The sequence below is a fragment of the Onychostoma macrolepis genome, chromosome 05 (assembly GCF_012432095.1).
Source record: "Onychostoma macrolepis isolate SWU-2019 chromosome 05, ASM1243209v1, whole genome shotgun sequence".
Classification (NCBI taxonomy): domain Eukaryota; kingdom Metazoa; phylum Chordata; class Actinopteri; order Cypriniformes; family Cyprinidae; genus Onychostoma; species Onychostoma macrolepis.
This window is the reverse complement of record NC_081159.1, coordinates 6,863,853-7,129,161: the sequence shown is the minus strand read 5'-3', so window position 1 is coordinate 7,129,161 and position 265,309 is coordinate 6,863,853. Positions and strand designations below refer to the sequence as shown.

Below are 265,309 nucleotides of genomic sequence, written 5' to 3'. Positions count from 1 at the left end.
TATGGAAAACACACGCATATGTTGTATTGGACGTTTGAGTAGTCCTGCTGTTAACCCTGGAGAACCCAAGAACCCTTTTCTTATTTGGAAAATTATGAACTATGCATTAAATTACTGCTATAAGTTCACTGAACACCAAAATATCCACTTTTTCAATTTTAACCCTTTATTCCCTATTTTAGGATTAGGGCCAAATTTGACCCATTGGGCTTTAGGCGTATCATTTCAAAGAATCACAATAACAAACACTGTCAATGCAAACTATTTTAAATTTAGGAAAATAATCAGTCAACCACACAGCTACATTTAACAATGTTTTTTTTTCATTCCTAGAACTTGTTCTATCTCCTTTACTGAAGTGTCTACACATTTCCCATGCTTTTGAACACTGTGTTGATTGGTATTCTCAACAATATTTTCCAACATATCAAGGGAAACAAAGCGTCGAAAGTAAACCAGTGGCGTGTCTGTCGTGGCATCCTGGTACGACTCAAACTGTTCACCTTGAAAGTTCACGTCAGGCAACTCAAAGCCTTTCTTTCGCCAACTGTAAGTTTTTGCGGCACGATTTGGCTCCATCTGTGGGCTAGCAGTCTCGGCAGACGGCACATCTTCATCGCTGGACGAGTCATTGGACGAGTCACTGTCTTGGGCAGAAGATTCACCACCATCACTTTCATGCGGTTGAAACAATTCATCAGAATCGCTATCGCTGTCCAATTCAGGGCCAAAGTCACTATCATCAGCTTCAAGTTGCTCCAATACTTGTCTTACGGTGATCTTTCTCTGTTGCTTTCCCTGTCCTGAAAAGGGAGCGGCCATACTCCCTGAAAAGATATACTACTTTATTAGTCTCTGGCCCTGTACTACTGAGGTAACTTAGTAAAATATATTATACAAATGAATTTATTTCAAGGCTTTAGCCAAATACAGGACTGTCACCATTCTCCAATGAAGTCACTCAAAGAACCAAAGGGTCATTTTTGACCCCACATTTTTTTTAACCCATACACCCAGAGGGTCATTTTTGGCCCATCATTTTTTTAACTAGCTCAGAGTTGCTAATTTATCCAAAAATTATATAAAACGTACTTCTAGGCATTCTGCAAGCTAATACTGAATAGATTAACAAAAATACACAATTTTACCAACCGCTGGTTTGCTGAGAAGACGATTTTGTTTGGGTAGGTTTCCAGCTCAACAAAACAGCATGTGGTCAGCCATCTTGTTACTACCACTCTGGCACTTGTGAGTTCAATATTCATCCACTAGGTGTCTCTATGCAGGGGCCAGAAGTGGCACTCTGGGCTTTTGAAGTTAAATTTGATGAAAAAAATTTTTTTTGTTTATTTTGGGTAGCAGCAATTAACAGCGGCCAAATTTGACCCCGTGGGTTCTCCAGGGTTAAAGATATGTAGCTGTTGTGACAATTAGCCTCAGTCATTTGTTTACCTTGTGCTCACCCTGCATGTTCACAGTTGAATGTGTGCTACGTTGGAAGAAGGCTGGATATTGTCACTTGTGTTTGAAGCAGGCCAGCCAGTTGACCTATCGGTAAGCCCCTCCCCTCGAACGCAGACTAGCCAATGGCAGTCGAGTATCAGCTGCACGGGGAGCGGAACTCGGACATCTTTAGGTTTCAGCACCATAGAGAAACATTGGAAGATCCGAAGCTCGCATCGGTTTTACGGGGTTTATGCTTCAAAAATGTAAAAACATTGTGCCTGGGGTACTCGTAGCACTGACTCCAGGTATCCTGAGAGGATGGGCGATATCATTTATTTTATTACATTTCCTGAATCCAAACAAAACAGAGCGAAATGTCCCTAAGTATTCACCCCAATACAAATGAAGACAAAAACGTTCATTTTCTGGTTGTCATACACTCATTAAGTTACAGTTTTCATCTGCTCAAGCAGAATGTTAATGTTATCTTGTGCTTTAGCAAGGTATCTCTGGCTAAAACTAGCTAACGTTAAAGTTAGTGAGTCCATGCTGATGTACAAACCTAAATAGCGGACTGTTCTCGCGTCTTGTACAGTGTAGGTCAAAAACACATAAACGAAGGTCTACATTTCAGTACCTCTCCATATTAAACTGATTAAATGTGCATTAATGTAATCGTACCCTGCGATACATGAACAGTGTTGATCCGCGATCGTGATGACCGACCGTGATATGAGACTTCCCCCACTCGCATCGTGATCTGTAAACCCTCCTTCGAGTTACCACCATATTTATTTTTTAAATATTTTCTAAATCCCTCCATGGAATATTTAATTCCCATTTGGTGGCCTTCTGTGTCCAAGATTGTGCAAAAACATCGTGGGACAAGGTCTTCACGCTGCAGCTGTCATTGTAAGACAGTGAGCAACTCCCTTTGTTTGTCCGAGGGAGCAACAGTAACTAAGGGGGGCGGGGCTTACCGATAGGTCAATTAGGACATTGAACTTTTCTTTTTTTTTTTTCCTTCTTTTTTTTTTGAAGGAAGAATTTCAAATCACAGGATGACACCAGCACACTATATTCAGACACAGGATCTGAGCAAGTCTATGACAAGATCAAGTTGTCATCCAAAAACCCACAAAGTTAAATACATATTTTGATGAGCCGAGCCAAATGACACACACACACACACACACACACACACACACACACATGTCTGGTTTGCTATCCTTGTGGGGACTCTCCATGCTTATTCTACTGTACAGACGGTATATTCTATTGCCCTACACCAACCCTACACCTAAACCTACCCCTTACAGGAAACTTTCTGCATTTTTAGATTTTCAAAAAATTTAATTCTGTGTGATTTATTAGCATGTTTACCCATGGGGACCTCAATTTAGGTCCCAACCATGACACAAGTCCCCATGAGTCTGTGTGTATTCAGGTTTAAGTCCCCACCTGAATAGAAAAACAAGTACACACACACGTTTGTTTTTGTGAAAAGTGGGGACATCCCATAGACGTAATGGTTTTTATACTGTACAAACTGTATGTGCTATTGCTCTACACCAACCCTACACCTAAACCTACCCCTTACAGGAAACTTTGTGCTATTTCAGATTTTCAATACACTCCATTCTGTGTGTGTGTGTGAGAGAGAGAGAGATCGATCGATCGATAGATAGATAGATAGATAGATAGATAGATAGAGAAATAGGTAGATAGATGATAGACAGATACACACACACACACACACACAAATACATAGCATATATATATATAAATATATACCCTTACTTAAGTCAACAAAACCAAGGTTAGATTTATAGGGTTTTTTTTTTTAAATTAGTAATATGGAATTTATTCATGTAAAATTTGTTTAAAAATACATAATAAATTATTTCATAGTAGCCAAAAAGTAAACATTGAATATTTTCATTGATAATTCTGTATTCCACACCACAATAAATACAGAAACTGCAGTTTTAAAGTACAGAAAGTGCAGTTTATATTTAAACCTTTTCATAAATGTCTGTAAATAATATAATTTGCTGGATAAAGTCTTTGTTTAAGTTTAAAGGAGATGTATGTAAGTTTATTTCTAAAAATACTCCATTTGAAACATGCTGTCCAGCTTTGACTGTGAATTTCCTTATTATGAGCACTGAATGAAAGGACTTTGCAATTGCCTTTAAGACCTAAAAAATTTCTGCTTGTTGAAAGCTAAATAACCCTTACAAGATACAATTTCACAAGAACAAATGGCCAAATCAGCATGAAAAACAAGTTGGAGAATGATCCACATCTGTGATAAATTACCAGCTTTGTATTTAAAACGTCTTGTGTGACGTTCTTGTCTGTTCTTTTTTCATTTTCTTTTTTTTTTTTTTTGACGAAAGCGAAAATAAACGGGTTCCTTTTGGAAAGACACACCTTCCATTGACTCCCTTCTAGTTTCCAGAGCGAAGTGTTTCTTCCTCAGAAGACAGTTGAGGGCGACAGAGGGAAATATGCTTCCAGTGTCCCAAATCTTCAGTATGCCTACTAAGTACTTCAGATTTTGTCAGCGACTTGACTAAACGCTTGTACTTCACCTCAGCAAACCATGTCTGTGCCGCTTTGGACTTAACTTTCCAGTTTTCAGCATCATCGGATCTATTGCTGACAGATGGAGAAGTCTGCATCACGCCTCGCAGGTTCCACTCTTTGGAAAGTAGTACTACATTTGGCACTTGGGAAAGACCACGGCATGTAGTATTGTACTACAGTGTTGCATGAAGACCTTCAGCGGTTATTAAAGGACATTGTGATATGGAAGTAATTCAGAAACTCTGTCATGTCTTGACTGCAGCAGCAAACACTCCCAAGGAAGAATGAAGTAAGCGCGATGGAGCCGGACAATGCCCCGAACTCCAGATACAAAGCAGCTGGAGTCGGGGGGTGAGTATGACAATAAATAGATAGATTTCACACAAATGTTAAATGGGTCATAAATTAGCCTTTTGGCTGTCAGCTCCGTTACATAAGGAAGAATGAGTTCACGAAGGGAGGTCCGTTATGATGTCCATTCTGGAGTTTGGGGAAACTTGATGAATGAATGGAACACACCAAACTTGTTTAACTTTGTTGAACAGCCATTCCTCCAGAAGTAGGCTATATAATTTGCTGGAGAAATTTGTGCTTATTTTTTTATTTATTTATTTTGGATAAACCGATTTAATGAATGAATTAATTTATTTTAATGCTTTGTAATGAGTTGAGTTTTAGAAAAGAAAATGATTTTCATATTTCTTTAGTCTCTCTCTGGAATGAATGACCGGCCCTGCTCAGCTGTTTATTTTCTCATTTTAAAAATAAAAATATCTAAAAATATAAAAAAAACAACAAATTCAAATGACTTGAGAATGAAAGTTGTGTAACATATTATGTCTTGGTTTCAATAACTATTTGTGGAATAATTTCATTTTAATAATATCCATTGGCAAATAGCCTAGTTTTTTAGCCTCTAAACGCCATTTGAAATTTTCTTCTAAAATGAGCGTTTTTATCAGGCTCCTATGGAATAGGTTCTTTTCATTGCTATTAAAGTGAAATAACTGAACAGAATCATAGGTAAAAATGATAAAATGCTCATTTTAGAAGAAAATTTCAAACGGCACTTAGAGGCTTTTGCATCTGAACTCTTCATATATATATATATATTCTTATATATACATTTCTTATACATATTTGTATATATACATTTGGCACTTGGGAAAGACTACAGCATGTACTACATGTGCTATTACCTGTACAGCATGTAGCATGTACTATTGTACTACAGTATTGCATGAAGACCTTCAGCAGTTATTAAAGGACATTGGGATATGGAAGTAATTCGGCAACTATGCTGTTTTTAATTCAGCTATATATGCTGTTTTACCATATAAGCTTTTCTCAAGATACACATTTGGTCTTTTTCTAACTTTTCTCAAATGTGTAATTGGCATAGAGAAATCAGCTGTTACAAATCTTGACTGCATTTGGATACAATTTCCGTTGTAGTAAACTTTGTTAGGGTTGAAATCTTGTGTTTAGATTAGTACTCTCTCGCTTTCTCTTGCACTCTCTGAACTGAATCATGGTCCGTGGTGGGACTGTATGAAAGTGGATATGAGTGGGAAGGGGGCAGCATGGCAAGCCTACAGTTCTTGTGGCTACGACTGAAAATGCTGACTAAAGTAAAACTGCATACAGTACAAAATCTGGTCACGAATGGCATCCTCACATCCACACTGTCAGCACATGGGGGCAGAAAAAGAATACATAACTGAACACCACAGTGATGGAAGAGGCTAAGACTGTCATGTAGTACAACCTTTGCTTATCATCATTGATCAACTCTCATTATAAATACTTACCTCAGTATAAGAACCCCATGGAGCTAATTTGGCTTTTAGTCCATGTGGTTTAGCTTTAAGGCCCTCTAAATGCCAGTGTGACCCTAAATGTTATCAAAATGAACTTTTAACAGCTAAATGCATTATGCAAGTTCAGTCCTCTTATCAAATCCTCTCTAGAATGATAATGTCTCCTCCCTCAATATCACTTCTGGCTAGCAATAGTAAGTAGAAAATCATGTTTGTCAGCTGTGAACTAAAGGATATTGGGTATTTTTGGACATGGGCATCACTTTAACCTCAGCTTCCTGTTTCAATAGAAAATACATCAACACCGGAAAGAAAACTGCTCTCATCAAGCCATTTTTGGGGTCTCCATTAGAATTTTAATGACATTACAGAACCACTTAGTGCACAATTATTATTATTATTTTTTATTTCCCCCCCATACTATAGAATTAACTGTTTGGATACCAACATCCTTCAAAGTATCTTCTTTTGTGTTTAATAGAAGAAAGAAACTAATACAGGTTTTAAACAACTTGAGGGCAAGGAAATGATGACAGAATTCTCATTTTTGGATGAACTATCCCTTGAATAATTTAAAAATCAGCACATATTTGTTCAGCACTAATCTAAATATTTTGAGGGGCTTTACTTAATGGTTTTAGCTTTGATCATACATCACCGCACTCCTTTTGCTGTATTAATTGATTCAATTGATTTCAGATCTCTTAGAATGAAGCTCTCCGAATTTCACAGCCTTGGCATATTGAGAGGAAACACTCACTTTCTATATGGAGCATCACAAATTTTTGGCATCCAGGCAGATGATAATCTTTGACTGCCTACTGAGCAGAAACAGCTGCTAGGGCTTTACAGTAAAGGCTGCTGCTCTTGCCAAGTGTTACTGGGCCTACAGGCAGATGGAGCTGCTTTTGGACACTGACTAGACTGGTAATTTAGATGGATGTGGTGATGCTTTAGTGTAGAATGGAACGATGTGATCCTAATACTTTGTTTTCTTTCGGTAGCTGAGAGAAAAAAGTGGCAAAGGCTTTTTGGTTCTTTGGTGTGACCTTTCTTGAGGCATTGTTGTTTTCTCAGTGTTGGAATACACTGTGGTTGGACTTTTAAGCTTAATTTGAGAGATTGGACACATACTTTCATTACAGATTTCTTTTCAGCATTCATGTGGGAAATGTTTGAAATATATTGAACTCAGGATATAAACTACCGTTCAAATGTTTTGGGTCAGTAAGATTTATTTTAATAAATTAATCATTTTATTCAGCATAGAAACATTTAATTGATTACAAGTGACAGTAAATGCATTTATAATGTTTCAAAATATTGCTATCTAATAAATGCTGTTCATTTGAACGTTCAGGTTATTAAACAATCCCTAAAAATGTATAATGGTTTTCACAAAAATATTAAAATAATTAATTCAGCACAGCTGCTTTCAACAGTGATAATAATAAATATTTGTTAAGCACCAGATTAGCATATTAGAATGATTTTTTGAGAATCATGTGACACTGAAGACTGGAGTAATGACTGCTGAAATTTTAGCTTTGCCATCACAGGAATAAATTATAACTTTTAAAATGTATTAAAATAGAAAACAGTTAGTTTAAATTGTAATAATATTTCACAAAATTACTGTTTTTATTGTATTATAGATCAAATAAATGCAGGCTTGATGAACGTAAGTAATTTCTTTCAAAAGCATAAATGTACTGACCCCAAACATTTGAAAGGTATTGTGTAAAACTGTTTTTATTTCAAATGCATTGTCTGGGTAATTCTTCAGTGGTTTAAAACTGTGGGTAATGGCTGAAAATTAACTTTAGAAAAAGTTAAATCAAAATGACTGGAAATAAGTCGTGAAGTTGCCAAGAGTCATATCAACGTCAGCTAAATGTTTGATCTGTTCAGTTTGTATATGTAATTCTTTTCTCTTTTTTTCACAGGAGAGCTGTCTTTCTCTGCATGGTTCTTTACTGTATGTGCTGTCTGAGGTTTGCACAAGCACAGTCTGCAGGTAAGTCAGATTTTTCATTCATGAATTTTAGTGCCTGATCAGCATGTGAAATGTGCATCTGCAAAATGTCTGTTCAGTTTTACCATGGTCTTGACATCTGTGTCATAAGCCTGTACGTTACATCAGCACATGGGCTCATTGAAGTCCAAAGACCTCACACTGCCTTGCAATAAAATTTCAGGACACTTGACAGGAGTTGGATAAATAGACCTCTAATGTTACAACCCATTGGAGTTTTCCATGAGTCAGAGGTGAAAGAGGCTACAGGTACTATATTTTTAGGAGCAGTGTGGTCCTTATTTGCCAGAGTTAACAATATTCAGATGACATATAGAGCAGCCTTTGATCAACAACATATAACTGGTCTGAGTCGGTTTATTTTACTGTAGTAAATCAGAAGCCATTGTTTGCACAATTCTATATGTTTTGCATTTGATTCAAACCTCATTTGAATGGCATTGTGCCTGATTGGATGTCTCACTGGGTTTACTGACTGTAAAGTTTTTAATATTGGATAGATCCTGTGTTTATTTCTAGCATACATAATGTTGGTGGTCTATTCCTGCAATGTAAAATTGTCACTTAAACTGAGGTTTTGAGGCATTGAGTATGCATGACATGAAGGACCAGCATGTGCACTTTTTTGGCTTTTTATTTCAATCTAGTAGTCTAAACGTATTGGTTCTCATTCAAGGTGTGTCTAGAATTCTCATATCTGCTCTGTACAGAATTTATGTGGTGGGAGGGTTATATTATCCGTCACATTCAGTCTAACTCATTCATGTACATGTAACATATGGTGCTTCTGTGTCAGACGTTAATGAAATGCAACAGCCATCATGTTTTAAACAAGTCATGAAAAATGCCTTTGTTCTTGAGTGTACGTTTGATGTTTTTACCATATGTGAGACAGTCCATATAGCACATTCCCCCTCTGCTGTCAGATTTCTCTGGGTATCCGTTGCATGACTTATGATCAAGTCATCTTAGCTGGAGAGTTTCTGGAATTCTTCTCTAGCCGTTGCTCTTATCTTTAGTGTAAAATGTGATTTCTAGTATATAATGTTCTACTTTCCAGTTTCATGGGCAACGGGAAGTTTCGGTGGATATTAGCCTGGTTCTTGGAACTGATGCTGATTCAAGTGCTCCACACACTTTACGGCTGCATTTCTAATGCATCCACTGTTTTAACTCTACAGAGCAATAATGGGATAGTTCACCCAAAAATGAAAATTACCCAATGATTTTCTCACCGTCAAGCCATCCTAGGTGTATATGACTTTCTTATTTCAGAAAAACTTATTTCATAGTTATATAAAAAAAAATTCTGTTTTTCCAAGCTTTATAATGGCAGTGAATGGCTGTTAATATTCAGTAGTCCAATAAAGTGAATCCATCCATCATAAAAAAGTGCCTCACATGGCTCTGGGGTGGGTTAATAAAGATCTCTTGAAGCAAATTGATGTTTTTTTAAAGAAAAAGCACTTTATTTTACAGTCGTGTTTCTCATGTACATACTATGTACTTATTTATGTTATTACAATAATAACTAGGTACTAACCCTGAACCTACCCCTAAACCTAACCTTACCCCATTTAGTTACCTTATCTTACCAGTACTTTCTTAGGTGAGTACACTTTAAGTACACTGTAAGTACATGTAAGTACACATACTGTAAAATAAAGTGCAACCGAAAAATGTCCATATTTGTCCAATTTATAAACTGTAATCTCTAGCTTCCACTAATTTTCGTATGTGTGTACACGAGAGAGTGGCGTTCCAGCGGATGACGTAGGACGTAGGTGAAGCTTGAACTATCCCTTTAGGGCCTGTAACAGGGCCTTTCCTTTGACTTTTACAGTACGTCTTGACCAAAGAGGATTAATATACATGGTGAAAGCTAGGTGTTAGCATTCTCATTCATTGCACCCTCCAAAATATCTCAACTGTGAAATCTGCCACCTTTGCTCATGGGCATCCAGTTCTGCAGCCCAATTTTTTTAAGCCTCTCACATGAGCTGTAAATGCACTGCAAAGGCCATGACACGCTAAGTCCAACTGGAATGAAGAAAGTAAAGAGCAACTGATTAGCATGATTCATATTCAAAATGATAAGCAAGAACTTCTTTGTTTACAGATTCTATATCTGCAGTCCTAGGGTGCGTTCCACTTTTACTTTTAGACACACACTTGCAAAATTGCTTCCCCTCACCCGCCATTTTGAAGTGCAGATCCTTGACCCCTTGATTTGGACTGAGAGAGCTGGTCTACTCATGTGTACACTCAGGCAGCTATACACAATGCAACAAAATTGTGATATCACAGCAGATGAATATAGACTACTGCCCCCTGCTGGTACAGATAGTTTTTTACTCTCACACAGGAGCAGAACGTACATGATAGTTGGCAGTTGGCTGTAGTCTTTGCGATGTGTTCAATCGCAACTTTTTGTCCCAGACCCAGGCGACTCACAGTCGGCTTTTTGGCGACTAGTTTTTTTGATGTCGGGTTGGTGTGTAATGGGTACCAAAACAAACTTGTAGCCAATCAGCAGTAAGGCGCGTCTACTCATGATGCAAGGATAGAGCGCTCATCAGTGCACATGACGGTCATTAGCCGAGCCGAGCGACGACAGAAAGATAGAGATGGCAGATAAAAAACAAAAGAGGAAAAAAGTCTACACCGGATGCCGCGCCGCAACAGCTAAAGTCTGTCTACAAAAGCGACCATTGAAAATAATTTGAAATTTGTGTCAATACGTCATAAATACAATGCAGTAGCAGAGAGAGAACTCAAGGGGCGGGAAGGCCTGCGATCGGACGCCAAGGTTGTTTTGTTTTTTCTCGATAGGTGAGTAACATTGGTTTTGCTTTGTTTTACAGAATTAATTGTTGCATGGGTTGCGTATGTGTGGGCGGAGCTATCAAAATAGGGGCGAGATCCTTTTGGGGTAGGGGCCTGTTTGTTTTGGTGATTTCAAATGTCAACATTGGCTACCAGAAATCAATTACCCCACCTTTAACTAATCACTCTGGAGCTGACAGACTGATGCCACCAAAAGGATGTACACAGTTTCAATCACTCCTCTGATTGGCTTATCATTTTCAACCAACACATTCCCATGACTTCCATGATATAATAATTTTAGTGGGTTAAGGGTTTTGGTAGTTTTAGCCTCAGACATCACATCCACTGACATTTGGCTGAATGTCTGATGCATATGGCACACAAAATTGGAAATGCTTCAGGAACTTTGAAGTCGTCATCTGATCGGTTAAATTCTACAGAATTTCTGGGAGAACGTTCTTTAACGTTCTGCCTGAAAATAAAGATGCCATGGCGCCAAAACCCCTCGTGTCTTGTTTACAACTGTAACAATCAGCACTTATCAGGATCAGCTAAACGCTAGATTTTCAAAAGTATGTGACATATGTAAAGTTCATGGCATAGACTCTTTAAAATACGTCCAAAAGTTTTACACACTGGTCTGTTATTGCCAGGACATTTTCATGCTCCAAAACATGACGCGGCACAACACAAAATGTGATTGGTTGCTTTACTGGTCAGTCATATGGCCTCTTGGGCGGTCATTGGCCATTCAAAGCGGCCAAGGTTCCCAGACCTTCAGCCGTCAGTCTATGCGAGACTATGGTTTTGGTAAAGGGTTGGACTTTAGGTTTGGGTCTTATATTTTTGTACAAACCATCTATAATTACATGTCTTGTACAAATATTATGACTTCTTATGAGACCAGGTTGTTTTTAAACCCTTCTGAATGATGTTTCCTGATTCTGGCAATTTCAGCGAAATTGCTTACAATTAGGGGTGCTCCGATACCACTTTTTCCAGGACTCTGCCAATACCGATACTTTTATTTTTGGTACTTGCCTATACCAAGTACCGATGCAGGTATTTTCATTGTATTTGTAAATTTTTTAAATATTGGGTACAGAAACCAAAAGAATATGAATAATGTTAGTTGGTTAACTTAATTTATCAAATAGATATATCCTTCAGTTATTTTCACACTTAATTATGCCCATTGTATTTGACAAGTTTTAGTTACTTTCACTGTTAATGTTTTGCTATTTGGTACATCATCTTTAATTTAACAGCATTAGAGCTGCTCCATTGCAGCAGCTCAGTACTGTAATCACATGTTTTGCTGTAATAATGCAGGGAACCACTCGTTATAAATCTTTCAAAAATATAAGTAGCGTTTTTCATCTGAAACGTGCTGCGATTTATATTCCAAAGCGACTCATGTAATACAGACACTCTCATGAAACAAGCAAAACATTCGCAATGCACGCATGTATTTGTATTGATGCGGAATGAGAGAGACAAGTACAGTAGGCTACAGCCTAGCGCATTTACACTGACTGATAGTTTCACTTTCGCCACAAAGTCGTGTATGCTTAAGGATGAAAAATAAATGTTGTTTATAGTGAATGCCCCTATAAATGTTTTTTTATATTTACGATTTAGTTTTAATCCAAATGATGCGTGTGCTAAGTGAGCGAACATCAAAGATCACGCAACAGAAGTGTGCTCTCTCTCTCTCCCTATCTCCCTACTGAATGTTTAACATTATATTGCATACATATACTTGGTATACATCCTTAAAGAGGTCATCGGATACCCATTTTACACAAGTTGATATGATTCTTTAGGGTCTTAATGAAAAGTCTATAACATACTTTGGTTAAAGTTTCTCAACTGTAGTGTAAAAAAACACCTTTACCCTGTCAAAATCAGCTCTGTTTTTAGCACGCTGTTCTAGTCCATGTTGCTTTAAATCCTAGTGAGCTCTGCTGACTCCGCCCCTCTCTTTCAATCGCTTAATCGGAGACATCTTGTCTTCCCCTGCACCGGAGTCGACACAATGGCAGACAGCTCTCAGCTCACTCAGGGCGGGTCTAAGGTAAAACGGCCTTGTCAATCAACTATTGTGGGAGGGGCCTGTGCAGAACTACGTCATTCTGACTCAGAACGACCTGATTTGAGAAAGGGGATTTTAAAATAGGGATTAAAAAAAAAAAACACTGGGTGGATTTTTATTATTTTAGGATGGATGTGTACACATTTATGTTCAAACAACTTGTAAAGTGAATTTTGCATCCTATGACCCCTTTAATCTCTAATAATAACTCCATTCTGCTGTCTGTTGTTCTGTTGCCGGTGTTTCTTTGTCTGAATATCTGGCCCTTATCACATGCTGTGTGGTATCTGCATTTGGTATCGGGGCATTTTAATGAGTACGAGTACAAATACAGGAGCTCAGTATCGGACGCGGTATCGGCGCATCCCTACTTACAATCTATTTTAGCCAGCTAGAAAACCTTTTACCTTGGTGACAAAAAACAACTGTAAATGATCAGAATTTGCAATAGAAATGGTTAAAACAAGGCAAAAAGCATAAAAACAAATGTAAGATGTAATGGCAATACAGCTGTGACCTGATAGGGCAAATGTCAATTGCATCAAGTGGTCCTAAACTCGTTCACACTGGCCAGGGTCAGCAGGTCATGCTTATCGTTGAACCCTGCTTTAAAGAAGTTTATTTCATGCTGTTTATGACTCTTTCAGACAGCACCCCTTACTGTGATTTGTGAGTAGAACCAATGGATGTTCATCATGTGTTCTGTTGAGGTGCATCGTTGGAGTTGTATTATTGTTAGAGTTTTGTGTCAGGATGTCATGTGATTTATGTGAAATTATTCAGATCATTAATTTTCTAAATTCAGAGCAGTTGTTTTCCTTCTGTTTGTCAGGAGATGATCTGTCATGTCTTTCTGACATGCTCAATACTCAATAATGAAATGGCCAATATGTTAGTAACTCTGTTTAGATTTGCTTACAATACTACTGCAGACATAGTTCTTTCTTTCAACAATCACGTCCAATCTGCAGATCATCATCTGTTAAAGGATACAGGGCTTACAGAGAAGAAAGTCTGTGCACATTATTCCATTTGCATGTGCTTTTCATTTAGTACTCATTGGGTATATTTTATAACTGCAATGTTAAGCTGGATTTTGTTTAGTTGATATGTGTTTGGGTTAGACTTGGTTTTGTGATGCATACTCTCATTTGTTTTTATTCTAAACTCATTACTGACTGTTTAGAAGTGGCAGTCTGAAGACAGGCATTGACTGTTTCTTCTGCCACCTTACGCATTGTATTTTGTTACATTTACTTGTTATAAAAGGAATAAATTTGGGTGCTATTGATATTGGTCACATCATTGGAATTAAAACAAAGAATTTTTCATAATCAGTGTTATTGCCTTGATTTCCAGTGAAAATATCAGTTAGAAAAACTGACTTCAGAAAAGTAAATTTTTCTTAACCCCAGTGTTTTAGTTTAAAAATACAACAAATAGTTAGAGTCATGCTTAAAATGTTGCCAGTGAAAATAAGAAAAGGGGCTTATTATCGTACACAGCTTTGCTTAGAATGTAAGTTTATCTTGTTTTAAGAATGTTTAGATATTTTTACTGGGAAACAAGATAAAAATGCAGATTAAGAAGAATATATATTTTTACAGGTTTATACCCAAATCCACATAATAAACTGGAACGCTTCAATCAATACAGACTAACATGCTTGTGGTTTTGTAAATTTTACAGGGACGTTTGAGATGCATACTCCCACTCACTTCACTTGACCTAATTTATTGCAGACGTCTAACGATCTAATGAATTTGTAGTAAGGTGATCAAACTATAAAACTCGCATAAGCCCACACAGTGTTATTTTTCTAAGTGTAACAGTATCAGCAGAGTATTTAATGGAAAACTAAAGCATTACCCCAGATGAAATATTAACTTTGCTACATATGTTCAACATATGCTTTTGTTAATGATCTGTTTCTGTAATGAGCTCAGTGTCTCAGTGTGTGAGCAGCAGCTGCAAGCCTTCAGTCAGCTGCGACGAGATCCATTTTGCTCCTAAATCCTAAATCCATGTACATGAAGTGATTACTGTGGTAATTATTTGTGGTTTTCCTTTTTGTAGATGTGGACGTGCTGCAAAGACTGGGATTGGTTGGGAAACGACCATCTGGGACACGTTCCACACCTCAAGGTGTCATCCCCTTCAAATCAGGAGTCATCCTAACCCAGAGGGCACGAATTGACGTCCCAGTGAGTTCCGTCGTCCCGGCGTCACTGGGGTCAGCGTTCTCTCTCATCCTCAGCATATGTTCACATCGCATAAACAATGCTTTCCTCTTCACTGTTGTGACAAAGAGGAAAAGACTGCAGCTAGGGGTGCAGTTAATCCCTGGGCAAATCTTAGTTTACTTGGGCCAAAAGAACACTGTAAATTTTGATTATGATGTTCACAATGGTCAGTGGCACAACTTGGCTTTGGAAATCCAGGCCCAAAGGGTTACGTTATATACTTCTTGTGGGAAGACAAGTGTACATGAAAATTTGCATTTTAAAAATGAGGAAACGCTGGATCCAGAGGGCTCCTTTCGATTGGGAAAAACGGGCCAGAACTCGGTGCAGTTTGAAGGAGCCATCTGTCAGTTTGACATTCATCCCTCTGCTAAGGCAGCTCACAATTATTGTAAGTACATTAAAAAACAGTGCAGGGAAGCTGACACTTATCGGCCAAACCTCCCTTCTCTTTTACCGCTATTACCCCTGGATCCCAATATATCTGTTACTGTTCAGACCCCAAATGTTGTAACAGAGGTAAACGACAGATATCTTTCATTAACACAAGACAAAGCACGCATTAATCATGAAACCTCACAAGTCCTAAACACCTCCGTTCTAATTACATCTCAGTCTGTACAAAGCATGGTGCCACCGACGATAACCCAACCCACACTACAGCTCCCCCTGCTGGCCACAGCACAAACTGCCATGGCTTCCTTTGGGAGTAGGACATCACAAATATCTTCAAAGCCAACTCAACAAAGCAGTCCCAGGAAGAACCTCATTATGGCAACTGTAAAGCCCCAGATACTAAAAGAGAATGGGATGGCTGTCACCTCCACACCAGCAGGCAAACAGAAAAACAAACTGGATATCCAGACCCCTGCCACAACAAAACCTAAACCTTCTAGCACATCCAGAGTGTTTGAGATGACAACATTAGCATCACAGAGACCATTACCAAAGGAGACCTCCAAACCCAGCTCTTTTGAGCCCGTCACCCCTGCAGCAACGGATGGTTTCCAAACCTTTGACTTTGAACCAACCCAATACTCCCTCTTGGCTGGGCCACCAGGACAGAAAGGAGAACCAGGACCACCGGTAGGATGTTCTTTGTATTTTAAGACATGTAGTCAAACAACATGGCGAAATATGCAAAAAACATGAAACACGAATGTTATTATTGAGAGGATCCCACGACTGTGAGTCAACCCTGTTAAAAAACAGCATATGCTGATTAGGTATGTTTTGAAGCATGGCAACTGATTTGAACTGGTCCTTAGTTGGTCATGAGCTGGTTTAAGCTTTTCCTGAGCTGGTTATGAACTGGTTATGAGCTGGTCCTGAGCAGGAGCTAGTTGCTTAGGACCAGTTTAGGACCAGCACATGACCAACTTATACCAGTTTATAACCAGCTTAAACCAGCTCATCACCAAGTAAGGACCAGCTTAAACCAGCTGCCATGCTTCAAAACATACCTAACCAGCATATGCTGTTTTTTTCAACAGGGAAATCAGTAAGTCTCTTAAAATATCAGATAATTTGACCTTTTTATGACAAGGCAGTTAGTTCAAGCTGTAAATTGCCATGTGGTGCAACTCCCCCTCAAAAAAAAAAGCCAAGTCATTTGTCTGTCAGCTAGTAAAATGATTCATTTATTTTACAGTAAAATGTTATTCTAGCAGGATTTTTTCCTGATTACTTTAAAGACGGTGGGAATTTACTTTTTTAAATACTCAAAGCTAAGTCAGGTTACAAAACTGTAACAACAAGATATTCAGCTTGCAACAGACCACTAGCACTTCATGGTATGAAGACCATTTTCTTTTTTAAACAGTGTCTTATGGTGGCCAGATGGCAAGTGTGCTGCTTTGCTTATTTTGAAGAATGGTGAAATGTGAATTATTAGCCGTGGCCATGTGTTATGTGTGCCTTGGCCTTGTCATCTGCCTTCATATGTTATATTTAAGTGCTGACTGTTGCAATGCATTAATATGAATTCTTTGTCATTTGGTTTCCTTTACCTCTTAGGGAGTTCAATAAATAATACACCCCACAGTCTTTTACTAGTTAAACAACCTTGTCTGGGTGCAAAGCTTTGGTTGAAGGCTGGAAAATGGTGTCATCATTGTTGCCTTTGAGCTTTTGGTGGTCTTGGTCTTAAGCCTAGTTTATAAAATCCTTTGGAAGGGCATTATAGGCCGGTGGGTTTTTGTCTGTGTAATGCTTACACACATTTTCCTTGTAGTTAAAGAATGAGGTCACAAGCCAGAGGCTTGGAGACACACTGCAAAAAAACAAAAACAAAAAAATCTTAATCAGCAGTTTGTCTGAACATATGTAAACATCCTTGAAACAAGATAAATTCACTTGAGAAGTAAAATAGTTTCAGAGAATATGTATCTTGAATTATTTATTGTTCTTTACCTTATATTGTTTCTTGTTTTAAACATAAACCTTTCTAAATGTGATTAGATTTATTCCTCTAAAAGAAGAAAGTGTTACATTTCTTATGCAGTTTTATTTGTCAAGTACATCTATATTTATTTAAGAATGTTTACTGAAAAACAAAACAAACATTTATTATCATTAAATGTATTTATTTGAATTTTTTGCAGTGCAGTGCAGCCTAAAAAAGCTACATGTACAGTATTAACATTCTCATTAGTTTTACATGACCTGGTAGGATGTATACTAAAAAGTATGTTATTTAGTATGTTATTTAGGACTATAGTGTGAAGTCAGCAGGGAAAGGAGCCTATAACTGGTGGTGGTGGGTTTATAGATGCATTCAAACATTGCAACCAAACATTGGTACGCTAAAGCAACTAATATCAGTTGGATAGTGAATCATTTAAACAAAGGTTGCATTGTTATTGGATAAGAATGAATTAAAGCAATCAATCATGTAACAGACTTGCTAGTTACTACCTGTACAAGTCTTCCTGGATTAGTTTCCATTTCTTGTGCACAAGTGTCACCTTTTCCAAGATAGGATTTAAAACAAGCTTTGATGGGAGAAGAATTGTGCTCTAAAGTGAGCTTATATTTGCTATAAAGTCTGCCAACTTCATCCAACACTAGTATGCAGTGTATTGTTTATGGTACTGTATACAGTCACAGTGAAGTCCTGAACTATTTTCCAGCAACAAACAACAACCAGATGTTCCGTTCAGTATGGCTGTCACACAGATAGCACTGTGCATTTTCAGGAGCGATCCCCTTAAGCAACTACTGTAAAAGGCCTTGTTTCCTCCTTTTCTAATCTTTTCATTCTTTCCTGGAGGCAGAGAGAGAGAAAGAGAGATTGCTTTCATTCAGGAAATTTGCCACGTGGAAGAGAAAGAATAGGGGGCTCAATGGGGCTCTTCTGTCTTTCTTTCTCTCTGGAGCTCAAAATTACCATATTAATGTCATTCATATCAAGCAGACACTCTGTGCACAGTGTCTTTTGGTTTATTATGTTGATCTTACTCCATAGAGTCCTAATGACTATTATAATGTTGAGTGAGGCAGAGCTCATTTTACTTGAACAAGGACATTTATTGCACAAAAACTAAAGGCAGAGTCAATATATTTATGAAATTCATGTTTATTTAGAGTTTTAAAGCTGAGTTTTTGAAAGCATTAGTAACATACACCTTTTAAATGATCTTTTATTAGTGAGTGCTGCTTACAAAATGAGTAGAAACAGGAAACCTGAAAACCATCGGGGAGTCCTGGCAGCATCGCTCTCAGTATGAGTATGTGGGATATTGCCAGCTCTACAGGTGTTACGAAACATTGCCAGGATTTGTCTCATAGAATTTATTTGTAAGCAACACTTTTTAAAGCGACATTTTCCATTTGCTCAATGTTGTCATCAGATGTGTACAGTATGACACATTTTTGCAAATTCTGAAGAATCTTGCAGCTACATTATATCAAAATGGAAAATAATGATTAAAGTCCTTCACTGACATTGCCAAACATTTGTGATCTTTCTTGCCGGATGTACAAGTAATGCTGTATATGATATATCAGACCTGCTTGTGCTCTTGTTCTTTTTCTCTTCTGAACAAGTGAAAGGAAAACACAAATCTATGAACACTGACCTCTTGTTGAATGCAAGTTCAGTTAATTCATGTGTGTAATTGATTCAAAGCTAGATGATGTATAAAATTAACAAATTACCAGTGACTGAAACCAGTGCCATTAAAACAAGCCAATAAGTACAGCAGTATGGACACAGTTTATTGAAAACAATTGCAGTCCAATTTGAATTAAAATGTAACTTCAGTTTTGCCAAAGACGTTTTCAAAGAAAAATCCTGCCTTTTCTATACCAGTTTTCAACCTGTAATATTTAAAAAATACTCTACTTCAGCAGTTATTTTTCTTTTCTTTTCAATTCAATTTTCATTTTTCAAACAAGCCACTGAAATATATATTTGCATGTTTAATGGTTTAAGTCCAAAAGTATCCTATAACAATGACTAGGGTTCATTAGCCCCATCCAATAGGGGGATTACTGCCTTGTTTGGGAGTTCATTCAATGTCAGCAGGTAGATATTTAACACTAAATGACCCTTTTGTCACAATTTTCCCTCTCTTCTTGTCTTTCAGGGACCTCCAGGACCTCCTGGCGACCCAGGATTACCAGGAAAGAGAGGGCCCAGGGTAAGCCTGTTAAATCTTTCACTTATATTTTCATGTCTCTGTTGCTTAGAAGATCTCAGTTTTTACTTCATCCAAGTCAATGTAATATTTCTCTGCATGTTACTTTAATGGACTTTAGTTTGCCAAAGCTGCATTAAAGGGTGATGAAACTGGAATTTGTACTTATAGTAGCACAAACCAGACAACCATGTTCCAGTTTCAATATCACTCCAGTTGTTACTCCATCTGGGAGACAAGAATAACATGTTCTGTTTTTCAGGTGTCTTAGATGGATTAACTACATTGTAAAATAAATTAGCAGTTCTGAAGTCCATATGTTGTAAATATTACAAACAGATTATGTCTAACTATGTCATTAATTTTTGGGCTGAGGTGTGTTTTTTTTATTTATGGTCAAGGACAACTAATTCCAATTAAACACTAATTAGCCATATGTGGGTCTGAAACCAAGTTTAACTTTGCATATCAGATGGCTTGCACTCAGAACTTCATTTTTACTGCTTGTTCAACTTCCAGCTAGATTCTAGATTCTGTGCAGTCAGTTTAATTGTAAAATTAATGTTTGCTTAGTCAATTTGCATTGGGACTTTATGAATAATTTTCATTGGCAATAAGTGGATGTAGGCAAATCTGCATCCAGACCAACACAGATATGTTGAAAATTTAAACACTAACTGAAAATAAGGTTATTTCCATCTAGCTTCCCTAGTGAAAACTAAATCTACTAAAATGCATTTGAAATACATTTAATGCTGTACTACAAATGCATTTACATATTTATGTCCTTAATAAAAAATACCCTGCAATTGTACTTATATGATACTAAACTGGTATACTTAAAGTCTGCTAAATTGCTAAATTTACTTTAATTTCGCGGAAGTAATGCTGAAGACAGTTGTTAATTGTCATATTCAGTGGCGCAGATGGTAAAGTGTGTGCAACTGTTTGTTTGACGTGATCGACCGGGGTTCAAATCTGCCTTTTGGCAAACTTTTTTTCTCCCTTTTTAAATTTCAAATCACATCAGAAAAGCATTTATTTTTTAATTAAAATGAAGGAAATAATCAAAAAGTTGAACATAAAGTATCGCGTAGGGTTAGGGTAGGTGTAGGAAGAGCTTTTGTCCCAATAAGGTGACATCCATTTAATAATTTGAAATAAAATTAAAAAATTACACTCAATAAGTTATTGCATACTATTTTATAATGTATTACAATGCAGAGGTGCAGATAATTGCCACTATTTGCAATAAGTAATGTTTTTCTCTAATAATGTTTTTCGCCACAATTAATCATACCCTTTTATTCAATATTTGCAATAAGTAATTAGCAGGATCCTGCTATTTTAACCTAGAATAAATAGAATCTAAAGCTATTTGCACTGTGTAAATAGCATATCACTAAAGAATACTGCTATTTTCACTCTATATACCTTTTTTTTGGGCAATTTTACTCAATTTACAGTATGTAAGCTCATTGAAATCTGCTTTTGTTACAAACTGATAGTTTGTCATCAGGACGAGAAAGTACCTTGTAAAAATGACTCTTTGCTAGTAAGGTTGTAATTGAGAGTGAAAGAAAGCATGAGACAATGAGATATCAGTTAGTCAGTGATTCGAAGAGACTTCCATGGGTGGAAGTCTAGATGTTTTGTGTGTAAGATACCTGCCCTAGCTTATGAGACTGCCCTTTAGAGAGGCCCCTGAGGGCTGGACTGTGGGAACCCAATCTGTTGAGCTAAAGAAAGGACTCTTTGTAGCAGTCTTATTAAAGGCATTTAAAGCCTCACCGGTGCTCACCGGCTCTTAAGCTCTCCAGAGTTGCTGGTCAAGAGCCTTGGGATTCCACATCATTAGTCAGTGCAGTAAGGTACCATTACCAACAATAAACCATGAAACACCTGATATTAAAAAAAGTTTTGCCGATATTTTATAATATTTAAAAGTTCATTATTTTTTGTGTCTGCAGTGCTTGTTATATTTAACTGTCAGATTTCATAAGCAATTCAAAGTCTGTTAAAAGTCTGTTAAATCTTATACTGATACATGTTGTAATTTTGGATATAATTAAGGCATCTTCACTGTAATGTAAGATTAAAATAACAAATGAATCTCAATTACACAATCTAAATTTAGGAAGAGTTTATAAACTGACACAGATGTACAAGTATGATTTCTAAAGCATCTTACTGAAGGACACAATGGTGATAAAGCAGATCCATAGCATTTACAGGCACTTTTTTATTCACAGGGGTTTCATTTTTCATTTATTGTATCTAAATTAACTATCTAATTAAACTTCTTATCGTACTTGAAAGTTGAAGCTACATTAATTCTTGTAAAATCAGACGTTTTTTCTCAAGATGGTAAATGTTCAGACTCAGATAACGATTTTAGACAGAGCCAAACTCTTTCAGTCGTTTACAAACATTTACAACATCAGCAAAGTGTTTGTTAGCATTTGAATCAACTATACTAAGTGTTGGTTTGTGCTGAAGGTAACTATACAAGTATCATAAGGTCATTTTTGTATAAGTTGGGGTGTGTGACATTGTGACTGTTTATATAGACTTTTGTCATATTAAAAAGCTCAGTGTTAAATCATATATGCCACTGTATACAAACTTGGATGGGGGAATAAATGGTTGCTTAAAAAAAAAGCCTCCAAGTCAAGCATAGCTTTTCTAGTCTGGCGAAGAAAGGTATGTTTACTACAGTATATAGCGAATGTACAGCGAATTTGCCTATAGTCAAAAGCACAGCTCAGGCAAAAGTCAATTTCAAACCAAGAAGTTTTCTGTTGTTCAATGAGGCAAGTTCATGTGACCATCTTGAACCTGTTGCGAAACCTACGTGTGAAAATCTTTCGCACTTAAACAAAATTTGGATTGCATAGATTCCGATTGAAATGACCAGATTTCGTTGAACAGTGGTAAATGTGAATCACTTTCCCATTCTTGTGTTAGCTTTTTTTTAAACCTCAGTTGGGATAGTTTTTTTTCTTTTTTTTGTTCCTGATGCATTGTCATTTCCTTATGGCCACATGGACATTTTGTCTAATAATTGTTTTTGAAAACAAAAAAACAATTTCCGACAGTACCACATTTTTTTTTTTTTTTTTTAGTGTCTACACCAAATATGGTAGTGTTTATGTAGTAATTCATCCCTCAGGTCTCTCACAACTGCACAGAACTGTAAACCATTCCCTTCTGTGTCACCATGTGCTGTGTCATGTGGTCTGTCAGGGTTGTCTGGTGTGACTCAAAGCCTCATAGAGTGTTGGACATGCTGTACCAACACAGTAAAATTCTCTGATGAACAATTTACAATACCAACACTAAAAAGTTCACTTTTAAACGTAGTTTATCTTGGTCAAGGGGCCAGGCCAGAAAGATATTCCCTCAAGTGCACTGGTAAACATTAGCAGAGGCTTCCTTTGAGCCAGGTCAGGGAACCCCGCCATAAGTCAGCCATTCTCAAATATATGAGGTGGAAAGCAACAACCACCACGCGCGTCTGCCCACACGAGTGCCTGCTGGAGATCTGAAAGTGAGCAGGAGAGATTAACCAATATGTAACTTGATAGGCTTTCTTGATACCCCTCTCTCACTCTCCTCTGATCACTAACCACGGCCACATGTGGAAAACCTGACCAAACATAAAAACGAGGTGGAAATCTGTACATGAGCTTCTTGTAAGTATCTCCATATGGCCGGTTTGTGTGTGCTCAGCAGGAAGGGTGATGAATAAGAGCCCCACTCATGGCTAACCCCAGGTGGATCATATATAAATAATAGCGCTGCCTTGACAAGTAGGCTTAGCGTTGGCTCTCGACTTTTAGTCTTTGAATCTCACCATTGCTTGTTATTTGCTCTACAGTGTGAATAACTTCCCTGATGGTTGTCAGCTATCATTCAAAAAAGATTTAAGATGAATGTTTTTGAATTGCATATAAAACTTCCATCCGTTTGGATTGCACAGTTTTACAAACTAATAAACTTAATGTAATGCATATTTGCCAGTCATGCATAAATTAAAGAGATAAGATTTATGTAATATACTAATAAACTGAATGCGTTTTAACTGTAAAACAACCAGATTTAAATATTTATAATCAATAAATCCCTTTTTTTTTTTTACTTTAACTAATTGAATGTTGCATGTTGTACAGCTAGCCATAACCATGTTATGGCTTTTTTAATGGAATACATTTAATTGATTTCACACTGAACAAATTTATAGTGGGTTTACAAATTTATATTCCGGGTTTGGAGCCCTCCCCCAGGACAGCACGCCAAAATATGCTTACTATTTGCTATCAGATTAGATGTAAGGGTGAACTCGTGAAATTATGTTTTTCAGTATACCTGTTTCTAACCTGTTTAACTGATGCATGACTGACAAATATTCATCACATTAATTTTATGTTAATACTGTGTAATTCAAATGGATGGAATTTATTTGCAAGTCAAATACATCAATATTTAAAGTAGTAGTTCAACAAAAATGAAAAATCTGCTGAAATGTACTCACCCTCAGGCCAGTTTGTTTCTTTATGGGAACAGATTTGGAGAAACTTATACTGTAGCATTACATCACTTGCAAACCAATGGAGCCCCTGCAATTATTGATAATCTAAACAGCTGATAAAATCATCACAATAATCCACAAGTAATGTACACAACTCCATTCCTGAGGAAACTCATCTACATATTGGATGACCTTAGAATAAGTACATTTTCCGTTGAAATATTGCTTTAATTTAGGCTTAAATATTTTTAACGTGTATCTAATAAGATCCCAAGGTATTTGCTGCAATCATTTTACACATTATGAAACACAAGGTGAACAGTTGAGCAGTCTTAAAAACTGACCAGAGATCCATTTAAGTAGCCGCTAAATGTGCTGAAATAGGGCTGCGCCAGAAACTGTAAACAGAATTTAATTTATGAGATGTTTGTGTACATTTTCTAGTGATCTTGGCAGCAGTAGTGTATCAAATGATGATTAAACAATAGAGAAAAGTTATTAATAACCAGCATAACCATATATAAAGACATGAAATGTAGTCAAGCACACTTTCTGCATTTTCTGCATAGTACCAGTGGATTGATGCTGTATAGTCCCTCTAAAATATGCCAGATTGCAGTCTGCTGCATCCTTCACAGCTTACGTCATATAAGGAATGCTTAGAGGGAGTGCTTATTTACCTGATTTGCATAAATTCTTGAGTGAATCGGGTGCTAAAACAATGCAGAAAGCATGTGCAAATAAACATCATAAAGCCCAAATCATTGCACCCCACAGTGTTTGTTCTCTATCAGTGTGGCCTTTAGTTTCGGTTGCCACATATTAACCTCTAAAGTGATGGCCATTTGGATTGTGACTTTTGAAGTTTGTTGTTTAAGATCACTTCCATTTTGTCTGCTTTACTAACAGAGCATATAAATCAGTGTCTAGGGAGCTTTCTTGCACTCTCTCTACTCAAGCCCCCTGGTCGCTGCTGGGAAAGTGAGCTAATGAAGAAAATCATGTCCATATGGTATATGCCAAAAGCATATGCCAGAAGTACCCTTTAAAACACAACACTTTCTTTTTAAGTGGAGGGCAATTTTCTGAATGCATGCCTTGGGCAAACTGTGCTATTTACGTACAGTACTTACCATGAGGGCCAGAATAATGAAAAATGCATGAGGTTTTTTAACATTGCTTCATTCCCTAAATTTGACTAAGCTGCTTCCCTCGGATTCTGACAGGGTTGGCGACTTTAAGGGACTAAAGGAATAAACATTTTCCAGGATTTGAGCTAAAGGTGGGGGGCTGAGAGGTCCTGAACCACTGTAAGAATTAAGGGATCCACTGTAAGTCTTTATTTATTGCCCTGACATTTTTTTTTTCTTTTGGCACTCATTCTTTCCAAGTTTCTGTCTGAAATTTATAAAGGTGCTTAAGTGCCCAATACATCGTTTTGTGAGGCATTCACATATGGGACTGCCACTGTGGAGTCATCACTGCTTTAATGTCAAGTTAATCAAGCTGGTAAATTTGCTATCCTAAATGCAACCTGATTCTGTTTCTGTTTATACATGTACTGACATAGATATGCAATTTTACCTGATACGGATTCATTTATAATTCATTCATAATCCATAATTCATTTATCCGTTCACTTAAACCCAGGGAGATTTGGGAGAGAAACAATTTTAGCAAAATGTGTCACTGCATAGAAGAAAAAAAAACACTTTTAGGCTTCCAAAATGTCTGACAATATAATTTCCACTAAGGGAAAAGTTGTTTGAAGACGGATCAGTTTTGACAGATGTTGTCTTTAATCGGCGGATTGTCTTTGATTTAATTAGCTTATGTCGCTTACGTCACTGAGGTTCGAATGAATTATCGTTTTATAATTTGATTTAAAACTTGTTGTCGTTCCTAACTGGGGGAGTTACTCATTTTACCTGCCAAAGTAAATTTTTACTCGCATTGGCACTTTGTGAGTGTTAATTTGGGACCCTGATAGCAGCTATTGGACTGACAGAAGTTATGTGCTTCTAAAACAGTCTGGTACATGAGGATTCGTTTCACTGACTCTTTTTCTCTCTGTAAATCTAATTCTCTTTTATGCCCCTCTCCTTTCCATTCTTGTCTTTTTATTGGCCTTTTATTGTTCGGAAAAAATAAAAAAACAATAATGTGGTTCAAGGCTTGTGACCCAGCTCAAGTCTCCTGCAGTGATTGCAAAGTAACTATGGAGGAGACAGCGCACAAATACAAGTGAACATGTGTTGTGTTGTTTTGTAGGGTCCTCCTGGTCCGCATGGAAACCCAGGCCGCCCAGGGACCCCCGGACCCAAGGTACGTACCACTGAATACAGATTTGTAATGCTTTTGTGGACGCTAACAAACTAGTTTGTTGGAACTGTGAGGCCCTTTTGACTTTATTTTGATAGTCCACTTTAGACATTCTACTAACTATAAGTAACTTTGCAACTACATGTCAACTAATTCGCATTAATTTGCAACTACATGTCTGCTAACTCTCAGAGTAGACTTAGGTTAGGTTAAGGGTTAGTAGAATAAGTTGACATATACTTGCAAAGTTTCTCATACTCAGTATGTTGTGTGTCGTGGACCCATCAAAATAAAGTGTTAGAAGATATTAAGCAGAGAGTCTACTAAGCCATACTCTAATGACTGCTAGTTGACATGTAGTTGCAAAGTTACTTACCATTAGTAGAATGTCTAAAGTGGACAATCAAAATAAAGCAGTAACTCCACTTTTTTCTGTTCTTGTTTAGTTTTGTTTGTTATTTGTTTTACGAAGCAATTTGTGATGACATTGATCAGTTTATTTGGACATACCATAACAAAAGCCCGTGCCCGTAAGATGCAAGTCTTGAACTTATTAGTGAATTCCTCAAACTTAAAGGGGATCTTTAAACATATGCATGAGCTTTGATCTACTCAATGGCTTCTAATTATGAGCCATATGCACTTGAAGTAGCACTTTAATAGGTGATTGTGTATTTTTACAACAGTGATATCACAAGGTAGACTATGTCAGTAGACTAAAAACACTACTACTTTGGGACCAATAGAAAACCAGTAACTCTACCTTCAACGCTTAGCTGTTGTGAATTTTGATGAACATTGGCAAGAAATATGAAGTACGTGTGAAGTACGAGTTTGACGACATCATTGGACCTGTTTATTTCCATTCACGCTTTTCACAGTTGTTCATTTTACCACATCTGGCTGCTTGTGGAAGTCTTACAATAGACCAGGAGAGCAAAGATCTTTCTTTGCCATATGAAGGCAAGCCCAAATTTAAATCTCCCTCACTTACTGTTACTGCCAGTTGGGACAAGGATGAGACAAATAGAAAGAGGGAAGAACAAAATGAGAGAGACATACCCACAAAACTAACACATCGATGCAGTATGTTTGTTGTTGGCTTCATAGCAGTCGTTTCTCTCTATAAATGTATTCAAATAGCAGAAATTTGGTCATTCATTGAGCGGTAAACCATTAAATGATGGATAAGAGCATTATAACTGGCATGAATCCAGACACATGGTGTAGACAAGCACACTTTTGGCTTTTAAGAGCCAATGTTGGTGTCTAAATTGTAGTGAGTGAAGTTTGAGCCTGGTAAATTCTTCACAACCATTCTTAACTGCTTAGATTGATTGGAAGAAAAAATATGCTACCACTTGTACAAGTGTTTGAATCATAACCATAAAGCATGGCTTCATCCCATTGCCTGAAAAGGCAGAAGAATGTGGTGTGTGAACCCCAGTGTCATTGCAGAGGCTTACTGTAAACTTATTCTCACTAGCGTACATGGGTCACTCTCTTATGTAAACAACACTCCTTTCCTTTGCAAGCCTTCATTACTCTTATCCATGTAGACTATATAGGAAAATTAGGAGAGGAATTCTGTTACAGTGTTCTGTTAGGAATAGATTTGAGAGCAGGGGTCACAATAACTCCCCAGTAACCTCCTCATTTCCTGTGCGATGTATACATGGTTCAAAACAACAGTGAGTGGTGTGTCACTGTAGGTAGTTTGAAAAGTCTTCTCATTTAAAAGCCTTTTTAGGATGGTATGCTCAGTTTAACTTTCCTGAAAGCTTTGTATAATCTAAATACACCTCATTCTAATATTTGACATTTTTCCATGAGTGGTAGTTTGGATCAGTTATTTTTTTTCTGTGTGTTACAGGGAAAAAAGGGAGACCCTGGAATCTCACCTGGCAGAGCACCAAATGGAATAAAGGTATGTGTTTTAAAGTATGGAATAATGGAATAAAGAACGAAACCAAATAGAATAAAGTATATTGTGCACTAGCAAACTTTTTTTCATGCTTAAAATGATGCAAGTACTTGCATTAATCAACACATTAATTCTTGAGAATAAAAAAAAAAAAATAGCAACTGGTAAAGAACTATGTAAGAACTATTTAAATTAACTGTTTTTTATATATTTTAAAATGTAATTTATTCCTGTGATGGCAAAGCCATTATTACAGTCTTCAGTGTCACATGATCCTTCATAAATCATTCTAATATGCTGATTTGCTGCTCAAGAAAAGAGAAAATTTGGTGCTCAGTTGTGCTGTTTAATATTTTTGTGGAAACCACGATTACAGTTTTTCTCAATCGCTTTGGTGCATTTCTCAGATCAGAAATGAAATTCTCAAAACTAAATGTTCAACCTCCACATCATTTAGTCACTTGTGCACATCATAAAAGCAGTTGATCTAGTTGTCATAAACTGACGAGCATATTTTCTACACATTTCTATTAGAGTTTTTGTAAATTTGCCATGAATTGTGCAAGTGAATCTTGACTTTCAATAATGAGGAGAATATAGATCAACCAATTATAAACCAGTTCTCTGAAATAGCTCAAAGGTGCATCTCATGAATCTTCAATTGGAAAGCATATATAGACAGAGGACAACACAAGAGTTACAAATTCTGAAGATGGATGAACATCCAGAAAACGATCAGGGTCAACAGCCGAGAGGAAGAAGAGGTGTAAGGATGCATGGTGGAGGGGTACAGAGGCAAAACAGAGGAAGAAGCAGAGGAGGCCAAAGACAGAGGCACATATCAGATGAAATAAGGGCCACTATTGTGGACCATGCTGTCAATCATGGCCTTAAATGGCTGAAGGGTGCAGCTAAATATTGCGAGGTCAACCATATCCTCAATTATTCAAACATTTTGAAAGAGTCTCTTTCAATCAATATCCCACATACAGTAATGTGTAAATTTGTACATTTGAAAGGATATATGGCATACATAAGAAGTGCAACCTTCTGCATTTCAGTACAGTAACTCTCATCCAAACTGTTGCCATAGTTTACAGCAGGTAATACTAACAGAGTGCAGTGTCATGACTAAGCATTTTGACTCTCTTGTTTGTGAACAATGACACAAGGACTTTTCATTCTGATGGCACTGATATGTTCATTGACATACATACTTACTTTTGAGAGATGAACTAAAGATTTTGAGTAAGTTACAGGCTTTTGCAGGAAATCCATTGTGCGGTGCTGTTTGTATGAATTGTTTTATACTTCTTTGCAAATATTAAGTATGATTCAAGAAATGCACCAAAGCGACTGAGAAAAACTGTAATAAGCCTGAAGGGCTTGATTAGCCTGATCAGGTGTGTTTAATTAGAGTTGTGAAATTAGAGTTTAGGGCTGTGGCCCTCCAGAAATTGAGATTTGCACCCCTACCTTAAGGCCTGGGACACACTAGACTATTTTCAAATCTTAACCGATTTTAAAACTGGTGGAGACCACCACAGTTTTAACTGACTTTTAACATTATAATCCGCCTGCCAATTATAGTATCATTTTCATAGTGACACGAGATCTCATGTAGACTTGTGAGATCAAACATGAAATCAGAATAGCATAGTAGCGAACAAGTAGTATATACTTCGGCTTTTATGCGCACGCAAAGGTCCACATGTACAAGAATAGTATGTGCGTACTGTACGCACATCATCTGATTTTTGTAACCATGCATACTTTGTACTTTGACTTGGTTTTGCACTAATCAGTTGTTCCACAATGTGGCAACACTAGCCTGGGCCGTTGTTTCACAGTAGAAAACGAAACAAAAGAGACTGAACAACAACAAAACAACAAAATAGCGGAGACTATTATAACAGACGGCTGCATTGACAAGCACTTGCGTGAGAGGGTTATGAGATAGCGGCAACTTTACTTTAAAGGAGTACAAAGACATTTTTATCAATCATAACTTCTGGAGAAAATAGAGCAGATGCTGGATAAAGATAAAGCTTTCTAAAGCACATGTATTGACCTCCTGCATTCGTGCACGCAATCAAATGGAGTATACTTTGAAAGGCTGCACATTCAACTGTACACAAATTTACCATACCAGGAGTAATTTTCAGTGTTTTCCTTTTTAGGGGGACCCTGGGATATTAGGGCTACCCGGACTACCTGGTCAAGCTGGTCGGAAGGTAAGAGTCATTATTTGATTCTAGGGAGACTCCACCAATGTCACGTCACAGAACGGATCTAAGCATAGTTCCCAACCCAGATGTTTGGAAATGTTCAGCACACTTAATTTGCAACAGCATAGCATCATGTTTTTCCAGGAAACATTATTGCTTTATCAGCCCAATGCTAAAGTAATCCCTCACATACAGTCATAGCATGGCTTGTTCTGGATGGAGAGACATCAGTCTAACTCAGCAAATGCGAAACAGGTTCTTGTGTCGAACTACTCCTAAAATCAGTTGTGTGAAATCCCATTGGAAAAGGTTCTTGTAGTAGACCTCACGGAAGCTTAGAGCATTTCCCCTGCTTTTCTAGAAAGAAACCCAATTTGTTTCAGACATGTCCACCTGACCTTGATGTCCTGGACGCCGCTGTGAATGGGATAGCCAGCGCATGACCTCATTGTAGTCCAATTCCAAGGGATGTCTGTGGAAAATTCCTTGTAAAATACTGTGGTTTACCTCCACGTAGTGTGTGTATTTTATTTTGAAAGGTTCTTTACCTAACAGGACGAAATAGGTGTCATTATAGTACAACAGAAGAGGTAAATGGGTTCCAAATCAAATGAACAGACAGCGCTTTGGCCAGGGCAGACGTCCTGCTTCAAAACAGTCATATTTCCAGTGAACATATACACTGTCTGCACCGCTGAGATGAAATTGGCTCTGCCAGGTCCCCGTACTAACACTTTCAGACAGTCATTTGCAATTGCAAAGATGCCCATATTCACTTTCTCCAACGGGGAAAATTTGCTATTAAGCTTTTAGAAAACCTTCACAGATGGCATTTTCAATTGGGTTTGTGAATTTGGCATTCAGTACTTTGGCATTCTAAGAAGTAATTTAATGTGCTGTTGAGTAGCACGCGCAGTCACACAACACACACAAAGAGACCCATACATGTGCGTCGTATTACATCAGCAGTTTTACATATAATCATAATCAATAGTGTTTTTTTGAACGTTTGGATCAAAACGACTCCCTGAAACATTGTAAAGTAATGGAATTACCTGGCATTTTCTTTTCCTCCATGTGTTTTCAATCACACAGCCACAGATATAAAACAAATATTAAAAGCTGGTGGAAAATAGTTGCAGACACTGCTTGTGCTAAATTACTGCTGGCAATGAACCATAAAGTTATTCCATCCATGGGCCGTGGCCAAAGACAAAATCTTGTAACAATAAAACAAATGAAAATTGTAATGCTCAAACGTACTGTAAAGTAACACATGTACAGTAAGTAGCAGTGACACATTTGGTCATATGAGCAGGTAAAGATCGGTTGGGATTGAGTTATGCTTTTAATTTCAAAATATCGAGCCAATCATTTCACACTCGCACTGTGGGGATCAGCAGATGTGAACTCTGGCACAGCTAGACGGTGTGCTGTAATAGGACGAGCGTGGGCTACTAACGTCTGCTTGGAGATTGTAATGCTCCACCCCTTCTCTTTCTCGCTGAGGTTCACTGAGGTTCCCTTTTGGCAACGATCTTTTATACACTATATTTGTCATTTGGTTTGTGTAACTGTTTTATAGACCCAAGATGTGAACGGTGAACCGTTGCACGGCATGTATATGTTAGTATTTTTTCTGTGATGTGTCCTGAAGTGATTTCTGTAGAGCTGACTCCACATCATTTGTCATTACAAGCTCCAGATTCCTTTCTTCTTACTCATATTCCCACACTCAGCTGCTCTGTGCTCAGTTGCTTATCTAAGTTCTCAGACATAGTTGAACCCGTTTTTGTGTTTTCAAAGCAAAGCATCTAAGGCAAGCAATATTATTATTGCTCATAATGAGGTAAAAGGATTTCAACAAACTCCTTACCCAAAGCATCAAGCTAGTAACACTTTTCAATATGGTCCTTGAAGTTAACATTAGTTAATGCATTAACTGGAAATGAGCAATACATTTGTTACATTATAGTAATCTTTGTTAATGTTATTTATTTTATTAGCTCATGTTCATTAAATAATATTAGCAACATTTATTTTTGATGATTTTAATGATGTCTTGGTAAATGCTAAAAGTAACTTTAAGATTAATAAATGTGGTAACTCTTTAGATTAGGGAACCTGTTCACTATTAACCATTTGCTTGTTAGCAGTTTATTAATTAATTATTATTGTATTCATATTTACTGGCATATTGGCTGTTTATTAGTACTTACAAAGCACATATTAATGCATGACTATATTCTAGATCCCATAACCCTACCCAGTACCTAAACAACTACCTTACCTTCTATCAATAAGCAGCAAATTAGGAGTTTATTGAGGGAAAACTCTTCTAATCTAAATTGTTACCATATATGCTTTAGAGGTATTTTTAATTGTTAGTTAACTGAGAGTTAACTAATGTTGACAAATGGAACCCTTACCATTGCATTTTTGTGCTACAAATATAAATGACCTTTTTTTTTTTTTGTCTGGTTTGCTGGATTTAAAGAGTTTTTGGACACTTCTAAACTGGTCAGGCTGGTTTAAGCTGTCTCTTTTAAACATACGATGGAGTCTTTTAATGTGGTCCATTAAATAACTACCTGGCAACCACAAAAACATCCTAGCAATGCTATAGCAATGCACTAAAAACACTTAAAAAAAACCTTAGTAGCTGCATGGCAACCATCCGTATAATCCTAGCATCATGTTTTGCATAGAAAATTTTATTCGGGTAAACACCACTTGTGTTTATTTATAAAAATGTATAAAAAAAATTTAAATTAAGGCCAGTAAAAAACCTTGTGCTGACATTATATGGCATGGCTTAAGCGGAAAACCTAACAGTATTTGAAAGGAAATTTTCATAATATTTGGGTCTTTTGCCTTAGGCATTGGTTGAAAATAAAACTTCGACAGGGATAAGTGTGCTATAAAACATAGTTAACTCCAAGTTCCCTCAGCTAAAAATTGTCTTATTTTTCTTTCTTTTATAACCGGGCTTTTGAACAGATTCCCTGTCACCTGTTTGAGTAACAGGAATATGTTCATTCAACATCAACAAACTCGGCCCCTTGACCACATCTGTTACTGGATATCAGTCTCATAGATGTCCGTGGTTGTAATAGCGTAATTATATTAAACTTTATTGTCGTCACAGATTTACTGAATGGGATGGAAAAAGAGCCAGTTACTGCAGGAAAAAAAAAAAAAAAACTTTTGCTTTTACTCAGCCAGAGGTGAATGACCAATTGGGAGGAAGACCTTTGGCACAGACTGTGAAATGGAACTAGAACAAGCTGCGTTTTTTGGAATTGGAGGCGTCTATTCATAGTTACCTGGAAGAGCATCTGTGTCTGCAATAGTTTAATGAAGCGACACTCTCGGGTCAAGAGAGGGGGGGGGGGAGCATGTTTGTTCCTTTTTCTGTAGCTAAGGATTACATAAGATATATAATGCAAAACAGTTCAGATACTACAGACTGTCTTGGATTGTCTTTATTTTGGACCAAAACTCCAATTTTTAAAGATGAACTAAATCAAGTTTAAATTGAGTGGCTAAGAGCTAAGCTGTCTTGGTTTATTTAGAAGCGCTCAGTATCAGCAGAAATCACAGAAATAGAATTTATGAATCAAGTTCCCAGTGGAGTGCTGCTGAGATATTGTATTATTGTACTCAACTGTATCATCAAATGGGCTTTGTGAAGCCAGGCAGAAAAAAACGTTTTGTTCGTTGTCTCCATGAAATCTGATTTTTACAAAAAATATTTACTTGTGGCTTGAAATTTGATTAAAATCAGATTGTATTTCATATCAGATTTCATGCCGGTTGGAATACGGCATGTCATGCACAATGCAGTTGTGCAATACAGCTGTGCCCACATTCACTCACTCACTTAACTACTGTATGTTGCATTCAGTATGTAGTAAATTGTGAATGAATGAACAAGTGAGCGATTTTGGACACATGCACAAATGTGTAAAATACAGTAATTGTGTAAATATTTTTGTGTAAATAAAGGCACAATGTAACACAATTTTCAAGATATTTTTTTCCATATTGTGACATACATCTGAGTGAAACAAATTATTAAAAAATATTTTCAACACAAGTATGTCATTTTACAGGAATACAGGAAAATATACACTGTTAAAAAATCTGTAAAAATAGGGCACAATGCACTGTATTAATATGAGGGTATTGTCTGTATGGATGTATGTATGTATTTATTTTACAGTGTACAAAAAACAACAACCAAATAATACAAAAAGTAAAATAGTGCAAACATTAAATAAAAATAAATAAATATGAATAAACAAATACATATAAATAAATACATATTATGAAATATGCAAAAGTAAGTAAGTGTGAAATTTTCAAAATTAACCATTTCTAGCTACAATGGTCTGAAAAGTGTGTAATCATTATTAATAATAATATAACAGTTGTAGGAAGAAAGAAAACAATAACAAAAATACTTGTCAATAAGTTACTGTAGTTATTTTTTTATCATTTTTAAACAATTGCTTTTGCAATTTAAAAAAAAATAAAAAAATTGAAGACTGTTGAGACTTAGTTGTAATCATACAAAACTATTGGTGATAGTGTTGATAATGATGATACTGTAAGAGGTATAATAGTGTACCAAGTTTCTTTAATTGAATGAAAATATGATGACATAAAATACTTGGCAAACACTGAATGGAGGCTTTATCTTCTGAATTTCTGAAGTCCACCACATGCATACAGCATCATACATGCACAGAAACAGTTGCTTCCTTTTATTACGGTCCCTTTAGCACACACATGTGGGATCTATTTGTTCTCTGTTTATGCATGGTATAAACGTAAGCACTAATGGCAAGACACATTCTCTTTTTCGTGGCAATGAAGCCTGACCCTCAATCCTACTCTGACTCCTAGTTCTACATTGGGGACTTCCCTCCCCTTATGCAATATATTTCCATAGTTTAGGAGGAGGGAGGGCATTGTTCATTGTCCTCCACAGAAGAGCAGTCAGGTCCAGTGTGGAGATCACAAGCCTGTGTTGCATTTAACCTGTCTTTGATCGCTTGTGCCAAACTATGTTTTGTTTTGTTTACTCAGAAGAGTCCTTACTAATTAGCAGTGTTTTGTAAAGACATTTGCCCCAGCAGGCACAGATAAACACCAAAAACAGTTGATGGAACAGTTGGCACTGGCACAGTAGCTGCGGGTAGAGTGTTTGCTCTAAATCACATACAGTAGCCACAAAATCTATTTGGATACCGAAACCACACTTAAAAATGCATAAATGTCATTACATTATATAAGCAAATATCAAATCAAATAACATTTATTTATTTATTTTAATGAAAGATTTTTCACAAAAACACGTTTATGTTTTAAATCGTTTAATAAATTAATAAATGTACTACATACAGTAGGTAACACTTTAGTATAGGGACCAATTCTCACTATTAACTAGCTGCTTATTATCATGTCTATTGTTAACATATTGGCTGTTTATTAGTACGTATAAAGCACATATTCTGCATGACCGTATTCTACATCCCTAATCCTACCCAATACCTAAACTTAACAACCACCTATTAATAAGCAGTAAATTAGGAGTTTGTTGAGGCAAAAGTCATAGCTAATTTTTTGATGATAGCAAGAATTGAACCTTAAAATAAAGTGTGACTGAACATATTGGTGGATCATGTTCATAGTAAATGTAATAAACTACACCTGTGGTCGCATCTGTGTGAACTTCTGGAGAACTGACTTCAAAGACCCACGTTTAGTTCTGTGAAAAGCTCTGGCATTATTTGTTTGCTGAATATTTACTGATATTTTGTTTCTAATGTAATTGAATGCATGCATTTTTATATGTCCAAAAATGTCTAAATACTTTTTGGAGACACTGCAAATATATCTTTATTTTTATCTTTATCTAGATCTATATCTATATCATTCATATCTATATCTGTCTATATATACTGTATTACCATTACAAAATTTGGTAACACTTTACAATAAGGTGTCATTTGTTAACATTAGTTAATGTATTAACTAACATGAACAAACAATGAACAATGCATTTATTACACTATTTATTAATCTTTGTTAATGTTAGTTAATGAAAATACAGTTGTTCATTGTTTATTCATGTTAGTTCACAGTGCATTAACTAATGTTAACAAACACAACTTGTGATTTTAATAATGCATGAAATTAACATTAACTACGATTAATAAATGCTGTAGAAGTATTGTTCATTCTTACTTCATGTTTACTAATGTTGTTAACTAATGTTAACTAATGAACCTTATTGTAAAGTGTTACCCAAAATTTTAATTTTAAAAAGAAGTCACTTATTTTTACCAATACTTTTATTTGATGAACTGTAAAAATAGTAATATTGTGAAATGTTATTACAATTTAAAATAACTTCTATTTGTATTCTATTTGTAGTCTATTTGAATATGTTTTAAAATGTTATTTATTACTTTGATGGCAAATCAGATTTTTCAGCATCATTACTCCAGTTTTCAGTGTCATGTGATCCTTCAGAAATCATTCTAATATGCTGATTTGGTACTCAAGAAGTATTTCTTATTACTATCAATGATGAAAACAGTTGATGCGTAATATTTTTATGGAAAACGTGATACATTTTGTCAGGATTCTTTAATTAATAGACAGTTTAAAAAGCATTTATTTGACAGTTAAGATCAATTTAATGCATCCCTTCAAAAAAAAAAAAAAAAAATGGTTGCAATTTATTTTACAGTATGTGTACTTGCATGTACTTACAGTGTACTTACACTGTACCTACCTAAGAAAGTACAAGTAATATAAGAACATGGGGTAGGGTTAGGTTTAGGGGTAGGTTCAGGGTTAGTAGTAGTTATTGTAATTACTATAATAAGTACATAGTATGTACATGAGTAACAGGACTGTAAAATAACGTGTTAGAAAAAAAAATAGTATTTGTACAATGTACTTGGTGTGGGAGTGTTGCTCAGTGAGAGCTGATCCTTGCCGTAGAATTTCCATTCCTCCTCTTGAATTCTAGTCAATAGAAGTTTCCTCTCTGTTATTGTAATCCCAAAGGTTACTGCCAATTACCCAGCCAAGACACATAACACCACATGATTTTTCACTCACTGTGAAGGTGTCGATGATGTCTTCATTACATTTACAGTCCCTATAAATCTTCGTAGAAGGAAAGGTTCTTAAAGTGGTACCTCAGCACACTGAGGAATGAGTGCCATGAATGTTCCTGTTGTGTTGGACCTTGAAGAGCTCCATAGGTCGATTCTGAATTGTTTTTGTTCATTGGTTCTTGTTCTTCTTAATGTAATAGTTCACCCAAGAATGAAAGGAGTGATTCCAAACCTGAATATTCTGTACTTTTATTAAATGGAAAAGAGCAGCTTGGACATTCTGTGAAATATCTACAGTTTAATATATAACATATTAACATATATGCATAAAAAAATAAAAAAATATATATACAGTATCTCACAAAAGTGAGTACACCCCTCACATTTCGGCAATCATTTTAGTATATCTTTTCAAGAGACAATTCTATAGAAATGAAACTTGGATATATTTTAGAGTAGTCAATGTGCAACTTGTATAGCAGTACAGATTTACTGTCCTCTGAAAATAACTCAACATACAGCCATTATTGTCAAAAAAGCTGGCAACAAAAGTGAGTACACCCTACGTGAAAACAGCTATATGTCGTTTAACCATGCAAAGCCACATGTCCTATTCATCATGTTCATGTTTATTTCTGTAACGGTTCGTCAGACGGAGTGGGATCCATAAGCAGCTTTGAGTAAACCAACAGACAAAGTCAAAATGCCAACAAACAGTACTGGAGGAGGCTAGGCAGAGACAAAGTAGCAGAGCATGCAAAGATCAGAGCAGGCGGCAAAAAATCAAATTAAAGTTTACCAAGACGAGGCAGGTGGCAAACAATCACAAGGTCTGTGGACAAAACAATACTTCGCGTAGATCAGAGTGTGAGTGCTGCTTATGTATGAGAGATAATGAGGGACAGGTGTAGCAGGGTGATTGGCCCAGGTAAGTGGGATCATGGGAAACTGAGTCTGGGCAAAGTGTGATCAAAATTCAGGTGAGAAGAAGGTGATGCCGGAGTTCCGTTCGTAACAGAGCCCTCCCCCTGTGAGCGGCTCCTGACGCGAGGAGGCAAGCGGCGCCAGAGTCTTCCTCGAGGTCGGGGGGCTGGTCTTTCCGGGTGATTCCTATGGAATTCTTCAGTAAGTGTGGGGTCCAGGATATCTCCTGCGTTGACCCAGGAACGTTCCTCCGATCCAAACCCCTTCCAGTCGACCAGGTATTGCAGAGTTCTGCCCCGACGCCGGGAGTCTAGCAGCTCGTGCACCTCATAGGCCTCCTCACTGTCAATCAGGAGAGGAGGGGGAATCTGTGGCTCGGGTCCCTCCTCCGGCGTGACCACCAGCGGGTTTCAGTAGAGAGACATGGAAGGTAGGAGAAATACGGTAGTTAGCAGGCAGTTCTAGGCGAAATGATACTGGGGTGATTTGTCTGATAATTTTAAAAGGACCCACATACCTGAGGTTGAGCTTCTTACTGGGTAGTCGTAAACGCAGATCTCTTGTGGATAACCAGACCCACTGACCTGGTGAGTACGTGGGCCCGGCACGACGATGACGGTTAGCCTGCAGTTCCTGGTGTCTGACCGCTCATAACAGGTGAGTGTGTGCACGATCCCAGACCACCTCACTGTTCTGCAACCATTCAGTGACTGACGGTAGATTGGTGGGTTCACCGGACCATGGGAACATAGGTGGTTGGAAACCCAGAACGCATTGAAAAGGAGTCAATCCAGTGGCTGGTTTTACTAGTGAATTTTGTGCATATTTCGCCCATATCAGGTACCTACTCCACTCGGTCTGGCACTGCTGACAGTAGTATCTCAAAAACCGGATTACGTCCTGATTGAGTCGTTCTGACTGCCCGTTAGATTGGGGATGGTAGCCTGACGTGAGAGGTGAACTGGGGACCCCGGTCTGACACAATGTCCTCTGGGAGACCATACAATCGGAATACCTGATTGCACAACAGTTCGGTGGTCTCGAAGGCAGTGGGCAGTTTGGGTAGTGGAAGTAGCCGACAGGCCTTGGAGAATCGATCTACGATCGTCAGGATGGTGGTGTGATGATGGTGGCCTTGTGAATTGGGCAAATCTGTGATGAAGTCAACCGCGATGTGAGACCAGGGTCGTTGTGGTGTGGGTAATGGTTTGAGCAGGCCTGCCGGGAGCTGTCTGGGGGTCTTTGAAGAGATGCAGGTATTGCATTGTTTGATAAATTGGATGGTGTCAGCCGATAGTGTAGGCCACCAAAAGCAGTTTCTGAGCAGATGTTCAGTAGCGGTTATGCCAGGGTGACCGGAACTAGGTGTGGAATGTACCTGCGTGAGCACTTGTTGCCGGAGGGGTTCAGGAACAAAAGTGAGATTAGCTGGGCACTCAGTGGGGGGGCTGAATCTGTTGGTTCATCTGCTCAATCTCGGTCATTATGTCCCATTGCACGGGAGCCACCAGTAACTTGGTGGGCAGAATGTTATCACTGGTACCATTCTGAATGCTGTTCTTCATCTGACGTGAGAGAGCGTCGGCCTTTGTGTTCTTGGTGCCCGGCCTGTAAGTAACTGTATATCGAAATCTTGTGAAGAATAATGCCCACCTAGCCTGCCGTGGGTTGAGTCGCTTGGCAGAACGTAGATACTCTAGGTTCTTGTGGTCCGTTAGCACCACAAATGGGTGAGTAGCGCTCTCTAGCCAGTGGCGCCATTCCTCCAGAGCTAGTTTCATGGCCAAGAGCTCACGATTGCCCACATCATAGTTTCTCTCAGCCGCAGACAACTTCCAAGAAGAAAAAGCACAGGGGAACATTTTGGAAGGCTCACCATGTCGTTGCGAGAGGATTGCCCCTACCCCAGAGTTAGAGGCGTCGACCTCGGCAATGAATTGGCGGTTGGAGTCTGGATGCTTAAGCATGGGAGCAGATGTGAAGCGGGTCTTTAGTTCCCGAAAGGCACGAAGAGCCTCTTGAGACCATTGTAATTTGGAAGTGTTACGCTTGGTCATGGTGGTCAGTGATGCTGCGATGGTGCTAAAAACTCCTAATGAAGCGGCGGTAAAAGTTGGCGAACCCCAAGAAGCGTTGCATCTCTTTTACCGTCATAGGTTGTGGCCAATCCAGCACTACTTTTACCTTTCTTTCATCCATTGCCACCCCATCTTGACTGATTATATAACCCAGGAATGATGTGCTCGTCTGGTGAAATTCGCATTTCTCCAGCTTGGCGTAGAGTTGGTGTTGCGTCAGCTGTTTAAGAACTGCCCGAACGTGTTGGACTTGTTCCTTGATAGTGTTGGAACAAATCAGAATATCGTTGATGTAGATGATCACCCATTTGTCAAGCATGTCCCGAAAAATATCATTCATGAATGATTGGAAGACTGAAGGACTGTTTGCAAGGCCGGACGGCATAACCCAATATTCGTAATGCCCACTAGAGGTGGAAAACGCCGTCTTCCATTCATCTCCCCTTCTGATACGGATGAGATTATCTCCTTGCGGAGATCTAACTTGGTGTATAACTTGGCTTGACACAGTTGTTCGAGGGCAGCAGGAACTAGTGGCAATGGATAACGGAACTTGATGGTATTGTCATTAAGGCCCCGGTAATCAATGCACGGCTGCAATCCTCCATCTCTCTTCTTTACGAAGAAGAAGCCGGCCGACGCAGGAGATGTCGATGGTCTGATGAATCCTTTGGCCAACTCCACTTCAATATACTGCTTCATTGCTGCGGTCTCTGGCTGAGAGAGCGGAAAAATCCTACCCTTGGGGGGAGTGGTACCTGGGATGAGGTCAATGGCGCAATCTACAGATCTGTGATTAGGGAGTTGTGTAGCTCTCTTCTTGCTGAAAGCCTCCGCAAGGTCTGCGAACTCAGACGGCAGGTCTGGGATCTCTGTATTCAGTTCTGGTGATGCGGAAGGTTTAGATATTTTCAGCAGACAGTGCTCCTGGCATGTTGACCCCCATTCCGTGATTTGCCCCTCTCTCCAGGAGAAGGAAGGCCAGGGAAGGCCAAGGATAAGAGGATGGTTGGGTGACTGGATGACGTAAAACTGAATGGTCTCTGTGTGTAAGGTTCCAAGTTGCATCTTGATTTCCTCGGTGAGGCGGCAAATCCTTCCCTCACCGAGTGGTCGGCCGTCTAGCGCTTCCACTGCCAAGGAGGAGTTACAATGGGTTAGTTTCAAATGGTATTGTTGAACAAATTTGCCAGATACAAAATTCTCAGCCGCCCCTGAGTCTAAAAGTACCGTTGTTTGAATTACTTTTGCCTGGATGGTAAACGTGACTGGCAATTTGAGACTAGAGGTTAAGGAACTGGTAGTAACATTTACACTCACCGATCTTGGGCTGGTAGCTGGACGAACTGGGCATGTTGCCTTAACATGGCCGGCTTGACCGCAGTAAAGGCATAACTGGTTCTGCATGCGGCGCTCTCTCTCCTGGGGAGTCAGGTGAGTAAATCCCAACTGCATGGGTTCGTCTGCAGGACTGGGTTTGGGAATGGTGCGAGGCATGGAGCGGCCTGGATGGCGTGATTGGATGAGGTTATCAACGTGAATGGTTAAGTCCATGAATTCTCTCAGATTTCTCCCCTCGTCACGGCACGCCAGCTCAGATTGCAGTTCAGCATTCAATCCCTTCCTGAAAAGGAGCTTGAGAGTATCCTCTACCCACGTCGTTTGAGCTGCCATCGTTCTGAATGATAGGGTGTACTCCACGGCTGATCTCCTTCCCTGACAGAGAGTTAACAGTTGCTCTCCTACACTCTTGCCCTCAGCGGAGTGTTCAAAAACCTCCCTGAAGTCCCGGAGGAAGGAGTCAAAGGTGGGGAAAGCTGATCCATCATCTCTCCAGAGAGCCGTAGCCCAGTCCAACGCCTTTCCAGAAAGCAGTGAGAAAACAAATGCGACACGGCTAGAATCTGTGGAATACAGAGTGGGTTGCTGTTCAACAAACAGAGTGCATTGCATCAGAAATCCCTTACATCTGGATGGTTCGCCGTTAAACTTTTCAGGGAGAGGAAGGCGGGGATTTACGGACGGAGCCGATAGGGATGGTGGACTCGCTGGGACCGCTGGTGGTGGTTGAGCGACTGCCTCGGGCTGAGGTAGACGGAGTGCCTGTACCGCCCTAACGAGCTACTCAGTTAGCATGGTAAGTCGGCTGAGTTGATACTGGTGCATGGCGAGTTGCGAGAGCTCGGTAGACAGTTGCATAATCACTGCTGGATCGCATATTGGCGAAGTATTCTCTAACGGTTCGTCAGACGGAGTGGGATCCATAAGCAGCTTTATTGAGTAAACCAACAGACAAAGTCAAAATGCCAACAAACAGTACTGAAGGAGGCTAGGCAGAGACAAAGTAGCAGAGCATGCAAAGATCAGAGCAGGTGGCAAAAAATCTAAGTAAAGTTTACCAAGACGAGGCAGGTGGCAAACAGTCACAAGGTCTGTGGACAAAACAATACTTTGCGTAGATCAGAGTGTGAGTGCTGCTTATGTATGAGAGATAATGAGGGACAGGTGTAGCAGGGTGATCAAAGAAGTTGAGTCCTTGTGCTGTGCGTCAGGTGCAGAAGCTGGCTTCAAAAAACAGACGCATGAGTGCTGCCAGCATTGCTTTAGAGGTTGCATAAGTGGAAGGTCAGCTTGTCAGTGCTCAGACCATACGCCGCACACTGCAAAAAGTCAGTTTGCAAGGCCGTCGTCCCAGAAGGAAGCCTCTTCTGAAGCTGGCTCAACCTGGCCAAGAGCATGAATTACTGGAACCATGTCCTGTCTCACTTTTGTGAGATACTGTGTGTGTATATATGAAGAGTTCAGATGCAAAAGCCTCTAAATGCCGTCTGAAATTTTCTTCTAAAATGAGCATTTTTATCAGGCTCCTATATTTATGTTCAGCTATTTCACTTTAATTGCATAGAAATGCACCTATACATTTTTGCTGTTAACGAGAAATTTGTAATGAAGCAATTACGATATATAGTTGAGTTAATGCGGTAAACTCATAAAAATAAAACCTGAAGAGGTAGCTTCCACATAAACATAAAATGTTGTCTTTCCCTCATTGTGGGCTGATATGAAAGCTAATTGGCCTGTCCCCAGACTATTTAAGCATCTGCTCAGCCATTAATGAGTTGGTATTAGTTCGGAAGTGGCTTGCTGTTAGTGGAATCTGTTGATGTGCACTCTGAGACCTGTTACGTTTCTCTACATTTATTACTTTTCCATCCCTCGATCCTGGGAACATTTGTAAACCGCTGGGATCGTACATGCTGGTTTCACTTTGTTCCTGTGACTCATTGGCAGACACATTGAATGCAAAAGCAAATTTTCATTTCATTATGTCAAAAAAGAATGACGTTACTTGTGTAACGAGAACATACTGTCAGCTTATGGTCATTTAATAGCTGTTTGTGGGAAATTATCAAGTTCCTTTAGAATTACTAAAGTTCAGAGATTATGATAGATTTTCTTTTGGCTCTGTATATGGAAACCCCCCAAGATACGATTAAGCAAATGTTTGAGAAGTGACTCCCTTAAAGGCACATTATCCTTACTGTAGTTTACCACCTCTTGTTTGACAAACTATAAATGGGAGTGTGTTTATATCCTTTTGCAACACTCAATCTCTCTCTCTCTCTCTCACTCTCTCTCTTCTTAGGGACAGAAAGGCCATCCTGGTCCCTCTGGCCACCCTGGAGATCAAGTGAGTTCCTATGCCATTACTTTTTTTTTCACTTTCCACAAGAGGAGAATTAAAACTAGAGGATTGCTATGATCTTTACATAACCAAAGTAAAAATCATAAAGGTACTGTCACATTCACCATTGCTTTGTGAACTTTTGAAGGCCAAATCCTTTCATTCTGAAGTGAATCGGGAAGAATTTCACCTGATAGAGTTTCCTTATGCAATTTTTGTTTCGGGTTGGCAGAATAGCTTGGATCTTTATTATGTCATTATTCCCATTATTTTATGGCTTTATGGCTTTGTGGCTTTCTTTTGCCTGTGAAATTTGACTGCAAATGTGACCACACCTTAGCTCTGAATATTATCTTGTCTGTTTAGTAGACATGATGATTTCAGTTGGGCTCTCGTTTAGATCTTTTCAGATCCATTGAGACCTAAGATGGAATGTATGTGTAAAGTCCAAGAGTACTTTTTTATTTTTTTAAACTGGGCATAAATTTTAGGATAAAAAAAAAGTAACAGACTACAGACTCACAAAAATGATTAAATGCATTTATTTTTTTATTGCAATATGTTTCTGTAACAGTAAATTAATTGACATCCCTAGTAAAATATGCATGTGACAACAAATCTTTCATCTAACCAGAACACTTTGCTACTCAGTTGAGATGCATTCCAAGTCATCCACACTTGCATATATAATAAATTACATGCTTAGCAATGGGCACAAGGAAAACTAAAAAGAGACTGTAGAACTGATTTAAAAAAAAAAAAAAAATTAATTAATCAATTTTGTCAGTCTAGACTTTCCTCAAATTTCTGGAATTGAATTTTAGAGTTGTTGAGTTATTGTTGTATAAAAATAATATCTAATGGTTTCATCTTTGTTTCATAATCTCACAATTCTGTGGTCAGCCATACACGCTCTATTTTTGTCATATTGACAAAAATGGCAACACATGAAAAAAGACTGAAACTATTTACAGACACGCAGAAGAAAAACATGTTGTTTTAATAGAAAGGCTGTTCACTCCTCTCTCTCTCCATTGTGCTTTTTATATTTCTTTTTGTTTGTTATGGCTTTTCACAAGAAGAGCTTCCAATGCTAATGACATATTTATTGTAATGGATTTTTTCCTCCTTATATTCTGTTCATTCTTCTCTCTCCACAGGGAGAAAGAGGACCGGATGGAAGCCCGGGTGCCAAAGGTTATCCTGGCAGGCAGGTGCAGTAAATCTTCTGTTGTGCTGCTGGCTTGCACAGTACTCACCGACACGAGTATAGTGAGACTATTAGTAAAGTGTCAGAGCTTGTATTGGAGACTAAAACAACTTGCTCTGCCAATATGACCACTTATTTTGACATCATTTTTTGAAAAATGGTAATTGTTTTTGGAATTAACAGGCAATGAAAATGAATTTTATATTTTGAGCTTAGTGTGCTAGCACTAAATTAATCATTTTGTTGGCTGCCAAAGTCATGAATGTTACCTGATCTTTGGAAAAGTCATTTGCAAATGATGATTCTCCTACTTTTGATAGATGTTCCCCCTCTGCTGAGTCTGCATGTGATCAGCCCCAGATTTTCCAGATTACCAGATTTACATATTCAGGGAAACAAATATAATTTACTAATTAAACATTCTGGTAGTTTCCAGTCTTAACATAACTTCACAACGAGGCATGTTTTAGAAAATCCTATTGGAAAATAAATTTACGTATTTTTTTGCAGACTTTACAGAGAATCAGCTGATTTAACTTTTTAAAGGGATAGTTCACCTAAAAATTATGGCATTTAATCGCCCTCAGGCTGTTCCAAACCTGTATGAGTTTCTGTCTTCTGTTGAACACAAAAGAAGATATTTTGAAGAATGTTGGTAACCAAAAAGTGGACAGTGGCCATTGACTTCCATAGTATGGAAAAAATACTATGGAAGTAAATGGGTACCGTCAACTGATTAAATGCCAGAATTTTTATTTTTGGCTGAGCTATCCTTGGCCAAGGTTGGCTAAATCGGCACATGCTACAAAAGCGCTCATCCCAGTTCAGGTTATGTTTAAAATTTGGCAAGTCTAAAATAGGAATCGTGAGAGGTGTTGCCAGAATTGTTTCACAGTTCTCAAGTATGTCCTCCAAACACTTGATAAGTCTTCAGGAGGACATATTAATTGGCACAAGACCGACTTATTTGCTACTTTCCACCTGTTCAGCACTAAATCCAATCTGTTCCTCATGATTATCAAGCTGTCATTTTTGATAGTGTATTATACACAAAATACTATGGAGTTTTAGCTTTCGTGAGCATATTTGCAAAATTGCAACATTATAACTCATCATAATTGGTTTGTTTGTGTTTTGTAGGGTTTGCCGGGGCCTATAGGAAATATGGGACCAAAAGGTGTACGGGTAAGGGATAAATAACACAGAGGGTCTCTATATTGCCTGTTTTGATATACCTGTATTGTCTTAATATATATATATATATATATATATTTTTAAAATCAGAAATCATTTAGACTGTGTTGGCTATAAATGAATCATCATGTATTGGCTGAGTTCAGTTAAGATGAGATGTTTTTGCATTCCATGTTTGCTACTACTTATAAATTTGCCTAAAAGTGATAGAGCTATTATGTTCAGGAAGTTTTGTAAGGACTGCTACATTTTTGGTATTGAAACCTCGTTTTCCAGTTTGGAAAAAGGAAATGGTTGTAGACATTTAAGTATCCGTTATTCAGAGTTGTTTTCATTATAAAACCTCAGAACATCAGCTCTGAAAGTATACCGCTGTCAGCTGGGTTTTATATTATAATTCCACTAACATTTTAAAACCAGTTTGGTCTTGTAAAGTATATGGCAGCAGTGTACATCCAAAACCTTTTTTTATTATTTCCCAGAGTGCTAAAATATTTTTTTATTAGTTCATTGTTTTTTTTTGTTTTTTTTACTGTATATAAGAATATGTTGTAATAAGTATATTTTTAATAATGTTTTATTTCATTTAGTTAGTTAATAGTTAATGGTTTTCATTTTTATTTTGCTTTTTTCATGTTGCTTTTTATTATTGTGTCATAAAATGCATCATTCCCTCATCAGTCTTTGTCTTTTTCTTTTCATGATTTTATTGTATGTTCATGTGTATTAACCTTGTGACCCGACCTTAGGCATCCTGCCGAATGCCAGTGTGATCCCTGGTGTGAGGGTATGTGCCCTTGGACTACATCGTGGAAGCCAGCACCATGCAGTCCATGGGCATATACACTTGCCTCAAGGCCTAGATCTTCACAGAGCGTCCACTGTCCTCAAAAGACCCTTGCAAGTTAATCTGCGCTTTATCAAGGGATGTTCAGACCATATCACTCTAAAGTCTCTCTGTTTATTTCTTGTCTTCTTACACTCCCCTTTTTTAGGGCTTCATTGGAATTCCAGGCGTCTTTGGTCTCCCTGGACCTGACGGAGAAAGAGTGAGTTTTGCTGTTGTTTCTGCACTCAAGTGATTTTTTTTGCTAATTATGGATGTCATGAAGAAATGCACAGCAAATAGTTTGAATTTGAATAGAATAGAAATATTAAAATTATTTACAGATTTAGAAAAAGCTGAACGCAGAAAACAAACCAAAAAATATAACAACACATCAACTGAATGTACAAAGCAAACAAAAACTTCAGTGTAACAGCTGTTACTAAAGTTGTGCATTAAAAATCCATTGATGTTCCCTAGTTTTTAGTAAAACAGTGTGGCTTATTGGAGATGTATAGTCTTGGTTTTATATACTCCTTGAGAAAATATTACTTGAGCAAAGACCACACACTTCCACTTGTGCCTTACATGTATCATTCTTCTTTATAATGGTGGCTTGCAAATCCAGAGCACTTGCTTTGAATAGAAAGCCTGGTGAAAGGGGCACGCTCCACTAAAACCACAGAGATCCCCCTTCAAAACAGTAGTTAGTCTCAGTTCTCACAATATTTGCTCAGGAACCTCGAGCTGGTGAATTCCAGCCTGCAATACTTTGTGGAAATAGCAATATAAGCCCCTGGGAGCTGGAATATGGCCTGCTGCGGATTAGACAGATCATGTCTCCTATTTTCAGGCCCAGAGGGACAGAGTTCATAGAGATCTGAGAGACCCTTTTGTGTCCAGAAGAACAGAAACTAAAGACCTTTCAGCATTCACACAGTCTGTTGCATCTGGGATTGGTAATTGATTAATTCATTGTGTGCTTTTGTTTTGTCACTTCCGTCTCTTTTTACCTGTCTTTCCATGCTCTCCTTCTCTCTGCTGTCTCTTCCTAGGGTTTACATGGTGTTCCCGGGAAGAAGGGCAAGATGGGTAGGCCGGTAAAGTTTTCTTTCACCATCCTCTCTGGAGAAACTTCTGTGAATGACTTGCCTCTGTGTTCAGTGATTTGTGACCCCTTTCATGCTGTTTGAGAGAGTTTGATTCTGTTTGCGCTGACTTTATGACCCTCATTATCTACAATCTTAAAGCATGGTTTCTCAACCATTGTTCCACAGCCAATTGGATGGATACATTAGAGTAGTTCACCCCAAAATGAACATTTTCTGAAAATGTACTCACCCTCAGATCATCCAAGATGTAGATGAGTTTGTTTTTTCATCAAAACAGATTTGGAAAAATGTAGCATTACATCACTTGCACATCAATGGATCCTCTGCAGTGAATGGGTGCCGTCAGAATTGGAGTCCAAACAGCTGATAAAAACATTACAATAATCCACATGACTCCAGAACATTAGATTAATTAATATCTTGTGAAGCAAAAACCTGTGTGTTTGTAATAAACAAATCAAAAGCAATGTTATGGATGGAGGACTTATATTTTAACCGGAAGCAATTAACTGTTTAAATTTAAAAACATCTTGATGCAGTTATTTTTTATAAACATGCAGTTTTTTGTTTGACAAGACATTAATTGATGGACTAGAGCTGTGTGGATTACTTGTAGATTATTGTGATGTTTTTATCAGCTGTTTGGGCTCTCATTCTGACAGCACCCATTCACTGCAGAGGATCCACTGGTAAACTAGTGATGCTAAATTTCTCCAAATCTGTTCCAAAGAAGAAACAAACACATCTACATGTTCTGTTTTTTAAGCAAACTATCATTTTTTGCGACTTTTTTCTTTAAGAACATGACCACATTGCAGCCTACATTCCACGTAATATCTTAAGCACAAGAAAATCTGCACACATATAGATAGATAGATAGATAGATAGATAGATAGATAGATAGATAGATAGATAGATAGATAGATAGATAGATAGATAGACAGACAGACAGACAGACAGAGAGACAGGCAGACAGAACCAAACTCAGTCATAGCATAAGTCATACTGCAAATATTATTTTTCATTATTCCTGACAGTCTGTCTTGGCAGTAGACAGAGCTGTCTTATTTTGTCTAGATGAATAATACTAAATTACCACTAATTAATTACGAAGTTTTTACCATCTACACACCCATAATTTTCTATTTACCAAAATGACGTTGGTGCTCTGAGACTGCGTATTTTCAAAAGAACTAGACATTAAGAATTCAGGCTCATCTTTTTCCAAAACAACTACCAATTATGTGTAGTTCTCTCTAGACTCAAAGCACAAATGCAGTGCCAAGCACAGATTCATCTGTTCTTAATAAGCAATTCTCTAACTCTGCAGTTCTGTTTGATAGGCAGCACATGCATCTCGGCCATAACTCACTGTTTGCCTTTTTGGAGGACAAAAAAAGATCTCCACACGGCGCACGTGTTGACTTTGGCCTTAAGACAAGCACACGTTTAGCACACAGTGAAGTGCGACGTCACAGCTCTTGTCCTCTTATATAACGTAACAGTAGATAGAGGGGAAACAGCGCTGTCAGCGAATCCCTGCCGGTCCTCCTCTCGCTGCTCCTGGTCGTTGCCAGAGCAAGGAAACACTCAGCCATGGAATTTCCTGCAGGGTTGACAGAGACGAGAACTGAGCTTGTTTCTGTGACTCGGCATCAGGCTCTGTTTTCATAAAACAAAACTTCAGGGAGCCATATTCTTACTTTTTTATTAGTACATTCTTAATTTCTGTTGTAAATTGCTGTCCTTAGCGTCCTTTTTTTTTTTTACTTTATACGAGACTTTTATGGTTACTACGGTTTTTAGACTTTATTTATTTATATACTGCATTTATTTGATCAAAAATACTGTAAATTAACAGTAATATTGTGAAATTATATTACTATTTAAGTTTTAAAATATTATGGCAAAGTTGGCTTTTACTCCAGTCTTCAGTGTCACATGATCCTTTAGAAATCATTCTGATATGCTGATTTGGTGCTCAAGTAGCATTTATTATTATTAAATAAAACAGTTTAAAAAACAGTTTTACAGTTTAAAACTGCTTAATGTAATTTTTTGTTAATCTTTGCTATATGGAAAGCATGGCTAAAGTTCAAACTCAAAATAAAAAATAGTTCTAACTTACCACATTATCTACAGTAGAAATAGAAATACAAAACCTTCATTTTAATCTGTTTTACTCACATACTTAAATAGTGGTAAAACAATTCTGGCCATTAATATACAGTACCAAAACCACCTTTGTAAAATGAACAATGCTACAGTGTCTCCCAGTTTTCTAGTTAGTTAGTTGGTGGTTAGAACTTATTCTATCCTATTGCTGCTTTCCTGTGGCTGTTATTTGAGATCCAGTTTTTCAGTATCCCATGATTATGGAGTTGTTCTGGTATTACAGAGGTTTGCGCAGGATTAGAGTGAAGGGACAATGTTTACCATGTGGGCAACTGGAAACAGCAATGCACAAATGGTATCTGCCCTGAGTCTAAGTGCGGTTTCTTCCAGTCTCGCTCTGCTAAGCTCTGCTGTCTCTCACATTTGTGTGCTTAGGGCTTTCCAGGAGATTTTGGGGAGCGAGGACCACCAGGACCTGATGGAAACCCAGTAAGTAGTGCTACATCACCCACCTGGCCAACTGCCATCTGGGGGAACTCCAGTTTTCTAATGCTCAGAGAGATTTAAGCATAGATGTTTGGGGTTATATTTATTATCAGGTTTAGTGTATCAGAATATTGCCGCACAGCAAGAGAAATGTTCAGCAAAAAGTCATCCCAAAGTCTCCTACTGTAGCCTCTGCATGCCCTTTTCCTGCCTGTCATACACTGTTATACACATATGGTTATACAATCTGACCGGGCCACGCAAACCGCTACACTCTAATAAATATCTTTGATTTCTGCCACCACAATAACACACACAAGCCAGTTGGGCGTCCAGTGTGTGCAGCTCAGCATTGAGTAATATTGGTAATGAGGAAATCAGCTGTCACTACCGGAGTCTACAGCAGATATCTGTTTTAGCCATTACAGGGGTTGCTTCACTTCTGATCGTTTAACCATATTCTTTATGAAATTTTTCATCTTATTCATGCTTCCATGTACCATAATATTAAAATATGTAATTTTTCTGTCACTGATTTGCATGTTAGGAATTGACATCTTTTAGACATAAGTACTGTATAATATCTTAGCAATCTATAAAATGTGTGCAGTATTGTTAAAAATGATTAGCAGAAAATTCTAATGCAAAACCACATTTCACCAGCTTGTTAGTGGTCTTTGTTAAGCATCACAGTCACTATTGCTCATACCTGCAGTTAGGAATTTGAAAAAAATAAATAAATAGACTACAGATAGTCCTGCACAATTTCAGGTTTGAACATCCAGTCTTTTGGCTTGTTGAAGAGATGTGAGCCATTGTGCCATTGTATTGAGGTCATCCCACTGAATATTTATTAGATTACGTCCTTTTGTATTCTGCAGAAGAAAGTCAATCATGAGAATGAGTAAATGAACTGTCCCTCTAAAACTCTCCAATCATTTTGTCTGCTTAAATCCTGCATATTACTTACAATTGACTGCAAGCTCACATTCACATCTGCCCCCATCCAATCAACAACCTATGGATAGAATCAAGTCCCCACCCTACATTTTTTATTTTTGATAATCCATTTTACTCGGATGTATGTCACAATATGGTAGAAAAGATCTATCACTACTTTAGTTCCATTGCAACTTTAAGATATTCTGGTGAGCTCATTTTACTACTGTAGGTTCAATAACAAGCCACTTATGCCGAGTTCACACTGCATGATTTTCAAAGTCGTCGGATCACAGATGTTTTCACACTGCACGACTATCTGGGGTAGCATTCAGGAAGTTACACACTGCATGACTTTACAATAGGAAGAATCGCCAACAACTCTGTCTGGTCCACAAACTACATTTCAGAACCAAACGCACACTAAGGAAATAACGCAAGATCATGCTAATATTGTGGTCTGTAACTCCTCCCCCAACTTCCCATTGCCCAGTATCTTGCTCTTTCATTGGCTGTAGGTTATCACCAATGTATTTTTCAGTCAGAACTCATTTCACATAGCAGGATTTTTAATCGCCAACAGGTCAAGATATTTAGCATGGCAAATATTTCACAGGCGTCGGCAACGCATCGACGATTCTATCAGATCGCGTACTTTGATAATTCACACTGAGTGATTGTCACTCGCATGAACGAGCACCGATTTGCCTCCGATTTCAGGCATTTGTCTGCAATTTCACAAAACCTATCGCAGAGTGAAAATCGTGTTACACTTTATTTCGATAGTCCACTTTAGATATTCTACTAACTATAAGTAACTTTGTAACTACATGCCAACTACATGTCAACTAATTCTCATTAATTAACAACTACATGTCTACTAACTCTCAGTAGGGTAGGTTTAGGGTTAGTAAAACAAGTTGACATATAGTTGCAAAGTTTCTCATACTCAGTATATTGTATGTTGTGAACCCATCAAAATAAAGTGTTAGAAGATATTAAGCAGACAGTCTACTAATACTCTAATGACTGCTAGTTGACATGTAGTTGCAAAGTTACTTACTGTTAGTAGAATGTATAAAGTGGACTATCGAAATAAAGTGTTACCAAAATCGGGGCTAAAATCGTGCAGTGTGAACTCACCATTAGCAACATCCTAGCAGCTGTTAAAGGGATAGTTCACCCAAAAATGAAAATTCTGTCATTAATTACTCACCCTCATGTCAGAACACAAATTAAGATATTTTTGATTAAATCCGAGAGCTTTCTGATCCTGCATAGACAGGAACGCAACTAGCATGTTCAATGCCCAAAAAGGTAGTGAGGACATTGTTAAAATAGTCCATGCGACATCATTGGTTCAGCCGTTATTTTTTGAAGCTATGAGAAGACTTTTTGGGCACAAAGAAAACAAAAATAACGACTTTATTCAACAATTCTTCTCTTCCGTGTCGGTCTTTGACGTACATTCACGAGAGTTACATGACGCATGCGTGTGTTGCTGCTGATGCAGGAGCCGGCATTCTGACATAGAACCTGCATGTGCTGCACCTTCCTCACCTACAAAGAGAGGAATGCAGAAAGCTCTCGGAAGGTGCACCATTCACATAAAATTGAGTTTTTTTGAAAAATTTGGACTGTACGAAAGTAATTATTAAGAATCTTGCCTGCCTGAGTCTTTTGCAAACAGACTATATCAAATATACACTTATGTGAGCAATTTTTTTTCCCTTGCCAACTCACTTCAGCCTTCCAAAGCTGAGCCGGCAGTAGCTTAGCGTAGTGCTAGACTGACCACCTGATTCCCTTCTGTACTGTAACCCTAACCATATCGCAAACGTAGAGGACACACACGCCTTCACCTCAATCCTTTTTATTCATCAGCGGTCACTCAGCAAGAGCAGCCGACCCTGTAACATCTATCTGCTCGCTTTCAAAGAACAAGGAAAGCGAAAATACACTGGGGATTTTTTTGGCCTGCTGCTGAGAGAGGAAGTAGGTATGGCAGGTAGCAGCGAGCCAGTCACGCCACACAACAAGCCCCTCTCTGTACTCCACAGCATGTCTCTTTCATTGGCTCACTGAGGGGTAGATGCAGGCAAAAGATTAGCTTGCTATCAGGGAACAGAGGCTTCATCCCCCGACTTTCTCCAGCGTCCTCAGAGCGAATGTTGTGCCAGTATCGCTCAGTATCTGCTCTCTGTTTCTCACAGGGGGAGATGGGTGCCCCAGGTCCTGTTGGCATACCTGGTTTTATTGTGAGTAAACAAACATTAAATTATTAACATTGGCTGTGGTTTTTGCCTTCCCGACATTTATGCTTTCTGATTTAGTTTTTTTTTTAGTTTTTTTTTTCTGTTGGCCTGTGAATATAATGTGTGCACTGTACATTTTTATGCTTCTTCATGCTTTTTAATATTTCATGGCAGGGCAATATGGGTCTTGTTGGAATTGTGGGTCTTCCTGGATTAATAGGACCAAAGGTGATTACATTGAAATTGTTATGAACATCCATGCTGAAAAGACTATTTCAAACTAGCCTAAAGGGATTTGCTGGTCTTAGTTGATTTAGGATGGTTTGGCTGGTCTCCCAGCATAAAAAGTAGCCAAAACCCCTCTAAAACAAGAAAACCACACCAATCTAACCAGCTTGGTCAGGCTGGGAGAAATCAAAGGAAATTAACTTACAAATTGCTTGCTTATTTGTCTTTGCACACTACACTGGAATAACGAAAAGAAATTTTAACATGATTATTTTAACAATTGAAATGACACACAATAACTTTAGGTCATACACCGTATTACATAATACTTTAATTTTCAACACATTTAGTGACATATATTAATATGGATTATTTTCATAGCAACAAATGTTGTAGGCAACGCTATTTAATAAATGTACAGATACAGAGTTCAGTTTGCATTCAAAAAGCATCGGATGGTTAAAATGTATGGTCTTTAATTCATAAAACAATTCTACCAATTATTCTTTTTAACAATTGTCTGTTTGGTGTCTTGCAGGGTGTACCAGGAAACCCTGGCGAGTCTGGACTGAAAGGTGATAAGGTGATCTGAATGACCTTTATTAGCTTTTGCTTCTTCTGTATTTGCTTGCACAGAGCCACTATTAGGAGAGACTGAGATCAGCTGTAACATGCTAAAATGTTGTCAGTCACAAAAAGTTAAAAGTCAGTAAGAATTTTTAAAAAGCAGTTCATACTTTTATTCATCAAGGATGCATTAAAATGATCAAAAGGGACAGTAAAGACATGTATGTTACAAAAGATTTCTATTTCATATAAACTCTGTTGAACTTTCCTCAAGGAAGATAAAAATTAAGCAGCACAACTGTTTTTAGCATTAATAGTAATAATAAGAAATGTTTTGTGAGCAGCAAATCAGCATATCAGAATGATTTCTGAAGAATCATTTGACACTGAAGACTGGAGTAATGGCTGTTGAAAATTATGCTTTGCCATCACAGGAATAAATTACATTTTGAAATATATAAATTGAAACAGTTATTTTAAATTATATTATTTCACAATAGTACTGGTTTTACTGTATTTTTGATCAAATAAATATATCTTGGTGAGCATAAGATACCTTTCAAAACCATAATGACACATACTCCATACATAACTCAGTAGAGTTCTCTCTCTGTCTGGGATTGTAAATAAATAAACAAACAAACAAACAGATAAATCGATTTTCAGATATTTGAGACTTTTCAATAAAAATTGCTTAGAAATTCATACAGTAATGAATGTTACTCTATCAAGTATTGATCAATATATTTTAGTAAAATAGTAAAGCAATGATATTGTTACTGAGGTGTGCTTTTAAGTGAGATTTAATATTAAGACTGGTCAAGGCATCAGAAGTGTAACCTCTGGATTGCTTCTCCCCATTTCTGTGTTGGTCTCTCTGTCTGCCAGCTGGACAGGTGCTGGGCTGGCAGCCCTGTACTTAAATGTTGTATTTTGCTGCTAGGCAAGATATTTATAAGGCTTTGTTTTGGACAGCTTCTCTGATCTCCATGTATACAGTTACAGACACATTGTAACATAGATACAGTTACAGTACAGACATTCAGACATAGAGACAGTATCTGGAGTAACTGGACTAATGCTGTGATTGAACTGCTGGGACATCCCGACTTAAAGACCAGAGAATGATGTTTTGTCACTGTTTTGTCTCCATCAACAGGGTGAAGTCGGGTTGCCAGGTGAACCGGGAGAACCTGGATTTCAAGGTGACAAGGTATTTCAGATAATGGCTTTTCTTTTGATGTATTCACGCAGTGAGTAATATAAAAAACTGTGTTCAATAAAAATATTGTGTAGAAATAATATTCACTCATAAATTGTTAGTAAATTTCACAGTTCATTACAAAGTGTGACATTTTGAAAAAGACTATTAAAAAGACTATTTTCTTGGGTGACACTTTAGAAAGGGAACACATATTCACTATTAACTACGACTTTTCCCTCAATAAATTCCTAATTTGCTGCTTATTAATAGTTAGTAAGGTAGTTGTTAAATTTAGGTATTGGGTAGGATTTGTTACATGTCTGCCTGTCCTAGTCCTCGTTCTCCTTATTTGGTTTAGTTCCTGCCCTCATTAGTTAATTATCGTTTGATTGTCCCCACCTGAGTTTGATTATGTTGTTTGCTCTTTTGTTCCTGCTCCTTTATAAGTCCTGAGTTCTCCCTCTGTGTTTGTCCGTGATTAAGAATGTTATGAAGTGTACTGATGTTTCTGTTTACATTCCTGTATCTACTAATCTTCATTAAAAGGCATATTTGTACTTCGTCGCCTCCTCGCACTCCTTGAAGGACACTACTCGTAACAGGATTAGGGATGTAGAATAAGGTCATGTAGAATAAGGCATTAATATGTGCTTAATTACTACTAATTAATGGCTAATATTCTAGGAATATGCATGCTAATAAGCAGCTAGTTTTTAACTTCAAAACATGTGTGTGTGCATGCATTTGTATTTGTGTGTATTTATGTGTATTCTAAGACCCGAACAGAGGTTTTTATTTAAGGAACTATGTACTTATAATTGACTGAATTCTCCAGGGTAATCAGGGCTCACCAGGTTTACCAGGAATTCAAGGAAAGCCAGGACCACAGGTTAATTCATACAACCTTTTTATTATTATTGTTATTTCATTGTATTTTACCAGGTTGTTAAATCTTAAATCTTTAGTTCTGATTTGACAAATTATAGCAAACAGTTTGTCTTTCAGGGGAAGCCTGGAGATCGAGGCCCAGATGGTTTGCCAGGCCCACCTGGCCCTGAGGTAATTGTGTTTTTCATTTCAGGCCAAGTGTACTCTACAAAGACAGAAGGTCATTGCCTTGTGTACATTTAAAAACTTATGATTTCTTGTTTTACACTACACATCTATGCTTATAACAGCTGTGTCTGTTATAAGATTAAATTCTTCCCACTGAAGTTCAGTTCGCATACAAACCCATGCACAAACTCACAGAAAATAAACTATAGTAAAAGAGCATAAAAACATGACAGAGTGCCTTTCAGCTGCACATAAGTGCACTTTCTATGTCTTAAATTGGCAACAAAATGTAGCCAAATCGCAGACTTACAACATAAAAGTGCAGTTGTAGTGCACTTGGCTTTAGTAGTTAATTTGCAGTTGTTTAGAAAGCTCACACAGTCCTCCAATAGCTTTCAGAGTGAGAAGTTGTAGTTGAGTAGCTGAGGGAGTCTAGACTAAAGACTAATGTTGTTACTTTTTCTTAGGGTTTTCCCGGGAATTTTGGACCACCAGGACAGAATGGCGCTGAGGGCCCAAAGGTGTGCATCTCTCTTCTTTAAGCTTTTGGTCCCCTTCCCAAAATTTGAAATTGGGTCCCGAATTGTAAAATGGGGGCAAATCTGGTAATTTTTTAATACCTCACAGGGGAATGCAGGAACAAAAGGGATTCCAGGCCCTAGAGGAGTTCCTGGACTTGAGGTAGGACCCGGACAGGTTCTGACCCTTCTTTGGTTTAGGAATAAATCCTGAATTTATAACTGTAAATCTAAATGTACAACTGTATACAGTATCTGCATATAGTTATAAACAATGTTTAATATAAACATGTTTATGTGATAATCCTCTGTGTATAAAAACCATAAAAATTTACTTCATTCTGTAACTACTTTTGTAAGTCTATTGGCATATACAAGGAAGCAAAACCAACATCTTGTAAGTCCAGTTGTAAGTATAATTAATAAATATTTGCCTTTGAGTAAAGCCAAATATATCAATGTTTGGCGTACATTCTTAAACAGCAAGGTTTTTATGCAAGGCCAGTAAAATTCCTTTGTAAACCCATCAAGGCCTGGAGTTTTACCATAATACAGCCAAGAGATTCCATGGAATAGTCATACTTTTTCTATGATATATTAGGTAAAAAACAAATTCCATAGATAAATAGGTGACACATAAATGCATACAACAACTAGATATGTTTAAATTGGGTAGCACGTTAGTATTTGGACCAATTCTCACTATTAAAGGGATAGTTCACCCAAAAATGAAAATTTGATGTTTATCTGCTTACCCCCAGGGCATCCAAGATGTAGGTGACTTTGTTTCTTCAGTAGAACACAAACAAAGGTTTTTAACTCAAATCGTTGCAGTCTGTCAGTTCTATAATGCCAGTCAATGGGCACAGAATCTTTGAGAGAGAAAAAAACATGCACAGACAAATTCAAATTAAACCCTGCGGCTCGTGACGATACATCGATGTCCTAAGACACGAAACGATCGGTTTTTGCGAAAAACTGAACAGTATTTATATCATTTTTTACCTCTGATAAACCTCAATGTCCGACTGGTCACAACATTCGGCACGTGACGCGTCAACCTGCTCTGGCACATAGATATATATATACATAGATGCCTCATTAGCGACTGTTTCTTTGGGCTGTGATACGTAAGGATCTACGTATATATCTATGTGTATATATATCTATGTTCCAGAGCTGTTGACGCGTCACGTGCTGGATGTTGTGGATGAGCTCAGGAGAGTTGGACATTGCCTGTATCAGAGGTAAAAAATTATATAAATGCTGTTCAGTTTCTAACACAAACTGATCGTTTCGTGTCTTAGGACATCAATGTATCGTCACGAGCCACAAGGTTTAATTTGGATTTGTGTACATGTTTTTTTTTCTCTCAAAGATTCTGTGCCCATTGACTGGCATTATAGGACTGACAGACTGCAAAGGTTTGAGTTAAAAATCTTCGTTTGTGTTCTACTGAAGAAACAAAGTCACCTACATCTTGGATGCCCTGGGGGTAAGCAGATAAACATCAAATTTTCATTTTTGGGTGAACTATCCCTTTAACTAGTTGCTTATTAGCATGCCTATTATTAACATATTGGCTTTTTATTAGTAATTAGTACTGTACCAGCACAATGAGGCACAACTTTAACAAAATCAAATCAAATGATAAAGACCAGTATAGAGCTATTCTGCATTACTTGGTGTTGAAAATAACATTTATATGGCAAAGAATAAGCAACACCACATTTTAAATGAATCATTTCTATTTTAACATCCAAATTCATGCATATAAAGCATAGCTTATTAGAAGCTCGTTAAAATCTAAGATGTCATTGTATTACGGGTGTTTTCAAAAGGCTTTTGCTCATATGCACATCAAAAAGGTTAAAATCCTAATCAATATAATTTTGTAGATGCTTATTACTTCTAAAATTATAACGCCTCTGTTTTAAACCACAGGGAGATCAGGGCTCAGTAGGACCACCAGGGACTCCAGGACTAGAGGTGAGTGCTTTCTTGATACACCCCTTGGATATCTTGAGTTAAACTTCAATTAGACATCTTAGCAGTCGCGTTGACTTATAGCCTATTGAGGCTCATGACCGGAGGCTCCCTTTAAAGTTGTTGATGCTGGTTCGTGTTTTCTTGCAATTTTATAATTTTGTTGTGTTACAGTTGAGCATTTAGCATAATATAGTAATAAACTTCAGACACTCCTGTTGGTTTATATCACTCAGCAAAGACTTTTATAATGTGTTAGTTTTAAATCCCTCCAAATACAATCTCTTCCAAAACAATTTCACAACAGCATCCAGACTTGACCCAGATTCAGCAATGATGGTATAAAATGTAGTAAAGAATAGTCTGTCCATATGCCAAAGCCTGTCATACAAACCTGACAAGAGATGAATTCAAATGAACAGTTCATTGCATTTAACCCACTTTTTCATGTTCAAATAGAGAGTCTGTCCAAGTGAGGCCAGTGTGGATAATTTAGATAATGAGGCAAAAGGGTCAGACATTAGCTAATAGATGACCAGGGGATATCTATCCAAGCTCCAACATAAACACTTCTGAGTATTGTTCACTGGATTTGTGAGACTGAAGGTGATGCATCTGTTTCTGAATTATTTAATGAAGCTACGCTCTCTCTCTCTGGGAGAGCTCATATATTGGCGAATGGAGGAGATTTGTCCCAGGAACGTGGGCTAATGAGATGTCAGGGAGTAGATTTAGAGGACTGGGAGTCCAGTACTATGGGTCATTTCTACTTTCTGTTCAGGGCAGACCTGGGAGGAAGGGTTTCCCTGGGAATCCAGGGGAGGATGGAATGAAGGTAAGAATTCATGACAGCCAAATGGCCACTATAATTTAGACTCCAATTTTCCATTAATGTGTTTCTTCAACTATTTGGCCAACTTTGGCCCAATGGAAAATCTTTAAACTCTCAATCTCAATACTTTTTTCTTTAAAAGTAATTCTTAATGAAAATTCCCACCACATTATTTCATCATCACACCATGTTTAACCATATAAAGCCTTATGTACTGTATGAAATAATATTCATACTAATAATAAATAATATAATACATTTGTGTTAATATGTGTTTTTTAATTGAGTATCATACTTGATACGCCAGGCATTTATGGCTCATATAGTATAGTATGAGTTCATTAAGACCTCTGTTTTATTCAGAGGCCCAAAATATACTGCTTGAATCTAATTGGTTGACAAACGTTCCAAGGTGTGCAATTATTTGCAGGGAAACACACGGATAAAGTAGTTCCAGGCAGGTCTTGACCATGTAACATGTCCATATGACTTCACCAAATGATTTCAGTTATTTCAAAGGTCCTTACAGCTTATATCAACAAGAGAACCAAAACACACAACGACAATGACCAAGCAAATAAACATAGTAAACAATAAGATAAACAGATAAACTTACAGTTTGGCTATTAGTAGAGACGCTGCTGCCAATCACTGTTGAGAGACGCACAGACTCAGGTATTTCACACATGCTTAATCTCTATCTCAGGGTTCCTCAAATCTTACCCTGGAGGTCCAATCCACTGCAGAGTTTAGCTCCAACCCTGATCAAACTCACCCGTCTGTGATTTTCTAATGATCCTGAAGACATTGATTAGCCTGTTCAGGTGTGTTTGATTAGGGTTACAGCTAAACTCTGCAGGAAAGTGGATCTCGAGGTCCAGATTTGAGGAGCCCTGCGTCTATCTCCTTCTGTCTGTCTAATAACTTCATTATTAATTATTCATAACTGCATTAGTCTGCTATAAATGGCTTAAGCCTCCGTTACTAGGTCTAAAATGACATTTTTGAATTAGCAATGGAGGTGTTAGATGAGATGCATAAGAAATTAATCCTACTCACAAGAGCGTTTTAAGGACAAAAGCCAGATGAATGTCTTTAAATGCAACATCTGAGCAATATTTGAGATGTGGTAAGCGTATTATAAGTGCAATAATTGACTCCGGTCCGTTGAATTATTCCTTACATAAACTACTTAAATAAAATGCATAGAAATATCAGTTGTCACTCTGTATCTCCCAATAATATGATTATAAGATATTTAAATGTTTCGTTTTATGATCAAAGCTCTTTAGTATTAGTGTAATATAGTGCAATACTGTGATGATTGAGAGATAGAAGTAAATGTTCCTCCAAAGCTTGTTAATCATGTTTGATACTCATATTTCAACATAATTTTTCTAAAAAAAAAGTGATATATGGATAATCATGTAAACCAAAGTTGCTTCAGTCCAGCAAGTGTTTATCTTGAAATAGTTCTATAAAAGTTATGTTTACTTCATTTACTTCATAAAAATCAGTAAATATTTCACAGCAAAAAGACACATGTACTATGACCTGAAGTTGGACATTTTTACAATTATACTACAAGGATTTTACTTGCTAAAAAAGTATAAACTCAGACAACAGAAGGAATGTAATAGATTGTTGTAGTAGTTGTTTTGATAATGTTGATAATTTAGAGGCTTTAGAAATTTGTTTATAAAATATCACACAGTTGGCTTTATAGAGTTAACAGCATTCTGTGATGAAAATGACATTTTAATATATTTATATTATAGTTTTTAATAAATGTAGCACTTATTTCATAAATGTATTCTAAATACAATCAAATAATATTTTTACACATTTTTGACTAAATTACAACTTGAATGGAAGTAAAACACAAATCAAATACAATGTTTCTAACATTTGCCCTTAATTTTTCTTGTTCTCACACATCACATGTGTCTTATTTCATCTGAACTCTTCACTGACGCTGTTGTCTCCTTGGTAAACAAGTACACTAATGTTGGATAAAACCTAATTATGGGCAATATAGTGTCATAGTTGAAGAAACACCCTTTACTTTTTTTCTGTTCCCAATGATGTGTGAATGAGTCCTCTTTATTAGAGGTCATTATGTTGGTAATGAATACATTAACATCTAAGTGAGTTTTTGAATTGCAAATCTTGTCCCTTTGCTGTAGGGAGAGCCTGGATTTCCTGGAAATCCTGGGATGCTCGGTGAGAGGGTAAAGGATCTTTCGTGTACTTCTGTATATTTATATGCGTTTTAATCTGGAGTTAATAATCTTTGATTTCCGTTTTACTTATTTCTTTGTGCACAATAGGGTCTTATTGGTTTCATCGGACCTGTCGGTGAGGTGGGGTTTCCTGGAGAAAAGGTCAGAATTCCGTTTCACAGCATTCCGCCATGTGTAATCATTAAATTCAGATTAATCTTGGTTCCTGTTTATATATGGCATGTGTTTAAAATCAATCATCAGACATTTATGTTGGTTTTGTATGATGGTCAATGTTGTCTTTCCTTGATGTTAGTGTTATCTTCTGCTGTGTTGTTTGGCTTAGATGTGTTTCTTGTGCTCTCAGGGAGATCGTGGTGAGATGGGTCTGCCCGGGCCACCTGGAGAAAAGGGAGCGATGGTAAGGAGTAAGTCTGGATCTCGTCTCTGCTCTCAGGGGAACTCTAATACCCACTTAACCTTGGGCAGTCACTATTACTCACACAGCTCACAGCTACAATGGTTGGAAAGTAGTAGTATGTGGGGAAAATGCCTCATCAGCCATTTTCCATTCATGAGATAATTAGCTAGACCACTGCAAGAGTCATTTCCCTTTCAATGACATAAGGAAATTGTAGCCATTTGCTGCGCAAAGTGGTTTGGGAACAATGTCAAAGTTGAAACCAAATTCAAGCCACTCCATAGAACTCCAAACGGCAACCTTCCAGTCTTTCCAAGAAGTTTTGTTGTTATTTCAGTGTTTCAATAGTTCCTACAACACTTAAAACTTTCTGTATGTATTTGTTGCCCATGGCAATCCAAAAAAATAGTCGGTCTTCATTTCCATTGTTAATTATGAGCGCTTGCCAACGAACAACGTAGGAGTTGTTCTCAGTGTAGTTTGCTACATCATGCTTATATATGCTCTTTCTTCTATGCTGCACAAATAAATGGTGTACAGTAGTACAGTTGAAATGGAACAATAAAACAAATACAACTGAGTGAGAGTTTTTTAGAGATTATATCTTGTTCTATAATGATGTGCCTGTGATTGTTGTTTTAGGGACACCCAGGGGCCCCGGGTGAGAGAGGCCCATCTGGACCAGAAGGTACACCAGTAAGTCAATGTTATTCAATATATATAAACTGACTTCATTTATCCCTGGCCAAGAGTCTCTGCAAAAAGTAACATCAGCACAAATCAGCTCTGTTTCGTGTCTTACTTTTCTGTTGTAATTTCCACATTTTGTGCAGTCGTCAGGCCTGAATCTTTCTAGGTAAATCCAGACTACAGAAACATCATAACAGGCCTCATTTTATTCAGTAATCAAATTAACATTTTGCCTCTGCACATCACTGTTTACATTCTCTCATTAGAGCTCTCCATACACACTGATGATAGACTCAGACACCAGCATAATTAGCATCCTAACGAATTAAACCTGACAACTTCTTGGACTTCTTTGCTCTTTTCACACAAATGTTGACGTCATGCAAGCGTTTGGCAGGAAATACCTTTTGAAGGGACTCGGATGACCCTGTGAGCAAGGCAAAAAGTGCAGCGGAGTACAAACATAAACACCAGCCTTTGAAGGACAGAGCTTTCACCCTGCTGTTGTAATCGGGTCAAGTGATGTTTGTTTGCCTGCCAGAGACTCTTGCCAGCTCTAACTGAATTTCTCAGGGAACGTTCTCCTGCTGCCTGATTCAGGACTCTGTTCTGTGTTTCCAGGGGCCTCCTGGGTCTAGGGGCTTCAGCGGCACCAGAGGACCCAAAGGCAGAAGGGTAAGAACTGATCATTTTGACTATTAATAATGATGGTAGTTACATAAACATGTGCTTTTTGTAAGTAAAACAGTATAATGTTCAAGCTATGCTCATTCAAGTCTTCATTTCACAACTCTATCCATTAACATATTTTTGTAATCTCTCTAGATACTTATCACTGTATACTGAAGATTTTTTTTCTTAGAGGAGGCCATTCAAGTTCACATAGGCCTGTAATGAGTTTTGCATTGGCATATAGTTCTGTCATCTTTGGATAGTTTTGCATTATGCTAATGCAGTGGTTACTGGAAGCTATACTGGGCTATATTTCCTTTATATTTACAGTCAGTGACAGTATCATGGTATCTTCACATCAGCTCTGATTACATTACCATTAAAACCTAATTAAAATTGTAAAATTACACACCACTTTTACGTTCAAATTTCCTGTATTTTAGTTCTATCCCCACAATGATGATAATGTCTACAAAGCTCGAACACAAAACATTAGGACAAACCTATCAATGATTGGGAAAAAAATCTACTTCACATAATGTTTTTAAAAAACTATAAAAATAAAGTCCAGCTGCAGTTAGACTTCTTTGGAAGTGAAACAGTACTATCACAATGAAGGAATCAGTGCCACCCACAGGGATATGCTCCGAATCAAAGCGAGCCACGGGAGTTGAGGGCAAACAAAGGACAGACTCCCATCAGCTGTGGAGGTGGCAGTACTCATGAGCAGCTTGGACCATGTTGGATTTACTGTGAAAGTCAAGTTTTAGCGTGTGTCATAGGTTATGGGTTTTATGGGTAATGGGAACCTGTGGGGGTTGCTATAGAGTTCAGCCTTCAAGTGCTGATGGGAAAGTCCCAAGCTTGGAGATTGGATTATGTCAATGATTCTCAGCAGATAAGAACACTCAAAAAACTCTTCCAAGTCAATATGTATACCATTTGCACCAATTTTACTTCTGTAATTGTGACATATTTCAACGAGAAACACAATATTCAATGAGAAAAAAAATTATAGGATTGGTTGATTTTATCCTTCAGAAATTGATTAATTGTGAAAACTGGCCTTTCTATTACCTAATTGGCTTTAGGTTAACATCATCCAATTGCTTGCACAGCCTACATGAAAAGAACACTTGAGTAATTTTGTTTTAGTTTGTTTAGACTTTGTTTCAATTTCTTTGCAATAACCTGCATTGATATGTGACCCTGGACGACAAAACCAGTCTTAAGTGTCAATTCGAAATCTGAAAGCTGAATACATAAGCTTTCCATTGATGTATAGTTTGTTAGGATAGGACAATATTTGGCAGTGATATAACTATTTGAAAATCTGGAATCTGAGGGTGCAAAAAAAAAAAAATCTAAATATTGAGAAAATCGCCTTTAAATTTGTCCAAATGAAGTTCTTAGCAATGCATATTACTAGCCAAAAATTAAGTTTTGATACATTTACGGTAAAAAATTTACAAAATATCTTCATGGAACATGTGTCAGGAAAAAACACGGATTCACTTGCAGGTTTAACTCAAAATATTTATTTATAAAGTCACAAAACACAAAACTCGGCCGGGGCAGAGGGCCGGGAGCCACAATTCACAATTCAGTCCCAGCGTCAGTGCTGACGCAACATCAGAGTGGAGAGTTACCTTTTGAGCGCGCCGCGAGGGAGGAAGCCACAGGACACAGCTCCGGGAATGCCAGGACAGGAACTTGGGAACAGAGAATTGGAGAAATGATAGGCAGAGAGGGGACAGACGAGAAATCAAACTGTAAGCACTAAACTGAACTTGGAGCCTAGGAAAACACGGCAGGACAAAACACGACTAAATTGAAAGTAGGTCACGAGCAAAGCGTAGCGTGTTCACACCACAACGATCAGACACAAGACTACACACAAGGGGAGCTTAAATAGAGGGAGAATAGATGGATAACTAGTCACAGGTGTGATGGCAGCTAAGGTAGTTAATGAGATAACGATGCGGAGGGGAACCACGAAGACAACGAGCACATGGCAAACTGTCAAAACAAAACCCACATGATCAACAATAAACACACACAACAACTTGCTGATCAGACCGAAGTCATGACAGTACCTCCCCCCCAGAAGAACCACCTGGCGCACCCAGGAGGGGCTCACCCCGTTGCCAGCAGAAGTCCTCGACCAGAGTCTGATCCAGAATGTCCCGGGCCGGTATCCAACTCCTCTCCTCTGGACCGTACCCCTCCCAGTCCACCAGAAACTGGAAACCCCGACCATGCCGTCTAACGTCAAAGAGCTTTCTCACAGTGTACACTGGAGTACCATCTACTATACGAGGGGGGGGGGGGGGGGGGGGGCGGGGAAGAACCAACAGGGTGAAGAGGGGAACGAAACACAGGCTTAACCCTGGATACATGAAAGACAGGGTGAAACCGACCAAGCGTGTGAGGGAGCTTGAGCCGCACTGCCACTGGACTCAGAACCTTGGTGATGCGATATGGCCCAATGAACCTGGGTGCCAGCTTATGAGAAGGCACCCGGAGAGGCAGGTCCTTGGTGGAAAGCCATACTTTCTGACCACACACGTACTGAGGAGCAGGAGTCTTGTGGCGATCAGCCGCTGCTTTGGTCCATCTGGAAGCCCAGGCCAAGACCTCCTTAGCCCTCCTCCAGGTGCGGCGACACCGACAGACGAAGGCTAAGGCAGACGGGACCGCAGCTTCGGGTTCCTGAGCAGGGAAAAGAGGTGGTTGGTAACCCATGGAACATTGAAAGGGAGACATACCTGTGGACGCTACTGGAAGGGAATTGTGGGAATACTCGACCCACGGTAGCTGCTGACTCCAGGAGCTCGGACTATGTGATGCCAGGCAGAGGAGAGCTCTCTCGAGATCCTGGTTGGCTCGCTCGGACTGCCCATTGGTCTGAGGGTGAAAACCTAAAGAAAAGCTTGTTGAGGCCCCGATCTGTCTACAGAACTCTTTCCAAAACCGGGAGACAAATTGTGGTCAGACCAACAGGAGACTGGTTAGAAGTCTTATTTTGAGCACACACTGAGCAAGCCAACACAAACTGCCTGACATCCTGGGCCATGGATGGCCACCAGAATCGCTGACGGAAGGTGGCCAGCGATCTCCGAACCCCTGGATGACAGGTTACCCTGGACTCGTGACCCCACCGGAGGACCTCAGGACGCAGCGCAGCCGGCACAAATAACCGACCCTCTGGACACCTCCTCAGGGCCTCCCGCACGGCCTTCTTTACCCGCCGCTCGACATCCCAAGAGAGGGATCCCACCACCACCCCCTTGGGGAGAATGGTGTCAGGAGCCACATCCCTCCCAGGACCATCGAACAGACGAGAAAGGGCGTCAGGCTTAGTGTTCTTGGAACCCGGCCGATACGAGAGGGAGAAGTTAAACCGCCCAAAGAAGAGTGCCCAGCGGGCCTGCCAAGCATTCAACCTCTTGGCCGAACGGATATATTCCAAGTTCTTGTGATTCGTCCAGACCAAGAAGAGCTGCGCTGCTCCCTCCAACCAATGGCGCCACTCCCCCAGAGCCAGCCTGACTGCCAGCAGCTCCCTGTTACCTATGTCATAATTTCGTTCTGTAGGGCTCAGGCGGTGAGAGAAAAACGCACAGGGGTGCACCTTCTCATCTCTAGGGGACCGTTGGGACAGAACCGCGCCTACCCCGACCTCAAAGGCATCTACCTCGACAAAAAATTGCCGTTCAGGATCTGGAAGACAAAGAACAGGAGCAGAGATGAAACGGGACTTAACCCTCTGGGGTCTGAGGGTGTTTTGTGGCTCCAGAGAAGTTTTGACATGCCCTGACATTTGTGCTTTTTTCAGTTGCTTATAAACATTTTAATGACTAAAGTCTAAAAACACTATTCAGCACAAACTGGGCTACAATAATATGTGAGCAGCATGTACGTACGTGATTGTGTTTTTGAGAAAACAACGTTTATGCGTGCTTTGAAAAAAACTAAAATTTTAAAGTAACTGAAATAAGGCCATAAAACACATACAGAACATTTGTTCACAAGACTTTTGAGAACTGGATCTTGTAGCATAGAATATTTGCTTCAAAATGATCTGAAAATAATAATCTAAATAATCTAACTCACTCATTCAGAGAAAACAATATATTGATTTAAATTTTCTAAGTCACTTTTTAAGTAGAAAGGGTCTATGCGAGAGGGCGTGACCTATCCTGGATAATGCGGTGACTGACACCTGAGAAGACAAAGGCCCGCATAATGAGCTCCATAATGAGCCATTGAGTCAGGTGTGTGACTGAGAGAGAAGAGTTACAAGAAAGAATGTGAGGAAAAAAGAAATGTGTATACATATAACTATCACATAAAATAACTTGAGATTCACTTGCGAGTGCAGTTAAACAGTTTATTAGGAACAAACAAACAAATAAACAACAGAAGAGTCAAGACATCGTGGGTGCAATATCCAAAATAGTGGCAGGAAACTGGAACCCAGGAAAACGGGAGACAGCAGAAACTGCATGAGAAAACACAAAACAGACGTGAGCAACACAATGAACGGACAAAGACAAAGCAAACATGGTGACAATACATACACTACCAGTCAAATTATTTAAACAGTAAGATTTGTAATGTTTTTTTTATAAGAAGTGTCTTCAGCTCACCAAGCCTGCATTTATTTGATCCAAAGTACAGCAAAAACAGTACATTATATTTATTATAATATATAGGCCTACATATTGTTACTATTCAAAATAAATAAAGCACCCCCCCCCCCCACTAAAATTAATAAATAAGTGAGCATGTTGATAGGCTTATCAGGAGCAACTACATAACATTAGCAATCACCAATATTGCCCACGTGATTTTATTTGAATTATCATACAATACAAAAACAACATTTTATAACTGATAAACTAAATTATTATTGTTAAGCTTATTATAAACATGTTTGAGCAGGTATTTACAAACAGAGTAGGCTACTTCACAGTAAAGATTGGTCTAAACTTTCTTAGACATTACTTTTACATCATTTTTTATAGAACATATAACTATCCTCACGTCGCGCAACATTTAAATGCAATGAAAGGTTGTCTATTTTATTTGTTCACATTTTATTCTGGAGTTATAGTTTGGGAAAAGTTCACCTAGTAAATGCCTTCAACTTTGTCACAACAACACATTATCGAATGCCAATAAGAAACATTACTTACTCGGTATAAAATATCTCCTCCTCCGCCGGCTCCAGCTGCACTCCCGTTCGGTTTGTGAGGTAAACAAAGCTTTTTCCTCTCAGCGCGTTTCTGAGGTAAATACAAGGCTTATTCCTCACAGCGTGTTCTTCCAAAACTGAAAAGTATCCGAGATGAACGCGTTTCTGCTTTGTTTACGGTGGTGTGGGCGTTTACATGCAGCGTGGCTCGCGTGGAGATTTGTAATAACAATAGCACGAGCAGCGCATGGGCGTGACCTAATTAGAGATAATGAGACCAGACGGAAAAACTGGACATGTCCTTGGTTTCATATGGATTACTTTATCACAGAATATTTGTTTTCGGTAAGACTTACTTCATTTAACAGTAGACATGTTATAGAATCTTTAGAATCTTTCTATAGATATATTTCTCATGTCTCTGTGTGAAGTATTTGCTGAGTTACAGTTCATTTTAGTGACGTGCTTCAAAAAGCAGTTCGCGGAGACAAATAAAAGTAGACCCCTTACAGATTCGAATGGTGTATTGCTCTTATCTGTACGATCAAAAATGGCAGAGTAATTAAAGCTCATTTCGGCCTTATCAGGAAAATCTGCCTCAAAACGCGTATACGCGTTTGTCGACCCCAGAGGGTTAAGAACATCAAAGGCCTCCTGAGCCTGAGAATTCCACCTGAACGGTACAGCAACCAGGCTAAAGTTCCGGATGAATCGCCTATAGAAGTTGGCGAATCCCAAGAACCGCTGCAGCGCCTTCCGAGAGTCAGGGGTTGGCCACTCGGCTACGGCCCTTACCTTAGCAGGATCAGCCTTGATCCCCTCCGCTGAAATAATATGCCCCAAGAACGAAACTGACTTGGCGTGGAACACACACTTCTCCGACCTTGGCATAGAGCTGGTTCTCCTGCAGCCGTTGTAGCACCTGACAAACATGTTGAGTGTGTACCTGCAAGGAGGGAGAGAAGATGAGGATATCATCGAGATACACAAAGACAAATCTGTTTACCATGTCTCTCAACACATCACTGATCAGGGCCTGGAAGACAGCTGGGGCATTAGTAAGCTCGAAGGGTAAGACCCGGTATTCAAAGTGTCCCGTAGGGGTATTGAAGGCTGTCTTCCACTCATCCCCCTCACGAATACGGACCAAATGGTAGGCATTGCGGAGGTCTAACTTTGTGAAGACCTTGGCTCCCTGTAACAATTCAAAATCAGATGACATCAGAGGCAAAGGATATTCTTATGGTGGTGTCATTTAGGCTCCGATAATCAATGCAGGGCCGCAGGGAGCCCACCCAGCGCCAGCAGGTGAGGAAGAGGTACGGATGAGGCCGGCATTTAAGGATTCTTTAATATACTTGTCCATGGCCTCTCTTTCAGGACCAGACAGGGAGTACAAATGCCCCTGAGGTGGAGAAGTGCCTGGGAGGAGATCGATGGCACAGTCGTACGGCCGGTGAGGTGGTAAGGACGTGGCCCGGGACTTACTGAAGACCCGGCAAAGATTGTGGTACTCCGCCGGGACTCCGGAGAGATCAGCTGCCACCTGAAACACAGAAGACAAAGAGCCAGGAGACAAGGCAGCACCTAAACAAGCAGCAAGACAGGACTGACTCCAAGATAACACAGAGTTTCCCAACCAATCCACATGAGGGTTGTGCTGCACCAACTCTGTGTCCAGGCTTCCCGCAATACAGGCAGAGACCTCGAGCCAGTCGATCCTGCTTCTCCTTGGCTGTGAGACGTAGACGTCCCACCTGCATGGGCTCCGGGTCAGCTACAGAAGGTGAGGAGGTAAGGGCAGAACTGGGCGCCCCCTCGCCCAATGTCCAGGAGGGTCGGGCAGTCCACCGCTGACAGCGACGCTGAAGACGCCCCTCCACACGCAGAGCCAGTTCCACGAGGGAGTCCAAATCACGAGGCAGCTCGTGAGTAACAATCTCGTCCTGGATCTCATCATCCAGCCCCTCCCGAAACCTAGCGCGCAGAGTAGCTTCATTCCAGTCGCAGGCGGCCACCAGTGTTCTAAAGTGGATGGAATAGTCCATGACTGAGCAACCATCCTGATTCAACCGCGCTAGCTGGGAGGCTGCCTCATCACCCTGAGCAGATCAGTCAAACAGCTTAATCATTTCGGCTCGGAAATCCTGAAATGTGGCACAGAATGAGGCACGAGCGTCCCACACAGCAGTAGCCCAATCACGGGCCCTCCCCTTCATGAGGGTGATCACGAATGCCACCTGAGACTCCTCTGTGGCGTAACGGCGAGGCTGGAGTGCAAAGACCAAGGAGCACTGGGACAGGAAGGCCCGGCACGAATTTGGATCTCCATCGTAGGGCGGAGGACTGTTAGCGTGTGGTTCTGGCTCAGCCTGGGGTGGAGAACGGACGAGGGAGGCAGCAGATCGGCTGGCCAGGGCCAACTGCTGGAGTTCCTGTACCCGTACCTTGAGTTCAGCTACCTGGGCTGTTAGTAGTTCAACCTCCCTTGAAGCGGCGGTTAACTGGATGGAATGCTGGCCAAGGAGAATGCCCTGTTGTGTCACAGCAGTCCTGACTGGGTCTGCTCCTGCTGAATCCATACTGGTCTGATCGTTCTGTCAGGGAAAAACACGGATTCACTTGCAGGTTGCATCAAAATATTTATTAAAGTCTCAAAACACAAAACTCGGCCGGGAGGGCCGGGAGCCACAATTCAGGTCAGAGAATGGGGACAGGAAGAAGGGATCAGTCCAATCAAGCCTCCAGTCACTCCACGAGGCAGGGAGGATAATGTATAGGGAGATCAGTGCCCACAGGCCCGGTGTCGGTGTTGACGCAACGTCAGAGTGGAGAGTTCCCTTTTGAGCGCGCCGCGAGGGAGGAAGCCACAGGACACAGCTCCGGGAACGCCAGAACAGGAACTTGGGAACAGAGAATTGGAGAGACGAGAGGCAGAGAGGGGACAGACGAGAAATCAAACTGTAAGCACTAAACTGAACTTGGAGCCTAGGAAAACACGGCAGGACAAAACACGACTAAATTGAAAGTAGGTCACGAGCAAAGCGTAGTGTGTTCACACCACAACGATCAGACTACAAGACTACACACAAGGGGAGCTTAAATAGAGGGAGAATAGATGGATAACTAGTCACAGGTGTGATGGCAGCTAAGGTAGTTAATGAGATAACAATGGGGAGGGGAACCACAAAGACAACGAGCACATGGCAAACTGTCAAAACAAAACCCACATGATCAACAGTAAACACACACAACAACTTGCTGATCAGACCAAAGTCATGACAACATGATCTTTACTTAATATCCTAATGATTTTTGGCATAAAAGAAAAATCCATAATTTTGACCCATACAATGTATTTTTGGCTATTGCTACAAACATACCCCAGCGACTTAAGACTGGTTTTGTGGTCCAGGCTCACATATATTGTTCACAGTAAGACCAGGAACATGCATTAGGAAAGTTAATAGGGTCCACTATGATTTAGTGTGGACATTTGCAATGAAGCTTCTCTCTTAATGAATTTCACACAAGTTCATGTGGTATAATGTGTTAATACAAACTCTAATAGCTTTCTAGCCTCCCATCAGAAATTTCAGCACTCATAACTGTCTTTACTCGCATCACAAAAACACATTTCATAAACTTAATTCACCGTTACATATGAAACATTAATCCTTTAACAAACAAAAGATGAACGGCAGTTAGGACTGAATTACCCCACTGATGGAGAAAGTGGAGGTCTGGGATTTGAGCCTCGTCATTTTCAGAATGCTCAGTTCTGTTAGTTCCCACAGACAGATCAATTCATCTCACTGCTCTTTAGAGGCCAATATTCATGTAATTTACTGAGGAATAGAAAGTCTTCTCACCTCACAGACAAATTAAAAATAGTTTGAAATATTGATAATAAAGTTAAAAGTTCATTGGACTTAAATCTTCTGAGGCATTCGAGTCCTCCTTGAAAGTTTGTATTTGTGAGTTAGGAAGCAACATTGCAAGATGGTAATGTACCTTTTCTACAATACGGAAAGATTCTATAAAATGATGAAAGAATGCGCATTAGGTGTTTTTGCTTTATTTTTGTTCAATTTATGCAGGTGGAGTAAATTGAATTCACTCTACTGTTGTATTTTGTACATGCAGTTTAGTTTCATTGTAAATGCAGCTAGTCTTATTGTAAATAACAATTGTTGAGCATTCCGATCAGCTGAAAACAGCAACATTGACTACCAATAAAGTGAATTTTAGTGATTTCAGTTTTCTAACCAATATCAGAAAATGTTCAGGAAACCAGTCATAAGTTTTGCAGTTCAATTTGGTGATGCTAGTGGGACAAAAAATACACATTTTACCATTGTAAAACAACTTTTACAGTAACATAGCAGTAACTATATCAGCATAGAATTAAAAGAAAAATGGGTTACACTTTATTTTAAGCTGTCCTTGTTACAGTGTAATTATACATTTAAGTACTGAGTAATATATATTAACTACATGTACTTACTATTAGGGTTAGGGTTTGGCTTAGGGTTAATTGCATGTAAATATACATAATTTATTGTTGTTATAATAGTAAGTACATGTAACGTGTAACAAGGACACCTTAAAATAAAGTGTTACCGAAAAATGCTACTCAAATTCAGCTGAAGTTTTGTTGAAAATCTACAAACCATTGTCACTGAAACAAGGGCAGGGCTGTTATTTAGAATCAGGATTCAGAAAGTTCCCTTAAAGGATGTTTTATTTTGACCTCCTTTTATGATTCAAGATTCTGTCCAGGCCTGATTCCAATCAGTCCAAATGTTGTCATTAACCCCTGAAAGGACAAAGGTTTGCTGAATGACATCAGATCACAAGAACAGAGGCATCAGTGTTGCACTGGCCCTCAAAAGCAAGGAGCACCACACGTCTGTTCTTCAACAGGAGCCACAGCAGTTGCATTCATCATAATATCCCCATTGATCACTGTTTCCACCTTCCAGACAAAGAAATCCCTCAAAGTCAGCTGTGGCTCTATATTTTTCATAAGGCTTATGAATCATCACAATGGAAATATAATGGCAGCTTTCCATTTTACTGTAACTGAACTTCCATGATGTGAAAGGCTAATGTTTCACAGAAGTTTTTAAAGCTGCATTCATTCAGGTTTTTGCCCCTGGTGAGCTGGAGATTTGACTCGTTCAAGACCATAAGTCATACAAATTACTCTGAATTAGTTGTCTATATGTCAAACTTTGACTAATGCTATACTGTATATCTGTTAATTACACTAGGTGATAATAGTAAACTTGTTCTCTTGACCCAGAGTATCACCACTGATAATTCAAAATGTCTTTGTTTGTACAAGTGTGCCCTCTGCTGTTTGGTTAATTTTTTTTTTTTACACGCATATGTGTCTTCTCCATAATGCCAGTTGCACCTCTCTGTATTCTATACAGGGTGCGACGGGACCAGACGGACCAGTCGGAGACAAAGGAGTGATGGGAATGAAGGTGAAATATTCAGCAATGATTCTTGTAGAGCTGAGTTACTGCATAATATCTTACTGTCATGATACAGATTAGAAAATAGTCCTAAACTTTCATCATTAATAGTCACCTTTTTGGACCAAAGACATTACTGTTTCCTTGTTTTCACTATTGTTTATAAGCACAATTAGGGCTGCATATGATTAATTTGATATTAATCTTCACTGGCAGCTTAATATTGAGATCCTGAAACATTTAGCTTAGTAATTGTTTGCAATTTTATCCTTGTGATATGTCAATAACTTCAAAATGAAGTGAATGGTGCGTGTTGAAAGCAGCGTAGTAATGCTATGCTATTTTTTAAGATGAAGTACTTGACTTCCTCCATGCTGGCATGCACTGCATTTTCCCTACCACAGAACAAAACAACATATGAAACACATCTAAATTGTCAGCACAACATTTTATCAACCTTACAATGCTGGAAACAGGGTGCATTGAAGGTTGTCTCAAAACATTTCCTAAATACTTGGTTTTGGTTTGATCAAATATTTTGATTTGGTTGCAATGGAAAATAGTTGGTGACTGTCTTGGGTTCTGTCCCCTTTCTGCAGGGTCCTGAAGGCTCACTGGGAAAACAAGGCTTCAGTGGACAAATAGTAAAATTACAGTTTTATTTGTTTTATATCTCTTAAATTTTGACACTGTCCAAAAAAAATATATATATAAAAATAGTGCAAGAATCGTGCCTTTAGGGGTACAACAGCGTGTCACTAGGGCAGTATCCTCAAAGGGACACCTTTGTACCTTGTACCTTATGCCCAAAGAGTGCATATTTGTAACTTACAGTAGTTGTATGCACCCGTAAGATAGTAATACATACACTTATGGTACTACTATGCACCTTTTAAGGGTAAAGAACTGGGAACTGCCCAAGTGACAAGATGCAGAGACATTGAGATTCTCTCTTGTGTAATAGGGTAAAATTGGTGAAACTGGTGAAACCGGACCAACTGGATTTCCTGTGAGTAATTGATTGTTTGATAAACACTTTCAACAGTTTTTGAAAAAAATAAATAAATAAACTGGAAAAAAATAGTTTATACATTTTGAAATTAAATATGTATATCCATTTTCTAGGGTGTTCAAGGACCAACAGGACCTCCTGGCGCAAAGGGCATCTTAGGAGAACCTGTAAGTACATCATTCATATATAATGAATGAGGATTTGGACTGTCAAGCTCCAAAATGACAAAAAAGCTCCATAAAATGTTCATGAAGCAGTCCATCTATTCCAAGTCTTTTGAAACAGGCTGAAATTTAAGCCTTCAATAACTGACTTTGTTCCCCTCCGCTGTTCAGATGTGATTAAATATGGTGCCTTTACATGTGACAAATCAGGTTTGATGATGTCAATGTGATGTGGCACAACTAATGGCAGCATTTATTCTTGAGTAAAACAAGATTTTCAACTAGAAAAAAAAACAGGACTTGATTTTATCCATCTGGAATTAAGTGATTTGTGATATGTTACTGTTCCGTACCAGAATGGAGCCAAGTTTGGAAAAGAGTTTGCAAAAACAATGTCTACATAGCTATTTGGCTATGGGTTAATATTATTAAATGGTCTGGAAAGTTGTTTCAGAGGTGTAGCAAATAGGTTGTTGAACGAAACAGTTTTGGTGCCCATTGCCTTCCATTGTTTGGACATTTCTCAGAATATCTTCTTTTATGTTTGAATTGAATATTTAAATAAAACTATAAAATCACATCAAACTTTGCTTAAAAAAATATAGAGATGATGTGCCAGCCCACATTAAACGGTAATGATAAATATGAGGATAACATACGCCACTGTCGAAAAGTTTGGAGTCAGTAAGATTTTTCAAAATGTTTTTTTTAACAATCACTAAGGCTGCAAATATTTAATCAAATACAGTAAAAACCATAATATTGTGAAATATTATAATTTAATTTATTCCTGTAATTTTTGTGATGTGACTCCAGTCTTCAGTGTCACATGATCCTTTAGAAATATGCTGATTTGATGCTCAGTAAACATTATTATCAGTGATGAAAACAGTCGTGCTGCTCACTAGAGTAGAAACCACAACTTTTTTTCTACAGGATTCATTGAATTCATGATCAAAGAAGGCTGTGAAAATAAGTCTGCATTGTTTATCCATTTGATCTTTCATTGAAAATTTTCAAAAAAGTCTAACCTTTAATTGAAGTAAAAAAAAAATAAAAAAAAAGTGAAAGTGAAAGTGGGGGAAAAAATCACATTTGGAAATAAATATTTTTCTCTAGTACACAATGGCCACAAATATTGGTACTCCTAGAAATTATGATTAAAATATCTCTGAAGTATATTCCCATTCATATTTGCATTTATCACACCAGGATGACTAGGAATATGAAATTGTCCAGCCTTGGCTTCCTGTTTCACAAGATTATAAATATGAGGAATACAAAGGCCAAATTCCCTTAATCATTGATCACAAGGAGTAAAACCGAAGAATATATTTCTGATGTGCAGCAAAAGATTGTTGAACTTCACAAATTTAGAAAGTGGCTGTAAGAAAAGAGTTAAAGCATTAAAAATCCCCATTTCCACCATCAGGGCAATAATTAAGAGGTTGCAGTCAACTAAAGATCTAAAGATACAAATCTGTCTGGAAGAGGACGTGTGTCTATATCGTCCTAATGCACGTTGAGAAGGAGAGTTTGAGTGGCTAAAGACTCTCCAAGGACCACAGCTGGAGAATTGCAGAGATTAGTTGAGTCTCGGGGTCAGAAAACCTTAAAAAAAAAAAAAAATCAATCAGCCCCTACATTACCACATGTTGTTCAAATGGGTTTCAAGAAAAATTCTCCTAGCTCATCCAAAAACAAACTCCAGCATATTCAGTTATCAGACACGACTGGAACTTCAAATGGGACTGGCTTCTATGGTCAGATGAAACTAAAAAATTAGCTTTTTAGCAGCAAATACTCAATATGGGTTTGGTGAACACTGGGATAAAAAGTACCCCATGTGTACAATGAAATATACTGCTGTATTTTTGATGTTGTGGGCCTATTTTTCTGCTGGAGGTCCTGGACATCTTTTTTAGACACATGGCATCATGGATTCAATTAAATACCCACATATAAAAAATTAAAAACTGACTGTCCATGCTAGAAATCTTATAATGGGCCGTGGTTGGATCTTCCAACAGGAAAATGATCCACAAACATCAAAACCAAAACAAAAATGGGTCACTGAGAACAAAACCAAGCTTCTGCTGGCCATTCCAGTCCTCTGACCTGAACCCTGTAGAAAATGAGTGAACTGAAGAGAAGAAGCACCAACATGGAGCTGGAAATCTAAAGGGTCTGGAGTGATTCTGGATGAAGGAATGGTCTCTGATCTCTTGTCAGATGTTCTCCAAACTTATCAGGCATTATAGGAGAAGATTCGGAGCTGTTATCTTGACAAAAGGAGGTTGCAAAACGTATTGAATAAAAGGGTATGATTAATTGTGGCCAATGTGTTTTAGAGAAAAACATATCATAATGAGATTTCTCTCCCATTTTAAATTCTTGTTCTCCAATGAAAGGTTAGATTTTTGTAATTTTTTTAAAATAAAGATCAAAAGGATTAATGATACAGATTTATTTTCACAGCCACCTTTGATCATATTTACCAAGGGTATGAATAATTTTGAGCACAACTGTATATATATATATATATATATATATATATAATAATAATGTGTGTGTGTGTGTGTGTGTGTGTCTTTTTTATCAGTATAGCAAATCTGAACACTATTGTTCAAAAGATTGGACTCAGTAAGATTCCAATCTTTTGAACAATAGTGTTCAGATTTGTATCATTGTTTCAGTAGCTAATATCACAGACATATGTTTTCTGTCTCTTAACAGGGTCCTCAAGGGCCATTGGGAGTATTAGGTCCATTGGGTGAGATTGGAGCAGTGGTAAGATTCTTGACATAATCTTCAGATATGTGTTGATATTTCATATTGTACTTCCAGCAGTATTAGATCAGTTTTCTATTTTTCCAGCACTTTCCAGCTGTGTTACTTCTTATTGTACCGCTCTGTCCTACTCTTCTCACTGCTTTTTAACTAAACAACTATATTTATGCCCTGATTTAGCCAATGGCAGATTAGTTGCGGTTCCTGTATACAATTACAATGTCCTCAGGTGGCACTAGAAAACACTTAGCTTGGCTTTGTTAATTAAAATACTTTAACGAATGAAACCGAAATAAGAAACAGATTTTGTCCCACATTGTCCCTTTGTTTCTAATTACCTATCTATTATTCCCAGATGTTTTCTTAGCTGTGAGGGACCAAAGACTGTAGTAAGATACACTCCATGTTCATTAGTTTCCTGGTTTGTGTGACAGGGTTTACCTGGGAAGGATGGGGAGCCAGGCTTACCGGGTGAACCAGGAGACAAGGTGAAACACCTGCTGTGTTTTCTTATACTGTACATGGTACTGAATGCTGATTAGTGCGGCGTAACGGCTGCGTAATGATGTCATGTCCAAAATTTACCATAGTGAGGTTACTGTGATCATATGCAGATGTTTTATACAAAGCACAAATTAATTATGCTGAAATTTGAGTTTTAACTTTTTTCCACACTTTTTAGGGTGCTGTTGGATCTCCTGGGAATATGGGAGAGCAAGGCTTGATTGGACCTCGAGTAGGTTCATTTTGCTAGGAGTAATAGACTTTATTCAGAAGAGATGCCATTATTGTCAGTTCAGTGGGTTTCACTGCTGTATACCTCAGTGACAATCATTCAGTCACTGAGGTGCTTATGTACTTTAATTAAATGTGCAAATCTTAAAAGTAGATTTTAAAAATACATTATACACATAACTTTACATTATAAAACATGTTTTAATAATCTTATTGTGCTTGACAGAAGTACACTTATTTTTATGTACAACTTTATTACAAATCTATAATTACAAATTTATTTAAAGATGTACTTAAGTCCTGCTTAAGTGGGTCAGAAAAGCTCTTGAAAATTCAGCTAATTTAACTGAATTTACATTTAAATTATACATTTTTATTTTATTATAATACATATTTGTTTAATTGCAGTTAAGTGTACGAAAAAATTACATTCTGTTCACAATTAAGTTTATTTATTTCTAATTTATTTCTAAAGCAGTGAATAAAACAAAAATGTTGGCCATAGTGCTGTACAAACAATAAAGCAATTAGGAGAGGAAAACATTTAATAAATCATAACCATATATCTAATTAAGAAATATAAAAAGAGAAACCTTAAAGAACAATCTAAATATATTTCTTAAGCAAGGACAAAAGAGACACATACTGGCACTGGCAACCTTCGCACCTATCAAACGCTATCATAAAAAAATATGTTTTCATCTTAGACCAAGGAACAACAAGAAGTTTCTGTGATTGAGATCATAACGATCTTGTTGGCTTTTGTTCCTGAATTAGATCTGCAATATACGATGGCGCTATACCACGTAGAGATTTAAATACAAATAATACAATTTTAAAATTAGTCCTAAAAGAAACAGGCAACCAATGCAATGATTTTAACACCGGAGTTATCTTGCAGCCGCATTTTGGACCATCTGCAATCTATCTAACATTTTAATTTGAGCCCGATAATATAGCGAGTTGCAGTAGTCTAATCTCGAAAACAGAATTGCATGAATAACCTTTTCCAAATCTTTCTGGGATAAAAAAGGCTTAATTTTAGAGATCATCATCAATTTGAAAAAGCTCATTCTGGTGATTTCATTTATCTGTTTGTCAAAAATGTATTATTTCCGTAACAAGTACTCTTTTTAAAAGTATGACTAAAGTGTACTTCTTTTTCACAAGGGATGGTTTATTAGATGCAACCTAGAAACTCGACACATTTGTCCTTCACTGCTTTGTTTTCATTTGTGTGACGCTAAATATGGCATCTACCCTGATTAAAGTCCACATTTGTGTCTTTTTAAAGTAGTTCAGTGAATTTTTTTTAATGAAGTTCTTGTTTAGGGTGACCCTGGGCTTGATGGGGAGGCTGGTCTGAGTGGCCCTGATGGAGCTAAGGTCAGAAAAATACCAAATTTTTTAATTTAAGCATGATCACTTTATTTAAAAATGTTAGTAGACGTTATGTTTATTTGCTTTGGATTTTATTAAGTTTCAATAGGTGTTGTTGTCTCTAGGGTGAAAAGGGTGACATTGGTATGGAAGGAGAAACAGGTGAAAAAGGAGCCATCGGATTTAAAGGAACAGAAGGCCATGTCGGAGATCCTGGCTTAACAGGTGTCAAGGTACTGTACATGCTCGATATCAAAGATCATTTTGTCAAGGTTTTCATGTGTATCACACTCACAGTGCTATTGTTTTTGTGGATTTATCAGTGAAAAATAAATAGTTGTGATATTTTGCTGACTATTCAATTCTGAAAAAAATCGAGCAAATCTAGGCCTGCTAGGTTTGGTTTGCCTTTTTTTTTATTTGTAGCACGTTTTAGATCAGTTTTGAACACTTTAAGCTGGTTTCAGCAGTTTCTCAGCAGGACTGGTGTAAACTATTACTCTAGAGCACTTTATTGCTCATAGCACATGCTTTAAGGTTTTATTGAAGACTGAGTGATGTTGGATGACAGCAAAGACAAACTACACCTCCTTGTGATAGTTCCGAATGATTAAAGTCATAAGTCAGACTGAATGTGTTCATTCAGAGATGTCTCTCTATTCATTTTTGCAGTGTGTCAACTCTGTAATGTAATTTCAGGGCCCTGAGGGCAAACCTGGAAAAACTGGTGAGAGGGGAAAACCTGGAGAGAAGGTATTTCATTTATGACATTTTTAGTTTACATGGTTAGCCATCACTACTCTCAGTACTTATCATTAGATATCTGTGTGTGTGTGTGTGTGTGTGTATGTGTGTGTGTGTGCGCGCATTTTTGTGACAAATGAGGACATAAATTTGTATAATGACAAGGGTATGACATAGGTATTACAAGGAGAAGGTGACTTTTCAGGACATTACTCCATGTCCCCACTTTTCAAAACACTTGGAGTGTATTGAAAATCCGAAAAAGTTTCCTGTGAGGGGTAGGGTTGGTGTAGGGCAATAGCACATACAGTTTGTACAGTATAAAAACCATTACGCCTATGGGATGTCCCCACTTTTCACAAAAACAAACGTGTGTGTGTGTGTGTGTGTGTGCTTCCATATGTAGAGTATAAATAATGCTTAATTTCATTTCAGGGCAGCAAAGGTCACCAGGGTCACCTTGGCGAGACTGGACCAATGGGAGAACAAGGTGCCATGGGTTTCATCGGGCCAAAAGGAAGCAGAGGAACTACTGGGTTTATGGTAAAAAAAATATTTTTTGAATGTTCAACATTAGAGTTTTGCAAACCAAAATGACATAAGGTCCATTGATTACAAAGGTCTAATGATGTCTCTGTAAGAAGAAAGAAATAATTACAAACGCTTTTCTCTGAAATAGCCTTTCCTTTGCCAGTGATATATTTTAACCATCTCGTATTACATCATCAACAAACCACAGAAAATGCTGTTACGTATATTATTATACACCAAAGAAAATATTGTAGAGACCCTTTTTTTAATTGTGTTTTGTTTAGGCAAGAATGCAGTTTCTGATTATGCTATCTGAAGCTAACTCTGATCCCTTGGCTATCATTTTCAGGGTGCTCTGGGAAAAATGGGTCAGCATGGAGAACCAGGTTTAGTGGGATATGAAGTAAGTGTTGTTTAACATAAACGTGCCTTATAAGACTTTATTTTACCTCAGCATAAAATGGTACAAAACCAAAACAGCTGCTCTATATTATGTGAGGTTCTTAAGTTAATAAGGCTTGTTAGAGCTAGTTGACTTGTCTTTAAGCGCTCAAATGGTTCCATACTCCATTATTTCTTCTTTTATTTCCTCATTTACTGCAGGGTCATCAAGGACCACAAGGTCCAATGGGATTCCTAGGACCAAAAGGTGAAAAGGTAAAAAAAATAAAAGGCCTTATAACTAGAAGCTCATTTAACAAAGGAGTGTTCTCTGCATTGGCATAATAAAAACAAATAGTCTTTTTCCAAAAATCCATATGAATGTTGGAATTAATGTAACCTTAGCAGATCTATAGCACAAGGTCAAATTTATACCAGATTGAAAAATCCAGAAATCAATACTGAAATCAATTTCTATACTTTTCAGGGAGAGCCAGGTGACGACGGGAAGGTTGAAGGTCCACCTGGTCCTTTAGGTGACATCGTGAGTCAGTCCACTAGATTTACTACACATTTTGGCCTTGTTTTGGGAGAATTCTGGATGCCAACCTGATCAATATGTTTGGATTTCACTGGGGTTTAGGGACCTGTTGGCAACAGAGGAGAAAGGGGACAGCCAGGTGACCCTGGATACCCAGTGAGTTTTGATTTTAGAAATATATTTTTAGACAATTCCAAAATAGATCACTAATTAAATATACATTCTATGTCAATTTTGAATCTCAATTTGTAAATCTCAAGGGTCACGAAGGTGTTCATGGGGAAAGAGGAAGCCCAGGGGCTCCTGGACTCCCTGTGAGTGATCTTCCAATAATGACATCTTTATACTGTTATAGTTTTATTAATATTTTGAATTAGATTTTATTCTGGCATTTTGTTCTTATTTTAACTTTATTAAATTTTTTTGTGATTTTTCGTTTTTTATTATTTGTTTATTAGTTTTTAAATATGTCTGTGTAGTTTTTATGAAGTTTTAGTTTATTTAGTTGCTTAAACTAAAGTAAAATTAAAAATGTTGCCTTGACAAATAGCTTAAAAAATAAATCTAGTAAGTTTTGTAACATGGCTGACGAGACGTGAGTCGTGCGGATCCATGTGCAAGCTTTATTTAGGCAGAGACGTGGTCGTACAGGCAGGGTCGAAACAATGGCAAACAGGTATGGCAGGGACAAGACAAAGAGTAATCCTAGGGCAAGCGAAGGTCGATGATCGGCAACAGTATCCAGAGGGCAAGGCAGAGAGATAATCCAGGGAACACGGGCTAGAACAAACACGGGAAAACACAAACCAAACAGGCAGGGGAAAACTAGGAAAACAACAGGGGCTCGGTAGAGTAGCTACGGCTATGGGAGCGGTAAACGCATACAATACTCGGCAACGTGGGAGAGAATGTCCAGGGTTGAAATAGTGTGTGCGTGGGATCAGGTGTGCGTGTGATTGATGCAATGAGTGATTGGTGACAGCTGTGATCAGTGTTGGATGATGGGAATTGGAGTCCATGTGATGTGTGGTGTGCAAGTCCATGTAGTGAGCGGGTGACCTCTAGTGGAGGGTGAATGGAAGTGCAGACTAGATTCATGACAGAGCCCCCCCCCTAAGAGCGGCTTCCAGGCGCTCACACAGTCTTTAATCCAGGAGGGAGGTGGAGCGGAGGCGGAACAGGGGAGGATGGAGGCCAGGTCCTTGTTGAAGCGGAGTGATCTGGGACCGAGGTAGAGCCGGCAGAGCAGGAAGCCAGGGCGGAGCAGGCGAGACTTGAGCCCACCAGGGCGGAGCAGGCGGGACTTGAGCCCACCAAGGCGGACCCAAAGATCTCCACGGCGGTGCAGAAGACCACCAGAGCCCGACAGCAGACCACCACGGCAGCGCAGATGGAGCACGAGCCCACCAGGGCGGCGCAGAAGACCACCAGAGCCAGATAGTGGACCACCACAGCGGAGCGGGTGGAACAGGTGGAGCAGAAGACCACCAGAGCGGAGCAGACGGACCCGAAGACCACCACGACGGATCAGGAACCCACAGCAGAGCCTGGGACCTAGGGAGAATGGAGACATAAGGAGGAGACAGAACATGCACAGACACAAGGACTGAGGTAGGGAACACAGAAAGTTCATTGACGGCCTTCATAGCCGTGACAGGACAGAACGAGAGTTCATTGACGGCCTCCATAGCCGTGACAGGACAGAACCAGTGTTCATTGACGGCCTCCCTTGCCGTGACAGGACAGAACCAGTGTTCATTGACGGCCTCCATAGCCGTGACAGGACAGAACGTGAGTTCAGGAACAGCCCTTCTGGCTGCGACAGGACAGGACGAGGATTCGTAGATGGCCTCCATAGCCATGACAGGGCAGGACGAGAGTTCAGGGACGGCCTCCTTGGCCGGAACAGGACAGCACGAGAGTTCATTGACTGATACCGCTGACACCTCTGGAGGTTCTGCGGCGGTTGCCGCCACCTCTGGAGGTTCTACAGTGTTAAACACAGGACACAGGGAGAGTTCAGTAATGGTCTCTTCGACCGTAACACAACAGAATGAGAGTTCATTGCTGGGCGCCACCACCATACGAGGAGCTGAAGTGAGCACCGCCGCTTCGGGAGGTTCTGCAGCATGTACCGCCACCTCTGGAGAAACTGCAGCGGGCACCATCACTTCAGGGAACACGGCAGGGAGCGCCACTACCTCAGGAGGTTCTGCAGCGTCAGCCGCCACCTCTAGAGACATCATAGTGGACGCCGCCACCTCTGGGAGTTCTGTGGTGGTGTATGCAGCCCAAACACACCAAAATGCGATCCCCATCAGGGAAGCGTTTCAGACAGGGGAATCAGTTCAGGAACAGGAGGGTTAGAGTGAGTGAGTTTGGGGATACCAGCTGCGCGTGCAGACACCAGCGGTACATCCCTCAGACTAGACATCAGACTGGGATAATGAAGGACTGACCTTGATGATCTGGGTGTGTCAGCCGGACGTGACCCTGTGACTCTGGAAGGTCAGCGGAGGCGTGGCGCTGTGACTCTGGAAGGTCAGCCGTGGCGGGCTGCGACTCTGGAAGGTCAGCCGTGACGGGCTGCGACTCTGGAAGGTCAGCCGTGGCGGGCTGCTGTGACTCTGGAAGGTCAGCCGTGACGCGTGCTGCTGTGACTCTGGAAGGTCAGCCGTGGCGGGCTGCTGTGACTCTGGAAGGTCAGCCGTGGCGGGCTGCTGTGACTCTGGAAGGTCAGCCGTGGCGGGCTGCTGTGACTCTGGAAGGTCAGCCGTGACGGGCTGCTGTGACTCTGGAAGGTCAGCCGTGACGGGCTGCTGTGACTCTGGAAGGTCAGCCGTGATGTGCTGCTGTGACTCTGGGCGAGCAGCCGTTACGTGAACAGCTGAGATGTGCTTTGACTCTGGGCGAGCAGGTGTGGCGTGCTGCTGTGACTCTGAGCGAGCAGCCGTGGCGTGCTGCTGTGACTCTGGACGAGCAGCCGTGACGTGCTGCTGTGACTCTGGACGAGCAGCCGTGACGTGCTGCTGTGACTCTGGACGAGCAGCCGTGACGTGCTGCTGTGACTCTGGACGAGCAGCCGTGACGTGAACAGCTGAGACGTGCTTTGACTCTGGACGAGCAGCCGTGACGTGCTGCTGTGACTCTGGACGAGCAGCAGAGACGTGCTGCTGTGACTCTGGACGAGCAGCGGAGACGTGCTGCTGTGACTCTGGATGAGCAGCGGAGACGTGCTGCTGTGACTCTGAGCGAGCAGCCGTGGCGTGAACAGCTGAGGCGTGCTTTGACTCTGGACGAGCAGCCGTGGCGTGCTGCTGTGACTCTGGGCGAGCAGCGTGGCGTGCTGCTGTGACTCTGGGCGAGCAGCGGAGGCGTGCTGCTGTGACTCTGGACGAGCAGCGGAGACGTGCTGCTGTGACTCTGGACGAGCAGCGGAGACGTGACTTGGATCATGAATGACAGCAATGACATGACGGGGTGTGGTTGTGGCTGCCATTCTGTGAGTGCACACTGGTACGTCTGCCATTTCAGTCACAGACGTGACGTCACGTTCCTCCTCCGCGACACCCACAGTAAACAAGGAGCCAGCACACAGCAAAGCATAGTTCATAAAATCCCTTAAACTACAATTGAATTTCCCCTCAGGTAAACATGACTTGATTGGCTCGCTCAATCCAAAACAGAAAATGTCTTTTAATACAACCTCTTCAAATGGAATCATATAAGCTATCTCACAGAATTGAGTGACGTACTCTTCAATGGATGAACTCGCCTGTCGTAGATCGAGCAGCTGGTTGAATGGATCCATACCTGACCAGGGTCCATTGCTGGAAAAACTGCTGGATCCTCGTGTGGCCGAGTATTCTGTAACATGGCTGACGAGACGTGAGTCGTGCGGATCCATGTGCAAGCTTTATTTAGGCAGAGACGTGGTCGTACAGGCAGGGTCGAAACAATGGCAAACAGGTATGGCAGGGACAAGACAAAGAGTAATCCTAGGGCAAGCGAAGGTCGATGATCGGCAACAGTATCCAGAGGGCAAGGCAGAGAGATAATCCAGGAACACGGGCTAGAACAAACACGGAAAACACAAACCAAACAGGCAGGGAAAACTAGGAAAACAACAGGGGCTCGGTAGAGTAGCTACGGCTATGGGAGCGGTAAACGCATATAATACTCGGCAACGTGGGAGAGAATGTCCAGGGTTGAAATAGTGTGTGCGTGGGATCAGGTGTGCGTGTGATTGATGCAATGAGTGATTGGTGACAGCTGTGATCAGTGTTGGATGATGGGAATTGGAGTCCATGTGATGTGTGGTGTGCAAGTCCATGTAGTGAGCGGGTGACCTCTAGTGGAGGGTGAATGGAAGTGCAGACTAGATTCATGACAGTTATATTTAATTTTATTTCATGTTTATTTTATTAAAAGTATTCAAAGTATTTTTTTATGGATTTAGTTTTCATTTTAGTTTTAATTAACAATAATAACCCTGCTTTAAACTGAGCTATAAAATATATATTTTCTTCATCTTATTTTCTCTGTCTATAACCACAGGGAAATGCAGGGCCAAAAGGTTTTCCAGGGCCTAAAGGATCCAAAGGCAATAAAGTAAGACTTTACCATGTAAAGACAAATATATTGTGAATTTTGTTTTGTTTAAATATAATGCACAAATATGGATTCTATTTTAAATCATATTATATCCATCTCAACTGAATCACTTTTTTTTCTAGGGTGTAAAAGGCAAAAACGGTCCACATGGTGAATCTGGAAATCAAGGGTCCCCTGTAAGTAAGTTTCTTACATCACGACAGAACCTACAGCTGATGTTAAAATAAACAGTTGTGTTTCTCTCACAGGGTCCTGTTGGTCTCCCTGGCCCCAGAGGAGTTGTTGGTCGTGAGGGTCTTGAGGGTGATCCTGGGGTAGAAGGAGCCCTTGGGAAAGATGGAGCTAAAGGAATGCCAGTAAGACAATGAATGTAATTCTAAATGTTCTCAATGTAACACTTGAAATCGCCCAGGTACGTTTTGTTGTTTGTGATGTTTTGGTTTGTTTTTCCCTTGTTATGCACATTAGGGTGAGCATGGAAGTGATGGGGAGGTTGGTCTGCCTGGAAAACCAGGTCCTCAAGGAAACACAGGTGTACCAGGTCTGCCAGGAATTCAAGGCTCTTTTGGGCCAAAGGTACCTTGCTTATATGGATATATGGTGACCTGTCCTTTAAGTTTGTGTGTCTTCATTATCTGCATCTATAACAATATTAGCTGGTTTTAGCTTAAATATTTCTCTATGTTCTGACTTAGGGTGAAAGGGGCATCCCTGGCCAAACTGGACCTTCAGGCAAAAGAGGATTTAATGGGGGAATGGGATTTCCTGGAAAACAGGGTGACCGAGGGGTCAAAGGGCAACCTGTAAGTATTGCTTCTCTGACTATTGATCCATTTCAAATATGACAAACACGCCAATGAATGTTGCTCTAGTGATCTCTTTTTGTTTAAATTATGGACCTTGGAGAATAAAACAAAGAAAATAATTGCCAAAATCAGTAGAGGAGTAACCTCTCACACAGCTCTATGTAATACTAATGTAGTTTGAGTTTCAGTGTTACTTAGTCCTTCCAAAATCATTCTAGTAATGTTTCTTATTATTATCCTTACTGAAAACAGTTGCACTGTTTAATACGTATGTAGAAGCCATGATTATAAATGCATTATAAATGTCTCATTTGATCTGTCACATTTGATTAATTTATTGCATCTTTGCTGTATAAAAGTATTAATTTGGCCCTAAACTTTCTAAATGGTAGCATATGTGCATGTTTTCAGTCTATTTAACAGTTGATGAATCAATGACAATACATTTCTTTAACACTTCCTGAAGAATAATGGCATATGCCATTCTACTACTGTTATCTGTTTATATTTTTCATCTATTTATCATCTGTTTATATTTTTCTTTAGGGTGATACTGGTGAAGAGGGATTTCCTGGAGTTTTTGGAATATTTGGACCAAAGGTAAACTTTCTTCTTGCACCACCGTTAGCATATAAAGTCAACTTATGTTTTTATGATCAAAATTCATCCTGTTTTCTTTAAAGGTCCCATGGCATGAAAATTTCACTTTATGAGGTTTTTTAACATTAATATGAGTTCCCCTAGCCTGACTATGGTCCCCCAGTGGCTAGAAATGGCGATAGGTGTAAACCGAGCCCTGGGTATCCTGCTTCGCCTTTGAGAAAATGAAAGCTCAGATGGCCCAATCTGGAATCTTCCCTTTATGTCGTCATACGGGGAAAGGTTACCTCCCCTTTCTCTGCTTTGCACGCCCATGAGAAAATGAGCTACTACCATGCGACGCGAGCACAATATTTTTTTTTCCTCGAGAGACATCATGGCTTGCAAACGAGCGAAGCATGGCAGTTGCTCAGTGTTTGGATGTACAAATGAACACCAAAGTATTTTTTTAGTTCCTTCATCCGAGCCTATGGCTAGCATTAGCTACATGATAATAACTGAAACAGCATACATAAACAAACCAACTAAAGTACCGCATCCAGACACAATATTTTAAACTAACCATTCGGAGACGTCCTGCTGTAGCCGCTGATCAGATTCTGGGTCAAACTGAAAAGCTTGAATGACTGCGTGTCTATGAGGCATTGCGATACATCCACTGTCAACATTAGCGCATGGTAGCGCAAGCTGGTTAAGGCCACACCCCCACCCTCCACCTTGCCCCGCCTCTCTCATCCTTAAAGCTACAGACACAGAATGGCACGTCCTAAGGAAAGCTCATTGTGGGACTGGCTCATAGTGGCTGAAATTTTGCACCAAGGCTGAATTTCGGCAAACAGACCTCAGATACAGTATTAGGGACCACTTAGGCCTATATAAAAGCATCCAAAAAGCAGCATGTCATGGGACCTTTAATATAAGTGAATGATTAATCTAAATGTTCCAAATTAAAAAAAAAGTTTGTCTTCACAATCTTTCTTCAAAATGTAATAATTTCCTCCATGTCCTTTTTTAACTGATGTTACCAGGCCCATTTTTAAACTGCCATATAGAGAGTCTACCTATATTTTTTCTAGGTAAATATCCTGTTTTACATGGAAATGTCGCATTATAGAAGTAAAATTATGTCTTCTATACAGGTGCTGGTCATATAATTAGAATATCATCAAAAAGTTGATTTATTTCACTAATTCCATTCAAAAAGTGAAACTTGAATATTATATTCATTCATTACACACAGACTGATATATTTCAAATGTTTATTTCTTTTAATTTTGATGATTAGAGCTTACAGCTCATGAAAGTCAAAAATCAGTAGCTCAAAATATTAGAATATTACTTAAGACCAATACAAAGAAAGAATTTTTAGAAATCTTGGCTAACTGAAAAGTATGAAAATGAAAAGTATGAGCATGTACAGCACTCAATACTTAGTTGAGGCTCCTTTTGCCTGAATTACTGCAGCAATGCGGCGTGGCATGGAGTCGATCAGTCTGTGGCACTGTTCAGGTGTTATGAGAGCCCAGGTTGCTCTGATAGTGGCCTTCAGCTCATCTGCATTGTTGGGTCTGGTGTCTCTCATCTTCCTCTTGACAATACCCCATATATCTTCTATGGGGTTCAGGTCAGGAGAGTTTGCTGGCCAATCAAGCACAGTAACACTATGGTCATTGAACCAGCTTTTGGTTCCTTTGGCAGTGTGGGCAGGTGCCAAGTCCTGCTGGAAAATGAAATCAGCATCTCCATAAAGCTTGTCAACAGAAGGAAGCATGAAGTGCTCTAAAATTTCCTGGGAGATGGCTGCGTTGACTGTGGACTTCAGAAAACACAGTGGACCAACACCAGCAGATGACATGGCAGCCCAAATCATCACAGACTGTGGGAACTTCACACTGGACTTCAAGCAACATGGATTCTGTGCCTCTCCACTCTTCCTTCAGACTCTGGGACCTTGATTTCCAAATGAAATGTAAAATTTACTTTCATCTGAAAAGAGGACTTTGGACCACTGAGCAACAGTCCAGTTCTTTTTCTCCACAGCCCAGGTAAGATGCTTCTGACGTTGTCTCTGGTTCAGAAGTGGCTTGGTAGCCCTTTTCCTGAAGACGTCTGAGCATGGTGACTCTTGATGCACTGACTCCGGCTTCAGTTCACTCCTTGTGAAGCTCTCCCAAGTGTTTGAATCGGCTTTGCTTGACAGTATTCTCAAGCTTGCAGTCATCCCTGTTGCTTGTGCACCTTTTCCTACCCAAATTCTTCCTTCCAGTCAACTTTGCATTTAATATGCTTTGATACAGCACTCTGTAAACAGCCACACCTTTCAGTAATGACCCTCTGTGACTTACCCTCTTTGTGGAGGGTGTCAATGTTCGTCTTCTGGATCATTGCCAAGTCAGCAGTCTTCCCCATTATTGTGGTTTCAAAGAACAAGAGATACCTAGAATTTATACTGTAGGGATGGTCATTTATTCAAACTCAAATGTAAATATTCTAATATTTTGAGATACAGATTTTTGACTTTCATGAGCTGTAAGCTCTAATCATCAAAATTAAAAGAAATAAACATTTGAAATATATCAGTCTGTGTGTAATGAATGAATATAATATACAAGTTTCACTTTTTGAATGGAATTAGTGAAATAAATCAACTTTTTGATGATATTCTAATTATATGACCAGCACCTGTATTCTGAGGATATTCAAATTAATTACTGTTTTACCAAAATTATCAAAAAGACTGATAGATGCAATGATTACACCACAGATCAAATCTATTTAAGTAAAGCTGTTAGGTGTTTAATAATATTTAATGATACTTACATGAAATATATCAGGGGCTGGTCTTGTGATTAATGAACAGTATAAACTGTGCACCTTTATATGATTCACCAAAATCCAATTAATCAGGCAAGCAGTTATTGTTTACTTCTCATTTAATGCTAAGCCTTCAAGCCAACAGTGCAAGCTGACATTTCATTTCAGCTGTACAAGCACTGCAGCTTAAGATGAAAAATAGCTTCTTTAAGCAGCTTTAAGAGAGCTAGTCAAGCAACATAACCAAACAAAAGCTGTGATGTAATGATTTTCTGTATTCTGATATTATAAGGCCAAACAGTTTTGACCAAAGTGTTTCTGTCATTCACAGGGGCCTCCCGGAGACCTTGGCCCAGTGGGTATCCAGGGTCCAAAGGGTCCTCAAGGTTTAATGGTAAGTACCACTGTGAGAACTGTCCTGAAAACCTAAATGAGATCGATGAAGAGTTCTTGATCAGCAACTACTGTAGGTGTTTCTTCTTTTAAGGGAATGCAAGGAGCCATTGGACCCGTTGGTATCATTGGGCCTAGTGGTAACCCAGTATGTATGATATGAGTCACTTAAGGTAGCTTCATGTAGTTTCTAATTAGGCGCATACTCTGAAAAACACCCATCTCTTCCTCTCTTTGTATTAGGGACCACAAGGAGACAAAGGAAATAGAGGGGAAATGGTAAGAATCTAGCGAGAACAAATTCTAGGTGATTTCCAAGCGAATTCATGGTTGAAAAGGGTTATCTACTAAAATAACATTTTATGTTTCTCCTTTTATTTTAAACAGGGTGTTCAGGGACCCAGGGTATGTTTCCCCAATGCCCTTCAACCTTACTAGCCTTTTTACATTTAGATAAATTAAGTGGTACTATTTAACCAACATCAAAATGTCCTTTTCACTCTCCATTAGGGACCTCCAGGTCCTCGTGGACCACCTGGACCTCCAGTAAGTAGTCTTGATGCATTTTAACAACCATGTGAATAGTATGTATCATGCTTGAGTTGCATTTAGCTGAAGCTGATTGTAATCAATGCTTTATTCTGTTTCTTTATCTCTCATTGGTTTATAGGGGCTTCCCAGTGTATCTTTTTCTCATGTAAGTATGCCTTGTATATCTTTGTCTAAAGAAATTGAAGTCCATGACACTAAAAGTTCTTGATAGAGCTAGAGCATCGCTAACCTACAGGTGCTATGATGTAAATGTACTGGGGTGCACTTAAGAGGTGCACAGGTGCGCAGACACGACCAAAATAAAAAATGCACTGGGTAAATTAGCGCTGCCAGTTTCAGAGCAAAACGTGAAACTTACATTTCTTTTACTGACACTTCACTCAGCAGCACTAAAACCAGCAGTGCATATACTTTACTTACTTCCCAGCAACCCACCAAAATAAAAGTTTGCTGATTTTAGGTTTGAACATTTTGAAAATGTATATAATATAACTGTATATTAAACTTAAAGGGATAGTTTACACAAAAATGAAAATTATATCATTAATTACTCACCCTCATGTCTTTCCAAACCCATAAGACCTTTTTTCATATTCGGAACACAAATTAAGATATTTTTGATGAAATCCGAGAGCTTTCTGACCCTGCATAAACAACGAGGGTCCTTCCATGATCAAGGCACAGAAACATAGTAAGGACATCATTAAAATGGTCCATGTGACATCAGTGGTTCAACCGTAATTTTATGAAGTAAAATTCATAAAATAATGCCGAGTTCACACTGCACGATTTTAGCCAGATTTTTCACTCGCCGACAGGTTTTGATAAATCGGCGACAAATGCCCGACATCGGAGGCAAATCGGAGCTCGTTCACGCGAGTGACAATCGCGCAGTGTGAATTATCAAAGAAGCGATCTGAGAGAATCGCCGACACGTCGCCGACGCCCGCAAAATATTTGGCATGCTAAATATCTGGAGCTGTCGGCGATTCACAATCACGCTGTGTGCAATGATTTCTGACTGAAAACTACATCACGATGAACTTCAGCCAATGAGAGACAAAGATACAGGGCAGAGGGAAGTTCGGTGAGGAGTTATAGACCATATCAGTATTTTAATATGTACAATTATATCATACAGCACAAAGCTTGACCAGCCGCAACATCAGCATAACAGTTACTGCAAAATTATTATTTACCACTCTTTGCAGAACACAATCCCTGTTCCCTGAATCTCCCTCCTGCATTATCTGTTTTTCTTTTTGTAGCTGGAAATCACCGCACAGACCATTTGCTGGCTATATTTTTTTAATACTTCCAGTCTCGCTTGAGAACAACGGGCAGACGCACGCAGGTTCTCGCGTTATTTCCTTATCACTTCTCACGTGTGTTTTGTTGTGAAACGTAGTTTGCAGATCAGACAGAGTTGTCGGCAATTCTTCCTATTGTGAAATCGTGCAATGTGAAAGCCCCTGTCGCCGATCCATTGTGCAATGTGAACACAGCAGCGACTGAATGCTACCCCAGATAGTCACGCAGTGTGAAAACAACAGCGATCCGACGAGTTTGAAAATCGTGCAGTGTGAACTCGGCATTAGGACCCCATTTTAGAGAGTATCATGACTTTTCATGCCAGTGGCGCTAGGGTGACAAGGAGGAGAAGAATTGTTAAAGATATTTTAGTTTTCTTTGTGCACAAAAAGTATTCTCATAGCTTCATAAAGTTACGGTTGAACCGCTGATGTCACATGGACCATTTTAATGATGTCCATACTATGTTTCTGTGCCATGATCGTGGTAGTACCGTCTCGGTTACGTATGTAACCCTCGTTCCCAAACATCCACCTCACGTGGATGTTTGAATCTGAAAAGCGCGATCGGCGCGTGGGCGTGACTGGATTAGATATAGTGAGTTGAGACGGGAAAACTGGACATCGCTTTGGTTTCATACGGATTACTTTATCACAGAATATTTGTTTTGGACGTGACTTCATTTACTTCATATGTACATTACTTCATTTACTTACTTCATAGACATTTCAAGCTTTCTATACATATACAGTATTTCTCATATATTTGAGGCAAGTATTTGCGGAGATTCATTTTGTTTCATTTACGTGTCTGTGAAGAGAGGTGACAGAGACAGAGCCGGCAGAGAACGCACCCTGTTTGTTTTCTCTGTTTTAGAAAAGCACATTGTTTCGTTGTTATTATGACTATACAGAAATAAAAGTAGATCCTTTGCAGTTTCAAACAATACCTTATTCTTATCTGTACGATCAAAACTGACAGAGTATTTTTCGACGCCAACGAGAGAAACTTTAGCTCTACTGACTGCAGGGGCGTGGAGGATTTAACCTCCTCACCCCCCTGAGGAACCTGATGACCAAGTTGTGCTTCCCGACAGACTTACCGTCTACTGCATCTTAATGTGTGGCAATAGCGGCAACATACACTTTGAGAGTGGAGGGAGACAGCCTTCGCTCCAGCCCTTCTTGCAGAAAAGAGAGCACGACCGCGATCAGGCATCTACGGGGGTCTTCCCGGCGGGAAGAACACCAATCGATGAACAGGTTCGACTTCAGCCTGTAAGCGTGTCTTGTAGACGGAGCCCTGGCTGAAATGATGGTGTTCACTACCGCTGGAGGTAAATCAGCTGTCAGTGGGACATGTCCGGGGAGACAAACAGGTCTACCTGAGCGAAGAAAGGCAAGGTCCGACCACGGGCTGAAGGTCTGGCGGCAAGACAGGGTGACTGGGACCCGGTAAGTGCCGCGTTGCCATGCCCATCTCGGGACCCGGTCGTGAAGCCAACGCTGAAGCGGTCTCATATGAAGCAACCCGAGCGGCGTAACAGCGGCTGCAGATGCCATGTGCCCCAGGAGCCTCTGAAATAGTTTCAGTGGAACCGCCCTCTTGCGCTGGAAAGACTCCAGGCAATTCAGCATCGACTGAGCACGTTCTATACCGAGAAAAGAGATCCTCTGCACAGGGGAGAGTTTGCTCTTTTCCCAGTTGACCTGAAGCAGTCGTCCCTGTGTTCGCATAACTTCCCTCAAGACTGGGCCAGTATGAGCCAGTCGTCGAGGTAGTTGAGAATACGAATACCTCTTTCCCTCAATGGAACAAGGGCTGCCTCCACGACCTTGGTGAAGACACGAGATGACAGGGACAGCCCGAAGGGGAGGACCTTGTACTGATACGCTCGCCCTTCGAACGCAAAGCGGAGAAACGGCCTATGTCAAGGGAGGATCGAGACATGAAAGTATGCGTCCTTCAGGTTGATCGCAGTGAACCAATCAAGAGGACGGATGCATTGAAAAATGCGTCTCTGCGTCAACATCCTGAACTGGAGCTTATGAAGGGCCTGGTTCAGAACACGCAGGTCCAAAATTGGTCATAGCCCACCGCCTTTCTTGGGTACGATGAAGTAGGGGCTGTAAAACCCCGACTTCATCTCGGCTGGAGGGACCGGCTCTATCGTGTCCTTTGCCAGCAGGACCACGATCTCTGCATGCAAGACAGGAGCATCTTTGTTCAGCACAGAGGTGAACCGAATGCCCCTGAACTTGGGAGGGGTCTGGGCAAACTGAATCGCATAGCCGAGTCTGATGGTTCTCGTGAGCCAGCAAGACAGTCTGGGGCCCAGAGCTAATAAGGCCCCCAGAGACCGAGCAAGCAGGACTAGAGGAACCACTGACATATGTTGGGAAGCGAGGTGGAGCACAGGGACCTGACCCGGGAAGGCAGTGCGTCCCGGAGTGGGGTCTGAGGCAAAGCTGGGGCAAAGCTGCATCGCAATAGCGTGCTCGACTGGAGGGATCTCCACATACCCTTGGGCACTAGCTCTGTTTTGGACAGAAAAAGGTGCCTTCCAAGACCTAGTCACCTCCTCATGCACCTCTGAGAAGAATGGAACTGGAGGTGGCTGCCGGCGATCGGCCTGCGCCCCCAGGAACCAATCATCCAACCTCGAGCCTTCGGGAGAAGGAGGTCTCCAGTGCAGACCGACGCTTTCGGTGGCCCGGGAAAGCATAGCGGTCAGCTCTGGATTTGACTCGGGCAACGCCACTCTTGTATATGTATATGTGTATTGTATACTGTTTTATGCATGCTTATGATGGATCACTTGTTAAAATCATTTTAACTCATACCATGTCTGGTCTCTATCAATTCGTCTTCGGATGATCTAATTGAGAGTGAATATTACATGTTGATACCAGTGGCGGCTGCTGGTCTTTCAAAGAGGGGAAGCTCATTTTCGGCCTACATCATAAAAATTTTCCATTTATTTATACGTAAATTCTGCCCTATGTTCCTTTTCAAGAAAATGCTCTGTGACCCTGTCATACCAACTAGGCGTCTTTTCCAGTGACGCTAGCCTAGCCTACTGTATGAATGAATGAATGAACAAACAATCTAAAAAAAAAAAGATATTAAACTCGACGGAGGAAATGTGAGAATTAGGTTAAACTGAAACAAGGAATGTGGTGTATAACAGGGTTGTCACGATACCATAAAAATGTCTTACGATACTATACCAGCTTAATTTATAATTCAATTCTACAAAATGAATAAAAATTTAATAAATAAATAGATGTAAGTGAAAACAGACAATATTATTCTCTGAATACTTAATGTGAATGAATGACTGGCTATTGTTATCCATAAAATGATCTAAACAAAACTCATCTTAGCACTGCACAAGCTGCATGAAGTGACATTTAGATGTGGCATTTATACATTTAGACTGTATTTATAATTGCATAAATAATGTTATGAGATTAATGTTTTAAATACTAAATTCTGAATATAGAAATATGTTGGAAAATAATGTAATATGCCTACTTTTAGACGGGAAACTTAAAAACGGCCAGCAGGTGGCAGAAGTTCGTGATTGAATCACTCAGTCATTCAAATGATTCTTTCAAAACGGCTGAATCCTTCAGGAGCGAATCAAATGACTGTTTTTATGAACGGCTCAGTGAATCAGTGATTCTCCCAAATCAACGCGGATTTGGATTCGAACACAAACGAAACAAAAACAGCACTCTTGCTCGTGTCGTATTACGTAAGTGTCAGGAAAAATTTTTTGCTCGCATATCTTGAAATTTCCGAGTTAGCAGCATGTATATTAAAACATAACATTATAAATGAATTAAAAAATATATATAATGATTGATAAGAACCAAGTGCAAAGTTATTACTGTCAGCCGATATAAATAATTGTAATTAATCATAATTAATTGTAATTATTTATATACAATTCCCTTTTAAGATAGTTTGCTACATAACGCCGAACGTGACCTTGCTATCTATGGACCATCAGAAAGCTTTCAGATTTCATCAAAAATATCCTAATTTGTTTCCGAAGGTGAAAGAAGGTCTTATGGGTTTGGAATGACATGAGGGTGAGTAATTAATGACAGAATTTTCATTTTATCCCTATAAGTGTACAATAAAATAATTGTATTTTTATTTAATAAGCATTTTTTTATTTTAAAATATAATAGTATTATCACACCTTATTTATTATTTTGTTATTTATTTTATTAAGAAGTTTAAAAACTAAATAACTAAATATTATAATTACTATTGTTAGTTATTTTTATAGCTATATTTAATGGGTCATACTACAAACCAAATCACCAGATGCTCTCATGAGAACCAGCCTGAAAAACGTATGTACACCCCTGTAAATTTAACTGGTTATTTCATCATATAAAACAACCCACCAAGGCAAAAAGTACTTGTGGTCTTTACATTTGACCTCTTGTCTATTTACATGACATACTGTATTTCCGTTGTTTTTTTGCTTAAGTGTTCAAGTTGTCGGTAAGACCACAGCTGTGTATAGAATTCTTAAAAATATTCTGTTACTGTCCACCACTGATAAAATATAAAACAACAACACCTACATGACAGCCGATACACCACATGTTATGCATTGATTAAAGACTCGATCTCAAACTTTTTTTTTTAAATAATATATTAAAATCAGTTTACTTTCATGTTCCTGCTCTACTTTGTTATCGTTTAGGAAAATGAGGCTCTTGGTCCTGCTTTACATGTTGTTATGGATTCCCGCTCTACTTTACGGTCCGAGGTAAATGCCAACAGTGTTCAACATCAAGTAATAACTACTACTGTTCCTTTTAATGTAATTTGAATGCATAAACAATCATAAATTACAGACATTTGTTTGTATAAATTTTATATAGTCAATTTCATGGCACCGATTAAAGGTTAGATAAGGAACATTAACGTTATGTCAGGACATCATAGACCTGACTTTGTTTCATTCCAATCCACAGACGTATGAAGATACTGACTTTCAAATGCTGGACCAGGGAACCCAGATCTTTAAGACTCTTCACTACCTCAGCACTCTGATCCACAGCATCAAGAATCCTCTGGGAACACAGGAGAATCCTGCCAGAGTGTGCCGAGATCTGTTTGAATGCGAGCACAGGTTGAAAGATGGTGAGATATTTATAGGACATTATCATTGTAAATTTCATTGTTTTATCACTAAAGCTACATTAACACCACCAATTATGGACTCGTTCATTTTGTTTTTATTTTGAATTTTACTAAAGGCACTTATTGGATAGATCCTAACCTGGGCTGCTCTTCTGACAATATTGAAGTGACCTGCAACTTCACCAGTGGAGGTCAATCCTGCCTTAAGCCAGTCGCTGGTTCCAAGGTCTGTAAAGCTAACAACTAGAAATACAACATTATGAGCAGGATTGCACTGAATCTGAATCTGAATATCAACATTTCTTCTCCTTTATGTGGTTCCATTGTTGTAATCAATTGATTATAATGTTATTTCTTTCCTGCAGTTGGAGATTGGAGTGAGTCTGATCCAGATGAACTTCATCCACCTCCTGAGCTCTGAAGCTGTGCAGATCATCACCATTCACTGCCTGAACGTCTCTGTTTGGGCAGCAGGGGACTCCAAAACACTTTCCTCTAGTGCAGTGTACTTTAAAGCCTGGAACGGACAGATAATCGAGTCTGGGGGATTCATCGAGCCTGAGCTGATAAAGGATGAGTGCTGGGTATGCATAAAGTTATATTAAAAGATTAATTGTGTCCTAGTCAATACATTTTATTTATTGTGTAGTGCAGGGCTCCCAAACAGGGGTTTGTGAGCTAATAAAAACTAATAATTAATTATGGCAAATGTAAAATTAAAACAATAGTCTGATTCACTGTGTGTTTCAGAGTGAAGCTTGGCACTATGTTATAATAAAGTGTTTTCAGCTTTTTAGAGAGGCTTGGCACACAATAAACTCTGCAAAATCTGTACACATGATGCAAATTTAACATTAGCATTTGGGAACACAACGTGCACTAATGTTCACTTTATTTGCACAATCACATAATTTAACTTCTAACAAGTTTACAGCTTTTCACCAGTATTTCGCCAAATTAAAAGCTTTTAAATGGTTAACAGTTTTATAAATGTATTAGTATTGTAACTTGTAATGTAAAATAAAATAGATTAATTTTTTTATTTTGCAGTACAGTTGTAATTTACAGCAAGTATTCTATTTTTCATCATATATATTCAATATATTTCTGTCTTCATTTTTACAGTTAGAGTTAAATATTGTTGTTGTTGTCATTATTGTTATCAACATTCAATTTGATAGTGTTTCTAAAACACCAGTGTAAAATGTGTAATGTGGATTGAGACACTATCACAGAGTCCAGCTGCAAAGTCATAATAATAATAATAATTTATCTATTTACTTGCATGTTGTTTGATCATTATCTAAAATATTTTTAAAATATTAATAAAAAATCTCAAGGGGTGCTTTAAGTAAATATTTTATGTCTAAGCGGTTTGGCGAACAAAAAAAAATTGAGAACATCTTGTGGAACATAATAGTGCTGTTTGGCAAAGTAAAAACAACTATTTTACACGTCATTATTAGGATACCTCAATATCACAACTAATGCTTACACTTTTTCTGTCCTCTCAGATCACAGATGGCCGATGGCATCAGACACAGTTCATTTTCCAGACAGAGGACCCAAACTTACTGCCCATTGTGGAGGTCTACAATTTGCCCAGCACAAAATCTGGCTCACATTACCACCTTGAAGTCGGCCCTGTGTGCTTTTTATAAAGAAAGCAACAATGGAAGCCTTAAATACCCCAGTCAGCAGCATTACAGAGCCTCCCTCTGGCCTAGAGGCCGACAAAACTGTACATCTCCAAGCGTGGACTGCAGCCTTTAAACATGAGGAAAGAGGAAACTAGAGCAGCTTTGGAGAAAAGAAGACTTCCTATGCGAGCAGCTCAGGATGACAGATTCTTTCTTTTCAGAGCTGGGTTTCCTCTGTTTGAAAACAAGGCCTGGATATGTGGTTAGAGGTGCTTCTTAATAATAGAAGTCTTAATTTATTCATAGTTGTTTTTTTCCCACGTGGGCAAGGAACAATTAAGACATTTATTTGTAATGAAGTACTTATTTTGTATTCTATAGTTATACATGATCATGTGTATTTATACATGTACATGTGTGTTTGTATATTTTCTGTAAAGTGCAATAGAAAATGAACAGATTTTTTGTTTTTTAAAGATGAATCTTCTGTTTGGCTGTTCTTGGTAATTGAGGTTTACTGTCACTCATATCATTCAATTCAGGTTCATTGTTGTGTGTACTTGTGTATACCAGCAGGTCTGTTGTAAAAGCCTCAGATACCAGCATGCATACAACAACACACATATGTTTTCATTCATAGCCAGAATATGAGTCGAGGTGAATCCAAACTTGAAAAGCAACATGTAAACGTCTACCTCCCATCTCTCATTTTTTGGTGTTTTGGGACAGTAAATGGATTCACAAGCATTTAACTCCTGTGGTTAGATTTCTGTTTCCGTCAAATGTTTTTAACTTAAGTGCCTTTTATACTTTGAAAGGGAATATTTTTGTATACATTTTTAAAAAGGATCTCTTGTTTTCAGCCAAACATATTTTTAATCCTTTATCTTCTAGTATGCCTTATTTGTACAAATATTTGAACTTTAAAGGCACAAGAATTATATTATTATAACGGACATGGTGTTAAAAGTGCTTTATATCACTTGACTGTAGGTCTTTCCATCATTAAGTACATATATGCATTTCCATAAGCCCTATCTGACTGCAGTAGTAATTGTTTGACATGGTCTGTGTAATAATTACTGGTTTTTGTATGTTATTAAGGTGCGTGTACAAAGCTGAATGTTGCAGTTAGAAACTGCAAACCTGAGTTGTTGATCAAAATGAGAACACTAGAATCTTCCACTATATTGGGTCTGTTATGAGCAGCGACTTTGATGTCATGGTAAGCTAATTATTATAGTGAATTACAGTGACCAAAAAGATTTATGTGTGATGTTCTTGTGAAATATATCTGTTGTTTTGATCATAATTGTCAGGAGCCATCTTATCTTGCCAAAGGGGGTTGTTAAATATCTGTTCTTTATATGTGTAAATTTGAGGTCTTGCTGTAATGCATGTTCTGTGATTTCAGAGCAGACAAAGTAAGAAAGCTGGATATTCTCCAATGAATATTTTTATGGTCGAACATTACCTCCAAAAAACAGCAAACACCAAAGATTTCAGTGTTGTATGAATTAAATCATTGATACCACAGAAACAGACAGCAGTCTTTATATCTCTCTGCCTTTCTAAAGTTTTTGTTTTTTGGCCATTTCCATGTCTCATTTGAATAAAGAAATTATGAAAACATGTTGACAATCTTCACACTCACCCTCATTTTCTTCCAAAACTGTATGCTGCAAAAATAGAAATCTTCAAGAATCTTAACAACACTTCTGACCATAAGACGTCAGTTCACAGAGACCAAAAAAGGGGCTTTCCATAATTATTATATAATTAAGAATAATTACATAATAATCAAACTCTGGGATATGAATATGTAAAAAAAAAATAAGGTTACAGCCACTTTTGACTTATGTACACAAGCAGTTCTGTTGTCATTCCTTTCAATGTAAAGATCATGTCATATTTAGACTCTATGTCTATAGTATTAAACTGTAGGATATTTTTGCATTGTGAATGTTAAAATAGCCTACTGCTGCTATTATTCAATTATCACTTGGAAAGAGTGACTAGAATATATCTTAGATATCAATACCATGTTCAAGTTGGGTAGATTACTTACAAGTTGTAGTCTGATTCCAAATTACAAAATTGTAGTTAGTAACGTAATCACCTCCCATTACCCACTGTAGGTAATTTAATCAGACTACTTTTTGATTACTTATAAATTTTTTTTTGACTTTACTGCTTTATCACATTGATTTAAATCTTGTACCATTGATATAGAAATACAAATAGTAAGAAAATATATTCCATTCATTGTGATTAACAACAAGAAGTGCATTAAACATTACATTACGTCGAGGTTTCCCAAACTGGGGTTCGGAAATGAACTGAAGGAGGTTCAGCTAATAATTAATTAAATCTTAAAATGTAAAGTTAAAATAAATCATTTTAAAATAACATCAATCAAAATAAAATAAAAACTTATTAAAAAAAAAATGAAATATTTGTTTACCTGCATGTCATGTGACCATTAACAAATGTTATGTGATCCTTAATTATTAAAATATTTACACTATTTTAAAATCTTAGGGGGACTTCAAGTAGATATAGGTGAAAGAGGTTCAGATGACAAGAAAGTTTGGGATACCCTGCACTACATGTAAACGAGAAACAACATCAATTTGTGTAATGTATTGTGTTTGAAAGACAAAAGCCTTCCAAAGACATATTAGCTAATATATGCTTAAATAACCTAGTGGTGATAATTCAACTAAAAATGAACATGTTCATCAGTAGGATAGTTAATGCAATGTTGAAACACTTCTTAAACCTGAAATGATTTTTGTAAATCCAGCGGTCAAATGCGGTGTAGCCACCTGACAAATGACTGGTCTTTGTGTGAATGCCCACAGAACTGGAAGACTTTCTGAATGTAGGTCTACATAAGAGGTAGGCTACTTTCGAAAGGAACATTTAAAAGGTGAAAAAGAGAAATTAGAGAGAATCAATAAATTATGAATAATTTGTTGCTATTGTGTTAATAATAAGCAATCATGTAATCAATAAAAAAGAAACTGTCTAATTACGAGTATTTTAAAATGTAATTTAATCTACCGGTAATTACAAGTAGCCTACTTAATTTTTGGAATCTGATTACATAACATGTAATCGGTTACTACCCAGCTCTGCAGACAACGAACCATTACTAAGCTTTACATACAAATTAACATACACACAGGGACCCACAGAGAGAGGTGGGATGTCTTATCATTCATCCCAGAATGTGCTCGGACTCCCCCTGCTTTTAGAACCAGTCTGATGTATTTACAACATCTACCAGCAGAGGGTGATGGGACCATACTAACCAGCGTTTAAATTTGAGTAGCTAGTGTAAAAGCACAATCTCATCTGCTTGCCCCATAATTCTTCTAGTCTAAAATGAAACATTTTGGTGCTTGATATTCGATAACTATAACCCTTAATGAATCAGAATGGGAAAATTTAGTAGGCTACACTTTTTCTTTTTTTTTTAAAAAATCACTTTATTTCCTTTTCAGGCCACGTTCACGTATCTATCCATAATGATACAATACTGCCACCTAGTGACATTGCATGAAAACAACACAATGAAATTTGAAATGACACATAGGCCTACTTCAACAATAGATACCTTATTTAAAAATACCTCCCACAACTCTTGTGATCAAGTATGACAATGAAAATGTCTGTCATTTTTCACTTGATTGTTTCCTAGAAGACAAGAAAACAGTCAAAGAGTTCAATAAATCGCTTCATCAAAATTCATCATCTGCACTTATATTTCATGTTATATCAATGATCACATGCTGTGTGTGCTGTTATACTTACTTATGTACATAAGCATTCATAGAGAGATTTCCTGTCTTTGATGATGTAGTGTGTGTTTTGCGAGGGACCAATCCCGTATCACCAGTTTTAAAGTGAGAAAGATGTGAAGTAGATTTCTGCAGGAGTTCACTTGGTCTGGAGATAAAAGCAAGCATGAGAGCCATTGAATCACATTGCCAAAATGATTGTATGATTAGTATGTCTTGCAATATGTTGCATGTCCATTTTAATCCATGACACTGAATTAAAATGAATGAATGCGTACCTTTTAATGCCAGAGGCTTTTCTGAGATCATGACTGCAAGTCACCTCTGGCATGAAGTCAGTAAGAGCTGGACCGTTTCCTAAAGCTGCAGCACTGTCCAGCACAGCCAGCAGCTTCTGCATCATCTGATTTCGTCTGATAGTAATCTTCAGTTCTGAGTCTTCCTCTTTAGGGACCTCCTGTAACCAAGCCAGAGCAAGGCTACTGTTTATTTACTTTGCTGTAACACCAAGCGATAAGCGACCTGTTTAAGTTCACTCTTACCCTTAGGGCCTCTTTTAAAGCTACGGCTGCTTCCTCAAGAACTGTTTTTAGCTGTTTTCTTAGCATCCTTTCCTCTTCAAGCTCTTTCCTCTGTCTCTTGGCTTCAGCTTTTGTTTGGTTTAGCACTTCTATAACTGTTACATGTTTCTTTCTGTAAGTACAGTGGTGGTAATACTATTAAAACACACTGAAAGAAGTATTTAAAGTAAATTATTTTACTTATAAGCAACTTCAGGAGTCCAACCTGAGAGCATCAAGCTCTGTACATATTGCAGAGTGACTGTCTAGCTGCTCTTGGAGCTCCACTTTAAGTTTGGCACATTTCTCCACTTCAGACTGCATTTGCTTGCACTTTTCTGTCAACTGATGGACTACCTTGAGAAAGAGTCATGTTTCATTTTTGCTCTAAAAATGCACGTGTTTCCAAACAGCAAAAAAAGATTGCTTTAAAAAATGCGTGAAAGTATAGACATATAAACTAGCAACCTTTTGATTAGCAACATTCTTCTTGGTTATCTCATGCAGCAGCGGTTCAGTGATGGCATTCTCTATTTTGAGCTGCTTTTCTCTTGCTCGCAGATCATCATTCTCCTTCAGCAGCTCCTTGGTCTTGTCTGAGAGCTGCTGAAGTTGTGCTGTCACAGAGAGGTTTTCTTGCATGGCCCTCTTTGTTGTCTCAGGCATCTTCTGATCTGAAACCTGCCGAAATTCAGCTGCTACAGCAGCAACATGTTGCAGCATTTCTTTCTTTAGCCTGTATCAGCCAAAAAGGTCAATTAAATAAAACGTAGCTTGTAGTTAACACATTTATTTATTTTTTTAACCAACTTTATATTTTAAAAGATATCAGCAAGGGAATCCAGCATAAAACCTTTGCCAAATGGCAGATAATTCCATGTGGTGCCCCTGATGGGAGCAGATGAAGCTAATAATAATATATAAATATTTCAAATATTTAATATTGGTAACACTTTTTTTTCCCATTTGTTAAGATTAGTTAACATGAACTAACAATGAATAAATTCTTCTAAAACATTTATTAAACTTAGTTAATGTTATTTTCAAAATGTACTAGTGCATTATTAAAATCAAGAGTTGAATCTGTTTTTAAAACAATTAATTTTATTATTTATATCATTGTGTGTGTGTGTGTGTGTCTGTGTGAAAACTGAGTTGAAAGTTGAAAAAGCTCCACAACAAAGTGAGTCCAAGGATATGAAAGAACCTTAGTTCTTATAAGGTTCTTAAAAGGTTCTTCACAGCGATGCCATAGAAGAACCATTTTTGGTTCCACAAAGAACCGTTCAGTCAAAGGTTCTTTAAAGAACCATCTCTTTTGTGAAACAGAAAGGTTCTTCAGATGTTAAAGGTTCTTTATGGAACCATTTGGACAAAAAAAGTTCTTCTATGGCATCGTGAAGCACCTTTATTTTTAAGAGTGTATATTCCAAGCAACAAATCTACTTAGAATAAATGCCTCTTTGTAAGGCCTTACATTGTGATCTTTCATTGAAAATAAAAGATGAATGGAAAACAATCACCCATTTGACATATATGTAATTTCTAATATTCTGCACTGATGGCTTCAGACCTCAAATAATGCACAATATTTATGAAAAGTAGTCATTATTGATCCAGTCATATTTATCCAAGAATGCACTTCCTATGATCTCTGAACTATGAGTATGAACATGCTCACCTGTCATTGTCCAGTACAGCTTTTTTCTCCAGATTATAGATTTGTGCTTGATGTTCTTCTTTTTGCTTTTGAAGCTGCTCTTCCAAACACCTGCGTTCAGCCATAAGCTTCTCTCTCTGCATAGAGAATTCCTCCAAAGATGCCAGTTTACCAGCTGAACGTAAAAAGGTTAACACATTTTGGGTTGTAAGGTACGTTTATTAATACCAGGCAATTATATGATGTTTAATGCCTCAGTACAGCTAAAACCTGAAAAATCAATGTGACATTTTAAATTGTAATATACAGAAAATAACATTAGTGATAATTCATATAAGTTTTTATTTTATTAGATGTTTGTATTCAATGTGAATATGTGACTGCTCAGAAGTACCAAGCGCCATGTTCTCAGATGTGAATTTTTCCTTATTTTCCTGAAGCTCGTGTCTAAGCAGGCTCAGTTGTAACTCAAAGGAATCTCTCTCAGCCTCTTGAGCTTGCTGGTGTCTTGATAACGTCTCAGCCAGATCAATCAGTTCATCTTCTTTTTGAGCCAGTGTGCGTTTCAGGTAGAGAACTATGTCTTTCTTCTCTTTCTCCACATTATTTATCTTTGAGTATAAATCCTTTTCCTGAACCTCCAGTTCATCACATTTTTGCTGGTATCTGCAAGAAAACAAAGACAAGGTCACAGTCCTTAATAACATGTATGAGGCAAGTGCTTCCTGTTGAGGGTGTGACATATTTGTTGAAGTATGTTGCCTTGTTAATTATTAACAGTAGATTATAAACCAAAGTCTATTTCATTTTAGTTTCCTCAAAGGCACAGACATGAGCTGCACGAATAACCTAAACTCACAGTAAATAGCCTATTATGAGCCAAATTCTGTTGATGCTATTATAATCTTGTGGCCTATATTTATAGCTTACTCAAACTTCAATCAACTTGTCAAATCAGCATAAACATTAGGTGAGTGTTTGCTGCACTTCCTCCTTACTTACTACTTAGTGCGTTTTTGTTTTTAGGTTGCGGAGTTTTTGATAAATTCAGATTTTCTTATGAAAAAAAAAACAACCATGTAAAATAAGGTCGTGGTAACTTGCAAGAGACTCTCACCTTTCCAGTCGCTCCTCCAAATCACGTATTTGAGCCCGATAAAAGTTTTTGTCACTCTCCGTCAATTCTTCGTCGTTTTTCTGCTCAGGATTCATACTTTCCTTTTTAATTGATTTATCTGCGGTCCCTTTTCCATTCTTTTTGGGAGGCATCGAACTTTTACGTATAGCCTACTTTAAACGAAACCGCCTGAGAAGTATAAAGTTGCAAATGCAATTGTTTCTTGTTGCCATGGATGTGAGGTTTGAGTTTGAGTTGTGTATCAGGCGCTGCGCAGAGACATGCGCGAGAGTACACTGTGCTTTTTCACAGTCTTTCAAAATTATTCAAAGAGTTTTGGGCCTATTAAACGGCCGTTTCACTTTCATTTTTGATTGAAACACGAATTGTATCCTGTCATTTGCTAATTCTACACATCTCTCTAATGTTTCACATAAGATTAATAATTGCTTTACAAGTGTTAGTTCATGTTAAGAGATGTAAACAAATTGAACCTTATCGACAGGTCACAATGGGGCTTAAGGTCACTCTGGGTCAAAGGATCCTTTAAACAAAAAGCAACAAATATCACTACAGCACATTCCTAAACACATGGCCTAATACTGAAGCCAAATGTTTGGAATATTGTGGAAGACTGGATTTGTTGCAAGTTACTTGGTTTTGTAACTTTATTATAACTCTATTGTAAACTTTAAGATTTACTGTTCAGTTAGCAGAGGTTATTATTAAAGATGTGCAATGTTATAAATGCAAAACGATTTTGAGTTTTTGCCCCAAAAGTTGTGAAAATACATTTAAAAAGTATTTCAATGTTTTTTAATTATGTTAATATGTGTCAAATTTGACCTGAGCTTCACATGGGTGCAGTTTCAGAACCAGTTTAAAAACTGCATGACTTTTGAAAAAGACTCATTGACTCATTCTCATTGTTCACATCCCCACATATTTCTGAGAGTTTGCATTACACTATATACTGCCCACGTCTGTTGCAATTTCCTAAATTGTCCTTGAGGAACTCCCCTTTTTATTTACAAAGTTATAAACAATTCATATTTTAAAATTAGTATATTCTTCTTACCGAATGTCCACATATGAGCTTCATTGATGTGGATGACATTTTCACATAGGCCTAGTAAATAAGGTTAGCATTAGCCTATGTTTTGTTTAGTTTTGCCATTTTTTAAACGCTAAATTTTTTAAAAGTAAAAAAAGAAAAAGAAAAAAAGAGCTCTGTGCTTTATCTGCAAGCTGAACCACTCAGAGACTGGCACAGGGAATAATACAATGATCTGAATGAGACCATGGGCATGTGCGAGCCTCAGTTGGTATTGCTAAACTGTCTAAACAAACGCTTTTGGCGTACAATAACTGGCATTTTGTGGGTATGATGAAAATGCCAAGTTGTAGGGGGAGGGGTGAGAAAGATACAGAAAAAAACGACGTCATCATGAGACACTGCAACATTGTAGCAAAGAATAATAGACGCGCTGCGTGTCAAGTGTCAAAGAACTGTGCGTGAAAAGCACACATGACATGGACTCCCTCTCGCGGGACAAGCCTCATGACCATGCAGTGGTTAATGACAGCTGAGGTTGTGTAAACAACTTTAAAACATGGAATGAAAGTGAAACTCTATAGCAATGAGTTCTACGCTGATCGCTGAGGTCAGATATAACAAAATTACTTTGAAAGTTTAACTTTAAGGTCTTCTGATTAAGAAACTAATCGTAGCAGTTGCGTTCTCTGTATGGAAAAGGGTAAACTGTCACATGTTAGGGTAAAGTTACATTGTCCGTAAGACTTTCGTGTTTATAGTGATAGATGGTTCTTGTTTATGGATGTCTGAGAGGAGTAGAGAGGTTCGGGGAGGGGAGTCTGCTCATTATGTAACTGCCGTTTGGAAAAGTGTTTTCGCGCTCAGCTTTCTGAGTCTGACATTCCTACAGTTCCATTGGGATTCGGTTAGACAACACAGCTAGAGCAGATCACAGAGGACAACACAGAGAAACAACGTGCGCAGAGTACGTGCTCATCCTCATCCTGATCCTGTCATATCGCATGTCGCACTCGTGGAGGGTCTAACAAGTGTTTTATAGAAGAGATTGACTTTGGTGAGAATTCCTTTGCGGTAGGAGGTTATTTTATGGTTGTTAAAATTAGTTTAAAGGACGTCTGAATAATAATGTACGCTATGCACTATGGGTGTAAGGAGTTGAAGTGTCCTTTAATGTGTTTATGCCATATACTTTTTGATATTGCAATATTTTTTTTTTCTCTGTCTTCATGATTTCACTGAGGGAAAACAGCAAAACAAAGCGTGCTCATCCTCATTCTGTCATATAGCATGTTGTATTTTTGAGTGGAGGGATTTTCTACTGAGAACAAGTGAAGTGTCTGGAAAGTATTTTGTAGAGGAGAATGACTTTCTGACAATCCTTTTCTGGTTGGAGGTATATTTTATGGTTGTTAAAAGGTTGTTTAGGTAACGTCTGATTTATAACGTAAACATCAGAGTAAGGTGTTGAAGTGTCTTCTTTTGCCATATGTTTCGATGAAGTCGTTTTCTTAAGCATTTTCTTGTTTTTCAGTAACACAATTTGCTTGTTACATTTGTATGCAAACAAAACTGTGGTATATTATTGGTATTAAGACTTTAATATACTTTCTATAATCAAAAAATCGAACTAAATGTAGTGTCATTTATGCTTAAATTGTTAAAAAAGAAAAAAGGAAGAAAAAAAACAATAAAGAAAAAAAAACAGGTTGTCCATGAGGTGAGAAATTTTCTATTTATGTATTATATTTATACTGGAAAAGAACAAAACACTTGTTAAGAAATTCAGACTTCATTAGTCTTGTGGTTTTTGTCTGAATGTGTGTAACGTTTTCTTTTTTAAGTTTTTTTTTTTTTTTTTCAACCCAGAAGGCTATGTTCAGAACGTTAAATATCTGATTGTGAAACCGTGAGAGGGAACTGGTGTTGTAATCTCTAAGAAATTCAGGCTGTCTGGCACGGAGGCTTTTTGTTTGGGAATGGACACAGCAGGCTATAACTGGGTGTTGTCAGATGTGTCTGTGGTCCAACAGTAAATCTATTGGACTGTGTAAATGCATCTCCTAATACACAGAGGATATAGTGGCCATGGGAAAGAGCAGCATGTGTTTTTCCTGTGACAGTTTCCTGCCTTGGAGCCACCTGCCTGTCACTTCATTCTCTATGTGAAGTTATGCTTATACGAATAAGTGTTTCCACTCAGAAACAAACACATGACTCCTAGCTCATTACCATATTTTGACATTGGTTACCACACTGATCTAATTTGATCACTTTTCTGCATTTACAGGCATTTAGGTCTCATGGAAAACAGTGGTGTTTATGTAAAGGTAGGCTACCATGTGATACTTGTTATATATTAACTTGACAAGTTTTAGGGTGACATTGTGACATTATTAAGGGGAAAATCTAGTCTATGATTTTCAGTCATGTAGATCTTTACTATGAAGGGATAGTTCACACAAAAAGGAAATTTCTGTCATCATTTACATTCCAAACCATTTTGTCCATGCAGTAGAAGTCAAAGGGAATTGAAACTGTTTAGTTATCAACATTCTACAAAATATCTCCTTTTGTGTTCTGCAGATGAAAGAAAATCATACAGGTTTGGAATGACATGCAGGTGAATAAAAGAATGACAAACATTTCATTTTTTGATAAACTATCCCTTTAACTTTTGGTTAAAAACTGACAATTAAAGATAAAAATTGCTGCATTATAAGGATTATTTTGTTTTGCTGGTGACACAAAGTGTTGGTCACAAAGCAATCTGAGCGCTTTGCTATTAAACTCTAATTGAATTAGGATGGGTGACACAAAAGGGCTTGGACTGCTGCCCATGACTTCAGAATGGTTGAGGACAAACAGGGTTACTGTAGGCAACCAACTGTGCCAAATGTTGCTGTTTATTTTAGAGCAACTGAAAACGGGCTCACATTTAAATAGAAATGTTTCACATTGTACCACTGGTAGTTGTTGTAACATCTAGAACAAAGGCAGTATTTTCACCATTACTGTCATTCGTCTTTCTGCACAATAGTTACTTAACATGCAGGACGTTTTCCCATAATTTAAGTCCAACTTTATCAGTTTTATTGCTCCAGATTATCCAATCTATTTATATATTCCAATATAAATAGATTGGATAATGGGGCTAGTTGTTGCTTGTGAGACTCACACAATGCTGTTATCATATATTACTGCAGTGATATATATTGGCCTATTATGAACTGTAAACACAGTGATGCTACCTTAACAGCAGAGAACCACAATCTAGATGTGAGTCATTCGTTTCATAGGAAGTTTCTCATGATTTCTTTGTTGTTATGGTTTCTCATCATTGGTTTATTTTTTTTTAGTTTTCTAAAGAGACATGCCAACTGAATTCTCCATCAGACAAACTGAAGCAAGAGTTGGAACAAGAGTTGAAATTAAGCAGCTGTAACTTATCAAGTCATGGCTGGTACCATGGTTGCATACCTTGGGAGGTGAGTTCATAAATATTTTTATGTACACTTTTAGAAATAAAGGTTCCAAAAGCATGTTTTCCTAGCAATGCCATAGAAGAACCATTTTTGGTTCCCTCAAAAGAATCTTTTAGTTAACAACACTGGTGTCAAAAGTATTCACATTCATTACTCAGGTAGAAGTATAGATACTAGGGTTTAAAAAGACTTCTGTAGAAGTTGAAGTATCAACTCAAGCTTTTTACTCAAGTAAAAGTGTAAAAGTACTGGTTTCAAAACTACTTAAAGTATAAAAGTAAAAGTAAAAGTAATGTAAGGAAAAAAATGCCATTAAGGACAAAAGCTCAGGCCGCGCCACAGGGGCCTATTGTGCACTACCCCACCTCCTCAAAAAAACATTTTTCTAAAGGCCATAATGACTATAATGTTATATTAAAATGTTAATGTTGAAATATTTGGGTTGCACTAGGCTACCTGTTTCAGCCGCATATATGCCCATTAAAAATTAACGCATTTTAGTACAATGCAAATACATTAAAGAACCATATATGTGTACGACTGAGCATTAACGTGTTTCATGGAGCAGAAGATATGATGACTAGTTGCCTATAATTATTGTAATGGTGCAAAAAGTCAAACTTCAGAGGAATGTCATCATTAACCTTTATTGGAATGTAAATGTACACCCAAGCTTAGCTGCAGGAATCTGTGAGGGCAACGGACAAAAAAATTGCTGTATCCAGGGCAGGCTTAGTAACAATTACCCTTGTATGGTTGTCTATATACAGGGGTGCACATAAGTTTTTCAGCCTGGAGATTTGGTTTGGTCCTCACACAGGCCATGGCATGTAGTGTGACCCATAAACTATAAAAAAACTAATTAATAATAGTGATAATAATATTATTGCAATATTATTGCGAGCTTTTATTTTGGCGGGTTGCCGGCAAGTAAGTATTATGCGCTTCCGGGTTTAGCGCTGCTGATGGAATTGCGTCAGTGTATGAAATGTCTCAGACAATTTTGCTTTGAAAACGGCATCAGGTAGCCTAGATTATGCTTTCAGTTTGGATAGAAATCTTATACAGTACAGTTTGTCGATCTAAAATGGTCAACCATGTCGGTACGCAAATGCGCTGTCAAAACTTATTTACGCAGCGCATTTTTTATTTTGGTCGCGCATGTGGACCACTTATGTGCACCCCTGTCTATATACAATAAACATTAGTGCTGTCAAAATTAATGATTAATCCAAGTGATTAATAAACTAAATCCTGATACCTTCCTAGTTTGTACTATGCTCAATTCTATAGCTAATGGCAACAATGTCACATTTAACTAGAAGATGTAACAAACACTTTGGACACAATCCTATATGTACAACAACAGGGTAATGTACATCAGTTACATTTCGCTCGAGTTCTCTTCTTGAGTCTCTGCCACGGACATCTTCGTACTTGGCTACATACGTCTGCTATGTCCAGTGTTGGGGGTAACGAGTTACGAAGTTAGTATAGCCTACTTATCACAAAATTGTCAATCGCAAACGCTAATTTATTCAAACGTCTCTCTACCGAACTACTGTAGCTTAATTTGCGGAGGACGAAGAGAAAGCACCCGTTTGATAAATGAGCCAGTAGTGGAGAAATAATAACTTTTAAGAAATAATCTTTTTTGAGTAACGACCCCAGTCCTTGCTAAAGTGTGACGTGATTTGTGTCATGTGCAGGACTGCAGGTGCGATGGATCGCATACAAACCAATAGGATGTCGGAATGGTATATGTTTATACTTCTCATCCAACCACAATCAAATTCACTCTATCCGGATGGCGCGATTTATCTGGATAGGTGTTTTTTTTTTTGAACGATGACAAGCTGAAATGAAATAGGAGTAACGAGGCTATTTTTAAAATGTAAGGAGTAGAAAGTACAGATAATGGCGTGAAAATGTAAGGAGTAGAAGTAAAAAGTCAGCTGAAAAATAATTCAAAATAATCCCAAAATTTCTACTTAAGTAAGGTAACGAAGTATTTGTACTTCGTTACTTGACACCTCTGGTTAACAATTCTTAGAAGAACCATTTTTTGTCTTTCGGTGAAGAACTTTTTAATATTTCTAAATAAACCTTTTTCATTGTAAAAATGTTTGTGGAATGGAAAGCTTCAATAGATGTTAAAGGTCATTCATGGAACGATAGATACCAATAAAGAACCATTATTTTTAAGAGTGTAATATTTAATATCCTCACATGTATTTACATGTTCTTGGTTTGACTAGTGTTTCCCCATCTCAAAATACATATTAATGGAATTTATGTGTAGTATGATTAATAATGGCTTTTTACAGGTTTCTGAGTCTCTTGTGCAACTGGATGGGGATTTTCTAGTCCGTGACTCCCTCACTAGCATTGGAGACTATGTCTTAACCTGCTGCTGGAACCAGAAAGCTTTTCATTTCCTCATCCACAAGGTTCTGCTCAGATCTTATGAGACATATACCCGCACACAGTACTTTCTGGAGGAGGAAGCGTTTGATTCCCTGCCAGCACTGGTTCATTCCTATGTTGGAAATAAAAGGCCTCTGACAAAGCAGAGTGGTGCCTACATTTACTCACCAGTTAAAAGGACACTTCCACTAAGATACCTAGAAACCATGTTTGGACTTCCAAGTGTAGAAAACAGCCCAGTAAACTCACCAACCAGACAGAACGGAAGCCAAAAGAAGAGGGAAAGCATTACTGTGACAGAGGCTTTGGAAATTGAGCTGATAAGACCACAGAGGTGAGTTTTATGATAGAAATTGTTCAGAAAATCAATCATTGATATTAAAAGTGAACTGTGTCATTTCTGAGTCTTAAAGGGATAGTTGACCCAAAAATGAAAATTTGATGTTTATCTGCTTACCCCCAGGGCATCCAAGATGTAGGTGACTTTGTTTCTTCAGCAGAACACAAACGAAGATTTTTAACTCAAACCGTTGCAGTCTGTCAGTCATATAATGTCAGTCAATGGGCTCCACGGCTTTGAGATTCCAAAAAGCATACACAGACAAAACCAAATTAAACCCTGCGGCTCGTAACGATACATTGAGATTGTAGATAGAGTGTCAGTGGTCCATTGAGAGCTAGGTGGCGGTAATGCACTTATAAATCTGCGATCCGCCGTAAAGCAAGAAAAAGAAGAACAGGCGCCGGCTGTTGTGTGAAGAGCTCAGGACAGTTACACATGGCGGTGGATAAGAGGTAAAAAACGATATAAATACTGTTAATTTTCTTGCACAGACCGATCGTTTCATGTCTAAAGCCCTCAATGTATCGTTACGAGCCACAAGGTTTAATTTAGTTTTGTCTGTGTGTGTGTTTTTTTTTTCTCTCAAAGCCGTGGGTACCATTGACTGACATTATATGATTGACAGAGTGCAAAAATCTTCATTTGTGTTCTACTGAAGAAACAAAGTCACCTACATCTTGGACGCCCTGGGGGTAAGCAGATAAACATAAAATTTTCATTTTTGGGTCAACTATCCCTTTAAGCATCAACAAACAAAAATAATAACTGCAATTGGTCAGTCAAACACATAGCCACACCCCAAACACATCCCATTGGTTGAGCCATTGTTGCTGTTGTTGGGCTGGTCAGGGTGCTTAAAGGAACACTCCACTTTTTTTGGAAATAGGCTCATTCTCCAACTCCCCCAGAGTTAATAAGTTGAGTTTTACCGTTTTGAATCCATTCAGCTGATCTCTGGATCTGGCGATAGCACTGCATAACAGCATAGATCATTGAATTCGATTAGACCACTAGCATCGCGTTCAAAATGACCAAGAATTTCGATATTTGTCCTATTTAAAACTTGACTCTTCTGTAGTTATATAGGTGTACTAAGACGGCGGAAAATGAAAAGTTGCGATTTTCTAGGCTGATATGATTAAGAACTATACTCTCATTCGGCGTAATAATCAAGGAACTTTGCTGCCGTACCATGGCTGCAGCAGGTGCAGTGATATTACGCGGCGCCTGAAAGTAGTCCCCAGCTGGGTACCTGGTTATAATATGGCTGGGGACTACTTTCAGGCGCCACGTATCACTGCGCCATGCGGCAGCAAAGTTCCTTGATTATTACGCCGGAATGAGAGTATAGTTCACTGCCAAATCGGCCTGAAAATCAACTTTCATTTTCTGCCGATCTTAGTACACCATATAACTACAGAAGTGTCAAGTTTTAAATAGGAAAAATATCGAAACTCTTTGGTCATTTTTGAACGCGATGCTACTGGTCTAATCGGTTCAATGATCTATGCTGTTATGCTAAAAGTGCTATCTCCAGAACCGGAGATTGGCTGAATGGATTCAAAACGGTAAACTCAACAACTCTGGGGAGTTGGAGAATGAGCCTATTTCCAAAAAAAAGTGGAGTGTTCCTTTAAGCAAACAATGTTTGATAGTGACGCAGATCCACAGACTGTGACAAGACAAAGATTTTAAATAATGCTCATTTGAAATTTTCATTTTTCACAGAATCCTAAAGAAATGTATCTGTTTACACAAAAATATTAATCGGCAATTGAGTACCAATACTAACTGATAATAAATGAGCATACAGGTATTTGAAATAGCTTTTTAAAATGATTTCTGAAGGATCATGTGACACTGTAGATTGGAATAATGGCTGCTGAAAATTCAGCTTTGCCATAACAGGAATAAATCACATTTTAAAATACATTAAAATAGAAAACAGTTATTTTAAATTGTGATAATATTCCACCATGTTACTATTTTTACTGTATTTTTAAATAAATGCTGCCTCTGTGAGCATAAGAGGCTTCTGTCAAAAACATTTTTAAATTTTTTATATAATTCTCATCCTGTAAATGTTTAGATTAATTTTTAATAATTGATTGTCCTGTACTGTATTCCACAGTGATGTTGTGAGGAGTTTTGAAGGTACCATAGAGCAGCGCGCTGTTGTGTCAACCTCCCCTATAATATTGAGCACATGTAAGATTAATTTCCCATCAAATCAAGTAAAACCAGAAAGTGTGAGAATAGCATTGTGACTGTGCATCTGCTTTTGTCTCCAGTAGCCAGGCGGCGACAAAGCCCCTCTGAAAACAGGAAGTTTGTGATAGTTCCTTCATCACCTGTTCTCCAAAAGTCCAGTGAAATACGGCTTTGTTCTTCTCCCCCTGAAAACACTCTCATATATTTGGAGCCAACAGTACATCTTCTGTCCTCCATTACACATTCCCATCAAAACAACAGAGAAGCAAACCATGCCCAAAATGACCCAGCAATTTCTCAAGCTGACCCTGTGGCTACAAATCATCCCTTTGTAAGACATGAAATGCAGACTTTGGATTGCAGAGAGGAGTATGATGAGGATTATTTAGTGCCTTTCACCATGGACACAGTTTCCTGTTTCAAAGCTAGTGTGTACCAGTCACCACTGATGCCCCCAGAAAATAAACCTTTGGAGACCAGAACACTGAAAAAAGTGAAGGATGTCCTGTTTGAAGCGGATATAAAGACAATGGCAATGCATATCACCAAAGTTGACTGCATAGTAAGTTTGACTGTATAAATGTTTCGAGATTAGATTACTTTTCATGCATTCAAATAACTGACATTTATTAGGGCTGCACAGTTAATCGGAATGCCACGTACACACTGCAGCTAAATTCGGTTGTCAGTTCACCTTTTACTCCTTAATCGCGTTCTGTACACACATAAATCACTAAAATACGGGAGTGACAACCGCATTAACTACCGAAAAATACAGGTAGTGACAACCGTATTTACAGAAATTCTATGCAGTGTGTACAGAACTGAACTGAACAACTAGTTGTTAATGACGTATTTGAACGCGCATCAGAAAATAACAGTGAAAAAAGTCTTAACCTTAGTACAGGGCTAGTTATGCTCATGAGCCCTGCGGTAAAGTGTCAGTGTTGCCAGATATTCATAGAAAAAAAATACATTAAAACACCCAAATGCTTTATGTTTTATAACACCAAAAAAACAATTAATATATCCATATCCACAACAGACCACTTTATTAACTTCATAAAGTGCCTGTCTTTATGAGATAAGACCAATCAAGATTCCTAAAAGCGCTTGTAAATATGAGGACATGGCAACACTGCAAGACAGCGCAGCAGCCTCCCGAGCATAAACACAACGCTGCACGTCTATCAGCGGTAGTTTAGTTAAAATCGATGGACAAAAAGAGTCTTTAGTCAAAAAATGGCACATAACAAACGGCTAAACCTTTTTCCCGCAAGACGACAGAATGTTGCTATCGTTATAAATGCGGCAGTGCCTGTTGTTCAGTACACACATGGAACGATAATTTACGGGACTCACTCCTGCATTTAAATGCGGTTGTCACTCCTGAAACTTGTAGTGTGTACGTGGCCACTAGTGTGAAGCACAGCACTATGTTCATTTATACACAACCAGCTTATAATTCAGTTTTTTGTGTTTTTCTTAAATGCTAAAATAGTTTTTATTGTAAAGTGAAATATTACAATGGTAATATTTCTTAATTTGTTTATTAGGCTATTTATAGTCATATTGATAAATAATCACAAAATTTGTTGTCAAATTGAAAAAAAAAACATTTTATTATTATTAGATTTAATCTTCTAAACATTTAAATATGTTCTTTTTTCAAGTCTATTATGTATGACAAATAAGACATTTGTGCATTTGAATAACATGATTACTCATCTTCACTCTGCAGGTTGCTCGAATTCTGGATACATCTGATGATATGATGAAAGGGATGGGGGTGAGTTCAGGATTGGAGCTGCTTACCCTCCCACATGGACATCATATCCGTCAAGATCTGCTTGAAAGGTTGGTTATCCCCATTTTGTTCAATAAATTATTTTTGTGAGATGACAACCTCTACATTAAATAACACCAAATAACTCTTTCTTGCCCCTCAGGTTCCACACCATGTCCATAATGCTGGCTGTTCAGCTGCTGGGCTGCACGGGCAGCGCTGATGAAAGAGCCACCCTGCTGCATAGAGCCATCTGCCTGGCCTCTGAACTCAAGAGCAGTTTGGGCAATTTGTTTGGCTTTGCCACAGTTATGAAATGCCTTGAATTACCACAGGTTAGGAAGACTGATGAAAACATTTCTCTTGAACGATGGGGAAAGCATTTTATTAAGTATAGGGTTTTTTTAATTAATAAAAATAAATGCTTCATTAGAATATTTTTTCATAAGAATATATTAAAAATGATAATTCTGGTGTTTATAATGTTCTAATGAATCAATCTTCTCCTTTTTAGATTGCTCGTTTGGATGAGACATGGACAGTTTTACGTCAGAAGTACACAGAAAGTGCTGTTCTTTATGAGAAAACCCTTAGACCCTCAATGAGGATGATGAATGATGGAGAAGGTATTCATTCACACATTCTCTCTGTTACACGAAGTTGCTTTAAAGATTCTGTTTGCTGTTTGCTTAAGTGACAACTTCAAACTCTCTTTCAGAGATATGTAGACCCACAGACACAACTTTTCCCCATGTGCTCCCTCTGCTGTCTCTTCTTGAAAGAAATGTTGTGGCTCTTGAGGAGTCAGAGTCATGGGAAAGTGCAGACACTGGAGTGGCCATGGTCTTGAGCCATCTGGATGCTGCACGTACGATCGCGTGCAATGGGAGGATCTTCAGTGCAAATGCAGAGGCCAAACTGCAGGGTAATGGCTTTATAACATAAACAATTTCTAATGGTTACAGAATTTTAGGACTATTTAGTATATCTGCACTTTCATAAAGACAACAAATGGTTGCATTTATTAAACTCTGTCCAATTTAAAGTCAAGGTATTAAAAAAAGCAGAAAATGTGCATGCTATAAATGAAATGTCATTCAAGTAACACCCAGTGAACATTAAGGTTATGTTTTAGGTGATGTGTATATAATTTATATATTATTTATTAATAACTTATTTCTGAATTTTTCATTTGCAGGATTTCAGGAGGAAGCAGATGTTTGGGAGGTCTTCCTCACAGAGTTTCAGATGCGTCTTCTGTGGGGAAGCCGTGGAGTGGAAAGAAATAAAGATGAACGTTATTCAAAGTTTGATGAAGTGCTAACAGCTCTGTCCAACAGACTTGAGCTTTCCGACTCAGCAAAATGATAGAATGGATGACTGCTAGTCACATACTATTTTCATAATATCCACTATGTTTTATGAATTTATTTGGTTACATTGATTTTTTTTGTTGTTGTTGTTGTTCATAGGTTTATAAAGGGGATGTATGTCTGCCACTGTATATAAACTCAACATATCTTGCAATTTTAACTTATTTGATTTTCAATGTTATTTTTGTTTTATATAATGTGTTATTATTTACTTGGTGTACATAAAATTCATACCTAAAGTTATATTTTCAAAATGAAATAACCTTAACTATGCTAATATTGTTAACTTTGAACTCTGAAGTATGTGTTTAATTGCACTGTTATTGGTTCTTATAATCAGTAATGACCAGATAATGGGTAATATTTACTCGTTGGTACACTTTTTGAAGATTTTAAGTTTATATATTTAACTCTAGCTATTTCATACTTACACATTTTAAAAATAAATCAGAGCTGATATGCCTATTCTTTGGTTTTCTTCCATTCAAGTTACTGTGGTGTATGTTTCCAAGAGAAATGTTTGTTTATCTGATTTATTGCCAAGCATTTACTGATTTGAAACTGTAGTGTATGTACTTTGATACCAGTCGCCACATCATAGCCAAGTAAATCTTGGGTCAAGTGAATCTCTTATGCCTAATTTTTTTAAACATCATTGATTCAGAATCATTTTCACTCATCATGCCCTATGCATAGGCCTAGTTCTTGTGTAAGAACTTTTACTTTTAACATTTATTTGTATTATTATTAAACTTCAATAAACACAGAGAAAGTGCAGTTAGGACTACAATAATACACATGAAAACATAAAACACATACAAAAAAATACTAAATATGTATACAAAATACACATACAGCCAGGGGGTGGGCTAAACATTATGTACATATGTTAAAGGACTCACAAATGGAGACAGTCCTACTTGCTTTCTTATTATGTAATTTTACTTTATTTTGGGGACCACGGATTTACGCAATTACGTCACGACGTAAAAGGTTCAGTGAATTGTCCCTTCTACACGAACCGCTCGAAAGAACCGATTCGCGGAAATGTGTGAAATCAGTTTGTTGCCCTCTAGTGTCTGTGGCGCTGTAGCAGACAGTAGTTCTGCTTCCGCCAGCCAACTCATCTTGGAGCAGTGCTCCGAAGCTATAGCTACAATGATATTTATACTTCTTTTAATTTATTGTACGTCCTTAGGTACCGCTTTTGAGATGAAGTCTATTTTTTGTTCAATATCTGACAGCTGCGACTGTGACTTCAAACCAGACATAAAAGGTAAGGTGTGTGGGATATGAACAGCTGTCTCCTCAGTAGACAGCTAGCGTTAGCTTCTCTAGTACTCAGTATACAGCTTCACCAGATGAAACCAAGGGATTTCTTTCAATATAAACTACGGACACTCTATTTCTTTTACACCACATACGCCAACTTAACCATTAATGACAGCTGACCACACTGTAAACAAACGAAATGCTACATAGTTCACAGTGCATGTCTGCAGCTTTGTACGTTTATACAGGGCACTTTTTGACTAGAATAAATGCTAAAATGCATTTGAGATACAATCTTGCACATAATTATATACATTTCAATTTAGCTGGGCAAATACTTCTAACAAACGCTAGAGAGGTGTGACTACATATTTTAGAGTAACAGACATTTTCTCATAACAATAATGCTTAAATAAAATTGAAAAATTATGACTGATATTCTGATGAAGACTATCTACGATTAACTTACTATACGGGACGTATTATATACTGGACAGTTGGCAGTCATTTAACTGAGATCTTATCTTATAAGTTAGTGCTTAATCGTTGTGTTTGTGTTTATTTGTAAGCATAGCAACCAACTTAATATGTGGTACCAGTAAATATCTCATGAAACAAACCTATGCATTGACATAATGCTGTTGCTTTTCTCTATATTTGGAGCCCATAATGAATTGATTTGTCATTATGCGAGTTGTGTGTAACTGCAAGCTTTTATTTACAAACCCCTTCGATCATCCCAACCGTGTCTGTGTTTTTTACAGGTTTAGAGTGGGACCTTTATAAAAACCTTTATGGTCAACATATGGCCCAGGATATTGTCTCGGAAGCAGTGGTGAATTTTTTACAGAATGAAAACCCTGACAGACCACTAGTGCTGTCTTTCCATGGAGCATCTGGGACTGGAAAAAGTCTGGTCAGCTCTATGATAGGACGATACATCTACGGAACAGCTATGGGCAGTCCATATATCCATCAGTTTATTCCCACCTTACACTTTCCTTCAGCAGACAGGGTACAACAGTACAGGGTATGTGTGTATTTATTGATATTAACACAAATCATGAGCACTTTAATAATTAGTTCCCGGATGAGTACAGTTCTTTAGTTATTTTTCATTAACTTGTTCTTGTTTTGTGCACAGTCAGATCTAAAACACTGGGTCGAGAGAGACCTCACAGCTTGTGCTCGCTCAATCTTCATCTTCGATGAGATGGAGAAAATGCCTCCTGGTGTGATCGATGTTTTAGAACCACATTTAGGCCCCTTTCATGTTCTATTCCAGACTAACTACCGTAAAGCGATTTATATATTTATCAGGTAAGTCTGAATGACTGATCAATGGAATATTATTTTAAATGCTTATTATGGACAGGCTTCTGTCCTTCAGGGCAATATAACATTTCAAAGCAAAGAATTTTATGTAGTAAAGTGATAGTTCACAAAAAAATACTACCGTCATCCAATCCAAGCCCTTATGACTTTGGTTAATCTTTGAAATATTTTAAATGAAACCTGAGAGATTTCTGTCCCTCCATTGAAAGTCTAGGTAGGATCCAAAAGATCCAAAACGAATCCTTTTGAACAGTCGCTTTGTTTGAAACTATTCGATTCATATGGATTTGTTTTTTACGATGCCTTTATGACCTTTTTGGATTAAGTTTTGATTACTTGAACTTTCAATGGAGGGACAGAAAATTCTCAGGTTTCATTAAAAAATATTTTAATTTGTGTTTTTGAAGATTAACCGAAGTCTTGTAGGTTGATGACAGAATTTTTGTGTGGATGCCAAACTTTGGCATATTCCTTTATTGTTTTTTTTTCTCTCAGTACTGTAGGTCAGGAGGTAATTAACAAAGTTGCGCTGGAGAGCCGTCAGACAGGTAGAGATCGAGAGGACATTCTCCCGAAAGAGCTGGAGGACAGTATTGCTGATGCAGTGTACAACAACAAGAACAGTGAGTGTCATAGATCTTCAGTTTAATCATGTTAATTGTAGCTGCCAATCTTAGTGCTTAATATATGTTGCACAATTTTGCTCTGTTAAGTCAATCTAATCTGTGGGTGAACTTTGTTTCCCAGGTGGGTTCTACCACTCCAGAATAATTACAGAAAAGCTTATCACTCGTTTTGTGCCTTTCCTCCCCTTGCTGCGGCGCCACGTGGAGCGCTGTGCCCAGAGGGAGCTCTGCCAGCGTGGGGAGTGTCAGCGGGCAGATGTGGCAGCGTCGGTAGGAGGCGCCATGACTTACACACCAATTGACAGCCAATATTTCTCCAGCACTGGCTGCAAATTAGTCCCGGCTAAAGTTAACCTTTTCCTTTGAGGCTCAAAGTGAAATCCCTTAAGGATCTAAACAGCAACTCAGAGCACAGAGCCCTTTGGATGGTGGAGCTACAGAGTAAAGTCGCCTGCATTTGAGGACATTCTCTTATTTGTATATTTCATCTATATGGATGAGTTCTGATGAAGAATGTGCAGGATTCGATAAATAACTCTGGTTAGCTCTGGTTTTGCTGTTTTTAATCAAGCATGCATTAAGCCTGTTGCTAGTTAATAAAAGGACAGATTCAGAGAGCCGGCCTCAGTTCTCTAGGCCACTGAAACAACCTACAACACACTCAGTTTCAGTGTGCAGTTAACTACAAATCAAGTGCTCTCAGAATTTCAATGATTATTTATTTCATCATGGGATATTCATCTAACAATGGAACTAAGTGCTGTATTTCTGATGCTGACCACAGGGTGGCAGCAGTGCCTACTTGAAGCAAGTTTTTTTTTTTTTTTCATTTTTAAAAATCATATTAAATATGTAAATAATGTATAATAGCTTTCTTTTAGTATTTAAATAGTTATTAGATAAAGTTTTTGTAACCCTTTCAGTACAATCTATGTTAATAAGAATGTCTGAAAGCCAGAGTTCATCCAAACTGAATTCTGTCATCATTTGAAGAGTTCAGATGCGAAAGCTTCTAAGTGCCATTTGATATTTTCTTATAAAATGAGCAATTTTTTATCAGGCTCCTATGTGTAGGTTCAGTAATTTCACTTTAATGGCAAATAGGTTCAGTTCATTGCAATTAAAGTGAAATAACTGAACATAAACATAGGGCCTGAGAAAAATGCTAATTTTAGAAGAAAATTTCAGATGGCACTTAAAAGCTTTTGAATCTAACTCTTCATTTACACACCCTCATGTCATTCCAGACCTATAAGACTTACCTTCTTCTGTGAGATATAAAAAAACAAGATATTTTGCTAAGTGCCTCAGTGATTATATATATTCTATTCTGTCCATACAATGGAATTCCTAACCAAAACATATATATATATATATACACGTACATATACATATATACACAGACACACACATACAGGAGATGTGTATATATATATATATATATACACACACACACACACACACACCTTTACATATACATATATATTTTTTTATATGTAAAGGTGTATATGTGTGTATATATATAATATATATACACAGTCATGGCCAAAAATATCGGCACCCTTGGTAAATATGATCAAAGAAGGCTGTGAAAATTAATCTGCATTGTTAATCCTTTTGATCTTTTATTAAAAAAATTCACAAAAATCTAACCTTTCATTGGATAAGAATTTAAAATGGGGGGAAATATCATTATGAAATAAATGTTTTTCTCTAATACACATTGGCCACAATTAACGCCACCCTTTTATTCAGTACTTTTTGAAACCTCCATTTGCCAGTTGAACAGCTCTAAATGTTCTCCTATAATACCTGACGAGTTTAGAGAACATTCCTTCATCCAGAATCACTCCAGACCCTTTAGATTCACAGCTCCATGTTGGTGCTTCTTCTCTTCCGTTCACCACTCATTTTCTATAGGGTTCAGGTCAGAGGACTGGAATGGCCAGCAGAAGCTTGGTTTTGTGCCCAGTGACCCATTTTTGTGTTGTTTTGAGGTTTGTGTTTGGATTATTATGCGGTTGGAAGATCCAAACATGGCCCATTATAAGATTTCTAACAGAGTCAGTCACTTATTGATTTTTTATCTGTTGGTATTTGATAGAATCCATGATGCCATGTGTCTAAACAAGATGTCCAGGACCTCCATCAGAAATATAGGCCCACAACATAAAAAATACAGCAGTATATTTCATTGTACACATGGGGTACTTTTTATCCCTGTGTTCACCAAACCCATCTCGAGTGTTTGCTGCTAAAAAGCTAATTTTTTAGTTTCATCTGACCATAGAAGCCAGTCCCATTTGAAGTTCCAGTCGTGTCTGATAACTGAATATGCTGGAGTTTGTTTTTGGATGAGCGAGGAGAATTTTTCTTGAAACCCTCCCAAACAACATGTGGTGATGTAGGTGTTGTTTGACAATTTTTTTTTTTTTTTTAAGGTTTTCCTTGGAGAGTCTTTAGCCACTCAAACTCTCCTTCTCACCGTGCTTTAGGACGATATAGACACACGTCCTCTTCCAGGCAGTTTTATAACATTTTATGTTGATTGGAAATTCATAAGTATTGCCCTGATGGTGGAAAGGGGAATTTTCACTGCTCTAGCTCTTTTCTTAAAGCCACTTCACTAATTTGTGAAGCTCAATTATCTTTTGCTGCACATCAGAAATATATTCTTAGTTTTTTTTTGCATTGTGATGGATGATTAACGGAATTTGGGCTTTGTTTTCCCTCCTATTTATATTTCTGTAAAACAGGAAGCCATGGCTGGATATTTTCATGTTCATAATGCCCCTGGAGTGCTCAAAATTGTGAATATGAATGGGAATATACTTCACAGATATTTTACTCATAAGAATTTCTAGGGGTGCCAATAATTGTGTCCAACGTGTATGTGAGAAAAATATTTATTTCATAATGATATTTCCCCCCATTTTAAATTCTTATTATCCAATGAAAGGTTAGATTTTTGTGAATTTTTTAAATAAAAGAACAAGAGGATTAACAATGCAGATTCATTTTCACAGCCGTCTTTGATCATATTTACCAAGGGTGCCGATATTTTTGGCCATGACTGTATGTGTGATTTTATATATATATATATATATATATATATATGCGTGCGTTTCCTGTGTGTGTCTGTGTGTATATTTATCTCGGCATAAAGTTTGGAACAATATGAGGGAGAACGTGCATGATAAGAAATGTTTTAATACATGATTATATATATATTTTTGATATATATTACCTGAGAAGCCATATTGTCTAATTTGATTGATCTGAGGCAAATTACCAGCTTTGAAATATTTCTTTTTTTTTCTTTGTCCTCCTTCCATTATAAAACTCACTGAAGTATTAGAACAAATATTCTGTTCCTTTATTTAATTTAAAACACTAAAGAGAAAATAAAATATACTTTATGCATGAACTGCCCTGATATAAATTGAAATGGAATCCAACCATATCCATTTCCAGTGTTATTCATTGTTGTTTACATTGAACAGTTATTCTGCACATTCATTTAGAATAGTATGCAGTGTGATGTAAATAATTTTTAAAGGTTAAACCATTTTCTTCATTCACTTTTCTATTCATTGATCAGCCATATATTAACAGTTTGTTTTGTCTTTCTTTTAATTTAATTTGAAACATGTACAATAATGCAAAATTAAAAGCAGATTCGCTGCACAACAAGTTTAATTTTTCAACTTGTGTATTCGCTTTTTTAAATCTACAAGATCTTTTTTCACATAATGTTTTGAATGTCATGAGTTTTTCGTATATGTCCCACCACTTATAAGACCTTTCCAAGTCTCTTACTGTGTGAACACATAACTGTTGATCATGCACAGAATGACACAAAGCCCCCCAACTCCCTCCGACAGCCCGTCTTCCTCCACTTACCAAAGGATATTAAATGTTTCTCAGCAGGAAACGCTAGCAGGTGTTAGTTGGTCTGTTGCCGGTCTGGCGAGAAGGACACCATGACTGTGAGCTGGACATTAAACCCTTTGAGACCATGTTGAATTTTAGTGGATAAGCCCTTAAAGCTTTCCCTACCATTTCACCTGCACACAAAGCACTAATACCCACTTTGATGACTTCATCTGTCCCATCCAGTTTACTAAGAGGAAGTGTAGCGATGAGGCCCTCACCTTGGGTGGTGTCAAAGGAAGGATTTTCGACTGTTACAAAAAGCAACTAGATAATAACAGACTGACCCACCTCCCTCCCCCCCTCCCCCAAACCTCTGCTCTTAGCTTGACCCCCGTGCTCCCGTTCACACGCTCTCCAAAGCGGCTGCCCTCGCCTGGCCACAGGCCCCTTCATTCGGACACCTCTCCATTCTGTCCTAAATCAGGTCTAAAAAGGCACAACATCACCCCCTCCGCCAGTCCCCTCTGGCCCGGCTACAATACCCCCCCAACCCCCCTCAACATCTGTGAGCACCCCTCTGTTTCCTCATTTTCTCCCTAACCACCCCATTATTGGCTGTCTTTCACTTGTAAATGTGGCCAGCCACAGTGCTGATGAGGCTTTCATCTGCATGGTCCGGGTCAGGCTGGAGTTAGCGGCCGGCTGTGGGGTGGGACAGAGGATGCGGCGGGCCTTGTGTGGCCCAGAGATGAAAAACAATCAGCACACTGAGCGAAGTCCTTTTGAGGTGCATTCAGCTGAGACGCTTGGCTAAACCAACTTTTGCCTCTTTCTGGCTGTGCATCGCTTATTTGGTTGCATTTTGTGGGGTTGTTCTTAAGAGACTCTATATTGTCATTATTAACAATATGCTTGTTAATTAAACAGTGTTTTAATATTAGAAAGTCACATCCTAAAAACAAATGTTTTGGCTCAACAACAATGAAAATGAATGCGACAGTTTGCATCAGTCTTTTGGAGTTACAACAACTTCTCATTAAATTAATTTAACCAACAAATATAATTTGTGTTGAAAAAGTTAAGTTGTTCCAACTAATTGAGCGGTGGTCCAATTAATCTTATCTGTTTTACTTGAAATAAATAGCATAGCACATGCTGAATGTAATTTATTTAGCATGTAAATTTAATGAACAAGATATTTACCAACATAGAAACGCTTTTAAACATATCAAACATAACGCTTAAAATAACACTTTATCAATGTCAAACATAAAATAACACTTAATTTCAATATTTATTTTCCTTATTCAGTCCTATCCACAAAGCATCCCAGCAAACAAAATTATGTTCTAAGAACATTTTGTTCAGTGTTATTTTAGTATCATTCAGATTATAGTTTTAAACATTTCAAATTTAGTTTTATATTTTCAGTTTAATTTCAGTTAAAGTTTTAGACATTTTGTTGTATGTTTTTGTCATTTTTATTAATAGATACCCTTATAGTTTTTCATTTTTATTACCGTTAAAGTTATTTTAGTACATCAAGTTAAAGTAAATTACAATGTGAAAATGATGAATTAAAAAGTTTTTATAATTTATTTTATTTCAGGTATTAAATAACAAAAATGTAAAGGTTTTATTTTTAGTTTCAGTAGTTGACTATAATTACCCTTTTGCTAATGTTCCAATTAAGTTATGAAAAAAATAAAAATTGTTTTTGAATTTACTCTGAACTCATAAAAGTAATGTTTGCAACTTAAAGGGTTATTAAATCAATACATTTTTCACTTTATACATGCATTTTTTTAGGTTGTGGTAACAGGTCCTCTGAATCTCTTTTTAGAGTGCAATTTTACCATCTAAACATTTAAGATGTTAAATACGCAAATACATTTCACTTTCTGTCATCCTGATTTCAAAAGTCAATATTTGCATCATATCATGCTCTTGTGAGATTACTTGTGTGTCTCTTCATCTCTGTTCTCACCCAAACAATGGGTGGTTACCGCAGCATTGGAGTCTCCAGGACAACAGGTGAACAAAGGGCGAGAGGAGGGGGGAATGCTGGGAGAGGGGTGGAGGGGCACCAGGGATGCCCTTGGCCTCTGTGTGGTCAGTGGGGGACATGGGCCTCTGGAGGGTCTATAAGAAAATGTCTGTCCAAAATCTGTCCTCCTTTGCAAGCATGAAATGATTGATAATCCTCTAACTAACTAAGACTCTGATGCTGACACTGTCAGTTCTTCCCTCCACATGATGTATGGCCTCATTTGCTTCCACGTGAGGTAGTTGCAATGATAAGTGCAAATTCCACTAACACAGCATATATCAGTTCAGTGACTGGGAACATGAACCTCACACAGCAGTGCATGGAGAGTAAGTCAGAGTGTCTTTTAGATCAATGGAATTCATTCAGATATAAGAAACTGTTTATGATATTGTAACCATTTAAATAAGATTATTTATGTTTACACTACATACACTGTAGCAGAAGAATTGTATAAATTTCAGTAGAAAGCCTGAAATAAACACATCTGCCCTGGAAGAAATGCTTTACCAAAGAACTACTGAAAAATGCTGAATTAATAATTTAAAAAAAGGCTATGTATAATTTTTCTAAATTATGACAGATGAATAAAGCACGCAGTCCATGACTGCTGCAAGCTGTGTTTTTTATAAACAAAATCTATTATATTTTCTATTTAAATCGTTTTAATAATTAAATTATTTGTATATTTTACTTTTATTTATTGTAATGTCAAGGGTCTGTTTTTAAATGTCTTCTACAATAAACAAGAAAATATTGCTATGATATTTATGCATTCTTTATTGTAAAGTTACGGAACCAAATCTTTATTTTATTATATGGTTCAAATCTAAGAAAACGGTATATATTATCCTTATTTTACTATTTTATTTAAACAATTTAGCTTTTTTTTTTTTTTTTTAAATGTATTTCTGCACTTGATCAATATGCACTGATCACATATGGACAGTGAAGAAAAAAAAATGCAGATGGATGACAACTATGTATTCGTTTAATGCTCTGCTCGTGCTGATTTTAAAAGATCAAAAGATCTGACCTGTGTGTAAAACTAATCTTGTTTAATCCTATTGGATTAACACGCCATTTCTTTGTTGTCTTAAAGTCTGTAGCAGACACCTCACACAGAAGAAATCTGACAAAATCGTAAAATCCTGTCAGCTCATTTGAAACGAATATATTCGCAAATACAAACTATTCAACTTCATCGACAATTCAGTTGATTAACAAATTAATTTATTAAACATTTTTCGTTCTGATTTACTAAGCAAACATGCATATAATATAGAGTTAAAATCTATTTTTGTGACAAATATGTAGCTACATGTATTTTATTATATTAGCTACTTAAAAAAAAAAACATCTGATAATGTACCGCTGAATTTTAGGTTACATTTAGCCTATGTAGATGTAGCCTACCAATCAAAACAAACCTAACAAACACAATTCTGATGTGAAATTAGCTAACAATATACCATATAGCCTACATAGCCTAACTTTATGCTGATTTTACATTCCAAGAATTTAACGTTCAAGCTAAACCATTTTCTATTGTTAATTCAACACATTACAACCACATGATAACGAAAAATAGCCTACATCAAATGTAGGCTAATCTTTTTATTTATTAAAATGTAATGCCAATTAAAATCAACTCTAGTTTTCTTCAACATTGCATTTTTTAATCATCGACTTTAAACAGCTCTTCATTATTTCAAAAACAATGATGCTAATAAAAGCCACTGATATGAGAGATGCTGATTGGAGACGCGTGGGAGCCTCCAGCAACAGATGTCCAGGCACAATTCTCGACTGATCGCTTGACATTTCACAAGAATTGCGTTTGGACAATCAACTGCTTGAGCTCATATTTCCATAAACAGCACAATTGTGCGTGAATATTTACTGTATAGGATCCATGCGTTTGGGTCCTCGTGTGTTTCTCCTCTTCAGTGGGAAAAGGCCTTGAAGCACATTGTTTTTCTTCTTCACATAATTCAGGCGTGCAGCCTTTCAGTATACATCGGCTGTATTTCATAAATTCCTTGGCGGTAAAATTACATCGTAATATTTTTCGGTCCACTTTTTTTCGTTATCTACAGAAATGTCAGAATAACACGGGACAAAATTGACGCTCAATATCCTACTGTCTGTCTAAGCCTGGAATGTTGCTTTAAGACTATATGTTCTTTTACCAAAAACAATAGCATATTTCCACAGAGCTATTTTTTCGGTTGCTAAAATAATAACGGCAAAATAAAACCAGGTCTTACCGGGTATAGAAAGGCAGAGAATAACCAAATTAATCGTAAAATATTGTAAATTAATTCGTTCCGGTGTATTAAATAAATTAGCAATAGTGATTCACAAAATTTCCCTCGGAAATGATCGAGGAATGTGCTGCTCTGTCGATGTGGTCGCGGATCATTAGGAGGTTGTGCTGCACCATCACCAGACACTTTCTTCAGAAGGCACGCCATGTCTGCACCTGTGAGATGTTATGGAAGACCAAAAAACGAGTAAAAAAAAAAAAGAAACATCGTGTTGTGCATCAAATTCCTCCAGAGGTCTCGTTCCGCGGTGCTGCGAGTCTCCAACTTCAATGCGCAGAATAAATAAAGTTCTTCAGCGTGTTCAAGACACGATGCGCGTGACCCTCACAATGCATGTTAGTGAGGATCGAAATTCATTTATACATAGGCTTTTATCACTCCCATCCAGAGGACTGTTGTAAATGAGGAGCAAAAAACACTGGCAGCGTTTCTGACTAAAGGATGCGCGGAGGCTCGCGTGACAACTGCGCAGCTTTCTAAATAAACGGCGAGGGCGAGAGTGGGGTCGGTGGTCGCTTGGTACGAGATTTGAATAACACACCAGTGAGTGATAAATGGCCATTGTGGTGAGAAGGGGATGAGTATCCACTGTCTCAATCGGCGTAGTGACCAGCAGCTGCGCTGGGACCAGCAACCTCTTAAAGAAACAACACTCTATTTTTTGCTCGTTGCAATTACAATCCAGCAGTGTCTACAGTGCCATTACGCATTGTGTCCTCGATGACGTTTCCCATCTCTCAAAAGCCACTCGTGGAAGGGATTACCTGGCACTTTACCACAAAGGAATCGTTTATGGACACTTCATAAGTAAAGTGTTTTTACAGGCTGCAAACATTCCTATAGGCAAAGATCAATGGCATATAAAAATAAGAACCTTTTTCTATTTGAATTTAAAACTTATATTTAACCGGGGTTATTATTGTCCAATTTTTTTATAGTGACTCTTTCTCAAGTTAGATTTAATTTTAAAAGTTAATTTCTGTATAGCCATACACCTTAAAATATTGACTACAAAAATCCATTGAACAATTGCTCAGGAAAAAATAGAGGTTTACCATATTAGGCTTTTATTTAAACAGGTAAACAATTTGGAGATACAAAACCATTTTAAACAACTATATATATATATATATATATATATATATATATATATATATATATATATTAAAGGTGACAAAAATAACAGACATTAATAAAAAAATTAAACTTTTAATAGTTTAAAAAATATTTTTTAAACTATTAAAAATAGGTTTGGAAGACAATTCACAATGAAATGATCAAATTTAAAAGGGTTCTGAACTGAGTTTGCAACATTTTTTTAAACACTAGGCTATATGAAAATACTCAGTTGTGTGTTTTTTAAAATCAGACTTTCACTGAGATCTATTTTAGGCATTGAGATTTACTTTAAATATTTTTGTAAAACGGGGAAGACCCCCTAGTAGGCTTAGAACATTACCCTGAATAAATTTGCACTTTTGTGTGAGCTGTGTGTCCAGCCGTGCCAGTAACCTCTGACCTTTAGTATTGTTCGAACTGAGAGTGGACCAAGAAATCCTGACCATTCAGAGAAGCTGGGAATGATCCATTGTAAAGGATTGCTCAGGGAAAACGTATTTGTCAGTGTAGCTGGAATGTTGACAATCTTTCACAAGTGATATTGTCTTTGAAGTTTTTTTTTTGTTTTTTTTTTTGTTTTGATGGAAACCTTTGTATGGCACAGCTTTGATTTGGATTCTCTACATCTGTCAGAAATCTCCAAACAGCACTGGTTCAGATTACAAATGATTAATAATATTATTACTTGGTCATTTTCTTCTTTTAATCAGTTATGGTGTTAATTACATGAGTGGGTTCATAATTTAATGATTGTGCTGAGCCCAATGAAGAATGTTTTTTTTGTGTGTGTGTGTAATAAAACTTTTTGCCTAGACAGTCCATGAAGCCTAATAACATCTGGCAGAAAGATATGAAACTGATTCCTTGAACAATGTATAATATACGTGTTGTTGCATTTGAGTTGCATTAAACGTGTTTTGTCATTGAGTGTTCATTCAGCCATTATTAATTCAGTAATGAAACAAGTGATTCTATTTATACAGTGCTGCTGGTAAGTTTGTGAACCCATTAGAATTTTCTATATTTCTGCATAAATATGACCCAAAACATAATCAGATTTTTGCACAAGTCCTGAAAATAGACAAAGAGATTTATTTATTCAGGAAAATGGTCCAAAATTGCATATCTGTGAGTGGCAAAAGTATGTGAATCTCTTGGATTAGCAGTTAATTTAAAGGTGAAATTAGAGTCCATCTGTGCAGAGGTGTTTTCAGTCAGTGCAATGACTATCAAATGTCAGTACGTGACCTGTTTTATTCAAAGAACAGGGATATCAAAGTCTGATCATGTTTGTGGAAGTGAATCATGTCACAAACAAAGAAGATTACTGAGGACCTCGGAAAAAGAGCTGATGTTGCTCATCAGGCTAGAAAAGGTTACAAAACCATCTCTAAGAGTTTGGACTCCACAAATCCACAGTCAGACAGATTGTGTACAAATGGAGGAAATTCAAGACCACTGTTACCTTCCGAAGTGGTTGACCAACAAAGATCACTCCAAAGCAGAACGTGTAATAGTCTGCGAGGTTACAAAAGTTCCCAGGGTAACTTCTAAGCAACTAAAGGCCTTTCTCACATTGGCTAATGTTAATGTTCATGAGCCCACCATCAGGAGAACACTGAGCAACTATGGCGTGCATGGCAGAGTTACAAGAAGAAAGCCACTGTTCTCCAAAAAGAAAATTGCTTGCTAAAGATCATGTGGACAAGCCAGAGGACTATCGGAGAAAGATTTAATGGTTGGATGAAACCAAAATAGAACTTATTGGTTTAAATGAGAAGCTATTATGTTCAGAGAAAAGAACACACTGCATTCCAGCTTAAAATCTTCTCCCATCTGTGAAACATGGTGGTGGTAGTATCATAGCTTGGGCCTGTTTTGCTGCATCTTGGCCAGGAAGCCTGCCATCATTGATGGAACAATCAATTCTGAATTATAGCAGCAAATTCTAAAGGAAAACGTCAGGACATCTGTTTAAGAACAGAGTCTCAAGAGAACGTGGGTCATGCAGCAAGACAACAACCCCAAGCACACAAGTCATTCTACCAAAGAATGGTTAAAGAAGAACAAAGTTAATGTTTTGGAGCGGCTGAGTCAAAGTCCAGACCTTGATCCAATTAAAATGTTGTGGAAGGACCTCAGCAAGCAGTTCATAGACGGAAACTAAGTGGTTCTGCACTAAAGAATGGACTAAAACTCCTACATGTTATTGTGCAGGACTGATCAGCATTTATAAGAAACTTATCTGCAGCAAAAGAGGGTCACACCAGATACTGAAAGAAAAGATTCACATACTTTTGCAACGCACAGATATGTGTGAATAACACTGGATAATTTTTCTCAATAAATAAATGACAAAGAAAATAATTTTTTCTCACTTGTTTGATTCGGTTCTTTTTGTCTACTTTCAGGACTTATATGAAAATCTGATGATGTTTTGGGTCATATTTATACAGAAATATAGAAAATTCTAAAGGGTTCACAAACATTCAAGCAGCACTGTATATATTTATTTGAGTGAAAAGTTTAATAAAATTTTTTGCCTGTTTTGCTTTGATGACAGCAGCATTTGACCTACATGAACTCTACAAGTTTATTCTCCAGCATGGGTTCAGATGATCCAAAGAACATCTTGAGCTTCAATAGAAGAACACCTGAATGTCTGTACATGAGCCACATGATCAATGACATAATTTACCTATTTGTTACCTAGAATCTGAAATATTTATTTTACGTCATATTTATTTTAAAACAAGTTTAAAATACTTTTACATTTCTGTGTTTAGCAGACACTTTGATCCATAGCGACTTATAAAAGGAGGAACAAAAAACTGATTTAACAACAGATTTTTGGTGCAATCTCATGTTAAACATTCAAGCACACATTTCTGAAGTAACACAGTTCTCTGAATATCACAAATGTTTGAAGTGTTTGGAAACCTCTCGTTAAACATCATGACGAAAACACCACAATATAGTGCTCTGAATGAATTTCAAAACACCCAATCACATGAAATGACAGTGGAGGATCATAGTGAGGTCAGTGTTGTCCAGGTTTTAAACCAGGGTTTTCCAAACTGGTTTGCTAAATTGACACCTACGAAAAAAGTTATTTACATAAAAAAACACTCCGATATTTGATGTAATATGATGATGATGTAACCTTCAATGTATACAGAATTTTTCCTTACATGTTCACTTGCCAAATTTCTGTTGTTTATTTACTTATGGTTGTTTTATTTTAATCCATTTTACATGTTTTTATAAGCCTTATACATTTTTACTTAAATACTGCATTGGTATTTCTAATTTATTGAATTTTCTGCATTTCCTCCAGAAATCCTCCAGTTATATAGATCCAAATGTGGGAAAACCTGTTATAGATACTATAATATAGCATAAAACGCAAGCTGCTCCCTCCCAATATACTGAACTTCAAAATATGGCAGAGACCTAACAAAGCTCAACTCCTTCAGTACAGAGTTATCAAAAATTACTATGCATTGATGTCAGTTTTGGTTTTGTCTTTTATGACAGTGTCCTTCCCTCTTCTGGGCATCAGAACAAAACTCAGCTCCTTCAGAAAAGAAATACAGTAATCAAACATCTCATGTGCAGGTCAGTTCTGTTTCTGTTCTTCTGTGGTGTCCTGAGGTGGTGAAAGCGTCCTGGCATTATTTTTACGTGATGCTCTTCTTCCCTCTGCTGGAGAAGTCTGGGGTTGCGAGTTTGTGATATATGTCAGCAGAACATCTACACTCTGCTTCATGACAGAGTCTAGAACATTTTGTTCCTCTTGTGAAAAACGTCCCAAAACATAACGGTCGACAGGTGTTTTACCTGATGGTCGCCCAATACCAATACGCAACCGTGGCATCACCTGTGGGCACAATCAGCATGTGTTGTTATACTGAATTTCTACAGCAAATCATTACAGCTGATGTGTTGCTCTAGAAAATATTTGCTAACTTACATCAGTATGAAGGCAGTCCACACATGATCTCACACCATTGTGACCCCTGAGAAGATGAAAATATGGATCAGTCACCAATTAACTCAATATACATATTAAGAGAGAAAAAAAAAGTTATCAATACAAAAATCTGATGAAAAGTGTTTATTCACCTTGCACTTCCACCATGTTTAATGCCGAACTTTCCAAGTGGTTTGTCAAGCTCATCGTGAATCAAGAGAATATGTTCGGGTGAAATTAAATATTTGCTGGCTGGAAAAATTAATAAAAATAAATAAGAAATGAATTTAGATTTCCAAGGCTTGAAACAAGGAAGGTGGAAAAATATTACAGTGTTATTATAGACAATACGTCTCACCTGCTTTTGCAACACTCACGCCATTGACGTTCATGAGCAACTTGGGTCGAAGAAGAATCAACTGGATATCTTGAAGTTGTGTCACAATGACCTCCCCTGAAACCTGTCTGTCAGATCTCCAGCTATCCGGCACTCCCAAACGTTCAGTTAACGTTGTGAGCACAGCCATACCAACACTATGTCGAGAGCCATTCATGCCAGGGTTTCCCAGCCCGACAACCTGAAACACAACAGCAATACACAATGTGATTCAGGTTTATATACACACTTAACAGACACTAGTACCTATTCTGACAGCTATTCTTAGCCCTATTTCATTAGCTAATTCCTTTTTTTTACTTTACTTTTTACTTATAGCTTCATATAAATGTTTATTGTACTAAATATGTTGCTTGTAATATACTAGTTGGCTAACAAGTGGAATATTAACCAGCCAGTTTCAAATAAACTGGTTATACAGTATAAGTATTTACAAATTTATGTGTCACTGAAGATACTTGTCACCAGTGTTGGGGGTAACGCATTACAAGTAACGCACGTTACGTAATCAGATTACTTTTTTCAAGTAACTAGTAAAGTAACGCATTACTTTTTAATTTACAAGAAAATAGCTGAGTTACTTTTTCAGATAAGTAACTTGTTACTTTTTTCCCATTTATTGATTGAAAGCTCTCCTGTCCTCGTGTTGAGAGAAATCGGTTGTAAGATGTTACTTTAGTTCTAGAATAAATGTTAACATGCATGTATTCATCTCACTCACAAAAAAAAAAAAAAAAACACATTCAGTGTTCCTCAAAATTAATAAAAACACTGAAATGCAACTCAGAATATGACGCAAACCTGCAATAATTAAATGTTAAATAATACAAATATCCTTTATGTATTTAATTCTATTTTATTAACCAGTGTCTTTGCTGCTGACCTTCGATGATCCAATTCAACCATACTAATAAGCAAAAATTACTCTAGATAAACTAACATTTGTTCTTCTTTTTTTATTGCTGAAAAGTGTTGAACTTTCTTCTTCTGCGTTCTTCTGTACAGATGTGAATTTACTTTTCCTTCAGCCTGAGGCTTTATAATAATTTTTTTGCCAAAAATAATTTTTTTATATTAAAAACAAACAAGCAAGCCCAGCCCAGATCTAAAAAGAAACTCAAAAGTAACAATGCATTACTTTCCATAAAAAGTAACTAAGTAACGTAATTAGCTACTTTTTTAGGGAGTAACGCAATATTGTAATGCATTACTTTTAAAAGTAACTTTCCCCAATACTGCTTGTCACTATTGGGAAAGCGAATATATATAAATACTAATTTTCTTGAGTATTCATGTCGTGACCAATTGAAAACTCACTACTCTAAGAATTGGCAACTAGAATATAATGAATAAGCACTTTAACGAACAGCCTTATTGAAAAAGTCACTAGGCTGGATTAATAAATTGCATTTACTAAACAGGAACACAGGTTAGAAGCTTATCATAACATGTTAATGCCAAGTGAAAGACTATCTGACATACCATTTTCCTTCTATTACAGTCACCTATGGTTTGACCAGCCATCTTCGGTGATGGCAGCGTGCTCATCAACACTCGACTGATCAGTTTTGTTATCATCCGCCGTATGAGAGCCATTGGCATTTTGAACACTTGTGTCACAGCAGCCCAGACTTTACCTCGCATCGAAACGTGGTGTTACTCAATATGACTCACATTATGAGTCATGGTGAGTGTAAAGTTTACAATACCGGTCTGTTACACAGTTTCGAAACGGTTTTCATCAGACAGATCTCAAATGGTGGACTTTTGTATCACGCAATAATCGTAAATCCAAAGCACAGCAACGGCAACTTATATCTATCGGGCACATGTATTGATTTGAATAAGTTTTGTTTGCGATTGGATTTGTTATTCATTCGTATGGATCAGTGGGACCCTGTGCGTTCTTCGATCCAAGTGTATTGCGAGATTGCCAGATTTCATCTGTAAAATCCCCCATAACGAGCAAAATATCAGGGCAAAGTGTAACATTTGCCTCGGTCCAGCCCACAACGGTTTGAAATAGTATATGTGAAACTGAAATATTAAATAATGTGGATGGCGATGACAGGTGTTTTTTGACCATTTTACGAGTTCAATTTGTACACGTGTTTTTTACATATTTGGCAACGCAGGGCAACTGTAACTTAGAGAAGCGAAGGAGCTTTTAGTCTTTTCAAGCTATAGCGCCATCTAGCTTTATGGTGGAGAGAGTAACATTTGGTAGAAAAACAAACAGGTTCATCTGAACGGTTTACATACAGAAATATTTAATTACCCATATTTTAATAGACGTGTCATATGTCATAGCAACACCTTGGATTAAAACTGGATGATTTATTTCTGTTAGCTTATAGATATTATAAATATAACAAATGTGTCTGAAATGTTCATCTCACTTAAGGAATTACTGAACAATAACCTCATGGTTTACAATAAATGATACATTTTAAAAATACCACACAGGTCTTATAGTATCGTTTCACTTCAAAATAAAAGCAATATTTTTTAATCCACAAATTTAAAAACATTAATGTGTTCACATAAACAGACAAAATCCACACACGTCTGTTTCTGTGAATTGTGTTTTTTTATTCCCTAACCCTAAACCTACCCCTTACAGAAAACTTGTTTGTATTGTTACACTTTCAGATAAACATCATTTATTATTTTTAATAAGTAGTAGGCCGGTCCCCACAATGTCAAAAATTTCAGGTTTTACTATCCTTGTGGGAACATTTGGTCCCCACAATATAGCATAAACAAGTACACACACACACACACACACACAAAATATGCTAATACACATCTAGAGACACAATTAAATCAATTAACCTCAAAACTGTTTCAAATGATTAAATCTCAAAAATGTTGTAAAAAAAGTTGTAAATGCAGATATTTATGTAGCTAACTGATGAGAAAAAGGAGACCAATCAGAAGAAAGAGCTGTTATTTAGATATTATACTTATTAAAGATTAAGTGTACAGAAAAAAAAAAGAAAAAATGTAAAAAAGCATTAGGCCCCTAATGAGTTGGCGTGCAATTGTGAAATTGACAGATGAAATAAGGAGGCAGACTTTTTCTCAAATTAAAGTAACTGATGCACAAACCTTGTAAAGCAACCTAGAGATAAGGCAGATGTTAAACTGATGCCTGTTACCTGACATTTTAAATTGACACACGCAGCTCCTCAGGATCGGGCTGAGGATCCATCTGCCTCGGGCTTTCAGTCTGTGACTCATGTAAACCACCGGTGTCTCTCCGTTTTGTCGGCAGAGTCTGCAAGTGCCGGATGGATGGAGGAGGCAGAGATGCTGGAGGCGCTGCTGCTGGAGAGTCCTGCGGAGATCCATGTAGTCTTGCCACATGTCAACTGCAGGGATGCTTCTCGCGCTTGGTCAGAGAGGAGGACTGCATCATGTCTGGTTTGAGTCAGGTGTGTTTCACTCATCATCACCCCAATTTTTATAGAAGAATCGTCTAAAGACACCAGACAGGAATGCTTTCGGTCCGGGGCACTGAACACCTGTCCATTTTGTGGTGAACTTCTGAAAGTCTTGCTTGACTGAGGTCCTCACAAGGCCACTGGGTCAAGCACGCGCTCTTGTTTGTCTTGATCGTGACAATTACTGGGAGGCACATGCCAGACTGAGTGCACGTGTGTGTTTGCCTCCTGTCAACATTTAAACATTGTAACATTTGCATAACTCTCAGACTAGGCTATAGGCCTATACTTGCCACCTTTTGCTATCAAAAACGAATGTGCTGTAATGGTGTCAGTGACATTCACAGTTCAGTCATCTGTAGTACAGAAAATCATAAAATAATATTTTTTATTATATATTAATATATAATGTGTTATAGCAACACAGTACTATTAACCTGCACAGAAACATACACATCTCTTTATGTAATATGTAAATCATTGGGAGTTAATGTAAAAAAAAAATATATATATATATAATATATATATTAAATATAAATATATAATATATATAATTATAAGCTAAAGTTAATAAACTAACAAGTGGGCCAGTTTAGTCCCAAGAAGTACATCTTATACTACTACTAGTACATTGATATTAGTACAATTATTACATAAAGTATGCTTGGAATATATGCTTGAACCTTACGTTTACGAACATAATTAAATGAACTAGATGTATACTTCTATTTGTAAGGGAAGCAAAATAATACTCTTTTATATGATATAACACCCCTTCCCAACGTCATCATCCCTGTGCTTTACAGCCAACCTTTGTACCTACTATATAATTATTTGAACTTTCATGGCTAAAAGTATGTGGTCTGCCGAACACAAAACCCAAACGTGGTTATGGTTATTGAGCTATTGAATCATGGATACAGGTATTTGCTCCCAACACAAGAGCATCGCTGAGTTCATTATCTGTGTGACGGACGGCCTGCATACCAGCCTTCTGTGTGGTTTTGTTTATTCTTGTGTTTCAGTGGGGCGGGGCTGCAGTCCATATGCAGAGGGAGGACACATGGGCCCGGAGTCTTTCCTCATTATATAAAATCTTCTCACCTTTCCCCTGTTTTATGGTGTATGTGGGAGTTTCTCTCTCTTGCGCACCACCCTTTTGTGCTATTTGTTTGCCGGCATTTGTGTTCGATTATTATTTTGTTTGTTAAATAAATCTGTTATATTTTGGTCAAATCCCTGCTTTCCTCTTTTTTGTCATGATCTTTGAGCCGGGCTATGACAGCTGTTACTGAATGATGGGATATGGCTCGTTTTTCCAATTAATCTCAAATGTGTTCAGGTTCTTTAGTGAGTAATTAATATAATCTTTTTAAGTCAAAACTCAGAGTTGTACAACCTTCCACGTGCCAATTAATTTTTGTATAGCTTGTGGCACAGCAAAATGTTGTTCTCCAGTAGGCTACATTAACTTACTAGTAGCATTACTTTTCAAACGTTTATAGTTTTCAGTGGCTGATTTTTAAAACATTATATTTGGTCTCACAGTCTTGTTTGGGAAAATAATACAAACGGTATTAACGCAAGATGGCGCAGTTTCATAACACACTGCTGCTGACCGTCAGCACACCCTCTTGGTTAGTTGTTGGTTGCCTGGCGTTGCTAAGGAAGTCAAGTAAGTTTGCTTCTTCAGCGAACTAGAGATAACAGAGGTAATTTTATTCTTCACATAAATGTATATTTATATTTTGCAAAGATAAAAACGCTATATTGTAATTGTAGCGATGGCTAACGGATGTGTGGCCATCGTGTGACATCAGTGAATTTAATATCGCTGCGAGGGACAGAGATCTCTGAGAGATCTCAGACAGCTCTCATCAAAGTTCACTATTAATACATTTTAGTCTTAGTTTAAGTTCACGTTTACTCTGAGGTTGTTTTTTAATAACAGTTATGTTTTTGTGGTACTGTTTGTACAGTAACGTTGTTAATAGTAGCCTATTGGTTGTTGTTGTTGATAATTTTGTTAATTTACGACGCCCACTAATTCATAGATGTCTGTTGCTAATTAGACAGTTTAATCGATGTTTAAATGATTATTAATCCGTTGATGTTTTTCATACAGTATAACGTAGGACTGCAACAGCTAATTGTTTATGGATTGTGTGTTTCTGCAAAGCATTCTTCCTCTTACCACTTATAAGCTGTTAATACCAGGTTTGTGTTTTAAATTTGAAAATTAAACCCATTTTTCTTACTGAAGTGTGCTAGGGGGTCCACAGACAAATTAAAATAAATAAGAAAGATTTTACAAGATGTATGTTTCTTATTTTTATAGTGTTGTATTCCAGGTAAAGCTGCTTTGGGGCAACATTTTCATAATTTGTTGTTTATACATAGTTTTAAATAACATTTTTATGAAAAAAAAAAAAAGTATAGACCTGAAATTTCTTCTCTAATATTTTAATATTGGGTTGAAGAAAACTTTTATTTAGTGTACAAAATTACATTTATATTTACAAATTTAGCAGATGCTTTTATGTAAAATGACTTTCAAACGAGCAAACAGCAATTTGTCACAGAAATAATATACACTGGTAACTTAAGACAAAATAGATTTTTTTCGAAGAAGTATTTTAATAATATGTTTTGAATTATATCGTGTTGAAAACAGGGGGGAAAAAGTCTTATAATATTTCAAACATAAAAATATTTAAGCTAGCTGCCTTTATATTTAAGGAAGTGGTCCCTTGTAATATTTAGAAATGATTCAAAAACCCATTTATTTAAATTGTTCTGTTATTTAGGGTTTGTAATATAACTTTATATTTTAATCCAATTGCTGGCAAGATGTGGAATATTGCTTAATCGAGCAATAAGTGAAATATCTCTTAATTGAAAGACATAATTGACATAATAATAAGTCATCAAAATAATCTCCTCACTCTCTCCACAGGATGTAATCATCTGAGTATCATGGGACTTGTTTACATCTAAAACTAAGTCTGCCTATAGGATGAGTGAGCATGGAGACAGCATCGTCCCGTTTAACCCCACAGAACTCAGGTCAGGAGAACCAACTTGTAAAGCAGATATTACTGTTCTAAGTGTAGACCCGAGGACGGAGAAGAGCAACAAGGAAGAGCTCAAAGACATCAAGAAGCCATATGAAGGTACCAAACTACTTCAGGATGAGCATAACAAGGACGCCAAACTTAGTCCATTTCAGCCTCGGCCTCCCTCTCTTCCGAAGCCCGTGGGATTGGGAATGGGGGGTAAAAACATCTCATTTGATGAGAAGGTGAGGGGGAGAAGATTGAGGAACAGCCAGGAGAGTCTCACCGACCCAGGTGAGACGGGCTCTTCCACCGATTCGCTCAAAGAAGACAGCTCATCGAATGGCCAAGGCCTTGTATCCGGACGTCCCCTCGATCTCCCACCCCTGGAGACACCGTCATTCAGGATTAGGACCGGTAGCTTCTCCGAGACTGACAATGAGCATAGCGATCCGAACAAAGAGCGTTTGAAACCGTCCAGAATTATTTTGTCCCCACTGCAGCCCACTGGGACATATCCCTCTCTGGAGAACAGCGCAGCCTCCACGTCCTTAAGGACAACTAATCGGATTGACAGGGATTATTTGGATTACAGTGCGGTGGGGAGAAGGGGGCGGTCGGAGAGGCTTCAGAGGAATCTGAGTGATAGCCGGCTGTTGGACACCATGGTGTCAGACAATGCCTCCGTCCATTCCATGAAGTCCACCTATAGCGTTCTGAACCCCATCAGACCCCGGGATGTGAGAAACAGGTGAGTGGTTTTTTTATTATTAATTTGTTTCTTCTTTTCTACAGCCTGTTCCGCTCAGCAGATCTCCATCTTCAGCGTCAAGATCACATGATCACAGGCTGATGTGGCACCTTGATTACCTCCCAAAGGGTCCTAAGTGGCCAAGCCACATTTTTATGTGAATGCATAAACCAAATTAAATTTGATGTTTTACAAGGAAGTAGACCATGATTAATGTTCCTGTAGGAATGAGCACAGGCACTTGCCAGAGTAAGTCACTACTTACAGAATCACCTGAACAGCTTTAGTTGTGAGAAGTGAAAAGTGAAGCTGGACGTTTATAGAGAGGTTGGAGAGGAAGGGTGAAGCAGTGCGAATGCAAAGGGGATTAATGGATCAGTGAGATGCTAGTTCAGCAACTGTCAAACTGCATCAGGAGAACATACATTCATCTTCTACTTGCAGGTGACATGATATATGTTTGGGCAGTATGAAATACAAAATCGAATTATTTATTAACGTTATAATTCAGCCAGAAATTAAATTGTGGTCATTAACTCATTGTGTCGTTTTTAAATCTGTATGGTTTTCATCCGTGGAACATCAGTGGAGATGTTTTGAAGAATGTTCTCGCTGTTCATTTCCATCCATGAGATCATATTTTGACCAGGGGTTTACACAAGACAATTGTAAAATAATAAAAAGTGAAACACTTTACTAAACAATCAATGCTACAAGTAAATTTAGGCATAAAATATGAAAAAAATGATTTGCTAAAGATTACATTTAACAGGCTCATTAAATTATTAATGTTTATACATTTACTTTAATGGATTAATTGAGGTAATTAAAAATAAGGTAACTGAGCATGAATAATTAAATACCCAGTCGGTATTAGCTTCTGCATCTGATAATGAAAATTAATTTAAAAAAATCTCTAATGCTGGCTGATAACCGACATGTCACCTGGACTGATTTCTTTTTTTCTTTTTTCAATGATTGCTCTTATTTGCAAGAACAAATATAATCATGTATCCTCATCATTTAGTTTAAAATTGTTCTGTCTTGAAATTATGCAGTTTTTAAGAATGCATTATAACAAATGCTGGAATATATATATATTTATACACACACACACATATATCAAAAGTTTTGGGTAAACTCCTCTTTAAAATTGTTCTGTCTTCATGAAATAATGCATTTATATACATTTATAAGAATGTATTATGTGACATGCTAGAAGAAGCATTTCTCAGATCTTTTGTTTTCCTGAAAATGTACCTGCTTATGGTTTTAGGAGCTTTCTGGAGGGCAGTGTTTTGGGTAACGGTGCCTTGCTGGGGGCAGAGGAGCTAGACCGCTACTTCCCAGAGAGACGGCTCGGTATCTACGTGGCCACATGGAACATGCAGGGAGAGAAGGTGTGGAACAATACTGTCATTTCAAATGATTTGTTTGTTTAAGCACATAGCAGCTGTAGCCTAAGCTCTTACTCTTGGTCTCAGGGGCTTCCATACAACCTAGATGATCTGCTGCTCCCAACCGACACAGACTTCGCACAGGACGTCTACGTTATAGGAGTTCAGGAAGGGTGTCCGGATAGGTAAGACTTTGAGTTGCTTTGCACAGGGTTTATTTAGTCTGTTTCTGATACTCAGCACATTTACTCTCTTCATGTTTGTCCACAGGAGGGAGTGGGAGATCCGCCTGCAGGAAACACTTGGGCCGTATTACGTGATGCTGTATGCAGCAGCCCATGGCGTTCTCTATCTCACTGTATTTGTCAGGAGAGACCTCATATGGTTCTGTTCAGGTAAAGCTTTTTTTTTTTTTTTCTTCAAATTAAAATGATATAATATGTTATGCACTACTGTTCAAAAGTATAGGGTCATTAGGATTTTTTAATGTTTTGAAAGAGTCTCTTATCTCTTACCAATGCTGCATTTATTTGATCAAAAATACAGTAAAACAGTAATATTGTAAAATAATAAACATTTTAAGCAGGCGTTACTTCAGTCTCCGGTGTCACATGATCCTTCAGAAATCATTCTAATATGTTGATTTGCTGCGCAAGAAACTTTAGTATTATCAGTGTTGAATTATCAGTGATATTGTCAGTTCAAATGAACAGCATTTATATATAATAGATATTTTATAGTATATAATCTTTACTGCCATTTTCGGTAAATTTTTCCTTTGTTTAATGTTACCTTGTTGAATAAAAGTATTCATTTCTTTTTAAAAAACCTACAGACCCCAAACTTTTGAATAATATAATATAATATATATATTTTTGCCATTACAGAGGTGGAACATGCTACAGTCACAACCAGAATAATATCTCAGATTAAGACTAAAGGAGCTGTGGGTATCGGCTTCACTTTCTTTGGGACATCCTTCCTCTTTATTACATCCCATTTCACTTGTAAGTGGAATACTTTTAACAACCCAGTTATATAAACTATAAATAAACTACAAATAAACCTAGCCATCTTTGTATTTGTTTCAGCTGGAGATTCTAAAGTATATGAGAGGATCTTAGATTACAACAAGATCATAGAAGCTTTGGCTCTTCCTAGAAACCTTCCAGATACAAACCCTTACCGCTCCACAACATGTGAGTGTTTCTGCATTTGTCACATTTGTCATATATAGTGTATTTATTTTTCTGTGAATGATCAAATTTGCCACTCATTCTCAGCTGATGTCACAACCCGTTTTGATGAAGTCTTCTGGTTTGGAGATTTTAATTTCCGCCTGAATAAAGCCAGAGGTGAGGTGGAGGCCATTTTGAATCAGGTTATGGGCACAGATATGAGCGCACTATTACAACATGACCAGCTGTTGAAAGAGTTGAAAGAAGGCAAGTTAGATGCAAAATTACAGTCCTGTGTAATTTATGCATATTCTCCCTTCAAGGAAAACATTAATTCTTTGTACTTTAACAGGAAGAATCTGTGTTTGTGCATTTGCAGGTTCCATTTTTAAAGGGTTTCAGGAAGCATCTATTCACTTTCCTCCCACATACAAGTTTGACATTGGTTGTGATGTCTATGACACCACCACAAAGCAGAGAACACCCTCATATACAGTAAGCTTTTTTGCTAATTGTATAACACAACTGCATACCCTTTAGTACAGTTGCTGATTTTTCCTCATTTGTTGACAGGACCGGATTCTTTATCGAAACAGACAAGCAGATGACATTAAAGTGGTCAAGTATACGTCTTGCTTGTCCATTAAGACATCAGATCACCGGCCTGTCATCGGCATGTTTCAGGTCAAACTTCGTCCAGGTCGAGACAAGTAAGCGTAGATGTTGTTCATCTTAGACTTAATGTCATTAATTTTCAAAACACAAATGTAGTACATATATTTAATAAAACCTGAGATTTCTGTTCATCCATGTCACCAAAACGTTCATAAAGACATTGTAAAAGTAATCCATATGATTCAAGAGGCTTGATTTACTTAAGAGACATGATGGCCTTAAATGTTGAACTGATTTAATTTAGGGTATTTAACCCATAATTAACCCTTTTGTGCTCTTCATCGGAATGATACCAAACTTGGTAAAGGTTTTGGCACTTACTATGTGAACACAAAAAGAAAAAAGTAATGGACATAATTCAAAAGGATCAAATGGTCCTGATTAAGCTCACTGCAAAAGATTCATTGTGTTTCGTAAATTAATGTTTGGGTGAACTAACCTTTTAACCAGTCGTTAACTCTACATTCACATTCATGTAATTCTTGTATATTGGTTTTACATGTTACATTACAAAGATAATGACGCAAAAGCACTGGGATACCTTCTACTGTCATTCTACAAAACAAATCATGTGACTTATTCTAGTAGACACAAGCTTTTCATCAATTTACGAAATGGAATGTTAATGATTTATGGTCTTTTCATGTTTCACAGGATGTTATTTGTGTAGGTTTGATAAACCACTAATTCAGTGTATTATCCTCCCCAGCATTCCTTTGGGTGCTGGCCAGTTTGACAGGAGCCTGTACCTAGAAGGAATCCGAAGGAGAATCACCAGGGAGCTGAAAAAGAGAGAGGCAGCTATGAAGAACCAGAATAACAGCACGGTTTGCACCATATCCTGATCGGGGGACCAGTGTGCGAGAGCCATAGGGTGCTAAAACTGATCATTTCAAACACTGAGGTACTGACTTGGAAAGCTGGACTTTCAGGACCAAAGGATAACTCGGTACTACGGATGTCAAGTGCACAGTCCAGGGACTAAAAGACTGCATCTGGACAGCTGGTACTTTAAAATATGATATAAATCTATAAAATATACTGACCGGAGTAAATTAAGTTAGTTGTACTGTACATCCGTTATTCCTAATCCATTTTTTGTATTATTTCATATTCTGGTATTTAACTTGCAAGCCGAAACAGTCTCTTCTGTGTATGGTTTCAAATGATAGTGTTTCATGGCCTTGTTAAACCATTAGCTCACCTTTAACTGATACTGTAAACACATACCAGTACCAGGCAGCTGATCCTGCTCGTTTGATTGGCTCCTGGGTCATTTTTGAAGAATTACCTAACATTTTGCTAACAGTTGTAATCTTTTGTAAAAGGGAACCGTACTGTAGCATAATTACCAGCAAAACTGGGGGAAATTTGTGTTAGCAGTTTATTATCATTGATAGGTCAACGTGGTATCATGTAGAGAGGATGACCTTGGGTTCAATTGAGTGCAAAATCTAAGCGAGGAGGCACAGACTATACTTGAGTTTACTGCCTTAACATATCCAATATAATTCAGCTTACTTGATGTCACGTGTGATATATGTATGGAAGCAGGAACGACCATAGTATTGGTGTTGCTTGCGCATGGATCTCAGTGACTGTGGTGTAATAGTAAGTCACGCATTCACATCATGAATTTTAGTTCTATTTGTACTGAAAGTGCCTGCGATCTTTCTCATGATTGCCTCAGTGACTTCAAGTACATTCTGCTGTTTAAAACCAAATAATAGCCTGTTATAAATGTTTGTTTACTATGTAAAGTAATACAAAAATTCATACTTAAGGTGTTGTTTCTTATTTGTTTTGATTACACATTTTGGACCAAATGTGTACATGAAAGAAATAATACAAAGGATCAAACTTTTATTTTTTTTAAGGGAACATGAGGGTTTTTGCTCATGACAGATTCAATCATTGCCATCATCTTAATAGGCAGCAATGGTAAAAAAAAGAAAAAGAAAAAAACCATAAACTTGTACTGATGAAGTACAAGGGAATAAATATATTCTTGTAGGGTAATCCAACACAAACCACTAAACAGACATACATTAATCTGGTAAACAAACTCTTAATTAGTGAACAGAGGTTCATGGTAACAGTGAGTTAGCAAGAGAAAAGGGGATTATCATTATGTACACTGTTTTCACAGCTAGGGTACGTGGTCGACTGCACAGTTCATGTCATTCTGTTCAGATATTATAATATACTGACTAAGGCATAAGGGTTTTGTAGAACTTTCTGAAAAACGGTGTGTGATGTTTGAAATACCATTGGGGTTTGCCCAGTTTTACACAGAAAAGCACAGCCTATGAACAACAACACAGAAATGTGAACAAATGCCATGGAAAAGTCCACTTATTGAGCCAATTAAGATAGAAATGTGAAATGAACACATTAATTTACTTTAAACACATGGTGAATTCAACAAAATCATGCAAAATGATGCATTGGTGTGTGAATTTAAACTCAGCCAATTTCAAAATTGTCACTTACCCTCATGTCATTACAAACCTTTCTTTCATCTGCGTAACAGAAAAGAAGATATTCTGGAGACCAAACCGATTAGAGCCCGTTGACTTAATTTTTAGACAAAAATACTTTTTCCAAAATATCTTCTTTCATGTTCAACAGTAGAAAGTCCTACAGTTTTGAAACTGTTTCAAACTCACATTTAAAGTACTTTATAAATTAAATGCAACCACAGTCTAAGCATTGGACTTAAATTCCAGTCCAGAATAATATTTTTTGGGTCAGTCCTCATATTTGCCTCTAGGTGGTGCCAGTGGTCAGTCCTCTATCGGAACAGGCGGTATATGCGAGGCAGACGGCCGTCTTTACTAGAGAGAGCGGCTTGAATGTCCTCGTATGAGGGCAGCTCTGTCAGATCTCCCAGCGCTGCCACTGCAGGCTTACTACGCAGCATTTTCATTGTGACTCTCTTGATGTCACTGGCTGTAACATTACCTAAAACAGAGAAAAGTGTGGGGGGTGAGGAGTCTGTTAATTTATATTTTTTAGCAAATATATGTCTCCCAGAAAGAACTAGTGAATGGTATGGTACTGATATGCCATGCAATGCAATTATTAAGTATGTACGCTACCATTCAAAAGTTTTGGGGTCGGCAAGTTTTTTAAAGAAAGTCAAAAATATTTATAAAGTCTTAATTTGATCAAAGATACAGTGAAATATTATTACAATTTAAAATTAATGTTTTCTATTTTAATACATTTTAAAATGTGATTAATTCTTGTACAGCCAAAGCTGAATTTTTTGCAGCCATTACACTCCAGTCTTCAGAAGTCATTCTAATATGCTGACTTTCTCAAACTTTTGAACGGTTGTGTACATACATTTACATGAAGCTTTCATATAGGCTTTATACTTTGCAGTTAACATCAATACTTACTGATGAGCTCACACAGCTCATGTGGCAGCTTCCTCTTGCCTGTCGCAAGTACTTGTCGACCTACGTCTTCAAAGATGACCGGTCGTGACTCCAGGTTCATCATGAGCATGGATTTCAGTTGTGTCTTGGCTCTCTCTAGCTCCATCTGCACAAGTGTGAGATTTCAGGTTATGAACAAATTCACAATGAGTCAAGTCACCTTTATTTATCTAATGCTTTATACAATACAGATCGTGTCAAAGCAGCTTTAATGCAAGAGGAGTTACATACACACCCTTTTCACAGACCGTGATGACGTGTGATCATCTTTTTAATTTTTTTTTTCATATTTAAAAATGTAATATACATTAATTATACATAATATACTTTTGCTATGTTACCCGAGGAATTACATTTCAGAAAACAATGTTCAGACCACTGTAGTCAAGCTCTTAATATTGTTTTCATCTTTTGGAAAGTCATAGAGATTCTACGGTTGATTTTACAGGGTTTCTGCAGGTTTTATGAAGATCAATTTAAGTTTTTTTAGACCAAGTAAAGAAAACTTAAGGAATAAATTGAATATAACAATACATCAATATGGTCTCTAAATGTAAAGGTCTTGTATTAGCAATGCTTCAAATACTACTTCCAATAATAACTCCATTAATTCATTTTACAAAAAAATTGATCAAGGCTTGAATGGCTCTGCTCCATACCACTAGAATATGGAAGTAACTTTTACTGTACCTTCTGATCACATTTTGCAAAATGAGGTTCTTCCTTGTTTTCTAGTGCAAATATCTAAAGATTCATAAATCAAAATCCATTTACTTGAGCAGCAAAATTACATGATTTTCATTTTGAGAGAAAATGTTCAAAATTAAGGGACTGGGAGATTATGACTAAAATGGGAATAAATATCTGCCAATGGACTCAACCTAATTCAAAGGAAAAACCCATTGAGAACTCACTTAATTTTGCATCTCAAGTAAACGTATCTTGATTTAAGGATGTTTATATTGGAAACATGACAAAAACCTTTAAAATATAATTTTTTTGCAGTGCATGGGACATTTAATGCCATGGCTTTATGGATATAAGACTCTCTGCTGTGATTTAAGACTTAAGGCCTTCATTTTCTATTGGAGCAAATGGACACACAAATAGTGCATGTTGTAGTTTCCATTCACCACTACAGAAGTTGACCCAACTATGACTTTACTTCCAGAAATCCATAACAAACGAAGGTCTTACTTCTCCTGCTGTCCCAGTCATCTGAATAAACTCCCTTGTAATGATCTCCACCATTTCTCGCACCTAAACAAATAAATAGTTTAAAATAATGCAGTGTACGGTAGTAATATTTACAACATAAACCTAACTACAGTACCTGTCTAGGGTCTGCACTTGCATGGATACAGAGCAGACCACTATCTTCATAGCTGTGGTGGTACGAAGTAGCATTGTACATCCAGTGATGCCTGTACAAACAACAACAAACTGCTTAAAACGGTTCACCACATAAATAACAGGAGAGTTTATAGAGTATGAATAGACAATGCCACACCTGTTGAGCACATTAAGGTAGAGACGGGTGAACATGCCTTTTCCGGGCCCTCCAGCAGAGAAGGACCCTCCGCCTCCCATCATCATATTGAGGACCGCAAATGGGATGAAGTCATCCTCCTATAAGTGGAAAAAAAAACAAAAAAAAACGACTCGCATCAGCACACAACTATTTCCGGCAACCATGAAATTGAATTGATTTAATTTAATATGTGCAACAAACCAAAAAGGAACAGCTCTCCAGCCCAATCATGATGTGTGTTAATTCAGGAATAGGTGTTGGACCCAAACTCACATCAGACATGTCCTTCACCATCTGACATGAGACAATAAGCTTAGCTCAAGTAATTCAGGAATATTAAAAATTACCAAATGATGACTGCCGGACTTATGAATTCGCTCACCTTAACGATTCCACCCGTGTATTGTGCTACAGACTGGTCGACGTTGGCAGGTGTGCTTGCACCCCATACTGGTTTAACATTTAGGAGATACTTTCTGGCACACTGCACAAGCTGCTCATGTTCAATCCCAACCCCGGCCAGCACCATGCGCTCCGGACAGTAATAGCTCTGTAGGTACTTATGAAGCAGCTTCCTGTCGATTTTCTCAACATTTTCGGGAGGGCAGAAGCGAGGCAGGCCCACGGTGTTGCCCCTGTATGCAGCCTAAATATTGAAGAGGAGATCAAATAAGACTTACAAACTCATTTCAATTACCTTCATAAAAGCATTAAGCTGTACTCACAGCATGAATCATTTCTGTTAGTAAAGGCTCCGGGTCAGGTCTCATGTTCAGATCCTCCAACTCAAACCGAACAGCCATTCTGGTCATCTCAATCTCCTCATCTGAAGAATTAACAGCAGTTACATACAATACATGTCAAAAATCTGGAATTTTCAAAAAGTTTTTTGAAGTCTCTTATGCTCACCAAGGCTGCATGTATTTGATTAAAAATACAGTACAAACAGAAATATGAATTCAAACTGTTTTCTATTTTAATATGCATTTAAAATACATTTTATTCCTGAGATGGGGAAAGCATCATTACTCCAGTCTTCATGATCCTTAAGCAAATAATATGCTGATTTGATACATTTTATCAGCATTCTTTGATGCATAGAAAGTTCAAAAGAACAGCATGTGTTTAAAATAGAAATCTTTTGTAACATTGTAAATGTCTTCACTATCATTTTATCATTTTAATGTCGTAGCTGAAAAAAAAAAAAAAAGTATTCATTTCTTGTTTTCTCTCACTTGCCCCAAACTTTTGAATACTAGTGTATAACTTTAACCATTTCAAAGATTCAGTAACATTAAATAATCAGTTTTAGATGTTCACCTAATAAACGGGGCTGTAGAACCACATCTGACAGGAGGTTCACTACAGTATCCAAACCCTTGACTTCCGCTGAAACCGCATACATTGTTGTGTCCCTGTAAATGACAGAAATAAATAAAACATGCTAAATAAGAGGTAAACAGAAGGGGGGGAAAACAAGAAAAAAATAAATAAATAAGTGTCAGACCTGGATGTTTGGCAGTCACATATGCCTCCATGTTTCTCAAGTGTTAAGAGAATTTCATCTTTACTTCCAAACTGGGCTGTAGACTTAAATTGAAGTATGAATCAGACTGAGTTTGGTTTTGTGCATTTAAATCAGAAGAACAGTGTCAAAGCAATTTAGTATTTGAACAATTCATGCAATGCAACTAATAAACATACACTAACTTACAGAAAATGAGAGCTTTTCCAAAAAGTGTGCAATTCCACTGGGATATTTTGCTTCATGACGCGAGCCTGAGTTTACTAAAACTAAAAACAAGCAGGTATCGTTAAGATACAACCCTCAGATTAGATAAAATCTGGCTCAGCTCATTTGACTCAAACGACAGTTCACATTATACTTACTTCCAACTGTACAGAATTGACCAAATTTATTCTGAGATGCAACCTTGAGTCCGTTTTCTAAGGTGGTGATTTTAGTCTCGTGTTTCTCGTGGCCGTCCACGGAGGCAAAGACAGGTTTGGGGATCCCGGGTAACGGTGTGGATAGGGACACACTGTGATACGCACTGCCGCTGCTGTACTGTCTACATACTGCGATGCCATACCTGCAACAGCCAGATACCGACAGCACTCACTACTTCTACAGGTATCTCAACATTAAACACACATGGCAACAGTTAAATCATGAGCAATATGATAGTAATAACATATCCACACTGGCAATTGCAATATTTGCTGTCAATTACAGTTTACCGTGGAAGCACGCGAGATTTTGAAGTTTGTCACATGTAATTTACACTATCGCTATAACAAACGATTTTATGAAGTAGGCTAGAGAGACTAATCTAAAATATATTATTTTATAAAGTCAAAACAAACATGAGGCTACGGCTCTGCTCATGTGATGCACGTCTTTACAGTACATGAATAATTAGGACATTAGATCAAACCTCTGCGCTCGGCTCCAACCCCTTAATCTTGACATGTGAGCAGCCATCTTGGATTCTATTTGATCATGAACGTTGCCCGGAAATGGTTAGTAAACACTTCCTACTTTAGTCACGTTGCTATAATCCTAGAAACAAATGAAAAAGAAGAAGAAAAAAACCTTTGTATGAATAGACGGCGTATATAAATAACGAGGATAGGTTTAGAAACAAAATGTATTTACATTGTTACTGTGGGGGAAAATATAAAACAAACTGGTATTTGCACAGTAACAACTTATTAATATTATGATGCCTAAACGTTTCTCTCTACCAGAAGTTTATCGGTCATTTTTGACCGAAAAATTTTATATTTTGAAATTTAAAAAATCTTAGCTTCATCGGAATGAGATGACACTTGGTGACTTTTGTCACATTAGCAATATGAACACACAAAAAAATCATGGACATGATTCGGATATGTTAAAGAGTCAAAAAAAAAAAAAAAAAAAAGTCCCACTTGCCTTCTTCGCGGTCAAAAATGACCGACATAGGAAATGAATGGGAAATACGAAAAAATGTGAAAATTCAGTGGATCTTTTGGTGGTACAAACTACAAATCAGCCACTGGTCAGAAAAAAAGTGTGCAACAATCAAGGGGTGACTGTCTAGAATATCAGGAGTGCAAAATAGACACCCACACACACATATATACACAGAAATGAATTGGTAAACCTGCAACAGAGCAAATTTTGAAAATATGTTAACATTAATTGAATTAGATTGAATAAAATATCAATTAATTACAAAATGTTTATATAAAGTGTTTTGAATTATCACTATCTATTCCTTATTTTGTTGTTAATTATCAAATACTGAGTAACAAAAATGCTTTCTATGTGTTCCTTTTCTAACAAGATTTTAATGTTTGACTAATCATAATGTAAAACCTGATTTATCTAACCAAAAATGTCTAAACCTTGACAAAAAGTAGTCTTTTAGAATGTCTAGATATATATCTAATAGCAAAACCTAAAAAAATTAAGAAATTATGTCTAAAAAACAACGGGAATCCAAAAGCCTCTGTATATATCTATATAGGGTGCTAATACAAGAGGTTACGCAACATTACACAAGTTTTTATTTTTTAATGCCTCCAGATGGCCCAATTCTCACTTCAAAAAAATGGATTTTAAATGCCTCCCCTCTTTTTTAATGTGAAATATTGCATTTATTAAAAAATAGTAAATAAATAAAGAAATAAATATATATATATATATTCATTCTAGTGGAGAAAATAGCTCATTAAAATTGTATAAATATTGCATAGTATCATAAAATTCCCTAAAAATCATAAATAATAATCAAAAAATATTATTGAACAAAAATATATTACATTGATTTTCCTGAGAAAAAAGTTACATTTCAAGGCTTCGGTCACTTTTGACCGCGAAGGAGGCAAGTGTGACTCCTAAACGAAGAGGGCCAGAGGGTTAAAATAAACAAAATGGAAAATAAATAAACAGACAAACAAACAAATAATAGGACCGGTTGTCACATATGCTCTATTTGTTTTACTCTATTTGTCTATTTTCTACGATTAAAAAGGCATTAAATAGCCTAAAACAGATGGCAGGGTCCCACTGTGGCAAATTTTTCTTTCTTTTTTTCTAAAAATATTTGTGTACTGTACATACATTAGGGGAGGTATTGTCTAAGGTGACATATTGGCTAAATATTTAAAGTCAGTTTGCCCACAAGTCATTTACTATGGCTTTGTAAACATAATTAGTATTAATTATTGGACGATCCCTAAAGCAGCCTAGGGCCTAGGCGAATATCCAGCGAATAGCAAACCTAAAACTAACTTTACCACACTCAACTTTCCACATATAATGTGACATCATGCCCCCAAAAACCTACATGTAAAAAATGAACTGATTTTGATGATAAGCAATAACACTGAAATTATTTTTGTGGCTGTGAAGGTATTCATACAGAAACAGACTTTCAAAAATAAACTATGAGAAATGTTCACTAGTGTAAAAACTAGCCTCCCTAAAGACTTATCAATAAAAAAGCCACTAAAGTACATAAACCAATCTGTTGAGATTCATGCTTGACATGAAAGAAGTAATAATATGTTTGGAGTCTTTCACACCAGTTTTCTTTCACACTATTTTATCCTAAAAGAGCTTGTATCTATATAGAACAGTTTGTACTTCCATCTTGTACTGAGACCAAAATAAATGGTGCGTGAGAATTGGATTGATTTCTAAATGCAGGCATCAGCGCTTTTTGTTCATGGCCACACAATAATGAGTTCACTGAAAGAAGTGTGCATATAGAGAATGATGTTTTCAATGCATCTGATTCTTATTTTGTTGACCATATGTTTAATGCCACAAATGAGCTTTTCATATGAGCTTCAAGATACAATTCACACTCTGAGAGAGGAGAATGCGCACCTACATCACAGACTGAAAAACCTCACGCAGACACTGCGAGAGCTGAGAAAACTTCTGGATCATTCACATGGTGAGAATAATCTGTCTACAGACCTATGAGCCAGTGTTTGTATACAATTTTATATTTATATTTTGTTTAAAGAATTCTTTCTATCCATTTATGTGAAGTATTTATATTTCCACAGAGTCTGCTGTGAATCATGATAGGGACAAGTTGCATGCCTGGAATGAGTGGATTAAGAATGGTAATATATGGCTTTTTTACAGCACTATTGAAATCTGAAAGGTTTTCTCACCTTCTGATGTATATATACTGAATCAATGCAGTATATGATTGAAAATGAGCTTGCAGTGTAATGTAAGCAAGGCTAACAGCTACTGTACTTGAGTCCATGTATAAAATGATTGTGTGTAAATGTTGTATCAAAGCAGACTGGTCCTCACTCTGTTACAAACTGAGATGCTGTGTGGTGTTTTTCAGGTATCAGCACAGAGACTCGTCTCATGTTAGAACAAGCTTTCTGCCTGCCAGATCTTCATGCCAATGCTAATTTATATTTCCTAGAACAAATTCTTATTGTTGTGTCAGGTCTCATTTGGATTGGGATCCTTCTCATGTAAATATGGTCATAATATTCTAATCTAACCTTCTAACCTTTCTGTTGAATTCTACGTTTTTCTAATTAAAACATTAGTTACTACATTACACAGCATATATTAATCTTAGTTAATAATTCACTAATACATTTTTAAAATCAAAAGCAGTACTTGTAAACATTAATTCATGTAAATAATGTATTTTATAGTATTCATGTTAGCTAATGCATTACCTTATGTTTACATTAGAGACCTTAGTAAAGTGTTACCAAATAAATAAACCATGCTTTCACATTTCATATAATCATCTCAATTAAATAGTAATTTTATTGATTAGTCAGCTGATTTAGACTTATTCCCCCCTCCCCCATGCTTCAACTTATTTTAAAATCAACATTTTACATTGGGTTGTCTATTCAGGTCACATAAGTTTGAGAAACAATCAATAGCCTGTATTATTAATATTCTAGTGAAGCCTGGTTATAAAATCATGTATGACGAGTGCAAATAAAAGAGGTTCATTTGTGAGAGGCCTGATCAGACAACACTTTATATTTAGTGCTTTGTTCTTATTATCAATGTTGAAAAAAGTTGCACTGCCTTATATTTTTGTGTAAACCGTGATCCTCTACCATTCAAAAGTTTGGAGTAGGGTAGTTTTTCAAATAAATGCTTTTTTAAACTTTCTATTTATCAACGAAAAAACATGAATCAATTTTCAACTGCTGAACTGGATGCTTCAACTGTTTTCAACACTGATAATAACAAGAAATGTTTCTTGAGCAGCAGTTCAGCATATCAGAATGATTTCTGAAGGATCATGTGACACTGAAAACTGCTGAAAAATCAGCTTTGCATCACAGGAATAAATTACATTTTTTAAAATATGCTAAAACAGAAAACAATTATTCTAAATTGTAATAATATTTCACAATATTAATGATTTGCTGTTCCTTTTATTGTCATATAAATGCAGCCTTGGTGATTCAATTATTTATCATAACACTTGATTCTGTTTCTGTAGCTGTTAACAAAGACAGATGTGATGAATTTGTTGTTGTGTCATCTTTAGTTGATTTGTTGGGCAGATGTGGTTCATCCACGACAGGTCTTTCTGATTGAAAAGAATTAATCCACAGCTTGTGGTCTTTCTCTGTTGATTCTTTTTCAGCTTCTTGCTGATAATTACTGTAGCAACATGAAATGATTCAGAGCCATTTTCAGACTTTGCGTGTTTGATGTTCCACACTGAAAATATCACATTAGCCAACAGAATTGGCCTTTGTTCAGTTAATTAAAATCACCCTCTTGCATATATTAGAAATCAGGCTATTTGTAGTTTAATTTACATCTGATTGTGCTGAATTGATAAAAGAAATGAAGTCGATTTACATTTGCAAAGACTTGCTATATTTTGCCCGAAACCCCACTAACTTTCTCTTTATATTTCTTAAATCTTGTCAAAACACATGATTCCACAAAAAAAAAAAAAAACTCTTATTTTTAAAATAGTATATTAAAATCAATACTACTGTTTCTGCTATCTGACTTGCATTTAATATCAGATTATTTATAATAATAATCTGATCTTAAAGTAATTTATTAGTTTATTATTGGATGGAACATATTGAACTTCAGCATGTTTTTTTTTTTTTTTTTGCACTAGTTCTAAATATATGGAATGGAAAATTAAATCGGCGAATTTAGAATCACCCCTCTCTTAAAACAAATGAAACACATGTAATATGAAACATATGTGTAATATAAATCACTATTTTTATGTAAGTGATAAGTATTTGCTTTTAACAGAGCCATGCTATGATATAATTAATAATGTCACATGCAGCCAAACACACATACAGGTGTGAAATGATTTATGCCAATGAGTACAACAAACGCTATTAGACTTGTGGACACCTTTTATGAATAACCATTATGGGGGAATTGGAGCACAATTGTTCTCGTTTTTCTCAAACTGCATGTTTTAGTTTTTTATTTGTGGCCTCATGCATTTTGCACAGTGTCTGAACACATGCAGAGTGGTGCTTTAGTCCTCTCATATTGTTCGTGGCAGTGGAGGGGTGGTGCTCTGCCACAGAGCCCATCTGTGTGCCGCATGTGTGTCTGCTGCTCCATCATTAGATCAAGCCTGTTGCATTGATAAAGCAGAAGACACACACTGGCAAGCGTTCCCTGACAGAGATGCTGCACTGAGCGCTTAACACTTCTGCTCTTCATGGGTAAGTGTAATATTTTTGCAGTTGTTAAAATAATTACACATACATACTTACAATGCAATACAGTTCCATTAATTATTTATTTGAAATTTTGTATAGTGCATACAAGCATAATACAACAATTTTAAATAAATCAATACATATCAAGTCTTCTCTTGGTACTGTAAATGTAAACATTTTCATGTGGATGAACAAATATTGACATGCAGATGCAATCAATGCAATTATGTGCACAGATTTTTAATTATATTATTTATTTATTTATTTTCTTACCCAGTGAACACAACTCAAAACTAATTGGTTGCAGCTACATAATATTTATTTATTTATTTATGATAATATATATATATATATATATATATATATATATATATATATATATATATATATATATATATATATATATGTATATTATATTTGTACATATATGTACATATATATATTTAAATTTCAGGTTTAGTTCAATGTGTTACTTGTCCTTGTTTTTAATTATTTGTGAAATATTGTAGCAACCTTGTTTTTTTTCAGTGTATTGATCTTTGTTGTTTAGATATCAATCAAACCGATTAAAATGCTGAAAAATGTTGTTCTATGAAAATATTCTTAGAGAAATATATATTTTTTAATACTGTCATGGTAAAAAATAAAGAAAAATAAAATAAATCATAGATTCGGAGTGTCAAGCAGCAAAATCATAAGCAATAGAATGAGCATTCAATATACATAATCAATATCAGCAATACTTTAAAGTCAGCAGTTATCTGATGATGAAGTAAATTGTATGATTGTATATAGTTGTTTTAAAATTTGCAGCTTTACTGCACTGGATACTTTTCTATATGTTTGCATTCTGAATTTAACTAAAAGTACGTTATCAGTCACTACACCTAAACTTATATCTATAGGTAAACTATGAAATGTTATTCTAAAGTTTTCTCGTATCTTCACATGACTAACGCCAGACAAATTAAACTCCTTCTCTGGAGTGCTTAGATTGTATTTGTAAGGGGATCAAATATTCAGTACTTTAATGAATTGCTAAACTGCTTCTTCATTTAATGGGGTGTTGTTTGGCTAAAGAAAACACCCCCCGGCTCCTGGCATTAGATCCCATTAGCTCACCCACCTGCTGTCTATGGGCCATGCCAGATGAGTCATAAGGCTGAAGCGCTCATTCATGGGATTTCTGAGTACTCACCTGCTCTCCTAAAATGTTGATCTCATAATAGACTGAAGTGTCTAAAAATGTGAAATGCAATAATAATAACAGCAATAATAAGACACGATATATAATATGAGAGAGTGGAACTCTGTAAGGCACACATCTGAAAATAAATTAAAAAATTTGAAGCAATAATAATACATTGTGAAGGTTACAGATTACAAGTTACCCTGTTTAAAATGTAATACAGTAACTATTTCAATGCTTAAACTAATGCAACTGATTACATTTCACTACTTTTTGATTCTATATATCTTACAAAAGTTTTCAACTGTTAATCATTTTCAAGGGTTAACCTTACAGTAGTATTCAACACTGATTACTTTCAGACTTTTTTTTTTTTAAATCCTTCATCACTTGAATTAAGATTATAATAATTTAATTTTAAAGCACAGCCACCACAAAATCAGACTTTAGAACCTCTTTTTACTTTGAGATCGTTCTCAAACTTAAATACAGATTTAAAATCATAACAATAAATTATTTAATAGCTATGATACTGTTTTTGAAATCAAATCTTTGCATAGTTATGACAGGAAACACTGGCATCTAACAGTTCCTTGGGAAAAACCCCGTTAATCTTAAAAAATAAAGCATATTCATAAACCCAAATAGGAAATAAAACTGTTATCAAATAAGCATGTGTCCTAAACTCCTGATACATTGTTGACTCAAATTTTAAAGCAGTTAATGCAATATATATATATATATATATATATATATATATCAATCTATATATAATAGATTGAACTGTAAACCAATTTGAAACCGTCCTGTAGTCTCATTCATTCATTGAAATTAATGTTAGATTTGCCAGTATTTATAAATTAGAATAAATATTTATGACATTATCTGTGAATCTAAAACCCATATTGCATAATATTTTTGTAAAACAAATTGGAAGTCTGCACAAAATCAGAAGAAAACCTCTAAAAACACTTCATGTATCCATTGATTCATACTGGTGTTTCTATAAATGTTCACTATGCACATTCATGCATTTCAAATGCCGCTACAATAAGCTTCTAAAGTCTAATTATGGATATTTTCATGACACTGAACTTATATACTATATAGTGTAGAGAAATAAGCATATTTACAGCATCATAGCATCACTACTGGCCATATTAGGGAAGCAATAAACTAAGACCGCCCTACATGGACACGGTGGCAATGAAAGCTTATGTGATCAAGTACAAACCTTTCCTTACAAGCTTTCTAACTGATCCTCTAAGTACAAAGCGCCTCTGCTCTTTTCATGTTACGATCAGTAAATGGAGGGTTTGCTGCTGTGTGGTGTAAAGTGGCCAGCCTATTGAATAGAGTAAAGAGGTCTGTAGTATACAAAGGCTAGCTGTGATGGTAATAGTGGTAATGAAACAACCAAAATAGGAATATGCAGTGAGAAAGAGAGAGAGAGAGAGGAGGTGCTTCTGCGTTGTGTGAGAGTTGTGATTTGCACTCGTTCTTTGAAGACACGCTCACAAATGAGGCACAGCACAAGCATTTATGTTTTGAAATATTTGATATTTCGGCTATGACTGATATCTGTTTATCTAATGAAAGGCAGTTATGTTGAATCCTGCATTAGTATGAGGCCTTTGGACTGTTTGTTTCGCAGTGCATGAACGCATTTGGTCAGATGAGGAATGATGCTATGGACCATTACCTTGATTTGAAAGGCACAGATGAAGAGGGCTAGCATGTGTCGTCCTGTATGGAGCCCAGTTCAGATGTCCTGTTCACTCTGGCTCCTCCTTCTGTCCTCTTCTCTCAGGTTTAATCCTGCTGTGTCTGAATTAGGTGAGTGTAACCTGTGTGTTTTGGCTGCAAGCGTGTTTATGTTGTTTTGTTGGATTTTATTCTGCTGAACAGGCCCATAAAAATGGATGTGTGCCATGCAAATGTTTTATACGCTTGCATAATTTGACAAAAGGCTTGCCAAAACATTGTGCAGCTCCACGTGTAGCCTAGCAACGGCGGACTTCAAACTAGCCCTGCTTCCTCAAAGTGATGCTCATTTCAAATGAGATTAAATGTGGTGAAAGGTACACTGAATATATGGAATAGCTGGCTATTACTTTGCAAACAGTATGCAAATACTAATGCAATATATAATTATTTATGCTACAGATGATACATTGTGTTTTCAGTACTATATATTCTAAAACCTACAGAAGACACCTGACACCACATTCAAATTTGGGATTAAAAATCTAATTTAAACAAAGCTTTACAATTTTGATTTTAAAAAACAAAACAAAAAAGTGTAACGTGAATAAGACATATATACACTTCTCTTTTTACTCAAATTGCTAGGTTGATAATAACATTTTTATTAAATTTAAAAACTAAATAAAAAAATCACTAAATATGTGGAAAATGTATTTTATGCAAAATGAACATAATCACTTGATAATGTATTACACTGTTTGTTAATTTATTTATTGTTCTTTGTCAGAAAATCTAAAATATCTAGTTTCTAAAATAACTCTTTATACCCATGTCAAAAATATTTTGTTTGCTTATAATATTCATTTTATTTCCTTGCACACTTTTCTGGTTTGCTCAGTGTTTTCAGTGTCACCTGAAGATGGCGTTGGGATTTTAAACAGCTCTCTGATGTTGCACTGCACAGTGTTTGACTCTGGACTGAAGGCTCCTCTTCCAGTGACATGGGAGAGAGACGCTGGAGGTCTGGACAGCAGGATTCATCAGTTGGCCAATGGCTCACTTTTCTTTCCCCACTTAAAAGAGGAAGATTTTGGAAACTATTCCTGCAGTGCGAAGAGAGGCAACAAACAGATTCAGACCACTGTCATGGTCAGCAAAGCATGTATGTATATAGCATTAGTAATTATACATTAATGAATGGAATTACAATAAGAGAAATGATGTTAAAGGGATAGTCCACCCCAAAATGAAAAGTCTGTCATCATTCCCTTATGTCATTTCAAACCTGTATGACTAATAGCCCCCCCCCTATGTATAATATATACTCATATTTATAAAAACGTGGAAAAGTGCTTAGCGTCACGTCAGGGTCTGAGCAGACGTACGCACTTTTTATTGTCGGAGTACTGCAGGTTTTTGAAAATGTAAGCTGTTCTTGCTGCTCGCTGTTCTAAATTATGATGACTGGTGATATTTTATATGTTAATGACATTAATTAGGAGTCGTTTACAAGGCAGAGAGTTGAAACCATTCAATTGTGCGCAAGTTTAAGATAATTTGTGATTCATAGATTTCTCATCTGAAAGAGAGGTGTACTCGCGATTTCTGTTCGTACGTTCATTCTATGAATCGCTCGTACACAAATCTAAGAAATGATCGTAAGATCAAATTTAGGATGGTTTCTGCGCAACATTTTATAAATGAGGCCCCTGTTCCCCACTCATATTGGTCTGAAAAGTTAAAGAGGTGTTTCGGGTCTCGGGAGACTAGCGTAAATTGACCGACAGCGCCATCTGCTGTTTTTGGAAAAGAAAGTTGCTCAATTGCACGTATGAGAAAATCTGCCCGCACGCATTTGTAAGAAAATCTGCCAACGCGCATTTGTGAGAAAATCAAGCCACGTTTCCTCATAAAAAGGCAAAGGAGTCTCACAGTTGTAACACACATTACATATATTTGTCCACACCTCTGCATTTTCTCTCACATTGACTTTTGTATTTGTAAATCACTTTGCGTTTGTTTGAAAGTCGAGTTTTTCTTTGCAAAGCAGATTGCGTTTATTTGCAAAACACTGGATTTGTTTGATGAATATTGGCACAAAATTCGCTCCATAAGTTTTGCAAGGACATGAGAGTGAATGCTGTAAATGATGAGAGAATGTTTATTTTCTTGTGGACTATCCCTTAAATGGTTACACACAGAAACTTCAATGCAGGATAAGTCTGTCAGGTGTTTACAACAAATTGTCATCGATTGTAATTTGTTTGTTTGTAGGCCTGGAGGATGTGTTCTTTCACCCTCAGTCCATGAGAACTGAAGAGGGCCATGATGTTTTCCTTCAATGTGTCTCGGGTGATAGTTATCCTCCTGCACAGATTTCATGGTTAAAAAATGGCAGAGTTCTCACCAAAGGAAACCAGATTCAGGTACTACAAAACAACTACAAAACACTTTCACATAGTAGTACACACACTGTTAACCCATAAATAGTGGCTATAATGAAATAAAACACAATAAATTACATTCTAAAGCTGGAATTAATTTGACTGCTTTTACAGGCTAATTTATACTTAGATGGGCAAACAGGCGTTGTCTAGTTTGCCTAAAGTTATGGTAAAATAATATATATTGTTTGGTGATATTTTTCCTGTTAAAGAAATAATTTACTCAAAATGAAAATTTGCTGAAAATGTACTCATCCTCAGGCCACCTAATATGTAGATGAGATTTGGAGAAATTTAGCATTACATCACTTGCTCACCAGCGGATCTTCTGCAGTGAATGGGTGCCGTCAGAACGAGAGTCCAAGCTGATAAAAACATCACAATAATCCACAAGTAATCCAAACGACTCCAGTCCATCAATTAACATCTTGTGAAGTGAAAAGCTTTGTGTTTGTAATAAACAAATACATCATTAAGCCGTTTTTAGCTTCAAAGTGTGCTTCCCCCTAAAATACCCCTGAAACAAACTGAATAAATATGTTGTTAGATATTGATGTGAGAAGACAACAGAGGATTAACTTTTTCACTGGAGGAAGCATTATTATGGCCTCGGTTTTGGTGGTTTAAAGATAAAATGCCTTAATGATGGATTTGTTTCTTACAAACAGCTTTTCACTTCATAAGATGTTGAGTGTAACTCACATTGGTGAGCAAGTGATATAATGCAAAATTTCTCCAAATCTACTAGACGAAGAAACAAACTCATCTACATCTTGGATGATCTCTATAAGTCTTGACAAATGAGAATTCGGCTAGTCAAAGAGCATTGTTGATTGGTCAAAACTGTTTGAAGGGTGTGGTTTGGGCATGATGTATTTTTTTTATTTGCAATCACACATGCCAAATGAGTGTAGTGTAGTTCAATAATTTTTATTTACTAAATACTAAATATTACCACTAGGGACAGTATGGAGGAGGGAGTCAAAGGAAGACTTCTGGCACTTTGCATATGGCTAACATCACCAAAGCAGACCAAGGGATCTATTTCTGTATCACCCACAATCCTCTGCTGAATATAAACAAAGGAAGTCAAGCAGCAACACTGACAGTGCATGGTAGGACAGAGAGATATACAAATTTGATATGTTTAGCATATTTTGACTCTCTTATTATTACTCAGTTACTGATGTATTAATTCAGGGGTCTTTATATCTGTTGCACAGGTTCCAATGTAGACGTAAAGATTATTGAAGGCCCCCAAAATCTTACTGTACCTGCTGAAATGGAAGCTGCACTGCACTGCTTTGTTGAAGGCTTCCCCATTCCCACAGTGCAGTGGTTTAAGGATGGACATCCATTATCCAATTCTTCTAGATGGGATCTGCAGAAGGACGGACAACTGCTGATTTTTAAGTGAGGTTTTTCTATGGCAAATCATGAATAAACAAGTGTGAAATTGCAACAACAAAAATATAGATATTTTGATATATATCTCATCAATTTGAATATTTACAAAATTAAATACTTACAATAAAAGACATTGTGAAAACAAGTCTGAAAATCTTGTTCTTAGGAGTGTTTTATCAGAGGATGAGGGCCTGTATTTTTGTGAAGCTCACAATGAGAGGCAGAAAGTGATATCCGAGCAAGCCTACCTCCTGCCTGCAGGTACTTCTTTTTCAGATGAGCCTACTTTCATTCCAGGTGGCAGCTGTTCACACCTGTCCTATATTTAGCATATCCTTTCATCCCTTCTCACACAGTTATGGATTGGATCTTTGTTCTTGAACCTGCCAACCTAACAGTGAGGAAGGGTGAATCTGCGACTCTGTCCTGTAGGCCTCCTCACAGCAGACCCCAAGCACAAGTGTCCTGGTTTAAGAACAACAGACTTCTCCAGACAGGACCGTATTATACTTTTGATCCTAACGGAGACCTGGTCTTCCACAGGTGTGTGTGGATTTGTTTGTTTTCTGCAGTTCATTCTAATCTATCCATTTATGTACTCTGTTTTTGCTGAACTGTGATGTTTATGTATATTTGTGTGCATGTCCTCATTTGAACTCGGATAGTACTGCAAACTGAATCTTGTAATATGAGAAAACCGTCAAAATGTAAAATATATATTTTAATTGTGAATCTCTGTTTCAGTGTACGAGAGACAGACAGTGGATTGTATTTCTGCAGAGCATCTAATTCCCGTCTCAAAAGGGCTCTCACATCAAAAAAAATATTCCTGGATGTTCTTGGTAAGGAATTATTTGGCTTTCTTAAAAGTAACCCCTATTAGAAATCTACGTAGGGCATAACTGAGAATGGTTTAGTCTGAATTATGAAATTGTTATGAAATCAGGTAAACCAGGGTGAGCCTTTTGTCTACTGAAACCCTTAGGATTCTTAACCAAATTGGCCATTTCTATCACACCTGTAGTTCTATCATAAACCAACAGAGGCTTGACTTAAGAAATTGATTGGCTAGTCATTTGTGACTTTGTATTCTTCATTATGTTTGCTCAGCTCCCATAATTATTTTCTATGGTCCATCTGGCCTTATTATTTCAGAACCTCCATCCGTGACTATCTGGCCGACGATGGTAACATCTCCTGTAGGAGCTGAAGTGGCGATTCACTGCCAGGTGTTAGGACACCCTGCCCCTTTCATCAAATGGTCAAAGCAGGGCCAGTCTGTCCAAACTGGAGGCAAAATTATCATGGGGTACGTTTTGCATGGAGAGTTTATTAACTATGATTGTAGTTACTGTTTACCAGTGGTGCTTGTGAATTCATTTTGTTCCCAGGTTAAGAAACACAACACTCTACATTTCATCAGTGAGAACGTATGATGAAGGACATTACACATGCGCAGCCTCCAACACACTGGGTCATGATCAGAAAACCATGACTCTTCAGATTGCTGGTAAATCTCCCTTTGCAAAAATAACATAAAGTCCCATGGTGCTAGCATGTTTTCTGGACAGGTACCATGGTATTATTTGAAATAAGAGGATGTAAAAATATACATTATTATTGTAATCGTTGCTTTTAGAAGTGATCTAACTTAACTTAACTAATTCACATTTTATGTGGAAATGCAAAGATGCAATCTATCAAAATTGTGCTATAAACATCATACAATTAATGAGTAGTATAAATTATTATATGTATGGGGCTAGTTTATGACCTTAATTGTGCCACACACAACTGTAAAAATCTAATTAATCTGATAATAAGACTCTGAACATTAAAAAAAGTTAAGTTTTGTTGTGCTAATTCTGACATCAAGCACTGGCAATAAAATAGTAAAACAAAGCTATTGCTTAATTCATTAATGCTGCAATGCACTCTGGGAGTCAGCATACTTGTAGCTGGGAATATACTAAGTATATGGTATATATTTTGGTAAAGATTTTTGGTAAGACTAGTTTTGAATTATTTAGCTCTACATTGTTGTGTAACAGCAATTTAATCAGCTTAAGTTAGTGGAACATAAAAAAGTGACTAAAACAATTTATTTTGTTTTAATAACTTTTAATTGCCAGTATAACTCAGAAAGGACAGGTTAACATAACTGATATTTTCAATTAGGCATGATATTTATTTGCTTGATTTTTAAGGCAATGGATTTTCTCACTTTTTTAGGTGAAGTCAACTCATTTTCTAATTTAGATCTAATTTTATATTTCTTCTTGTTTTCAGTGAAACCTGTCATTGTTTCCTTTGTTGCATCACTCACTGTCTCAGAGGGATCACCTGTTAGTCTCCCTTGTCGAGCTGTTGGAGATTTTCCTGTCAAATACACTTGGATTAGAACTGCATCCATACAAAATTCACCAGAACAGTCTGGTTCCAACTCTCCGGTCTCACTCCCACAACAGATACACATTGATGGTTTGTGACATATTGGACAGATCGTGATTTTACGGTTTTCCCTTGTAGGCCATACTTTACGTTTTTTCAATAAAAAAATGTATTTTACAGATAATGGGACATTAGTCATCTTCGACATCCACCGGTCCGATGCAGGGGAGTATCACTGCACTGCAGAAAACAGAGCCGGTCAGGATGTGAGAAGTCTCATTGTAACTGTAACTGGTGAGCAAAATGCACGAGAACTAAGATTGTTTTAGTTCTCATAGCTCCAGTAAATATAAATCAGTTTCATGTTTGCACATCTCGGTTGTATCTAACCAGCCAATTGCTCTAACTTAAAGCTGACTCAGATGTCCCACCTGATAAGGAAGCACTGAGTAAAACGATTGTGCCCACTGTGAGTAATGCAATATGCAGAGATAGTCATGATGCTCCCATCCGTGACATTAGCCTCATAACACGTGACTGACTCTGTGATTGTTTTGTGAATACTTTGGCATTTTCATCAACATTCTCCACCATTTTGACCATTTTTAATGGTTTAGGCCAGTTGAATAATACCTTGTAACACCTGCATCTGGTAACAATCATGGATCTGAGATTGTGTGTTTTTCCAACCTTACAGGTTCCAGAGATTGAGCAAGAGCTATTTACTAATTCCTTTCTTTATGGTTCAAAGCTTCCGAGTAATACAGAGATAAATGAATCCGTTCAGCAAACAACTGAAGATTACACAAAGATATCTTGTAAGCCCATCCTTCTTCAATCCAAAAAATAACATACCTTAGAGAATTTTCTTCTTAATTTTTTCCTGCAAAACTAAAAATAATGTTCTCATACTTTTTTTTTTTTTGGTACAGTGTTAAATGCTTTTGTGGAGGACTCGCCAACATACTTGAATCTTGAATTTACCCAAGAGTTAATTTCACTTAAGCCAAGTCACCTTAGCATAGAAAGTAATGAAAAAATCAAACAACCCATTCAAACACAAAAACCAACCCCTGTGCCTGTCAAACCTACACCATTTTCCCCACTCAGAGAGACTTTTATACAGGATACGCATGACCATATGCAACCAACAGAGCAGGCCACAAAACCTCCAGTAATGAATCCAAACACAAACAGACCTTTGTCAGCAGACTCATATTCCCATACCCAGCTTAAAAAAATTCAGAGCTTTTCCCTGAAAAGTGCCCAGTCCTTTAGCGGACAAGCTCAGACTACAGGCTTAACTTTAATGGATGCAGAGAATTTCACTGCCTCGGCTCCTGTGGAAAAGCATCAAAATCAGAGTCAAATCATCAAGCAGTCTGGAGGTACCAAGTCATCGGTGACAAATGACACAGACCTTGTTGAGCCACTCAAGAAAAACACCTCACAGGCCCCTATGAGGACCACTGACAATAATAACAGGTTGGTGATCAAATTAATGTCTTCATTAATGAGCTTCTCAGTTCTTTTGCCATTTATAGCAGAGAGATAATATCTCATATTTGCTAATATCAACATTATTATTTTTTAGGTCATTATTACAGCATAAGATCAATGCATATATACCTTTAAAGTAATTTATTCACAGTAATCTTTGAAACAACAACAAAAAAAACATTTCCTTTCATATTTGTAAATACTTATTAAATGTGACAGAATTAATATGTATTAAGATATATTTCTGTCTAGACCCTTAAATAATATGACACTACATTGTTTTGACATTTTTGTGCTGTACATGTGTAACACAAGATGGAAGGCAATTTCAGAAGGCGGCGATTACTTTAGGGATTTTTATACCATTTTCTTTTTGGTTTAAATCAATGATGAGCATGCATCAGTATATTTTTGACAGCTTGAAACTTGACTTGACAACTTTGTTTCAGCAGTGCCTGAGTACTTAAACATATTCTAACGGGAAAGTGTGGCATGAGAAATTTTGATTTAGTTCCTTTATAGGAATTGCTGATGCATGCTGAAATGTTTTGTTTCAGGTTGGTTCCTTCAGGCAATGTATTGTGTAACAGTTAACAATTAGCAGAAAATGACAGACTGTTAACAAAACACATTATTGCACTGGAAGAGTAAATGATCTGAAATGATCTACATTGGTTTTTATGATTTAATTATGGTATTGCTGTGAGGCTTAGAAGGGTTTTATGATGTTTCAGTGCCCTGAAATAATTCCTTCTTAATAAACTACAATGGCTTGTTTGAGTTGTGATTTTCATATAACATACCTTTTCCTCAGAGAAAAGGAGAAATCCCAAACTTGGTTGCCTGTGATTGAGAAGCATGACATTCCCATTGTGGTTGGAGTTGGTGTTTCATTGGCATTCATCTTCATTGCCATGGCCTTTTACTCTCTGGTTCAGAAAAATGATCCTGTAGCTGTACCTACAGGGAGGGCAGGTGAGATATAATATATATTCTAAAAATAATAACAATAATAACCTTGATACTCATTTTACTCACAGACTATGATGAGATCATAAATAAGATGTTCAAGTGCATCGAATTCTTTTTTCCCTTAAAGCTCTGAGGGGAATAGGTGGGCCTTGCAGGCATGGTGAACGTCTTGCAATGGAAAGGACATACGATAACAAGTTAGTCTTGTTGAGAGCAATTGTATAATGCCCCTGTCAACATTGCATTAGATGAATAGTAGTTTTGTATCTTAATGTCTTAATGCTGGCACATTTCAGGGGATTCGAAGATGATAATTTGGTGGCTGTCATTGAGCAAAGCCCCAACACATCGGAGACAAGAGCACTCCCAACAGAAGGCAGCCCATCCACCTTGATGATGGAACCACCGAATGATGACTTTCAAGAGGGTATCCAGTCCACCCATGACCTGCCAGTTATTGTGGAGACCCACCCAGAGCCAAGAGAAGAGGACCAGGTCAGAACTTTTATGGTGCTTTTCACCTCTTTAACAAATTTTATTCCAAACCCATGAAGGAGAATATCTTGACACCTTATATTGAATGTCTCTATGTTCACCAAAGCTACAAGGCTTGATCAAAAATACAGTACAGAAAGTAACAAAAGTATACAACCGGTTTCTATTTAAATATATCATTTAAAATGTCATATTCCTTTGATGGCAAAACTGAATTTACAGCAGCCATTGCTCCAGTGTTACGTCCCCTGGCGATATTAAGGGGTATAGGGAATAACATTAATTGCTGAGGTCTGGTCTCGACCCGATACCAGTGTAAGCAATAAAAACCAAAGCGCTAAAGGCAACAAACCAGTGTTTATTTACAGTATTTGCAGTGGGAAAATTCTTGTCCCTGAGCCGTTGACAATAACATTTACATAAAGAATATTAACGAAAGAAAACAAGCCCAAATAATTAGGGGAAAGGAAGAAGGGAACTGGGCGGCAGTCAAACAAAAGAAATAATCAAAACATAACCCTCTTACTCAGTTATCAAATCTAAACTTAACTAAAAAGAAACAAAAAAGAAAAGAAAATCTTCAGTATCCAAAGATACCCTAAACTAAGCTACTCTCACTAGCAAAAACAAAACATACAGCAAATGAGGCACGCCCCTTACCTAGTGTATTTAACAATCATTCACTACGGGATGTACAATATAGATCACGTGATATTCTTACCTTTCCTCTCCTTCTTTCCCCTTTATATACACACAAATGGTTACCAAATGAAGTTTACAATAAAATAGAGCTTAATGTACAAAACACACGCAAACCAATAAAGCTTAACCCACAGTATACAAAAAGAACTTCAACTAAACAACACAATCTGGGATTTTATATCATTTTTATGCAGATGATACGCAAATTTATTTGCCTTTGAGGAAAAATCATGTAAATGCTCTGGACTCCCTTGTGAACTGTTTAAAGGAGATTAAAGCCTGGATGTCGGTGAACGTCTTATGTTTTAATGAGAATAAGACAGAACTTGTGCGGTTTGGAGGTCCTACTCTGCCTGAACTGTCAAATTTAGGTATGTTGACCCCTTTTTGTAAACCTGTGGTCAAAAATCTAGGGTATTTGATATCCTCAAATTTGATAAACGGATAAATTCAGTCATTTAATCCTTTTTTTTTTTTTTTTTTCATTTCTGATTAGTGTCGAAGGTTAAACCATTTCTTTCTTTTAAAGATTGTGGTGATCCATGCCTTTGTCTTTGCGAGGCTTTATTATTGGAATTCTTTGTTTGTGGGTGTCTGTCAAATGGCTCTAAACCGTTTGGAATTACCTTAGAAAGCTGCCGCTAGGCTTTTGTCATTAAATCTGCCACTAGGCTTTGGTGTCTGCCAAATGGCTCTAAACCATTTGCAATTACTACAGAATGCTGTTGCTAGACAGTACCCCGGGGACTTGCAAGTGGGATCATATCTCTCCTATTCTGTCCTCTCTGGGCTGGTTCCCAGGCCAGTATAGGGTTGACTTTAAGCTCCTAGTATTTGTATATAAGTCTTTGAATGGGTTAGTTAGCGCCCTCTTACCTGTCAGAGCTCTTACAGGTGCACAAGCCTGTTAGACTTCTGATCTGTCTATTTTAATTGTTCAGAGGACGAGCTACAAGCCTAGGGGTGATCGGGCCTTTGCAGTGAAAAGATGGAACAGTCTTCCTTCTCACATTAGAGTTGCTCCTACTCTAAATATTTTTAAAAGACGTCTGAAGGCTCATTTTTTTATCTTTAGCTTTCGAGACTGCAGTTTGTTGAGGCATTGTTTTTTGTTTGTACTGTTTCTGGTGTTTCATTTGTGTTTTGATGTCGTTATCTTCATTTTTGTACAGCACTTTGGTCAACACTGGTGTTTTAATAGTGCTTTATAAATAAACTAAACTGAAACGGAATGCAGCATGATCATTCTTCAATGATTCTCCTTTTTTGTTAAATCCTTTTCTGTTTTGTTAATAGATTCATTTTGAAATCACTAGTATTATTTCTACACATATAGCTTTGCAGTCTTTGGGACTCCAGAGATAAAAAAAAAAGTAGGTCAGTAGGTCTGTGGGTTAGTTCACAGCTATAAAGAAAGAAGCAGAAATAACAGTTACTTGTTTTCTTTTTTTAAACTTTTTTTTTTTTTTTTTACTCCATTCTGAATTAGTTGGAGACTATATTCGAGGAGGGGAAGGTCACTCCCTCACCACATTCTGACATTCAGCTTCAGTGCATGGAGGACTGGAGGAGCAGAGAGTTTGAACCAGGTCAGGACGCCCCCTCACCTCCTCCAGCCAATCCAGCACCTGCCCAGGAGGAGGGCCTACGCTCTTCCCTGACCCTCCAGACCAGCGATCCCTCCTCAACTCCCGTGCGCCACAGCATCAATATCTCGCACGCTTTCTCTCCCCTCCTGCTGTCCCATTGCGTGTCCCTGGGCATGACCTCTGTGGCCGTGGATGTGCACTTCTACCCTTCGGCCCCCTCAGCTGCCGGCCCTGCCTTTGGACCCCCAGGCCAACAGGTGAACACCAGGCTGGAGCATGAACTGAATGCACCCTCTGCCAGCCACAGTAAATAACAAGAGTGTGTGACAAATGTTTAAGTCATGAGAAAGCTCTTTTATGAATTTCTCACCTCATAGGGCAACTGGCAGTTAGGTTAAAGATGGTGCTGGTCTCTCTTTTTTTAAATGATTGTCAAATTTCCCATGATGTTGGTTTAATGACAGCATGAGCTCATATAAGAATTAGAATGGCTGCGTCTGAATTCACATACTTTCACCGTATTTACTGTTTCTGATTGAAACGACTTTGCATACTACATCTACCACACTGTAAAAAATGTCCTGTTAAATTTGTGGTAAAAAAAAGGGAAACATTAAGCTTAGAAAATACAGTGACAATGAGTCTGGTATTATGGAATGGCAAATACATTATTGGTGGTAAATTACTAATAATAAAATAGAAGAAACAAAACTATTTAAATAAAATGTAATCATATTTGATGTCACACAAAAGGGATGTCCTTTTACGCCTTCAACCATAAATTATATGGCAGTTTACACTTCCAAAACCCATAATGTTCACTTTATTTTACAGTAAAATTATATATAATGCAATGTTAAATCATTTACAGTTTTTATCGCGTATGGTACATCTTACAGTTAACCCATTAACAGGTTTTTACTGTAGCACTTTTACAAATATTTTTACAGTTTGGCATCAGGACAGGGCGATATAATTAAATTTTTTTAAATATTTTTCAGTTTTTTGACAAAATTTGATAATCTCAGTATTTATGAATTAGCTTTGAAAAGTGTTATTATTATTTTCAAATCAGAGGAAATATCGTAACAGCAATATAGTATTTACCTTCATATATTTTTACTAAGACATTTTAATATGTGAAAAATGTCATGCATTAATTTGCATGTACTAATACCAGCCACGAAATCTTAAAGAGCCCCAGCCTGAGCTTTTGTGGTTTGTAATTATATATATGTACTCCACCTACAACTTTTTTTATACTGCACAGAAGGCAAGTACGCATATTCAGATGCAGGGGACAATTGCAAGTAACATTTATCATTCATCAGGTTTATAAACGTTGTCTTTCCTCTAATGCCAAGGACTTTATAATACTGTAAGTATTTAAGAGGAATTAAATGTATACATTAATGTATTTATGAAAATTAGATAGTTTTCAGTATTTTTTTAAATAAGAAATGACTTCTACACGCCTAGCCACAGCATTATGTAAAATATTGTCGGAAAAGGTCTCTACAGTAATGGAGAGTAAATGCAAAGGTTTAATAGAACTTAAAGTTGTAAAAAGGTTTTATTTTGTGCAACAACTTGACTGTTACTTCTGCTTGTGCCAAAGGTTAAACCAACTTACCATTAGCTATTTCTGTGACTTGTATTGTTAAACATTAAGATACTGGGAGTATTGTACTTCATGGGCAACCAACTGTTGTATCTTGCTTTTACTTAGAAATAAAAGTTACCAATTAATACAATTAATAAAACCAAGTCTCGTGTTGACTTTTTTTGAAGTCATGTTTTAAAAAGCTGAGACATAAATATCATACCATTTACATAATTTTATTCAGAACAGGTCATGGCATGATAGATTAATTACTTCATGTGAACTGTTATTGTCTTTATTAACGGCCACGGTTTTTTGTTAAGATTGCTGGAAATGTTAAAGAGCCATTTAAACATTTTGTTTGTAAAATTTGCAGTTTTATTTTTAAACCTCTGTAAATTATCAGACATACAGGTACATTTCTTTTTGACATATATTGCAAAAATCTCAGTAATGGTGCCTACAAATGACTATATTCTGCTTGGAAAATATAAAGGAATATTATGAATTTACATTCATTCATGTCAAAGATCATAAACGAATACAACAGTGAACACTGTAAAAACAAAAACAAAAACAAAACACTGGCCATCACAGATCCACAGTTCAAGGAAAATTTGTTATTTCAAGTTGAACAGTGCATTGAGATTTACTTAGAACAGACTATGAGGCAGCAAATACAATTCATTTTTTCAGCATAAACATAAAATGGACGGAATACTTTTTTTCCTTTTTCTTTTTTGACTATGAATTAAAGCTAAATGTTTATTTAACCTGTGATGGAGAGGTCATATCTCCACTCAATAGGATAGACTACAACGGCTCTACAAAGGACAAGCGGGTTGAAAGATGGATGGTTGTTTGGCAATACGAGTAAACAAAGTAAAAAAAAAAACATGTTTCTATAAGACTGAATCAACCTGATGATTTAAGATTACACCATTTTTAAGGCTTAGATCAAGTAGGTAACAAGTAAGGCAGCAAATGCCCATATTCACTGTCTAAAGTGAATTGTCAAGAATACTGATTCTTTAGTATGGAGCAAGAAATCACCAACCTTTTAGTCAATTCTCTAACTGATCCTCTGTTAAGCTCCACCCCCTTTAGTTATGACATTACCATAAACAGCATGCTTTTCATTAAGAAATGCTCTTAAAGCAGGTGGGAAAGCTGGCAGATGGCAACAGTTGCTTAAAGGGATAGTTCACCCAAAAATGAAAATTTGATGTTTATCTGCTTACCCCCAGGGCATCCAAGATGTAGGTGACTTTGTTTCTTCAGTAGAACACAAACGAAGATTTTTAACTCAAACCGTTGCAGTCTGTCAGTCATATAATGTCAGTTAATGGGCTCCATGGCTTTGAGAGTCAAAAAAACATACACCGACAAAACCAAATTAAACCCTGTGGCTCGTGACGATATATTGACGTCTTAAGACACGAAACGATCGGTCTGTCCAAGAAACTGAACAGTATTTGATCCACCGCAATGTCCAACTGTCCTGAGCGCGTCCGCAACAGCCGGCGCGTTACGCGTCTTCTTCTTCTTGCTTTACGGTTGATCGCAGAAAGTGTATTACCGCTACCTGTCTCTCAAATGGACCATTGACACTCTATCTTCAATCTCAATTAGGAGTGTCAATGGTCTGTTCAGTTTCTTGCACAGACCGATCGTTTCGTGTCTAAAGACCTCAATGTATCGTCACGAGCCGCAGGGTTTAATTTGGTTTTGTCAGTGTATGTTTTTTTGACTCTCAAAGCTGTGGATCCCATTTATGCCATTATATGACTGACAGACTGCAACGGTTTGAGTTAAACATCTTCGTTTGTGTTCTACTGAAGAAACAAAGTCACCTACATCTTGGATGCCCTGGGGGGTAAGCAGATAAACATAAAATTTTCATTTTTGGGTGAACTATCCCTTTAAGAAATGTTTTTATGGCAGGGCTTAGCAAAGGGTCAATTAAATCCATAAATTGCTCATGTATGTTGTAATAAACATTCTTTCATCATCCAAAACATGTTAATGATATTATAATACTATGAAAATGAATTCTTCAGTCACCTTGTTACAAATAACAACTCTAATAATTGTCATTACTAATTCAGTTCTGATTTACAAGATAATTCATTGTCATTTACATCCGTAATTAGAAGTCAAATTTTTGATCAGTGATATAAAACAAATTCCAGAAGTACATTGTGCTAAAGTTCACCGTGAGATGTCCTCTGATGTTTATAATCTGGTGGAGGAGTATGGAAAGACACATATGGACACCATTTTGTATTGAGGCAAACCAGTTTCTTCAAAGTAGCAGAATTAACTATATCAAAACCTGTCTTCCCCCCAAATGTACTGGGCTTCCAGTACTCAGGGGAGCAAATAGGATTCCCCAAGAGGCCTTTTAGGGAAAAAGGGGCCCCCATTTCCACCATGCTTTCACCAAATATCACACCAGATCGTGTCTTCTCTAGCAAAAGAGCTGGGTAGAACTCCAGAGCATCAATATCACCATACAGTTCCTCTAGTTCTTTAGCCATCTCTTCTTCTCCTGTAAAACATAAATACATTAATATGTGGTCAGGTGGGTAGTTCAAGTGTTGTGTGATAACCACCCACTCATAATGTTTAAACATTCAAAGGAATAGTTCACCCAAAAATGAAAATTAGCCGAAAATGTATTTACTCTCAGGCCATCCAAGATAGAGTAGATGAGTTTGTTTCTTCGTCAGAACAGATTTGGAGAAATTTTGCATTACATCACTTGCTCACCAATGGATCATCTGCAGTGAATGGGTGCCGTCAGAATTAGATTCCAAACAGCTGATAAAAACATCACAATAATCCACAAAAAGCCTACTTAACTTCAGTCTATCAATTAATTTCTTGTGAAATGAAAAGCTGTGTGTTTGTAAGAAAAAAAATCCATCCATGGGGAGTTTTAACTTTAAACCTTCACTTTTGGCCAAAAGACCACTCCATGATCCGTACATAATAATACCAGTGAAAAAGTTCACTTCCTGTTGTCCTCTCACATCTAAATCTGCCAACATATTTGTTTAGAACTGTTTTGGACTGTTTTCACTTATAAACGGTGCTTGGTTTGTGCATGTATCTCTCCTGACTCAGACTTAAGAGGGTCATCGGATGCAAAAATTCACTTTACAAGTTGTTTGAACATAAATGTGTGTTGGAAGTGCGTGTACACATCCATCCTATAATGATAAAAATCCACCCAGTGTTTTTTTTAATCCATATTTAAAATTTCCCTTTCTCAAATCAGGCTATTCTGAGATTCCTGTCAGAATGTCTCATGATAGTTGATTGACAAGGCCGTCTTACCTTAGACCCGCACTGAGTTAGCTGTGAACTGTCTGCCATTGTGTCGACTCCGGTGCAGGGGAAGACAAGATGTCTCCGATTAAGCTAGTTACTCCTTACATCTGAGCCGCTGAAGACGCAGAGGATTAACGTTACTTTTGTTTTGAAGGGAATGCGCCGATCTGCCTAAATGCGTCTATGTTCGCGCGAATCATTCGTGATCCAGCTTCATCTACAGAAGTGAGTATAAGGTTTTTTTAATGAATCTTTGCAAATCGCCTTTCCTAATAATGTGCTAGTTAGCCAGTTTCGCGGCTAAAGTAAACAGTACTGCTCGTCACCCCACGGAAGAGAGGGGCAGAGTCAGCAGAACTCATTAGCATTTAAAGCAACATGGACTAAAAAACAGCTCGCTGAAAACAGAGCTGATTTTGACAGGGTAAAAAAGGTGTTTTTTACACTACCATTGAGAAATTTTAACTAAAGTATGTTATTGACTTTTCATTAAGACCCTAAAGAATCATATCAACTTGTGGAAAATGGGCATCCGATGACGTTTTCGATAGAAGCAATGGTCTTTTGAATCTTGATGGATTCATTTATGACAAATACATAGCCTTTCACTTCACAAGATGTTAATTGATAGACTTGAGTCATGTGGATTACTTGTGGATTATTGTGATGTTTTATTTACACTTTGGACTCTAATTTGACGGCACCCATTCACTGCAGAAGATCCATTGGTGAGCAAGTGATATAATGCTTAATTTATCAAAAATCTGTTGAAATGAAGAAGCAAAAAGAGTCCTTTTTTTTTCTTTTTTTTTTTTAGCAAATTTTAATTTCTGGTATAATCCAAGAATTAAAACTTGATCCTCAATTTTCAACATGTACTCATTTCTCTCATTACACCATTTAAAATAATGATAAAAAGACAAGAAGCTCTTTAAAGGCATCGATAAATGATGATTTGTCTTCCCTTGTGATTTTAATTTGAAAATGAAGCTTTAAAATTGGTAGAACTATCATACCTGTCAATTCTGAGAATGACGTGTAGGGTTTCAGATTGAATCTCTTGCGATATTCATTAAAGGGCCGAAGTCGAAGCTCCCTTGATTCAATGATGACCCCCTCAGCTACTTTGAGCACCACTGGGTGAATATTATGGCCACCTCCAATCTGTCACAACACAAAGAGATTTATGATTAAAAATACAAAAGAAGCCCTCTTTAACTTTAATTACAAAAAATAACATTTTAGTAGTGAAATTATACTTTGATCTATTACAAATAAGGCCAACATCAGTTCAGGTTTTACAGAGCTTTTGTTGATATTCTGCAGGCACATATTTGGTGTGATCCTACTCATAAACCTGATTATGTTATGAAGGAAAAGGCTTACTGATTATCTAAAAGAAATAATCCTGTCATATCAGTTTCTCAGCAACATATCAGTCAGATTAAACCTCACACTTTAACTGTAAACACTGCAAATATTTCTGCCTAAACCTGCTCAGGTAATCTCTAGTCCACATATATTCCACCCAAAAATGAGAATTCTCTTATCATTTCCTCACCCTCTTGCTATCTTGCTCTTTCTTTTGTGAACACAAACTGAGGTTGTCGTCATTTTTGGGTGGAATATTCCTTTAGGATCTTGAGAACTCTTCCATGTCCCCCTGTGATAAAACATTCTCAGACATGTTTCAATAGATGAGCGTGGTAAACTCATTGGAAATGACCCTTGAAATGACAAAAACAGACTAAGACTTAAGAACCTACAATATACTGACTTCCTTAAGGAAATATAGCCCAGACACAAACCCAAGGGGTCATTGCACCTCATTATGAAACAGGATTTCTTTGTTTTTCTTTTGGAACAGATGTTTTTTTGAGCGAGAAACTTCGAAACTCCATGTATGAAAAATACATCTATAGAGACTGAAATGTCTATTTTCAAATGAAATTTTTTTTTAATAGAAAACGTGTGTTAGCATGGATGATTTACATGAAATTTAATGTGTGTGCAATGCACACTGTGCATTGTTTAAGCTGGCTTTCAGTTCAACATAATAACAAAAAACTACATTTTGGATTTTTATTCAATTAAGGTGGGCATGCTGTGAACTGTACTGTATTTTTACTGTAACTGACAGATTCTGGCCTAAAAAACAAACAAAAAACACACAACACGGGAGTGGGAGGGAATGGGAGTCATTCTTCCGGGATTGGGACGGGACAGGATGTTCCCCGTTTTTTTGTGGGATCGGGACGGGACAGGTTTTTTTTTTTGTGGGAGTGGGACAGGAGAGGTTTGAAAATCCACTCCCGTGTCACCCTTTACTTCAGACCTATGTGCCCTCTAGAAGCTTGTGTTCTGCAAGTCTATCTACTTGTTTCTTTAAAAAAAAAAAAAAAACACTAGGCTTCTTTTTTCTATATTCTATCTACTTGTTTTCTTTAAAAAAACAAAACAAAAAACCTTGCTACATTTACTGCGCTAGGCTAACCGAGACTTGTCATAGTGCTTGCATGTTGTTGCTCTTTTGTTGGTTTTGATTGCTTCTATTGTCCTCATTTATAAGTCACTTTGGATAAAAGCGTCTGCTAAATGACTAAATGTAATGTAATGTTTAGGTCATTAAACCCCCCCCACAGCCCTCATGGTGCCATTACCTGTCCCGCGGGTTGGGTTGAGAAGGCCTCAACCAGTTTCTCCACCCCGTAGTGGGTGAGGATAGAGGTGTTGAAAATGAACTGAGGGTAGTGAATGTCTTGTCCATCGATTTGGAAGCTGTCAGGCATGAGCGGGTGCCAGTGGTAAAGCTGATTGAACTCCACAGAAATGCGGTTCTGGTACTGGAACTGTGAGGTGAACAGCAGCGCGGGATCAAAGCGGAGCTTCAGCCGGTAACCACTCAGATGCTGCACATAGTCCTCGATCACAATACGAATGGTCTCACCTTGAGTTTTACAATTCAAATTTTTTTTTGAATTAGTAAATACAAACATGTAAATAGTGTTGCACAGTGGAGAACTATAAGCACTTTTGTAAAACTTAGAAGATATTCAGGGTTTGAAAAAGATTATCACATAACATTAGTAATTTAATTATATATATATATATATATATATATATATAAATAAATGTAATAATTTTTTATAATAAATTATTATTATATACTTTTATTATATAATTTTATATTTTAGTATAATTTTATATCATTTAATATAATATAAACTAATAATAATAATTGTATTTTTATAGAAATTATAGACATATAATTTTAAATATAAAAACAACACTTAGCGCAATTAAACTTTTTTTTGTACTTGTAACTTGTAATTCTTATTCCTAATCCAAATTTTAATAACAGCAGTTCTGCATCCTATTCATTTCAATTCAAATTTAGGAACAGGAACTGGAATTTAAATTGCATTCTTATTTAAATTATAAGTACATAAGTACATTATTTTCAATGTAATATATATTTAATGTCTCAACATAGTTATTGCAATATGCCCATTTTGATATTAATTTGTTGTAACAGTCCTATATTATATCAACTAAAGGTTCCCAAGCAAAATAATAGCCACAGGATTTGAGGAAATCTTTACCTATAATAATGAGCCTGGTGGTCTGAAACAGCTGCTCATCCCCCCAGGTAGGATGTTCTTGTTTCAGGATATCACACACACGGTTGTGCTCACGCAGCCACAATGTGGCGTACATACTGAGACCCGGCAGCAGGCCAAACACTTCTTGCCCAATGGCCAACTGCTGCTCCGGTGGGACAGACGGCGGGTAGCTCATTTTGACCGGTGCATCTAGCACTGTGGGGGGGTACATCTCACCATTGACCACCTACATCAGAGCCAAACAGAAAAAATTATTGTAAAATGCTGTAATGATTTCTGAACAATCATATGATACTGAAGACTGGAGTTGGCTGCTGAAAATTCGGTTTTGCCGTGACAGGAATAAATTATATTTTAAAATATATCAAAACAGAGAACAGTTATTGATTACACTTCATTTTGATAGTCCACTTTAGACAGTCTACTAACTATAAGTAACTCTGTAACTACATGTCAACTAATTCTCATTCATTTGCAACTACATGTCTACTAACTCTCAGAGCAGACTGTTAGGTTAGTTGACATATACCGTATTGACCCGAATATAAGACAATGTTTTTTTTTCTTGGAAATACATGTGAAAAAAAAACGGTCGTCTTATATTCAGGGACTAGACTTTGACATGTCAATAATACACCCACAACAATAGGTGGCGCCAAATAAGTGTAAAACGAGTGTGCCATGAAATATGTGACTCTGGACGACAAAACCAGTCTTAAGTGTCAATTTTTCGAAACTGAGATTTATACATCATATGAAAGCTGAATAAATAAGCTTTCCATTGATGTATGGTTTGTTAGGATCAGACAATATTTGGCCGAGATACAACTATTTGAAAATCTGGAATCTGAGGGTGCAAAAAAATCAAAATATTGAGAAAATCGCCTTTAAAGTTGTCCAAATGGAGTTCTTAGCAATGCATATTACTAATCAAAAATTAAGTTTTGATACATTTACAGTAAGAAATGTACAAAATATCTTCATGGAACATGATCTTTACTTAATATCCTAATGATTTTTGGCATAAAAGAAAAATGGATAATTTTGACCCATACAATGTATTTTTGGCTATTGCTACAAATATACCCCAGAGACTTAAGACTGGTTTTGTGGTCCAGGGTCACATATGTAATGTAATGTGTGTTGTAAAGATCGCGAGTGAAAACAAAAGAAAAAAGAAAAGCTTACAGCGGCATGAGTTGTGACTGTCATGTTAGCCTGATGGGACCAAACTTCCTCTGTAAGTGATTTTAAAACAGGTACATCTGAAAAAAGGGGGGTCGTCTTATATTCAGGTCAGTACAGTACTTGCAAAGTTTCTCATTGTCAGTATGTTGTATGTTGCGGACCCATCAAAATAAAGTGTTAGAAGATATTAAGCAGACAGTCTACTAATACTCTAATGACTGCTAGTTGACATGTAGTTGAAATAAATATTTCTATTAAAATAAAGTGTTACCCAGTTATTTTAAATTTTACAAAAATTTCACAATATTACTATTTTATTGTATTTTTTGATCAAATGAGATTTTCTTTCCTGAAATCTCTTTAAAAGGTTTCGATTAGTGAACTATATGGCCTAATCACACAAGAGACTATACTAAACAGCTTGCAAAATCTTACACAGACATTCAGAAGGAAATACTTGCACACAGCTGCAAAATGAAGCAACTGAAAAAGCACAGGGCCTCATTAATGAAACACGAGCAGAAAGAATCTGTATATCATTTGTAAAACAGGTAAATATGATTCAGGATAAGCTGTTGTTTTATGGTATAAGAATGGTGAAAGTGAAGCTATTGGAATCCACTGTAATCCTCAGAATGAGAGAGCATATTTACATGTTTTACAAATATGTACAAATTAATTTAGCTTGTCTTTCTTGAATGAGAAACGAACAGAAATACATATCACGTTTACTTGGAGACATGCTCAGCCTAGCACGACTGATGACTCCACACAGCATGCCTGACGTTTAACTGGTGAACGGTACCTGGTACTTCAACTTCCCATCTTTGTGCAGTCTGAGGTCCAGCTGGCGATCAAGAGTATCTCCATAAATGTGTCCAGCATCCACCTAGTTTTCAATATGCAATCAAATACAGACACTCCAATAAGCTGATACTGAACAAAACTTAATTATTCAAAAAAGTACCCTTTCACAACACTTACACAAACTTTCATAATAAAAGTTATGAAACCGTCACTGGTGCGGTACCATTTCAAAAGATACCAATATGCTATTTTATAGTACTGATATGTACCTTCAGGGAATTAATATATACCATTTAGGGTTAAATAAAGTACTAAAATATACCTCTTAGCTTTTGTACAGTAAAATAGTATATCATGTAATGCTTGTGTGCAGACAATGAGATAAAGATTTGTTGGCCCTTCCCCCATTCCTTCCAACACTATATGTAACATGAGTGTTGACATAGTTCCTGCTCATACCACTGTGAAAAAACAACATTAAGTTATTTCTCTGCCCAAGGTCTTCAGTGTCCAAAAGAAACATTTTATCATCTCTCTCATTAACAAAAACCATCTGCACAGACTTTTAAAAGCTCTTTCCTGCAGGTAGAGCCATCAAACACTTTAAATTATTGGTTACTTGAGAGATAAAATGTTAAATTGTAAAAACTGTGACTCACCCCATGAGCCAAGCCTTTTGTGAACCCAAGTCCAAGACGGTTGTGAGTCTTAAAAAACTGGTGCGTGAAGTGCTGAGCAAAAAATGCGAACATTAAATTTGTTCCCTGAGGGTCCTGTCTGAAATTCCGCCTTAACAGGAACTTCTCTGCCAGAAGCTTGGGGTCTGGAAGCTTAATTTTTCCTGAGAGACACATGGAATGGTTTTACCGCAGCCTCAGAAGACAAGGTATTTCCGGTGACTTTAGTACACTTATATACTTGGAGCATTTTAATATCGTTTCTTAAGAGGAAAAATGCATTTTTTAGATCACGTGTCCTTCAGAAGGAAGAGACGCTAGTGATTTGGGGTAAATTTTGATTATAGTCTCTTACCTTTGGTTCCCATTGGCAAGGGGCAGTCCTGAGGGACTGGGGGAAGAATTCTTGTGTAGTAGGTGATGTTGGAATACGCTTCCCAGTTCAAGTAGTCATATTTGGAATTGTATGTTGCGGGACTTGGGATTAAGTTGGCTCTTACTGTAATGGGAAGAAATATTTAAAAACACCATCAGACAAAACAATATCTAGAAAAACAGTGAAACAAAGGCCAGAAACTATGTATACATCTTATTTGCTGTTATATATATATATCTGTAGATCTTAGTTATTTTCTCTGGTTGAAAGCCAACAACTTAAAAACATTAAGGATTTTACTGACTCTGGACTGTGCAAATATTTATGTGATATATTTCTTGCACATCTACCTCCCTATCTATGGTTGTACAGCCAAAAGATTTACAACAAACAAACAATTCGCAACATAATTCAAAACATAATCTTCGCATACAGCTGTGGTTTTCAAAATGAAGGGCAGAGGTACTGTAAGAGAGCACAGGGGACTTCTAGTTTCCAAATTTCATTCACTTTCACATTCAAATCTGTGGTGTAAATTACACATGTGAGAACCAGTAAGGTCTGAGTGCAGTGTCTTCTGCTCTGCCTTCTACTCCTTATATGGTGTTGAGTGTACAATTCAGTTTTTTGTAGGCAATGACAAAATTACATTTCAGTCTGCTTTCAAAGTAAAGTAATCAACTGACTTAAGATAACTTGGAATAATGCACACAAATCAATAACACAAGGGCTACTTTTATGGTCTCTTTATCAAGTCAAGTCACCTTTACTTACATAGCGTTTTATATAATACAAATTGTTTTAAAGCAGCAACATTTAAGTGTTTTCAATTTCAATCCTCTCATCCCACATCAAAACATCATATAAGATATTATAAGGAAATGTTTATTTCATTTCCTATCTTTTTCCTTTCCTTTCATATCACTTTTATTTTTAATTATTCTTTTTTTTTTTCAATTTTGTATAATTTTGTAAGCAACAGATAATATATAGAGAACAATGTTTTTTAATGTTTTATTTAAAATAATGAAAGTTATACTCTTCACAGAAACAACTAAATTGTGAAAACTGAAGTTTTCCACATGCCAGGTATTCAATAAATATGCAGCTAATATTGTGGGTAATATGGAGGTGCATAAAAGTTTTACTAATTTAAAAGGGAGGTATCAACTATTTTTTAAAAAACAAAACAATAAAAACAACTCCACACAGGTAGCCTTATTCTGAACTAACTTGCTCTCTATTACACTTTCCTGGAACAACAAGTACCTTGGCTCACACAAGAAAATATTTTGGCCCACAGTAGTGTGAAGAACAAGAGGAATTTGAGGGCCTCTTGCAGAGTACATGAGCATTGCCATGGTAACCACGGGGCTCAAAATGAGCACAGATTGAAATGATAGCCTCCTGTGACTCTGGTGTATCTTGCAACCACATTTACACTACATAAAGCCTAACTGACTTGAATGTCTTTACAGCCAACTGGGAGGAAATGATAAAAAAGGGGCTGTACATTAGAAAAGGGGCCAATTAAAACAAAGTGGCGACTCAGTAAATAAGGGAAGGATGCTGAGTTAAAGGAGACTCCCTTCACAAGAAAAGAAAAACAATTAGGCCAAATTCATTCACACCCAAATTTGCTCTGACAACCACTGCAGAGTACGATAAATCACAATAATAGAAAGCCCTGGTCAGACACACCACCATCTGAACTACATCCAAGCCATTTCAATTACAGACAGTTTTGCCAAAGCAAAGGAAACAGACAACATCTAATCTATCGACTGAGACATTAAACATAATTTCTGTCTAAACTACACGTGACTTTAATGTCTGTCTGTGCTGATAAAACATTGATGTTTACACTCTGTGAGTGAACATATTCTCCTCTTCCCCTAAAAAGAATTGAAGACCAAGCTTAAGAAGTTTTTACACTGGAACAGTGGCTGAGTAAAGTGAAAGTTGGAGTTGGATCACTCAATTCAATGTATTTTGCCATTATGCTAACCTGGAAATAAGTTAGCATTTTGCATAATCCTGAGGTCAGTGGGTTCTCTGAATTGGTTTTTGGTTAAATTGCTGAAATAAGGTCTGTGATTAACACAAGCTCAAGATATTTTCAGTTTTGTTTTATTGTATGACATAAAATACAACCCACAAATAATACAAATAATACCCCACTTGTGATTTTTGTGAACAGGTAAACTAGGTTTTAGGTTTTAGGTTTTTGGGAAGTCGTGGTCTAATGGTTAGAGATTCGGACTCGTAATCCAGGCAAAGTCATGTCCGTCTGGGAGCTCGATGGGTCCCGCACAGACTCCGCAAGTTATAATCGAAATCGTTCTCACCGGTACGCTCGAAGGGGGAAAAATATACACTCATTCTGTAATAAAATTCCACTTATTCGGAGATGAATCCATGGCGAGAAGCTTCTAACGTATTGTATGAAGGAGAAAGATTCTGAGGAAATAGTGCCAAGCGACACGTTATATAGGGGGTGGTGCCACTCCCATATGAGTGCGCTTGAACGCCATTGGCTATTGCAACGCAATAGCGTTATTCAATCAGGCTTCAGTATTTCAGGAGAAGGGTGTTTCCCCCATAGAGTCGGCTTCTGACACAACGTTGAGAGACCGAAATTGATGTGATTGGAACATGTAGGAATGACACACTTTTGCTGGTCACAGTGCTTATTTTCCACAATAATTCCAAAGGCCAGCGGAAGAAGCTATTCATGTACGGCTGAAGAAGCGGAAATGTTCTGATGCCAGAAGACAGAAAGACCCAATATAGACATTTGTATGCCAAAGCTGAAAGATTGGATCACTGAAAAAATGATGGCCAGATTGCTTTTTTTATTGGACAAGTACAGACAGGACAGGAATTAAATTATGTATAAGACTGCTCTCTAAAACTCTAGAATCAGTCTAATATACAAAAAACTTAGAGACATTCATCCTTTTTAAAAAATGCTTTGACATGCCTGAAGGCCCTGTTGAAAAAAAACATATGCTGGTTAGGTATGTTTTGAAGCATGGTAGCTGGTTTGAACTGGTCCTGAGCTGGAACTAGTTGCTCAGGACCATTTCAGGACCATCTTAAACCAGCTCATGACGGACCAGCTTAAACCAGTTCAAACCAGCTATCATGCTTCAAAATATACCTGTTTTTTTCTAACAGGGGCACAGGGCATTTCATACTGATTTCTGCATTACACAAAAGAGGCAAACTTAACCTAACTATAAACCAAATAAATATTTACATTTTGTTTGCCATCTACTAACACACATTATCCCATTTATCAGAATTAGCTTTATTGCCAGGTGTTTACACATACGAGGAAATTGTTTTAGTGACAGAAGCTCCACAGTGCGACAGAATGACAGTGACAAGACAAGACACAGATAATAAAGATAATAATATACAAAATAGACAATGTGCAAAATAGCACAAACACAGTATACAAAATAGACAATTTAGTAATTACAGGTATGTTAGGTGCAAATTCGAAATGTAATAAGTATTTGTGTTAAATAAATAAGTGTATGATAGTGTTGTGTGTTTCATGTTTATTGTTAAGTGTTCATGAGATGGACTATAACGTTCCCACATAAATAAACATGAGCAACATTATGAACATGCGAACACTCAACCCATGCGGAGCATGTGTAACTAACCTGTGAGCACTTTGTGCATGAGCCAATCCCTGAAGAACGTCCTGTTGATGATGTCCCATAACCAGTCAAAGTGGGTGAGGATGTAGTGGACAATGCTAGGACTGGGCTTCAGGAGCCGGTAGACTCGTGACCAGAACTCGGCTGAAAAAGACAGAAGAACAATACAGATAGAGAGTGTGTTAATAAAAAAAGAGAAAGTGCAACTGTGTGAGATTATGAATCACCCTACATTGGTATAATACATGTGAACATGCGTATGAGATATCCTGGAATTTCTTTGAAATCTTTTACACAAATTGGACTGACACTAATTAAGCAAACTAATTATTCTAGAATACAAAGCTCTTTCATAAGACAAGCATAATTGTTTTTTCCCATTTTGTATCCAACACAATCAGACTATTACAACAGCTTATGGCAATATTCCTGGAACTTTCCGTAAAAACCTTTTATTGCGGCAGATCATTTGTGCCAACAAGTTAAGAGAGACAGGAAATAGAAAGAGAAAAAAAGAAACGGAAAAGGAGACAGACTGTGGGACAGCCTGACAAAGATGTGGGGGTTTGAGGGAGAGTGAAAATTGGTCCTGAGCCTTTCCCCTTTGCCAGGAATAGGCGGGCACAGATTATGGACTGTGTCTAAAGAGGCGTCCGCTTCCAAAACATTTGTGATAGTTTATTGTTCTGTTTAAATAATTCAGATCTTTGTACCACCATTATGTACACACAGCTTATAATCATTATCAAACAGATGAAATGTTAGCCTAGCTAAGTCTGTGATATAAGTCCATCTTTTTGTCCAACTTGTTTTGACAACATTCAGTCAATGAGTACAGTGCAAATATACAATCAGAATGAGATAAAAGACAAGATACATACGTATAGTGCAATTTTCTCCATAGAAGCCTGTTCTGGTGCAGTCACATTCATATCTGTCCAGGCCATATCGAACACAAATCCCTCGGTTTTGACAAGGGTAATAGCAACAAGGATTCACTGGAGGAAACAAGCCACAATACAGTTAAATTTGTAAAAGTTTTCATTGGTGTTTTGACTTTGAATGGTTATATTTAACTTCCTCCCCTGCATTCCCTTATGTATTTCACTACAGAGTTTCAGGCATAGTTTAGATGTGAGATTATATCTCATAATTACGCAATAATGAGCCTCATCAGGGCTATTGCATCATGTCTTTTTGTATGCAGCTCTGAGAATTTTCAAGTTTGTTTTTTTTAAATTACATTTTTTACACACTACCTAAAAGATACAATGGATTCATGCCAATGGACGATCATGTAAGCATGACTGAAATTGCATGACTTTTGCACTATTTTTTTTCTTTTAATGAACTACAGCATTGTCCAGTGGTTTGTTAAACTATGATTTTGAATACATTTTTCTCAATACCGGTAATTTTTTCTCAACAGGAACGAGACAACAGGCTTACCCTGATAAGGCTTATTCATAAATACAAGACACATCATATCTTTGCTCATGGCTGTCAGTGGCATGACCTTCTACTTCTCTTGACAGCAGTATGACAGACACAACCCAAAAATAGAAGAAATGTTGAATGAAATGTGGTTAGTGTGCACAAATTGTGCAGCAGATAACCAGAATCCCCTCTCTCTCCAGTACTTTCCATCATTGCATTATACAACTAAATCCTCTAGTCTTCTAGCTCATACACATACAACTGTGAGTAGAGAAACACAACCATTACCGGACAAAATTGAAAACAACCACTAGCATATTTATTCCTTAATCTATTCACCAAACACAAAATCCCTACAGTTTAGTCATTCAGTAAACTAAAATATGTAAACAGAGAGGCTGACGCAAAGATAACATACAAAACTTCCAAACCAAGATCAGACTTGTTCAAAGCTGCTTACACATGCCTCCACGAAAAGCAAAGGAAAGGAAGAGTCATGCTGGAGAGCTCTGAGATGAACCTTTTATGTGCTTTAGCATGTTTAATAACACACAGATAGTATACAGAATATGTTTGCTACTTATACTCAAATCATTATTAAAGAATAATAATAAGCTGAGGAATTAAAATGAGAAAATCACTTGTAAATCTCCTGAAATCACAAAAATTAATGACTTAATTCAATTCAGAAAACATGAAAATTAAAACTACATTTTAGTTTATCTGACCAACTTATACACTGATATCTATGAAAACTATTTAACTATTATGTAACTATTTAAAAAAAAAAAAATTATTTATGCTTTTGATTTATTATTTTTTTTCTTCATAATAAACTACTTACCAATGTTTGATGAAGTTGGGCTTTCTTCACCAACACATGAGGAGAGACTCGGCAGCAGGATAAACGTCCACTTCAGTAAAAAGCTAAACACTAAAAGCGAAATATCTGATTATTTCGTTATATAAACGATTATACTGTTACATACTGTTATATAAAACTTTCTGAAAGTGCTCATTGCTCACCTTTCATTGTAGTTTGGAACACAAAAAGTATTAAATACAAAATATGATTACAATACGAAAGCACAAAGAATTCAAAAGTGGTGTTAAAGAAGCAAAAAACTCCAAATAAATAATTCCATGTCGTTTATCTTCCCATGCAAGACAGATGCATGCCAAAGTCTGTTCGTGCACTGACAGAGACTCGCGGAGGCTTTTGCAAACTGATGAGAAAGAGAGAAAAAAAAAAAACACTCGAAAGGAACTCCAGTTTTTAGAGTGGAAGCAACATGAAATACCAGACCAAACTCACTGTTTAAACCACAAAACAGAACTAACAGTGGTTCTAACAGTTTAGAAAGCCAGCTGGAGGAAAGGAAATTCCTGGAGCGCCACCGTGTGTCTGAGTCTTCAAATATACATGCAATCTTATCCTAATATTGTCCCAATAAATTCTCTGCCTAAAACAATATTAATTTTTTTTTAATCAACGGATTCATGAAGAAGAATCAGCAAGAGGACGATGAATTTCAATCATGATAATGAAATGAAGATGATGATCTCCTTTTATTTCAGTGCTCTGTCTAAACAAAACTGCATGACTGGTTCCAAAATAATGAAAATTGTGTTGCATTAGTAGGCTACTGTAGCCTATCTTTTAATAAATAGGCTATCTTCTGGCTGTCTACAACAGTGTTGTATCAAATACAGTCCAATAAAACACTTTGTAAGTTAATCAGAAAATCATTATTTTGTCAAAATACTGTAGCTTTGAAATTAGCCTACTTAACACCTCGCTATATGGTGTCAACAAATGTGTCAAAGTATATTATGATCATTATAATAATGATAGTCTTCATAGCTTATTGTGAATACATCCAACAAGATGAAAATATAGCAATACCAGTTTCATAAGTTTTGTAAATGACACAAAGAAACCCTGCATTGCTGTAAGGTCCAAAACTTGAAAAAGCTAACATTTGACTGCATCCTGATGCAGCAGGCAGGTGACATTAATTTATAGTTCAAAATCATTGCTCACCATTCTGGCTGAAGGCCCTGAAGGCTGAACTTCAGGGAAATGGGATAGACACAAAAACTGCCATTTCTTCTAAAAGGAAAGCGCATGGCATACATGTAAAATTGAACGATAATGTAGGCAATCACAGTACGACTGATTAAAAAATTAGTATAGGCTCTAGCATAAAAACAAAACTGGTTTAAAATAGGTGTGACACATCAGTTTTGGAACCAACTAACGCATTGTAAACTTCTGAAAGAAATTTCCCCACTAAATGGCTTCTAGCTGCTTGAAAAAACGGTTAAAAGGGACCCTCAAGTAAAAAGCCTCGCTAACTTTTACAATCAGACTTTTTACGATCTCTGGCTGTTCCACCGCCCCAACTCTCACACTCTTCTGTCCCTCCAGGGTAAGTTTATCATAAATTACCCTATTGTAAACATGTCCTGCACCTCCCTACCCCACATAGCAAAGAAAATATCTTCACAACCATCAGTTCGAGACATCTGAGCTTTTCAGCCCTTTTATTGGTTCAATGTACTTCTCCAGCATTGATCAAACCATCTCCTGCATTACCTTCATAATGTGATTGCTGAAAATCCCTCAGTTCCTCTGAAAACCAAATCTGATGCTGTCAACTTGAACATTATTTATGCAGGACCACAACAAGGACTAACAGGATACTCTTGAATTCTTGACATGTGTTTACAATAATAAGAGCTGCTACACAGCTAAACATATTCAGTCCCATGTGTGTTTAGGAATAACTGACTCTGGTCTGATCAACAGGAAACTATATGTAAACACCTTTCTGGCACCACTACTATTTCCTCAGTTGTATAATTAATTCTTTGCCATAGGAAGGACCTTTAGTAGGTAAGTGACTGCAGTATTAATTATTTTTATTTATTTATTGTGTGTGTGTGATTTTTATGGCCTTAAAAAATGTTTTGATGTAATGACATGCTTAAATGATAATGAAGATAAGTGCTTCCCAGGTGCACTTCATGAATGTCTTTACTATACTCTTTTACACATTTCCAATATAAATTCCAACATTTTCCTCAATGCCAGTGTAAAAATCATGCCATGTCATTATCACACACCCAATCAATGCAAAAATACTGGATAAAATGTATGGGCTAAATAAATAAACAAACATAAAGATAGATTAAACATAAAGATAGAAAAAAACAACAATGAATGAATAGTCTTTGCACTATTTTAGTCTGGTGCAAAATCTGCCTGCATTGAATCCCCGACCCCCCTTTTTTTTTTTTCTTTTTTTTTTTTTTTTTGATTATGGCCTTTGACTGACAGCTAAAATGTTACATTCTGGCTGGCTTCAGTCCGAACATTTCAAGCCATCATAGGCCTAATTATATGGACTTTCTCTGTAACTTACTCTTATTATATGGCACACTATAGCAGTTCTGAAGGGCTTAGAGGTTAAGAGTGTAATCGATGATTCTGTCATAATTGGACCTGGTTTCATATAAGTGTAGCAAAGCCTCCTTATTCAGCACCAATGTTAACTGGCGTTTGGTGACACGGTTTTAAATTCCGTCAAGTGTCTTCGCGCACAGAAATGGTAAGTAGCCTGAAATTAATGTTTTTTGGCGTAGGCTATTAGTTACTATACAGTTTGTATAACCACAGTTTTAGTTTTACTATGGTTAGTGTAGCAAAATGGTTAATTTGTAGTTACCATGGTTTAGTAGCTAGTTTTTGTTTTAGTAGTAAAACCATGGTTAATTAGCCTAGGTTTTTATTTATTTTAAGCCATTTGATCTCCAAACCAGATCAAATATAGCCTAATTTGTCACGAAATAAATGTAACTTATTCTAAATATATTTTTTCAAAGTCATCCTCGAACCGTCATTGTCGGAGATTGAGGGAGAAAAGATCAAGGTGTTCATCGCTGTCATCTTTGTTCATATGTGAGCGCTGCGGGACGGAAATTGTGGACCGACAAGTGCTAAAGGTGCTTAGTGCCTCACCATGACGGAGAAAGAAACATAAATAATAGTGATAATAATTTTATTGAAGACATTTAATGCTGCTATAATAACGAATGAATATGACGATTAAAAATATGTTTTGAACGAGACATGACGATATTTTACGTTATTTCTTCACGCAGGTGAATGGATTAACGTGGCATCTGAAGTGTTTGCGGTGCTCGGTGTGCGCAGCTTCCTTGAGTCAACATAACAGCTGCTTCATCAGAAATAAAGAGATTTTCTGTAGAACGGATTATAACAGGTAAAATGTTTATTGACAGCAAGGTTTACTGCATTTTCATAATATATTTAGCCTATCGCCAATGTGCGCATAATTTGCATTATGTAAGAAATATACATAACAATTTTATAGTTACAATGAAATATTAAAAAAGCAGCAAGAATAATGATAATAAAAAAAGGTTTTAGTTTTAGTGGGATTTAGGAATTTTAGTTAAAGTTCTGACATTAATGCTATAGGCTATTATAACATAAGAAAAGGCCTATATCTGTAAAACCTATATAACAGTAAATAAATTGACATTTTATTAATTAATTTTTTTAAATGAAAGTTACAACCTGCAATCTTTGATGAAATTACAGAAGAAAATTTAGATGAAACTCTTAAAAAAAATCATAAAATAAATTGTTTTAGGTTTAAGAGAAACACATAATTGTTCTGACAAATGTTGTGATTTTAAAACAGTTTGTTACCAGCAAGAAAATAATAATTAATTAAGTGATTTATTTTATTTCTATTTTACTTGATTCTTTCCCCAGTACTTTTGGCATAAAATGCACTCGATGTGGCCTGCAAGTCAGTGCAAATCACTGGATTCGGAGGGCAGGAAATTACATATATCATCTTGCCTGCTTCGCTTGCTTCTTCTGCAAAAGGCAGCTTTCAACAGGAGAGGAATTCGGCTTGATGGAGAATCAGGTTCTCTGTTGCCTTCACTACGACATAATGCTGCCAAATCTACAGCACATGTCAGACAAAGGTCATTTTGATTCTTTCTTGGATATGTGTAACAATCTGCGTTTTATAACACCAACTGAAAAGGACATTAAAATAGTATCTTACATGTTAACTAGTAACAACAATCTCTCATTAATGCACTACTTAAAAATGAAAGGCCATTTGTATTATAACAGGAAATGTAATACATTTGGACGGAACTTTACCCTTACAATACCTCCCAAAACCCCCCAAAAGACCTCGTACATCATTCACCTCGGAGCAGCTACAGGTACGCTTAAAATGCCTCTTCTCCACCTGTGATAAAAGTGGACTGTACCTATGCATGTGCTTCGGTATGATTATGATCTAAAACACAGACAAATGTTTGCAACTCATGAATCCTTACATATTGGAATGCATGTGTATTTGATTTACATAGATTATGCAAACCCACTTTATTCAAGACAAGAACCCTGATGCACAGACACTGCAGAGGCTGGCAGACATGACTGGACTGAGCAGAAGAGTCATACAGGTAAAGAATATTTAGAGGCTGAAGTATATACAGTGACTCATTGGATTTTAGAATTTAATTGTAACCACTAGTACTGAATTCAATGTAGGTTTGGTTCCAGAACTGTAGAGCCAGACAGAAGAGGAACCCACTTCATGACAGCACGCCTCCACAGGACAGATACCAGACCTTTGCAATGCCCTTTCTGTCAGATAACCCGTACTTCCTGCCCTCAGGTAGACCTGAGACTCACTGAGACTGTCCACTATTTCAGCACACACATATATATATATATATATACTCTTTGTATATATACAAAACTGCACACCGTACACACACACACACACACACACACACACATACAGTGTGCAGTTTTGTGTGTATGTATATATATATATATATACATACACACACACCCACTTTATGCCAGTAAAGACATTTTTTATGTTTCAAAAAGTTCTATTTCAAATCACTTTTTGAACTTTTGAAATGTTATGATATGATGACATGCCTTAGTGAGCATAAGACATTTAAAAATGCTTGCATACCCTAAACTTTTGAAGCAGTTTAATACCACATTTAAAACGTTAGAAAACTTGTATCTACAAGAAACATCAGTTCTGCTTAAATGGTTCTGTATTTGTTTATTTATTATTTATTCGAGGTGGAAAGGATTTTGAAAGGTATCATATGACTGACTGGAAATTAGTACATTGTGAAAAGTGTGTCTATTTAATAGTAATGAACACATCTGTATTTATCATCTTTAATAGTCATTAGTATGTCTGGTGCCAATTTGATGCTGAAAGTTGCTCAAAACAATTGAAATGGATATAATGAGTGTTACTTGAGTGGATTTAAGCTTTTCCAATTGTCGTGTTGCCGAGTGTGTCCTTTTCATCTTGTGTAATCACTTGCCGCAAAAAAAGAATACCAAGCTTGACATCTTTATTTTTCGGATTGCTTAAAATTGTGACAGTTTTCTGACAGCCTAATGATATTTGTTTTCTTGCACTCAAGCAATGATTGTCAATTATCTGTCAGTTCATCTAATGTTCCAATATAATCCCGCCATCAGGGTCCCTTATTCTCTCGTGTTCATTGGTATGTCATAATTCTAATGGAAGTTGAAGGTCTCCAATTTTGTCTGTGTGTGTTTAATGGCAACCACACTTTATCAAATGTCCAATCAAATAATGACCATTAAGCTATTCATTCAGTGAGCAATTCAACAAGCAGTAACAGGCATTGAATACTGCATGATGCATTGATTCACTGCGCTGTCCATAAATGTGCTGTCACCATTTCTTGAAATAATCTCAAATTGGTGTATTGATTTGGACACATTTAAGCTTTACAATAAATCACAATGGCCAAACACGATCTAAAATGGCTTGTCCTTCCTAGTCATTTATGGGTCTTTTCTTTCCTGCACTGCACTGTCTGCACATACTGTATGTTATACAGAACAAGTTAAACTCTTAAAGCTTACAATATTATTTTTTGCATACAATAGGCTACCATTCAAACGTTTGTGGTCAGTAAGATATTTTCATATTGAAAGTCTCTTATGCTCACCAGGGCTGCACTTAAAGTATGTGATTAAAACACAGTAAACAGTAATATTGTGAAATATGATTACAATTTCAGATGACTGTTTCTTGTTTTGATATATTTTAAACTGCATTCCTGTGATGTCAAAGCTAAATTATCAGCAGTCATTGCTCCAGTTTTCAGTGTCACATGATCCTTCAGAAATCATTCTAATATGCTGATTTGCTGCTCAATAAGGATTATTAATATTAATTATTAATATTAAAATATGAATGTTTTTTTTTCAGGATTCTTTGACGAATAGAAAGTTAAAAAGAACAGCATTTATTTAAAATAGAAATCTTTTAACTTTACAAATGACTTTAATGTCACTTTTGATCAACTTTAATGCATCCCCCCCTGAATAAAACTATTAACGTCTTCAATATTATTCACCCCAAACTTGTTCACCAGGGTTAAATAATTTTTAGTTTGACCTTGGATACAATTAGTCTGTTTTAGGCACATGGTTGGCACGACATCAGCATGCAATTTCAGTTGTACCCACATGATGGTGCTGACTCTATTTACAATAGTGAGTGTTATTTATGAAAGAGGGGTCACCTTTATTTAGTCTATTATATGAAGGAGCCATGGTGGTACTTTGATTTCTATCATGGTTCATGAATGTGGCAATCGACTAGTACCATGGTTTACATCAAACATATGCATCTTGTGCATTGCGTTTATTTTATACTGTATTGGTATGCATGTACCCCAGGGTATAATGTTCAAAAAACATGGTAAAGGTAAGTAGTGATTAAACCTACAAGCATCATGACAAGTTTTACTAAGTGAAAACCCATTAATTCAATTCAAGGATTCATTCAGATTTTCAGTCACAGTGTGTGATAACTAATGTGATTAGGTCAACTTCCTCCCCAAATAAAAACATTTCTCATAGGTTTTGCCTTTCTGTTCTCTCTCGGTCTCTTCATTGTTTGAGCCTCTTCCTGGCTAGTGAGGCTTTGGAGGACTGTCTCCGTGTGAGGCACGGTTCTCACATTACAGATCATTGTACCCTCAGTGAATAGTGTCAGTGTACAGAAATGGACTGTTCCCCTTCTCTAAAACAAATCAGGTTACACCAGATTCAGAAAAAAAAATGGGGTTATGGTTATTACAGTACACCCTGTCCCACAGTGGATATGAAGTCACTTCTATTATAAACTGTAATTGTCTGTACTGTTATTTATCTTAAAGAAATTGTTCACCCAAAAATGACAATTCTGTCACCATTTAGCCTACTCACCATCATGTCGTTTCAAATCTTTCTTATGTGGAATATAAAAGACGATATTTTGGGTCTCGAATATCATTGTATTATCTTCCTAAAGTCTTATTATGTCTTTGAGCAAATCTTTCATGAAATTAAAGTCAAGCATCACATAATTTGTCACTGAAAGTTTTCAAAAAACAAATGTGCAATGTAATCTGTGGATAGTGCCTTGGGAAAATTTCATTGTGTTTTATCGGTTTCAGTCAGGAAATATCCTTTCACCTGTGGAGGGATGTGATTGGCTGGCTATATAGTCAACAGCTCTTCAGGAGGAGTCCCAAGCATAAATACTCTGACTCACCTGAACAAGTACAAATAAAAGCCACCAGTTCTTCTCCGGACAAAACCTCACTCAGGTGCTGCATTTGGACACAATCCTTGTAAGTATTACATTTCTTATTCACAAAATCTTTGTGGTTTGAAACTAAATTACAATTTTTTTGCTGCACCAAGACAAAAATGGTTTTGTCATTAAAATGCAGCATTTTCGTATTTGGTAACAGTATGTAATATCCAGTGAATTTAAGGTATTTTTTCTAAATCTAGTTATTCACTGCAGTGTAATATTAAATAGTAATACATAGCTCTTTAAATATGAAATATCTGTCGGCAAATGAAGGGTGGAAAGGAGAGTTATTGGTATTCTGGCTTTTCATGGTTTTCACATGGCAGAAGTGAACAAGCTGCATTCAGACTAACAAGCAATAAATATTTCTTTACCAGCAGTACACATACAGTACAGAAAGTCTCTGGTTCAGCGAGCACCATGACCTCCAGCTTCTCTGTGCACAGCCACTCTCTGGGACGGCAGCCGTCTTTCTCCAGCATGTCTATGCGTGACAGTGGAATTCGGGGACGCTCTAAAGTCCAAGTGTCCCTCTCCTCAGCCAGTACTCTGTCCCTGTCTCGTTCAACCTCTCTGGGAAATGGCTTAAACATCCTAAGCAACTTCTCGCTGAATGGTCTAGGAGTTGGTGCCAGTGAGAAGGAGACCATGCAAGGTCTAAACGACCGACTTGCCAGCTATCTGGAAAAGGTGCGTTCTCTGGAGAAGTCCAACGCTGACCTGGAGCTGAAGATTAAACAGCTGATGAAGGAGCGAGCACCCAAGGGTCACGACATCGACGGACTGATGGCTCAAGCACATGCCATCGGACAAGAGGTTTGATGATCTAGCTCTGTTTATTGCTTTGGTTTTAATTGTTTCATAGACAAGAAAGCAGAAAGAATGTTCAGTGATGTCCTTGCATGAGATCCTTTGTTTAGTCAGCATCACACTTCTGCTCTTTAGGTGAGGAAAAAGACATTGGAGAATGCTCGTATAATGCTGGAGATTGATAATGCCAAGCTTGCAGCAGATGACTTTAGGGTCAAGTGAGTTTTGCTCTTTTTGTTCCTTCCTATAATCCCAGAGAAAGATCCATCATTAAAAATATTGTACTATTTTGTACTAATTTGTAGGTTTTAATGGTTTATTATTTGTTCCTAAACAGATGGGAGGCAGAAGCTACTCTTTGCCAGTCGGTTGAGAGAGACTGTCATGCTCTGAGACGAGCAAAATCTGATCACGATCAGATCATTGCAACCCTTCGAGGAGACCTGGACAGTCTGAAAGAGGAGCTCTATTTCCTCAAGAAGAATCATGATGAGGTTAAACACAAAACATAACATTAATAATATGAATATTAAATTATTAGGAAATAACATTCATTACTCAGGTTGATCTCAATATTCATAGGTAAAGTTTGCACTTACATTTTTGCATATTTATATGCTGAATGTAATGTAAAATATGGAAATATTAATAGCAACTAAAAAGTATTTACATGCTCAGATTTGGGAATCCTGTATATAAATACATTTTAAATATTTGATATTTGTAGCTACATTTTACTATTATGCATATATGTTACCCTGGACCACAAAACCAGTCTTAAGTCGCTGGGGTATATTTGTAGCAATAGCCAAAAATATATTGTATGGGTCAAAATTATTGATTTTTCTTTTATGCCAAAAATCATTAGGATATTAAGTAAAGATCATGTTCCATGAAGATATTTTGTAAATTTCCTACCATAAATATATCAAAACTTAATTTGTGATTAGTAACATGCATTGTTAAGAACTTAATTTGGACAATTTTATAGGAGATTTTCTCAATATTTAGATTTTTTTGCACCCTCAGATTCCAGATTTTCAAATAGTGGTATCTCAGCCAAATATTGTCCTATCCTAACAAACCATACATCAATGGAAAGCTTATTTATTCAGCTTTCAGATGATGTATAGATCTCTTTCCAAAACATTTACCCTTTTTTGTGGTCCAGGGTCTCTCTCTCTCTCACACACACACACACATACATTTATATATATATATATATATATATATATATATATATAATTTTTTTTTTTGAGCCCATAACCCCACCCTACTCTAAACCTAACCACTTTTTCAACAATATAAGCAGATTAACATATGGTGCAAATAAATGTAGGCAGAATATACTATTGCATATAGATATAGATAGATAGAGCAAGATCATGCCTTATTTCTTACAGTAGTCATATCATATGATATATATCAAGACTTTTACTGCTGCAGATATAGAAACACCCTTATCAAACTGTTTTCTTTAGATTGATATCTAGAGTAAAACACACACATTAACACACACACACCCAGGTCTACAAACATGTGGAGTAGACGAAGAAGTGTCTGGTCAGACAGGTGTGGCTCCACTTAAATGTAGCATTTAACCCTAAACAAATTAATCACTTTACAATGAGCATCTGCAAAATGTTAAGAGCACAAATAGGCAATTGTACAAAATATATAAAAAATGTATGGAGATCATTGCATTATATAACAAAATATAACTTTTATGTGGCATCTATTTTTTAAAACAAGACACAGGTGAATAGGGTAAAACAATGTAGATATCACTATACTTCCCCAGTTGATTTTTTTGTATTACAAGGTTTCTGAAAGGTTATGTTTAAATATGCAAATGAGACATTATCTAAATAAATTAAATATCTTTTTCATCACTTAATAAAGTAATAATATAAATTAGAAAATACTGTCAACAGCAGAAAAAAAAATCATAATTTTGTTTTTAGGAATAAAATGTATAAAATCAGGCAAATGATGTATGAACAAACCCTGTCTGTAAAATCTGTTAGAATACAGATAATAATAATAATAATAATAATAATAATAAACCCTGTACAGTTTGGTGTATGTATATGGTATTAAAGTCTAAATTTCTGGTTCAGTGCAGGAGAAAAAAACTCATTTTGATAAAATGGCTTTTAAAGATATTGTAATTGAAATCAACAGGCGCAAATATATAAAGTGCAAAAACACTTAAAAGTGTATTTTGGATTTGTCTTTCCACTAGTCTGAAAAAATATTATGAAAAGCTAAATTTTAATAATTGAAAAGTAAATGAAAATACAATGTTTGTGCCTGTAGTGTATTGCCTTACAGAAAGACAACACCAATACACATTTCAAAAACATTTTTGAAACGCAAAAAAATATGTTTGTAAGATTTTAAATAATGGATAGACTGCTGATATATTAAATATAATCTGTCAGTATTTCTAAGAAAATTAGTATCATTTGATATTTTGTGATCTAATGCAATTCACACATTTCAAGTGCTTAAGTGTGCAAATACTCTCTGGTGAGATTTTAAATGTCTGTCTCTATGAAGGAGAAGAACACACTGAAGGCCCGTCTAGACAACGAGCAAGTGAACGTGGAGGTGGATGCAGCCCAGGGCCCAGACCTCGGAGCCATCATGGCAGAGCTAAGGGTGCAGTACGAGAGCATCGCACGCAAGAATAAAGAGGATGCTGAGATGTGGTATCTGAAGAAGGTCAGTGTACAATCCAACACAGACTCCACACACCAGAACCAGCTATTTATAGACTGATGATTTCACTGCAAACACAGGTGTGGTTAAACGAATATGTGTTCTGTGTGGTGTGTGTGTGTGTATATGTGACAGCTGGAGACCGTGCAGTCGGAGGTGAAGGAGAGTAACGAGGCTCTGCGATGTGCTCAGAGTGAACTCAATGAAAGACGACGCTTCCTGCAGGCGTTAGAGGTGGAACTGGACAGTCTGCGCAAACAGGTGACATGAATGCACGTTTATCCTAAAATTGCAGCGGTTTGTCTGTGAAATGTCCACTATAGTTGGTAAAAGCATGACTTTTACTCCTGTTACAAATCAAATAGTAACTGACGTTACCAGATAATATAGATGCAAGTGTATGCTTCAGAACACTGGAACATTGTGGATTGTTGCATCCCATAAGTTCCAGGAAAAAACCCATATGTTCCAGGAAAGTCTCCCAATTTTTTTCTTTTCTTTGTTTTCCTGAACTTTTCCAGTTGTTTAGATGGTCATGAACATGCTGCAAAGTAAACTTTTATAATATATATATATATATATATATATATTTTTTTTTTCAGTGCAGTAGACATCAGAACAGATTAAGTCAAATAAACAAATATTATCAAAAGGACAAATCTTTCACAGATATTTCAGAAATATCTGACAAAAACTTAACTCAACTTAACTGCTCATGAAGTATGATAGAGGATTCGAAAACGTCATGATGATCCCAAGGAGCCCTAAATATAATGATCCTCATGTTCATATTTTGTTTATATTTTTTATTGACATAAAATATTTTTTTGTTGATGATATTTATGTTGAATAAATGAAATAACTGACTTGACTTAATAATCAATAAACCAAATTATTAAAATATTATCTGGAAAATATTTATTTATTAGGTTGACAGTGTATCTGTATCTGAGTTTAAAACTTTACACAAGTCTTTATGCATTAGTAATATCAAATTTGGCCAAAAAAAAAAAAAAATATATATATATATATATATATATATATATATATATATATATATATAATATTATATATATTATAAATATATAAATTTCATCAGTGAATTTTTTTTTTTTTTTGGGAGTGTTGCACCCCAGTTCGAAAATGATACATCTCATACATGTATGTTCTTCTGTTGCAACCAGACTTTAAACCCCTGGAAAAAGGGAAACAGTCTCTTTTTGAGAGGTTTATATACAAGATAATAACAAAGATTCCAGACAAATTTCCTCTAGAGTAGGCAAGACTGAATTGCTTGAAGTCAAGAAGGAATGGAAAAAACACATCTTACCAACCTTCTTACAATGAATTGCTTATGTTATATTACTCATCTGTAAATCTGTTTGGATAAACATTCTTCAAACAGTCAAATCCTCTATCCTGTAGTTAAAGGTCAGTGAATATGTCAGTGAGCTGTGTGAGGCATCATATTCTTGTAGTGTTTTTCTTTTTACCTTTTTTGGACTTTGTTTTTTTTTTTTATTAGATTTGCAATAATTTAGCCCATAGTTTGTCAACAAATATCCAGAGAATGCGTCAAGGTTACCTTTTCAGCACAGGAAACCACAGTCCCCTCCATCTGCTGTTCATCCTCCTGCAAACAACAACCATATATGTTTACTCCCATATAAAAAAATCACTCTGTAATACATGTGATGACAGTCTAAAAACACGCTGCATCCTCATGGCCTGGACAGGTGATAAAGAGCTTTCAGCAGGTTGTTCAGCTAGTAGTTCACACATACTGGTTATAGATCAGACATCGTACAAGGAAGTTCAGTGTTGATGGTGCTCATCTCTAATAATGGGTTTAAACATACTTCAATCATACTCCAGTCTTACAGATTTTGAGCTTTCACAAAAACTAACTCACTGAAAATGTTCTGAATGTTATGGCTCACCTCAGGTTGGTGTTCTGGAGGGGAACCTCGGAGAGACGAATCAGAACTACACTCTTGAGATCGAGCGTCTTCAAGGCTCACTCTCACAGCTGGAGGATGAACTCTCACAGCTGCGCCTGGACATGCAACGAATCAAAACCGACTACGAGCAGTTACTGCGTATCAAACAGAATCTGGAGCTGGAGATCGCCACCTACCGGAGGCTGCTGGATGGAGAGGAAGTGTAAGAACCCAGAGAGGTTTCTCAAAGCTGAACTATGCTGTTTTCTTTTGACACACTACAGTTCCTTAAGTATACCCAGACAATGCTGAAGGAAGCATCTCTGATATACGCAATTATTTGTGACATGTTTCCTTTTTGTTTTTCAGGATAAAAGAGACACCCTCTCCTAAAAGTAAGTCTGATTGGAATGGACTATAAAACTAAAGATGTATTCAGTTTTTTTTTTTTTTGAAAATATGCAAATACTGTAGGCTATAATGTTGATACTAATAGGAGAGACTGGGGTTTATTTGAATAAAATGCTTGAGCAGTGTTTTTGTATTTTGCTTTCAAACATCTAGTACAAAATCCTCTTAAAACTTGAATACTTTGTTATTGAAACTATGATAAAACTAAAATTACAATATAATCATATTTTTTTGTCACAGCTTTTAAATAAGCAAACACAATAAAACAACACTGACATTCAGAAAAGTATCACCAATACAATAACTGAATTTTTACTAATAACTTTTGTTGACCAAAACTATGGTTTGATATATTGTAAATTACATATTTGAAGAGTTTGAAAAGTGCCATTTGAAATTTTCTTCTTATGTTCAGTTATTTCACTTAAAAGGTAATGAAAAGAACCTATATTGCCATTTAAGTAAAATTACTGAACCTAAACATAGGAGCCTGATAAAAATGCTCATTTTAGAGGAAAATTTGAAATGGCATTTAGAGACATTTGCATTTGAACTCTTCAAATATGTAATGTACAATATATCAAACCATCTGAATTCTTCATTTACAGTTTTGTAAAAAAAAAAAAATTATATACAATTATTGTATTGTTTAAATTGCTGACACTCTGTTTTATGGTTGGTTTCCATTGTAACTTGCTCTCTGCTAATCAGTGAACTCTACATATTTTTCCTGGGCGATAATGGCGAAAATGTTTAAAATGTTTTAAGGTTTGCATTATTTTCAAAAATAAACCCACCTGAGAAATGTTCACTGGAGTAAAAAGAGCTACAACTAGCCCTACAACAGTGTCATTAAGTTTACTTATATTGTAGTTGTCAACAACTCTTTGACAGTGTAACTCGGCACAATAAATTAGTTATAGTGAAGTGATCTCCTAAAAAGAGCATTTGAGCACCTGCAATACTAAATTTAAAACTCTGGGCTTGCATACATTTTCTATGAGAATTCAAATGCTCATAGCAATGTTTTTTCTGCCTTTTGTAGAAGATCCTGAAGTGAGAACCAGGAAGATTGTGAAGGTGGTCACCCAGACCATGGTAAATGGAAAGGTGGTGGATGAATCCAGTGAAGTTGAACAGATTGAAGAACGAAAAAAGTGAGTCTGGCTCACAAGTGACACCTACATTCTTGTGCTTTATCAGTGGGTACACTTATCACAAGACTATTCTCAGTGATCTGTTCATCATTTTGCCAAAAAGTGAATAAACGTCAGATATTACAAAGTAGTGACGTGTCAGCTGTCTTGATTTTTTTCTACCACCTCTTTTTCATCATGATAGAGATTGCAACATCTTATTGGACTATAAGACTTTACACCTTCACATTCTCTCATGATTATCTGAATGTCTTGCATTTCTTTTCACTGATATTATTTCTTCTTCACTTTCTTTAGGTCTGATTCTGTAAGGCGAGTCGCAATAGAGCGGGTCATTTAAGAGTAGCACAGACCGAAAGTCACACAATGAAACTAAATACATACGATACTAGCTGATTTCCTGAATGAAGTAGGCCTATTAGTTTTAGGGACAGTGGCAGAAAAATGATATGTAGCTGCGGATAGGGATTTGAACCTGTCTGGTCTCAGTGTGAGAAACCGAGCCAAAGGACGAAATCAAGACAGCCTCACTTTGAGAACGATGACTGAAAAAGCCCTGACACCAAACCTCTGTAGTGTCAGATGTCTTGCTTTTGTGAGGCTTTCTGGGTGAAACAACTACCAGCCCATCACGGTCCTTGTAAACAAGAGCCTTTACTTTGGTTTGCTCTGAGAAATTCCACTATTATTGCCAGCCAGGTATAAAACTATTTAAGCACTTAAACAGACTTTCAGTAAATTCTAACAATCTTACACAGGTCAGATTTATTTACAGTGCTGCTTGAAAGTTTGTGAACCCTTTAGAATTTTCTATATTTCTGCATAAATATGACCCAAAACATAATCAGATTTTTGCACAAGTCCTGAAAGTAGACAAAGAGAACCTAATCAAACAAATGAGACAAAAATATTTTCTTTGTCATTTATTTATTCAGGAAAATGGTCCAAAATTGCGTATCTGTGAGTGACAAAAGTATGTGTATCTCTTGGATTAGCAGTTAATTTATCACTAGAACTACCGGAATTCTATAACTAGGCTACTAGGAATGGCCATAGCGGTCATTCTGACCGTTCATACTAGACTGAACTGAATGCCATTTTTGTCATATCATATTTACATTTGAAGTTTCTATTGAGGTTTTACAATGAAGCTTTGAATGTCTGTCGTCATATTTTATTATGCCATCACCCTAAAAAATACGATATTTTTTGTAATATATAATTATGTAAGACTAGACTGCTCCCAAATGTGTGTGCCTTGCTCGCTGTGTGTCCGGCAAGCGGGAGAGCAAAGGTTTTTCACCGCAGTGAAAATGTAGTCTATTTAAAAGTCTAAATGCCAACAAATATGAAATGAACCTGAATATTTCAGTAGATAAAACATGTTGTGAATTTTGGAAATGATTACATATAGCCTATCTTTTTTTCAATACATTTTGACTATTGTAGCCTACTTTACAACACTCTGGAGAACATTGAAAGTGTTTCGGAAACTATGCAGCCACCAGTGGAATCATAATCCATGAATAAATAGATGTGTTATGATAGTACAGGTAATTATAAACATTGTCACTGTCTAATTATTATTATTATTTTTTTAAAATGTATTTATTTCACAATGTCAGTCTTGTCAGTCGCAAAAGCTGAAATTATATGTCGTCTGTAATGCGAACGGTCAATTTGACCGCTATGGCCATTCAAGGTAGAAATACTCAGAACTCTTTTATGTTTTGTAATTTTAATAAAATAGCAATGTTAGAATAAAATATACACACATTTAGGAAAAGTCAGGGTATTATAGTTATATCGGTTTTATTTCAATAAAGTTATTACATTGCAAAATTTAAAAACAGTCAAAATGACTGCCTTGATAGTTCTAGTGTTAAAGGTGAAATTAGAGTCCATCTGTGCAGAGGTGTTTTCAGTCAGTGCAATGACTATCAAATGTCAGTACGTGACCTGTTTTATTCAAAGAACAGGGATATCAAAGTCTGATCATGTTTGTGGAAGTGAATCATGTCACAAACAAAGAAGATTACTGAGGACCTCGGAAAAAGAGCTGATGTTGCTCATCAGGCTAGAAAAGGTTACAAAACCATCTCTGAAGAGTTTGGACTCCACAAATCCACAGTCAGACAGATTGTGTACAAATGGAGGAAATTCAAGACCACTGTTACCTTCCCGAGAAGTGGTTGACCAACAAAGATCACTCCAAAGCAGAACGTGTAATAGTCTGCGAGGTTACAAAAGTTCCCAGGGTAACTTCTAAGCAACTAAAGGCCTTTCTCACATTGGCTAATGTTAATGTTCATGAGCCCACCATCAGGAGAACACTGAGCAACTATGGCGTGCATGGCAGAGTTACAAGAAGAAAGCCACTGTTCTCCAAAAAGAAAATTGCTTGCTAAAGATCATGTGGACAAGCCAGAGGACTATCGGAGAAAGATTTAATGGATGGATGAAACCAAAATAGAACTTATTGGTTTAAATGAGAAGCTATTATGTTCAGAGAAAAGAACACACTGCATTCCAGCTTAAAAATCTTCTCCCATCTGTGAAACATGGTGGTGGTAGTATCATAGCTTGGGCCTGTTTTGCTGCATCTTGGCCAGGAAGCCTGCCATCATTGATGGAACAATCAATTCTGAATTATACCAGCAAATTCTAAAGGAAAACGTCAGGACATCTGTTTAAGAACAGAGTCTCAAGAGAACGTGGGTCATGCAGCAAGACAACAACCCCAAGCACACAAGTCATTCTACCAAAGAATGGTTCAAGACGAACAAAGTTAATGTTTTGGAGCGGCTGAGTCAAAGTCCAGACCTTGATCCAATTAAAATGTTGTGGAAGGACCTCAGCAAGCAGTTCATAGACGGAAACTAAGTGGTTCTGCACTAAAGAATGGACTAAAACTCCTACATGTTATTGTGCAGGACTGATCAGCATTTATAAGAAACTTATCTGCAGCAAAAGAGGGTCACACCAGATACTGAAAGAAAAGATTCACATACTTTTGCAACGCACAGATATGTGTGAATAACACTGGATAATTTTTCTCAATAAATAAATTACAAAGAAAATATTTTTTCTCACTTGTTTGATTCGGTTCTCTTTGCCTACTTTCAGGACTTATATTAAAATCTGATGATGTTTTGGGTCATATTTATGCAGAAATATAGAAAGTTCTAAAGGGTTGGCAAACTTTCAAGCAGCACTGTTTCTATTACTTGAAAATCAGAATTTATTTTTCATTCTCAGTGCTGAATGAAACACCATACTACATCCAAAATACTGAATGAAATGTCTGTATTCATAATATTTATATGTAGAATTTTATGTACTAACCTATAGACAATTAGCTCATATAATGAAAATGTGACACTTATGTTTGGATTGGAGCACCAAAAGCAGTTATGCAGTCTTCAATATGGGGCATTCATAATTCACATTTCTTTTTGATGATTATGGATGTGGAGTGCATATCTGACATTTGATAAAGGTGTGTGAAATGCTCAGAGTCCCAGCTCAGCTCTAGCACTCTGTGTATTATTCCATCTAAACCATTGTGCAGATGAGTAAACATACTGATGCATACAATGAAGCATTTACAATAAACTTTAGACTGATAGGCCACAGACTCTTGTTTGGTTTCTGTTATCCATAAATTACTTATGAAACATCAGTTGATTTCTTTCTGCCTTACCATAACAAATGCCATTTCAAGCTGCTGCCTATTGGGCTATATTACTGACAATAAAAGTGATATGGTGTCCTACCACTGCCTTTGGCAAATGAAGAGGGTTTCTGTCTTCAGCTGCTACAGTGTATTCAATATCGTGATCCTTCCATTCAGTAGAAATATCTCAAAACTGTTTGTTTTACATTACATGACTATAAAAGCCCCATAACAACAATCTCAAATACCTACTGTAAATGTATAATTTACTTAACAGACAATTATCAATGATGCAACTTAAAAATAAAATGGCATAACTTGCTTCCTTTGTACAACACTGCCTCCTTGTGGCAAGATTTACGCAAACTGGTTTTGTTTAAGAGCATCATCTTCATCATCATCATCATCCTTATGTACTTTTTTTTTCATATTCACGTGGGTTCCGCAAAAAACAAAAAAAAAAACAAAAAAACAACAAGAATATAACGTGGACGTTGACAGCCTTAATTGCACGCTAGAAATAATAATAATAATAATAATAATAATTTACATTTTATATTACCGTATTGACCCGAATATAAGACGATGTTTTTTTCTTGGAAATACATCTGAAAAATATTCTTATATTCGGGGTCTAGACTTTGACATGTCAGTAATACACCCACAACAATAGGTGGCGCCAAAACGCATAAAACGAGTGTGCCATGAAATATGTAATGTAATGTGTGTTGTAATAATGTTAGAAGATCGCGAGTGAAAACAAAAGAAAAAGAAAAGCTTACAGCGGCATGAGTCGTGACTGTCATGTTAGCCTGATGGGAACAAACTTCCTCTGTAAGTGATTTTAAAACATAAGACAGTACCCAGATTTGAAGACTACAATAAGATTTCACTTCTACTGTTAATAAAATTTTGGTAGGCTACTATGAGATTGATAGCCTAAATGTTATATAATTAAGATGGGCTACCTGTTATTTTTATGGTATATCAAAAAGTGTATATTTTTCAATGTCATTGTTGGTACATTTTACCAGTATTTACCATACTTTCAAAACAAAAATTAAAACAGGAAAAATATGCAATTTGAAAATAATTTAAGAAAAAATGTGTTTTACAGAGAGAAAAAAACTAAAAACAAGATTTGGTTTTCAAAAGCCTTTTTCCAAAATGTACATCTGGAAGAAGGGGGTCGTCTTATAATAAGGGTCGTCTTATATTCGGGACAATACGGTATATGCAATAATACATATACAAATTATTATATTATATTATTACATATATTATATATTAAATAGTACAATTATTATTATTATTATTATTATTATTATCTAGATTGCAATTTTGGCTTTCAGGGATTCATATCACTTGCGACAGTCAACATTTCCATTCATGCAGGTTTTGAAAAAAAATCATTTATTTTGCAATATTAAAAATTCTAATAATAATTCTAATTCTAATTGCAATAATAATAATAATAATAACAATAATTGTAATATACTATTTTACTAAGTAATATACAAGTGGTTTCCACAGAAGACAGCATGAATGGAAAAGTGAACTAAGTAATATGAAACCTTGAACTCCTTCTCTAAAAATCAAGAAATACTACAACAACAAATACTCATACTACTAAAGCAATTGTACATTTAAATTTTAATGTATAATATTCAAGTGGTTCCCAAAAAGAAAAAAAAACTGCCTGCTGGATGACATTTTGTATTGTACGGTATAACTGTGAATAAATCTTTATTTCCTTCTGCAGTTAAGAATAGTCAAATTAATCTTTATACAGATGACACGAATTTAAGGGTTTTTACAATTAGCCACCTGTATTTGTGTCCTGCCCCTTTAAATTTCGCCGACCAATCGGGAAAGTCGGCACATCCTTTTCCGTCTCAAGCCACACACTAAACACACAGGCGCTGTATGCTCATCCCAGGACAGCAAAACACCCAGACAGAAAATAAAGCAAATTACTGCAGGTATTCATATTTTAAATAAACACTTATATTCACCTCATTCCTGTGACAGTGTGTCTTCGTCGTCAGTTTTTTTCTCCATTCTCTTCAGTCGTCCATCCAGTGTTTCTGGTTTAGCTCTGTGCAGTTTCCAGGCCTGGACTAACCACACTAACACCATCGTGCACACTTTTTTGCTATCAGAAAGTATAGACCACCATCTACATCTAAATATCATTATAATTATGTGCCTTTTAAACCTTTTAGCTAAACACGTGCGTTTGGAAAATAGACAGTTACAGGAAGGCATATATTACATGGTTATACTAAGTTTAAATCTGTTATGTTGTGTGTATTTAATAGTGCACCATGGCTCAGGACGGGGTGATACTGCAGTTCAACTTTCCCACTTTTGGGGACTCCATGCTTCAAAAGATGGATGCTCTTCGTCGAGACAGACGTTTCTGTGATGTTGTGGTCCGCATCAATGACTTGGAAGTGCCTGGACACAAAGTGGTCTTTGCTGCTGGCTCCCCTTTCCTCAGAGACCAGTTTGTCCTTCAGGACTCACATGAAGTACAGATATCTACACAGCAGGATGCAGAAGTTGGACAGAAGCTTCTTCTGTCCTGCTACACTGGGACACTGGAGTTTCCAGAGCTGGAATTAGTACACTATTTAACCGTTGCTAGTTTCCTCCAGATGGGTCACATTGTAGAGCAGTGCACCGAAGCTCTAAATAAATTCATAAAACCACACGAGGTCAAAGACGAGCGTGCATCATCCCGACAGCCATCGGACTTCAACGCACAGCGTGGCCAACCAGCTGTGGAGACAGTATGTGATGAAGAGGATGAGGTGGACAATGATGCAGAAGATGACTTTGATGATGATGATGATGATGATGATGATGATGTGATCATACAGCCCAAGTCTCCGCCTGTGTTTAGAAACTCTCAGAGCAACAGCAGAGGAGAGGAAAGTCCCATTAGCATCGTTAAGGTAGAGTCAATAGATGAGCGAATGCCTGATAACTTCCAGAGTCGCTCAAGTCGCTCGCCAACACTGCGCTCACCGGAGCCACAGCACTCCCTGATAAACTCCACAGTGGAAACCCGACCTGCAGAAATCGCCATCAACCCTGCAGCTGAATATTCGCTGTCCCCGCCTGGCCCCAGCGGCTCCGGGAAAGGGAATCTTTGGGGATGCTCAAGGAATGCCGATAAGGGTATGCAGTGGTACCACCAGTGCCCTAAATGTGCTCGCGTGTTCCGTCAGCTGGAGAACTACGCCAACCATCTGAAGATGCACAAACTGTTTATGTGCCTCCTGTGCGGAAAAACATTTACCCAGAAAGGAAACCTGCACCGGCACATGCGTGTCCACGCCGGCATCAAACCCTTCCAGTGTAAGATATGTGGAAAGACTTTTACTCAGAAGTGCTCGCTGCTGGACCACCTGAACCTTCACAGTGGGGACAAACCACACCGTTGTAATTACTGCGACATGGTGTTTGCACATAAACCAGTTCTCCGTAAACACCTGAAGCAGATCCATGGAAAAAACAGTTTTGATAATGCCAACGAAGGCAATTTGCTTGAAGCACTATAAATTCATATTAACGTCTAAATAAATTATATTAATATACATGACAGACGTAGACACAATTTGTCTTAAAGACAATTCTATAAAAAAGTGGTTCTCAACCAGGAGGTCAGGGTCCACTTGGCGGCCCCAGAAAAGGCCCGTTCAATGCAAGGACGATAATTATAACAACAATGATAAAAGATATAGTTTCAAAAATCATTCTAAATGCAAACAAATAACAGGCCACACCTCGGAATCACTTTCAGATGACACGATAAAAACATTGACAGCCCGTTAGAATGCATTCAGTTTTAAAGAGCGTGAGCATTTAAAGCAGTTGATGACTACTGCACGTGTTTACAATAAACAGAACATTATTGTATGCTGGTGTGGATACTGATATAGTTATCATTACGGTTATTGTTATAGTTATCGGTCTTGGTGTGAATGGGCTTTAGGTGTTAAAATAATTTAAATGTAGTTATATTAAGATCAATTGAAATTCTACAAAACACAAAAATAATAATTTACATGAAACTAACTCATTACGTTTTTGAGTTTATTCATTTTTAAAGAAAGAAGTACCAGAGGTACGTAATTTATAGGTACATAAATTCTTGACAAGGGTGGATTGGTGTCAAAAAGGTTGAGAACCACTGCTGTAAATTAATACACTAAATTACAAGAACTAAATGAAGTGTCCACTGATAGATAAATGTACAGTCAAAGTCAGGTTTAATGTCATTTTGTTTTTTTCATATTGCAGGTCAATGGAGATGTATTGAGTTGATTTTGAATGCTGCTGTGGCATCATTTGGCTGTCATATCTTTTGTAAAGATAAAAATGTATTGTTAAAGTATATCCAATCAGACCATATTTCAGTTTTGAATGCTAATGTATAACATCCTCATTTGAAAACAGCTGTATTTGAACATTATTGCGCAACTCTTGTTCTGTAATAAATGTTTCCATGCTTCCATCTGTGTAAACATGCCAGAATTTGGAGAAAATTGCTGACACTAATAAATAATTGCAGATACTGCATGAAATGTGCACTTCTTTCTGTTAATGTTCATTATGCTATGTAAAAATAAAAGATCACATCAAATCAACATGTTAATACATTAAGAATTTCAACATTCAGATCGATTCCAACTTTGTTTATTTCTTTGCTTTTATGACATACAACTATGACAGAGCTGTATCATGGCGGCAAAGCATTAGCGTGGACACATAGCATGTCGACCTCCGTCCACTGGAAGATTTACACCTGTTATAAATGTTGCTGCATCAGATGCCAGGAAGGCGATAGCATGAGCTACTTCCTCTACTTCACCTGGTCTGCCGAGAGCATGAGTCACCTTGCACTTCTCAAGGAACTGGAGCAAAGCAGAAAACACATGATGTGTTATATAGAAGCATGCATTACAGTCAAATTACATAAAGCATTTGATCTTAACTCATCACCTGAGCATACTGGTCCTCATCAAGTCCTGCACGCTTGTGAACTTCTGTTATAATTACTCCTGGGCTGTTAAGACAAAGCACTTGTATTACCTCAATGTAACAATTCTATGGCCCGTAAAATGTAAAACAACAGAATGAAACTTACCAAACTGAGTTGACACGTACTTGCTTTGATGCCAACTCTACAATTAAGATGAGATGAGAAAACACTTGTTTGTAGAGGAGTAATACCCAAGCCCTTTGCATCAACTAGTAGAGGAGACCGGGGCTAGTTGTCACACTTTTTACTTTGGTGTATTTTTCAGGGCAAGTTTTGTATTGAAAGTCAATTTCTGTAAATGGACAAAATATTCATCACTTCTGCCATTAATGCTCTCAGAGAATGCTGTCACACTTTATAGGGTAAGTTGGATTCACAATCTGCTATTAAACAGCCTAGAAAAATGTAAAAGGAAACATGCCAAACCATTGGTTTGGCCAACAAATATTGTAATTAATATAATATGTGTATACATATTTTATAGTATTGAATGTGAAACAAGTGTGACAACTTGCCCCAAACTGAAGTTTATAAAACAAATACCCTTGGAAACAGTTCAACCTTTCAGTTAAAATCAACATTCATTTGATAGAAGAAAACTTTTGACTCAAGACAAATAGCTCTGGTCTGCTGCAAATAACGTTAGAGATTCTAGATATCAAAGAGATACAGTATTATAGAGATACCTTACCAAGAGCAACGCAGCGTGTGAACTGGTCAATGGCTGATTTGGACATGCAGTAAGCAAGTACACCAGGAAACTAATGAACAGAAAATGTTTAAGATGATCAATCAGGGCCTACAAAAATAAAACAATGAGCTATATTTTATACTTATACGGATGTATAAACTCATCCAACTCACTGATCGTTGCCCATTCACACTGGACACATTCACAATCGAGCCTTTCGTTTTGATGAGATGAGGCACACAGAGATGAGTGAGATGATATACTGATCTGAAAGGGAAGAAAATGTGTCAAATTTCCTTATAAAGTCAAATACCCACATCTTTAAATTATTATCTACTGCACCCAGCGGGCGCAAGGGCGTGCTATAGGATCCATGAAAAAGTTTAGAGGGAAAAAATAGTGTAAAAATAATGTTAATTATTAGATTAAAATAAGTTAATAAATGAGTAAATAAATAATACATTTAACAGTTCAGTACTACAATAAGTAGGAAAAATTTAATAATGGAACTAATAAAAAAAACATAATATTAACCGTATTTATATTTCATATTTATAATAAACAAGAAACTACATACATTTTTACATTTTATGTTGTGGGATTGGAGTCCCTCACACGAGGGTAATCATATTTGGGGGTCTGCAGCATCTAAATGACTGAAACCCCCCTGATTTATTGAATCCAGTGCAAATTCCCTACGTTAAATAATTTTTTACCTGACATTTACAGACATGACCTTGTCATACTGGGCCATGTCTGTTGTCTCTATACTGCCCATGGCGAGGATTCCTGCACTGTTGATGAGGACATCCAGCTTCCCAAAGTGAGCGATGACCTCTTCCACTGTCCTCTTCACAGTGTCCTCATCTGTTAAGTCTCCTGGCACTAATAAGGGCTAAATACATTGGACAGGAGCCATAGGGAGATGAGCATATGTGAAGCATTAAAGCCTATTAACATCATTGAGACGGTATTTAACAGTCTGAAGAGATTCCAGTATGTTTTACTTTAACTGCCCCGCACGCCTCGCACTCTTTGGCGACTTTGGTGAGGTTGTCCACATCGCGTCCATTAAGCGCCAGCTGGGCACCCAGTCTGGAGAACAGTAACGCTGCGCCCGCTCCTATCCCTGAACTTGCGCCGGTGATCAGCGTGACTTTGCACTTTAAAGAGCCAACCTAAAACGCCAAGTCATCACTTTTAAAGTTACTGTTTAGTGTGAAATTCAAACGCAACCAGTATATCGATGTTATTGAGGTTTATGTCTCAACCACTGGTCTATATTATCAATATTTAACAAACTCTCTTTTAGAGAAGAGTCCTCACCTACTTTAAATGCATCTGGAGTTGCCATTTCGATTGATATGATATTCACAGCTCTCTTCTTCCTTTCTCTCACGTGCAATAGTGAACGAGTTAGTTACGTCACTGTGTACGTACAATAAGAGCATTTAAGGGTTGAGTCCATTACTTTATTTCCAAACGAAGTCAGTCAAATATTAAACGCATTGTTCAGTTTTCTCGTGCCAGAGTATATATTTCTGTATTTTTATTATTAGACTGATGCGGATTTTAGATATTTTATTGAGCATACTAGTGTGTTTACCTAAACATCCGGGTCACGAGCGTCATAACGATTTCAAAATTGTAGTCCTAATTTTAACCAACGCAGAGTCATTACAAATTATATAGAAACCACTTCAGAAAAAGAGAAACTATCAAATATTTTTTTGTCCAAGTACATTGGATTATTATGTTTTTATTAAAAAATACCATACATTTAAAAGCCAATGTAAAAGATTATGCGGGAAAAAGAGGCAAGTCAGTGTGTACAAATAACAGCATGAAATTGAAAAAAGCACAAAATATTTATACAACACAATGCATTATGAATGTTTCACAATGAAATCAATCAAATCAACCAGCAAATGGGTTGGCATGGATAGTAATATCCTTAATACGGACATCATTAAGAGGACGAAAAGTCTTTTCATTCACAGGGAGTTTCTCTAGTTCATCCAGAGTTTCTAGTCCATCTATAATTCTGTAACAAAGAATGAGTTTGTGTTGCAATTCAATATCATCAACAATTATAGCATCACTAAATACACAAACAATTATTATCTTATTAATTGAAATGATCAAATCACAAAAGAATGAATGAATCAATGAATAAATAAAAAAAAGCAACACACTAGCAAAAGACAGGTCATAAACAAAACACATACTTTCCAAAAACTGTGTACTTCATATCCAGGTGAGGCTGTTTTGCATATGTGAAGTAGAACTGTGATGCATTTGTGTTTGGTCCATTATTGGCCATGGCCACCACACCCCGGACATTGTGCTACATTAGACAGACATTAAAAGGAAGATTAAGTTCAATAAGTCTAAAAAGAGGTTTAAATTGCATTGCAAGTCAGTTTGGTCCATACATGATTTACTACAATGCCAGATACTGTGGATGTTCCTTATTACTTTTGCACAGAGTAGGTGATTAATAAGAGGCTTTCTTAAAACAAAGAATGTGATATTTTTTCCCCACACAAACATTAAAATTACTTTAATATCAATACATACTTTCAGATGTTCACTGAATTCATCATCAAAATTTCTTGCCCAAATACTGGTCCCTCCTTTGCCTGTACCTGCGGGAAAAACATAACTTTAATAAATTTAACCAAATAAACATTGACCTGAAATTTAAAAACCAAAAAAACAAACAGCATTCACTCTTTTTACAACTTAACAAGCTAAAAACTAAAGCTGTGAGGTAAGAAAAGAAATCCATTATCAGTTACCTGTTGGGTCTCCAGTCTGAACCATAAAGCCCTTTATGTTTCGATGAAAAATACATCCATTGTAAAACCCACCAGCGCACAGTGCAATAAAATTCTATGAGGGAAAAAAAAAAAAGAGAATTAACGTATGGAAAATATGATATCGCATATTCAAGATGTGTGTCTCTGTGTTGGAAACAGTTGTCTTACTTCACAGCTTTTCGGGGCTCTCTCACAAAACAACTCTATTTTGATATCACCAAGGTCTGTGTGCAGAGTTACAGCCTGCGAAATAAGTGAGATAAATGAGTTCAGCTTATTTCATAAAGTAGAATTACATAATCATTAGAATAATTATTAATATAAGAGCAATAATTACCCATTTAGAATGCAAATAATTACTTCATGCTGCTCAAAGACTAATACAGAATATCAAGTTTCACTAACGTTAACTGTAATTTGGCCAGAGTATTCCTAACAATATAATACTAACATAAAACAGATAAACCGTTAACCTAATGTATTCTATACAATATATAACCAAAACTATAAAGGTTAAACATTTGTTCTAGCAAAGTTCAGCATTCATAGGGAAGTAAAGAGCAATCTTACCATCTTCTAAAACATACAGTCCAGCATTGCCAACAAGCCGCCTTCAGGAGTGTTTCACTAAAAAACGTCCGACGCAACTGAACGACGATAAAACATTGGTTCCCATTTATCACTACATACTATGCTACATACACATACACCACACGCTTTTAAAAATGGCCTTTTCTCAAGTCTGTGCATAAATAAGAGCAGTTTAAACAACAGTAACGATAATTATAATGTTGAGTACACATTTTAATAGTAACCTGTTACTACTGTAGTGTTTATAAAGCTGACAAAAATCTAAAATCCAGTTATTCTTTATATAAAGTAGCTAACGTATTCATTATAACATAATTGACACAATTACTAAACTACTTCCAGTGGTTTTTATTGACACACTAAGAAAACCGAGTGATTATTCACTCTGTATGGCTTGATACATTTTGCGGCATTTACTTAACTTCTATTTTACATTTACTTTGCAAACAAACAAACAAAAAATAAAATAAAGGAGGAAACAATAGTGGATTTATTAAATACAAATACTCAATCAAGTAGTCAACCATAAATATATCAAATGGTTACAAACGTGAACACTGGAAACTTTGTAATACTGGTTAAAAAAATACCACTGACATAAAAAAAAAAAAGTTTGACAAGCTTTATAGATGTACAAAGTTGAACGGCACTTACCTGAGTAACTTCTGAAATTCTATTAGCTTAGTTTCCAATGTGGGTGTATACATACAGGGAAGAATCAAACAAACAAGCTTCTAAAATCCTACACCGTTTCATACTTGAGGTAAAATGGTAAACATGCAAGCTATGTTTAATAACCGATCAACAGTAACAAGTTTGTTAACATATCAACAAATTGAATATGGCTATTACAATGGTGAGACAAAACAGCTGTTAACCCTACACAAAGCAAACAAGTAACATGAAGTATTAACCTGCATCACACACTCAAAGTTATAATGCAATCAATGTCAGAACTGCATTGCACACATACATAACACTTTAAATGTCTGATTGTCATCTTAGCTGTCACGAGAACAACATGACCAGTGTAACTGGAACAGAAAACATTTAGTGCAAAGTCGAGGGTACTGTTCTACTTCACTGTGAATGTTTACATGTCTATCAACTGAATGCAATGGATAATCTACTTTTACAAAGGGTGAACTGTTCATTAGAAATTATTAATTGATCATTCTCAAGGCATTTCAAAGTGAGCAGACAGGTGAAAATAAGGTGCTGTATTTGTAAGGTATAATGTAATCAAGGCTTTTTCTAACTTCTTAGAAAAAGTAATATTGCTAATACAGTAATAATACTACTATGCATTTATACAAAAGAAATACATGTAGATAGTGATACAGACATCACTATCTATATTTTGTAAAAGTATTTAGCCTTCGTTTTTGCATCAGCTAAATAAATACTGCAAACATGCACACATCAAAAATTATTTGTGCAATCATAAATACTCAGTTAACACACATTATTAAACTTCCAATAAAGACAAGGATTTTAAGATGACTAGACAATAGTAACTCACTATAGGGTAAAAGTTAGTGAATATTGAATTATGCATCTTTCTAAACCTCTAAAAAAAAAAGGAAAATGATTCATGCAACAGATGACTTACCAGTATGTCAAAAAGATTGTACAGCATAATATTGTGCTGGGTAACATGTAGGGTTTATATAAACAAACATTAAGAAGTTATGTAGTGCTCTCAAAGTCTTAGAGAATATTAACCAGTTATTCATGTATTAATGAGGAGCAATTTGAACAGCTTTGCCCAACAATTTCAAATAAACAAGTGTTATTTAATGGTAAACTGTAAAAATTGTAAACCCTAATTGAGTTGAAGTCTTCAACCATACAGATACATGGACTTAAGAACAAGCAATAGTATAGCTAATAGTATAGAATAGGAGAGTGATTTCACAGACACTTACACAGTAACACTTGTATAAAATGTAGTCATAATGTTTATAATAAGATACAGTAACTGAATAGTGTTGAGTATATTAAGGCAAAAATGAACAGCACCTTAATCCTGATGTAACATCTGATCTGCTCACTCCTCAGTGTCTATCATCAGAAATGCCATGGCTGTCTGTTATAATAAAACATGACATGTCATAATGTGAAATACTTACTTTTCCCTTTTGTCTATCAGGAAATATTTTAATGAACCCTGAAATATTTAACAAACATGTATAATTTTCTATTATCTGGATTTAACGCACGCCATTTAAAATCTTCACATAGGCAAGTGCTCTCAGGTTCATGCATCTGCTTCAAGAAGCCTCTTTGTCAGTTCTCCACAGCTGCTCTTTGACCTCTGAAGGTAAAGTGTTGAAAATACTGTCCTCCACAATTAGACCACTCCTCTTCAGCAATCTGCACTCCCCAAGTTCTACAGGAAGGCCTTCCAGCCTATTTCCCCTCAGCTCCAGCTGCGTCAGACCGGTGAGCTCCCCAAACCGTGACGGCAGGGAATGCAGGCAGTTGTTTCCGAGGTTCAGTGTTCGCATTTTCTTACACAGAAACAACTCAGGGGGGAGTGCCTCAATCTATGAGAAAAAATAAAAGCACAGTCGACAGAGATCAGAAAACCAAATTGAGTGAAAGTACAATCAACATTACTCACATTAATTTTACGGTATTTACAAAGAACATACATCTACTTGCATCTCATCATAAGTGCAGTAGCACTTTTTCTTGAACCAGTTGTATTATTTTATATATATATATATATATATATATATATATATATATATATATAGCTATCTAGTAAAAAGAATAAAAATAAATTGATCATCATGCATGAAAGAGTAAACAACAAAATCTGCATAAGTGGCAATTACTCAAGCTACATAAATACAAGCTTTAGCAGTGGTTTTATCATTAATGAAAACCAAAAAGAATTCTTGTTTACATTACATTAGAAACTAAACTAAAATATTTTCATGACTCCAAAATAAAATAAAAATGTCCACAAATTAATATGAATTGTTTTGATACATGGTATGTTGAAAAACATGAAAACTGCATTATATATGAAAATACTAAATAAAATTCCAATGCTGAGAAATTCAGCACTGTTAAACATTTTTAAATGATTTTAAAAGAACACTGGCAGCCCAAAATATGAAAATCATCAAATAGTAATAATAATAACCTCAAAGTACCAAAACTAGACATTCATCCTGAGCTTGACTTACCCTATTGGCAGTTACAGCAAGGGACTGAAGGTTCTGTAGAGTCCCTATATCTGATGGGATGTCGGTCAGATTGTTATGGCTCAGATCAAGAAACCTCAGCTTCCGGCAGAAGAAGAGCTGATGTGGCATCTTCTCAATCTTGTTACGGTTCAAATAGAGGCGCTCCAGGTTGACCAAAGTACCTATCTGAATAGGTATGTATGCAATCTGATTATACCACAACTTTAGACAGACAAGTCGATGAAGATGCTGAAAACTAATGATCTCCTCAATGGTTTTCAGGTTGTTGTCTTTAAGATCGATCTCCTGTAAATTGTGCAGGCTGAAGATGGAATGAGGTATGCGCTCCAGATCACAGCGGACGAGCTCCAGCTCGGACAGGTTCACCATCTTCTTTAAGCTGTTGAGCACCATCAATTTAGTGCCTTCGTTGTTGATGGACAGTTTCTGGAGGTGCATTCCAACATCCGTGACCACCTGAGGCAGCTTTGTAAGGTTACTTTTCAGTCTCAAAACCTTCAGTCGCTTCAGCTCTCGCAAACCGTCAATGACGATGTAGCGATTGTTGTCAGCACTAAGGTTCCCAGTAAGGTGCAACTCGCTTAAGTTCTTCAAGCTGTAGATCCACAGAGGAATCTCCTTTATGTCAGTGAACTTGATGTGCAACGATTTCAGGTGCTCTCTCAGAAAAGCAAGAGCTGGAGCCTCTATTTTGGCGGGTGTGTGGTACAGCCACATCTCTCTGAGGTTAGTAAGCTGGGCAATGATTGGTGGGATGGTGACATCAGGGATGAGCTCAAGCTTCAGGACCTCCAACTCCACCAAGTCAAAGACCGTGTCTGGAATCCCACTGAGCATGAACAGGTGGAGCTCCAGCTTCTCTTGGGAGTTTTTGGTGATCCTCTGCCGAAGCTTTTCCAAAGTCCATTCGTTGTTGAGGTTCAGCTGGCGAAGTTTGTTCTCGCTCACCTCTGAAAGGAACACTGCAAACCGCTTGGAATACAGGGGGTCGTACTGGTCAATCATATGCAGCATGAAGGCGAAGTCGTTTTTCACATCTGGGATGTCGCTGTAGCTGCTCTCCTCTCGGATGGACTCAAACGAGTACTTCTTGAGAGAGCGCCGTAGCATCCAGCTGAGGGTGTACACACAGATCATCCCGTACACGATAACTAGACTAATGTAGAAGCAGGCTAAGATCTTGAAGAGAGTGGCCAAGGGATGGGCACAGTTGTACATGCGATAACCAGTGAGACTCTCGATGTCCACGTTGCAGTCGACGCTGAACTGAATATTGTGGACATAGTAGCCGGTGTAGCAGATAATAAGAATAAACTTAACAACTTTGATGACAGTCTGTCGGATGTAGAGTCGGTAGACTATATCGCCTTCTTCAACGTGAATCCGAAACTTCTTCACCTTCTCAAACAATGCCTTTGCTTGTTCACCTTCCTTTTTGTCCAGGACACCAGTCTCAGAGTGGTCTACGATTCCTTGCTCTATACGAGATCTGGTGGTCGACAGCATGGGAACACTCGCCTCAACATCTTCACTCACATACGAAGCCTTCTTATCGAAGGAGCCGTTCATTTTCACCAGAGCTTTGGGGTCGCTTTCCTCCACGACGGTTTCTGACAGAGCTCTTGTGGTCCAAGGCGAGTCAAAACATTTCAGTAGGATAGACACAAAATGCTCCAGTTTAGAGCTTGTCCAAGGGAACTTGAACCAGAAGTTGCTGCAAGCCAGAAAGATGAGCGTATGCAGCAGCACCAAATATGGGAAATACTTTGCGAACCAGTGAAGCCTGTTTTCATAGCACACAGCATCGACATAGTTGTACTGGTGGCGATCGAGGTCGTACTGGATTCCTTGAGGCTCAAGGGTCAAGGGCACAGAAAATGTGGCATTGAAATACTTTCTACAGGTCTTGTTAACTACCCACTTGCAAGGCAGGCAGATCATCTTGTCCTGCGTGACCTGAAGCGTGCCCCCGAATACTGCGATCATCAGCATTACCACCGATAAATAGTCTGTGAACACGTCCCACCATGGCTTTAGGATGCGATACGTAGGTTGCGTATCCACAAAGTAGCGCAGCTCAGTTATGGGAATCATGATTTACCTGAAATTAAATTATTGGCATGGTAATTAAACACCTATACATTTAAATCACGCGTTGAATGTCAATGCAGACATTTAAAACTGTCCCACTACTGCAAACTAACTCTATATAATCTCCCACCATAAACATCTGAACCATATTTTACCAAAAGTTGAGGATGGCTGTCTTCTCCGGCTGTGGCTGCTACACAAGGAGACTCCGCCAAAAGAACGCTCTGGCTTTCTTGTCATCTATTATTAGCCATTTCCGATAATAACACTGAAGAATTGTCTCCTCTGGTCCGTGACCCCAGGGTTCAAATCCTGTTTGTCTAAGGCAGGGCAGTGTGTCTGAAGCAGTGTCTCTTCAGTTGGATCTTACCGAATACTCCCCATGTCCAGTCAGGAACTGGCACTCATCACAGTCCTTTTTGTCAGGATGGGACGCAGATATCCTGTTGTGATAAAACAGCATACAATACAATGTCTGATATGTGCATTCTGCCTTTTCTGGGAGCAATTTATAAGCAGTTTCAATCTTAGTTTCTCCCTGAGGGAAAAGGAACAGGTTGAAAACTTATTTCCTTTCTATTCAATTTAAACATTGTGGTTAAATGAGTGACATAACTGACTTGTGCTTATATAAGACCAGCTGACACATCCTAGAGGTTTAACAGAGGTTTGAAAGATAACATTATAATGGACATTACATTTTAAAGAGGATGATGAGATAATAATCAAGATGTTGACCGACTACTAAGAGACTAGACAACTGGATTAAACCAGTTCATTTCTGAATCCTCTCAGCTTGATATGGCGAGTCTCCTAGAGTTTACCGTCAAAATATTATTTATGCACGGAAACAATAATAAACAAACAAACAAACAAACAAACAGGCACTGTCCTGTTCTGTGTAATCACAAGAAGACTCGTCGCTCAGCGCCTGAATGACTGCATGTGTTATTATTAGTTTGCTGCTTTGTATAAAGGGCAGAGTGTCTTTGTTTAACTAGTCGAGGGAAACTGTTCGGCGTTTGACAGGATCATGTACTCACCCAGCTGTGTGCTGCCGCCTCTGCTCCATGTGTTTGCTGCCGGACTGATGAGCTCGGATTGCCAGAGAGGAAAGTGGCCGAACCCAAGATAAACAGCGCAAATTGCAATCTCAGCTGCAGGGATCAAATATATTTTTCATAATCAGTTTATTACACTAGAGGGCACTGCGAACTGAGATTTGGATTTTGCCCTCAGCTTCATTGTACGTACCATTATCGCCACTCACTGGACTGGAGCGGGAATCACAACCTGAATGCTTGGAACTGTTTTTCATTTTTTTTTATTTTAAGGACTTTAAATCGTATCTAAGCACTCTTGCTACCCCAGCAACACATTTCACGCTTTAATGGTTCATTTATCATATGTATTATGATTTAGGTGTGCTCTGAAATAACAGTTGTACTTTATATATATATATTTCTGTCTTTTGTCTGAAAGTGGATAAATCAGTTCCTCACCTGTTTTATGTTTCCTTACATTAATAATTTTAGTATATTTATTTGTCATATTCCTAGAATATTGTTAATATTTTGTATTATGGATCTTTTCCATGATAAAGAATCAGGCATTATTTTAGTATGATATGAGCATGAAATATGAAATATTAATTCATAAGGCAACATGCCTTCAAAACCAATTCTAAAATGGAATGTAGGCCTACTCAAACTCACTATTATGCTCACTTCAGAAAATCTTATCCAATAATAAAAAAGACTATGAGAACATCTCATATTTTTGTTATTATTATTATTATTAGTTTCATTTTTCTTCTAATGATTGATTGATTGAATGAATACTTATTAGTTATGTTTAATTCTATGCACCAAATCCATAAATGTATTGGATGAAGAAAAACAATTTTAAATTATTATTATTTTATTTGTTTTTATTTATTTAATTTATTGTTCAGGAATCATACATATGCATTGCGTCACTAACTACCAGTGTAGGGTCCATTTTTGAATCTCAGTGCAGTAAATCTGCATATGGACAGGAAGGTGGTCTGTTTGGGATTGTGTGTGTGAAAAAGACATCTTCGTCTAAACTAATTATTGCAATCAGCTAATTATTGATTTTGTTCACAAGCTTAAACAAATATACAAATGGTAACATTAATTTTTGACATTTGCCTAATCAATACCAGACTATATGATCATATTTAATAAATAATAACTTAAATCATTAAAAACAAAAAACAAATTAGCAACAAGAAGGACTATGATAGCTCTTAAACTTCCAGCTCATGCTTTTATGCAAGCAATTATTTTTAATTTTTTTGTTACATTCACTGATCATATCTCTCTCTCTATGTATTTATAATAGATTAATGGTTGCATTCCATATGTTTATACTGCACTATAACTTTGCTTACTACACTTTGGCAATAACAGGCCAGGCCTGCCACATACAGCTGTGCCTGTGTGTTCTTTATGATCTGTTTTTCTGTGGGTAGAGGCTCCCTTTCACACTGATCCAATATCTTCTTTCCAACCTCAATTCAATACATCACAAGTGACACCACAATGTGTTCTCAGATCAGCAGTAAGCAAAGCATCTCACCAAAATCTTCATCAAATGTTAATGTCAGGCTATGTGTCACCGTTTACATTTCCCACAGCGGGAGGCTTAAACAAGGCCCAGTTCATCCAGAAAGACTGCAGGTTATGTAACAAAGCCGCAAACTCTGCTTGGCTCATCTGTTGAATGTACAACCCGAATTCTGGAAATGTTGGGATGTTTTTTAAATTTGAATGAAAAATGAAAACTAAAAGAATTTCAAATCACATGAGCCAATATTTTATTCACAATAGAACATAGATAACATAACAAATGTTTAAACTGAGAAATTTTACAATTTTATGCACAAAATGAACTCGTTTCAAATTTGATGCCTGCTACAGGTCTCAAAATAGTTGGGACGGGAGCATGTTTACCATGGTGTAGCATCTCCTCTCCTTTTCAAAACAGATTGAAGATGTCTGGGCATCGAAGTTATGAGTTTCTGGAGTTTTGGTGTTGGAATTTGGTCCCATTCTTGCCTGATATAGGTTTCCAGCTGCTGAACAGTTCGTGGTCGTCTTTGACTTATTTTTCGTTTAATGATGTGCCAAATGTTCTCTATAGGTGAAAGATCTGGGCTGCATTTCCAAAAGCATCGTAAGCTTAAGTACATCGTAGACCCATTGTCTGACCATAGAACACTTTTCCACTTTGAAATAGTTCATTTTAAATGAGCCTTGGCCCACGGGACACGACGGCGCTTCAGGACCATGTTCACATACGGCTTCCTTTTTGCATGATAGAGCTTTAGTTGGTATCTGCAGATGGTACGGCGGACTGTGTTTACCGACAGTGGTTTCTGGATGTATTCCTGGGCCCATTTAGTAATGTCAATGACAGAATCATGCCGATGAGTGATGCAGTGTCGTCTGAGGGCCGAAGGCCACGGGCATCCTACAAAGGTCTTCGGCCTTGTCCCTTACGCACAGAGATTTCTCCAGTTTCTCTGAATCTTTTGATGATGTTATGCACTGTAGATGAGATTTGCAAAGCCTTTGTAATTTGAGTAATGTTGTTTTTAAAGTATTCCACAATCTTTTTAAGCACTCTTTCACAGATTTGGAGAGCCTCTGCCCATCTTTACTTCTGAGAGATGCTGCCTCTCTAAGACATCCCTTTTATAACTAATCATGTTACAGACCTGATGTCAATTAACTTAATTAGTTGCTAGATATTCACCCAGCTGAATCTTTTCAAAATGTCTTGCTTTGTCAGCCCTTTTTTGCCCCCGTGCCAACTTTTTTTGAGACCTGTAGCAGGCATCAAATTTGAAATGAGCTCATTTAGTGGATAAAACTGTAAAATTTCTCTGTTTAAACATTTGTTATGTTCTCTATGTTCTATTGTGAATAAAATATTGGCTCATGTGATTTGAAAATCTTTTAGTTTTCATTTTATTCAAATTTAAAAAACGTCCCAACATTTCCGGAATTCGGGTTGTACATGCACTCATCTTACCAGCAAACATACACTCATTCACATCCTTCTCTTCACTCTCTGAAGCAGAAGTCTCCAAACTCATCCTTTCTTATCATCCTACTACTTGTCCGCTTGATCCAATTCCATCTCATCTCCTTCAAGCCATTTTTCCTGCAGTTGTACAAGCACTCACTCACATCATTAACACATCCCTTCACACTGGTGTTTTTCCCTCAGTATTTAGACAGGCTCGTATAACCCCACTTCTTTACTAAGAAACCCACCTTTAACCCATCTCTTTTAGAGAACTACAGACTTCCCTTCTTCCTTTCATTGCAAAAACACTTGAGCTGTGTTCAACCAAGTCTCTGCCTTTCTCACAACCTCCTCGACAGCAACCAGTCTGGTTTCAGACGTGGACATTCAACCGAGACTGCCTTGCTCTCAGTTGTTGAAGCTCTAAGACTGGCAAGAGTGGATTCCAAATCTTCAATACTTATCTTGCTGGATCTGTCCGCTGCTTTTGACATGGTTAACCACCAGATCCTCCTGTCAACCCTATTGGCAAAGGGCATCTCAGGAAACGCACTCCAGTGGTTTGAGTCTTACCTCTCAGATAGGTCCTTCAAGGTATCTTGGAGAGGTGAGGTGTCCAAGTCGCAACATCTAACTACTGGGTGCCTCAGAGCTCAGTTCTTGGACCACTTCTCTTCTCTGTCTACATGGCATCACTAGGTTCTGTCATTCAGAAACATGGCTTTTCATATCACTGCTATGCTGATGACACTCAGCTCTACCTCTCATTCCATCCTGGTGATGCAACGATAGCTGCTCGCATCTCAGCTTGTCTAACAGACATTTCTTGCTGGATGAAAGACCATCACCTTCAACTCAACCTTGTCAAGACAGAACTACTTGTGGTTCCATCAAACCCATCGTTTCATCACAATTTCACCATCCAGTTAGGCACATCAACCATAACTACTGTACTTCAAAAACAGCCAGAAACCTTGGAGTTATGATTGATGATCAGTTGACTTTCTCAGACCACATAGCTAAAACTGCCCGGCTTTATTCAACATCAAGAAGATCAGGCCTTTTCTTTCGGAACATGCTTCACAACTCCTTATTCAAGCTCTTGTTCTGTCCAGGCTGGACTATTGCAATGCTCTCTTGGCAGGTCTTCCAGCCAGTTCTATCAAACCTTTACAATTAATCCAGAACGCGGCAGCAAGATTAATTTTTAATGAGCCGAAAAGAATGCAGGTCACACCTCTTTTTATCAATTTGCACTGGCAACCAATAGCTGCTCGCATTAAAAAAAGGCATTAATGTTTGCCTACAAAACCACCACTGGCTCTGCGCCCCTTTACCTAAATTCATTACTTCAGACTTGTGTTCCCTCTAGAAGCTTGCATTCTGCAAGTGAACGTCGCTTTATTGTGCCATCCCAAATAGGCACAAAATCACTTTCACAGACTTTTAAATGAAATGTTCTGGTGGAATGGCCTGCCCAACTCAATCAGAGCAGCTGAGTAATTAGCCATTTTCAAGAATCGGTAAAAAACACATCTCTTCTTTATTTGGCCAATCTAATCTGCTAGAGTTAGAATTCTAACTCTAGCACTCTCTATTCTAATTCCATTCTAAAACAACAACAACAACAACAAAAAACTAGCTTTTCTAATCTTTTTGTATTCTATCTATTTGTTTTCTTTTTATTTATTATATAATTTAAAAAAAAAACTTTGCTACGTGTACTGCCTTAAGCTAAATGAGACTTGTTATAGCACTTGCATATCATTGCTCTTTTGTTGATTTTGATTGCTTCCATTGTCCTCATTTTTAAGTCGCTTTGGATAAAAGCGTCTGCTAAATGTAAATGTAAAAGGTTGATTTCAGACTAAAGGTGAGATCACACTTACCGCTGTTCTGTGAATTTACGTGAGCAAAATACGGTAATTTCAACAGGAATCACTGTTGAAATTACTGTCTATACAGATATGTATAGACATATCTATGGCTACTACACTGTTGCCAATAGATAATGGATAGTTTTTTGTCGGCAAAATTTTGCTAATGTGACCGCAACATAAAGCAATAATTTGCCTTAAGGTGCCTAAAATGGCATGTAAATGGTTTAGGCTCACTAAAATCGCACCAGGCAATGAACATAAAAGATAACAACACAACTGGCTTATTTTATGTGCTATTTACTATGATGCTTATGTTTTGTTTTTTTTCACTATGTGCATTCCTATGTTTATGTGCATCGCTTTAAAGGGCAGCCACTTTAAGCATGTTAAATTCCTTTAGACACTGCAACAGTTGTGATTAGGGATGCACCGATACTGAGCTCCTGTACTCGTTAAAATGCCCCGATACCAAGCGCCGATACCTCACAGTATGTGATAAGTGCCATATTCAGACAAAGAAACAGGACAACATGCAGCAGAATGGAGTTATTAGAGATTAAGGATGTCTACGAAGCAGATGTATGCCATGAATAATGTTAAACATTCAGTATTAATGCCAGTGATGGGAATAACTGCGTTATAAATAAACGGCGTTACTAACGGCGTTATTTTTTCAGTAACGAGTAATCAAACGAATTACTGTTTCTCCCGTTACAACGCCCGTTACTGACAATAAAATGTGGCGTTACTATTATATTATTAGAATTTAATTTTTCAGTTCATCTGAATGGATGCGCAGTGTAGCTGTATTTGACGTACCATAAACTCTAGTGTGAAGCGCACGCTCGCCGTCGCTTTCTCTCACATACACGCACGCAAAGAAATATACAGAGCAAGAGAGTCTTTCATATCATGCAGAATTGACGCGCTACATGTAAGCGATATTTTTTGTTGTATTTTCCTGTCAAAATAACGGAGTTCCTTTGGAATTCTTCAGTTTTCTGCCGGTTTCTCTAGTAGTGGGCGGAGCTAATGCGCAAACGACAATCTCATTGGCTGGCGCAGGTGCTCACCTATTATCATCACTGTTTTGATTTCAGCAAATCAATTCGCGCGAACGCAGACAACGTGATTAATATTCATGAACCCAGAAGCTCATTAATCCTTAGTGCGTTTTATATTGATGATGACAAATATGCATTCATACTAGGTTATTCTAATTACTAAAGTTCTATCATCATATAATTTTGAATTATCATAATATTATATTATAATGCTTGACTGACTGATACTAAGTGTTAGTAGATAAATAGTGTAGATTAATGTACAATGTTTTATAATAATAATTTATTCTTTTTAGTGTCCATTTCATTAATTTAACATATTTAATATTGGGGGCATCCAAAGTTATTTGACATTTGAAATTTTTTTTTTAACCCCTTAACTGTCACCGTCCCACCTGTGGGACGCTTGGCGCTCTTTTTTTCGTTGTCTTTTTTCCCTGTGAAATATTTGAGTAATCATCATAAATTATATATCATTTGAAAGCTTAAAACCTCAAAATTCATCCTGTGAAAACCATTTTGAAATCGGACATTGTGTTACCATGGAAATTGTACTTTAAAATCTTTTGGCGGTCTCCTCCCCCTTAGTGGGTAGTGTCAAGTGTCATATTACACAATGTATTACGGTCTTTTAGAATCAAAACTTTTTATAATCTTGACAAAATATATATTGTCGGAAGGGTCTGACTCTCAGGATTCCATATTTGGTGGTCTTTTTGTGATCGGAGTAACATTGACAGAGAAATTTAGACATTTGTGACATAAAAATGCATCAAAAAAAATTCAATGGAGTTGAATGGCACCCGGTGGCTGTTTGTGGTATGACGCCCTAAATAAAATCTCACAGGAACCTCAATTTTTCTCATATCAACTTCAAATTTGGAACATAACTTATTGAGACATAAGGCTTTAATTTTATGCCAATTTTAGGGTAAAACCTGTTATGTAAAATATTTATTTTATATAAAATATAAAAAAAATAATATTTTGTATTTTCTTTACAGTAAATGTAAATTTCTATAACTTTTTGTTACTTTCATATTTTAAAATAATTCCACTTTTGCAGTAATCTGCTGATTGTCTTCTTAAAAAAGAGTCCAACCTTATGTCTGTATTCCAAAGCATCCATGAATTATAAGAGTTTAAGTTTGGATAGTGCACTTTCATGTATATGTTCAAAAATGGGGGGTGACAGTTAAGGTTAAAGTAACGCAATAGTTACTTTCCCTGGTAATTAGTTACTTTTATAATTGTGTAACTCAGTTACTAACTCAGTTACTATTTGTGAGAAGTAATTAGTAACTATAACTAATTACTTTTTTTAAGTAACGTGCCCAACACTGATTAATGCCTTTATAGCTGATGTGAGCAAACTGAAAAGCAAAGCGCTGAGTGGAATGAGCGAGCTCATCGAGTGAATATACTTTTCTCACAGACATCACTGGAACGTTTGTAGTTTGGTCGGATATGTCAAAAACAAGTAAGCAAAACAATGCACAAGTTACTTAACGGTAGAGAGGGAAGGAGAGAGAGATGCATCACTTGGATTAAAACTGAATCGTAAATATAAGACAATTTATAGGGGCATTCACTATAAAATAAATAATTTATTTTCAACCTTAAGCATACACGACTTTCTGGCGAAAGTGAAACTAGCAGCCTGTGTGAAATGCGCTAGGCTGTACTGTCCCTTTCATTCTGCACCAGTACAAATACTGCGCGCGTTGTGCATGTTTTGCTTGCTTCGTGAGTGTTTCTGCATTAGAAAGAAAAGCAAAGAAAAAAGCGACTTCTATTTCTGAAAATATCACAGTTAGGATATTTATAACGAGTGGTTCCCTGCATTATTACAGCAAAACGCGTGATTTTAGCAGCTCTAATGCAATTGAATTAAAGATGATGTACCATAGAGCAAAAAAAAAAAACCCAAAAATTATTCAGAGACCAAATATAATTTTTGATATTTTTTACTAGTGGGTGCAGGACGCTATAGTTCATTTATGTAAGTGAGGATAGCAAAATAAAGTAAACTGTGACATATTATATCCAAAAATTCTTCATACAGTGGACTACCAATAAAATTGATAAAAATTTGGAACCAAAAATTATTCAGACCAAGTCTGGGGAAAAAACTGAAGTTCAGGTTTGCATGAACCTGGTTGACAGCATGCCCAGGAGACTACAGGCTCTCATTAAGGCTAAGGGTTGCCTGACAAAGTATTGATAGTTGTGTAAATATTGTCATACTAACAGCTGTCTGAATAATTTTGGTTGATTGTAATCCATCACTTTCTATCAAAGTTATCTGATATTATCGAGCTGAATTTGTTCTGACACAGTTTAACTTTGAGTTCTTGTCATATTTTACTACCATAAACTACAGCGAATAAACTGTGATAATGTGAGAAATTTTGAAGGTGTCTGAATAAATTTTGGTTTGACTGTATCTATTTGATAAATTAAGTTAACCAACTAACATTATACATACTCTTTTGGTTTCTGTACCCAATATTTAAAAAATGTACAAATGCAATGAAAATATCGTTATCGGTACTCGGTATCGACAAGTACCAAAAATAAAAGTATCGGTATCGGGCGAGTACTGGAAAAAGTGGTATCGGTGCATCCCTAGTTGTGATATGACATCATACTGCAGCGTCTGAATTAAACATATAACAAATAATAATAAATCCAAAATGTACAAAAAAAAATAAATTAAAAAATTAAATTAAACAAATCATCTGCTCCACTTTTCTGCAATGCTGCAAACTTTAGAAGTTTGAAATGCTGCAGCTTTAATGTTTGTGTTCTTCTAATTCAGTAAAGAAGTCACACTGTGATGTATCAATCTTATTATTCTTATTATAAACTTATCTTATTATTCACACGTCTTCAAGTCATACAAATTTTGCAGGTCAGAGTTTGCAATATTGGAACTTTGGAATGCAGCAAAATGTGTATGAATGGAAGTGAATAGAATGAAAAATGTAGTGTGACCTCCCCTTTTTTCCTGTATAGACTGAGCATGGTCATCAAAGATGTAGGAATGGAGTCACATAAGTAAAAGAATGAACACACACTTTTAAGAGCCACTCAACCCTGACAACCCGCCCAGGTTTTTTTTTTTTTTTTTTTTTTTGATTGACGTTCAAGTTCCCAGTTGGGTTTTGATCTGACAGCTGCAGGCTTGAAGCTTTCAGTGACCTCAGTGGTCCCCCACACCAGGTGGTCTTTTCATTCCAGTGAATTCCTTGCAGCTATTTATCACCAAAAGTGAGAGAGAATAGTTAAAAAACTGTTTAATACAGTTGGGAATTCTTCACAAACAACATCCAACCAATTAAACCATTCTGTGAATTCTTGCAAACAGATATATCTCCTCCTGTCGTTTTTGTCATTTCAGCTCCAAAGCTATGTTTGTCTCAGTGCTGAAGCCCCTTTTCTGTGATACTGTGATTGTCATTTATGCTAAACACCTCTCTCTCTCTCTTCCCAAGGCAGTCTCATAATAGAGCTTGACTCTGAATGGAGCCCTTATTCCCAAGAATGAAAGACACAAGAAAGTTAAAAAAGGGGCATCAGACTTGTGAAAAATGTGGTTTAGGCAATGATGTAAAGTGAATTGAGCTTCAAACATTGAGGAAGTAGGCTCATGGATGCTAAGTGGAGAAGAGGAAATAAAGTACGCTTTTAGTTCACCAGACTGAACGAGCCATTCAGAGGAATGCTGTCCGCTACTTGGATTTGTTCACAGAACAATAGCCATTCAAGCATTCAGAGCTGCTAAATTGAAATGTTTTCTCCTAGAGTATGACTACACAGTGCAGTCTGAGCAGGATCATTACTTAGATTACATCATGGTCTAAACCCCCCCCTAAAACTTAGCATTTGGGTTAACAATGAATCAACAAAAAGCTAACAAATGTTTGAGCACGACATGGCCATTTTTATTAATAATATTTGCAATTTAATCACTCACAGTGGCCTCAAAAAGTATTTGGACTCTTAAGACACATCTAAAAATGTCTGGATGTTATTAAGTTAGATACAAAATAACAAACCAAGTAGCATATACTAACAAATGATGCAAGAGCTGTTCTCAGGACTAATTTCACTTTTCTGAGTCATTTTTGCAACAGACTTTGGTAACACTTTATTTTGATGGTCCCTTTCGAACATTCTGTTGACACTAAGTAATGTTGCAACTACATGTCAATAAACTCTCATTAGAGTATTAGTAGACCGTCTACTTCATATCTGCTGACTCTTTATTGTGATGGTCTCCCAACAGACACTCTACTGACTGTAAGTAACTTTCCAAGTGCATGTCAACTTATTCTAACCCTAACCCTACCAGTCTACTAATACAATACTAATACTCTAATGAGAGTTAGTAGAAATGTAAGTGCAATGTCACTTATAGTCAACAGAATGTGTTAAAGGGACCATCAAAATAAAGTGAAACCCAGACTTTTTAAATGAAAGGGAACAGTTCACCCAAAAATGAAAACTTCTTGAAAATGTACTCACACTCTGGCTAGCTGAGATGTGGATGAGTTTATTTCTTCATCAGAACAAATTTGGAGAAATTTAGCGTTACGTCACATTCTTACCAATGGATTCTCTGAAGTGAATGGATGCCGTCAGTATGTCCAAACAGCTGATAAAAAACATCACAATAATCCACAAGTAATTCACATGACTCCAGTCCATCAACTGATGTCTTGTGAAAAGCTGAGTGTATTTAAGAAACAAATCCATCATTAAGACATTTTTAACTTCCAGCTATTGCTAATATATGAAACTCCTATCCATAATAATTTTGATGTGGGATGACAACAAGGGATGGACATTTTCACTGCAGGAAGCGTTATTATGGCCATAAGTTAAAAGTTAAAAGTTCAAATTTAAAACATCTTGATGGATTTACAGTAAATGGTTAAAATAGTTTAAAATAAATGTCACTTTTAAAGCATTTTATTTTTAAAAAAAGTCTAATATTCTGTTATCAATAATGTAACAACATTTTTAGCTGTCCACGAAAAAATTGGTGTAGGATTTACTTATAAAGCAATTCTCACTCAGAAATTTTTAGTAAATTTCACAGATAATTACAAAGAAATGCAAGTAACATTCATTTAAATGTGAAATTTCGAAGTAGAAATGCTGAAATAGTATTTCCTTGTATAACCTACAATCCCTTACAGTGTTTTACAGTGCATATACATTTTGGTTTCTTTGTTTGTTAGAAGGACAACAGAGAGTCTCTTTGCAAATGAATATTACAGTACATGACTTTTAATTATATTTTAACATTTTTTCCACCAATTTCACGACCTTGTTAAGTTAAATAGCTATTTAAGTGGTCAATAAAACACTCAGAAGTTGTCTGCTGTCCATCTTGGATGTTTGTTCAGCGAGTTGGGCACTGCATATGTAAAGCATGTTGTGAGGGAAGGCAGGGGCATGCTGTGAATGAATGGAGAAGGGGGCTGCATTCCTGGGCCAGGGCTTAGTCGACTCATTCGAGTGGGAGTGTGCAACAGGCTGTGAGAGTGTGTATGTGGTGAGAGTGTGTGCGAATATAAGGGAGTGCAGTGCAACAACCAACCTCACAGCTAATTAGTTCAACCCTTGACAAAAGGTGGGCCAGCCACTGAAGAGAACCCCCGGGGCTCCACAGACTGCTCTGGAGGCTAGAGAGGAGAAGGCTAATAGGGAACCCCCTCATGTTCACCCTTTCTGGAGCTTAACTGATGTTTTAAACTTCTCCAGAGCATGTGAGAGCTGGAGACGGAGACGGAGGATTGCTGCAGGACGTGTGGGACTAGCAGTTGGAGATCATGTCTGGACCAGATTCTGATGATGACAGAACCTTCAAAGACTGTGAGTAAGACCTAGCAAACGTATTTAATAAAATGTGAATATCGTGATCTTTGTGCTTTATATTCTTCAGTGTCATGAAGAAGCAATGCAGCATCTCATAGATGAGAATTATATAGGGGGAAGTTGTGTGTCCTGTTGGGTCAACAAGACTAACTGAATGTCAAAAAAAAAATTATTTTTTTAAAATAAATAATACACGCTCTGGATTAATTCTGAGATTTCAATATTAAGGGGGTTCAACCCCTTAAGTGAATATGAAGAGATGATAGTTATCCTTTAAGTGTGGAAGGTTACAGGTTTTAGTCTTGCTCTGCTGACAATTTAGATAAACCAATTAAAAATTGCCTCTGATTGTCAGTAGATATATATTGATTTTATTACTTTTTGTTAGAATTTATTATTTATACTAATACACTCCACATTTTTTAAAGAAAGTATTTTTTTCAACAAGAACATTACAATTATATATAAAAATACAGTAACACCATTTATGTTGTTGCAAAAGAGTTCCATTTCAAATAAATGCTGTTCTTTTCAATTTTCATTCCATTCATCAAAGAATCCTGAAGTATCACGATTTCCGCAAAAATATAAAGCGGCACAAATGCTTTCATCTGTTTTCATGATTTCTAAACAATAAAGTGACATCGAAGACTGGAGTAATTGCTGCTGAAAATTCAGCTTTGCCATTAAAGGAATAAAATGTAAAATAAGTAGAAAACAGTTGTTTTAAATTGCAATATTTCACAATAGTACTGTTTCTATTGCAGTTTTGATCAAATAAATAAAGCCTTAGTGACCATAAGAGACTTCTTTCAAAAACATTGTTAACATCTCCAAACTGAATGGTAGTTTAAACAAACTCACTTACATACTTTTTTTTTGTAATTAAAAATTGCCAGGAGTATTCTGGGGTAGGGTAAGGGTAAAGGGGATAGAAAATGCAGTTTATACAGTATAAAAACCATTACGCGTGTGCACGTGTGTTTTTGTGTGAATTTACTGGAATGAAGAGTATTCCAATGTGAATTGCAGATGAGAATGTGGACGACACACTCTGTGCTAAACATTGGCTCTATATGCCATCTATGACTAAGGCTGGCACTCACTGCAGGGAATGATGATATTTAAAAATATGTAATTTTTATCAACTAGTCAGGGAAGGATACAGAGAAATAACCTCAGATTTTTAAGGGGCTTTGATGAAACACAGCCCTTTGATTGAACCAAAGCTCATTCACAAACAAGGCACCTCATATCCCTTACGAAAAAGAAGTTTATTCAAGTGTGCTATTAGTATACTTCTTTTAAACTAAAATAGGAGAGTGCACTTTTAGTGTAGTTTTCATGTACTTCTCAGAAATGGGCTTTATGTACTTCTCAGAAATATACTTAAAATGACATTTAAGTATACTTGACTTATACTTAAAAGTCTAAATATATTTGAGCTATACTTCTGGATACTCCGTGTTTTCATTGTTATATGGTAGGGGGCGCTAGTACACATTTTCTGTACAGAATTTCCCCCCCAAAAAAAAAACACAAGTGAAGAAGAAACCGAAACAACAGATACTTCCATGTGTAATCTAACAGGATCATCAGATATAAAACAGCATCAAAACTGTGTAACCTTATGGAATAAAATGTCACCAATGAAGAAGTAATAATGACTGTCAAGCTTTGGAGTGTTGATTTACTCCATCTACGTTTTGATTATCATTCTGAATCCAATCCATAGTCTTTTTTCAGTTTTTTTTTTTGTTCAAAATGTTTTGTTTCTTTATTAAGCTAGAATAATTACTCTGTTCTTTCTTTTGATGTTTTGTAAGTTCAGATATTCATATAACAAAATATATACAGATTAATACCTAAATAGGGACATAGTAGTATACTGAAAGTATGATGTAAAGTTCACTTTAAAAAAAAAAAAACTTACGAGTATACTTTCAGTATAAAACTACTAAGCTAGTAGTTTACTGAATCTTTACGACTCCTCTGTCTGTTGTATTGCGTCAGTGGAGTGGTACGTCAATTCTTCCTCGTTTTTTTGTCCATTTAATTCATAATTAATGATATTATGCATTGCAATGAGGTTGATCTCATTTGTGCCCCCCTGAAAAAATGAAATGCCCGTCCGTGAATTTGTGTCTGGCGCCGGGTCTGACTGAGACTATACTTCAAAGTGTAAGGATACAACGGGGGGCTAAAGGCACCCCGGGGTAAAAGGTAAAAGTTATTTTCATCTAAACCACTAGATGGCACAAAAACATGGCTTAGCACTTTCCAAAACATCCGCTTTTCAAGATGCACGTGTATATCTGTCTGATCCTTGACAAGATCGCCCGCAGCAGCGCAAAGTTGATTCTGTGCTGACTTGATCTAATATTTTATGTTTTTTTTAAATGTTGTAGATTTAAGTATCAAATGAGAATCACTAAAATTAGTGCATAGATTTTGAGACAAAGGTGGTCTTTATGATTTTCAGTTTTGTTTAAGATAATTAAAGCAACAGTTTTTAAATAACGAAAGAATATGTAAAAGTATGGTATTTGGGGTAAAAAGCGCCCCTGCTGTTGGGGCTAAAGGCGCACAGTAATTAACATGATAATTAATAGAAGGCTGACTTTTCCATTTGTTGACATGACATGGTTAGATTCAGATGGTAAATCATATATTATGTTGGGTGTCCATATTAGAGATAATCACCATGTTTAGAATGAAACCATCATATTTAAAAACATGATATTAATCATATCATATAATAAAATATAGTTTGTTGTTGGATTGTATTGGATCTCCTTCAATGCTTTCAGAATCTTTACTTATTAAAATGATTTTGTTTCTGTATTTTAAAATATATTTGTATATTAATATATTTTAATGACAGTATATTTATTGGACAAAATTAATTATTTTGTTTTTCAAAATAAGCAGAAAATAGTACAAACTTTGCTAAAGTGATTGTTTTGAACAAGTATTAACTTAGACATTATTTAAAAAAAAATAAACATTATTTTAGCTGAAGTATTTGTATTAATACCGTGGGCCTTTTACCTCATGCTGGTGGGCCTTTTACCCTGTGTGTGGGGCCCCCTCATACATTTATAAGATTTTTAAATAAAATAAAATCTGTTGCTCCATTAATGTTCAATACAACGTATATATTTTTTCTGCAATTATACATTTTAGGCACAGTGAATAGCACATTTTTTCTTAAGTGGGGCCTTTAGCCCCGTTGTACCCTACTAAAAATGCTACTACAAGTATTTAATTAGTAAACTTTCAGTATACCTATAAGTTCACGTTTAGTATAGTTGCAGTCCAAGCTAAAAACTTTAAATATAACATTAGTAAACTTTGAGTATAGTTTATATCAAAGTATATTTAAAAGTATGCTTTTATATACTAGAAAGTGGGCCAATTTAGTCCCAAGGAGTATTGAAGTAGTACACTTACAAGTATACTACTAGTACACTGATATTTGTATACTTACTACATAAAGTATACTTAAAAATGTACTTGAACTTTACTTAAGTATACTTAATAAAATAAATTTGAAGTATACTACTTTTTGTTAAGGGATACCAGCAGACTGGATGAAACGCTCACGTATTGTGTTTTTAATCACACAGACACAGACTGGGCAGTGCTCGCAGCAGCTGACTCTTTCAAACAACCAAAAAGTTGGAAATTTTCATGCTGTAAAAACAAGTCTGTGTTCCCACATGCATAGCCTTTTTAAAAAAAATATACCTTTGAATCCCCTTCTCAATATTATTGCTGACCCCTTTAGAGGGGGTGTGTTTTATATGCCATGCCTGAGCTGATTAAAGCAAGACTGCACAAATATTGCACTTACTGTGGGTGTGAAACGCTGAAATCACACCACAACTCCCTGGTGTGTGACGCTTGTCCACCTCACAGAGCTCATGGGCACCTGTTTGTTTTGCTAGGAAAATGTTTCCATGTGCTGACGCCGGACAGCCGTCACACTGATGTTACAGTGAATGTTAGTATAAATGGAAAGAAAGACGTGGATGTAAACAGCATTTGTTAAAAATGAGAGCATAATTATTAAATGAGTTGGAATGACTAAGTAAATGAGCAAAATTACAATGAGCGAATATAAAATGATTAATTATATTTATCTTTGGTTTTCTCTGCCGCTCTATGATTGTACAGCATAACAGTGATTTAAGAAAATTGTGATTTGTAACCTAATAATCAAAATGTGTAGGGAAGCATTCTTGTAGCTCAAACAGTAGGTTGTGAGTTTGATTCCCAAGGATTTTGATCACATGAACTGATAAAATGTATACCTTGAATGCAATGTAGCTTGATTGGGATAAAAGTGTCTTCCAAATATGTAAATGTGAGTAAATATTGTATTGGGAAAGACACTGTCACTTCTCACTAAAATGCACTTAAAGGGATAGTTAACATCAAAATTCTGTCATCATTTGTTCACCCTCATGTTGTTCCAAACTTGTGACTTTATTTCTTTTAAGGAAACAAAATGTCTCAGTGTTTTTTGTCCAAACAATAAAAGCAGTGGAACCCAGTGCTGTTTTGGACCCCATTTACTTCAATTGTATGGACAAAAACAGTTAAAACCTTCTTCAAAATATCTTCTTTTGTGCTCCATAGAAGAAAGAAATACACAAACTTTAGGACACGAGGGTGATTTAATTATAATCTGGTGACAAATAAAAAAAATAAAAGATATAGGTCTAACCTCATGTTTGAATTTTACTCTGATAAGCCAATGACTATTTTTTAAGCAGAATCTATTTTTGAGCTAAGGGAATAGTCTTTTATTTGAATGTAAATGCACAATGAGGATGCATGCATTTTAACATGCAGGTTTTTTTTTTTTTTTGCCTGTTGCAATGATTATAATTATAATTATAATTAACATGTCGGGTGACTCTGTGTACCAGAGACATATCAGTGTAAAGTAGTAACTTTCATGTCAAAGGTTTAGCAGTGACACTGTCTGAACTGGGTTTGTTTGATGAACAGGCACAATTTCAATAAACACAGCAGTCAAAAACCTCTTATGTAATCACTTTGACTCTTAGACATTATAAACAGCTGAGCCTCTGTAGCGTATTAGTGATCTGTGTGGTAAAAGATTGAATGCTAACAGACAAGATTTTAATAAAATACACAATATCATTACAAAGCATCTTAAAGGGATGGTTCACTCAAATGTACTCACTCTCATGTTCTTCCAAACCTGTATGACCTTATTTCTTCTGCAAGATATTTTGAAGAAAGCTGGAGTCCAAACAACATTGGACCCCCTTTGACTTTCATTGTATCAGCAAATATATATATGTAATTCCAGTTTGGAACAACATGAATTTCCATTTTTGGGTCAACGATCCCTTTGAAAGAACCTCAAAACTGTCTAATTCAGTAAAAACGAAAGGTGACTGTGAAATATGTGAGAGAAATCATAGTTCCCCATCTGTCGGTCACTTCGAGTTATGTCGATGATGACATTAGGGGATTCACTTGGGAGCCCCAATCATCTCTGACTTTAAGAGAAAATGCCAATGAATTTTGGCTAGTGGTTTTTGCATTCCTGAGCCACTCCCCCTGCATATGTATATAAATAGGTGACAGGTGTATCCACTCTTCAGATTTTTGCTTCAGAGCCGAGTGAATGAATGTACTGATCTCCAGAGAGCCATTCATATCTGGAACTGTTCTGGTTGGCGGTATGGTGCGAACAGTGGTGTCCCTGTCTGCAGTGATTCCCCTTGGCACTTCAACTGAAAGAGCAAATTTCCTAAAAGAGCAAATCACGGACGGCTTGTGTCTTTTTAAAGATGCCGTTCCCTCCGTGTCCTCTTGGTTGTGGTTATTACCTGTCTTCTGAGGACAGACACGATCGTTGTCTTCAGTTTCTGGGCATCCAACATGCTGAAGCTGTGTTCATGGATGACTCATGAACCTGTCGGGGGCATATGAGCATGGCTTCGCTGCGATCTCGCCTCTCTTTTGTAAAAAGAGTGCCACCCTCTGCCACTACAGTCCCAGTCTCTCTGGCTCGAGCAGAGGACTGCTGGCTGGTGCTCTGGGAGATCTGAGGGTTACGGTAAGAGCCTCTCTGCCGGCTGAGTCCCCATGGACCTCTTACTCATGCAGCGAACATCCCATTTGGCTCCCGAGTGATTTCACTGGTCCGCCCCGTGGGGCTGCCAGCATTTCATTCAGTGCACCACCAGAAGATCATATGTTGATCGCAGCATCGAGGGATGGGCTGTCATCCTCCGAGTATGAAGGTTCGGCGGGGCTGCCTCCCTCAGGTGTTGTGGCCGCTGCTGAATCGGACCCGGAGTTGATGGTCATGCTTGCCCGGGTAGCCGTGAGCATCGGGGCTGAGGTCAACAGACTGCCCTGTCCCAAGCCCTCGCTGCTGGATGACTGGTTTCTCTGAGCAGGACGTGGCTCACAACAGCGATCTGTTCCGGTGGCTTTCTTCCCGGAGGTGCATGAGGAGGTGATGAAGTCGTGGACGGCCCCTTTTACATGCAGAAGTCACTCGTCTCCCACCCTTGATGGCGGAGCCGCCAGGGGGTACGCGGACATTCCCCAGGTGGAGAGAGCGGTTGTGGTGCACCTGTGCCTGCAAAACACTGCCACTTGGAGGAATCGACCGCGTCTCCCGTCCAAAGCCTGTAAGCTGATGGCCGCTCTCTTGGCCAAAGCTAATGGTGATGCGGGCCAGGCCACATCTGCCCTGCATGCCATGGCTATCCTGCAGGTCCACCAAGCCAAGGCACTGAAAAAAATGCACGAGGGTAGCTCCGAGCCGAGGTTGATGCAGGAGCTGCGCTCGGCAACTGACTTCACCCTCCGGGTGACGAAAGTCACTGCGCGGTCCACTCTGGTGGTCCAAGAGCGCCATCTCTGGCTCAACCTGGCAGAGATAAAGGACGTCGACAAAGCACGCTTTCTCGATGATCCCATCTCTCAGTCTGCTCATCGCCGTGGGCGCCCTCCTGCGTCCTCCAGAGCCGCTCCACCCCACTCTGAATCAGTTTTACAGTCCAAGAAAGGCGGAGGCCTTTGGGCCAATCCTGGATCTACAAGTCTTGAATCGGGCCCTTCACAAGCTTCCGTTCAAAATGCTGACGCAGAAGCGCATTATCAGATACATCCAACCCCAGGACTGGTTTGCAGCGATCAACCTGAAGCACGCTTACTTTCATGGCAGTACAGGGTCCTACCCTTCGGGCTTTCCCTGTCCCCCTGTGTCGTTAAGAAAGTCGCAGAGGGCGTCCTTTCCCCTTTTATGGGAAGTGGGCAACAGGATCCTCAACTATCTCGATAACTGGCTCATTATGGCCTGGTAACGAGAGCAGTTGTGCGATCACAGGGACCTGGGGCTCCATGCAAGATCTCACCTCATGGAGTTTCAATGATCATGAGAACGGTGAGGAATCAGCCCAGAACTACACGGGAGTCAATGATCTCAAGGCAGCTGGGACCATAGTCACCAAGAAAACAATTGGTAACACACTACGCCATGAAGGACTGAAATCCTGCAGCGCCCACAAGGTCCCCCTGCTCAAGAAAGCACATGTACAGGCCCATCTGAAGTTTGCCAATGAACATCTGAATGATTCAGAGGAGAACTGGGTGAAAGTGTTGTGGTCAGATGAGACCAAAATCGAGCTCTTTGGCATCAACTCAACTCACCGTGTTTGGAGGAGAAGGATTGCTTCCTATGACCCCAAGAACACCATCCCCACCATCAAACATGGAGGTGGAAACATTATGCTTTGGGGGTGTTTTTCTACTAAGGGGACAGGACAACTGCACCGCATCAAAGGGACGATGAACGGGGCTGTGTACCACCAGGGCCAGGGCCAGGGCATTGAAGCCAGCCAGGACATTGAAAATGGGTCGTGGATGGGTATTCCAGCATGACAATGACCCAAATCACATGGTCAAGGCAACAAAGGAGTGGCTCAAGAAGAAGCACATTAAAGAGTTACTCCACCTCAAAATGATAATTTTGTTATTAATCACTTACCCCCATGGCCGGAAGGCTTGTGACTGTCCCATTGACTGCCAAACAATTAACACTGTCGTTCAGTGGATATTCTCCAAAATGGCGCTACGCTGTTCTGTGTCAGCTGCACCTCACGGATACGTCTTCTACGTTTGTTTACTCTTTGATTTGAACGAAAACAACGTATCCTTGTGGCGCGGCTGACACAGAACAGCGTAAGGTTTTGCGAAGGGGTCAAATACTTATTTCACTCATTAAAATGCAAATCAATTTATAACTTTTTTTAAATGCGTTTTTCTGGATTTTTTTTGTTGTTATTCTCTCACTGTTCAAATAAACCTACCATTAAAATTATAGACTGATCATTTCTTTGTCAGTGGGCAAAGGTACAAAATCAGCAGGGGATCAAATAATTTTTTTCCCCGCTACATCAACCGACAGGGAGTTCTACGATCACGTCGCATGTCACAACTTGGCCGGCATCTCCTCCTTTGGAGTCAGATGCGGCTCAAGTCGCTGCACGCCATCCACATCCCGAGGGAGCTCAATTGTGCGGCCGACGCGCTCTCACGACAGCTAACATTCCCTGGAGAATGGCGACTCCATCCCGAGACGATCTGGCTGATCTGGAGTCGATTCGGGGAAGCCCAGAGGAACAGGTCCTGCTGGTTGCGCCCTACTGGCCCACCTGGACCTGGTTTCCGGAACTCATGCTCCACATGACAGCCCCTCACTGGCGCATCCCTCTGAGGGAGGACCTCCTTTCTCAGGGGCTCGGCACCATGTGGCACCCGCTTCCAGCGGCGGACTTGAGTGGCCTGCCACAAGCTGTGGTGGACACCATCATTCAGGCTAGAGCTCCCTCGACGAGGCAAGCCTATGCACTGAAGTGGAGTCTGTTCACCAACTGGTGTTCTTCTCGCCGAAAAGACCCCTGAAGATGCACGATTGGAGTAGTGCTTTCTTTCCTGGAAGAAAGGTTGGTGTGTAGGCTGTCACCCTCCACCTTGAAGTGTATGTGGCTGCTATTACAGCGCATCACGATGCAGTGGACTGCCGGTCCCTGATAAAGCACGATCTCATCGTCAGATTCCTGAGGGGTGCCAGAAGGTTAAATCCTCCTAGGCCACCCCTGGTGCCCTCCTGGGATCTCTCTATCTACCTGGATGGACTTCAGAGGGGTCCCTTTGAGCCACTGGATTCAGTTAAGCTTAAGTTCCTGTCTGGTAAAACAGCGCTCCTGACCGCACTCACTTCCATCAAGACGGTTGTGGACCTCCAAATATTTTCAGTAATCGAAGAGTTCCTTGTGTTCGTGCCGGCCTACTCTCACGTTGTCCTGAGACCCTGGCCTGGATACATGCCCAAGGTTCCCACCACACCCTTTCGCGATCAGGTGGTGAACCTGCAAGCACTGCCCTCGGAGGAGGCAGATCCAGCCTTGGCGTTGTTGTGTCCCGTAAGAGCACTTACGTGGACCATACCCGGAACTTCAGAAGCTCCAAGCAGCTCTTTGTCTGCTACAGAGGTCAGCAGAAAGGGAAGGCTGTCTCCAAGCAGAGGTTGGCCCACTGGATAGTGGATGCCATCGCCTTGGTGTACCAATCCCAAGGCGAGCCGTGCCCCCTTGGGGTGAGGTCTCACTCCACACAGAGTGCTGCCTCCTCCTATGCGTTGGCTCACGCCGCCTCTATGGCAGACATCTGTAGACTTCTGCTCCAGGGATGCGAGTGCCTTTTCCTCCTCCAGTAAGTTCCCGGATGGCGAACCCTGGTGGAGTATCCTCCAGCACCCCCGGCAGTCAGACTGGGCGGAGCAGTCTGACGCCAGTCCCAGTATTGTTGTTAGCTTGCCCGGGTCTCCGGTCAGCCCCTGTACTGGGCTAGGTGTCCATATTGCTTGATTCCCTGCTGGCAATCCCATATGTGTATTCTTCCACGGTGAGTTTCCCTCTCGGTGAACCCTTGTCTTCCCTTTGACAGATTATTCTGTCAGTCTCTGCTGGCAGTCATTTCATCCCTACTCTCAGGTAGGACCTGCCTCAGAGACCCATTCCACATGTAGTACTGCCGCAGGCCTGGGTCAGTCCATATCAGTGTCTCCACATGATACCTCCCTACGGGTAGGATGTGGCCTCCGTAGCGCCCTTCTCCGGAATGCTTGCTTCCCCATCGTTACTGCCAAGCTGTAACAACAAATGGGAAAGACTTGAAGCAATCTTTCATTGAAGGTCGAAATCCCTTCTGTTAAGAAATTTCTGTGGTGAAAGGAACAGCGGCTTGGCTATCACCAGCAGCGTTATACTCCCCTCTGGTACCAAGGGTACCAAGGGCAGCAAATTTGCGCTGGGGCAGTGGGAAGGTTACGATGTTTGCATGGCATTTGTCTGTCAAACGGCTGCTTGTCACCATTTGTAATGCCATAGTGTTATGACGGGGTTCAGGTTGTGGCACTTTCCATAGACCCCTAATGTCGTCATCGATATAACTCGAAGTGACCGACAGATAGGGAACGCCTCAGTTACATACGTAACCCTCGTTACCTGATGGAGGGAATGGAGACGTTATGTCCCCATGCCACAACCTTGAACCATCGCTGGCGGCCAGAAACAAGTTCTCAGCTCCTTGTAAAACCTTCAGCGTAAAACCTGAAGAGTGGATGCACCTGTTGCCTATTTATACCCGTATGCACGGGGAGTGGCTCAGGTATGCAAAATCCACTAGCCAAAATTCATTGGTGTTTTCTCTTAAAGTCAGAGATGATTGGGGCTCCCGAGTGAATCGACATAACGTATTAATTCCCTCCATCAGGGAACGAGGGTTATGTACGTAACCGAGACGTTCCTCACTTGTAGTGGTGCATAGTTTGCACATCAAAATATACTTAATGTGCTCACATTTCAAAATATTCTCCTTCTTTTGTCGCTACTAGTGAATGTTGTGGGAATGCTTCACCAGTTTTGGGAGCAGAAGCAAGTGAAAGGCATGGTGATGGAGACAGACAATCGTGTAGTCTATGAGTCCATTCCCTCACCCGGCCTTCCCTACATATGCTACGTCACCTTACCAGGTGGCAGCTGCTTCGGAAATTTTAAGGTAAGTGAACTGAATTTACATATGAGTTTCTACTGCATTTTTATTTGGCATTTACTATAAAGGATATATTCATGAAGACTCAATCTGCTCTTATAATTAGGCAATTTTTATAATTATTACAAAGCAAAAGATTTGTTTAAAATGAACTTTAATCCCTTCATTTCAGTACAATTCTGGCCTTATGCCATTACTAAATTAGGTCTAGTGTCTTTTTGAACAGCATCTCATCAGTACTTCAGCCATAAAAACTGCTCTTGTGTTAAAATGAGGAGGGCCAACAGGTGGTTCTTATTTGCTAAATTACTCCTTCCAGCTGCCAATCAGTGTGTGGCATTTTCCTTCAGTTCAAATGGAATGTTCTATGAAATTAATCTCGGGAAAAAATAATGAGTTTATTTATTCACTTGTCAATATGAAGCACATGACATGACTGCAAACAGATTGTGTCATTCTGAAATGGATTTTTGCTTCTCTGATTGAACTATTTAAAAAAAAAAAATCTAGGAACCATGGGTTTTTATTATAATTGTCTGAGAAGAATATGAAGTCAGTCATTCCTTAGACAATCTGAAGTAGACATATTATAATGCATAAAAGAATGTCATCTCAATTGTCCATTTATTATATATATATATAGAATAATTAAAAAAAAAAAAAATTCAACCAAGGATACTGTTACCATGGTTTTCATTTGAAATGACTGTTATTTGAGGAAATTTCAGGACTATAGCTGCTGCCCTTTGAAAAGACTACAGCACAGCAGGGAATTACCGCTCCAGTGACAGCGCTGTCTGAATGGACTGTAATCTTAGTGATTAGTGATTAAGCACATCGAAAATACTCTTGCATTGTATACTGATTATTTAATTCAAACTCAGCAGCTCAATTCCAGAGGAGTTTCCTTTTAGATCAAAGACCAAGGCTTCCCAAAAGCATTGTAAGCCTAAATAGATTGTAGAAACCCATGGTACCAATGGTCTCTACGATCTACTTAGGCTTACAAAGCTTTTGGGAAACACAGCCCGGAACTTTTTTTGCAACTTCTATCCTCAAAACACTGGTCTCATACATTTTTGCTCTCTTTTTCTCTCTTTTTTATTCTCAGAACTCCAAACATATTCATCTTCATTCCAGCACTGCTTGTAAATGTAATAGCCTGATTATTATTTTGCACAATAAGCGTTTTCAGCAATATTACAAATCCAGAAAGTAATCTCAGCGGCGCTAGCCTCAAACCTTGTTTGTGGTCCACAGACATCATCTAAAACACCTTGTGATGTGGTTTGCAGGAATTCTGTGGCTTTGGGTTTAAGACATGCTTTTGAGGACTAGTTTAACTTAAAGGATTAGTTCACCCTAAAATATAAATTCTGTCATTTACTCACCCTCATGTTCCACCGCTGACTTTCATACTTGTGTAGAAGACAACAGGAGATATTATGGAGGCTGTGCTGGCTGCTCTTTTCTATGCAGTAACAATGAATGGACCTGTCTTTCTGCAAAATAAGTGCAGAAAATAAGTGGTAACCAAACAGTTGATGGTAGCCATTGACTTCCATAGTATTTTTTTATTTTTTATTTCTTTACTGTGGAAGTCAATGGCTACCAGCAACTGTTTGGTTACCAATATTCTTCAAAATATCATCTTTTATTCTCCACACAAGAAGGAAACTTAATTGCCTTAATTGCTTGTATTATAGTTAAAATAATTTAAATTTATATTAGCTGAACTTTGGAGTGTTTTTTTTTAATCCACTTAAGTATATCTTGATATATGTAATTTCATAATTACTTCTATTGTTGTTGAAATTTGCAGTATATAAAAAATTTAAGTTGTAAATAAAACGAAGATTACTGCGATTACAAAAAGAAAAAGAAAAAAACTATTCATGTTACTACTTCAAAATGGGTTACTCGATATTTGTAAATGTGAAATTTACTAGCATTTTTTTTTTTTTTTTGTAAAAATAGTTTATACATCATTTTTTTCAGTGTGGTCACAGTGTACTGACAAGTATTTAAGGTAAACTAAAATATTCTATAATGTAATTTCTACTGAAACTTGTATCTCATGTATTTAAATATAATTGTAATTAAACATTTGTAATGATGAAGTTTGTCTTAAAATATAAAAATTTAAATATAACAGTGAATAACAAAGTACAGTTTGTAACAAACTACAAAATTATATTCTAGTACTATAAATGCACATTAGTACAGTATCTGTTGTGTGTCTCCACCCTCATGTTTCTATATTTGGTCATGTTCCTGTCCTTGTTAAGTGTGATTATTAGTTAATTCATGTCCAGCTGTGTTTTAGTCATTGTCTGTTATTGTCATGTGTATTTAGTTCATGCCTGTTTTAGTTAGATTTTGTCAGGTCTACTCGTTACTGTGTCTGCCCTGCCTTGTCTTGCCCTGTTTGAGTTTATTAAAGACTGTTCATTTGAAAGTTATCCTCGTCTCCGTGTTCCTCGTTCCTCCCCGCTGTGTGCGCTGTGACAGTATGTTAGTGAACATCAAAATATGCATACTTTTTTTAAAGCATGACAAAATGATTTACATGATTTAAAATGTACTTTAAACTGAGTGGCCTTTTATTTTAGCAATATTGTATTATATAGAAGAAGTACAGTTTTTGAAAAAATATATACTTTTAAGTACGCAAGTACATTCAGAATTAAGGGTAACACTTTATTTTAAGGTGTCCTTGTTACATGTATTAATTTAATATATTCAATAAATTATGCATAATTACATGCAAGTAAACCTAAACCAAACCCTAACCATATGATACGTACATGTAGTTAATTAATATTACTCAGTACTTAAATGTGTAACAATGAGACCTTAAAATAAAGTGTAACTGAATTATGCAAAGTTCTTGCTCAGACGGGTGAAGCTTTCAACCTTCAGAAAACAATGTAAAAACACCATAAAAGTATCATAAAAGTGGTCCACACAACTCGAGTGGTATAATTCCAGCTCTTCTGAAGTCATACAGTAGCTTTTTTTGAGAAACTTATGTCATTATTCACCGATAACCTACCCATTCTCCTGTTATCCACAGTGACCAGATCATTTTGTGAAGTATTCCTTTGAAGCACAATCAGAGTGTTTATGTTATCAAGAATAAAAGAAATCCTAAAGAATGCCCAATCAGTGCACATTATCATATTTCAACATTTCATGATGATGATGAATTGAAAGCCTCTCTCTCTCTGACAGTACTGCTACAGTAAAGCAGAGGCCAGACGTGACGCAGCTCGTATCGCTCTGATGAACTCCACATTTAATGAGTTGCCCTGCCGCCGAATCACTCCTGAGTTCATATCACGCAGCGTGAAAGAAGCCGTCAGCACCACCAGCGTGAGTCTCATTACTATTAAGCTGCTTATCAACAAATCATCAAGTTTGCAGTTCAAACCGCTGAGATTTACATGATGTTTAGGGCTTTTTGACGGGTGAGTACGTTATTAACAGTAGCTAGAAATCTCATGTACGTTCCTGCTCAGTTGTAGATTACTTTTTGTGTATACAGCTCTAAAAGCTTTCCAGTCTATAGAAACAGTATAATTTGGAAGCACGGAAGGCCACCCACTGTAGTTATAGATCCATGTCTTTGCACTGGCTCCATCCCACATGCTCCACCTCATTCCATATAATGAAGAGCCAAGAAGCAATTCCAATGATAAATTGGCTTTGTACCAAAAAAAAAAAAAAACATCTACAAAGAAAAAGTCATGTCACCCTCCCTCACCCCAAATCTGAATGTAGCTGCCAAGATTTTCACATTCTGTGGGAGTGTGTGTATGTGTGTATGTGTGGTCTCCCTTCACTCTCATGTCATTTATCCTCTGCAGTCTTGGCCTTTTCTCCTCCAACAATAAAGACAAGTTGCTCCAACTGAATAACAAAGCAAAGGGGTGCCTAATGAAACCCAGACCTTCCTCTGTATTTGAGTCTGCTCGGGTTGAGTGATGACACGTCTGTAAGTCATTGTGTCCTACTGTTCACAGGGTAACACTGCAGATGTGTCTGACCCCGGTACCAGTATAGGAGCGTACTGTCTCATGCTGGAGCTGAATACTGGGAAAACCATGCTGGAATTTCAGGTTAGAAAAAAAAAAAACAGCTTTTATGTAACCTTGCTGAAAACACCCGCTGGTCCAGACTGGTTTACGCTGGTTGGGTGCTGGTCTAGCTGGAACGTTTGCCAAAGCTGGTTGACCAAGAGAAATCTTGCTGGTTAATGAAGTATTAGTTCATCCATAAATCTGTCATCATTTATTCACCCTCATGTGCTTTCAAATCTGTATGACTTTCCGTATGGCACAAAAGAAGATATTTTGAATGTTCCAGTTGCTCTTTCCCATGCAATGACAATGAATGGGCACTGGACCATTGAAGCGACAGATAGGATACAAAAGCAGCAAAAAAATAAAAAATAAATTACATGTTAATGTGATAGCCTTAATACAAGCTCTGTTCTACATGAAGAATCATGGGAGACATATTATCTTCATTCCTTGCACATTTAGCATATTAAAGTTGGGTGATAATATAGTTTATACTTTGCAATGATACAAACAGTTGATATTTGTTTTACAGTATAGGCTATATATTGCTTAAATTGTGTATGCTGTATGTATGCGAATAAAGATACATTTATCAAATACATCCAAATATATAAAGAGAGAGAGAGAGAGAGAGAGAGAGAGCTGTGCATTAATGCAGTGTACATTTTGTAATGATACAGTATATACAATCATGAAGTTGAGATTTGCTATATATAGTAAATATAGCTTATTGTTTGTTGAATGTATGCTGGCAAAGTTGGGTGTACTATAGATCTCAGTTTAAATATGTTTCTGAATCTTAAATTATGTGACGATATAAACAATTAGGCAATTTAGTTTTTCTATATAATGTACAGTATATCGCTCTATGTAAGTGTACTGTACAGTATATATGCAGATGAAGCTGGATATAGTAGTTCTTGGTTGGAGTTATTAATTCATTATGTGGTGATATTAAAGATTGCGAAACCTGTTGAAGTGCCTAATTGCTATGTGGTGATGTGTATCACTGCTGCAGATAATTGATGCATATAAATGTGTATTTCAAATAAATTTCTTCATCAGAAAAATCCTGTAAAAATATATCACATTTTCCATAAAATATATATTACCTATATTAAGCTGCGTAATAATAATGAGAAACAGGGGTGCTTCGATTGATCCGCTACCGATCACTATCGGCCGATAATCGCTTGGGGATGTTTGATCGGCGATCTCTAAAAAGGTCGATCTCAAAAAAACGATTTAAAAAAAAAACGATTTCAAGCTGATGACGCCCCTGCTGTGAGAGATTTGGCACGACATGCAGCGCACCGTCAGCGCGGGTGAAATAATTGGCGAGGTACAATTTGTATTTCGTCATTTGAAAACCTTCTGAGAGACATAATTTCTCAAACAGCGTGAGTGAATCACCGGCTTCAAATCAAATCGCGTCTGCACTATAAGCGAGCTGCACGCCGAACAGTTGACAGGCACTGTCACTTGCAATCGAGGCAGGGTCGCGTCATCACTATAGTTTATAAATTGCATTTCTTTTTAATTCTTGCCAGTGTTTAAACCATTCAGCGGTCGCGCGCTCTCCTGGAGACCGTGCGATCGTGCACACTCGCACATACACACACACACATGCTATTTTTTCGCGCTCATCAAAACGGATTAGAGCAGGTGTCACCACACTCGGTCCTGGAGGGCCAGTGTCCTACAGAGTTCAACTCCAACCTGCCTTGAAGTTTCAAGTATACCAAGCAAGACCTTGATTAGCTGCTTCAGGTGTGTTTGATTAGGGTTGGAGTTAAACTCTGCAGGACACCGGCCTCCAGGAAAAAGTTTGGTGACCCCTGGATTAGAGCGTTCACACTGCACACGCTCAGTAGCTTGCGGTCCGGCAGTGCGTTCCAGGAGCGGTGCGTCTGCGGCAGTGCAGAGATCGTTTCCACTGCACGCGCTGAATTAAAGTAAAAGCGCATTGTTTGCAGTAAATATGAAGATGGATTGACACGAAAATGTAGTAATGACACCATAAATGCATATAATTAAAGTCTACTGTGTTTCACAGTCAACACATAGGCTATGGCTTTTTGGCTAGGTTTAAAGGGAAAGAGCACTTTTAGATAAACAAGGCAATAATAAATGGTACTTGTGGAGGTAGAAAAACAAAGTTCTTTATGAACCACAGGATTGCTTGTAAAGATTTAAATGCAAAAGGAAAGGCAGTAGAGCTGACTGTTTCTGTCAATAGCAAGTTTGTGATAACGTAAGAAAAGTAGTATAAATGTTTTGCCACTTGAGCAATTTAATATATAAATCTAGAAGTAAATGCAAAAGTAAAAAGCACTGAATAATGTGTTGCTTTGCTTGTATTTATTGTGTTTAAACACGTCTATGAAAGATTGTATTACTGTACTGTGTAAAATAATAATCACAATGCTGAAAAAGCATTTTCAGTGACAATGTTTGGATTTGAAATCAAAATAATGGATCAATGTTGTGTTTGTGGTAAACAGCCACAGATCAGTTGCAGACTCCTGTGTGAAAGCACAGTCAGTGATGCTTCTGCACCACTTGCGTACCGCACATGGACCGCATACACACTGCAAACGGAGTAGGCCTATGTGTGAACCTGGCATAAAAGGCCACCTCATATACAGCTCACAAAATCAGGCTTGTGCTGTGTGTAAGCTATTGCACGATTGTAAAAACAAAAACGCACTGCATGATCAAACATTTAGGTGAGATAAATATATTTTTTTGAAAAATGTCAAAAAATGCCCTCCTCCACCCCTCAAATGAAAAAATCCCCTCTCACAAGAGTCACCTAAGAGGGGAATTCATTCTCAAAAATGAAATTCAGGCCCTGAATAAATGTCTAAAAAGCCTGATTGGAGTTTCACTATAAATAACTCAACATAATAAAAAGATCGGTATCGGTAATCGGTATCGGCAGATACTGCTTTCTGTGATCGACAATCGGTGATCGGCCTCAAAAATCCTGATCGGAGCACCCCTAATGAGAAATGTTTCTTGAGCAACAAATCTGAATATTAGAATGATTTCTGAAGGATCATGTGACACTAAAGACTGGAGTAATGGCTGATTTTAGCTTTGCCATTTTTAGTGGAATAAATTACATTGTAAACTACAATATTACTGTTTTTGCTGTGTTTTTGACCAAATAAAAGCAGCCTTGGTAAGCATAAGATACTTCTTTAATGAGTTACCCTTAAAAAATCTTAACCAACCCCAAGCTTTTGAATGGTAGTGCATATAATTACACCACCAGGGGACAGTGGAGATTATTTGAGAATTAAGATTTACATTTCAGTCTGTTTCTCTCACAAAACTATCATAATATTCATTGCACAAGTCATATGAACCACTTTAATGTTATGGCTTTTGTGTCCTCTTTGAAGCTTGAAAGAGTACTGTTAGCGACTACTGTAAAGACTACTTGTGTGGCAGGATACCATTTTCTTTCTTACGAATGCTGAGCATAATCTATGTTCTTCAGAGTTTATAGATGAGCACCAGTTCCTGTGTCTGGAGGGGGATAGATCATTTACACGTTGTATGCACAATGAGCCTCTGTTTCACACATAAGTCTGCAGTGATCCTCATGTGACATCAGTCTGCAGAAAAGAAGTGCTAAATCAGCATCTGTTTAGACACTGTAATGTGTTAAATATGATCAGCATACTTCAAAAAATAACACCATGTGTTGACGTCTCAATGAATTTGATTATGCTGCAGATCTTTCAGTTCTGATAAATGTACCAAAATGTTTTGTCCTAATACTTTGAAATTTTTCATCAAAAGGTCAATATGAAAATTATATACAGTATTTTGCATAAATAAACAAACAAACAAATATAGGGCGATACTTTTAAACTGACTATTCTTTTTATACTTTTAAATGGGCTATATATTTTAAATGAACTTTGACTACACACTCTGATACAAACTAGTGTAATATCAACTTATTTGTCTGTTTTTTTTTTCAGGAAATAATGACAGTTTTTCAACTTTTGCACTGGAATGGCTCTCTGAAGGCTTTTCGGGAGATGAGATGTAGCCGTCAGGTAAGAATAACTATTTTTTTCAAATATTTTCTGAATGGAGTTTTGCAAAGCTTTCTGCCAAGATGCTGTAGGGGTTGTAGGTGGTTTCCAGAGTGTTGCTGTGCAGCTGTTAAGGTGTTCTGAGTAGCTATTGGTGTTGCTATGAGGTTACTAGGGTATTGCTTTTCGACCCAAGTAAAAAAGCCTATTCCCAAGTTCCTGTCAATGGGTTCAGTGCTGTCAGTTTTATGTCACACCTTCTAATTGTTATTTAAATGTTTCTTTTAAAGGACGTGATCCACTACTACTCCCAGCAGCGTCTGGACGAGCGTACGCGCAGCCACATGGCACTGGACTGGTTACAGAAGGAGCAGCAATCCCCCGGCTTGCTCTCCCAGGAGCTGCAGCTGGCCGTGAAGGAGCTGGGAGAGGCCCGGCGAACAGGCAGGGAACTCCGCTTCTACAAGGAGAAGAAAGAAATCCTGAGCTTAGCTCTCAGTCATGCTAATGCTGAGGATCTGGAGAGCTACCACAGCGAGGAGATGTCCTGGAGAGAAGAGACTGAGTTTGAGTACTACACTCAGGAGGGACACTGTCTGGAGGGGAGTATGACCGATCCTTCAGAGCACTGCCAGTTTCACTCTCAGGAGAGCGATAGAGAATCATTGGCGTGAGCTCTGTGAGACAAGATGTACTGTATATACTGTACATAATGGTCTTTTTTATATAATTTTTGTGGTATCATATAGCTTTTTTCAGGCTTCTTCCATACACTCTTAAAAATAAAGGTTCCAAAATATGCAACTACCACATTCAAGGCCCAGAAAGGGATGTCGTTAAAATAGTCCATGTGACATCAGTGGTTCAACATTAATTTTATTAGAAATTACAAGAATGCTTTTTGTTCGTAAAGAAAACAAAAATAACGACTTTATTCAACAATTTCTTCTCATTCCTTTCATGACAGTACCACGACACATGCATGTGCATTCCTCTCTTTGCAAACAAGGGTTGAGACTAGATGGGATACAGCTACAGCCATCAGAGCTTACATGTACGACATTGCATCATTTTTGTCATGCTGAACAACAATAATTACTGTATTTGCATTATTGTGGAGTACATTTAGAATTGGGGTAGGTGTAGACGTTAATAAAACAGAATGTGATAAGTAGCACATTTAATTTATTGTTGTTTTATGGCGAGATTTTGCGTCAAGTCTGGCAGTAGCCGTATCCCTTCAAGCCACAACCACAAACAAGGTGCACATCCGGGTTCTACATCAGAATGCTGGCTCCTGCATCACACGCATGCATCGTGGTACTCTTGTGAGTGTGCAGTGGAGACTGACACGAAAGAGAAGAATTGTTGAATAAAGTCATTTTTTTCTTTGTGCACAAAAAGTATTCTCATAGCTTCATAAAATTACAGTTGAACCACTGATGTCACATGGACTATTTTAATGTTTCTGGGCATTGAACATGTCAGCTCCATGGCTGTATATGAAGGGTCAGAAAGCTTTTGGATTTCATAAAAAATATCTTAATTTGTGTTCTGAAGATGAACGAATTAATGACAGAATTAATGACACAATTCATTTTGGGTGAACTATCCCTTTAAAAGAACCATCTTTTATTAGTGTGAAGAATTTAAAAATTCTGAGGAACCCTTTTCCACTGTAAAGAACTTTTTGTGCAATGGACAATTTTAACAGATGTTAAACATTTTTCTTGGAATCTTAGATGCCACTGAAGAATGTTTATTTAGAGTCTAATATGAGATGTAGCCCATATTCTTTATTTCCTGTACATTCTAACTCACAAAAATGGCAACAACAACAACAAAACAAGATTGGTTGTATCTAATTTTTTTAGATAACAAACACGCTGATGTTAGTTTTATAACTGTTTATTGAGTAAATCTGCTGGAGAACCTTTGTACTGTCGTTGTTTTGGTATTCTGCTAGTCTACCGGTAGAGGACGCTGTTGCTGTACTTTTGTAATGAAGTGTCGGTCCTAATTGAACAGGACAAAGCGCTAACAGGACTGTCGTTATTCATTACCCGCCCTTGACTAGAACTGTGATTAGCTCATTTTTTATTCCAAACAAATGCACACACCTAATCAGCTTCTATTGAACATTTGTTAATTAAAATCAGTCCTTTGTAGAAGCAATTGTGAATGAATGTTGGATCTGTTTGCAATGTTTTGATTAAACTGGTAACTGTGACTATAATGTCCATAAAAATGGCTTCCTGTGATGAGTGTATTCTTCTCATTTGCATTTGGCTATAACAGCTAATCTCAAGGATCATTGCAGTGAGAAACCATTCCAAAACATTTTCTTGAAATAATGTGCGCTTAAAAAGTAACTCCGCTAAATTTTTAAATATAAAATGAAAGTTTTGTTGTGATAAATTAATTGGACTTTGTTTTTGACAAGTTCAAGTAAAATGACAGAAATGACTGTGACAAATTATATGGATGGATACAAAGATGACACATGTCATTGACAAAAGCATTTTACAGTGCACAAAACTAGGCCATAATAGATCTTGTTGTGCTCAACTTTATTTATTTTTTTTTCATCACAGCAGTTGCTAGGAGACTATTGAACCTAAACCAAGAAATCTTGAGCTACAGCGATGATGGGTATGTGTCCTCATAAAGTGCTCTTAGTGGGAATTGATAATGTTATATAAGATGCTAATTTGCCCCTTTCTAATTTTCTTCTACTTGAACTGGGCTTTAAGTTTGTTATTTTCTCCCCTTTGCGGCATTGCAAGCAATGAGATCCCATAGTGACAAAGGGGCCTCACTGGAGGAGAGTTGTTTTCGCAGTTTTTTTCTCTTTAAAATCATCTGCTCATCTTAAGATCCTACACAATCTTATTCTGAAAAGGTCTCATTATTATTCACCCTGAATCATTTTTCATTATGCATGATTTTGCATAAATTATCTAATTACACAACAACAAAGCTTCTCTGTAATGCACTGCTTTCACACATTCACTCTCGCCAATTTGCAGCTTTTTTTCACTCTTTGCGGTATGATATATCTAGTCAACCTACAGATGGGAAAAGGAGTGGGATAATGACGTCTCTGGCTGTTTTAGAGAGTACATGGTACTCTTGGGAGGCAGAGCAATTTTCCCGATTCAGTGATTGTCAGGCACCTGAAGGGCTGAAGCCATCGGTAGAGCCGCCTTACTTTAATTTACAGAGCAAAAAAACGCTTGCTTTCAAATTGAAAAGCGTGACTTTCTCCTTTCTTTTCCTTCTCAGGACAATGAGATGTAAATTACACCATTCCAGTCTTTGGGCTGATAGGAAATGACAATGAGATTGAGAGCATTAGAGTTATTTCATACAATGACTGTTTGAAGCTGACCAAAGGGGACGAAAATCATATTTCCTGTTTCAATATTGAATTAATAACCAGACGGATGGAGGAACACACAAATCAAATCCGTTTTGATGGCATATTGTGATAAAGATTTTAAATGGCACTGGAAACTGTGTTTCTTAGGCCCAGATTTATTAACTTTATGAGAACATTATGGAAAATTGAAATAAAAGACATTTGCATTTTAACCTGAAGTAATAACCCTGTGCTTTTCAGTGTTATTAAAATCCCATCGGTTCCTTTTTGGCTTGGATGGCAGGGGAGATGCTTCATTTGTCTTTGCTCTGTCCTTCAAGTGGGTCAAGAAGCTGCTGTGATGATTGAAAGTGAAAGACAACAAGTGAGAGACACTCTGCTATTTGTCTCCTCTCAGCTGTGAGCACACCTTTCCATTTTCACACAAATCCCACTGCAAATGCAATCTCCAACTGACGTTGCCATCCACTCACGTTTGATGCTGGTGTAAATGCTGTTTCTGCAAAGTCTGCAGTGCTGTGGCGTCTGAAATCTCAGGAGAGCTCTGCTTCGGTCCCATGCTATGCAGAAAGACAGACTGACCCGTTTTGTATGTTCATAATTTTGCATCTTGTTAACCTTGCATAGAAGTTCCTGTCAAGGCGTCTGTGCAGTAGCACGCTGAGTGAAGCAGCGTGAACGCCATGTGGCCCTTGTTTCCTTTGACATCTCTCCCAACACACCCACTCTCCTGCTCTTCACCCAGTGAAGGACATCTCACCCTTCCCTCGCCTTTTTCCTCATTCCAGTGTCCTCATTAAACTGACAGCAACGCAGTCCTTTGTAAGATGTTGTTAAAAGTGTAGTTCACACCAAAATGAAAATTCTGTCATTATTTGCTCACCTTTTTTTTTTTTTACTTATATGTTGTTATATTTATGTGGACCATGAAATGTGCTCTATGTTGGTCCCCATTGACTTTCATAGTATTTTTCTTCTGATATTCTTTGAAGGGATAGTTCACCCAAAAATGAAAATCCTGTCATCATTTACTCATTTACTCAAGTTGTTTCAACCCTGTATAAGTTTATTTCTTGTGTTGAACATATTTTGAAAAATAATACAAAAAAAAAATAAAATAAACTGATGATCTACATTGACTTCCACAGTATTTTTTACCCGTACTATGGAAGTCAATGGGGACCATCAACTGTTTGGTTACCCATATTCTTTAAAATATCTTCTTTTGAATTCATCAGAAAAAAGAAACTCATGCAGGTTTGGAATAACTTGAGGGTGAGTAAATGATGACTATCTCTTTAAGCAGGTATGCATAATGAAGAAAAATAGACATACACTGTAAACAAAACAAAAACAAACAGAATCAGAATTTGATACTTTTATCAGAAGTTTTATTTAATCAAACAGCCTATCATCCCACAACTCACAGTTGAAGACTGTGTGCATATGTATGTACAACAATTTAATGAGCAGAAAATTAATATTGATTAACTTACATTTTTAGATTTCTTTGTCAATTTTTGCTTTGCCAGCGAAAATAGTTCTAAACAAAGCGACCACAAAAATCAGAGCAATATATCTTTGAGCTACAATAAATCAGTGAATAAACAATTCAGTGACTCAAAAAAGTTCAATGACTCACTAAAGACTGAAAAATGTGTTTGAATGAATCAGTTGAACAAATGATGCAATGACCCTGAATGTTCCTGAATGGATTAATGTTCTGAACAAATTGGTTAAATGAACAATTCAACGACTCATACATAAAGACAGTCTCTTGGCACTACCATATGGATATAATTGTAATCTGCAGAAAGAGTCACTGAAAAATCCCAACCACTAATGCACAGTTTATCTGGAATGCTCAAACACAGACAAGTGATACAAACAGTGATGAGCCCCAGTGTTGGACTGTCCTCTTGGAACTTCACTCTGCAAATAGAAGTTGTCATTTTTGGATCTTGACTGTTGTGGTCACTATGAACTATTGTTCAATAACAGCATACAAGATTGGAACAACATGTGGGTGAGTAAATGATGACAAAACTATTGCTTAAAGCTGCTGCAGTCCTCATAGCCTTTTCAAACATTCAAGAGTTTGTTAAACTAATAGGGAAGAACAACCGGGTGGGCGGCTTTAGTTTTCTCTCAAACCCGTCGATCTTTTTGCTGCTGCCCTGTATGACACTGCCAAGAAACGGATGCCAAAGCAAGACAGCAATGTAATGAGTGATGGGTTGAACAAAACAGCTCCGTCGTGCGTGCTTGTCTCTCTCTCTCTCTCTGTGTGTGTGTGTGTGTGTGTACGAGCAAGTGTGTGTGTGGACATCTGTGGAGAAATTGTGAGGCAGATGGAACTGTCAGCTTGTCCTCTATGCACAGTTGAGCCCCTGAAGCCTCATGCAGACACTTGTTTTATTGCAGTAGTGTGCACAAATGCTGCACTCCATCTAACATAGTCCTAACGCAGTCCCATCCACCCCAGACAAACCGACTGAAGAAATGCTCCGAAATAGAAACTCAGCATGAGATTTACTCGCACTGTTCACTGTCTGTCAAGCACGCCAAGACAGCCACAAAACAGGTACAAAAATGGTATGAATAACCAGCAGCTATAGAAGCAGACTCCGAAGTACAGCAAAACATGTTTATCATACTATGCAGTACACATAAAAAAGACTACAAAGATATATTGTTTACACAGAAATATTTTAAATTTGATTCTCATTCGAATATGGTTGAAACAAGATTCCTTCATTACAAAAAATGCTAAACAAGGAAAATCAGTTTAATTATAGGCACTTATTAGTTAGCTTCTATAATCCCCATTCCT

General features: G+C 37.4%; 15 protein-coding genes and 1 long non-coding RNA gene across 29 annotated transcripts; 9 read left to right on the top strand and 7 right to left on the bottom strand.

The window, feature by feature from the left end:
* Positions 1 to 3,385: 3,385 nt before the first annotated feature.
* On the top strand, positions 3,386 to 103,528 carry col27a1b (collagen, type XXVII, alpha 1b). Of its 2 annotated transcripts, XM_058776746.1 has the most exons (61): positions 3,391 to 4,389; positions 7,805 to 7,875; positions 14,894 to 16,146; positions 19,650 to 19,703; positions 26,503 to 26,556; positions 28,427 to 28,480; positions 30,658 to 30,711; positions 44,493 to 44,537; positions 45,692 to 45,745; positions 46,882 to 46,926; positions 47,931 to 47,984; positions 48,817 to 48,861; positions 51,424 to 51,477; positions 54,627 to 54,671; positions 54,843 to 54,896; positions 55,435 to 55,479; positions 56,623 to 56,676; positions 57,503 to 57,556; positions 57,673 to 57,726; positions 58,191 to 58,244; positions 58,351 to 58,404; positions 60,186 to 60,230; positions 61,009 to 61,062; positions 63,246 to 63,290; positions 63,390 to 63,443; positions 63,649 to 63,702; positions 64,345 to 64,398; positions 65,014 to 65,067; positions 75,706 to 75,759; positions 76,350 to 76,394; positions 76,715 to 76,759; positions 76,876 to 76,929; positions 79,663 to 79,716; positions 80,151 to 80,204; positions 80,399 to 80,452; positions 81,784 to 81,837; positions 81,957 to 82,064; positions 82,531 to 82,584; positions 83,011 to 83,118; positions 83,456 to 83,509; positions 83,710 to 83,763; positions 83,975 to 84,031; positions 84,131 to 84,184; positions 84,289 to 84,342; positions 88,586 to 88,639; positions 88,765 to 88,818; positions 88,891 to 88,998; positions 89,111 to 89,218; positions 89,338 to 89,445; positions 89,995 to 90,048; positions 93,194 to 93,256; positions 93,350 to 93,403; positions 93,499 to 93,534; positions 93,643 to 93,660; positions 93,766 to 93,801; positions 93,926 to 93,952; positions 99,848 to 99,913; positions 100,122 to 100,290; positions 100,407 to 100,516; positions 100,656 to 100,874; positions 101,805 to 103,528. In XM_058776746.1, exons 1-61 carry the CDS (start codon positions 4,337 to 4,339, stop codon positions 101,949 to 101,951), a joined length of 5,052 nt encoding a protein of 1,683 aa, XP_058632729.1. In that variant the 5' UTR covers positions 3,391 to 4,336; the 3' UTR covers positions 101,952 to 103,528. The 2 variants fall into 2 exon arrangements, 1 of the variants encoding a protein (XP_058632729.1); XR_009271418.1 differs by lacking the exons at positions 100,656 to 100,874; positions 101,805 to 103,528 and having other exon boundaries at positions 3,386 to 4,389; positions 93,333 to 93,403.
* A 1,884-nt stretch (positions 103,529 to 105,412) lies between these two features.
* Positions 105,413 to 109,642, bottom strand: cfap157 (cilia and flagella associated protein 157). The gene is made up of 9 exons (XM_058776770.1): positions 109,074 to 109,642; positions 108,351 to 108,622; positions 107,978 to 108,131; positions 106,765 to 107,032; positions 106,523 to 106,653; positions 106,279 to 106,429; positions 106,015 to 106,193; positions 105,750 to 105,884; positions 105,413 to 105,632 (listed from the first exon to the last, which is right to left on the bottom strand). Exons 1-9 carry the CDS (start codon positions 109,223 to 109,225, stop codon positions 105,611 to 105,613), a joined length of 1,464 nt encoding a protein of 487 aa, XP_058632753.1. The 5' UTR covers positions 109,226 to 109,642; the 3' UTR covers positions 105,413 to 105,610.
* On the top strand, positions 108,787 to 122,217 carry sh2d3cb (SH2 domain containing 3Cb). 8 transcript variants are annotated; one of them, XM_058776764.1, is made up of 11 exons: positions 108,787 to 108,926; positions 112,418 to 112,457; positions 113,487 to 113,615; positions 115,940 to 116,373; positions 118,514 to 118,590; positions 118,674 to 119,155; positions 120,335 to 120,450; positions 120,543 to 120,714; positions 120,894 to 121,005; positions 121,098 to 121,304; positions 121,578 to 122,217. In XM_058776764.1, the coding sequence occupies exons 2-11, from the start codon at positions 112,431 to 112,433 to the stop codon at positions 121,745 to 121,747; spliced, it is 1,926 nt and encodes a 641-aa protein (XP_058632747.1). In that variant the 5' UTR covers positions 108,787 to 108,926; positions 112,418 to 112,430; the 3' UTR covers positions 121,748 to 122,217. The 8 variants fall into 8 exon arrangements, with proteins under 8 accessions (XP_058632747.1, XP_058632750.1, XP_058632751.1 ...); XM_058776767.1 differs by lacking the exon at positions 108,787 to 108,926 and adding an exon at positions 109,864 to 110,737; XM_058776768.1 differs by lacking the exon at positions 108,787 to 108,926 and adding an exon at positions 110,756 to 111,094.
* A 599-nt stretch (positions 122,218 to 122,816) lies between these two features.
* On the top strand, positions 122,817 to 126,536 carry tor2a (torsin family 2, member A). The gene is made up of 5 exons (XM_058776772.1): positions 122,817 to 123,028; positions 123,789 to 124,054; positions 124,169 to 124,344; positions 124,855 to 124,982; positions 125,107 to 126,536. Exons 1-5 carry the CDS (start codon positions 122,911 to 122,913, stop codon positions 125,349 to 125,351), a joined length of 933 nt encoding a protein of 310 aa, XP_058632755.1. The 5' UTR covers positions 122,817 to 122,910; the 3' UTR covers positions 125,352 to 126,536.
* A 10,330-nt stretch (positions 126,537 to 136,866) lies between these two features.
* Positions 136,867 to 140,790, bottom strand: ptrh1 (peptidyl-tRNA hydrolase 1 homolog). The gene is made up of 5 exons (XM_058776389.1): positions 140,210 to 140,790; positions 138,689 to 138,908; positions 138,483 to 138,582; positions 138,331 to 138,376; positions 136,867 to 138,237 (listed from the first exon to the last, which is right to left on the bottom strand). Exons 1-5 carry the CDS (start codon positions 140,369 to 140,371, stop codon positions 137,977 to 137,979), a joined length of 789 nt encoding a protein of 262 aa, XP_058632372.1. The 5' UTR covers positions 140,372 to 140,790; the 3' UTR covers positions 136,867 to 137,976.
* Positions 140,276 to 143,359, top strand: LOC131540956 (uncharacterized). The gene is made up of 3 exons (XR_009271360.1): positions 140,276 to 140,414; positions 142,005 to 142,164; positions 143,199 to 143,359. It is a non-coding gene; the product is annotated as an uncharacterized LOC131540956 (long non-coding RNA).
* Positions 143,360 to 143,765: 406 nt separating this feature from the next.
* inpp5e (inositol polyphosphate-5-phosphatase E) lies at positions 143,766 to 150,973 on the top strand. 3 transcript variants are annotated; one of them, XM_058775217.1, is made up of 12 exons: positions 143,842 to 143,885; positions 144,299 to 144,390; positions 145,130 to 145,980; positions 147,257 to 147,380; positions 147,465 to 147,562; positions 147,648 to 147,772; positions 148,265 to 148,384; positions 148,469 to 148,576; positions 148,661 to 148,822; positions 148,935 to 149,050; positions 149,129 to 149,265; positions 149,940 to 150,973. In XM_058775217.1, the coding sequence occupies exons 3-12, from the start codon at positions 145,190 to 145,192 to the stop codon at positions 150,073 to 150,075; spliced, it is 1,917 nt and encodes a 638-aa protein (XP_058631200.1). In that variant the 5' UTR covers positions 143,842 to 143,885; positions 144,299 to 144,390; positions 145,130 to 145,189; the 3' UTR covers positions 150,076 to 150,973. The 3 variants fall into 3 exon arrangements, with proteins under 3 accessions (XP_058631203.1, XP_058631202.1, XP_058631200.1); XM_058775220.1 differs by lacking the exon at positions 144,299 to 144,390 and having other exon boundaries at positions 143,766 to 143,848; XM_058775219.1 differs by lacking the exon at positions 144,299 to 144,390 and having other exon boundaries at positions 143,778 to 143,885.
* A 107-nt stretch (positions 150,974 to 151,080) lies between these two features.
* On the bottom strand, positions 151,081 to 156,773 carry pmpca (peptidase, mitochondrial processing subunit alpha). Its single transcript, XM_058775224.1, has 13 exons — positions 156,646 to 156,773; positions 156,098 to 156,300; positions 155,922 to 156,001; positions 155,715 to 155,797; positions 155,528 to 155,622; positions 154,933 to 155,033; positions 154,590 to 154,853; positions 154,409 to 154,501; positions 154,187 to 154,305; positions 154,010 to 154,100; positions 153,874 to 153,936; positions 152,638 to 152,782; positions 151,081 to 152,194 (listed from the first exon to the last, which is right to left on the bottom strand). The coding sequence occupies exons 1-13, from the start codon at positions 156,690 to 156,692 to the stop codon at positions 152,025 to 152,027; spliced, it is 1,554 nt and encodes a 517-aa protein (XP_058631207.1). The 5' UTR covers positions 156,693 to 156,773; the 3' UTR covers positions 151,081 to 152,024.
* A 5,069-nt stretch (positions 156,774 to 161,842) lies between these two features.
* On the top strand, positions 161,843 to 178,029 carry LOC131540422 (hemicentin-1). 2 transcript variants are annotated; one of them, XM_058775215.1, is made up of 20 exons: positions 161,843 to 161,926; positions 164,767 to 164,948; positions 165,718 to 165,981; positions 167,094 to 167,245; positions 168,225 to 168,378; positions 168,487 to 168,676; positions 168,837 to 168,931; positions 169,027 to 169,213; positions 169,415 to 169,512; positions 169,826 to 169,979; positions 170,062 to 170,180; positions 170,960 to 171,151; positions 171,242 to 171,355; positions 171,475 to 171,530; positions 171,759 to 171,879; positions 171,994 to 172,546; positions 173,376 to 173,536; positions 173,661 to 173,730; positions 173,830 to 174,028; positions 176,220 to 178,029. In XM_058775215.1, the coding sequence occupies exons 2-20, from the start codon at positions 164,834 to 164,836 to the stop codon at positions 176,631 to 176,633; spliced, it is 3,408 nt and encodes a 1,135-aa protein (XP_058631198.1). In that variant the 5' UTR covers positions 161,843 to 161,926; positions 164,767 to 164,833; the 3' UTR covers positions 176,634 to 178,029. The 2 variants fall into 2 exon arrangements, with proteins under 2 accessions (XP_058631198.1, XP_058631199.1); XM_058775216.1 differs by lacking the exons at positions 161,843 to 161,926; positions 164,767 to 164,948; positions 165,718 to 165,981; positions 168,225 to 168,378 and having other exon boundaries at positions 167,102 to 167,245.
* A 1,750-nt stretch (positions 178,030 to 179,779) lies between these two features.
* ptgs1 (prostaglandin-endoperoxide synthase 1) lies at positions 179,780 to 194,383 on the bottom strand. Of its 2 annotated transcripts, none has more exons than XM_058775221.1 (11): positions 194,067 to 194,383; positions 193,885 to 193,989; positions 192,485 to 192,601; positions 191,607 to 191,747; positions 187,909 to 188,052; positions 187,536 to 187,717; positions 186,875 to 186,958; positions 184,861 to 185,107; positions 183,919 to 184,205; positions 182,275 to 182,422; positions 179,780 to 180,473 (listed from the first exon to the last, which is right to left on the bottom strand). In XM_058775221.1, the coding sequence occupies exons 1-11, from the start codon at positions 194,071 to 194,073 to the stop codon at positions 180,127 to 180,129; spliced, it is 1,809 nt and encodes a 602-aa protein (XP_058631204.1). In that variant the 5' UTR covers positions 194,074 to 194,383; the 3' UTR covers positions 179,780 to 180,126. The 2 variants fall into 2 exon arrangements, with proteins under 2 accessions (XP_058631204.1, XP_058631205.1); XM_058775222.1 differs by having other exon boundaries at positions 193,885 to 193,974; positions 194,067 to 194,382.
* A 2,260-nt stretch (positions 194,384 to 196,643) lies between these two features.
* Positions 196,644 to 198,871, top strand: lhx6b (LIM homeobox 6b). The gene is made up of 7 exons (XM_058775226.1): positions 196,644 to 196,654; positions 196,929 to 197,048; positions 197,208 to 197,329; positions 197,848 to 198,068; positions 198,223 to 198,317; positions 198,468 to 198,563; positions 198,652 to 198,871. The coding sequence occupies exons 1-7, from the start codon at positions 196,652 to 196,654 to the stop codon at positions 198,796 to 198,798; spliced, it is 804 nt and encodes a 267-aa protein (XP_058631209.1). The 5' UTR covers positions 196,644 to 196,651; the 3' UTR covers positions 198,799 to 198,871.
* A 2,756-nt stretch (positions 198,872 to 201,627) lies between these two features.
* Positions 201,628 to 208,826, top strand: krt1-c5 (keratin, type 1, gene c5). The gene is made up of 9 exons (XM_058775225.1): positions 201,628 to 201,794; positions 202,138 to 202,576; positions 202,706 to 202,788; positions 202,908 to 203,064; positions 205,133 to 205,297; positions 205,430 to 205,555; positions 207,240 to 207,457; positions 207,604 to 207,629; positions 208,691 to 208,826. Exons 2-9 carry the CDS (start codon positions 202,181 to 202,183, stop codon positions 208,804 to 208,806), a joined length of 1,287 nt encoding a protein of 428 aa, XP_058631208.1. The 5' UTR covers positions 201,628 to 201,794; positions 202,138 to 202,180; the 3' UTR covers positions 208,807 to 208,826.
* A 5,537-nt stretch (positions 208,827 to 214,363) lies between these two features.
* Positions 214,364 to 217,081, top strand: zbtb26 (zinc finger and BTB domain containing 26). The gene is made up of 2 exons (XM_058776018.1): positions 214,364 to 214,460; positions 214,800 to 217,081. The coding sequence occupies exon 2, from the start codon at positions 214,806 to 214,808 to the stop codon at positions 216,045 to 216,047; it is 1,242 nt and encodes a 413-aa protein (XP_058632001.1). The 5' UTR covers positions 214,364 to 214,460; positions 214,800 to 214,805; the 3' UTR covers positions 216,048 to 217,081.
* An 88-nt stretch (positions 217,082 to 217,169) lies between these two features.
* On the bottom strand, positions 217,170 to 219,837 carry zgc:101858 (uncharacterized protein LOC449555 homolog). Its single transcript, XM_058776019.1, has 8 exons — positions 219,553 to 219,837; positions 219,230 to 219,400; positions 218,939 to 219,117; positions 218,396 to 218,489; positions 218,223 to 218,292; positions 217,637 to 217,673; positions 217,492 to 217,555; positions 217,170 to 217,403 (listed from the first exon to the last, which is right to left on the bottom strand). The coding sequence occupies exons 1-8, from the start codon at positions 219,574 to 219,576 to the stop codon at positions 217,245 to 217,247; spliced, it is 798 nt and encodes a 265-aa protein (XP_058632002.1). The 5' UTR covers positions 219,577 to 219,837; the 3' UTR covers positions 217,170 to 217,244.
* A 109-nt stretch (positions 219,838 to 219,946) lies between these two features.
* On the bottom strand, positions 219,947 to 221,690 carry ppil3 (peptidylprolyl isomerase (cyclophilin)-like 3). The gene is made up of 6 exons (XM_058776020.1): positions 221,615 to 221,690; positions 221,213 to 221,287; positions 221,024 to 221,117; positions 220,803 to 220,870; positions 220,451 to 220,569; positions 219,947 to 220,266 (listed from the first exon to the last, which is right to left on the bottom strand). Exons 1-6 carry the CDS (start codon positions 221,615 to 221,617, stop codon positions 220,140 to 220,142), a joined length of 486 nt encoding a protein of 161 aa, XP_058632003.1. The 5' UTR covers positions 221,618 to 221,690; the 3' UTR covers positions 219,947 to 220,139.
* A 1,894-nt stretch (positions 221,691 to 223,584) lies between these two features.
* Positions 223,585 to 228,277, bottom strand: lrrc8ab (leucine rich repeat containing 8 VRAC subunit Ab). Of its 2 annotated transcripts, none has more exons than XR_009271347.1 (5): positions 227,991 to 228,174; positions 227,103 to 227,390; positions 224,836 to 226,957; positions 223,858 to 224,184; positions 223,585 to 223,724 (listed from the first exon to the last, which is right to left on the bottom strand). XR_009271347.1 is itself a non-coding variant. In XM_058776017.1 (5 exons), exons 4-5 carry the CDS (start codon positions 226,948 to 226,950, stop codon positions 223,909 to 223,911), a joined length of 2,391 nt encoding a protein of 796 aa, XP_058632000.1. In that variant the 5' UTR covers positions 226,951 to 226,957; positions 227,103 to 227,390; positions 227,991 to 228,104; positions 228,202 to 228,277; the 3' UTR covers positions 223,904 to 223,908. The 2 variants fall into 2 exon arrangements, 1 of the variants encoding a protein (XP_058632000.1); XM_058776017.1 differs by lacking the exon at positions 223,585 to 223,724 and adding an exon at positions 228,202 to 228,277 and having other exon boundaries at positions 223,904 to 224,184; positions 227,991 to 228,104.
* Between the last annotated feature and the right edge of the window lie 37,032 nt (positions 228,278 to 265,309).

Bases quoted from the DNA above. Each gene is read 5' to 3' on its own strand.
- col27a1b (XM_058776746.1), top strand. From the start codon at position 4,337: ATGGAGCCGGACAATGCCCCGAACTCCAGATACAAAGCAGCTGGAGTC. The intron at 63,291-63,389 runs GTAAAGGATCTT...TGTGCACAATAG, and splicing joins CTGGGATGCTCGGTGAGAGG to GGTCTTATTGGTTTCATCGG. The intron at 83,119-83,455 runs GTAAAAAAAATA...TATCATTTTCAG, and splicing joins GAGGAACTACTGGGTTTATG to GGTGCTCTGGGAAAAATGGG.
- cfap157 (XM_058776770.1), bottom strand. From the start codon at position 109,225: ATGCCTCCCAAAAAGAATGGAAAAGGGACCGCAGATAAATCAATTAAA. The intron at 106,654-106,764 runs GTTGCTAGTTTA...CTCTTTCTCAAG, and splicing joins AGAATGTTGCTAATCAAAAG to GTAGTCCATCAGTTGACAGA. The intron at 106,194-106,278 runs GTAAGAGTGAAC...GCTTGGTTACAG, and splicing joins CTTTAAAAGAGGCCCTAAGG to GAGGTCCCTAAAGAGGAAGA.
- sh2d3cb (XM_058776761.1), top strand. The intron at 116,374-118,513 runs GTGAGTTTTATG...TGTATTCCACAG, and splicing joins GAGCTGATAAGACCACAGAG to TGATGTTGTGAGGAGTTTTG. The intron at 119,156-120,334 runs GTAAGTTTGACT...TTCACTCTGCAG, and splicing joins TCACCAAAGTTGACTGCATA to GTTGCTCGAATTCTGGATAC.
- tor2a (XM_058776772.1), top strand. From the start codon at position 122,911: ATGATATTTATACTTCTTTTAATTTATTGTACGTCCTTAGGTACCGCT. The intron at 123,029-123,788 runs GTAAGGTGTGTG...TGTTTTTTACAG, and splicing joins CTTCAAACCAGACATAAAAG to GTTTAGAGTGGGACCTTTAT. The intron at 124,055-124,168 runs GTATGTGTGTAT...TTTTGTGCACAG, and splicing joins ACAGGGTACAACAGTACAGG to TCAGATCTAAAACACTGGGT.
- ptrh1 (XM_058776389.1), bottom strand. From the start codon at position 140,371: ATGCGAGGTAAAGTCTGGGCTGCTGTGACACAAGTGTTCAAAATGCCA. The intron at 138,583-138,688 runs GTGAGACGTATT...TAATTTTTCCAG, and splicing joins CGTGAGTGTTGCAAAAGCAG to CCAGCAAATATTTAATTTCA. The intron at 138,377-138,482 runs GTGAATAAACAC...TCATCTTCTCAG, and splicing joins AAACATGGTGGAAGTGCAAG to GGGTCACAATGGTGTGAGAT.
- inpp5e (XM_058775220.1), top strand. From the start codon at position 145,190: ATGAGTGAGCATGGAGACAGCATCGTCCCGTTTAACCCCACAGAACTC. The intron at 147,381-147,464 runs GTGTGGAACAAT...TCTTGGTCTCAG, and splicing joins GGAACATGCAGGGAGAGAAG to GGGCTTCCATACAACCTAGA. The intron at 147,773-148,264 runs GTAAAGCTTTTT...TTGCCATTACAG, and splicing joins CCTCATATGGTTCTGTTCAG to AGGTGGAACATGCTACAGTC.
- pmpca (XM_058775224.1), bottom strand. From the start codon at position 156,692: ATGGCTGCTCACATGTCAAGATTAAGGGGTTGGAGCCGAGCGCAGAG. The intron at 156,301-156,645 runs GTTTGATCTAAT...TGGCTGTTGCAG, and splicing joins GGTTGGAGCCGAGCGCAGAG to GTATGGCATCGCAGTATGTA. The intron at 154,854-154,932 runs GTGAGTACAGCT...TTCAATATTTAG, and splicing joins TAACAGAAATGATTCATGCT to GCTGCATACAGGGGCAACAC.
- LOC131540422 (XM_058775215.1), top strand. From the start codon at position 164,834: ATGAAGAGGGCTAGCATGTGTCGTCCTGTATGGAGCCCAGTTCAGATG. The intron at 164,949-165,717 runs GTGAGTGTAACC...TGGTTTGCTCAG, and splicing joins TCCTGCTGTGTCTGAATTAG to TGTTTTCAGTGTCACCTGAA. The intron at 171,531-171,758 runs GTGAGTAATGCA...CCAACCTTACAG, and splicing joins GTAAAACGATTGTGCCCACT to GTTCCAGAGATTGAGCAAGA.
- ptgs1 (XM_058775221.1), bottom strand. The intron at 184,206-184,860 runs GTAAAGATTTCC...GTAAAACTCAAG, and splicing joins CACCAGGCTCATTATTATAG to GTGAGACCATTCGTATTGTG. The intron at 180,474-182,274 runs GTATGATAGTTC...TATGTTTTACAG, and splicing joins GTCATTCTCAGAATTGACAG to GAGAAGAAGAGATGGCTAAA.
- lhx6b (XM_058775226.1), top strand. The intron at 198,069-198,222 runs GTCATTTTGATT...GTATTATAACAG, and splicing joins ACAGCACATGTCAGACAAAG to GAAATGTAATACATTTGGAC. The intron at 198,318-198,467 runs GTACGCTTAAAA...TGATTTACATAG, and splicing joins TCACCTCGGAGCAGCTACAG to ATTATGCAAACCCACTTTAT.
- krt1-c5 (XM_058775225.1), top strand. From the start codon at position 202,181: ATGACCTCCAGCTTCTCTGTGCACAGCCACTCTCTGGGACGGCAGCCG. The intron at 202,577-202,705 runs GTTTGATGATCT...TCTGCTCTTTAG, and splicing joins CACATGCCATCGGACAAGAG to GTGAGGAAAAAGACATTGGA. The intron at 207,630-208,690 runs GTAAGTCTGATT...TGCCTTTTGTAG, and splicing joins AGAGACACCCTCTCCTAAAA to AAGATCCTGAAGTGAGAACC.
- zbtb26 (XM_058776018.1), top strand. From the start codon at position 214,806: ATGGCTCAGGACGGGGTGATACTGCAGTTCAACTTTCCCACTTTTGGG.
- zgc:101858 (XM_058776019.1), bottom strand. From the start codon at position 219,576: ATGGCAACTCCAGATGCATTTAAA. The intron at 217,674-218,222 runs GTAAGGTATCTC...TCTTAATTGTAG, and splicing joins CACACGCTGCGTTGCTCTTG to AGTTGGCATCAAAGCAAGTA. The intron at 217,556-217,636 runs GTAAGTTTCATT...TTGTCTTAACAG, and splicing joins GTACGTGTCAACTCAGTTTG to CCCAGGAGTAATTATAACAG.
- ppil3 (XM_058776020.1), bottom strand. The intron at 220,871-221,023 runs GTAACTGATAAT...TTTTTCCCGCAG, and splicing joins TCAGACTGGAGACCCAACAG to GTACAGGCAAAGGAGGGACC. The intron at 220,267-220,450 runs GTATGTGTTTTG...TCTTTGTTACAG, and splicing joins AAGTACACAGTTTTTGGAAA to AATTATAGATGGACTAGAAA.
- lrrc8ab (XM_058776017.1), bottom strand. From the start codon at position 226,950: ATGATTCCCATAACTGAGCTGCGCTACTTTGTGGATACGCAACCTACG. The intron at 224,185-224,835 runs GTAAGTCAAGCT...TTTTTCTCATAG, and splicing joins TTGCTGTAACTGCCAATAGG to ATTGAGGCACTCCCCCCTGA.